Source organism: Bombina bombina, chromosome 3 (assembly GCF_027579735.1).
Source record: "Bombina bombina isolate aBomBom1 chromosome 3, aBomBom1.pri, whole genome shotgun sequence".
NCBI lineage: Eukaryota > Metazoa > Chordata > Amphibia > Anura > Bombinatoridae > Bombina > Bombina bombina.
Window position 1 is genome coordinate 323,861,252 of NC_069501.1, and position 288,358 is coordinate 324,149,609.

Genomic DNA, 288,358 nt, shown 5'->3' on the forward strand with positions numbered 1-288,358 from the left:
ACTATGGCAAAAGTGTTCAATTTCTTCATCACTTCCATTTGAGACCAAAGAGAGTTACCATGGAAGGTAATCAAGTTCCTGCAGCATTCTTCCTGAATACTTCATCATTTCCAGTGGCTTCTTACTTGCTTACTTACCCAGTTCCTCTTTTATTGTAGTGGTAAACAAAGAGTAGTAGAGTAGAAGCTATTATTGATTCGGCTGCCAGTGGCTGTTTTGTTTATGCTCAACTGTTAGTTGCTGATGGTAGCCATATGAGTTGTGGTCCTGTTACTCAAGAGACTACACCAGTATATGTGTCTTTACATACTAATACAGAGACTCTGCAGTTTGATGTTGTGGCTTCACGTTTGTTTCTACTGATTTTAGGGCTACCTTGGCTTCAACTGCATAATCCTAACATTTAGTAGACTGGAAGTATGTTTGTACAAATTCCTGTTTATGTAAACCTTCTGGCATTTTTAATATGTGTCTGGAGGAAAATCCAGCTGTTCCTTAGCCTTATAGAATTTTTTTTGATGTCTTCAAAGAGAAAGGTGCAGATTTTCTCCCTCCTGGACACCTATATGATTGCCCTATTGGTCTTGTTCAGGGTGCTCCAATCCTTTATGGAATAATTTTTCCTCTGGCTGGCACATAGCTACATCATTTAACTTTATTAGGCTCTCCACTTCCCCTACTTGAATCTTATTTGTTGAAAAGAAGGATGGAGGTTAAAGACCTTGTGTGAAAAACAGTGCCCTCAATAGCATTACTAGTCACAATTATTATCCTTTATCCCTGATTCCTGAAATGCTTACTAGGATTAAGGGAGCATGAGTCTTTACTAAAAGAGATTAAGAAATAATGGTCTTTTTGCTAAATTGGTAAAATGCCAAGTTTTTGGGATATATCCTTTCATCTAATCAAATTGAAATTAATCCTAAGAAAGTTTTAGCAAACCTATTGGTTTCACAGATTTTTATAGACACTTTATTTGGAACTTTTCCGAGGTCTGTGCCCCTATTACCACTTTTAGGCCTAGTTTCCATTGATGTGGTAAATTGTGGAAACGGGTAATAAAAAACATTTGAATTGGAGACTTTTTATGTTACCACCAGTTTCCAAACTTTACCACCTCATTGGAAAGTATGCCTTACATGAAGTCAAGATTGTTCTGTTTAGACATGTGATGCGCAAAGGGCTTTTGATTAACTCAAGACTTCTGCTTCTATCCATATTCAACCAGATTTACAGAGGCCACTCTTCATGGAAGTTGATGCATCTAATATTGCTATTGGTGCTATGTTATCACAATGAGAGAAAGTGAAAATGCATCCAGTAGCTTTATACTCACAGCAGCTTACCTCTGCTGAAGAGAATTAGGATGATCAGAGAGCTACTGGTTATTAAATGCTCTTTGGAGGAGTGGAGACATTTGTTGGAGGAAACTAAGCAAACTATTAATATATTTACTTATCATCCCAACTTAGGTGCTGAATTATCAAGGGCCAAATGGCCCCTGATCCCCCTGTTTCCGCTGCTCCTTAACTGGTCCATTGCCTCTGAGCTGCGGACAGCAATCAACCCATTCAGATAAGGTCGGGTTGATTGACACCCCCTGTTAGCGGCAAATCAGCAATGTCGGGCGGACATAAGTCGCTGCAGCGAATCATGTCCACCCGCCATTGGATAATTCGGCCCCTTAGTATTTTAGGGCTGCCAAGCGTTTTCATCCTAGACAAGCTTGATGGGCATTGTTTTTCTCAATGTTTAATTTTGTCCTCACTTTTCATTTTTGATAAAATCCCAAAAGGAGAAAAGTACATTGGAGTTAGTGCTATATAAAATGTCATCATGAAGAGGGGGCACCAATCCCTACACACAAATTCTGGCCACATAGTAACGGCTTTGTAGCTAGCAGCCATTGCATAACATCGTATAGACCGTGGAAGCAGGGTTTAATAAAACAACCACAGAGTGACTTTAAAAACTGACATTGCTCTTCAATGTTTATTGTAATATGTTATGGTTTAAAAATAAAAAATTGGAAACCCCTGCAAAGATTGGATCCATTATACTAAGCGCTCTAGAACTATAGTAGCTCTTGTACATGTGAGTACTATTCCACCCAGATTTCACATTTGCATATTATTTAAAGTTATACACTATGGAAGTTCTTTTCTGCTTTCTTTGAGGTTATTGAACAAGCAAGATTTGACCTTGAATGATGGGTTTTAGGTAAAATATATATCCATGATTATATAAAGATATAGATTTAGGAATATCTATTGGAAGGTGAAATATTTACATTAAATACATAGTTAAAACCTTTATTAAATATGATTGTTGCATAAATATGCTTTACATGTTTCCAGCTACTTGACTACAAATGGCTCCAATTTACATATATATATATATATATATATATATATATATATATATATAACCATCCGAAAAGTAAAGGCACTCACTGGCTCACTGGACTTGGTTAAAATAAAACTTACGCCTAGATTTAGAGTTCTGCGGCCAAAGGGGTGCGTTAGCTACGCGTGCTTTTTTCTGTCCGCACCTTTTAAATACCGCTGGTATTGAGAGTTCACAGAATGGCTGCGTTAGGCTCCAAAAAAGGAGCGTAGAGCATATTTAACGCAACTTCAACTCTCGATACCAGCGGTGCTTACGGACGCGGCCAGCTTCAAAAACGTGCTCGTGCACGATTCCCCCATAGAAAACAATGGGGCTGTTTGAGCTGAAAAAAAACCTAACACCTGCAAAAAAGCCGCGTTCAGCTCCTAACGCAGCCCCATTGTTTGCTATGGGAAAACACTTCCTACGTCCGCACCTAACACCCTAACATGTACCCCGAGTCTAAACACCCCTAACCTTACACTTATTAACCCCATTCTGCCGCCCCCGCTATCGCTGACCCCTGCATATTATTATTAACCCCTAATCTGCCGCTCCGTAAACCGCCGCTACTTACATTATCCCTATGTACCCCTAATCTGCTGCCCCTAACACCGCCGACCCCTATATTATATTTATTAACCCCTAATCTGCCCCCCACAACGTCACCTCCACCTGCCTACACTTATTAACCCCTAATCTGCCGAGCGGACCGAACCGCTATTATAATAAAGTTATTAACCCCTAATCCGCCTCACTAACCCTATAATAAATAGTATTAACCCCTAATCTGTCCTCCCTAACATCGCCGACACCTAACTTCAAACATTAACCCCTAATCTGCCGACTGGAGCTCACCGCTATTCTAATAAATGTATTAACCCCTAAAGCTAAGTCTAACCCTAACACTAACACCCCCCTAAATTAAATATAATTTAAATCTAACGAAATTAATTAACTCTTATTAAATAAATTATTCCTATTTAAAGCTAAATACTTACCTGTAAAATAAATCCTAATATAGTTACAATATAAATAATAATTATATTATAGCTATTTTAGGATTTATATTTATTTTACAGGCAACTTTGTATTTATTTTAACCAGGTACAATAGCTATTAAATAGTTAAGAACTATTTAATAGCTAAAATAGTTAAAAAAATTACCTGTAAAATAAATCCTAACCTAAGTTACAATTAAACCTAACACTACACTATCAATAAATTAATTAAATAAAATACCTACAATTACCTACAATTAAACCTAACACTACACTATCAATAAATTAATTAAATACAATATCTACAAATAAATACAATGAAATAAACTAACTAAAGTACAAAAAATAAAAAAGAACTAAGTTACAAAAAATTAAAAAATATTTACAAACATCAGAAAAATATTACAACAATTTTAAACTAATTACACCTACTCTAAGCCCCCTAATAAAATAACAAAGCCCCCCAAAATAAAAAATGCCCTACCCTATTCTAAATTAAAAAAGTTCAAAGCTCTTTTACCTTACCAGCCCTGAACAGGGCCCTTTGCGGGGCATGCCCCAAAGAATTCAGCTCTTTTGCCTGTAAAAAAAACACATACAATACCCCCCCCAACATTACAACCCACATACCCCTAATCTAACTCAAACCCCCCTTAAATAAACCTACCTTATCTTCACCATACCAGGTTCACCGATCGGTCCTCGGAAGTCTTGATCCAAGCCTCGGAAGTGTTGATCCAAGCCCAAGCGGGGGGCTGAAGAGTGACGTTCATCCTCGGGCTGAAGTCTGGATCCAAGCGGCGACTGAAGAACTCCATCATCGGGCTGAAGTCGGAAGTCCATCATCGGGATGAAGTCTTCTATCAAGCAGCATCTTCATTCTTCTTTCTTCCGGAGCCATCATCTTCCAGCCGACGTGGAACATCCTCTTCTCCCGACGCCTACTCGCCGAATGACGGTTCCTTTAAATGACGTCATCCAAGATGGCGTCCGTTGAATTCCGATTGGCTGATAGGATTCTATCAGCCAATCGGAATTAAGGTATGAAAATTATGATTGGCTGATGGAATCAGCCAATCAGATTGAGCTCGCATTCTATTGGCTGATCGGAACAGCGAATAGAATGCGAGCTCAATCTGATTGGCTGATCGGATCAGCCAATCGGATTGAACTTCAATCTGATTGGCTGATTCCATCAGCCAATCAGAATTTTCCTACGTCGGAATTCGACGGACGCCATTTTGGATGACGTCATTTAAAGGAACCGTCATTCGGCGATTAGGCATCGGGAGAAGAGGATGTTCCGCGTCGGCTGGAAGATGATGGCTCCGGAAGAAAGAAGATTGAAGATGCTGCTTGATAGAAGACTTCATCCCGATGATGGACTTCCGACTTCAGCCCGATGATGGATTTCTTCATTCGCCGCTTGGATCCAGACTTCAGCCCGAGGATGGACGTCACTCTTCAGCCCCCCGCTTGGGCTTGGATCAACACTTCCGAGGCTTGGATCAAGACTTCCGAGGATCGATTGGTGAACCTGGTATGGTGAAGATAAGGTAGGAAGATCTTCAGGGGCTTAGTGTTAGGTTTATTTAAGGGGGGTTTGGGTTAGATTAGGGGTATGTGGGTGGTGGGTTGTAATGTTGGGGGGGATATTGTATGTGTTTTTTTTACAGGCAAAAGAGCTGAATTCTTTGGGGCATGCCCCGCAAAGCGCCCTGTTCAGGGCTGGTAAGGTAAAAGAGCTTTGAACTTTTTTAATTTAGAATAGGGTAGGGCATTTTTTTATTTTGGGGGGCTTTGTTATTTTATTAGGGGGCTTAGAGTAGGTGTAATTAGTTTTAAATTGTTGTAATATTTTTCTAATGTTTGTAAATATTTTTTTATTTTTTGTAACTTAGTTCTTTTTTATTTTTTGTACTTTAGTTTATTTCATTGTATTTATTTGTAGGAATTGTATTTAATTAATTTATTGATAGTGTAGTGTTAGGTTTAATTGTAACTTAGGTTAGGATTTATTTTACAGGTAATTTTGTAATTATTTTAACTAGGTAACTATTAAATAGTTATTAACTATTTAATAGCTATTGTAACTGGTTAAAATAATTACCAAGTTGCCTGTAAAATAAATATTAATCCTAAAATAGCTATAATATAATTATAATTTATATTGTAGCTATATTAGGGTTTATTTTACAGGTAAGTATTTAGCTTTAAATAGGAATAATTTATTTAATAAGAGTTAATTTATTTCGTTAGATTTAAATTATATTTAACTTAGGGGGGTGTTAGTGTTAGGGTTAGATTTAGCTTAGGGGTTAATCCATTTATTACAGTAGCAGCGAGATTCGGTCGGCAGATTAGGGGTTAATAATTGAAGTTAGGTGTCGGCGATGTTAGGGAGGGCAGATTAGGGGTTAATACTATTTATTATAGGGTTATTGAGGCGGGAGTGAGGCGGATTAGGGGTTAATAACTTTATTATAGTAGCGGTGAGATCCGCTCGGCAGATTAGGGGTTAATAAGTGTAGGCAGGTGGAGGCGACGTTGAGGGGGGCAGATTAGGGGTTAATAAATATAATATAGGGGTCGGGGGTGTTAGGGGCAGCAGATTAGGGGTACATAGCTATAATGTAGGTTGCGGCGCTTTGCAGTCGGCAGATTAGGGGTTAATTATTGTAGGTAGCTGGCGACGACGTTGTGGGGGGCAGATTAAGAGTTAATAAATATAATATAGGGGTCGGCGGTGTTAGGGGCAGCAGATTAGGGGTACATAAGTATAACGTAGGTGGCGGTCGGCAGATTAGGGGTTAAAACAATTTAATCGAGTGGCGGCGATGTGGGGGGACCTCGGTTTAGGGGTGCATAGGTAGTTTATGGGTGTTAGTGTACTTTAGAGCACAGTAGTTAAGAGCTTTATAAACCGGCGTTAGCCCAGAAAGCTCTTAACTACTGACTTTTTTCTGCGGCTGGAGTTTTGTTCTTAGATTTCTAACGCTCACTTTAGCCACGACTCTAAATACCGGAGTTAGAAAGATCCCATTGAAAAGATAGGATACGCAATTGACGTAAGGGGATCTGCGGTATGGAAAAGTCGCGGCTGCAAAGTGAGCGTTAGACCCTTTCCTGACTGACTCCAAATACCGGCGGTAGCCTAAAACCAGCGTTAGGAGCCTCTAACGCTGGTTTTGACGGCTACCGCCAAACTCTAAATCTAGGCCTTAGTGTATATTGTATTCTCTATCTGAATCATAAAAAGAAAATTTTGGGGTTTCTTGTCCCTTTAATATAACTGTTATTTATGCAAAACTGGGGAATAGGTAATAAAGGGATTATCTATATTTTAAACAGTAAACATTCTGGTGTAGACTGTCCCTTTAATATAGCCATTTTAGCTGTAGGTATTGTGCACACATCAAAAAAATCCACCGGATGAAAGGATCCCTTCTTAAAATGTATTCTTAATTAATCCATATTAAAACGTACAAGTTAAATCACTCAGGATACACAGAACCTGGTTAACAGCAATATGACAGAAAGTCTTTCTTACACTTCCTCTGTCCACAATGTATTTTAGCCAGTGTTGTCGGTTCACAACTGGCGGTTACCCCTTCACAGTGAAGAGCCTTCCTGCAGCTCCAACATATGTTTCCTCGTATATCATGGCTTTTTCAAGGATAGTTGATCCCTTCCCCTTTATCATCTGTTTTTTAAATTGTTCCATCTCAGTTCTTGTAATTATCTTCTGCTGTTCCAGTTGGTTGTTTGAAAGGAGGAAGTGAACTCCAATAGCATATCCATGTCTATTTATAGAGCGCCAACAAATTCTGCAGAGCTATAAACAATGGTGTAATATGTAAAGTTAGCATTTAGAGGGCCCTGCCAAGAGTTGCACTGTTGTAAACCAGCTCTCATGAAGGTGACCTACCAAACAGCTAGACTCATATGCTTACATTCTAAAGCCCCCCTAAAATGAAGGATACATCAAGTTTTTAATGGGTTGCAAAAAAATAAAAAAATAAAAATTCCACCCCAGGGGGTCCATTTTTTAATGTGCGGACGGACATGATCCGCTATATCAGCATTTATCATTGCACCAGCAGTTCTTGTGAACTGCTGGTGCAATACCACCCCCTGCAGATTCACGGCCAATCGGCTACTTGCAGGGGGTGTCAATCAGCCCGATTGTATTCAATAAGGCGGATTGCTGTCCACCACCTCAGAGGTGGCGGACGAGTTAAAGAGCAGCGGTCTTAGGACCACTGCTTCTTAACTACCGCTTCAGCCGGAACTGAAGCGGAGTGGGTCTGAGGCAGCATCCGCTGCTTCATAAATAGACCCCCAGGAAAGGAAAATTTTAGTACTGTTATTTTAAATTGTTGATATTGCCATTTTTGTCTTTTATTGTGTACTTTTTTCAATACAATATTAGAAGATTAACTATGCAAATAACAACATTTTGTTTTCTTTGCAGATAATTCAGTGCTTGAGGGGTGATATTGTCAGAGGCATCAAAATGATGATGAAAGAACAGAAACAATGATTAAGGATCTGAATGATAGTGTGCTATGTGGGGGTCAAAGTACTGAGGTCTAGCTGGTAATGGGGCCATATGGAAAGAAATCCTTTCTGTGTTTTTTTTTTTTTTAAGTGACCATAGTCACATCAGAAGATAGTCTTCAAAAATGTCAGATTATTGTTTTAGAGTGTATTTAAAGGTGGATAGCATTAGGGGTTATGTTTCTGGAAAGTAGGTCATTACAGGTAGTTAAGGGTTAATTTGGTGAGGGTTTTTTAAATTAAGACATATTTTGCTGTATCATACATTATGTTGAAGAAGTGTTAAAAAAGAGGGAACCCTTAAATATGTTAATGTTTGCAGCAGGTATGACCCCAAAGGGGCAAATGCCTTATGGGTAAGATGTTTGCTGTGGTAGTCATTTTGGTAGCCTTAGGAGGTAGGTGTTTGCCAGGGGTAGTCATTAGTTGTGATGAGGAATTCTCAAAGTTTATGGACATATAAGGTAATTGCATTTTGACATTCTGTTAGTGGAGTGGAAAATGAATTTACGGCATATTGTGGTGGTTAATGCCAATTATAATATAAATGCAGCAATGATTTGTATCCCCCACAACAAATAATATTGGAAACAGGTTTTAAAGTGTCATTAAATGTCTTCCCTAAATTTCTACTCTATTGTAGCGTCATAATTAGAAAATATATATTCTTTTTCTGAGAAAAATTATATAATTACAATAAATACAAGTACATGTTTAATTTTAATTGCACCGGTTAATTTTTGTACAGGATTGTCAATAAGTTTGACATTTAGTAGTCAAAATCTATGTAGCATTTTCATTAACTTTTATAATTTTACTTTCATATTTCTTATCTTGACTAAGCTATATACATTGGCATATTCAATAATTTCTGTTTTATTCCTTACAGTTTTTGGACACACTATTACGACAGTTATGCTTGTATATAAATTCTGATTTTTATGATTGAATGCTAAGGAATATAGCACAAGGATTCTACTAATTGATGATAGTATATAGGTTATATATGTTTTATGTTTTATTTATGTATACATATACACTTTATATGATTGCTTTATAACCCGGTTTTATCACATGGAGCTGTATGACTGTTGATATTGAATTGTTTTTTTTTTTTCTTTATTGCTATGACAATAATTTTGGCACATATTGGTGCTTGTGGGGGTGGGATATATGGCTATAAAATGTTTGTTGTTTCACTTGTTTTGAGTTGGTCTGAAGAAGGGGCCACAGTGCTATGAAACGTCACCTAAAGTCTTTTTTTATTGGAAGTCCAGTGAGTGTGGATGTTATTACTTTTGCAATATACCTATTTTTTTCCTGACACGCTGGCAGATGTCTTGTGAGGTGTGAGTGCAAATCTCTACAGCAATCATATATATATGGAAATGTGTATTTATGAATAAATAGAAAATTTTCTGCTATTTAGAGAACATTGGAATGTGAAATTGTAATATTTTCATGTCAGGTTAGCACTGGAGTAGAGTGTTTTTTCCACTTTTTTTTTTTTATTGGCTTTTATGGGAGAATACGGTAACACGTTTGCGATATTCTAACTTTTTCATTTTTTGCGCGCATAGGGTTAGCCCGTGAGCGAAAATGTTTTATTTTCAACTTGTAATACGAGTGTAACCCAATGCGCTCAAAAAGCTTACTTCTAGCGGAATTAACTTGAAATGACATATTAAACCCTTTGTGAGAACACTGTTAATACAGGAAAAGGGTAGTACCGTGTTAGCCAGTGTATTCAAATAAAGTAAAAATCCTTTTGTAAGAAAAAAACAAAAGTAATGTACAGATGATACCCTCAATTGCTAACGAATAGTGGATACAATTGCAATCTTTCAGAACACTGAGGTCCCTTCATCAAGCTTTCTGATGTACAAATAACACTCTGTGTTTATATATTTATATACAGTATACAGGATAAGGTAAATGTCATTAAAAATGACATATGTAAAGCATTAACAATTTTTTTGTTGTATGGTCAAACCTTTGGAAAAAGTTTTAAAGGGATGTGTGAAGATATTTGTGATTCCTGGTCATGATTACTTATATATGCATAATAGAGTCGTAAACAAAGAAACAGGGTGCAGAATGATGTTGTAATTTATGTGTAGAGTGCAGGATGATGTAACTTATGTGTCAAGAGTGCAGAATGATGTAACTTATGTGTAAAGAGTGCAGGTTGATGCTGTAACTTATGTGTAAACAGTGCAGGATGATGTTGTAACTTATGTGTAAAGAGTGCAGGATGATGTTGTAACTTATGTGTAAAGAGTGCAGGATGATGCTGTAACTTATGTGTAAGCAGTGCAGGATGGTGTTGTAACTTATGTGTAAAGAGTGCAGGATGATGCTGTAACTTATGTGTAAGCAGTGCAGGATGGTGTTGTAACTTATGTGTAAAGAGTGCAGGATGTTGTAACTTATGTGTAAAGAGTGCAGGATGATGCTGTAACTTTTGTGTAAACAGTTCAGGATGATGCTGTAACTTATGTGTAAAGAGTGCAGGTTGATGCTGTAACTTATGTGTAAACAGTGCAGGATGATGTTGTAACTTATGTGTAAAGAGTGCAGGATGATGCTGTAACTTATGTGTAAGCAGTGCAGGATGGTGTTGTAACTATGTGTAAAGAGTGCAGGATGTTGTAACTTATGTGTAAAGAGTGCAGGATGATGCTGTAACTTTTGTGTAAACAGTTCAGGATGATGCTGTAACTTATGTGTAAAGAGTGTAGGACGATGCTGTAACTTATGTGTAAAGAGTGCAGGATGATGCTGTAACTTATGTGTAAACAGTGCAGGATGATGCTGTAACTTATGTGTAAAGAGTGTAGGACGATGCTGTAACTTATGTGTAAAGAGTGTAGGACGATGCTGTAACTTATGTGTAAAGAGTGCAGGATGATGCTGTAAGTTATGTGTAAACAGTGCAGGATGATGCTGTAACTTATGTGTAAAGAGTGTAGGATGATGCTGTAACTTATGTGTAAAGAGTGCAGGATGATGTAACTTATGTGTAAAGAGTGCAGGATGATGCTGTAACTTATGTGTAAACAGTGCAAGATGATGTTGTAACTTATGTGTAAAGAGTGTAGGATGATGCTGTAACTTATGTGTAAAGAGTGCAGGATGATGCTGTAACTTATGTGTAAACAGTGCAGGATGATGCTGTAACTTATGTGTAAAGAGTGTAGGATGATGCTGTAACTTATGTGTAAAGAGTGCTGGATGATGCTGTAACTAATGTGTAAAGAGTGTAGGATGATGCTGTAACTTATGTGTAAAGAGTGTAGGATGATGCTGTAACTTATGTGTAAAGAGTGCAGGATGATGCTGTAACTAATGTGTAAACAGTGCAGGATGATGCTGTAACTAATGTGTAAACAGTGCAGGATGATGCTGTAACTTATGTGTAAAGAGTGTAGGATGATGCTGTAACTTATGTGTAAAGAGTGCAGGAGGATGTAACTTATGTGTAAAGAGTGCAGGAGGATGCTGTAACTAATGTGTAAACAGTGCAGGATGATGCTGTAACTTATGTGTAAAGAGTGCAGGATGTTGTAACTTATGTGTAAAGAGTGTAGGATGTTGTAAATTATATGTGAAGAGGTTGTTTGTCTCTACTTAGTATATGTATATAACTAAATAGTTCTGAATGAATGTTTTAATATCTAGGAATTATTAGATTTGCCATATGAGTTCATAAAGCCAAGGGATTCTTTCAATTAATAGAGGAACCTGACCAATGTCTTAATGAACTCATATTTCTTAATGGCATGCCAAATCTAATTTCTAGATATTAAAACATTCACTCAGGTGTGAGCTCCGTACATTTTAAACTATATAATCGGATTTTAGGTGTTAAAACTACCCTTATATATGGGCATATAACCTCTCCGCAGTATTTTAGTGGATTGGGGGTGTATCTGGCACCAAGCAAGGAGCTGGCAGGGAACTGGAGGCCCTGCAGCAGGTGGCAAAATATTCAGAGGCAGCTTGTTTACTACAGCATTAAGAACCTGAGCTATTCAGTGTGCCTTTGGCCATAAATCATGGAGGAGCTGTGCTTTTATTTTCAAGCAAAAATGGAAGAGCTTGAACGGAATCTGTGCAGCAGGATCGATAGACTGGTTCTAATTTTGCAGCCCACGAGAGAGCCAATTGCCGATTTCGCGCCAGAGATGACGACACATAGAAGACCCACTGACTGGGCGCAGAGCAAAGCTGAGGAGCCGGAAGTGGAGGATAGATTCCCACAAAATGAGCTTATCCTGCCTAAAGCGGCATTCCAGTTTAGCCCCACTCCACATGAAGAAGGGAACAATAGCCCCTATCTCCCGCATACTACCGGGAACAGGACCGTATGCCTCCGGGTTGACTCTAGGCATGAAGTTTGGCTGATGGCGCTGGGGAGTGCGGCCGACTCCCGGGCGCGTGAGGATATGATGCTGCGCATCCTGCAGCCTACAGAGGATGGTATGCTGTCCTGGCGTAGAGGTGAAGGCTAAGTTACAGGGGCAAATGTGCTATGGGCATCGCTCAGTCAGACTTTTTACCTTAGCATCTGAGAGCTGGGCTCCGTTTGTGACTCGCTGAATACTTTTAGAGGTACAAGCCACGTAAGCCCATGTATGTTCTCTAACTGCTCCACTGACTTTGAATTGTGTACCAGGGGCCATGGACCAATAAGTATATTAAGCAACAGTTAAGAATGTGCCCATAACTTCCATCTGCACCCTCATACTAAATATATAAGCAGCCATACCTAGTAGAATGGCAGCATCTCCTTTCTTTGCAGATCGTTATGGGTATCTTTGATGGCCCTAGGGCCAGAACTATAAGTTTGAAATGTGTTTCTGTACATGTTACAATATACAATATTTTCCCCTGGAGAAGCATCATATCTATATACTCTAAACATTCTCTTAGACATGTGTTATATATCCAATTGATTGTTTGTCATTCCCAGGCTAGTCTTGGGCAGTTATATTCTCCAGGGCAGATCTTCTATACACGGGGATGCCTGCTTTATGAAGTACCTATTCTACTCTATGTATAAATAGCTTATAAATTATTGTCTGCCTTCTAGATTAATGAGGTGCACTACATAACCAACCTTGCTAGAGCAAGGGATAAGTTAAATTTCCCTATACCTGTGTCAGTTGTGCATGTATCTAACTCTAACATTTTGAATTTTTGTACCCTAGGGCTGACCTATACCTGGTTATCTGCTTATACCCCCTGTATTTGATTATATGTATATAGTTCTATAGTTCTTATAATACACACAGAGAACATTTATATATCGAAGGAGCAGGTCACACATAACATTAGTTCCCCCCCCTACTAAGGTAATTTCTAAGGGCAGTTTTGAGAAGTCTCTGCCCACCCTTATTCTTCCTATGTTTATAATGGCCCACTTATGTAGTTTTTTACCATGGACCTGTAAGTGCTCCACAGGGGGCGAGCGCAGTACTTCCTATAGAGCTTTTGTTAGCCTGTTAAAGGGTGCTTCCCCCTGAAGCTCATACCTTTTACTCGCTCTAGTGCTGCTTACCTGTGGAGAGTATATGTTAATGATTTATTTCATTGAAGGTCAAGTAGGGGTCTATGGAGTCTTCCTCCGACTGAATATTATTAAAGGGAAGGGAAGTCCGTAAGTGACTTCGTACTTTGTGGAGGATGTACGTCAGGTTAAACCAGTTGAAAAAGAAAAAACTGAGGTACTATGTTATATGTTATCTTGTGTGTATAATAGGCATTGCTACTTACATTTCAAGGGCTCTTGCCCTATAATGTTTTTAGAGGGTTATACTTCAACTTGGTATAGTATAATGTATCTCACTTGGTAGATTTACCTAAACACTGTATAATGTGCCTGAGATACCAAGGGGGGTGTACTGGGTTGTTGATACTGTGATACTCTGCTTTTATGTCAGATGCATATTGAGAATGTACAACCCTGAAAAATATGTAATGTTTGCTCGCAGTGTACTTTACCTTATGAATGTAGTGATGTCTATATATTTACCTCAATAAAAATTATTTAAAAAAACAAAACAAAAACATTCACTCAGAATTATTTATTTATTTATAACTGGTAGAATTCCTCCCACCCAGTGGAGACAGACATAACTGTGAAACTTTTCCAAAGCTTTGACCTTACAACTACAACACAACAAATGTTCATGTTTTACATATGTAATTGTTAAATACATATACTTTACCCTGCATATAAATGTAACTTGGCTTCATTTGTACATCAGAATGCCTGACCCGGGGACCTCTGCACCTTAAAACATACAATTATGTCCACTATTATTAGTTAGGTATCATCTATGCATTGCTTTTGTTATTTTCTTACAAAAGGATTTTTACTTTCCTTGAGAACTGTCGCCTAGATTACGAGTTTTGAGCTAAACAGGGTGTGAAAAAATTGTGTTATTTCACTCTCCATAGTGCTGCCATTACGAGTTACTGAAAAGCCTCCTTGTGCTGTGCGTTAAGCATAGACATCAATGGGGAGAGAGTGTTAGAAAAAAAACTAACACCTGAAGTGCGGAATGGCGATCGCTATAACGCAACCCCATTGATGTCTATGGTGGAAAGAAAGTTACAATTAAACCTAACACCCTAATATAAACCCCAAGTCTAAATACCCCTAATCTGCCGCCCTGACATCGCCAACACTAAATAAAGTTATTAACCCCTAAACCGCTGCTCCCTGACAACGCTGCCACTAAATAAAATCATTAACCCCTAAACCTCCGACTTCTCACATCGCCGTCACTAAATAAATCTATTAACCCCTAAACCTCCAGCACCCCACATCGTAAATACTAAATTAAACTATTAACCCCCTCCCTAACTTTAAATTAAAATTACAATATAACTATATTTAAATAAATGAAAACTTACCTGTGAAATAAAAATAAACCTAACATTAAACTATAAATTAACCTAACCTTACTATTCTAATAAAATAAAAAAAACTACCAATTAAAAATACTAAATTACAAATAAAAAAAAATAATAATCCTAAAAAATCTAACATTACAAAAAATAATAAACACTAAAATTACGAAAAATAAAAAACACTACATTTACAAAAAAATTATAAAAGAAACTATCAAAAATAAAAACAATTACACCTAATCTAATAGCCCTAAAAAAATAAAAAAGCTCCCCAAAATAAAAACACCCCCTAGCCTACAATAAACTGCCATTAGCCCTTAAAAGGGACTTTTGTAGGGCTTTGCCCTAAGTTAAACATCCCTTTTACCTGTAAAAAATACAAAGTCCCCCAACAGTAAAACACACCACCCAACCAACCCCCCAAAATAAAAAACCTAATTCTAAAAAAAACCTAAGCTACCCATTGCCCCTAAAGAGGCATTTGTATGGGCATTGACCTTAAACGTGCATTCAGCTCTTCTACAATTGTCCAACGCCCTAATCTAAAAAAAAAAACCACCCCAAAAAACCCACTAACCCCATAAAATCTACTAACAGTTTCTAAAGTCCGGACATCCGTTTTCATCCAGGCGCGAGAAGTCTTCATCCATGCGGTGACACCTTCATCTATCCCGGGGGCGTCTTTTATCTTCATCCCGGCGGCGCAGAGTGGAGCTATCCTGGAAGCCGATGCCATCCAGTGTGGAGCGTCCTCTTCATACGGTCACCGCCGTACACTGAAGCTTCAATGCAAGGTAACCGTTTCAAAATGGCGTACCTTGCATGCCTATTGGCTGATTTGATTCTTCAAATTCAAATCAGCCAATAAGATGAGAGCTTCTGAAATCCTATTGTCTGTTCAAAACAGCCAATACGATAAGAGCTACTGAAATCCTATTGGCTAACTTGAACAGCCAATATGATTTCAGTATCAAATCAGCCAATAGGAATGCAAGGTAAGCCATTTTGAAACGGATACCTTGCATTGAACCTTCTGTGTACAGCGGTGACCGTATGAAGAGGATGCTCCGCGCAGGATGGCATCGGCTTCCAGGATAGCTCCGTTCCGCAGCACCAGGATGAAGATAGAATATGCTCCCGGGATGGATGAAGGTGTCGCTGCCTGGATGAAGACTTCTCGCCGCCTGGATGAAAATGGATGTCCGGATTTATGGGTTAGTGTTAGTTTTGTTTTGTTTTTTAGATTAGGACTTTGGGCAATTGTAAAAGAGCTGAATGCCCTTTTAAGGGCAGTAAAAAAGCTGAATGCCCTTTTAAGGGAAATGCTCATACAAATGCCACTTTAGGGGTAATGGGAAGCTTAGGTTTTTTTAGAGTTAGATTTTTTATTTTGAGGGGTTGGTTGGGTGGTGGGTTTTACTGTTTGGGAGACTTTGTATTTTTTTACAGGTAAAAGAGCTGTTTAACTTAGGGCAATGCCCTACAAAAGGCCTTTTTAAGGGCTATTGGTAGTTTATTGTAGGCTAGGGGGTGTTTTTATTTGGGGGGGTTTAGGGCTATTAGATTAGGTGTAATTGTTTTTATTTTTTATAATTTTGTAAAAATTTTTGTAATGTTAGATTTTTTTCATTTTTTCGTAGCATTAGTTTTTTTAAATTTGTAATTTAGTATTTTTAATTGGTATTTTTTTTTATTTTATTAGATGTGTAAAGGTTAATTTTAATGTAAGGTTTATTTTTATTTCACAGGTAAGTTTTTATTTATTTAAATATAGTTATATTGTAATTTTAATTTAAAGTTAGGGGGTGTTAGGTTTAGGGTTTAATAGTTTAATTTAGTGTTTTGCAATGTGGGGGACCGGAGGTTTAGGGGTTAATAGGTTTATTTAGTGATGGCGCTGTGGGAGGCTGGAGGTTTAGGGGTTAATAATTTTATTTAATGGTGGCGATGTTGGGGAGTGACGGTTTAGGGATTAATAACTTTTATTTAGCGTTGGCGATGTCGGGGTGCAACGGATTAGGGATTAATATATTTAAATAGTGTTGGCGATGTGGGTAGGCAGCAGATTAGGGGTTAATAAATGTATTTAATCGTCACGATGTGTGTGGGTGGCAGATTAGGGGTTAATATGTTTTGAATAATGTTTGTGATGCAGGTCATTTAATAATAGGTCATTTATGGGTGTTAGTGTACTTTATAACATTTTAGTTATGCGTTTTGTGAAACATTTAAATCCATAACTGCTGGTATCAGATGGCGGTATGGATTGTGTCGTTATAGGCTGTAACGCAAGTATTTTAGCCGGACCGCACAACCTGTAATACCAGCTCTATGAAAATCCCACAATCAAACATAATTTTTTTGAGTGCGGAATTGATGTTGCGTTACAGGCAAAAAATGCTTGCGGTATATTCAAGCGTAATGGCCAATTTGTCAGCGTTAAAAGCCGTAACGCAAATCTCGTAATCTAGGTGATTGTGAGGTATAAGGGGACCTGTGATGCTGTCGGCACCATCTGGGTGCTTAGGATCTGTGAATCAGCTTTGTCTGGAAATGCGTATTTTAATGCAGACCAAATAAAGGATTACTTTGTAATACTCACGACTCCCTGGATTACGTTATTCCCTTTGTCTACATTTTGCCTGACACCGGGTGGAGTATAGGTGAACGGCAACGCTGGGATTATTGAGACAAGAAGGATTGCAACTGTGAGAAAGCAGAGAGACCATTCTATAGGGCCGATTTATCATATGTCTGTCCAATATGATCCACTCAGCGGATCATGTCCGTCAGACATCGCTGAATGCATACCTGTCGACATTTATCATTGCACAAGCAGTTCTGGTGAACTGCTTGTGCAATGCCGCCCCCTGCAGATTAGTGGACAATCGGCACCTACCAGGGCCTGCTAATCAACCCTATCGTATCTGATCGAGTTGATTGCTGTCCACCGCTCAGAGGCGGCAGACCAGTTAAGGAGCAGCGTTCTTAAGACCGCTGCTTCTTAACTGCTGTTTTCGGTGAGTCTGAAGGCTCGCACAGAAACAGATGTATTAGGCACCACACAGTGCTTAATAATTCAGCCCCTAAGTTCTGAGGAGGAGAGGTGAGACTGTTAATGTGTACACTTATAAGGAATGTTTAATAAAACATAGCCTACAGTGTTTTCATTACTGGGGCGATAATAAGATGTATAATTGTATCCCCAGTTGGATCCTCACTCTCTGCGGACCAGGACTAGTTTATGGTTTACTGACTGAAACAGTGTTGTAACAGCCTAAAACATTGGCTTTATCTTACATTGATCCCAGCGGGGAGATAATTATGGACTCCCTTACATTACACTACGATTGTTATCATTGGGCACTATACTCTACATCAGGGGTATACTCTAGTCGTATAAAGGGACATGTATTGAGTGAACATAAAACACCAGCTTTCGCCCAGTTAACTAAATCACTTGCCTAGATTAATAGATACTCATGAGGTTCTAGAAGGGCCTCATTGTAAAGGCAAGATCATTTTCGATAGTAACTGAGCATTGCTTCACATATATTGTTTCACAGCCTTATTAGTGCATGCTCCTGTAATTAACATCTCATAAATCATATGTGAATATGTGGAAAAACAATAATTATAACAGCAACACTTGCAAAACTTGTTAAGTAAATTTTTCTCTTTGTAAAATATTCCCATGTCTATTTTATTATTGTAAAGTAGTTTTGCTTTATAGAATCAACAGCATCTCTGAAACGAGATGTAAATGCTGATCATGGGCATTCCAGGGTGTTCTAGAGGCATAGTCAAAGTATTTCACCTAAACCTAATTTAAACACGCAGACTCTAGTAGCCAATGGAAGTATTTCATCTTGTGCTTGAATCCATTTATTTCAGAGCTCTCTTTATTTTTTTCAGTGTTTTATTTGTTAAAGCAGATGCTTTATAGAGTTGCTTTTTTTATTCTGTGTTTAGTATGGTTTAAAGGCTCTCATGTGATGCAGCACAATTGATTATAATGGAGAGTGAAAAGCTGCTGTGATGAGGAGTGGGTGCAAGTCTTCATTAAGTCCACAATTTGCATGTTAAAATGTTGCAGTGTTTTTCTTTTTTCAACCAGACATTAGTTTCCAAAAAAAGTTCCATATTTTTACCACATTTGAATATATAGGGCTCTATTTAAGAATATGGAGCTTTGGAGCGACTTTTGCTGCACGCTTGCATCAGACTGCTGCTTCTTAAAGGGACATAATACCCAAATGTTTAAACACTTGAAAGTGATGCAGTATAGCTGTAAAAAGCTGACTAGAAAATATCACCTGAACATCTCTATGTAAAAAAAGAAAGATATTTTACCTCAAAAGTTCCTCAGTAGCCACATCCCATTGTAAAGGATTTCTAAGCAGCATATTAGTATGTCTCTCCTGGGACAGCTGAAGGGATGAGCCTCGTGCACTCTCATGTTATTTCACTATTCAGGTTAAAGGAAGCTTACTATGAAATCTCATGAGAGTTAAGTCAAATCTCATGAGATCACAGTAAAAGACTTCATGACCTCAGCACTGCTGATGCTGATTGGCTGCAGTTCATGTCTTCATTTTTTTTTTTTTTACCTGCAGCTGGGAGCAGCTGAGTATAACTTTTTACACAGAAATTACTCTGCTGAGCTGAGGAGATTGTGAGGTAAAATATCTTCCTTTTTTACATAGAGATGCTCAGGTGATATTTTCCTATCAACATTTTACAGTTATACTGCATCAGTTTCAAGTGATTTAGCATATGAGTATTATGTCCCTTTAACCTGCTACACCAAATAATAAATGGCATTTCCCAATCCCCTGGACTTCTCCAACTGGAGAGATTGACAGCCCCTGCATAATTGGCCATGTGCAAGCAGGGAGCGGCTTTGCTCAAATAGTGGCTTGTGTAATGATAAATGTGAGCAGCAGTAGCCATGATTCTGAGTGGACAGGGGTGGAGATGTCTGGGATTGTTAAATGGACCCCATATTATTGTTAATTAAATGTGTGTATAGTTATAGATTTCACTGTACAATAATTATTTTCAAATGTTTTACTTTCGGATATATATTTTTTGGTGATTATGATAGTGAACACAAATATAATTTCAGATTTACTGTATCACATACAACTTTTGAGCAACATGAAATTAAGTTTTATTGACTATAACCTTTTTTTTAATTGCCAAGCTGCGTAAGTTCAATAGGGATAAAAGTGTTTTGCTGCTGATGTTTTTTCTCAGTGTCCGGTGCATCTTGTTGCAGTGTCTAATACTCAGCCAGCATTGATGGATTCCATTTGCCCTAATACCATTTTCCCATTGTGGCAATGTCCTGGTGAAACTTTTCACCATGTTTGTCGGTGACATCTTCCACTTTATGGTTTTGTATGCTGTAAAAAGTTTATCAATCAGCTGAATGTAGTTCAATGCTCTAGACTTAAAATATGAAAAGAAATAGCAAAAATAGAAGCTATCAATAAAATCGCATGTGATGGGTTAATTTAAAGTAGATTTTCGTGATCAGCAGCCAAAAATCCACAAGATACACTAAAAAATGTTTGAGAAGAGAAATCTAGTCTAGTGTTTCGTAGATGTAATGTGCCTCCCCTCCCGACCTATACTTCCATTTATGGCTCTTACAGAAACCTGGCTCTTTACTTCAGGCACAACATCCACTGCTTTACTGTCACATGGGGTTCTCCATTTCAGCCACACTCCTAGGTCTGGCAGTAGACAAGGAGGTGGTGTTGGTATTTTACTTTCCTCTCGTTGCACCTTTCAACAAATACAGCCCTTCTCTTCCCCATTTTCTTCATTTGAAGCACACATGATTTGTTTATGCTCTGCCCTGTCTATACATGTTGCAGTCATATACCGACCCCCCCCCCCGGCTCCTCAACTTGCTTCCTTATTTCCTTTCCTCAGACACCCCTGCCCTCATTCTTGGCGACTTCAACAACCCTTTTGACAATCCCACTGCCTCCTCTGCAAAACAACTTCTGCAACTCACTTCCTCTTTTGGCCTATCACAATGGACTGACTCTCCCACTCACAAAGATGGTCACTCTCTTGATCTGATTTTCAGCTATCGATGCACTATCTCAAATTTCCCAAACTCCCCTTTTCCTCTTTCTGACCATCATCTCCTAACTTGCAACATCACTTCCCTCTCTACAACCCCCCCTTCCTCTACCCCTCACACCAAACTTCACAGAAGCACTAAGTCATTAGATCAGCAACAATTTGCTAGCTCTCTCGAACCTCTCCTTTCTTCCATCACCTCCTTTTCCTGCCCTGACCAATCTATCTGACACCATACCTACGCAGATGTTCCCGTACTGCTGAGCGACACTGGAGGAAATCTCGGAGTTCAGCTGACTTTCTTCGCTACAAGTTCATCCTGAACTCCTACTATTCTGCTCTTAATCTTTATAAGCAACAATACTTCTCTAATCTCATCTCTACTCTTCCCTCTAACCCAAAACATCTGTTTTCCACGTTCAATACTCTTTTCCGCCCACCTCCAAATACAACTTCTCTCTCAGCTCATGATTTTGCCAGCCACTTCAATAACAAAATTGACTCCATCAAAAATGAAATCAGCTCTCAACATACTACCAATCTCCCACCCCCTCAAAAGCTCACAATCATCCAAAACCCAAATGCCCATAAATTTAGCTCTTTTGCCCCTGTTACTGAGGAAGAAGTTTCTGCCCTTATACTATCCTCCCACCTTGCTACCTGTCCCCTCTAACCCATCCCCACACAGCTACTCCCCTCCCTCTCTTCTTCCCTCACCCCCATACTCACGCACATTTTCAACCTCTCCCTCAGCACTGGTATATTTCCCTCATCTCTAAAACATGCACTGGTCACACCTATCCTCAAAAAACCTTACCTCGATCCAACCTCCCGATCCAACTACCTTCATATTTCCCTACTCCCTCTTGCCTCAAAGCTCCTCAAAAAGCTAGTATATGCACGTCTATCCCATTACCTTACACTAAAGTCTCTTCTTGACCCACTGCAATCTGGATTTCATCCCCATCACTCCACAGAGACAGCAATTGTCAAGGTTACCAATGACCTACTTACAGCAAAATCCAAAGGCCACTTCTCTCTGCTTATTCTCCTTGATCTGTCTGCAGCCATTGACACTGTTGACCACCCTCTTTTGCTCCAAACTCTCTAATCCTTCGGCATCTGCAACACAGCTCTCTTGTGGTTCTCTTCCTATCTATGTAACTGTACCTTTAGTATAGCCTTCTACGGAGCATCCTCTGCCCCATTATCACTTTCTGTTGGGGTACCTCAAGACTCTGTCCTCGGTCCCCTTCTCTTTTCAAGCTACACGTCATCATTAGGTTCCATAATAAAGTCCCACGGGTTTCAGTATAATTTGTATGCCGTTGACACCCAAATCTACCTCTCTGCACCAGACCTACCTCCTTCCTTACTAACCCGTGTCACTAGCCCGTGTCACACTTGACTCAGAACTTTCCTTCACTCCTCACATTCAGTCCTTGGCTAAAGCCTGCTGCTTCCACCTTAAAAAAATCTCTAAAATTAGACATTTCCTTACACAAGACACAACTAAGATTTTAATCCACCCTCTCATCCTTTCCCGTCTCAACTACTGAAACTCCCTCCTCTCTGGTCTACCTAGCTGCTGCCTAGCCCCTTTATAATCCATAATGAATGCCTCTGCCAGGCTCATCTTCCTTACACATCACTCTTCATCTGCTGCACCTCTCTGCCAATCCCTTCACTGGCTTCCTCTTGCCTCCAGGATTAAACACAAAATCCTCACTCTGACATGCACAGCCCTTAACTTTCTATTTTATCTAGGATAACCCACGGTGTTGTTTGTTTTCTGCTCTGTAAGGCATAAGGCCATTTATTGCAGTTAGTATATATTTTATCTAGGATAACCCACGGTGTTGTTTGTTTTCTGCTCTGTAAGGCATAAGGCCATTTATTGCAGTAATACTGAGTAAAAAAAATAAAAAATTGGATATTGCTAGAGAGTTATTTAACTATTAATCTCCGCTCATCATTTGATGAGATTGCCAATACAGTGTCTTTAGCCATTAAATAGAGCGCTTCTCATATATTTGATTTTAACTGCATATATACCATTAACTGTTACACAGGTACAGGTAGCTTGACACTAACTCTCTTGGTGTGGGTAATTTTATTACCTAATATTGATATTTATTTTACCTGTGTTACTCTACAGCCCTTAACTACACTGCTCCCCCCTACATTTTAGACCTTGTCTCCAGATACTCTCCCTCCCCCTTCACTCTGCTAACAATCTCCTACTCTCCTCCTCTCTTGTTACTTCCTCACATTCCCGTTTACAGGACTTCTCCAGACTGGCCCCCATCTTGTGGAACTCCCTGTCTCGCTCCACAAGACTCTCCCCTAGTTTTAGCAGCTTCAAGCGCTCCCTAAAGACTCTAATATTCAGGGATGCATACAATTAACACTAACCTTTCCAGACTCCATTGTTTTGCCCTTGAACCCCTTAGAATGTAAGCCTATGAGCCTACAACAGTGCAACTCCCGGCAGGACCCTCTACCCATTTGAGCCCTATAAATGTTATCCTGTATACAACTATGTTTATAGTGCTGCAGAATCTGTTGGCGCTCTACAAATACCTGTTAATAATAATAATACATTTATGACTTGGCCTGCATTTTGGTGTTTCCTGATTTACAGAACACATTATTCTATTACAGACTATGTTAAAGGTAATCAAAGCTTTTCAGTCAGAAGTGGGTATGAATAACCATATTTTATTTTATTGCAAGAATGGCTTCACTAAGATTTCCATTGCTTCTAAATCTGATATCTTTAAATCCAACTGCATTAAGAAGTTGTGCGTATTCTTTAGCAGTCCTCTCTCTGCCTTCAGTCAAAATCAACATCAGAAGGTCTAGCATTTGGGCGTGAACAGGTCCACTTCTGTCTTCATTTATGATAGCTTCAGCCATAAGTATTCCACCACCTAATATAATAAAACATCACAGGGCATTTTATTTATTTATATTTAAAGTTGGATAGTTTATTTGTTAAAACAAGAGTACTGTTTTCTTTAAAGGGACATTCCATGATTCAAAAATAGTGTGTAATTAAAAAAAAAATATCTATATTATCAGATTTACCTGCTTCTCTTGGTATCCTTTTTTAACCATAGCTCCTTTTCATAAGAGCATACTGAAGTAAACTCTATATGGTGACAGTGTTTGTGAATGTATAATGCTGCTTCATTTTTCAATCTTTCTTAAAGTGACAGTAAAGTCAAAATTAAATATTCTTGATTCAAATAGAGCACTGGTTTTCAAACCTATCCTCAAGGCTCCCAAAAGTCCAGGTTTTCAGGATTTCCTTGGATGATAGCAGGTAACATAACCATGTTTACTAATCAGCTGATTATTTCACCAGTGCTCCAGTTCAGACATCCTCAAAATGTGACCTGTTAGGGAGGCCTGAGGACAGGTTTGAAAACAACGTTCCAATTTACTTCTATTTCCAAATTTGCTTTGTTCTTTTAGTATCCTTTATTAAAGAGTAAATCTAAGAAGGCGGATAGGAGCTCAGGAGTCTGTATGTATCTTTAGAATTCTATGGCAGCAGTGTTTGCAACTATATAAAAAAATTGCTATAAACAATATTGTAAACACTGCTGCCAGATGGCTAAAGACACTTGCATACTCCCAAACTCACCTAGGATTACTCCTTAACAAAGGATACCAAGAGAACTAGGCAACAGTGATAATAGAAATAAATTGGAAAAGTGCTTAAAATGTAACGCTCTAGCAAGTCCATTTAATTTAAAAAAAAACAATAATAATACAATTTGGTCCAATGCTTAAAAGGGTTTAAATCACCACTGGATGTAGAAAATTCAGATATTTTTATAAACATCATCATTAAATATTAGTAGCCCCTTTTCTACTAATTATTTCAATTATTATATATCATATTTATTTTATAGTTATATTAATTATAATGACTACACATCAAATTAAATGAATATTTAAAGAATTTGGATAATTTCAGTATTAAGGGGTTGAGATGGAAAAACTGTGGTGGTCTGTACAATGACATCTTACAAGCTGTACCACATTACAGTTGTGAAACCAAAGACTGATTTAGTTAATGTGGACCTTTTAATTTGGGTTAGCGCCATTCAAATTGATTGTTTTTATTTTTTTTACTGGTTTTCTACCTGTTTTCCTTTTTTGTTTGAAACATAAAACTTGATTTTGATTTTATTTTGTTACATATATAATACAATTCAATAAAATTATTGTATTTGTCACTGCTAATTCAGATATGCAATTTTATTAGTTCTTGAATCCCTTTCTAAACCTTTCACTTGTTTATGGTGAAAGATAAGCTATATGATCTGTGTCTATATGGTAAAGAAACAAAATTTATGCTTACCTGATAAATTTCTTTCTTTCCGGGCATGGAGAGTCCACAATGTCATACCAATTACTAGTGGGATATTCAACTCCTGGCCAGCAGGAGGAGCAGAGCTGTTAAGTGTCACATCCCTTACCCATAATACCTAGTCTAGTTCTCCAAACAGTCAGCTTCAGAGAATCTAGGTTTGGGTGAAGGAAGGGCCCCTAAAGTAGAAGGTCCTTCCTCAGAGGCAACCTCCAAGGAGGAAGAGATAACAACTTCACTAGATCTGTGAACCAGATCCTGCGAGGCCAAGCAGGAGCTATAAGAATCACAGATGCTCTCTCCTGTTTGATACGAGCAATGACTGATGGAAGGAGTGCAAACTGAGGAAACAGGTATGCCAGACCGAAGTTCCAAGGAACCGCTTAAACGTCGATCAGAGTGGCTTGAGGATCTCTTGATCTTGAACCATACCTTGGAAGCTTGGCATTTCTGCGTGATGCCATCAAATCCAATTCCGACACCCCCCACTTGAGGGTTATCATTGAAAATACCTCCGGATGAAGAGCCCACTCCCCGGGATGAAAAGTCTGCCTGCTCAGAAAATCCGCTTCCCAGTTGTCCACCAGACAATCATGAGACTCCACCCACTGGAGAATGCGGGAAAACTCCTTCATTGCTAACGAACTTTGGGTCCCTCCCTGGTGGTTGATGTATGCCACTGAGGTGATGTTGTCCGATTGAAATCTGATAAACCGGACCAAAGCTATTTGAGCCCAAGCTGTTAACGCATTGTAGATCGCTCTCAACTCTAGAATGTTGATGGGAAGAGAAGACTCCTTCCAAGTCCAAAGACCCTGAGCTCTTAGAGAGCCCAAAACGGCTCCCCAGCCTAACAGGCTGGCATCCATGGTCACAATCACCTAGGAAGGTCTCAGAAAGCATGTTCCCGAGATAGATAATCCTGTGAAGTTCCCCATGAAAGAGTCTCTCGGTGTGGGATCATCTGTCTCAGGAAACATGTTCCGTGAGACAGATAATCCTGTGAAGTCCCCACAAAAGAGAATTTCTCGGTGTTGGCTCCAGAGCTATCCTCTGTGAGAGATCTGAGTGGTCTCCGTTCCAATGACTGAGCATGCATAGTTGTAGGCATATTAGATGGAACCGAGCAAACTGAATGATGTCCATGGAAGCAACCATCAGACCAATTACTTCTATGCATTGAACCACTGACAGACAGAGACTTGCAGTGAATGGCAAGAAGCAAGACGTTTTCATCCGTCAGAAAAATCTTCATTGAAAGAGAATCTATAATTGTTCCTAAGAAACAAACCCTGCTATCTGCTACTAGGGAACTCTTCTCCAGATTCACTTTCCACTTATGGGAATGAAGAATAGACAACAACATCTCTGTATGAGATTTTGTTAGCTAAAAAGATGGCGCTTGAACTAAGATGTCATCAAGATAAGACACCACCGATATCCCCTGAGACCTCACCACCACCAAAAGGGCCCCTAAAACCTTTGTAAAGATTCGAGGAGCCATAGAAAGGCTAAAAGGAAAGGCAACAAACTGAAAATGTTTGTCCAGAAAGGCAAACCACCAGAATTGGTGATGTTCCCTGTGAATGGGGACATGGAGATACACGTCCTTTAGGTCTATGGTCATCATTATTTGACCCTCCTGTACCAGGGGTAGAATGGAACAAATAGTTTCCATTTTGAATAACAGAACCCTGAGGAATTTGTTGAGACACTTTAAGTCTAAAATGGGATGAAACTACAAAGAGATTTGAATAAAATCATTGATCCTGTTCCTCTAATGGAACTGTAACAATCACTCCCAGAGAGGAGAGGTCTTTTATGCAGTTTAAGAAGGCCTCTCTCTTAACCTGGTTCCTTGACAAACTGGACGGAAGAAATCTGCCCCTGGTGAGGCAAGACTTGAATCCTATTTTGTAACCATGGGATACTATTTCCATGGCCCAAGGATCTGGGACATCGCGGATCCGTCTGACAAAAAAAGGAAAGTCTTCCCCCCACCTGATCCATGACTGGATCAGGGGTGAGCTCTTAATGCTGACTTTGATTCAGATGAAGGTTTATTGCCTTATTTTCCCTTATTCCAAGTTTGACTAGACCTCCATGAGGTTCTAGATTGTTTGGGCTTGGAAGAGGAAGAAAACTTTTGTCCCTTGAAATTATGCTTATGTTAGGCCTTAGGTCGACTCTTCTTGTCCTGAGGTAGGAAAGAATCCTTTGCACCGGTAATTTCGAAAATAATTTCTGCCAGACCAGGACCAAATATAGTCTTACCTTTAAAAGGTAAAGACAGAAGCTTGGATTTGGAAGTTACATTTGCAGACCAAGACTAGTGATGTTGCGAACCTAAAATTTTGCGTTCGCGAATGGCGAACGCGAACTTCGGCAAATGTTCGCGAACCGGGCGAACCGCCATTGACTTCAATGGACAGGCGAATTTTAAAACCCACAGGGATCTCTTTCTGGCCCCAATAGTGATGGAAAAGTTGTTTCAAGGGGACTAACACCTGGACTGTGGCATGCCAGAGGGGGATCCATGGCAAGACTCCCATGGAAAATTTCATAGTTGATGCAGAGTCTGGTTTTAAGCCATAAAGGGCATAAATCACCTAACATTCCTAAATTGTTTTGAATAAAGTGATTTAAAACATCAGGTATGATGTTGTATCGATCAGGTAGTGTAAGGGTTACGCCCGCTTCACAGTGACAGACCAAACTCCCTGTTTAACGCACCGCAAACAACCGCAAACAGTCCATTTGCAAAACCACGAGATCGATAGATTTGATAGATAGATACATAGATTACATAGATCAATAGATGCAATATACATTTGATAGATACAAATTACATAGATCAAAAGATGCAATATACATTTGATAGATACGAATTACATAGATCAATAGATGCAATATATATTTGATAGATACGAATTCCATAGATCAATACATGCAATATACATTTGATAGATACGAATTGCATAGATCAATAGATGCAATATACATTTGATAGATACGAATTCCATAGATCAATAGATGCAATATACATTTGATAGATACGAATTGCATAGATCAATAGATGCAATATACATTTGATAGATACGAATTGCATAGATCAATAGATGCAATAAACATTTGATAGATACGATTGATAGTTAGATAGATTTGATAGATAAATAGCTAATTTGAAAGATATATAATTTCCCAGACAGAGAACTACAAAGACGTGCGTTTGGGACCCATGGTAAGGTTACTTCCTTTTGCACAATCGAGTATACCAGTTGTAGAGGTTCTGACCCTGCATTCTGGCTGCACCTCTCCCTGCAAGAGAGATCTGTTACAGAGTCTGTGGGCCTCTATGAAAAGAGCTGGCCTGCCTGAAAGGAGCAGCAAGGCAGATCAAAAGATGCAATATACATTTGATAGGTACGAATAACATAGATCAAAAGATGCAATATACATTTGATCGATACGAATTACAGAGATCAATAGATGCAATATATATTTGATTGATACGATTGATAGTTATATAATTTCCCTGACAGAGTATAACAATAAAACATGCGGTGTGGGACCCATGGTAAGGTTACTTCCTTTTGCACAATCAAGTATACCAGTTGCAGAGGTTCTGACCCTGCATTCTGGCTGCGCCTCTCCCTGCAAGAGAGATCTGTTACAGAGTCTGTGGGCCTTTATGCAAAGAGCTGGCCTGCCTGAAAGGAGCAGCAAGGCAGATCAAAAGATGCAATATACATTTGATAGGTACGAATTACATAGATCAAAAGATGCAATATACATTTGATCGATACGAATTACAGAGATCAATAGATGCAATATATATTTGATTGATACGATTGATAGTTATATAATTTCCCTGACAGAGTATAACAATAAAACATGCGGTCTGGGACCCGTGGTGTGTTAAGCACTAAGTAGTACTATTCTTAGCAGTTTAATACCTGCTACTCCCCCTATCGGGGTAGGTCTATATGGCCTTGATTTTCGGAACAGGGAGATGGAAGAAGATGCTTGGTCTGTCCTCCTACTTCAAATTTGGCCGAAACACAAGTTGCTGTCACAAAACAGTCCGGCCACAAGATCGATAGATTTGATAGATAGATCCATAGATTACATAGATCAATAGATGCAATATACATTTGATAGGTACGAATAACATAGATTAAAAGATGCAATATACATTTGATCGATACGAATTACAGAGATCAAAAGATGCAATATACATTTGATAGATACAAATTACATGGATCAAAAGATGCAATATACATTTGATAGGTACGAATTACATAGATCAAAAGATGCAATATACATTTGATCGATACGAATTACAGAGATCAATAGATGCAATATATATTTGATTGATACGATTGATAGTTATATCATTTCCCTGACAGAGTATAACAATAAAACATGCGGTCTGGGACCCGTGGTGTGTTAAGCACTAAGTAGTACTATTCTTAGCAGTTTAATACCTGTTACTCCCCCTATCGGGGGAGGTCTATATGGCCTTGATTTTCGGAACAGGGAGATGGAAGAAGATGCTTGGTCTGTCCTCCTACTTCAAATTTGGCTGAAACATAAGTTGCTGTCACAAAACAGTCCGGCCACGAGATCGATAGATTTGATAGATAGATCCATAGATTACATAGATCAATAGATGCAATATACATTTGATCGATACGAATTACAGAGATCAAAAGATGCAATATACATTTGATAGATACGAATTACATGGATCAAAAGATGCAATATACATTTGATAGGTACGAATTACATCAATAGATGCAATATACATTTGATAGATACAAATTACATAGATCTATGAATTACATATATTTGATTGATACGATTGATAGTTATATAATTTCCCAGACAGAGTATAACAATAAAACATGTGACCCATGGTAAGGTTACTTCCTTTTGCACAATCAAGTACAGGTTGGGGTCCGGGATTGCCTGATTCTTTCAGGTATACCAGTTTTGAGGTTCTGACCCTGCATTCTGTTACAGAGTCTGTGGGCCTGTAAGCAAAGAGCTGGCCTGCCTGAAAGGAGCAGCAAGGCAGAGGGATCGATTCCTGCCTATAAGAAACCAGAGGGCACGCTACCTGCTGGAAGTGTGCAGTGAGGAAGAGGGATCTATTCCTGCCTAGAAGCAGACAGGCAGAGGGGACGCTACCTGCCTGGGAGCCCACTGAGACCAGCCCAGCTGGGGGAGATACAGCCGCTGGCTTGACCCTGGTCTCAGCCACGATAGCCCTGGTCCCACTATTTGGAGGCATAGGGAGCTATTCCTGCCAAGAAGCAACCTGGCAGGGGGATTTATTCCTGCCTAGAAGCAGACAGGCAGAGGGGACGATACCTGCCAATAAAGAGCTGCAGGTCAGAGAGGACGCTACCTGACTGGGAGTCCACTGAGACCAGCCCAGCTGGGGGAGATACACCCGCTGGCTTGACCCCGGTCTCAGCAACTATATCTCTGGTCCCACTATCCGGTGTCCACCCCTGGGTTTGGACAGAGGAAGGGAGACCCCCTAGTGGAGTACCGCTACATCCGGGAGATGAAAAAAGATGTTTGGACGCCCAGTACAGGTCGTTCTCCTTCAGCCTTTTTATACTTGGGTCCCCGACCCTCATCAGGCACAACAGCATGAAATACCACATATGCCATCCTTTTGCACAATCAAGTACAGGTATGGCATCGATTTTAGGAACCCGGAGATAATTTTTAGGAACCGGGAGATGGAAAAAGATGCTTGGACACCCAGTACAGGTCGTTCTCCTTCAGCCTTTTTATACGAGGGTCCCCGACCCTCAACAGGCACAACAGCATGAAACACCACATATGCCATCCTTTTGCACAATCGAGTACAGGTATGGCATCGATTTTAGGAACCCGGAGATAATTTTTAGGAACCGGGAGATGGAAAAAGATGCTTGGACACCCAGTACAGGTTGTTCTCCTTCAGCCTTTTTATACAAGGGTCCCCGAATCTCAACAGGCACAACAGCATGAAACACCACATATGCCATCCTTTTGCACAATAGAGTACAGGTATGGCATCGATTTTAGGAACCCGGAGATAATTTTTAGGAACCGGGAGATGGAAAAAGATTCTTGGTCGGTCCTCCTACTTCAAATTTGGGGCACTGCGCATGCAATGTACTGTGCCACCAGATATGAGTGGTGTGTTAAGTAGTACTATTCTTAACAGTTTAATCACTGTTATGTGCCTTTTTTTTGGTTTGGGTTTAGTAGCCACAGTGCAGCACCAGAGGCCAGAAAAATTAGGCATGTAACACTGCCTGAAAAATTAGGTATTGTTGCAGCCGCTGCTGTAGCAGCAGCCAGAAAAATTTATGTTTGTTTGACAGTTAGAAAGTGCCCTAAAACATTGCGGCTTGAACCCTAGTTGTTGGCGGGTAAGTCACGCAAGTCATCCGCCATTCAAAGATAAAATACAGCAGCGTGTGTACCATTTGTAGCCCAAGGCAGCTCATCTCATCAGGCCTTTTTTACTCTAATGTATCGCACAATGTCAGTCCCTTCGGGATCCATCCCTCATTCATTTTAATAAAGGTGAGATAATCAAGACTTTTTTGACCTAGGCGACTTCTCTTCTCAGTGACAATACCTCCTGCTGCACTGAAGGTCCTTTCTGACAGGACACTTGAAGCGGGGCAGGCCAGAAGTTCGATTGCAAATTGGGATAGCACCTCCTCAAAAGGACGCATAAGCCTACAGGCATTGCGCATGAGTGTCCAGTAACGTGGCAAAAAAAATCCCCAGCTCCCCAGAGGCTGTCCTAGCACCCCGGTCATACAAATACTCGTTAACAGCTTTTTCTTGTTGTAGCAGGCGGTCGAACATTAGGAGTGTTGAATTCCACCATGTTGGGCTGTCGCAAATCAAGCGCCTCACTGGCAGGTTGTTTTTAGCCGCTGGATATCGGACAAGTGCGCCATGGTCGTGTAGGAACGCCTGAAATGGCCACACACCTTCCTGGCCTGCTTCAGGACGTCCTGTAAGCCTGGGTACTTATGCACAAAGCGTTGTACAATCAGATTACACACATGTGCCATGCACGGCACATGTGTCAACTTGCCTAATTTCAATGCCGCCACCAAATTACTTCCATTGTCAGAAACAACTTTGCCAATCTCCAGTTGGTGCGGAGTCAGCCACTGATCCACCTGTGCGTTCAGGGCGGACAGGAGTGCTGGTGCGGTGTGACTCTCGGCTTTCAGGCAAGTCAACCCCAAGATGGCGTGACACTGCCGTATCCGGGATGTTGAATAGTACCTGGGGAGCTGGGGGGGGTGCCGTTGATGTGGAGCAAGACGCAGCAGCAGAAGAGGACTCAGCCGAGGAAGACGTTATGGAAGAGGATGGAGTAGGAAGAGTAGAGGAGGTAGCAGCAGGCCTGCCTGCAAGTCGTGGCGGTGTCACCAACTCCTCTGCAGAGCCACGCATTCCATGCTTGTTAGCCGTCAGCAGGTTTACCCAATGTGCAGTGTAGGTGATATACCTGCCCTGACCATGCTTTGCAGACCAGCTATCAGTGGTCAGATGGACCCTTGCCCCAACACTGTGTGCCAGACATGCCATTACTTCCTTTCGCACAATCGAGTACAGGTTGGGGATTGCCTTTTGTGAAAAGAAATTTCGGCCGGGTACCTTCCACTGCGGTGTCCCAATAGATACAAATTTTTTGAACGCCTCAGACTCCACCAGCTTGTATGGTAAAAGCTGGCGGGCTAAGAGTTCAGACAAGCCAGCTGTCAGACGCCGGGCAAGGGGGTGACTTTGGGAAATTGGCTTCTTACACTCAAACATGTCCTTGACAGACACCTGACTGTGGACAGATGACCAGGAACTGCTACGTAAGAGAGACTGAGTGGCGGATGGTTGAGAGGGGGGCAAGGAGGACAGCAGTGGTTGACATGGCTGAAGATGCTGGACCAGGAGGAGGATGGCGGCTTTGAGTTTGTGTGCTGCTTCTACTCATGTGTTCATCCCATCAGCGTTTGTGATGTGAGACCATGTGCCTTCGCAAAGCAGTTGTACCTAGGTGGGTGTTGGACTTCCCACGACTCAGTTTCTTTTGGCACAGGTTGCAAATGGCATCGCTGTTGTCAGAGGCAGACACACAAAAAAAAGCCACACTGCTGAGCTCTGCGATGACGGCATTCTGGTGATGGCAACAGCATGCGTTGATTGGCGTGCTGTCTGGCTGACCCCGGGTGCCGATGCATGCTGTCTGACTGTGCCACTAGCTCCTTGAGAAGACCTCCCCTGCTTCCAACTCGTCTCCTCCTCCTCCTCTCTGTCTCCCCATCTGAACTTTCCCCCTCTTCTTCTTCTCTTCTAGCAGGCACCCACGTGACATCCACGGACGCATCATCATCAACCGCTTCACTTGTATCTGACAAATCAACAAAGGAAGCAGCAGCGGGTACAACATCACCATCATCATCACACCGTACGTCCATGTCTGTAATGCTGCCTGACTGAGACATATCACTGTTATCTACATCCTCTGTCAATGATGGTTGCGCATCACTCATTTCTTCCAACTGATGTGTCAATAACTCCTCTGACAGATCAAGTGAAGTGGCTGTGGTGCTAGTGTTGGTGGTGGCAGCAGGCGGGCGAGTGGCACTGGTCACTTGAGAGGTGCCCGCAGCTAAGCTGGAGGTGGATGGTGCGTCAAGGTTAGGAGCGGAAGCTGTAGAAGATTGGGTGTCCTGTGTTAGCCATTCAACTAGGTCCTCCTCAGAACTTTTTTCATTCATGGCACGTGGCCTCTGAACACTGTGCATAGTTGTAGGGTCTAAGGGAATCACAGCACCACGACCACGACGGCACCTGCGGGGTGGCCTGCCTCTGCCTGTCATTTTTTTTTAAATGTACACTTACACTACTATTAAACAAAATATGAGTGGTGGCACTGGGCAAGTGGGCCCAGTATACGCTGTGAGCCTGACACAAAAAAGCAGACTGATGTTTCACAATCAAAAAAGTTTTTTTTTTTAAATGTACACTTACACTAATATTAAACAAGATATAAGTGGTAGCACTGGGCAAGTGGGCACCGTATACGCTGTGAGCCGGACACAAAAAAGCAGACTGATGTTTCACAATCCAAAAAGTTTTTTTTTTTAAATGTACACTTACACTACTATTAAACAAGATATGAGTGGTGGCACTGGGCAAGTGGGCACAGTATGCACTGTGAGCCTGACACAAAAAAGTAGACTTATGTTTCACAGTCAAAAATGTTTATTTTTTAAATATTTAAACTAATGTTACAACAAATATGAGTGGTGCCACTTACTTGGCAAGTGGGCCTAGCACACACGCTGGCAGGCAGGCAAATGCAATAAGATTACAATAGCAGACTGATGTTTCACAGTCCAAACATTTTTTTATTTAAATATTTACACTACTGTTACAACAAATCTGATTGTGGCACTAGTTGGCAAGTGGGCCTGGCACACACGCTGGCAGGCAGGCAACTTCAATTAGATTACACTAGCAGACTGATGTTTCACAGTCAAAATTTTTTTTTTAAATATTTACACTACTGTTATAACAAATATGAGTGGTGGCACCAGTTGGCAAGTGGGCCTGGCACACACGCTGGCAGGCAGGCAGGCAACTTCAATTAGATTACAATAGCAGACTGATGTTCACAGTCAAAAAAGTTTTTTTTATTAAATATTTACACTACTGTTATAACAAATATGAGTGGTGGCACTAGTTGGCAAGTGGGCCTGGCAAACACGCTGGCAGGCAGGCAACTGCAATTAGATTGCACTAGCTGACTGATGTTTCACAGTCAAATTTTTTTTTTTTAAATATTTACACTACTGTTACAACAAATATGAGTGGTGCCACTAACTTGGCAAGTGGGCCTGGCACACACGCTGGCAGGCAGGCAACTGCAATTCAATTGCACTAGCAGACTGATGATTCACAGTCAAAAATGTTTTTATTTCAAATAATTACACGACTGTTACAACAAATATGAGTGGTGCCACTAACTTGGCAAGTGGGCCTGGCACACACGCTGGCAGACAGGCAAATACAATTAGATTACACTAACAGACTGATGTTTCACAGTCAAAAAAGTTTTTATTTAAAATATTTACACTACTGTTATAACAAATATGATTTGTGGCACTAGTTGGAAAGTGGGCCTGGCACACATTCTGGCAGACAGGCAACTGCAATTAAATAACACTAGCAGACTGTTGTAAAAGTTTTTTTAAAAAAAAGTTACACTAATGTTACACCAGATATGAGTAGTGGCACTGAGGATGGAAGTAGGCACAGTATATGCTGGGAGCCTGACACACAGGCTGGCACTAGTGGCAGGCTGGCCTGGCAACTAAAATTAAATAACACTAGAAGACTGATGTAAAAAATGTTTTAAAAAAAAAGATACACTAATGTTACACCAGATAGAAGTGGTGGCACTGAGGATGGAAGTAGGCACAGTATATGCTGGGAGCCTGACACACAGGCTGGCACTAGTGGCAGGCTGGCCTGGCAACTGCAATTAAATAACACTAGCAGACTGATGTAAAAGTTTTTTTTTACAAAATTTAAACTAATGTTACACCAGATAGGAGTGGTGGCACTGAGAATGGAAGTAGGCACAGTATATACTGGCAGCCTGAAACATAGGCTGGCACTAGTGGCACGCTGGCCTGGCAACTAAAATTAAATAACAATAGCAGACTGATGTAAAAGTTTTTTTTTAAAAAAATTACACTAATTTTACACCAGATATAAGTGGTGGAAAACAGAGCAATTAGGCACAGTATATGCTGTGGGCCTGAAAAATAGGCCTGAGGGAAAATTAAATTAGATTAAACTAGCAAAATGAGGCTGGCACTAGTGGGACGCTGGTCTGGCAACTAAAATTAAATAACAATAGCAGACTGATGTAAAAGTTTTTTTTTTTTTAAATTTACACTAATGTTCCCTTAGGCCCTTACAGAGGCTGGCACTAGTGGCACACTGGCCTGGCAACTAAAATTAAATAACAATAGCAGACTGATGTAAAAGTTTTTTTTTTAAAAAAAATTTACACTAATGTTCCCTTAGGCCCTTACACAGGCTGGCACTAGTGGCACACTGGCCTGGCAACTAAAATTAAATAACAATAGCAGACTGATGTAAAAGTTTTTTTTTTTTAAATTTACACTAATGTTCCCTTAGGCCCTTACACAGGCTGGCACTAGTGGCACGCTGGCCTGGGAACTAAAATTAAATAACAATAGCAGACTGATGTAAAAAATTTTTTTTTTAAATTTACACTAATGTTCCCTTAGGCCCTTACACAGGCTGGCACTAGTGGCATGCTGGCCTTGCAACTAAAATTAAATAACAATAGCAGACTGATGTAAAAGTTTTTTTTTTTAAATTTACACTAATGTTAACCAGATATCAGTGGTGGCACAGAAGAATTAATCACAGTATATGCTGTGAGCCTCACACACAGGCTGACAGGCAGGCAAATGCAAATAAAATTACCAAAAAAAAAAAAAAAAGACTGAAGTTCTAGCCCTAAAAAGGGCATTTTGGGCTGAAGTTCTAGCCCTAAAAAGGGCTTTTTGGGGTGCTGTCCTTACAGCAGAGATTAGATGAGTCCTTCAGGACTGTAGTGGACACTGAATACACTAGCCTAGCTATCTATTTCCCTATAAAATCACCAGCAGCAGCACTAAACCTCCTCTCACTAAGAATGCAGGATCGTAATGAATCTAAAATGACTGCTGCCCAGGAGCTGGGAGGGTCTGGGAGGGAGTGTCTGCTGCTGATTGGCTGAAATGTGTCTGCAGACTGTGAGATACAGGGTTAAAGTTTCCTCAATGATGACGAATATGTTCACCCGCAACGGCGAACGCGAACAAGCTAAGATCGCCGGGAACTGTTCTCCGGCGAACAGTTCGCGACATCACTAACCAAGACTTTTACCAGAGAGCTCTGTGAGCTAGAACTGCAAGTCTGTAGTCGTAGAAAGGGATAGTCACTAATTCCTACCAGGGATCCTTGACCCTTAAACACTCCTATAGCAAAGTGTCACAGAGGTATTAACCCCTGAAAATGCTGACCTCCCATCTGGAAGGCAAAATCACTTACCTGTTCTGGTTGTGGGGTAGTACCAACTTCTAGGTGTGACAGATTACCATATCTATCAGGGACCTGTAAAGAAAGAAAAAGCAGAGTAACCAACCCTGGTTTTCTATAATAGGGTAGCACTAATGTTAGAAGACCACCTTGCCATCTTCTAACTGCTAAAAGCCACTATTATTCTTACTAAAGAGATTTACATGAACACAGCAAAACCCCAATCTTTGCTTGCAGGAAAAAGTACCCATTAAAGGATTAATATCTTCAGACAACATCTTTGCACATCCTCCCGATGACAGAGGCAAAGAATGACTGGGGATTATGGGTAAGGGAAGTGACACTTAACACCTCTGCTTGGTGCTCTTTGCCTCCTCCTGCTGGCCAGGAGTTAAATATCCCACTAGTAATTGGAATGAAATTGTGGACTCTTCATGCCATAGGAAAGAAATCCCGTTTATCATATGGTAACGAAAAATATTTGAAACAATATATAGAGGTGCGCGAAGATCAAAAGAAATGGGGCAAGCCTCTCCTGGTTGGAGCCTCCCTAATGGTTCCAGAAAAAAGGTTAGAACAAGTGTAGGTAGGAGGAGGATGCTAAAAGCAATCCCCTACAGTGGTATTAAAAAAGTCAATACAGCATGAATGTGTAAAATACAAGTTATTAAAAAAGATGTGGGATGTCTCCCAAAGCAACGGCTGCAGTCCATTATCTTAAAAGTATATTGGACTTATAACAGAATAAAAGTTATCTTATGTGACTATTAATAGCTAATGTGTACATAAAAACATTCACAGGCTATGCTCTGTGCAAACCAATAACCACCTATTTGGATAGTAGGACAGATCAAATATTCCGTAGGACAGAAAGTCTCATACTAGTGTGAAAATGTCTCTTATTTTGTGTCCACAATATTGTGCAAATAGCAAGAACTAAAATCCAAACAGAGGACAATCCACAAGATAATCAGTGATACTCACAGGGTTCTCATGCTTCAGGGTTAGCTGTTTATGTAAATGCAATGAGCGTACCAAGCCGTTCTCATAGCTAGATTGTTCACTTCCAATTTACCTCAGTGTTCTCACATCCACAGAGCCGATCACGTGATGAGTCATCATGTGATTTAATTGGTTCCCAGCCGGCTGAGGAGCCTGTGAGTATCACTGATTATCTTGTGGATTGTCCTCCGTTTGAATTTCGATTCTTGCTATTTGCACAATATTGTGGACAAAAAATAAGAGACATTTTAACACTAGTATGAGACTTTCTGTCCTACGGAATATTTGATCTGTCCTACGATGCCAATAGGTGGTTATTGGTTTGCACAGAGCAAAGCCTGTGAATGTTTTTATGTACACATTAGCTATTCATTAACTTTTATTCTGTTATAAGTCCAATATACTTTTAAGATAATGGACTGCAGCTGTTGCTTTGGGAGATGCCAAACATCTGATTTAATATCTTAATAAATTGTATTTTACACATTCAAGCTGTATTGACTTTTTTAGTACCACTCTAGGGGATTGCTTTTAGCGCCCTCCTACATACCCTTGTTCTAACAAAAAATATTTACCATAACGTACCTGGTTTGCAGATATTATAAATTTTTCTTAGCAGATGTAGACATTTATCTTCAGCCCAGTCATGAATTATATATCCAAGGATAAAGAGATCAGCTTCTGGGATAGGATCCTTAAAAAAGTCACCTAAAAATAAGAAATAAGTCATACAAGTGACAAAAGTCCAGGTTTTGAACTATTTTATGACTGAACTATATTCGCTGGGGTCAATGTTATTTTTAAGAGCTACTACAAAAGTCTGGGGTCATGTTTCCTAATAAAAATAAAAGATTCTCTTAAGTCATGAGAAGACAGGTGGTTTGATTTTAAGATGGCAGAACATGGCACTGCTAAAAGTATTTATTTTTTTAAATACCAATTTATTTTTGAAGGTTTTAAGTTCTGGCTTAATTTTAATTAACTTGTAATTACAACTACTTCAATTAACTATTTTTTATTTATTATAAATACGGGACACATTGGGCCAGATTATTAGGGGCACACTATTTAGCGTTTTTGGGGTTTGGGGGCAGGTTACAAGTTGAAAGTGAAAGTTTTTTAAGAGGTTAAACGTGTTTCTCCTTACATGCAAACCTAATACCTGAAATATTCGCCCAGGAAAAACTTTTACTGTTAGAGAGGCCTCTTTGTGCTCCTGTCTTCTTTTTTCTTTTAATAAATATATTAACCCCTAAACCGCTGCACTCTCGCCTCGAAAACACTAGTTACATTTTATTAACCCATAATCTGCCAACCCTAACATCGCTGACACCTACCTACATTTATCAACACCTAATCTGCCGCCCCCAACGTCGCCGACACCATACTAAGGCCTAGATTTAGAGTTCGGCGGTAGCCGTCAAAACCAGCGTTAGAGGCTCCTAACGCTGGTTTTGGGCGCCCGCTGGTATTTGGAGTCAGTGATTAAAGGGTCTAACGCTCACTTTACAGCCGCGACTTTTCCATACCGCAGATCCCCCTACGCCATTTGCGTAGCCTATCTTTTCAATGGGATCTTCCTAACGCCGGTATTTAGAGTCGTTTCTGCAGTGAGCGTTAGAGCTCTAACGACAAGATTCCAGCCGCCTGAAAATAGCAGGAGTTAAGAGCTTTCTGGCTAACGCCGGTTTATAAAGCTCTTAACTACTGTACCCTAAAGTACACTAACACCCATAAACTACCTATGTACCCCTAAACCGAGCTCCCCCCACATCGCCGCCACTCGATTAAAATTTTTAACCCCTAATCTGCCGACCGCCACCTACGTTATACTTATGTACCCCTAATCTGCTGCCCCTAACACCGCCGACCCCTGTATTATATCTATTAACCCCTAACTTGCCCCCCACAACGTCGCCGCAAGCTACTTAAAATAATTAACCCCTAATCTTCCGACCGCAAATCGCCGCCACCTACGTTATCCCTATGTACCCCTAATCTGCTACCCCTAACATCGCCGACCCCTATGTTATATTTATTAACCCCTAATCTGCCCCCCACAACGTCGCCGACACCTACCTACACTTATTAACCCCTAATCTGCCGACCGGAGCTCACCGCTATTCTAATAAATGGATTAAACCCTAAAGCTAAGTCTAACCCTAACACTAACACCCCCCTAAGTTAAATATAATTTTTATCTAACGAAATAAATTAACTCTTATTAAATACATGATTCCTATTTAAAGCTAAATACTTACCTGTAAAATAAATCCTAATATAGCTACAATATAAATTATAATTATATTATAGCTATTTTAGGATTAATATTTATTTTACAGGCAACTTTGTAATTATTTTAACCAGGTACAATAGCTATTAAATAGTTAAGAACTATTTAATAGTTACCTAGTTAAAATAATAACAAATTTACCTGTAAAATAAATCATAACCTAAGATATAATTAAACCTAACACTACCCTATCAATAAAATAATTAAATAAACTACCTACAATTACCTACAATTAACCTAACACTACACTATCAATAAATTAATTAAACACAATTGCTACAAATAAATAAAATTAAATAAACTATCTAAAGTACAAAAAATAAAAAAGAACTAAGTTACAGAAAATAATAAAATATTTACAAACATAATAAAAATATTACAACAATTTTAAACTAATTACACCTACTCTAAGCCCCCTAATAAAATAACAAAGCCCCCCAAAATAAAAAATTCCCTACCCTATTCTAAAATACAAATATTACAAGCTCTTTTACCTTACCAGCCCTGAACAGGGCCCTTTGCGGGGCATGCCCCAAGAATTTCAGCTCTTTTGCCTGTAAAAAAAAACATACAATACCCCCCCCCAACATTACAACCCACCACCCACATACCCCTAATCTAACCCAAACCCCCCTTAAATAAACCTAACACTACCCCCCTGATGATCTTCCTACCTTGTCTTCACCATGCCAGGTTCACCGATCCGTCCTGGCTCCAAGATCTTCATCCAACCCAAGCGTGGGCTAGACATCCACTGAAGAAGTCCAGAAGAGGGTCCAAAGTCTTCCTCCTATCCGGCAAGAAGAGGACATCCGGACCGGCAAACATCTTCTCCAAGCGGCATCTTCTATCTTCTTCCATCCGATGACGACCGGCTCCATCTTGAAGACCTCCAGCGCGGATCCATCCTCTTCTTCCGACGACTAGACGACGAATGACGGTTCCTTTAAGGGACGTCATCCAAGATGGCGTCCCTCGAATTCCGATTGGCTGATAGGATTCTATCAGCCAATCGGAATTAAGGTAGGAATTTTCTGATTGGCTGATGGAATCAGCCAATCAGAATATAGTTCAATCCGATTGGCTGATCCAATCAGCCAATCAGATTGAGCTCGCATTCTATTGGCTGTTCCGATCAGCCAATAGAATGCGAGCTCAATCTGATTGGCTGATTGGATCAGCCAATCGGATTGAACTATATTCTGATTGGCTGATTCCATCAGCCAATCAGAAAATTCCTACCTTAATTCCGATTGGCTGATAGAATCCTATCAGCCAATCGGAATTCGAGGGACGCCATCTTGGATGACGTCCCTTAAAGGAACCGTCATTCGTCGTCTAGTCGTCGGAAGAAGAGGATGGATCCGCGCTGGAGGTCTTCAAGATGGAGCCGGTCGTCATCGGATGGAAGAAGATAGAAGATGCCGCTTGGAGAAGATGTTTGCCGGTCCGGATGTCCTCTTCTTGCCGGATAGGAGGAAGACTTTGGACCCTCTTCTGGACTTCTTCAGTGGATGTCTAGCCCACGCTTGGGTTGGATGAAGATCTTGGAGCCAGGACGGATCGGTGAACCTGGCATGGTGAAGACAAGGTAGGAAGATCATCAGGGGGGTAGTGTTAGGTTTATTTAAGGGGGGTTTGGGTTAGATTAGGGGTATGTGGGTGGTGGGTTGTAATGTTGGGGGGGGGGTATTGTATGTTTTTTTTTACAGGCAAAAGAGCTGAAATTCTTGGGGCATGCCCCGCAAAGGGCCCTGTTCAGGGCTGGTAAGGTAAAAGAGCTTGTAATATTTGTATTTTAGAATAGGGTAGGGAATTTTTTATTTTGGGGGGCTTTGTTATTTTATTAGGGGGCTTAGAGTAGGTGTAATTAGTTTAAAATTGTTGTAATATTTTTCTTATGTTTGTAAATATTTTATTATTTTCTGTAACTTAGTTCTTTTTTATTTTTTGTACTTTAGATAGTTTATTTAATTTTATTTATTTGTAGCAATTGTGTTTAATTAATTTATTGATAGTGTAGTGTTAGGTTAATTGTAGGTAATTGTAGGTAGTTTATTTAATTATTTTATTGATAGGGTAGTGTTAGGTTTAATTATATCTTAGGTTATGATTTATTTTACAGGTAAATTTGTTATTATTTTAACTAGGTAACTATTAAATAGTTCTTAACTATTTAATAGCTATTGTACCTGGTTAAAATAATTACAAAGTTGCCTGTAAAATAAATATTAATCCTAAAATAGCTATAATATAATTATAATTTATATTGTAGCTATATTAGGATTTATTTTACAGGTAAGTATTTAGCTTTAAATAGGAATCATTTATTTAATAAGAGTTAATTTATTTTGTTAGATAAAAATTATATTTAACTTAGGGGGGTGTTAGTGTTAGGGTTAGACTTAGCTTTAGGGGTTAATCCATTTATTAGAATAGCGGTGAGCTCCGGTCGGCAGATTAGGGGTTAATAATTGAAGGTAGGTGTCGGCGATGTTAGGGAGGGCAGATTAGGGGTTAATACTATTTATGATAGGGTTAGTGAGGCGGATTAGGGGTTAATAACTTTATTATAGTAGCGGTGCGGTCCGCTCGGCAGATTAGGGGTTAATAAGTGTAGGCAGGTGTCGGCGACGATGTGGGGGGCAGATTAGGGGTTAATAAATATAACATAGGGGTCGGCGATGTTAGGGCAGCAGATTAGGGGTACATAGGGATAACGTAGGTGGCGGCGGTTTACGGAGCGGCAGATTAGGGGTTAAAAGTGTAATGCAGGGGTCAGCGATAGCGGGGGCGGCAGATTAGGAGTTAATAAGTGTAAGGTTAGGGGTGTTTAGACTCGGGGTACATGTTAGGGTGTTAGGTGCAGACTTAGGAGGTGTTTCCCCATAGGAAACAATGGGGCTGCGTTAGGAGCTGAACGCTGCTTTTTTGCAGGTGTTAGGTTTTTTTTCAGCTCAAACAGCCCCATTGTTTCCTATGGGAGAATCGTGCACGAGCACGTTTTTGATGCCGGCCGCGTCCGTAAGCAACTCTGGTATCGAGAGTTGCATTTGCGGTATAAATGCTCTACGCTCCTTTTTTGGAGCCTAACGCAGCATTTGTTTGAACTCTCGATACCAGAGTTAAATTTATGGTGCGGCCAGAAAAAAACCCGCGGAGCGTTAACAGCCCTTTTACCGCCGAACTCTAAATCTAGGCCTAAATGTATTAACCCCTAAACCTAAGTCTAACCCTGACACCCCCTTAACTTAAATATAATTTAAATAAATCTAAATAAAATTACTGTTATTAACTACATTATTCCTACTTAAAATTAAATACTTACCTATAAAATAAACCCTAAAATAACTACAATATAACAAATTTTTACATTGTAGCTAGCTTAGGGTTTATTTTTATTTTACAGGCAACTTTGTATTTTTTTTTTTTTTTTATTGACAGAAGAACAATACAGTTGTCGTCCAGCATATTACTAAAGCAAGTAGGTATTAACATGTTAGATCTAGCAGCTAAAAAAGACTTCATATTTTCTTTATACATATGGTTTCCTAAGTAAATATTATCTATACAGGTCATGTCTAGTATTTGCATATATGGAATACAATTGCACACTGATGTACTGAATATATAAATGGTTTATAGAGGGTATATTAATCCCTATCTGAACCAAATGTTCCATTCTCTGCAGAAAGCGCATAAACTGATAGAAAATCTGATAGAAAAACATTGGTCCCAATAACCTAAATTGATCTCACAAAACAATACATAAATATGATTCTTCAAATTATATTTAAGAAGAGACTCATGATGGGAGTTACAAATAGGGTTTAGATGGATCATTGTTGGTGGGAACTGTTAAGACACAAAATATAAAAAGCCTTAAATGCTCTGGATGATTATGTCAAAGGGGTATTGAGTTCATGACTAATAAGGGTAAGGGTGCAAATAGATAAGCTAGCTAGATTTATAATAAATATGAAGAAACTTACTTCATATAGTGGCAAAATTTAAAATTTAAAACTGTAGCAAATGGGGGTACCGAGTGCAAGCGGCGTAGTGTGAACGTGTAAAGGGTACTAAGTATATACACATATTATACACATAAATATATATGTACTGTATATATTCATATACATATATATTTACAGGTAACACAGAGTTCCCTTAGACCGCAATGTAGAGGCACCTGCAACGTTTAGCCTTAAAAAGTGCCTAGTGCAGTTGTTTTTTATTTAAAAAAATGCAACATTTTTTTAAATAAAAAACTATAATACCCTCTATTTTAAGGACATTTGGGACACTTTTATAAAATTAACCAGACATATAATAGCTGGTTATTTATTACCTGCCCGCAAACAGGCAACTTTGCCTATATGCAGACATGCAATAAATTGGCACTCCACTTGTAATCTAGCCCTTAATCTGATCAGATCCTTCCTGTTTGCTTTACAAAAACAAATCACCCTCCTTTACAGAAATTTGGATAAAAATAAATAATGGTAATTTCCCAATTTGCTGGCTAAGAGACTAGATCAGGAATCCAAAGTGGGTATGGGAGGAGAGATTCATTTTTTTTTAATTTAAATTTTTTTTTGTTACCGCTATCCCTAGGGTTGATGGATAAAGAGATATTAAGCTTACTTTTAGTATAATATGCATCTACGAGGACAGGTCTATTTTAGGGGAAGATGATTTTTAACTCAGAATGATCTCGTATATACTATAATAAGATCAGAGTTATATGAGAGCAAATTTCCAAGTAAGAAAGTTTGTGAAGAAAAAGTGAGAAAAGGTTTATTGTAAATAAGCAGATGATGGCATCATTTTTTTCCCCTCTCTCTTCTTTCTTTCTTTTCTCATTTTTCTCTCTTCTCTTCTACTTCTGAAAACTAGGTGATATAAATTTGTTCTAGACTTTAATTAATTTTCAAATTACGTTTGACCATGGGATTTAATATATCATTGATGTCTAGATAATATGAAAAGAAGATTTACTTTATTGATGTGTCTGCTAATAGTATTTTTTTTTTGTTCGTCCAATGTATTATTATAGTATTATCTCTGTCTTAAGGAGCAATCGGGTAGATTACGAGTTTTGCACTAAACAGGGTACGAAACTAACACCAAAAAAGTTGCGTTATTTTACTCTTCATAGCGCTGCCATTATGAGTTACTGAAAAGCCTCCTTGTGCTTGCGATATGGTGGCGTTAAGCTCCATACCGCACAAAATCCAAGGACTGCTTTGACATGCTCATGCACGCTTTCCCCATAGACATCAATGAGGAGAGAGTGTTAGAAAAAAACACCTGAAGTGCGGAATGAAAAATCACTGTAACGTAACCCCATTGATGTCTATGGGGAAAAAAAGTTTTGTTTAATTCTAACACTCTAACATAAACCCCAAGTCTAAGCACCCCTAATCTGCTGCCCCAGACATCGCCGACACTTAAATAAAGTTATTAACCCATAATCTGCCGCTCCCAACATTGTCAATACTAATAAAAGCTATTAACCCCTGATCTGCCGCTCCCCGACATCGCCGCCACTATAATAAAGTGATTAACCCCTATGCTGCCACTCCCCGACATCGTCAACACTATAATAAAGCTATTAACCCCTAATCCGCCACTTCCTGACATTACCGACACTATAATAAAGCTATTAACCCCTAAACCTCCGGCCTCCCACATTGCCGACAGTAAATAAACCTATTAACCCCTAAACTTCCAGCCTCCCACATTGCCTCTACTAAATAAACCTTTTAACCCCCTAAACCTCTGGCACCCCACATCACCGCTACTAAATAAACCTATTAACCCCTAAACCCCCAGTTTAAGATATAACTATCTTAAAATAAATAAAAACTTAACTGTGAAATAAAAAAAAACTAAATTTAAACGATGGGGTCAATTTTAATGTGCGAGCGGACATTATACGATGTAGCGTATCATGTCCGCCGCACAATTTAAAAAAAAAAAAACTAACACTACGAAAAAAATTAAAAAAATATAAAATTACAAAAAATAATAAACACTAAATTACATAAAATAAAAAACACTAAGCTTACAAAAAATAATAAACTAAATTATCAAAAATAAAAACAATTACACCTAATCTAATAGCCCTATAAAAATAAAAAGCTCCCACAAAATAAAAACACCCCCTAGCCTTCAATAATCTACCAATAGCCCTTAAAAGGGCCTTTTGTAGGGCATTGCCTTAAGTTAAACAGTTCTTTTACCTGTAAAAAAAATAGAAAGTCCCCCAACAGTAAAAGCCATCACCCAACCAACCCCCCAAAATAAAAAAAACTAACTCTAAAAGAAACTAAGCTATCCGTTGCCCCTAAAGGGACATTTGTATGGGCATTGCCCTTAAAAGGGCATTCAATTCTTTTTCATTGCCCTTAAAGAGCATTCAGCTATTTTAAAAAAGCCCAAAGCCCTAATCTAAAAAAAGAAACACCCAAAAAACTGGAAAAAAAAATAACACTAACCCCAGAATATCTACTCACGGTTCCTGAATTCCGGACATCAATCTCCATCCAGGCGGCGAGAAGTCTCCATCCAGGCAGCGAGAAGTCTTCATCCAGTTGGCGATATCTTCATCTATCCCAGGGGCGTCTTCTATCTTAATCCCGGTGGCACGGAGCGGAGCCATCCTGGAAGCCAAAGACATCCTGCGCGGAGCGTCCTCTTCATATGGTCACCGCCGTACACTGAAGCTGAATGCAAGGTAGCTGATTCAAAATGGCATACCTTGCATTCCTATTGGCTGATTTGATTCTTCAAATTCAAATCAGCCAATAAAATGAGAGCTTCTGAAATCCTATTGACTGTTCAAATCAGCCAATAGGATGAGAGCGTCTTAAAAATCCTATTGGTTGTTTTTGATGGCTCCATCCAGGGCTGAAGATAGAAGACGCCCCCGGGATGAATGAAGATATCGCCGCCTAGATGAAGACTTTTCACTGCCTGGATGGAGAAGGATGTCCAGGTTAGTGTTAGGTGTTTATTTATTTTTTTCATTTTTGTGGGTGTTTTTTTTTAGATTAGGGCTTTGGTCTTTTTTAAAAGAGCTGAATGCCCTTTTAAGGGCAATGAAAAAAGAGCTGAATGCCCTTTTAAGGGCAATGCCCATACAAATGCCCCTTTAGGGACAAAGGGTAGCTTAAGTTTTTTTAGAGCTATTTTTTTTTATTTTGGGGGGTTGGTTGTGTGGGGGTTTTTACTGTTGAGGGGACTTTGTATTTTTTTTACAGGTAAGAGGTGTTTAACTTAGGGCAATGCCCTACAAAAGGCTATTAGATTAGGTGTAATTGTTTTTATTTTTGATAATTTTGTTTATTAGTTTTTGTAAGCTTAGTGTCTTTTATTATTTGGAATTTAGTGTTTATTATTTTTTGTAATTTTAGATTTTTTTATTTTTTTTTAGTGTTAGTTTTTTTTAAAATTTGTAATATAGATTTTTTAATTGGTAGTATTTTTTTATTTTATTAGAATAGTAATGTTAGGTTAATTTATAGTTTAATGTTAGGTTTATTTTTATTTCACAGGTAAGTTTTTATTTATTTTCAGATAGTTATATTGTAATTTAAAGTTAGGCGTGTTAAGTTTAGGGGTTAATAGTTTATTTTAGTGTTTTGCGATGTGGGGGGCCAGCAGTTTAGAGGTTAATGTCTAAAGATGTATATGTATGTATATATATGTGTGTGTGTTTATATATGTGTACATACTTATTTATGTATTTATATGTGTATATATGTATTTACAAACATATATACATGTATAATCACATAAATACATACAGGTATGTACACACATATTTAATAAATTGTTTAACTGTATTTACTGTAAATATTTCACATTACCATTGTTTTCACAAAGGGGAATATGTTATAAGTATTTTTAAATAGATATTCCAGTTTATATCTGTATATCTATCTGTCTATATATATTGCCAAAACTCATTATATATATATATATATATATATATATATATATATATATATATATATATATATATATATATATATATATATTTATGAATAAATAGAACATATTCTTCTATGTTAGTGCACTTGAGAAAATGCGATAGGGTTTACTCAAGAGTACATTTTTTTTTTGCACTCCATCCAAGTCTATGGGGGAATACGTTGACACAGTCGTGATATTTGTAGTTTGGCTTTTTGCACTTTTTAATTTCAACTTGAAATACGCTCACTACCCATCTTGCGCACCAAAAGCCTCCATCTAGTGGAGTAAATGCATAAAGATCAAACAATGTTTTCAATATTTTTTCTAAAACATTTTTGCATCATTTTGCCCTATCTTTGGGCCAGATTATGATTGAAGTGGTAGTTTGTGCCCGTATTACATGTTGAAAGTAAAAAGTTTGCGATCTAACGTTCGCAAAGTCACGGTAACAAGTAAAGTCGAAAAACACCCACAAGTTCTGCAAACATGATTGCGGTTATTTTAAAGCACGTACACTGTATATTTCAGAATCTAATGTTCTGCACATAGCATATATATATATATATATATATATATATATATATATATACACTCACACACAGATTTAGACATGTATGTGTATGTGTCTCTATGTTAAAGGGACAGTCTACACCAGAATTGTTATTGTTTTAAAAGATAGATAATCCCTTTATTACCCATTTCCCAGTTTTGCATAACCAACACAGTTATAATAATATACTTTTAACCTCTGTGATTATCTTGTATCTAAGCCTCTGCAAACTGCCCCTTTTTTCAGTTCTTTTGACAGACTTGCAGTCTAGCCAATCAGTGCCTGCTCCCAGATAACTTCACGTGCACGAGCACAGTGTTATCTATATGAAATACGTGAACTAACACCCTCTAGTGGTGAAAAACTGTTAAAATGCAATCTGAAAAGAGGTGGACTTCAAGGTCTAAGAAATTAGCATATGAACCTCCTAGGTTAAGCTTTCAACTAAGAATACCAAGAGAACAAAGCAAAATTGGTGATAAAAGTAAATTGGACAATTGTTTAAAATTACATGCTCTATCTGAATCCTGAAAGTTTATTTTGGCCTAGACTGTCCCTTTAAAGCCCTTTGCAAACCTTTTTTTTCTAACAACTGAGACCTCATATCTTTGAGCCCTTATACCTTTTTTGTGCAATATTTTTTTTTAATTATTTTTTATTAGATTGTATTAAAATGATTGTGAAAGTACTTTTAAATGTATTGTTAATGTGTTTTCACGCGAGCCTCTGAGGCGGCGGACAGCAATCTGCCCGATCGCATACGATCGGGTTGATTGACACCCCCTGCTAGCGGACGATTGGACATGAATCTGCAGGGGGTGGCATTGCACAAGCAGTTCACCAGAACTGCTTGTGCAATGATAAATGGTGACAGCCTATGCTGTCGGCATTTTTCTATGTGCCTGCAGACATGATCGCTACATCGGATCATGTCCGTCCGCACTTTCATAAATCGGCCCCATGATCTTTTATTCCCTCCATTTTTAATATTCTGCAAATACTTAAAAACGTATGGAGGCCGATTTAACATGCTGCAAATGCAGCAGTTTCCGCGTGAGCTGTCAGGCTCGCCGGAAACATAAGTTAAGAAGCAGGTCTTAAGACCGCTGCTCCTTATAACTTATCCTCTGAGGCAGCGGACAGCATTCATCACAATCAGATACGATCGGGATGATTGAGACCCCCTGCTAGCGGCCAATTGGCTGCAAATCTGCAAGGGGCGGCATTGCACAAGCATTTCACTAGAAATGCTTGTGCAATGTTAAATGCCGACAGCGTATGCTGTCGGCATTTAGCGATGTCGGGCGGACATGATCTGCTACAGCAGACCATGTCCACACGCAGCTTAATTAATTGGCCCCTTTTTATAAAAAGGTCTTTTACATGTGTTCAGTATAATACACACCACAGATATTTACATTGGATTACCTCTGATAATTATTTCCATTGTAGTGACTACATTTTACACAGTCACAAATGAAAAGATTGCAACTGGCATCAATTTTGTTGACTTGAAATCTCGTACAGGGAGGTCTCCTCTGAAACTAACTGAGAGAAAAAGTTGCATCATAAAGTACTAGCACCTGCAACACAAGCAGCATTGACTGCTGGTCTAAACAAGAAACCAGCCTGCTGAAAGTTGATTCCATAATAAGCCTCAACCCTGCTTGGAAATACATTCCCATAGTTCTAAGTCTTTCAAGGCAACAAGATGTTTTTCTTTTTTTTTTTTTAAATAAAGGAATCAAAAGGAATACCAGGCTTATTCCTTTCCTTAGAATTTATCTCAGAGATTACCTGTGGAACAGGGAAAAATCCAGAGAGGAACTTTAAACAATAAATCAAGATGCCTTTGTGCATACCTGGAAGTCAGTAAAACTTCACACAACCAAAAGTGCAAATGTTCCATTCAAAAATGAAAAATGCACACACAGATTACTGATCCAATAAGGATTTTTAAACCTAGAATTTCCCTTTTAGAGGAGATATCAGAATCTTCCAGATCTGATTCTCTGTAGAGATATTAAGGTTGTGCATATGTTTTCAGAAGAATGAAAGAAAATAACTAAAACTGCATTTTTTTTTTTAATGATGCAGGCAGGCTTTAGCCAATGAATGAAAACCAGGAAGAAGCAGTGAATAGATTGACAGGTTCTATCAGCATCTCAGTGGAAGTTTGTGAAATTTTCTGCCCATTTAGCCACCAATCAGCAGACGCAACCCAGGTGCTGAACCAAAAATGGTCCGGCTTCTATGCTTACATTCCTGCTTTTTCAAATAAAGATAACAAGAGAACATAGAAAAATATATAATAGAAGTAAATTTAGAAAGTTGCTTAAAATTGCATGTTCTATCCGAATCCTCAAAGAAAAAAACATAATGTATGCTTACCTGATACATTGTTTTCTATTCGAGCATGGAGAGTCCACGAATCCATTCTAATTACTAGTGGGAATTCAACTCCTGTCCACCACCAGCAAAGTTTTATGATCTCTCCCATTTCCCATAAACCCCCAGTCATTCAGCCGAAAGAATATGAAAAGAGAAGAAGACCAAAGGGTATAGAGGTGCCTGAATTTTAGAAAAGGAGAAAAGGCATCTCAAAATTTAGATAAGGGCTGGTCGTGGACTCTCCATGCCAGGAAAGAAAATAATTTATCAGGTAAACATAAATTATGTTTTCTTTCCAATGGCATGGAGAGTACACAAATCCATTCTAATTACTAGTGGGAATCAATACCCAAGCTAGAGGACACAGAATGGAAGGGAGGGAGAACAAGACAGGCAGACTTAAACAGAAGGCACCACCACTTGAAGAACTATCCTCCCAAAAGAAGTCTCAGCAGAGGCAAAAACGTTGAATTTGTAGATTTGGAAAAAGTATGCAATGAAAACCAAGTGGTCGCCTTGCAGATTTGATCCACAGGACCCTTGTTTTTAAAGGCCCCGGAAGAAGAGACAGTCCTAGTGGAATACGCTGTAATCCTCTCAGGAGGCTGTTTTCCAGGTGTCTTATAGGTCAACCGAATGACACCTCTCCACCAAAAAGAAAGAGTAGGAGAAGTGGCCTTCTGGCACTTAAGTATCCCAGAAAATACAACAAAAAGGGCAGAAAAACGCTGAAAATCCCTAGATGCATGCAGATAGAACTTCAAAGCACGCACTACATCCAGGTTATGCCAAAGGCGGTTCTCATGGGAAGAAGGATTAGAGCAGAACGAATGAACGACAATTTCCTCATTAATATTGTGTTCCGAAAACACCTTAAGAAGAAATCCCAATTTTGTATGAAGGAACACCTTATCCACATGGAGATAAGATAAGGCAGGTCACAATGAAGAGCTGAAAGCTCTGAGACTCTACAAGCAGAAGAAATAGCTGGAAGAAAGGAAACCTTCCGACACAAAAACTAAATATCAACATAGTGCATAGGCTCAAATGGAGCCTGCTGCAGAACCCTAAGAACAAGATTAAGGCTCCACGGAGGAGAAACAGAATTAAACACAGGCTGAAATCTGACCAGGGCCTGAACAAAAAAATTGAACATCTGGTAGGTCGGTCAGACATGTATGCAATAGAACCGAAAGAGCAGAAACCTGACCCATCAGAGTACTAACTGATAAACCCTTCCCCAGACCCTCCTGTAAAAAAGAGAGAATGCAGGGAACACTCACCTGACTCCAAGGAAGAACCCCTTTGCGAGTTACCAACTTACGAGCCTGAATCCCGGTATCAATACTCTTTTTGGAAAAACCACGTATAGACAAGACTAGACATTCAATCTCCAAACAGTCAGCTTCAGAGAGACTAGGATTGGATGCAGAGAAGGATCTTTAAGTAGAAGATCCTTCATCAGAGACAATTTCCACGGGAGAAAGGACCACATCTTTAACAGGTCCGCAAAACAAATTCTGCGAGGTAAAGCAGGAGCTATCAGAATCCCTGCAACCTGCTCCAGATATACGGGCTATCGCCTGAGGAAGGAAGACAAATGGAGGAAATAGGAAAATTAGACTGAAGTCCCAAGGAACCGCTCGTGTGTCAAACTGTTTGTGGATCCCTAAATCTAGATCCGTATCTGGGAAACTTGGCGTGTAGACGAGACGCCAACAGGCCCATTCCAGGACCCCCCACCTGAGGGATGAGAGTACCACGCCTTGGAGAAAAATCTACCTACTCAGGTACTCTGCTTCCCAAACGTCCACACCTGGTAGGAGAATATAAGAGAATACGAAGAAGCGAAACCTCTTCTTCATTGCTAAGGAACTCCTTGTTCCTCCCCGCAGGAAGAATAAGCCTCTAAAAATACGTAGTCCGCTTGGAATCTGATAACCCAGACTAATTCAGATGAGCCACGCTATCAGAACATCTACGCCCACTCTAAAGCATGCTGACTGAGCCGCGTATATAGTCCCCTCACAATAATAATAAGAAGAAAAAGGAGGACACCATAATGATTAAATAAATCATTCCAAAAGTGCCCACGTACAAGTCAAATAGCCTGTCACACAAATAGAGGCATACAAGTCAGGCTGACAGACCGGTAGAGCCCGGAGGGAACCTGTTGCATAATTAATGCATATAATGGGAGAAATGGCGCCATCACACTAACGATCGCCATTTTCCCCACTTAGTGTATCAGTTACTCAGCAAAAAGGCTCTTCCCTGTAAGCTGCGTCACAGCCCATTAGCGGTAGTACAAAAAGCCTTATATGGAGTTTATTAACAAGAAAGGGAATAAAGTATGTGTCCCTTTATTTACACACATTGGCAGCTTAACTCTATCCAGATATTTTTAATATAGGATATACCCTTTTCTCAAACCTTGACCCATAATATAAAATTATGACATTTAAAGCTGGTAAAGTACCATACTCTTGTCCTGAATAAAACCTTGGATTCCTGGTTTACAGCCCTCAGCCTTATTTGAGCCGCTGGGGGGGGGTTCTTCAGCCGCCCAGAGTCCTGTACCTACAGCCCATGAAGTAAATTCCAACCTTGACAAGATTTAAAACTGTCCCCAATCTACATTATTAAAAGAGAGGATTAATTCTCAATGTGCTTGAACCTTCTCACCTAGAAGGGAATAAGCACTTACCTTATGGAGACCTCAGCTGCAGGGCAGGCAAATCATCTCAGGTCTGACAGATTCAGGTGACTTCTGACAGGGACCTAGAGGGAGAGAAAAGCAGAGTAACCAACCCGGGTTTTCTATGTAGGGGTAGCCTAAATGTTGGAAGGGAAGCAAGGACTACCTCTCCACCGGACTTCAGGAATGGTGAGTACCTAATTGGGGGTTAGACTTAGGCTTTTTTATTTTTGGGGAGGTTTTTTTTATATTAGGGATTTTTTTTATTTTAATGGGCTGCAAAAGAGATGATTGCCCTTTTAAGGGCAATGCCTATACAAATGACCCTTTAGGGGCAATAGGTAGCTTAGGTTTTTTAGTGTTAAGTTTTTTTTATTTTGGGGGGTTTGTTGGGTGGGGAGGGTTACTATTAGGGAGGACTTAGTATTTTTGTAGGTAAAAGAGCTGGTTAACTTAGAGCAATGCAGTTTTAGATTGGGGGGTGTTTTTATTTTGGGGGGCTTTTTTATTTTTATAGGGGTATTATATTATATTTTTTTATTTTTGATAATTTGGTTTATTTTTTTCTGTAATTTTAGACTTTTTTATTTGTTGTAAATTTTAGATTTAGAGGGCTTAGTGATTAAATTAGTTATTTGCGTTGTGGGGGGATGGCGGTTTAGGGGTTAATAGTTTAATTAGGTTTATTGCGTTGTGGGGGATGGGGGTTTGGGGTTTAATTGGTTTTATTTTATTTGTAGCTATGTGGGGGCCGGGGGTTTAGTGGTTAATAGGTTTATTTTATTAGTAAAGATGTGGGGGGCCGGCGGTTTAGGGGTTAAAAGGTTTATTATAATAGTAGTGATGCGGGGGGCGGTTTAGGGGTTAAAAGTTTTATTATAGTAGTAGTGATGTGGGGGGCCGGCGGTTTAAGGGTTAATAGGTTTATTTAGGTGTTAGCGATGCGGGGGGTGGTGATTTAGGGAATAATCACTTTATTTAGTGTTGGCGATGCGGGGGGGGGGCGGATTATGGGTATTTAGACTAGGAGGCCCATTTATCAAGCTCCGTATGGAGCTTGTGGGCCCTTGTTTCTGGCGAGTCTTCAGACTCGCCAGAAACAGCAGTTATGAAGCAGCGGTCTAAAGATTGCTGCTACATAACCCTGTCCGCCTGCTCTGATGAGGCGGACAGGAATCGCAGCAATTCAACCCGATCGAGTACGATCGGGTTGATTGACACCCCCCTGCTGGCGGCCGAGTTTGCTGGGGGCGCAGCAACTCTTGTGAGCTGCTGGTGCCATGCTGAATACGGAGAGCGTATTGTCGGATCAGGTCCGCAAGACCTTTGATAATTCGGCCTCTAGGGGTTTATCGCAGGTGTTACTTTTTTCTAACACTTTCTCTCCATTGATGTCTATGGGGGAAAATGTGCATGAGCACGTCAAGTCAGGCCTTGGGTTTTGTGCGGTATGGAGCTTATTCCACCATATAGCACAGCACAAGAATGTTTTTCAGTAACCTGTAATGGCAGCGCTATGGAGAGTGTGATAACACTATTTTTTTGCCTTATTTACGCACCCGGTTTAATGCACAACTTGTAATTTTGATGTAAGTAACTAAGTAAAAAACCACAAGCAGCGCATTTCACTTCACTACACTTTGACCGTGACATATAATCTCCCGGCAGCAACAATTCTTTTAATTTCAATAAAAAATAAAAATGCATACAAATAACCCTGACAAGAAGGGCCCTGCCCCCTCCAAGCACAGCTGCAGTAGACCGATTAATTCCCCAGCAACTACAGGAGCCACAACACCATCAGTGGCAGGCCCCACTACAGACACAGCCACAACAGCAATACTGGTGTGACCCTCTGCCTATTTATTACTGAGTCTGACCCACTTAAAACAGTAGCACTGCGAGTACCACCAGCATTGTTACTGTGACTAAACCACCAGAAGTGCCCATAGCCTCCTCCACTCCCTCAACCTGCGACTTCAGTGCCACAGACAGCAACAGTCCATAAGTAAAGTACATAGAATGACAAAACTAAATGTAATAAATCTGATTACAGCTTCAAAATGTGCACTGTAGTTTAAAACAAAAATTTTAGTTAAAATGAACATTTCGGACGAAATTCATCTAAATTTAATGTGACCATGAACAAAAATAAACTAAAACAATTTTATTTAATGAAACAAAAAATTTGAATGCAATGAAAATTTTCCCCATGCACATCCCTAAGAGATATTACCCTTGGTAAATAAATGTTTACTCATCTGATAAAGGGAATGGAAGCTAATACTTCATAAACATTACAGGGAGTGCAGAATTATTAGGCAAATGAGTATTTTGACCACATCATCCTCTTTATGCATGTTGTCTTACTCCAAGCTGTATAGGCTCGAAAGCCTACTACCAATTAAGCATATTAGGTGATGTGCATCTCTGTAATGAGAAGGGGTGTGGTCTAATGACATCAACACCCTATATCAGGTGTGCATAATTATTAGGCAACTTCCTTTCCTTTGGCAAAATGGGTCAAAAGAAGGACTTGACAGGCTCAGAAAAGTAAAAAATAGTGAGATATCTTGCAGAGGGATGCAGCACTCTTAAAATTGCAAAGCTTCTGAAGCGTGATCATCGAACGATCAAGCTTTTCATTCAAAATAGTCAACAGGGTCGCAAGAAGCGTGTGGAAAAACCAAGGCGCAAAATAACTGCCCATGAACTGAGAAAAGTCAAGCGTGCAGCTGCCAAGATGCCACTTGCCACCAGTTTGGCCATATTTCAGAGCTGCAACATCACTAGAGTGCCCAAAAGCACAAGGTGTGCAATACTCAGAGACATGGCCAAGGTAAGAAAGGCTGAAAGACGACCACCACTGAACAAGACACACAAGCTGAAACGTCAAGACTGGGCCAAGAAATATCTCAAGACTGATTTTTCTAAGGTTTTATGGACTGATGAAATGAGAGTGAGTCTTGATGGGCCAGATGGATGGGCCCGTGGCTGGATTGGTAAAGGGCAGAGAGCTCCAGTCCGACTCAGACGCCAGCAAGGTGGAGGTGGAGTACTGGTTTGGGCTGGTATCATCAAAGATGAGCTTGTGGGGCCTTTTCGGGTTGAGGATGGAGTCAAGCTCAACTCCCAGTCCTACTGCCAGTTTCTGGAATACACCTTCTTCAAGCAGTGGTACAGGAAGAAGTCTGCATCCTTCAAGAAAAACATGATTTTCATGCAGGACAATGCTCCATCACACGCGTCCAAGTACTCCACAGCGTGGCTGGCAAGAAAGGGTATAAAAGAAGAAAATCTAATGACATGGCCTCCTTGTTCACCTGATCTGAACCCCATTGAGAACCTGTGGTCCATCATCAAATGTGAGATTTACAAGGAGGGAAAACAGTACACCTCTCTGAACAGTGTCTGGGAGGCTGTGGTTGCTGCTGCACGCAATGTTGATGGTGAACAGATCAAAACACTGACAGAATCCATGGATGGCAGGCTTTTGAGTGTCCTTGCAAAGAAAGGTGGCTATATTGGTCACTGATTTGTTTTTGTTTTGTTTTTGAATGTCAGAAATGTATATTTGTGAATGTTGAGATCTTATATTGGTTTCACTGGTAAAAATAAATAATTGAAATGGGTATATATTTGTTTTTTGTTAAGTTGCCTAATAATTATGCACAGTAATAGTCACCTGCACACACAGATATCCCCCTAAAATAGCTAAAACTAAAAACAAACTAAAAACTACTTCCAAAAATATTCAGCTTTGATATTAATGAGTTTTTTGGGTTCATTGAGAACATGGTTGTTGTTCAATAATAAAATTAATCCTCAAAAATACAACTTGCCTAACAATTCTGCACTCCCTGTAAAGCGTAAATAATTTCTAAAACCAGGAGAAACAACATTCCATTCTCCCTGAATTACTTTGAGGGAGAAGAAAGTGCCCTCACAGAAGAAGAACAGAAGAAATAGGGATTTGTTGCACACACTTATTGCCAAAATGCACTGGTGAACAAATTTGCAAAGTTTCACACTATGCGGAAGAGGGAAAGTGGAAAATGTATCTCCCCTCCAAGAACCAGAATGAGGGAAACCGAGGGGACTATTCCAGTTGCACCATAGCACACAGTAATATATAGCAATGTGAAACAGGGGAACAGAGACAATAAAGTGCAGTATTATTAATATTATCATCAGTTATTGTGAAGCGAGGCAGAGAGTTCCACAAAATAGGGGCAAGTCTGGAAAAGTCCTGTAGACGGGAATGTGAGGAGGAGGCTATGAGCAGAGTGAAGGCGATGAGAGGAAGCGTATTTGGAGACAATGGCCCCTAGTTATCAAGCCATCAACCTCAAATATGCTGGAATTCCGCAGCGTATTTGTGGCGAGGCTGATTCGCCTTAGTTATCAAGCCCTACAGACCGGCAAAAGTAGAATTTTGTGACGTAAGCTTTGATCTGCCGGACTCACTCCGACACAGATCGATTCTTACGTCACTCCAGATGTTCCGCACACAAGTTCGGCACAATCTGACTACTTTTGCTAGTTATCAAAAAACTAGAAGGTACGCTCGGCACTTTTCAGGCCCAGCGTACCTGGTTTTCAAACCGCCGCCCTGGAGGCGGCGGATCCCATAGGAATCAATGGGAGTCTGACCATAGCGAAAGTTCATGTTCGCTGCTGCCCGACATCCCATTGATTCCTATGGAAAATGTGTACACCTAACACCCTAACATGTACCCCGAGTCTAAACACCCCTAATCTGCCCCCCCCTACACCGCCGCAACTAAATACATTTATTACCCCTAAACCGCCGCTCCCGGAGCCCGCCGCAAGCTATATTATACATATTAACCCCTAATCTGTCCCCCCCCTACACCGCCACAACTAAATAAAGTTATTAACCCCTAAACTGCCGCTCCCGGACACCGCCGCAACTATAATACATGTATTAACCCCTAAACCGCAGCTCCCGGACCCCGCCGCCACCTATATTAAACTTATTAACCCCTAATCTGCCCCCCCTACACTGTTGCCACCTATAATACATTTATTAACCCCATATCCTGCCCCCCCTACACCGCCGTAACCTATAATAAATGTATTAACCCCTATCCTGCCCCCCTACACCGCCGCAACTATAATAAATTAACCCCTAAACCTAAGTCTAACCCTAACCCTAACACCCCCCTAACTTAAATATTAATTAAATACATCTAAATAAATTGAACTCTTATTAAATTAATTATTCCTATTTAAAACTAAATACTTACCTTTAAAATAAACCCTAATATAGCTACAATATAAATAATAATTATATTGTAGCTATTTTAGGATTTATTTTTATTTTACAGGCAAATTTAAATTTATTTTAACTAGGTACAATAGCTATTAAATAGTTATTAACTATTTAATAGCTACCTAGTTAAAATAAAGATAAATTAACCTGTAAAATAAAAAATAACCTAAGTTACAATTACACCTAACACTACACTATACTTAAATAAATTATTCCTATTTAAAACTAAATACTTACCTGCAAAATAAACCCTAAGATAGCTACAATGTAATTAATAATTACATTGTAGCTATTTTAGGATTTATATTTATTTTACAGGTAGCTTTGTATTTATTTTAGCTAGTTAGAATAGTTATTAAATAGTTATTAACTATTTAATAACTACCTAGCTAAAAGAAATACAAAATTACCTGTAAAATAAATCCTAACCTAAGCTACAATTAAACCTAACAGTACACTATCATTAAATTAATTAAATAAATTACCTACAAATAACTGCAATTAAATACAATTAAATAAACTAACTAAAGTACAAAAAATAAAAAAAGCTAAGTTACAAAAAATAAAAAAAATAAGTTAAACATTTCAAAAATATTACAACAATTTTAAGCTACTTACACCTAATCTAAGCCCCCTAATAAAATAACAAAGCCCCCCAAAATAAAAAAAATGCCCTACCCTATTCTACATTAAAAAGTTACCAGCTCTATTACCTTACCAACCCTTAAAAGGGCCTTATGCGGGGCATGCCCCAAAGAAAACAGCTCTTTTGCCTGTAAAATAAAAATACAACCCCCCCAACATTAAAACCCACCACCCACATACCCCTACTCTAACCCAAACCCCCTTAAATAAACCTAACACTACCCCCCTGAAGATCATCCTACCTTTAGCCGTCTTCAGCCAGCCGACAACCGATGGAACTGAACCAATCAGCCAATCGGATTGAACTTGAATCTGATTGGCTGATTCAATCAGCCAATCAGATTTTTCTACCTTAATTCCGATTGGCTGATAGAATCCTATCAGCCAATCGGAATTTGAGGGACGCCATCTTGGATGACGTCACTTAAAGGAACCGTCATTCATCGTTCAGTCGTCGGTGGATGAAGATAGATCCGCGTAGGCTCATCTGAAGATGGCTCCGCTCCGGATGGATGAAGATTGAAGATGCCGCCTGGATGATGACTTCAATCGGATGGAAGACTTCTTCAGCGCCCCTTGGATGATGACTTCTGCTGCTCCGGATCTCCTCTTCGGTTCCATCGGTGGTCGGCTATATCAGTCTGATTCTGCTAAGTAAGATCAATCCAGCCCCAAAATACCATGCAATTTTCCAAGGAACATGACAACCCCTGACGATCATTTCATCCTTCTGTGTTTAAGGAAGACTAGCCTGGCAGAATGATTCATTATGGATTGTAAAATAGCTAAAAGGCAACTAGGGGGACCAGAGAGGATGGAGTTGCAGTAGTCAGGACGGAAAAGGATGAGAAGGTGAATTAGAATCTTAATTGTGTCTTGTGTAAGGAAATTTCAAATTTTAGAGTTGTTTTTAGGGTGGAAGCAGCAGGAATTGGCCAAAGAATAAATATAATGAGTGACAGAATGATCAAGTGTGACCCCAAAACATCGGGCATGCAGGGTTGAAGTAATGATTGACTTATCAACAGATATAGAAAAATGGGTAGATTTGGGTGTAATCAGCATACAAATGATACTGAAACCCATAGAACTTTATTAAGGAACCTAATGATGATGTATAGATTGAGAAGAGAAGGGGACCAAGGACAGAGCCTTGCGGTACCGCTACAGAAAGGGTAAAGGGGCAGAGGATGCACCAGAGAAGGCTACAGTTAGGCAAGTAGGAAGAGAACCACAAAAGGCTTGTGTCACAAATGCCAAAGGATTGTAGGGTTTTGAGCAAAAGAGGGTGGTCATCAGTATCAAATCTGCAGAAGTGACCTTTTGATTTTGCTATAAGAAGGTCATTGGTAACCTTAATGATGTAGTGAGTCAAGGAAGTAGTTTAATGTAAGTAAATGTGATAGACATGTATATACTAGCTTTTCAAGAAGTTTTGAGGCAAGGGGGAGTAGGGAAATAGGGTGATAGCTGGATAGGGAGGATGAATCGAGAGAAGCATAAAAATATACACAGTATACACAGAATTGTCAAAATGAGTTCTTGACAACAACATGTTAATACCCAATAGAGAGCACATAAAATTGTGGTAAGAAAACAAATCATATCACATACACTGAGGACTAATAATGTTTTAAGGCATATAAAATACAAGTTAACTGTACTCCTACAGCTGCAATAATACAAATTAAGCAGATTGCTTAAAAAAGATACTTAACTTTATCCCCTCCGTTAGATGAAGCAGATTAAACAAAACAAGATGGCTGCCCAGCACCACAGCATGAAACTGGGTTAACCTCCAGTCAGCCATTATGCTGTGAGCAGGAAAATACCCCAGAAATATATAAACATATATAGAAATAAAATGTAAATAAACTGTACACCAGATGTGCTGTTGCTGCATAAATATTCCGGGCAGTGTAAAAGAGATCTTAAAGAAAATGTCCCAAAGAAATGTGCTAACAAAACACCTTTATAAAATAATGTGTCCCCACTGTGTTTATGAATGTCTGTGGTCCTTATAATCTGTCCCTTGACTGTGACACATGTCCCCTGGCTTTTATATACAGTATTGTACCTGCTAATAGCCTGCAGGCTAAGTGAGTGCACCAACCAACTTACCTTATAGCACCCACTCTACAGTGCTTACCAGCTGCAGGAACTTGCTTCTAGTAGAGGATTCCATTCTGTGTAGTAACAATAGTACAGGATCTGAAGGAGAACTATAACAACCAGGCCAACAGGAGAAGGCTGCAAGACCTAGTGACACCTGTGGCAGCCAAGTGATTTACTCCCATTGCAAAATTTACTTTCCCTGCCTAAGTACCCTCAGTCATACTCCTGGTGTTCTGAGGGGGATAATGGGTCTCACATCGTTCTGAGAAACCCTGTCTACAATGAATCTGAAGCACTTAAAATTTTAACCTTCTCCTCTGGAAAGAAAAAAAAATAAGAAGACTGATTACAACTTAAACATGAAATGTATCTACCACCTAGAACATACCTTGCTGGAATGTAATCTGATGTTCCTCTGCTGCCTTATATTTGTTAGCAGCATTCACTACATCAGGCAGATCATAGACAATAACTGAAGATTCTGGATATTTAGCAGCGCACACTTTTGCAAGAGTCCCAGAGCAGCCTAAAAAAGGATGTGAAATACACAAGAAAATTTAAGAATTTTATAATGTTTTTTTATGCACTATACAATTTAACAGTAAATTAATTTAAAAACTTAAAATTCACAAAATATTTAAAGGGACAAAAGGGGTCATAAATGAAATGTGCATATATACAGCCTTCTGCACATATCAAACAATCACCGGACAATATGTAAATGGGTGAGATTCTTATTTCCATAGAATACATTATAACCTCTCTGGGGGCAATGCAATAACTTACATTTTCATTTAAGTAGAGTTTTAAATGGTTTTAAAACATTTATTATGCATTTTGCCTCAGTAATACTAGTTTTGTCACACCGTGTTTTTGTTGTGTTTTTTACTTCTTCTAGTAAACCATTGCAATTAACAAAAGAGCTTTTGTTTTAATTATATAAGAAAATCTAGTTAAACACAAAACATATTCATTTGCTAATATTTCCACGTAGTTTTATGAAACCAAAAGTGATGTAGCTAAAGTAATTATTTTAATATTGATAATGGGGGGTAGTTATAAAGCCGTCTACTTTTCTGGCTTCGCCGGCCCAATACGCCCGCCTAAGCTCGCCTACCTTCGCTGCCGCGGACCTGAAAAAATACGCCTAAGTTATCAAATAAAGCTGTCAAAAAGCCGCGGGGCGATGAGCAGCGGACTGTGATAGTTATCACTCATCCGATCTCGCTGCCCTTCGGCTTTTTCACAGCTTTATTGCTAGCCTGTCACTAAGCACTCACACTAAACTGCACTGTTCTACCCCCTATACCGGCGCCCCCGGAGCCCCCCGCAACTAAATAAAGTTACTAACCCCTAAACCGCTGCTCCTAGACCCCGCCGCAAGTCTTATAAATGTATTAACCCCTAAACCGCCGCTCCTAGACCCTGCCGCAACTCTTATAAATGTATTAACCCCTAAACCGCCGCTCCTGGACACCGCTGCCACCTACAGTATACCTAGTAACCCCTATCCTGCCCCCCCTACACCGTCGCCCTCTATTATAAAATTATTAACCCCTATCCTGCTGATCCCGCACCTCTCCGCAACTAAATAAATAGTTTAACCCCTAAACCACCGCTCCATGAACCCGCCGCAACCTATATTAAACCTATTAACCCCTATCCTGCCCCCCCTACACCGTCGCCACCTATAATAAATTTATTAACCCCTAATCTGCCCCCCCTACAACGTCGCCACCTATAATAAATTTATTAACCCCTATCCTGCCCCCCACTACGCCGCCGCCACTGTAATAAAATTATTAACCCCTAAACCTAAGTCTAACCCTAACCCTAACGCCCCCCTAACTTAAATATTAATTAAATAAATCTAAATAAATTAACTCTTATTAACTAAATGAATCCTATTTAAAACTAAATACTTACCTTTAAAATAAACCCTAATATAGCTACAATATAAATAATAATTATATTCTAGCTATCTTAGGATTTATATTTATTTTACAGGTAACTTTCAATTTATTTTAACCATGTACAATAACTATTAAATAGTTATTAACTATTTAATAGCTTACCTAGCTAAAATAAAGAGAAATGTACCTGTGAAATAAATCCTAACCTAAGTTACAATTACACCTAACACTACACTATACTTTAATAAATTATTCCTATTTAAAAATAAATACTTACCTGTAAAATAAACCCTAAGATAGCTACAATATAATTAATAATTATATTATAGCTATCTTAGGATTTATATTTATTTTACAGGTAACTTTGTATTTATTTTAGCTAGTTAGAAAAGTTATTAAATAGTTATTAACTATTTAATAACTACCTAGCTAAAAGAAATACAAAATTACATGTAAAATAAATCCTAACTTAAGTTACAATTAAACCTAATACTACACTATCATTAAATTAATTAAATAAACTACCTACAAATAACTACAATTAAATACAATTACATAAACTAACTAAAGTACAAAAAATAAAAAAAGCTGTTACAAAAAATAAAAAAATAAGTTACAAACATGTTAAAAATATTACAACAATTTTAAGCTACTTACACCTAATCTAAGCCCCCTAATAAAATAACAAACCCCCCCAAAATAAAAAAATGTCCTACCCTATTCTAAATTAAATACATTTCAAAGCTCTTTTACCTTACCAGCCCTTAAAAGGGCCATTTGTGGGGGCATGCCCCAAAGAAAACAGCTCTTTTGCCTGTAAAAGAAAAATACAACCCCCCCAACATTAAAACCTACCACCCACATACCCCCAATCTAACCCAAACCCCCCTTACAAAAACCTAACACTAATCCCCTGAAGATCATCCTACCTTGAGTCGTCTTCACTCAGCCGAGCCACCGATGGAACTGAAGAGGACATCCGGAGCGGAAGAAGTTAATCCTCCAAGCGGCGCTGAAGAAATCTTCCATCCGATGAAGTCATCATCCTGGCGGCGCTGAAGAAAAGTCTTCGATCCGGCCGATGTCATCTTCAAAGAGGCGCTGAAGAGGTCTTCTATCCGGGCGAAGTCATCTTCCAAGCCGGGTCTTGAATCTTCCTTCCGCCGACGCAGAACCACCTTCTTCACCGACGGACTACGACGAATGACGGCTCCTTTAAGGGACGTCATCCAAGATGGCGTCCCCTCAATTCCGATTGGCTGATAGGATTCTATCAGCCAATCGGAATTAAGGTAGGAAAATCTGATTGGCTGATCGGAACAGCCAATAGAATGCGAGCTCAATCTGATTGGCTGATTCCATCAGCCAATCAGATTTTTCCTACCTTAATTCCGATTGGCTGATAGAATCCTATCAGCCAATCGGAATTGAGGGGACGCCATCTTGGATGACATCCCTTAGAGGAGCCGTCATTCATCGTAGTCCGTCGGTGAAGAAGGTGGTTCCGCGTCGGCGGAAGGAAGATTCAAGACCCGGCTTGGAAGATGACTTCGCCCGGATAGAAGACCTCTTCAGCGCCTCTTTGAAGATGACATCGGCCGGATCGAAGACTTCTTCAGCGCCGCCTGGATGATGACTTCATCGGATGGAAGATTTCTTCAGCGCCGCTTGGAGGATTAACTTCTTCCGCTCCGGATGTCCTCTTCAGTTCCATCGGTGGCTCGGCTGAGTGAAGACGACTCAAGGTAGGATGATCTTCAGGGGATTAGTGTTAGGTTTTTGCAAGGGGGGTTTGGGTTAGATTAGGGGTATGTGGGTGGTGGGTTTTAATGTTGGGGGGGGGTTGTATTTTTCTTTTACAGGCAAAAGAGCTGAACTTTTTGGGGCATGCCCCCACAAATGGCCCTTTTAAGGGCTGGTAAGGTAAAAGAGCTTTGAAATTTATTTAATTTAGAATAGGGTAGGGATTTTTTTTATTTTGGGGGGGTTTGTTATTTTATTAGGGGGCTTAGATTAGGTGTAAGTAGCTTAAAATTGTTGTAATATTTTTAACATGTTTGTAACTTATTTTTTTATTTTTTGTAACTTAGCTTTTTTTATTTTTTGTACTTTAGTTAGTTTATGTAATTGTATTTAATTGTAGTTATTTGTAGGTAGTTTATTTAGTTAATTTAATGATAGTGTAGTATTAGGTTTAATTGTAACTTAGGTTAGGATTTATTTTACAGGTAATTTTGTATTTCTTTTAGCTAGGTAGTTATTAAATAGTTAATAACTTTAATAACTATTCTAACTAGCTAAAATAAATACAAAGTTACCTGTAAAATAAATATAAATCCTAAGATAGCTATAATATAATTATTAATTATATGGTAGCTATCTTAGGGTTTATTTTACAGGTAAGTATTTAGTTTTAAATAGGAATAATTTATTAAATTATAGTGTAGTGTTAGGTGTAATTGTAACTTAGGTTAGGATTTATTTCACAGGTACATTTCTCTTTATTTTAGCTAGGTAAGCTATTAAATAGTTAATAACTATTTAATAGTTATTGTACATGGTTAAAATAAATTGAAAGTTACCTGTAAAATAAATTTAAATCCTAAGATAGCTAGAATATAATTATTATTTATATTGTAGCTATATTAGGGTTTATTTTAAAGGTAAGTATTTAGTTTTAAATAGGATTCATTTAGTTAATAAGAGTTAATTTATTTAGATTTATTTAATTAACATTTAAGTTAGGGGGGCGTTAGGGTTAGGGTTAGACTTAGGTTTAGGGGTTAATAATTTTATTACAGTGGCGGCGGCGGCGTAGTGGGGGGCAGGATAGGGGTTAATAAATTTATTAGAGGTGGCAACGGTGTAGGGGGGGCAGATTAGGGGTTAATAAATTTATTATAGGTGGCGACGGTGTAGGGGGGGGCAGGATAGGGGTTAATACATTTAATATAGGTTGCGGCGGGTTCAGGGAGCGGCGGTTTAGGGGTTAATACATTTATTATAGTTGCGGTGGGCTCCGGGAGCGGCGGTTTAGGGGTTAATATGTATAGAGTAGCTTGCGGTGGGCTCCGGGAGCGGCGGTTTAGGGGGTAATAACTTTATTTAGTTGCGGCGGTGTAGGGGGGGTCAGATTAGCGGTGTTTAGACTCGGGTACATGTTAGGGTGTTAGGTGTAGACAGCTCCCATAGGAATCAATGGGATGTCTGTCAGCAGCGAACTTGTACTTTCGCTATGGTCAGACTCCCATTGATTCCTATGGGATCCGCCGCCTCCAGGGGTGGCGGATTGAAAACCAGGTACGCTGGGCCGTAAAAGTGCCGAGCATACCTTCTAGTTTTTTGATAACTAGCAAAAGTAGTCAGATTGTGCCGAACTTGTGTGCGGAACATCTGGAGTGACGTAAGAATCGATCTGTGTCGGACGGAGTCCGGCGGATCGATGCTTACGTCACAAAATTCTACTTTTGCCGGTCTCGAGCCTTTGATAACTAAGGTGTATCAGCCTCGCCACAAATACGCTGCGGAATTCCAGCGTATTTGAGGTTGACGGCTTGATAACTACCCCCCATTGACTGCCTAATGTGCTTGAATGTAATTTTATTTTTTACCTAAAGGGACACTGAAGTCAAAATAAATCTTTTATAATTCAGATAGAACGTGTAATAAAAAAAATAAAAAATTGCACTTTACTTACATTATCAATGCAATCATTTTATATGCACACTTTCTGAGCACCCAGCTACTACTTAGCATGTGCAAATGCTCACAGTGTATATATATATATATGAGTCTCTCATTTGCTGATGGCTGTCACATAATACAGCAGGCAGGAAAACAGAAGAAAACTTTGAAATTTCTTAGAAAAAAATCTGCTGATAACTTGAAAGTCAGAGTGCTATTGCATTGTCTTTTTATTGTCCATTATGCAATTCTATTGTATTTAACGGTCCTTTAAACAATTATAACAATTCCTGTTATTTGGGCAATTAAGAATTTCATATTATTGCAATCATAAATAATTATCCTGTTTTCTGATTACAATCCAAATTTTCGGTACTGAACAACACATTTATGGTGCCGATTTTAATTTATTGATAAAATGCAAAACTTTTGAAGTGATTACCCCTTAAAATATTCTAATGTAACATTGGTTTTCCACATGGGCAAAACACTCCATATTGTATGACATTAGGAAATACTCAGACAAATGCAACAAAAGCACACTAACAATTCATTTACACATATTGGGGCCCATTTATCAAGCTCCATACGGAGCTTGTGGGCCCCTGTTTCTGGCGAGTCTTCAGACTAGCCAGAAACAGCAGTTATGAAGCAGCGGTCTAAAGACCGCTGCTCCATAACCCTGTCCGCCTGCTCTGAGCAGGCGGACAGGAATTGCCAAAATTCAACCCGATCGAGTACGATCGGGTTGATTGACACCCCCCTACTGGTGGCAGATTGGCCGCGAGTCTGCAGGGGGCGGCGTTGCACCAGCAGCTCTTGTGAGCTGCTGGTACAATGGTAAATGCGGAGAGCGTATTGCTCTCCACATTCAGCGAGGTCTTGCGGACCTGATCCGCACTCTCAGATCAGGTCCGCAAGACCTTTAATAAATAGGCCCCATTGTGTATTATAAAATAATTTACATCACAAAAAGGTTAATCGAACAATGAAAGAACCCAGCAAGCCTCAAGACGTAGAATATCAAAAGAGTTCTTTATTGGAGAAAATTAAAAAGCAACATAAAAGCTTATAACCCTAGCAATCTAGGATAGAGTAACAGGTCCTACGCGTTTCAGCAACCCTCTGCCTTATTCATGGACTTACAAATTGAAGTTTCTAAGCTCCTTAAATACATCTTAGCCCCCAGGTGTGAAAAACCCCATAGATTGCAAATTTAAAGGGACATGACCGGTTATAATCAGAAACATAGTCAAAAACCAAACATGGATAAAAACAGCGTTGCAAAATTAAAATATAGAGAGATAAACAGAGGTTAATAACCAAAATGACATAACTCATACCTAATAGAATGCATATATACATATCGGTTGGTGCATGATCATCATATACAGTATGGAAAGCTATTATAATACATTTTAGTGATTTCCATGCTACTAATGCCTAATGCAAGATCATAATAAAAAGCAGATATGAAAATCAACATTAATATTAATATTAAAGTGTGGTAATGAGCAAACGGTTGACCCAGATAGCATAGCCAACACTTATTAATTAGAATATATAGTATAAAGAAAGATGTATATTTATGTACATGACTAAACACTTGAATGTGTGCTTATAGGTATAACTTAAGAGATACATCCTAGGACTTACTAATCTATTAAAGTGCATAACATCGTATACAATATGGAATGTTATTGTCTAGCATTACAGTTATTGCCATGGTACATCATAGACAGATTGTCTTTTACACCTAACGTGTATATACCAAAGATTAAATCAAATTTGACAGGCTGAAAATAAACCACAGATTTGACCTCATACACATACTGCTAAACCTTATCTATCATTTAACCTAACTATAGCGCAGGTCCTCTTGCATCTAAAAAGAAGCTATCATATAAACCCTGGAGGCTTAACATACGTTATTAACCAAGAGGGATATAAGAGGACACTGTCCTAAATAATAGACGGATAAGATAGTATATGACTATAATCATCCTTGCAAGTAATCAAAATTGATGATGAAAGTGATCAAACAACACATAAAGGTATATAGGTAAACAACCAATATGGTGACCATTAACTAAATCCTAATGCAAGGTCATAGTGAAAAGCAGATATGAAAATCAACATTAATATTAAAATTTAAACAGATCTAAATATAGAGAAATTATGTTATTCATTTTTTTTCTTTGAGGAAGGGTTCAGATTGTTTTAATGAAGTCATAAGAATTGATGCATATTATGTGGAATTATATTTAACGCATATTGTTTTCCCTTTTTTTGTGTCATAATTTTGTAAAAACTATTCAGCATATTTTGTCATATTTTGTATTGTTATATACTAGTCTAAATACAAATACTTTTTTCTTTTGATTTTTTTCTTTCCTATGTTTGTGAGTTTGATTGTTGATTAAAAATAAATGTTAAAAAAAGGAGACACATGCACAGCATACTCTATTGAGTGATGGCTAGGAGACACATGCACAGCATACCTTATTAAGTGATTGCTAGGTGACACATGCATGGCATATCCTATTAAGTGATGTATAGGGCCCTGATGATCAAAAGTGCTAAATTTGTGGTAATATATTTAAAAGGAATCCAACTCATTTTTGATAAAATTCAGTGAGGATATCGGTGACGGAAGATCTGAAGATAAGGAGATAAGAAGATGTAAGAAGAGGACATTCCCAGTGGAGCGTTGCCATGGTTGAAGAGAGAAAAATGACTGCGGCCATGGATGAAGATAGAAGAGGAGCACCATCTTGAAGTAGTAATTGTCCATGGATTCAAGTTGGATGAGTACCATCTTTGGGGTTTAGCATTATACTTTTGGGTGCTTTTTTTAGGATAGGGTTTTATTATTTTTTTACTTTGGTTTTGATTTTAGAATATTTTTTTTATGCAAAATAGCTTAATTGCTATAGGGCAATGCCCTCAAAATGTTTTTCTCAAGTCAACTTTTTCTTGGTTTTTATTTTTGTACAAAAAGAGCTGTAAAACTTTAGAGCAATGTCCTACGAAAATGCCTTATCAGGGCAATTTTTTGAGTAGGTTTTAGTGTTAGTATAGGGGTTTTTTATATTCAGGTGGGCTTTTTTTAAGGGGACTTTAGTTTTCGGATAGGGCAATCTTTTTTTTTTTTACACTAGTAATTTATTTTTAAAAGTAATAGAGATATAACCACTTTAGGGCAATGCCCTACAAAATGCCCTTGGAGTAGGTTTTAGTGTTAGTATAGTTTTTTTTTATTTTGGGGTGGGCTTTTTTTTAAAGGGACATTGAATAGGCCTTATTATTTGAGTTTTTTATTTTTGGAAGTTTTAGATGGGGGTATTGGCAGTTTAGGGGTTAATAGGTTAGGGGTTACTTGCAGTAGGGTGTTGATGTTTAAGGGGTTAATTGGTTAAGGGGTTTTTGTGGTGGGGTATTGGTGGTTTAGGGGGTTAATATTCTGGGGGGTTTCTTGCTGTGGGGAATTCGAAGTTTAGGGATTAATAAATAAGGGGGTTCTTGCGGTGGGGAATTGGCGGTTAATAGGTTAGGGTTTTGTTAGGTTATTAGGTTATGGCAGATTATTGGGTTAATACTGCAGAGGGCTTAGGTTGCACTGGGGTTGAGGGTGCATAAGGTGTTGATAGTTTAGAGTAGCATTACATTTATATACAATGTTTAAATGATAAGCATTTTCCTGTATAATGCATATTATTTTAATTATTGTATGGATTTAACTCTGATATTTTTATTATTTTAAACATAAATATATAATTTAAAATATATAATTATGTTATCAAAGTCAGTAGTGGAAAATTATAAATGTTCTGCTACTGTCTTTTATAACATACTTATATATAGTAAATTATATATTTATGATTAAAATAAAAAATGTTTAAAATGTATACAATAATTAAATTAATATGCATTATTCAATAAAATGCATAGCTTAAACATTGTATATAAATGTATCGACATAGCTCCTATAGTTATAGTAGGAAGGTGTTTTTTCTTTTCTTTATTAGTCATATATAGTGAAGACATTACATAGATGTAGGCATTCTGTGGGAATTAGCTGGATGTTCCAGTGTGAGGCAAGTAGTGTAGGTTTAGTTACAGTTAGGGTAGGTATGTATTTGAAGTGTTCCTACACAGAAACCATTTTTTGTTTCAGTGAATGCACTTTCTGTGCTGTGTAGCAAGACACATGCATGGCTTACCCTAGTAAGTGATGGCTAGGAGACACATGCATAGCCTACCCTATTAAGTAATGGCTAGTAGACACATGCATGGCATACCTTATTAAGGGGTGGCTAGGAGACACACGGCATACCTATTAAGTGATGGTTAGGAAAAACATGCATCGCATACCCTATTAAGCACAAAACAAGAACAAACTACATTATTAGAAATTAAAAAATGAGAAGATGTAGTCATCAGGAATGCTGATAAGGGCGGCAATGTAGTCATGTGACCGGTGAACATGTATCTACAGAAAGCTGATAAACATTTAAAAAATGAATCATGCTTTAAAAACTTGGATATAACCCTTTAAAATAATACATACAAAAATAAAACATAATTGAGCAGGCCAGATATAACAATATAATTTCATCCACAGAATACAAATTCTTGGAAGTAAAAAATCCCACAGTGGCCACCTTCTATCTAATCCCTAAAATACATAAAAAACAGCAAATGCCCACCTGGCAGTCACATAGTATCGGGTATTGACAGAAAAAGCCAGTCAGTATGTGGATTATAGGGTAAGAGAATTTATGTTACATATACCTTTGTATGCAAGAGATACTACAGATCTTTTGTTATCAATCTTAACTCCATAACATGGCTTGTAACAGCAGATGTTGAATCTTTATATACAAGCATAAGTCATGAATTGGGCATAGAAGTAATAAGGAGATATTTGCAAAAAGGATCACAAGAAGATGAGGCACATGATAAATTAATTTTGGACCTATTAAAATTTGTTCTCAACCACAATTTTTTCACATTCAACCATGGCTTTTATTTGCAAGTCAGTGGGACCATTATGGCAACAGCTTGCACCCCAACCTATGCTAACTTATTCTTAGGTTGGTGGAAACAAACTGTGTTTTTTTTTCATATGACAACACAGAATTTACAAACTATATCCCACTCTGGCTACACTACATAGATGATGTGATCTTTCTATGGAATGGGGAGAAAAAACAACTTGATTAATTTATATCAATTTTAAATGCTAATCTTAATATCAAACTAACCCATGAAGCCAGCTAGGAGGAAATTGCATTTCTGTATCTAACAATTCATAAAAATTCAGATGGATCAATAAGTGCGGATACCTACAGGAAAAAGACAGCTACTTAAAAGTATCCTACATAGTTCAAGTGCACATGCTCCAAGTACCATTAAAGCCCTCCCTAATAGAGAATTTTTAAGAATGAAAAGGAATTGATTGCTCTACTGATGGAAAATATGCTGTAAAAGCAAAAGAAGTAGAAAAAAAGATTAAGGGAGAGAAGATACAGCAAAAGATTAAGAGAGCACAGCACAGAGCTAGAAATACTCCTCGAACAGATCTATTAAATAAACAAGCAACATTAAAGGGGCACTGTACCCAAAAATTTTCTTTCGTGATTCAGATTGAGCATGAAATTTTAAGCAACTTTCTAATTTACTCCTATTATCAAATTTTCTTCATTCTCTTGGTATCTTTATTTGAAATGCAAGAATGTAAGTTTAGATGCCGGCCCATTTTTGGTGAACAAGCTGGGTTGTCCTTGCTGATTGGTGGATAAATTCACCCACTAATAAAAAAGTGCTGTCCAGAGAACTGAAACCAAAAAAAAGCTTAGATGCCTTCTTTTTCAAATAATGATAGCAAGAGAACGAAGAAAAATTGATAATAGGAGTAAATTTAAAAAGTTGCTTAAAATTGCATGCTCTTTCTGAATTACAAAAGAAAAAAATTGGGTTCAGTGTCCCTTTAACAGATGAACAGACAAGATTAATCATCACGTATAATTCTCATAGTAAAGAGGTGGTGAATATTCCTCAAAACAATTGGCACATTTTAAAATCAGAAACTTAGAGAAAAAATTACTTCCGGCAGAATGTAAATAGATTTATCTGCTAAACTTGGTCCAACCATGTGGACTTAATGAAAACAATAATTTTAAACCCTTCTTATGAATATGATATACAAACATAAGTTCAGCGAACTTAGTATAATACAAAAGTAACAGCAATAATGATTATCTTTGTAATTCAAAAAAATTGTTATTTTTACTCAAATCTCTAAAATTAATTATATTGATAATAATTTCCAAGATACATTTCAAAAGTATAAAACTACACTAGGAAATATGTATATCATATCAACATAAAGAGATATAGTAGCAATAATGAAGATGGTAGAATATATATTCCACATAAATATATTACATTACATATATACATACATTACATATATATATTCCAATGATAAAGAATATGAATTTTTAATTGATATAAAATTAACTTCCCAACATACTAATCTATAGTCATGAGCATAGAATTAAGATACATTTATTTTTTTATCAATGAATTGAATCAGAGTTAATTTAGATAAACTTAGTATCACTCCTTATTTAGCACAGTCACTTAATATTACAAATTCACTTTTCTTTCACACTGTCACCATTAAATTTCTGTTAGATTACAAGGGGATGTGGAACCCAATCCTCTCTCCATTTAAAGACACTTATGATGCACACTATCACTAGCAACCAATAAATTCCAGTCAGATGTTAACATGACCATCGATATACAAGATAGAAGTTAGTCACACATCACATAGTTTTTTTTATTAAATTTATTTTTTTATTGCAATATTCTTATTTCCACATTTATTCACTTTTAATATAACTTCTATGCATATGAGCTAACCGTCTATTAGTCACCATTATGTTTCACTAAGCTTCACGCAGTAAATAAATAAATAAATATATAAGCAAAGAGTAAGTTTTAATACTGGAGTATTAATTCATAATTGGTTTAATATATTTATTCAATATCCACACCCCTGCAATAAAATGTATTCAAATCCATAATCCAAATAAAGATCCTATAATTAATGCTATCTTAATTTTATAGCATCACTAATTCACAAATATTTTCTATCACAAGTAGGGATAATATATTTATATCCTTTTTTCAGTTTTCTCTGATTAAAAACAGCAACAATAGTGATGCTAGAAATTAAGATTACAGGGGGGGCGGAGCCGGCTGCCGAGCTAGATGGCCGCACAGTGAGTGAGCTCCGTGAGCCGTAACCCTATATACAAGCATCCAGGCGTTACAACTAGGCTGATCCTTACCTCATGTGTAGGGGAACATGAGCGCAACTGTCCGCTGAAATCCCGCATCACAGAAACGGTGAATTTTCTTATTGCAGAGGGTTGAAGTTTGCGGACGCCATCTTGGGCCTAACTAATGCGTTATAAGCATGGGTAATCATCGCTAGTCCCTGCACCCAAACTGAGTTCCCCAGCGGACATTGCTCCCAATGTGTAAGTAATCCTGATTCCCCTTCACACGACCTACATTTTATGAAGCACGCTGTTTACCCGACTCCATTTACAACAGCCACATGGTGCGCAGGCTAGGCCACAACAGACAAATTCAAAGATCTGCATTAGAGGTCATGTTTTTTGCAGGCTTCTGCAATCCCCTGCATTATTCCTTGATATAGGAACGTTAGTTTAGAGGTGGGGAACTCAGCATTTATAATAATTGAAGTGGGACTTTTTAAAGTGGACATGTAACACTTGGGACCGCAATCTAGCACAGCTCACCTGGTTTTGAGGTGGAGGAGATACTACATTTATATACAGGCTATACAGCAGTACCCTTTTATACCAGGTTATATCCTGAGGAATCCAACACTGTGTATGATAATTAACTCTATCAACATGTCGCCAAAAAGGGTAACTAAGCAAGATAAGCCAGTGAAAAGCTCAACAGCTGCAAATAAACCTGTGAGTTCTTTTTTCAAGGTCTCTGATCACAACCAAGATACACCAAAGGAACATACCATGCTTAAAAACACTGCTACCACATCATCAGAGAGTGAGGATAGCGCGGCAGAAGAACCTATACAGTTAAGCAAAGCCTTCCTGGCTTCTATCCCTTCAAAAGCAGATTTGGATAATATAGTAGTAAAAGTGCGATCCTGTATAAAAGAGGAGTTAGCAGGTCTAAGGAAAGATATGACAGAAATTGGCAATAGAGTTGAGGCGTTGGAGGAAGATAATGAGTTCAATCAATCTGAAATCTATAACCTTCAAAACACAGCCCAAGCGCATGACCTGTTTCTTAACCAGCTACAAGATAAGCTAGAAGATTTGGAAAGCAGGGAACGCTGCCAAAACCTTTGCATAAGAGGAATCCCTGAAACTATCTTACCCAACACCATTATTGAATATCTGCGGGGCCTTTTTTCACACCTTCTGGGCCCATCGTCGACAATAGATACCTCAATGGACAGAGCTCACAGAGCATTGAGGCCGAAACCTCCTGATCACGCACCTCCGCGTGATATTGTTCTAAAGCTAAAGGAATACCAAGCTAGAGAAGAGATACTTCGAGCAGCCAGGCAACTTAAAGAAATCCACTTCCAGAATTGCCGTTTGCAAAGATTTATGGACTTGGCCCCTCGCACATTGCAAAGAAAGAGAGACTTTCTCCCCCTCACGTCTATCCTCAGGGCAAAGGGAATCTTATACCGATGGGGGTACCCTTGCTCCTTACAGGTAAACCACAAAGGAACTAAGTTCATAAGCAAGTCTTTAACAGACGCTGCAACCTTCTGCTCTAACCTGGGAATAGACCCCCCTCCAGCACCATTGGATTCTGAAGATCAAACACCACCTAATAAGTCACTACCACAGAGACCTCCTCGAAATCCATGGGTGCGAGCCCAGCCAAAGAAGATGAAGAACCCCCCTGTGGTAACACACACGGACATTCCATATTCTTCACTGCTCGCTGGAGTGGTGAGACATGTTTGGAGTACTTTTATAACATTTGCTAAATTTGTTGTCTCTTTTTCCTATACAGGTTAACATCGTGATACAGCATTATATTTTTCAAACTAATATGTAGTTGACGACTGTTTGCTTATTTGCCTATTTTATTTTTCAGTCTAACAAAGGCAAGATGCCTCGTATTTAATTTAATTTTATTATATTCTTAATAATGGGTAAGGCCTATCTTCCCCGTCTGAGTGACACAGGATGTGACGTCACTTGTTTGTATTGTTGTTGTTATTGTTGTTTTGTTTATGTGTTGTTTTCATTTTGTTCATGTATACCAAATTACAGTGTTTATTTTATTACTTCCATATGAAACTATTAGACCCACTAAACTATCTTATACTAAATTATCTGCAGTTGTTTGAGAGCACACGTTTGCAGTCTACTACTATACCTAACTATTTACAGCTACCTATATTAAGTACAAAAGTATGTAATTAAATGAGTAATACACAATCCATTAGGCTAATGACACAGAATGTCAAGGGGTTTAATGTCCCACATAAGCGTTCCAAAGCATTTATTGACATCTCTCATAAAAGCATAGATATCTTGTTTTTACAGGAGACTCATTACCTAGCTGGCCAGGAACCCTCCTTTTTTTCATCTACCTACCCCACTCATTACCATAGCAGCCACGCTTCTAAAAAAATTTCAGGCGTCAGTATCCTACTCCACAGATCTTTACCCTTTCATTTACAACAGATAGAGAGGGACGAGGAGGGGAGATATTTAGCACTGCTGGGCCTGCTGGCAGGCAGGCCAATCACTTTAGTTAATATATATATTCCCAACACACATCAGGCCTCCTTTTTCCGCAGGATCACAAATAACATATTATCTTTCTCGAGGGGATCACTTATTATTGGGGGAGACCTTAACACTCCACTGAACCCATTGTTGGATAGTTCTATAGCTTGTTCCCACATGTCTAAATGATCCCTTAAATCAATAAAAGATGATTTAGCGCTCCTAGGAGTATATGACGCCTGGCGAGTCCAATATCCCACCAAAAAGAAATTTACTTTCTACTCTACTCCTAACCACTCACATTCACGAATAGACTATATACTTATAGACCATACCACCATAGCCTATATTTCTAATAATGAAATATCCCCCACAGCGTGGTCAGACCACTCAGCTGTCTTGTGCTCTCTGCACTGATCTGCCTTACCTTATAAACCTTTCCAATGGTGTCTGTATGACACCCTATTCAAAAATAACGTCACACTGAAACATCTCGAAACCTTTTTGAAAGATTTTTTCCGCATCAATACCACACCCGATGTAAGCCCCTATACTGTATGGGAAGCCCACAAATGTACCCTGCGGGGAGAGTTGATAAAACTTAAATCTATCCAGCAGAAAAATTATAGAACCTTATACCAGGAGGCCACTACACAATACCAGCAATCTGTTCGCCTTCATAAACTGAACCCTAGAGATGCAACACTCCAAATACAATTAGACCAGGCTAAACATAGGCTCACAGAACTTTTAGACCAAACAGCACAAACTCAGGCACTTAAGCTCCAACAAAAATATTATGTAGAGGGGAACAGACCAGGTAAACTGTTGACTAGGGCAGTTAAGATCAAACAATCGATACATTTTATCACAGCATTACAGGATCCTCTAGGAGGGACAACTGTAGAAACCCAGACAATTGCAGAGCTTTTCAAAAACTATTACTCTGATCTATATAACTTTGCACCAGAGAGGGATGTCCGTACTCATCAAAGCAAGTGTTTGCAATATCTAAATTCCTTGACTTTCCCAACTATCTCAGACGAACACGCAGACATGCTGACAGCACCGATCACCGTTGAAGACATCACAGTGGCGATTAAATCCCTAAAAGCAGGGAAAAGTCCTGGCCCAGATGGGATTACAGGCACTTACTACAAGAAATTTAGCCATATAGTCACTCCATATTTATTATCAGTATTTAATCACACCGATATCACTAAAGGTTTGCCACCCTCCATGTTAGAGGCGATAGTTACAATATTCCCCAAACCACATAAGGACCCGACACTGCCATCAAGCTACCGCCCTATCTCTTTACTTAATGTTGACATTAAGATATATGCTAGAGTAAATAAATTATTACCTTACCTTATACATGCTGATCAGGTGGGCTTTGTGCCACAGAGGGAGGCTACAGTGAAAATTCTACACCTCATGCAATTTGTTTCTGACCATGACATCCCTTTTCTTTTACTATCGACAGATGCTGAAAAAGCTTTCGACAGACTTGACTGGACCTTTTTAAGACTTGTATTACAAAAATGTGGTTTCCCCAATGACTTTATTCAAAAGATTTTTGCACTATATAACTCACCGACAGCTAAAATCAGAGTAAATGGATTTCTATCCTCTTCCTTCAATATTTCAAACGGCACCCGTCAAGGGTGCCCTCTCTCCCCATTGCTATTTGTATTATCCATGGAAGCTTTAGCCATTACATTGCGCAATAACCCCAACATACATGGACTCACGATAAACTCTACCACCTATAAATTAGCGCTGTATGCCGATGACCTACTACTGACACGTACGAGACCTATATCCTCTCTCTCTGCGGTGCAGAGCTCTCTGACGGAGTTCGGTACCTGTTATAATTATTTAGTGAAGCAACACAAATCTGAAATTCTCCCAATTAATTTACCTGAGACCGACTTAGATGCATTGCGACAGCAGTCACCCTATACAATACAACAGGACTCTCTAAAATACTTAGACGTCCACCTGTCTAAGAGATCCTAACAATTGTTCGATTTGAATTATGAATCTCTCCTAACTACTATTACAAGAGATATGTCACTGTGGATCCATAAAAAATATCTTGGCTGGGCAGAATAGGAATCACTAAAATGATCATCCTTCCCAAAATTTTATATCTGTTTCAAACCCTTCCAATACCACTCCCTATATCATACTTGCCCAGACTACAAGCAATTGTTAACTCCTACATTTGGAAAAAACGCCCACCAAGAGTTGCCAAATCCACACTTTACATAATGAAAGAGGCTGGGGGCCTTGGGGTTCCAGACCTTTCCAAATACTGTCAGGCAGTGTTCCTGAGGAGGATTGCGGATTGGTGCACGGTGTCTACACCAAATCATAAAATCTGGCTAACCCTGGAACATGAAATTACACATACATTCCAATTGGGGGCCCTTTGTTGGCAAACTAGGAATAATATACCATCAACCGTCTCTAAGAACCTCATCATTGGGGAGACTTTTAAAGTCTGGTTCACGGTTATACACGCACATCACCACATTTCCTCAGTTCCTTCCCCACTAACAACCGTATTTTACAATAATGAGTTTCCATTTGGACTATCCATATCCCCTAAATCTATAGTCAGTTTAAGTGGTGTACTACCTTTATATTCTGTGGTTGAAACGGATGGCCTGATACCTCAACCCCACCTAGAGAACCTTAATATAATGCACTTTTCACATTGGTATAGGTATTTACAGCTTAAACATTTTGTCAGCTCCCATTGGAATAAAACTTTGATAACCAGGGAGCAAACCCCCTTTGAAAAAATGTGTACACCCCCCCTTATCCATGCAATTTCTGTACTATACCAGTTGCTTATAACACCCATAAAAATCATTCAAACTTTAACAGTGGTCTCTTGGCATAGGGAGCTCCCATATACACTCACTGAGCAAGAATGGTATTCTATCTTCCAAAATATTTCCAGGTCTGCTCATTCGGCAACGGTCCTAGAAACCAACTACAAATTCCTTCTCAGGTGGTACCTTACCCCCCACAGATTAAAATATATTTTTACTGAAGCGTCTGATAGATGCTGGAGGAAATATTAAGAAGAAGGCACACCATTCCATATTTGGTGGATATGCCCTCGAATAGGCCAATTCTGGCAAGACATCAATCGAGTTATGTGCAATCTCTTAAACAGTGACATCCCCTTGGACCCTATTATATATTTATTCCATGTAACCCCAAAGCTAACTTTCAAACATCACACCATGCTCTTCCGCTTAGCTATAAGCAGCGCAAAACAGGTAATACCAAGGTTCTGGAAGTCAGATAGAGCTCCTACTCTACAGTTGTGGATAGAACAAATGAGGCGAAACTTAACATTAGAAAGATATTTTTACTATGTTAATGGGAGGCTAGATTACTATGCTGAATTGTTATTTCTTTGGGAGTCACTTTTTCCAGCAGGGCAGGATTGAGGACGGATAATCATATTTTATGCCCCTGGCCTACAATCGGAGGTAGTAGGGTATAATAGCATATAACAACGCTAGAAATAGACCCATGGGTCAATTATAATAACTTTATTTGGTAAAGACACTTGTATATTGTTTTTTTTTGTATTCCTTGAACGCTGTAAAACGTTGGATGATATACTGTATTAACTTTGAAATATTTCAAAATAAAAGATTGAACAAAAGAAATTAAGATTACAAACATCGATTCCTTCTATTATAGTATCTCAATGCAGCAATGCAGGGTGTTCAAGATTTTGAATGGATAGATTAAAGGGACATTAAACCCAAAAAATTATTTCATGATTCAGATATAGAATACAATTTTTAAAAAGTTTCCAATTTACTTCTATTATCAAATGTATTTCATTCTAATGTTATTATTTGTTGAAGAGATACATAGGTAGGTAGCATGCACATGCCTGAAGCACTACATAAAAGGAAATAGTGCTGCCATCTAGTGCTCCTGCTAATGTATAACATTGTTGCTCAACTACTGCCATATACTGCTGCAGACATGTGCACACTCTTGAGCTTAGCCTCTGTTGAAAAGAAGAAATGTATCAATAAAACAAAGAAAATATGATAATAGAAGTAAATTAGAAAGTTATTTAAAATGTTATGTTCTATCTAAATCCTGAAAGAAAAAATGTGGGTTTTATGGCCCTTTAAAGGGACATGAAACCCAATTTTTTTCTTTCATGATTTAGAAAGAGCATACAATTATAAACAACTTTCTAATTTACTTCTATTATCTATTTTGCTTCATTCTCTTGATATTCATTGCTGAAAAGCATATCTAGATATGCTTAGTAGCTGCTGATTGGTAGCTGCACATAGATGCCTCCTGTGATTGGTTCACCGTGTGCATTGCTATTTCTTCATTAAAGTATATCTAAAGAATGAAGCAAATTAGGTAATAGAAGTAAATTGGAATGTTGTTTAAAATTGTATTCTCTACCTTAATCATTAATGTTTGGGTATAGTGTCCCTTTAAGTCAATGAGGTCATCAAGAGGTGTGTCTTGGGGCAAAGACGCAATAAAAAGCCACCAAAGTGGGCCGCCGACACCCTTTGAGATAGCTGTATACCGGTGAAACATGTTAGGGATGTGGCGAGAGCTAATGGGAGCTCAGTTTTTTTTTTTTTTTTTTAAGAATCTTATGATTATGACAATTTTGCTGCCTTAGTTAACAGTCTGCTCATTCTATTCAGCATTAACAAAGGGAGAGGAAGTTTATATGTGTCAATTATTATTAGTATCCTAGATTATAAACTCCCTGAGTATGCTCATAATAACTATAACAAGATGAGTGTATATTAGTATTTCATTTCATTTGAAATACAACACAAAAAGTTTATTTTTGGTTATACTTAAAGGGACATGAAACCCAATTTTTTTCTTTCATGATTTAGAAAGAACATGCACTTTTAAACAACTTTCTAATTTACTTCTATTATCTAACTGTTTGATTATTTTGATATCCTTTGCTGAAAAGCATATCTAGATAGGTTCAGTAGCTGCTGACTGGTGGCTGCACATAGATGCCTCGTGTGATTGGCTCACCCATGTGCATTGATATTTCTTCAACAAAGGATAGCTAAAGAATGAAGCAAATTAGATAATAGAAGTAAATTGGAATGTTGTTTAAAATTGTATTCTCTATCTGAATCATGAAATAAAAATTTGGGGTTTAGTGTCCCTTTAAGTAAAAAGGAGATGCTTTAACAAGCATTTGGATACAATTACTTCTGGGCAACCAGCCAAAGATATTGATACTTTTACTCAAAGGCAATAAACTTGCTTTATACTTAGATGGGGTTAAAGGGATATAACATATATATCACAAATCTGAGAAAAGAAAAGTCTGTATAACCAGCAAAAGTTATCAATTACCAATGCATAAGAACATTCCAGTCCTGGAACCAGTAACCAGTCTACAGATATTAACTAGCAAGCAGATACTTTGACTCACAAGGCAATAAGCCTGCTTTATATTGAAAGTTTATTTTGTGATACCCTATATCAGTGATGGTGAACCTTGGCACCCAAGGTCCCCTACAGTCCAGTCGAGCATCATGGGAAATGTAGTTCTTAAACATCTGTAGTGCCAAGGTTCGCCATCACTGCCCTATATAATTCAAGACTTGTCTCACAAACGTTTGCCTGAGTCAATAAGGTAGATTAGCATCACAATCCGCAGTCTGCTATTTATAGTATCCAAACTCACTTATATATGAATTGCATGTGAAATCTCTCAATTTAAAGATATATCACACAGTATATCATAGAATATTTTTTTTTAAATCTCTGAAGTACAAATTACTCTAGTGAATATATATAACCACAGCGAGATCAACAAGCTTTCAATACTCTTTGTGTTTATGCTTTATTATTTGTCCTTTAGTGCCACTCAAAGGAGACTTTCATTTCAACAATCTAACGATGCACTCATAATCTAGCCTTAAATTGTGGTTAGGAGACACATGCACGGCATACCCTATTAAAGGGTGACTAGGTGACACATGCACGGCATACCCTATTAAGAGGTGGCTAGGAGACACATGCACAGCATTCTCTATTAAGTGATGGTTAGGAGACACATGCACAGCATACCCTATTAAGAGATGGCTAGGAGACACATGCACAGCATACCCTATTAAGAGATGGCTAGGAGACACATGCACAGCATTCTCTATTAAGTGATGGTTAGGAGACACATGCACAGCATTCTCTATTAAGTGATGGTTAGGAGACACATGCACAGCATACCCTATTAAGAGGTGGCTAGGAGACACATGCACAGCATACCCTATTAAGAGGTGACTAGGAGACACATGCACAGCATACCCTATTAAGGGGTGACTAGGTGACATATGCACGGCATACCCTATTAAGAGGTGGCTAGGAGACACATGCACGGCATACCCTATTAAGTGATGGTTAGGAGACACATGCACAGCACACCCTATTAAGAGGTGGCTAGGAGACACATGCACAGCATACCCTATTAAGTGATGGTTAGGAGACACATGCACAGCATACCCTATTAAGAGGTGGCTAGGAGACACATGCACAGCATACCCTATTAAGAGGTGACTAGGAGACACATGCACGGCATACCCTATTAAGGGGTGACTAGGTGACATATGCACGGCATACCCTATTAAGAGGTGGCTAGGAGACACATGCACGGCATACCCTATTAAGTGATGGTTAGGAGACACATGCACAGCATACCCTATTAAAGGACATGAAACCCAAATTTTTCCTTTCAAGATTTAGAAAGAGTATGCAATCTTAAACAACTTTCCAATGTTGTTATCTAATTTGCTTCATTCTCTTGATAAACTTTGTTGAAAAACATGTCTAAATAGGCTCAGTATATGCTAATTGGTGGCTGCACATAGATACCTCATGTGATTGGCTCAACCATGTGCATAGCTATTTCTCAACAATGGATATCTGAAGAATGAAGCAAATTAAATAATAGAAGTACATTGTTGTTTAAAATTGTATTCTCTATCTGATTCATGAAAGAAAAATGTTGGGTTTTATGTCCCTTTAAGTGATGGTTAGGAGACACATGCACATCATACCCTATTAAGTGGTGGTTAGGAGACACATGTGCAGCATTCCCTTTTATGTAATAAGTAGGAGACACATGCATGGCATTCCCTAATACGTAATGGCTAGGTAACACATGCAAGGCATTCCCTAATACGTAATGGCTAGGTAACACATGCAAGGCATTCCCTAATAAGTAATGGATAGGTAACAAATGCAAGGCATTCCCTAATAAGTAATGGTGATTGGTGAGTTAACACATGCAAGGCGTTCCCTATTGAGTAATGGCGAGGTAACACATGCAAGGCATTCTATATTAAGTAATGGCTAGGTAACAAATGCATAGCATTCCCTATTAAGCAATGGTGAGGTAACACATGCAAGGCATTCACTATTAAGTAATGGCGACTCAGTAACACATGCAAGGCATTCCCTAATAAGTAATGGTGAGGTAACACATGCTAGGCATTCCCTATTATGTAATGGCGAGGTAACACATGCAAAGCATTCCCTATTAAGTAATGGTGAGGTAACACATGCAAGGCATTCACTATTAAGTAATGGCTAGATAACACATGCAAGGCATTCCCTATTATGTAATGGCTACGTAACATATGCAATGCATTCCCAATTAAGAAATGGTGAGGTAACATATGCAAGGCATTCACTATTAAGTAATTGCTAGGTAACACAAGCAAGGCATTCCCTATTATGTAATGGTTAGGTAACAAATGTAAAGCATTCCCTATTAAGTAATGGCTAGGTAACACATGCAAGGCATTCACTATTAAGTAATGGTAAGGTAACACATGCAAGGCATTCACTATTAAGTAATTGCTAGGTAACACATGTGAGGCATTTCCTATTACATAATGGCTAGGTAACAAATCTAAGGCATTCCCTATTACGTAATGGCTAGGAGACACATGCAAGGCATTCCCTATTATGTAATGGCTAGGTAACACATACAATGCATTCCCTATTAAGTAATGGCGAGGTAACACATGCATGGCATGCACTAATAAGTTATAGCAAGGTAAAACATGCAAGGCATTCCCTATTATGTAATGGCTAGGAGACACATGCAAGGCATTCCCTATTACATAATGGCTGGGGGACACATGCAAGGCATTCCCTATTACATAATGGCTAAGGGACACATGCAAGGCATTCCCTATTACATAATGGCCAGGAGACACATGCAAGGCATTCCCTAATTAGTAATGGCTAGGTAACACATGCAAGGCATTCCCTATTGTAGGTAACACATGTAAGGCATTCACTAATAAGTAATGGCTAGGTAACAAATGCAAGGCATTCCCTATTAAGTAATGGCTAGGAGACACATGCAAGGCATTCCCTATTACGTAATGGCTAGGGGACACATGCAAGGCATTCCCTAATAAGTAATGGCTAGGAGACACATGCAAGGCATTCCCTATTACGTAATGGCTAGGAGACACATGCAAGGCATTCCCTAATTAGTAATGGCTAGGTAACACATGCAAGGCATTCCCTATTGTAGGTAACACATGTAAGGCATTCACTAATAAGTAATAGCTAGGTAACAAATGCAAGGTATTCCCTATTAAGTAATGGCTAGGAGAGACAGGCAAGGCATTCCCTATAAAATAATGGCTAGGTAACACATGGAAGGCATCCCTATAAAACAATGGCTAGGTAACACATGCAAGGCATTCCCTAATAAGTAATGACTAGGAAACACATGCATGGCATTCCCTATTAAGTAAAGGCTAGGAGACACATGCATGGCATTCCATAATAAGAAATGGCTAGGTAACACATGCAATGCATTCCCAATTAAGTAATGGTGAGGTAACACATGCAAGGCATTCACTATTAAGTAATGGTGAGGTAACACATGCAAGGCATTCACTATTAAGTAATGGTGAGGTAACGCATGCAAGGCATGCACTAATAAGTAATGGCTAGGTAACACATGCAAGGCATTCCCTATTAAGTAATGGCTAGGAGACACATGCAAGGAATTCCCTATTAAGTAATGGCTAGGTAACACATGCAAGGCATTCCCTATTAAGCAATGGTGAGGTAACACATGCAAGGCATTCACTATTAAGTAATGGTGGGGTGACACGTGCAAGGCATTCACTATTAAGTAATGGCTAGGTAACACATGCAAGGCATTCCCTATTACATAATGGCTAGATAACAAATGTAAGGCATTCCCTATTAAGTAATGGCTAGGAGACACATGCAAGGCATTCCCTATTAAGTAATGGCGAGGTAACACATGCATGGCATTCTCTATTAAGTAATGGCTAGGTAACAAATGCAAAGCATTCACTATTAAGTAATGGTGAGGTAACACATGCAAGGCATTCACTATTAAGTAATGGCGAGGTAACAAATGCAAGGCATTCACTATTAAGTAATGGCTAGATAACACATGCAAGGCATTCCCAATTAAGTAATGGCGAGGTAACACATGCAAGGCATTAACTATTAAGTAATTGCTAGGTAACACATGCAAGGCATTCCCTATTATGTAATGGCTAGGTAACAAATGAAAGGCATTCCCTATTAAGTAATGGCGAGGTAACACATGCAAGGCATTCCCTAATAAGTAATGGCGAGGTAACACATGCAAGGCATTAACTATTAAGTAATTGCTAGGTAACACATGCAAGGCATTCCCTATTATGTAATGGCTAGGTAACACATGAAAGGCATTCCCTATTAAGTAATGGCTAGATAACACATGCAAGGCATTCCCTATTATGTAATTGCTAGGTAACAAATGAAAGGCATTCCCTATTAAGTAATGGTGAGGTAACACATGCAAGGCATTCACTATTAAGTAATGGTGAGGTAACACATGCAAGGCATGCACTAATAAGTAATGGCTAGGTAACACATGCAAGGCATTCCCTATTATGTAATGGCAAGGAGACACATGCAAAGCATTCCCTATTAAGTAATGGCTAGGTAACACATGCAAGGCATTCCCTATTAAGCAATGGTGAGGTAACACATGCAAGGCATTCACTATTAAGTAATGGTGGGGTAACACGTGCAAGGCATTCACTATTAAGTAATGGCTAGGTAACACATGCAAGGCATTCCCTATTACATAATGGCTAGATAACAAATGTAAGGCATTCCCTATTAAGTAATGGCTAGGAGACACATGCAAGGCATTCCCTATTAAGTAATGGCGAGGTAACACATGCATGGCATTCTCTATTAAGTAATGGCTAGGTAACAAATACAAGGCATTCACTATTAAGTAATGGTGAGGTAACACATGCAAGGCATTCACTTTTAAGTAATGGCGAGGTAACACATGCAAGGCATTCACTATTAAGTAATGGCGAGGTAACAAATGCAAGGCATTCAAAATTAAGTAATGGCTAGTTAACACATGCAAGGCATTCCCTATTACGTAATGGCTAGGTAACACATGCAATGCATTCCCAATTAAGTAATGGCGAGGTAACACATGCAAGGCATTAATTATTAAGTAATTGCTAGGTAACACATGCAAGGCATTCCCTATTATGTAATGGCTACGTAACAAATGAAAGGCATTCCCTATTAGGTAATGGCGAGGTAACACATGCAAGTCATTCACTATTAAGTAATGGTGAGGTAACGCATGCAAGGCATGCACTAATAAGTAATGGCTAGGTAACACATGCAAGGTATTCCCTATTGTGTAATGGCTAGGAGACACATGCAAGGCATTCCCTATTAAGTAATGGCTAGGTAACAAATGAAAGGCATTCCCTATTAAGTAATGGCGAGGTAACACATGCAAGGCATTCCCTATTAAGTAATGGTGAGGTAACACATGCAAGGCATTCACTATTAAGTAATGGTGAGGTAACACATGCAAGGCATTCACTATTAAGTAATGGCTAGGCAACACATGCAAGGCATTCCCTATTAATTAATGGCGAGGTAACACATGCAAGGCATTCCCTAATAAGTAATTTCGAGGTAACACATGCAAGGCATTAACTATTAAGTAATTGCTAGGTAACACATGCAAGGCATTCCCTATTATGTAATGGCTAGGTAACACATGAAAGGCATTCCCTATTAAGTAATGGCTAGATAACACATGCAAGGCATTAACTATTAAGTAATTGCTAGGTAACACATGCAAGGCATTCCCTATTATGTAATGGCTAGGTAACACATGAAAGGCATTCCCTATTAAGTAATGGCGAGGTAACACATGCAAGGCATTCCCTAATAAGTAATTTCGAGGTAACACATGCAAGGCATTAACTATTAAGTAATTGCTAGGTAACACATGCAAGGCATTCCCTATTATGTAATTGCTAGGTAACACATGCAAGGCATTCCCTATTATGTAATGGCTAGGTAACACATGAAAGGCATTCCCTATTAAGTAATGGCGAGGTAACACATGCAAGGCATTCCCTAATAAGTAATTTCGAGGTAACACATGCAAGGCATTAACTATTAAGTAATTGCTAGGTAACACATGCAAGGCATTCCCTATTATGTAATTGCTAGGTAACACATGCAAGGCATTCCCTATTAAGTAATGGTGAGGTAACACATGCAAGGCATTCACTATTAAGTAATGGTGAGGTAACACATGCAAGGCATTCACTATTAAGTAATGGCTAGGCAACACATGCAAGGCATTCCCTATTAATTAATGGCGAGGTAACACATGCAAGGCATTCCCTAATAAGTAATTTTGAGGTAACACATGCAAGGCATTAACTATTAAGTAATTGCTAGGTAACACATGCAAGGCATTCCCTATTATGTAATGGCTAGGTAACACATGCAAGGCATTCACTATTAAGTAATGGTGAGGTAACGCATGCAAGGCATGCACTAATAAGTAATGGCTAGGTAACACATGCAAGGCATTCACTATTAAGTAATGGTGAGGTAACGCATGCAAGGCATGCACTAATAAGTAATGGCTAGATAACACATGTAAGGCATTAACTATTAAGTAATTGCTAGGTAACACATGCAAGGCATTCCCTATTATGTAATTGCTAGGTAACAAATGAAAGGCATTCCCTATTAAGTAATGGCTAGATAACACATGCAAGGCATTAACTATTAAGTAATGGTGAGGTAACACATGCAAGGTATTCACTAATAAGTAATGGTGAGGTAACACATGCAAGGCATTCACTATTAAGTAATGGTGAGCTAACAAATGCAAGGCATGCACTAATAAGTAATGGTGAGCTAACACATGCAAGGCATTCCCTATTAAGTAATGGTGAGGTAACACATGCAAGGCATTCCCTATTAAGTAATGGTGAGGTAACACATGCAAGGCATTCCCTATTAAGTAATGGTGAGGTAACACATGCTAGGCATTCCCTATTAAGTAATGATGAGGTAACACATGCAAGGCATTCCCTATTAAGTAATGGTGAGGTAACACATGCTAGGCATTCCCTATTAAGTAATGGTGAGGTAACACATGCTAGGCATTCCCTATTAAGTAATGGTGAGGTAACACATGCTAGGCATTCCCTATTAAGTAATGGTGAGGTAACACATGCTAGGCATTCCCTATTAAGTAATGGTGAGGTAACACATGCTAGGCATTCCCTATTAAGTAATGGTGAGGTAACACATGCAAGGCATTCCCTATTAAGTAATGGTGAGGTAACACATGCTAGGCATTCCCTATTAAGTAATGGTGAGGTAACACATGCAAGGCATTCCCTATTAAGTAATGGTGAGGTAACACATGCTAGGCATTCCCTATTAAGTAATGGCTAGGAGACACATGCAAGGCATTCCCTATTATGTAATGGCTAGGTAACAAATGAAAGACATTCCCTATTGCGTAATGGCTAGGAGACACATGCAATCAGGGATCTGGTGAGAGAAGATGAGGAAGAAGCTGTTTAAGTTTGGGATTTTCTTGCTTTTGAACAATATCTATTTATGCATCTATCATCTAGCTATATCTATTTATCTATCTGTCTATCTGTCTGCCTGTCTATCTATCTATTTATCTATCTATCTATCTATCTATCTATCTATCTATATCAAACTACACACACTGTACACAATACACACATACACACTATACCAACATACATATAATATGCACTACGCAGAGTGTACACTACTCACACAGTATAAATACACACTACAGATTACACACCTATTAATCATACACACTAAACAAGCACTAAATACACACTATATCTGCACACCATGCACACACATACATATAAACATTTGTACAATGAAATTCATAGAAATTCACAATAAAAAATTAAAAGGATGTCTAAGAAATGTAAAACAGTCAAATATACAGTATTACTAATTACCTCCTAGATCACAAATGGTATGAAAAGATGAAAGATCAAATTTAGAAATGAATTCTTCTTTGCCTCTGAGATTCCAAAAGCCATCCATATGCCCCATGAACGTTGACATTTTTTCTTCTGATCTAGTACAGGAAGAAAGAACACTGATTAATAAAGTGCAAAATGAATTAATCCTGTTTTCATTAGCGATGTCCTATAAAAGTTGCAAATTCGACCAAAGTATAAATGCATCACATATTGATTTGTATTAGAGTAGAACTCACCAATGGAATTTGGCGGCTTGATACTTGCAGGTGAGTTTACACACCTTGGCCAAAATATGCTCTTCTCATATACATTTTGGAATAGTGCATTATTAGGTCATTGTTTTTTTTTTTGTTAAATGAAATATATAATATGAACATATTTACAGTTTAAATTGGTTTTAATTGAATTAAATATTTAATACAAGTAAATTCCTGAGAAAAAAACAATTACAGTCACTAGGTGAATCAAGGTTCCTATATCCCCTCTCATATGTGTGATTTCAAATGTGAACACTTTTACTGCATAATAGGAAACCAGAGATGGATACAAGGCCAGACATTAAATAATTTCCAATCCTGGAAAACATGTGAGGCCATCCCTCAAGTAAAAAGACTATATACATTTATGCATACAGCAAATAAAAAATGTAATCAAACAAACCAAGGGCAAGATTAAATATGCTGCATCACCCGCAAAAGCCGTGGGTGCCGGTTTTTATGCGGTTTTGGTATCAACTATACAGCACCGCATATAAATGTAGCACGCATATTTCACCCGTCGCCCGCAATTTTGACTCCCATAAGCTAACATAGAACCGTGTCGCAAATCGGTATCACATATTCAGCGCAAGGACTTACGCGGCAAAAATGGAGACATTTTACTCCATTTTCACCTCGCCACAAATTGGCAGGTGCAGCATGACTTGTGCTGAGTATGTGAGCACCGTAACTCCCGTAACTGCCTGAAAATATTAACAAACGCCTAACGCATGCGCAATCTCGACCTGTCAACTGCAATCCCCCACCGCAATAACTAATAAAGTATATGAACCCCTAATCCGCTATTAACCCACATCACAATAAACCGAATAAACGGCTAGATTACGAGTTGTGTGTTAAGGTAAAAAAGCAGCATTAACAGGTCCTAACGCTGCTTTTTTTACGCCTGCTGCTATTACAAATCTTGCAGGTTTAGGGGCCCCGCACACTTTTTTGGCCTTACCGCAAAACGACTTACGTAAACTTTGTCAACCCTTCTTTGTATGGGACTTCCATAGCGCCTGTATTACGAGTCTGTCCTCGGAGGCCAAAACGTGAGCGATACACTCTCTACCTCCAAGATCCGTAATGCATTCTAAAGTCAGTAGTTATGAGTTTTTCACTAAAACGCCGTAGCATAAAACTTTAATACTAAAGTGCTAAAAAGTACACTAAAACCAATAAACTACCTATTAACCCTAAACCAAGGCCCTCTCGCATCGCAAACACTATAATAAAATTTTAACCCCTAATCTGCCGCTCTGGACATCGCCGCCACTAGAATAAACATATTAACCCCTAAGCCGCCGCACTCCCGCCTTGTCCATCTTTAAGACATCTGACGCAGATGTCTCAATAAAGCAATACACTTGTTTAACTTGTTGGTGCGACTATCATCTTTTGCTAGACATCTGACGCAGAGCATCCTCTTCAAACGATGTCTTCTTCGTAATGAATATCTCTTTAAGTGACGTCATCCAAGATGGCAAGAATGTATGGAAGAATGTAGGTGGCGGCGATGTTGGGGGCAGCAGATTAGGGGTTAATAAGTATAATGTAGGTGGTGGCGGTGTGCGGAGCGGCAGATTAGGAGTTAATAAGAATAATGTAGGTGTCGGTGATGTTGGGGGCGGCAGATTAGGGGTTAATAAGTGTAAGATTAGGGGTGTTTAGACTCAGGGTTCATGTTAGGGTGTTAGGTGTAAACATAAAATGTGTTTCCCCATATGAATCAATGGGGCTTCGTTACTGAGTTTTACGCTGCTTTTTGGCAGGCGTTAGACTTTTTCTCAATCCGCTCTCCCCATTGATGTCTATGGGGAATTCGTGCATGAGCACATACGACCAGCTCACCGCTGACTTAAGCAGCACTGGTATTGGAGTGCGGTATGGAGCACAATTTTGCTCTACTCTCACTTCTTGCCTTTTAACGCCGGGTTTTAAAAAACCTGTAATACCAGCGCTGCAGGTAAGTGAGCGGTGAGAAAAAACTGCTCGTTAGCACTGCACAGCTCCTAACACAAAACTCGTAATCTGGCCGTATGTATATGAACCCCTAATCCGCCACTAACCCACATCGCAATAAACCTAATAAAGTATATGAACCCCTAATCCGCCATTAACCCACATTACAATAAACCTATTAAAGTATATTAACCCCTAATCCACCATTAACCCACATTGCAACAAACCTAATAAAACTATTAACCCCAAATCCCCCAAACCCACACAACGCAATACTCCTAATAAATCTATTAACCCCCTAATCCTCCAAACCCCCACAATGCAAATAATTAATTAAATTACTAAACCCCCTAATCTAACAGCCCCTAAATTAACCCCCAATTACTTAAATTAAAAAATACTGAGTTACAATTTAAAATAAAAAAGCTAACATTACTTAAAAATAAAAAAAATACATTTAAATTAATCTAAGATTACAAAAATAAAAAAAAGTTTAACATTACCTAAAATAATAAACCAAATTATAAAAAAATGAAACCTAATCCCTATGAAAATAAAAAGCCCCCCCCAAAATAAAAACACCCCCTAATCTAATGCCACACTACCAATAGCCCTTAAAAGGGCCTTTTGTAGGGCTTTGCCTAAAGTTAAATAGTCCCCCCTCTAACAGTAAAACCCCCACCCACCAAACCTCCCAAAATAAAAAAAACCTAACACTAAAAAATCCTAAACTACCCATTGTCTAAAGGGGCATTTGTATGGGCATTGCACTTAAAAGGGCTTTTAGCTCTTTTAAGAGTGCCCAGAAATCCCTAATCTAAAAAAAAAAAAAAAAAACGCCAAAAATAAAAAAAAACCTAAGTCTAACCCCCCAAATAGGTACTCGCCGTTCCTGAAGTCCAGCGGAGAAGGTCCTGTTCCTGGCGGTGAAGTCTTCTTCCAAGCGGCCGACATCTTCTTCCAAGCGGGGACCTCTTCCTTTTTTATCCAGGACCAAGCTGACGCGGAGCGGAGATGAGCATGGAGCAGGCCCGGCGACTGCGGAGCCATGGAGCGTGGAGGATCCTCTTCGTACAATCGCCGCCATACACGGAATAGTGAATTCAAGGTACACATTTAAAAATGGTGTCCCTTGCATTCCTAATGGCTGATTTGATTCTTCAAATTCAAATCAGCCAATAGGATGAGAGCTACTGAAATCCTATTGGCTGTTTAATTTAATTTATTTTTTTTAAAGTAATGTTAGCTTTTTTATTTTAATTGTAACTAAGTATTTTTTTAATTTAAGTAATTGGGGTTAATTTAGGGGGTGTTAGGTTGCTTAGTAATTTAATTAGTTATTTGTGTTGTGGGGGTTTCGTGGATTAGGGTTTAATAGATTTATTAGGATTATTGTTTTGTGTGGGTTTGGCAGATTATGGGTTAATAGTTGTATTAGGTTTGTTGCGATGTGGGCTAATGGAGGATTAGGGGTTAATATACTTTATTAGGTTTATTGCGATTAGGGTTAATGGCGGATTAGGGGTTCATATACTTTATTAGGTTTATTGCGATGTGGGTTAATGGCGGATTAGGGGTTCATATACTTTATTACGTTTATTGCGATGTGGGTGAATGTCGGATTAGGGGTTAATACATTTATTTGGTAGATCGCAATGTAATTGAATTGCGGATTAGCAGTTAATAGTTTAATTAGGCTTATTGCATTGTGGGGGGTTGTCAGTCTCGGGGTTAATGCTTTTATTATTAGTTCCGATGTGGGTTTGATGGCGGATATAGGGGTTTTACGTACCGGGTTTAGTTTTGGAAGGCGGGTTAGACTTTTACGGGATATTTTATATTATTTTTTTTCTTCTTAAGGCTTCAGCAGTTTTTAAAGTGCCGTAGGTCACTGGCAAATCCAGAAATTTGTATTTACGCTCATTTCTGGACACCGCTAGTTTATCCAACTTACGGTACTTTATGAACTGCCGGCGGGGTTTATGTAATACCCCGATGTGCAAGGTGAAATTACGGGTGGTGCGGGTTTCAGCAGTTGCGCTGAAGCCTGCTCTGCATATGTAATCTCGCCCCATATGTATAAATTAGATACTGCTATTTAAGTTTCAATTACATTTCCCATATTAAGGTTAACTTCTCAAATCTCTTTTATATTAAATGCAATGTCCATCTAAATAAAATTTAAATACATGTTAATGCTAGTTTGTATGAAAACTTGAATCTTTTAAATATATTGGTTGAGGAATTCTTGATATATTATAGTTTGAAAGGAGTAAAAAGTAAAAAAGAAACCACTTGACCTTTTCTCTCCTGTAAAATGCAAATGGCTGAACAGAACTGTACAAACGCAGGCATGATTATAGCTGCTGTTTCAATTGAGTGTTTTTTTCTGTGGATGGATCTTTATTTATTTTAATATATTTAAGAAAATGTGCATGCGGCATGTAAAAAATGTCAAAATGTTAAAGTGATAAAGTAACTTATTTTCAGTGTGAGAGAGAAAATCTGTGCTATGGTTTCTGTGTTCCCTCACCTGACTGCCATTTTAAAATACAAAAGGGTTATTTTATTTGGCACAGAAATACCCATTTTCCAAAAACAGAAGGTATTGTACTACAATTTGAAACATCATATTTTAGATGGAACAGATAGCATTTTTTGAGTACCATGTCCCTTTAAGGGTGTACTAGCTGCTACTACTGGTACTACTACTGTACTAGCTGCTGCTACTAGTTTTTTAGATATGGAACAAAACCATTGGCAATGAGTATTTTTTCACTGGTTGCTAACTAAAACATTATGGGCCAGATTACAAGTGCTGTACTATTTTTTTTCTGCTTGCACCCTAACTTGGCTAATAAACTTTAGCACATATTATAAGTTAAAAGTATAAAGTTAGTGTGCAAATGAAACCCATTGCGCTAACTTCAGAACTTCTGATATTGTGATTGAATTAACTTGTTCTCCCCATAGACTTAAAGCGGGCATGCTGTTTAAAAAAAACTAACACAAACCTGAAGAAAAAAATGTTTTTTTTAATTTTTAAATATATATATATATATATATATATATATATATATATATATATATATATATATATATATGTGATTATATAAAAATATATATTTTTTTAAATAGAAAGAACATTTTCTTCTAAATGAAGAACATTGGAATGCAAAATATTTATATTAAAAAACAGTACATAAAATTATATTATACATGTGTACATACAGTATATGCATGTATATACTGTACATATTTAAACATAAATACACATGTATAAACACATATAGACATACTCATACACACACACACATATATATATATATATATATATATACACACATATATTTATGCATACAAAAAACTCTTCTCTCCTTTTAAGTTTTTACATTTATTGGTTCCAACGTTTCGGCCCCAACCTGGGCCTTTGTCAAGGTAACATATAATACAAACAGACACAATACTTATACCCTGTTAAATCACTCCCCTAATCACTCACACAGGTGATGCTCTATGGCCCTGTGGTTCTCTGATTTTCTTAAGGTGGAATCTGAATGCTGCTTACTATTCTGCACTCTGGAATTTTCCAATTCTCTACCTTAAAAATAAACTAACATATTAGTATATTAATATACAGCTGTCATATAAGCAACACTAGAAAAATTTTTTTAGGTTTGCAGGGTAATAAATATATTTACAAGTGACTACTATTTATTTATAAATAATTTACAAACTGATTACTATATCCCCTTCATAGGTGGTATAAGGGTCCATTGTTTAAATTCAATCATATCATCAGGTAGAATTCATCTTATAGAGTTTTAGATTATAGAATATGAGATTACCTGCTCTACAAGAAACAGGATAAAGACAGGTATGTATTCAAGCTCCTGGGGTGGACTGTGTCTAGCTCAGAGATCCATCTAGCCTCTCTTTGTAATAGCATGATCTTTCTATCTCCTCCTCTTTTCAGAGGTTGTATTTGATCTATAGGACTAGCCACTGAATGGCCCTTTTCCAGAAAATGTTTAGCTGCAGACTGATCTGACTCTCCCCTTTTCAGAGCCTGTCTGATGCTGCACCTGTGTACTGCCATTCTTTACTTCAGCATACATTTCGTCTTTCCAATATACATGTCCCCACACTGGCACTTGATCATATAGACCACGTATTTGGACTCACAATTTAATGGCTATCTTATGTCATATTTCCTACCAGTGTGGCTATGTGTGAACGTACTGCCTAGGATTAAATTATCACATGTTGTGCACCCATGGCACCTATATACACCTGGTCTCCTCGTCAAAAAATGTTTAACAGGTTTTTCATATTTATCTGTGGGGTCTGTCTGTACTAGCATATCCTTCAAGTAACGTCCCCTTCTGTAGGAGAATATAGGGAGTTCTTTGGTAAAATATTTCAATCTCTCATCCCCTTGTAGAACTTTCCAATTATCCTGGATAGCTTTTCATAGTTTCCAACTTTCTATTGTGTAGTCAGTGACTAAAAAAAGTCTATCATCATTCTTTCTCTTTCTCTCTACTTTTTATTCTCTTGCAGTTGTTGCCTGTGTTTTGCTATCTCGTAAGATGTCTGTTGGATATCCCCTCTCTGGGAATCTTTCACCCATTTCATCCACAGCTACTTCCTCTAACTTTGAGGTAAGTATTACGGCTCTCTTTTTTTTTTCCAGACCCCCAAGACTTACCAACAGTGGGTCTTGGGGGTATGTAGCTGCTTAGATGCCTGAGAAAACAGGCTTCTAAGCAGTATGCCCCCTGCTCCTATACTTAACATTGTTAAGTACAAATAAAGTTGCGCGGTGACGTCATCACGTTATTGCGCGGTGACGTCATCACGTTATTGCGTGTGACGTCACCACACATCACGTGATGCCTGTCACTATGCAGGCCCAATCGCTGGGGTAGGAGTGGGTGGGAGCCCCCAGATCTCCCTCAAGGTGACTCTGAGCCGTCATTAGCAGCAGAGTGAAAAACTGGTTAACACGGTATAAGTATTGTGTCTGTTTGTATTATATGTTACCTTGACAAAGGCACAGGTTGGGGCCGAAACATTGGAACCAATAAATGTAAAAACTTTGAAAAGAGAGAAGAGTCTTTTTTGTATGCCTAGACACTTTTATGATTCAGGCTCTAAGAAGTCATGCTAGAGTGCTAAATTTACATGGAAACACACACACACACACACATTTATATATATATATATATATATATATATATATATATATATAAATATATATATATATATATACACACACATACACACATATTTAGACATTTTTTATATATAAATATAAATATCTATAAATATATATATATATATATAACATAATATAAAAAAATAAAAAAAATAAAAAATATATATATACAGTGGGGCAAAAAAGTATTTAGTCAGCAACCAATTATGCAAGTTCTCCCACTTAAGAAGATGAGAGAGGCCTGTAATTTTCATCATAGGTATACCTCAACTATGAGAGACAAAATGTGGAAACAAATCCAGACAATCACATTGTCTGATTTGGAAAGAATTTATTTGCAAATTATGGTGGAAAATAAGTATTTGGTCAATATCAAAAGTTCATCTCAATATTTTGTTATATATCCTTTGTTGGCAATGACAGAGGTCAAACGTTTTCTGTAAGTCTTCACAAGGTTGTTCCTTGGGAAAAACCTGCACGGTGGCCATTTGATTAGCAGAATCTGATGCATGTGTGGGAGCAGAGACGTCCCTATCCATGTGTATAATCTCAAAAGTGGGTGCTATGTGTCTGATATTAGATTGTTTTGATTTGTTGGGATCACTGGTATTATCTTGTGTTGTGAGAGGATGTATAACCTCTGATGCCATTGTGGCAGGGTTTTATGGGTCTACATTACTATCACCAGCAGCTACAAATTTATTCTGAGTGTTATCTTCAGATGCCTGGTGGAGTATGGTACTCTCTTCCTCCGTAGAGGATGCATCTGTATCAGTAAAAGAGACTTGTTTCCCTTTTGATTTCTGTTGTTTCTTGTTAAACCTCCTGTACTTTCTCTTAATATTAAACATTAGATACACCATATTGTTTTTGTAATCTAGAAGATCCCTGTCAAATTTTTTAAATTTCATAGCATCAATATCCTCTTTTACAGGGGTAACAGTCCCCTTCAAGATATCATCAAATTTAGTATAATCCTTGTGGGTCAGAAACTGGTTCAAATCTTCTTGCAATGTGGTAATATCACTACGAAGTTGCTCTAATTGCTGTTTTTTTGTAAATAATCAGCATGTTCATTAATTTTACTGAGCAATCTGTTAGAGTGGCATTCCATCTTTCTATAAAGGTATTGTCTGTGACCATAAAGGTTGTAAATTTGAAAATTCTCAGACCCCTGGGACTCATGTCCATACTTAGGTATTTTTCCATTAGATTAATGTCCCACCAAGTTTTATGCTCCTTGATGAAGAGAGTTTTCAATTTAGAGAATACGTCAGTAATAGTAACCTTAAATGACTTGCAGGAAAAAAGTTCATTTAAAGAAGGTCTAGATTGAAATTGTATTCTCTAGATTGTATTCTCTAGAATGGTGCTAAGGGGTGGAGCACAAGCAGAAAGTCACGTAACGCTTGTTCTAGTTCCAGTGAGCTGTTGGCAGGAAACCCCGTGCTGAACACCCTAGACCTTGGGCGGCTCACTTAGCAATTCTTTCTTGCTACCGGCATCCTAGCAATGCAATAACAGCGCATTGAGCTGCAAACGGCAGCAAATTAATGGACTGAACAATAACTTCATCCTATACCGAAAACTCTGGGACAGAGGTATAATAGAGAAGTGTGAGAAACCTTCCTCCCTCCTACGTATGCTGAGAGCGGAAGTTGTAAGGTAAATAGCTTACCTGAAGGCTCCATAATTATTATACGTCCCAATACAAATTAGCTCTCCCCTCTCATTCAAGCGCTACAGGAGGGGGTTTACCAAAATCTCTGTACACTTGGCTGGATATTGAGCATAACCCTGATGCCTCAATTATAATCATACTAGCTTACCGGAGGCTTGGCGTTCCTGTTTGGTCCTTTTCCTGGCTGGCCCTGTACTAGGGATTCTTGGTGTCGACCGAGTGTGACGTGGTCGTCCGGAACTACTTTGCTGCAGAGGCGTCACACAGTACCCGAAAATCGGAGAGCTCTGTTTCCCCAACAATGGGTGCGGCAAGGAAGAGGCGTATATGATTTGCCTGGTGCGGCTCCAGTGGAGTTGAACCTCAGGTGTCCCTCTCTGCTCTTATGCCTGGTGGAGCTTGGCTGTCGGCTAATCACACCTAACGGCTCCCTCCCACTGGTGTTGTGTGAGGGAGCCTTAGGTCATTGTGGGAGAGAGAGCTGTTTCCTGACGATCCTAGCAGCCTTGGCAAGTCCTGTTTGGCGTCCCCACAGACCGGGTCAGGTACTCTGGGTTCTAATCTTACTGGGCCCTAACTGGAACTGGTACAGGGCTGGCTCAGGACTCTGATGGGCCCTTGTGTTATGAAACTGTAAAGAGCCATGAAAGAGTAAAAAGAAACTCAACAAGGGTGCTTTACTAGACTAAATTATTCTGGCCTGGTGTATTATAAAAAGAGGTCCTATACAAATTCAAAGGTCCCTGGTACTTTTCCAAAATATCTAAAAAGTTGGGACACTTTGTATTGGAACGTTACATAAATATAAGCTAAAAGGTTATGCTGTTTGAAAATAGGAAAATTTAATATAGACCTGCTTTGTGGTAGATCACATAAGTATATATCGCTTGTGAGAGCATACATTTTTCCTTTTAGAGTTCATAAAACTGTGTCCTTTATAATTAGAGAAATTAACGCCTTGATTACGAGTTCTGCGTTAGCTTTAAAAAGCAGCATTAAGGAGTCCTAATGCTGCTTTTGAACGCCCGCTGGTATTACGAGTATGGCAGGTACAGGTGTACCGCTCACTTTTCTTCCGTGACTTTTGGCTACCGCAAATCCCCTTATGTCAATTGCATATCCCATCTTTTTAATGGGATTTGCCAAACTCTGGTATTACAAGTCTTGGAGAAAGTGAGCGGTACAGCCTCTACCTCCAAGACTCCTACCGCATAAAGAAGTCAGTACTTAAGAGTTTTATGGGCTAACGCCGGAAGATAAAGCTCTTAACTACAGTGCTAAAAAGTACACTAACACCCATAAACTACCTATGAACCCCTAAACCGAGCCCCCCCCCCACATCGCAAACACTATAATAAAATTATTTAACCCCTAATCTGCCGACCGGACATCGCCGCCACTATAATAAATGTATTAACCCCTAAACCGCCGCAATCCCGCCTCGCAAACACTGTAATAAATTTTATTAACCCCTTATCTGCCCCCCAACGTTGCCGCCACCTACCTACACTTATTAAACCCTATTCTGCCGTCCCTAACATCGCCGCCACCTACCTATAATTATTAACCCCTAATCTGCCGCCCCCAACGTCGCCGCTACTATAATAAAGTTATTAACCCCTAAACCTAAGTCTAACCCTATCCCTAACACCCCCCTAAATTAAATATAATTTAAAGAAATCTAAATAAAATTACTATAATTAAATAAATTATTCCTATTTAAAACTAAATACTTACCTATAAAATAAACCATAATATAGCTACAATATAACTAATAGTTACATTGTAGCTATTTTAGGATTTATATTTATTTTACAGGCAACTTTGTATTTATTTTAACTAGGTACAATAGCTATTAAATAGTTAATAACTATTTAATAGCTACCTAGTTAAAATAATTACAAAATTACCTGTAAAATAAATCCTAACCTAAGTTACAAATACACCTAACCCTACACTATCATTAAATTAATTAAATAAATTAACTACAATTATCTAAACTAAAATACAATTAAATAAACTAAACTATAGTACAAAACCCCCACTAAATTACAAAAAATAAAAAAATATTACAAGAATTTTAATCTAATTATACCTAATCTAAGCCCCCTAATAAAATAAAAAAGCCCCCCAAAATAATAAAATTCCCTACCCTATACTAAACTACAAAAGTAATCAGCTCTTTTACCAGCCCTTAAAAGGGCTTTTCGCGGGGCATTACCCCAAAGTAATCAGCTCTTTTACCTGTAAAAAAAATACAAGACCCCCCAACATTAAAACCCACCACCCACACACCCCTACTCTAAAACCCACCGATCCCCCCTTAAAAAACCTAACACTAACCCCCTGAAGATCACCCTACCTTGAGCCGTGTTTACCCAGCCAGGCCGAATTCTTCATCCAATCCGGGCGATGTGGTCCTCCATCCGGCAGAAGTCTTCATCTATCCGCGGGGCAGAAGAGGTCCTCCATCCGGCAGAAGTCTTCATCCATCAGCGGCTCTATCTTCAAGACCTCCGACGCGGAACATCCTCCTCGACCGACGGACTAACGACGAATGAAGGTTCCTTTAAATGATGTCATCCAAGATAGCGTCCCTTGAATTGCAATTGGCTGATAGGATTCTATTAAAAAAAAATTAAGATTTTTCCTACCTTAATTCCGATTGGCTGATAGAATCCTATCAGCCAATTGGAATTCGAGGGACGCCATCTTGGATGACGTCATTTAAAGGAACCTTCATTCGTCGTTAGTCCGTCGGCCGAGGAGGATGTTCCGCGTCGGAGGTCTTGAAGATGGAGCCACGGATGGATGAAGACTTCTGCCGGATGGAGGACCTCTTCTGCCCCGCGGATGGATGAAGACTTCTGCCGGATGGAGGACCACATCCCCTGGATTGGATGAAGAATTTGACCCGGCTGGGTGAACATGGCTCAAGGTAGGGTGATCTTCAAGGGGTTAGTGTTAGATTTTTTAAGGGGGGATCGGGTGGGTTTTAGAGTAGGGGTGTGTGGGTGGTGGGTTTTAATGTTGGGGGGGGTCTTGTATTTTTTTTTTACAGATAAAAGAGCTGACTACTTTGGGGCAATGCCCCGCAAAAAGCCCTTTTAAGGGCTGGTAAAAGAGCTGATTACTTTTGTAATTTAGTATAGGGTAGGGAATTTTATTATTTTGGGGGGCTTTTTTATTTTATTAGGGGGCTTAGATTAGGTGTAATTAGATTAAAATTCTTGTAATATTTTTTTATTTTTTGTAATTTAGTGAGGGTTTTTTGTACTATAGTTTAGTTTATTTAATTGTATTTTAGTTTAGATAATTGTAGTTAATTTATTTAATTAATTTATTGATAGTGTAGTGTTAGGTGTATTTGTAACTTAGGTTAGGATTTATTTTACAGGTAATTTTGTAATTATTTTAACTAGGTAGCTATTAAATATTTATTAACTATTTAATAGCTATTGTACCTAGTTAAAATAAATACAAAGTTGCCTGTAAAATAAATATAAATCCTAAAATAGCTACAATGTAACTATTAGTTATATTGTAGCTATCTTATGGTTTATTTTATAGGTAAGTATTTAGTTTTAAATAGGAATAATTTATTTAATTATAGTAATTTTATTTAGATTTCTTTAAATTATATTTAATTTAGAGGGGTGTTAGGGTTAGGGTTAGACTTAGGTTTAGGGGTTAATAACTTTATTATAGTAGCGGCAACGTTGGGTGCGGCAGATTAGGGGTTAATAATTGTAGGTAGGTGGCAGCAATGTTAGGGATGGCAGATTAGGGGTTAATACAATTTATTACAGTGTTTGCGAGGCAGGATTGCGGCGGTTTAGGGGTTAATACATTTATTATAGTGGCAGCGATGTCCGGTCGGCAGATTAGGGGTTAATAAGTGTAGGTAGGTGGCGGCGACGTTGGGGGTAGCAGATTAGTTGTTAATAAATATAAAACTCGAACAAACAACTTGGACTGTGTAATTCAACGTGAGGATAAAAAGCAGAAAGCAATGTTGAATAGACAGCACAATGTGTTAATTAGTATTGACTGAAACAAAATGTCGCTTTATCCAATTACGAAACAATTGTGATAAACCTGTGTTATACTGTAGCAGCTGGTTGCATGATCCGTTAACCCCTTACATTCGCAAGACTCATCGTTAGAAGTAGATAAATATAAGCCAGATAATTCCAGCAAATATAAAATATGAAACAAACTCACTTGATTCTGAGAATGATATCCGATGTTCGATGAGATCCAGGAAAACGGAATTGTTGTATTTACTCTCTTGTAGTGCAGTCAGTTGCAGCAGATACAGACGCTGCCTAAATTCACAGCAGCATCCCGGCTTGTCTCACAGGTGTTGGGAAGGGCTCCCCTGCTAAGCCCTCGATTGAAGCAATAAGTAAACAAAAAATATTCAGCACCTCTGGTTGAGACAAAATAGAACCCAATAATCGAAAGAACAGTAAGGCTGATGAAATACGTTTAAAACTTCACCTTTATTTAGACTCCGTGAGTAAAAAGACAAAGGCACAGTACACAGACCTGACTACCGCTGACGCGTTTCCTGCCCTATTGGGCACTTCATCAGAGCTACCTTTCAGGTGTGTAAAGGCTCCTTAAGAACAGGAGGTGAGCCCTACACACCTGTTGCATAGTTAATTATAACAACAAAAATAATAATATTATCAAGTAAACACCAATCCAATGTGAAAAATAATAATACAAACTATGCATGACAAATAAACTTGAAAAAATCATGCAGAAAATAATGTATATATTTGTTTATACTTAGACTATGTTTTCATATAAGATTGTAATACTTCATCTGCACATTAAAAACTATAATATAATCAAAGTTGGGGGGCAAGAGCTCATTCTATTCACCATAGAATGGATATTTGAAGAGGAAATCCCAGTGGTCTGAAGCTAACTTATGTATAGTCAGAGCATATATAGAATATAAACAATTGTTAAATAGTCTTGCCAACCGAGATCAATGTAACCCACAAGTAATAAATACATTCATATATTAATATACCCACAAAAGAGCAAAATCTGCTAGGTATCCCAATATATATTGTACCATGTAAAAGTCAAATGCTAAAAAGTATAAATATATTGAAAGGGGCACAAACAAACAACTCCCTGTGAGGCTAAACATGAATGAGATATTACTATTAATGTGTATACTCCTGACTGCACCAGAATTTGAATCAATTATAAGACCGGAGTCCTGGGAGTATACAAAACATTAAAATGTGGAACATTACGAGTCAATTAAGCAACCTACAATACTGAGAATTACGTATTATCAATGAACAGTTTAATGTCACTTATCTTGTTGATACCAAAAGGAGCACCAGTTCTCAGAGTATGGATCCAGTAAACTTCACGTTTACTGAGTGCTGCATATCTGTTACCACCTCTGGGTCCTAGTTTAACTACCTCAATCCCTTGAAATTTAAAGCCAGCTGATCTATCTTCATGTAAAGCAAAATGCTTGGCCACAGGAGTTTTAGGAATTTCTGCCTCAAGAGAGAGCAAATGCTCTCTTATTCGATCTTTAAGCATTCTAGATGTTAATCCTGTGTATTGAAAATTACAAATTCTACAAGTTAAAAGATATATGAAGAAAGTGGAAGTACAGGAAATATGCTCTTTGATCTTAAATATCTGACCCGTATGTGTAGAGGTAAAGGTATCCCCAACTGTGGCATGACTACAACTTTTACAAGGTCTAACATTACATCTGTAAAAACCTGGTTTTGATGTTAACCAATTGGTAGATTGTGTAGTAAGTGAACTCTTTTTGCTAAAATCCTTTCTGACCATATCTCCAATAGTTTTGGCTTTTCTAGAAATAAAGTTACATTTAGTAGAAATTTGTTTTAGATCTAAATCCCTATCTAAAATAGGTAATCTATTCTTTATAATTCTACTAATATTGTCAAATTGTCTGCTGTAAGACGTGATGAAATTGACACCATCCTTATTCCTAACATCTTTGTTTTTATCTTTAAGTAAATTATTTCTGTCAAATTTGCTCACTTGTTCAGATATTGTCAGTAAACTTTGTTCATCGTAACCTCTCTCTTTCAATCTAAGGGTGAGATCTGCTGCATGTTTTTTGTAACTCTCTAGATTACTACAGTTCCTCCGTAATTTAATGTATTGACCTTTAGGTATCCCTTTTTTCAAGTGTAGTGGATGGCATGAATCTGCTCTGAGAATAGTATTGCCCGAAATCTCTTTCCTAAACACTTCCTTAACAATTTTCTCTGTATCATTACTGAGTTTGACATCTAGAAATGATATATCGTCTTTAGAGTAACTGAATGTGAATTTAAGGTTAGCATCATTCTGGTTCAAATATTCTATAAATTCATCCAAGACCTTATTTTCTCCACTCCATAATAATAACATATCGTCTATAAAACGTGTGTAATAGACGATATGTTTCTTGAATGGATTTGTAATATTGAACAATTTTTTGTCTTCAAATTCTGCTAAATAGAGATTAGCATACGAGGGGGCAAACCTAGCAGATTTTGCTCTTTGTGGGTATATTAATATATGAATGTATTTATTACTTGTGGGTTACATTGATCTCGGTTGGCAAGACTATTTAACAATTGTTTATATTCTATATATGCTCTGACTATACATAAGTTAGCTTCAGACCACTGGGATTTCCTCTTCAAATATCTATTCTATGGTGAATAGAATGAGCTCTTGCCCCCCAACTTTGATTATATTATAGTTTTTAATGTGCAGATGAAGTATTACAATCTTATATGAAAACATAGTCTAAGTATAAACAAATATATACATTTTTTTCTGTATGATTTTTTCAAGTTTATTTGTCATGCATAGTTTGTATTATTATTCTTCACATTGGATTGGTGTTTACTTGATAATATTATTATTTTTGTTGTTATAATTAACTATGCAACAGGTGTGTAGGGCTCACCTCCTGTTCTTAAGGAGCCTTTACACACCCGAAAGGTAGCTCTGATGAAGTGCCCAATAGGGCAGGAAACGCGTCAGCGGTAGTCAGGTCTGTGTACTGTGCCTTTGTCTTTTTACTCACGGAGTCTAAATAAAGGGGAAGTTTTAAACGTATTTCATCAGCCTTACTGTTCTTTTGATTATTGGGTTCTATTTTGTCTCAACCAGAGGTGCTGAATATTTTTCTCTTGTTAAGTGTGTTCAGTCCACGGGTCATCCATTACTTATGGGATATATTCTCCTTCCCAACAGGAAGTTGCAAGAGGATCACCCAAGCAGAGCTGCTATATAGCTCCTCCCCTCACATGTCATATCCAGTCATTCTCTTGCAACCCTCAACAAAGAAGGAGGTCGCGAGAGGAGTTGGAGTTTTTACTTAATTATTCTTCAATCAAAAGATTGTTATTTTAAATGGCACCGGAGTGTGCTGTTTTTCTATGTCAGGCAGTATTTGGAAGAAGAATCTGCCTGCGTTTTCTATGATCTTAGCAGGCGTAACTAAGATCCACTGGCTGTTCTCGACATTCTGAGGAGTGGGGTAACTTCAGAAAATGGGAATAGCATGCAGGGTTTCCCACAAATGAGGTATGTGCAGTACATTATTTTCTGGGAATGGAATTGACTAAGAAAACACTGCTGTTACCCATATGATGTAAGTACAGCCTTAAATGCAGTAGTAGCGACTGGTATCAGGCTGATAAATGTATGCGCAATCAAGTTATTTTCTAGGGACTAGAATTTGACTGAGAAAATACTGTTAATACTGAAATAATGCTTAAGCCTTATCTGCAGTGGAAGCGACTGGTAGCAAGCTTAGTGATAACTTTGCATGACATTGAAAAAGTTTGTTTTTAAAACGTTTACTGGCATGTTATTCGTTTTGTGAGGTACTTTGGTGATAAATCCTTTTGGGCATGATTTTTTTCCACATGGCTAACATATTTTTCTGCATAGAAACCGTTATATCAGGTCTCCCACTGTTGTAATATGAATGGGAGGGGCCTTTTTTTAGCGCCTTGTTGCGCAGTTAAAATTCTAGCACAGTCTTCCTGCTTCTTCCTCCTTGATCCAGGACGTCTCTAGAGAGCTCAGGGGTCTTCAAAATTCGTTTTTGAGGTAGGTAATCAGTCACAGCAGACCTGTGACAGTGTGTTTGACTGTGATAAAAGCGTTAAATCTTAATTTGATATCCGTTTTTGGGTATTGAGGGGTTAACCATCCTTTTGCTAATGGGTGCAATCCTCTGCTAATTAATACATTTACCGTTAAGAATTGTTGACTATAACTGCATTAGTCTTTGTTATTCAACTGTGTTTTTAAAAGCGCTGCAGCGTTTTTTATATTGCTTGTAAACTTATTGTAAGTAATTTCCAAGCTTGCTAGCTTCATTGCTAGTCTGTTTAAACATGTCTGATACAGAGGAATCTGCTTGTTCATTATGTTCAAAAGCCGATGTGGAGCCCAATAGAAATATGTGTACCAATTGTATTGATATTACTTTGAATAAAAGTCAATCTGTACCGATAAAGAAATTATCACCAGACAACGAGGGGGAAGTTATGCCGTCTAACTCCCCTCACGTGTCAGTACCTTCGTCTCCCGCTCGGGAGGTGCGTGAGATTGAGGTGCCAAGTACATCAAGGCCCTTACAAATCACTTTACATGATATGGCTAATGTTATGAAAGAAGTATTATACAATATGCCCGAGTTAAGAGGCAAGCGCGATAGCTCTGGGTTAAGGACAGAGCGCGCCGATGACACGAGAGCCATGTCTGATACTGCGTCACAATTTGCAGAACATGAGGACGGAGAGCTTCATTCTGTGGGTGATGGTTCTGATTCGGGGAGACCGGATTCAGAAATTTCAAATTTTAAATTTAAGCTTGAGAACCTCTGCGTATTGCTAGGGGAGGTGTTAGCGGCTCTGAATGATTGTGACACTGTGGCAATCCCAGAGAAATTATGTAGGCTGGATAAATACTATGTGTACCGGTGTGTACTGACGTTTTTCCTATACCAAAAATGCTTACAGAAATTATTAGCAAGGAGTGGGATAGACCTGGTGTGCCCTTTTCCCCTCCTCCGATATTTTGAAAAATGTTCCCTATAAACGCCGCCACACGAGACTTATGGCAGACGGTCCCTAAGGTGGAGGGAGCAGTTTCTACTTTAGCCAAGCGTACCACTATCCCGGTGGAGGATAGTTGTGCTTTCTCAGATCCAATGGATAAAAAATTAGAGGGTTACCTTAAGAAAATGTTTGTTCAACAAGGTTTTATATTACAGCCTCTTGCATGCATTGCACCTGCCACTGCTGCAGCGGCATTCTGGTTTGAGTCTCTGGAAGAGGCGATTCGCACAGCACCATTGGATGAGACTTTGAGCAAGCTTAGAACGCTTAAGCTAGCTAATGCGTTTGTTTCGGATGCAGTAGTACATTTAACCAAACTTACGGCTAAGAATTCCGGATTCGCCATACAGGCGCGCAGAGCGCTATGGCTTAAATCCTGGTCAGCAGATGTAACTTCTAAATCTAAACTACTGAATATTCCTTTCAAAGGACAGACCTTATTCGGGCCCGGCTTGAAGGAAATTATTGCTGACATTACTGGAGGTAAGGGCCACACCCTTCCTCAGGACAGGGCCAAATCAAAGGCCAAACAGTCAAATTTTCGTGCCTTTCGTAATTTCAAGGCAGGAGCAGCATCAACTTCCTCCGCTCCAAAACAGGAAGGAACTACTGCTCGTTACAGACAAGGTTGGAAAGGCAACCAGTCATGGAACAAGGGCAAGCAGGCCAGAAAGCCTACTTCCGCCCCTAAGACAGCATGAAGACAGGGCCCCCTTTCCGGAGACGGATCTAGTGGGGGGCAGACTTTCTCTCTTCGCCCAGGCCTGGGCAAGAGATGTACAGGATCCCTGGACGTTGGAGATTATATCTCAGGGATACCTTCTGGATTTCAAAACTTCTCCTCCACAAGGGAGGTTTCATCTGTCGAGGTTATCAACAAACCTAGTAAAGAAAGAGGCATTTCTACAATGTGTACAAGACCTCTTAGTGATGGGAGTGATCCACCCAGTTCCGTGAACGGAACAAGGGCAAGGGTTTTACTCAAATCTGTTTGTGGTTCCCAAAAAAGAGGGAACCTTCAGACCAATCTTAGACTTAAAAATCTTAAACAAATTCCTAAGGGTTCCATCGTTCAAGATGGAAACCATTCGGACCATCCTACCCATGATCCAAGAGGGTCAATATATGACCACAGTGGACTTAAAGGATGCCTACCTTCACATACCGATTCACAAGGATCATTATCGGTACCTAAGGTTTGCCTTTCTAGACAGGCATTACCAGTTTGTAGCTCTTCCCTTCGGGTTAGCTACGGCTCCGAGAATTTTTACAAAGATTCTGGGTTCGCTTCTGGCGGTACTAAGACCGCGAGGCATATCGGTGGCTCCGTACCTAGACGACATTCTGATACAAGCGTCAAGTTTTCAAAATGCAAAATCTCATACAGAGATAGTTCTAGCATTTCTGAGGTCGCATGGGTGGAAAGTGAACATGGAAAAGAGTTCTCTGTTTCCACTTACAAGGGTCCCTTTCCTAGGGACTCTTATAGATTCGGTAGAGATGAAGATTTACCTGACGGAGTCCAGGTTATCAAAACTTCTAAATGCTTGCCGTGTCCTTCATTCCATTCCAAGCCCATCAGTAGCTCAGTGCATGGAAGTAATCGGCTTAATGGTCGCGGCAATGGACATAGTGCCATTTGCGCGCCTGCATCTCAGACCACTGCTATTATGCATGCTAAGTCAGTGGAATGGGGATTACTCAGATCTGTCCCCTTTACTGTATCTGGACCGGGGACCAGGGATTCTCTTCTCTGGTGGTTGTCTCGGGTTCATCTGTCCAAAGGGATGACCTTTCGCAGACCAGATTGGACGATTGTAACAACAGATGACAGCCTACTAGGCTGGGGCGCAGTCTGGAACTCCCTAAAGGCTCAGGGATCGTGGACTCAGGAGGAGAAACTCCTTCCAATAAACATTCTGGAATTAAGAGCAATATTCAATGCTCTCCTAGCTTGGCCTCAGTTAGCAACACTGAGGTTCATCAGGTTTCAGTCGGACAACATCACGACTGTAGCTTACATCAATCATCAAGGAGAAACCAGGAGTTCCCTAGCGATGTTAGAAGTCTCAAAGATAATTCGCTGGGCAGAGTCTCACTCTTGCCACCTGTCAGTGATCTACATCCCAGGCGTGGAGAACTGGGAGGCGGACTTTCTAAGTCGCCAGACTTTTCATCCGGGGGAGTGGGAACTTCATCCGGAGATATTTGCTCAACTGATTCTTCATTGGGGCAAACCGGAACTGGATCTCATGGCATCTCGCCAGAACGCCAAGCTTCCGTACTACGGATCCAGGTCCAGGGACCCGGGAGCGGTGCTGATAGATGCGCTAGCAGCCCCTTGGGTTTTCAACATGGCTTATGTGTTTCCACCTTTTCCGCTACTGCCTCGACTGATTGCCAAGATCAAACAGGAGAGAGCATCGGTGATTCTGATAGCGCCTGCGTGGCCACGCAGGACCTGGTATGCAGACCTAGTGGACATGTCGTCCTGTCCACCATGGTCTCTACCTCTGAGGCAGGACCTTCTAATTCAGGGTCCTTTCAACCATCCAAACCTAATTTCTCTGAGGCTGACTGCATGGAGATTGAACGCTTGATTCTATCGAAGCGTGGTTTCTCGGAATCGGTTATTGATACATTAATACAGGCTTGGAAACCTGTGACCAGAAAAATTTACCATAAGATATGGCGTAAATATTTATATTGGAGTAAATACAAGAGATACTCATGGAGTAAGGTTAGGATTCCTAGGATATTGGCTTTTCTACAAGAGGGTTTAGAAAAGGGTTTATCCGCTAGTTCGCTAAAGGGACAGATTTCTGCTCTGTCTATTCTTTTACACAAACGTCTGGCAGAGAATCCAGACATCCAGGCTTTTTGTCAGGCTTTGGCTAGGATTAAGCCTGTGTTTAAAGCTGTTGCTCCTCCGTGGAGCTTAAACTTGGTTCTTAAAGTTCTTCAGGGTGTTCCGTTTCAACCCCTTCATTCCATTGATATTAAGCTTTTATCTTGGAAAGTTCTGTTTTTGATGGCTATTTCCTCGGCTCGAAGAGTCTCGGAGTTATCTGCCTTACATTGTGATTCTCCTTATCTGATCTTTCATTCAGACAAGGTAGTCCTGCGTTCTAAACCTGGGTTTTTGCTTAAGGTTGTTTCTAACAGGAATATCAATCAAGAGATTGTTGTTCCATCATTGTGTCCTAATCCTTCTTCAAAGAAGGAACGTCTTTTGCATAATCTAGACGTGGTCCGTGCCCTGAAGTTCTACTTACAGGCAACTAAAGATTTTCGGCAAACTTCTTCCCTGTTTGTCGTTTACTCTGGACAGAGGAGAGGTCAAAAGGCTTCGGCTACCTCTCTCTCTTTTTGGCTTCGTAGCATAATACGTTTAGCCTATGAGACTGCTGGACAGCAGCCTCCTAAAAGAATTACAGCTCATTCCACTAGAGCTGTGGTTTCCACCTGGGCCTTTAAGAATGAGGCCTCTGTTGAACAGATTTGCAAGGCTGCAACTTGGTCTTCACTTCATACTTTTTCCAAATTTTACAAATTTGACACTTTTGCTTCTTCGGAGGCTGTTTTTGGGAGAAAGGTTCTACAGGCAGTGGTTCCTTCTGTTTAATGTTCCTGCCTTGTCCCTCCCATCATACGTGTACTTTAGCTTTGGTATTGGTATACCATAAGTAATGGATGACCCGTGGACTAAACACACTTAACAAGAGAAAACATAATTTATGCTTACCTGATAAATTTATTTCTCTTGTAGTGTGTTCAGTCCACGGCCCGCCCTGTCGTTTTGAGGCAGGTTCTAAATTTTAAATTATAAATCCAGTCACCACTGCACCCTATAGTTTCTCCTTTCTCGTCTTGTTTCGGTCGAATGACTGGATATGACATGTGAGGGGAGGAGCTATATAGCAGCTCTGCTTGGGTGATCCTCTTGCAACTTCCTGTTGGGAAGGAGAATATATCCCATAAGTAATAGATGACCCGTGGACTGAACACACTACAAGAGAAATAAATTTATCAGGTAAGCATAAATTATAGAGTAGAGGTGGTGGGGGGATGGAGTTAAGTTCTGTGAAACGCGCGTCAGGGGTCCAGCAGGAGTAGCTTTGTCTCTCCTGTCTGCCGCTTTTAACTGCTTACCCTTGTGCAAAAACTATATAAATTCTTTTGCTAATAACGGGTCAATCATGGTGCCTACTTCAGACTAATAGTTAAAAGTTAATACAGCCCTCGGATTGTAAGGGCTTAGCTTATTTTTATATAATTCAAAGTATGCCCATGTTGATCTATATATCTATATACAATTAATATGCATGATTGGGTTTAAGTGTTTTTAATTTTCTAACCGCTACCACTGTGTGAATGTTGGTTCCTAGTTGCTTTAATAAAGATTATAAGGTATGAATGTTATGGAACTTTTTATAAAAATATAAAATCTATCTGAATCCATTATTTGGAGTTTATATGATAAACAATCTGTGGCAATCTCTGCTGTGAATTCTATTGTATTCTTCATACAATTAGTTTTTCTAGTTGTTAAGCATAAATTATGTTTTTGTTAATAAATATAATATAGGTGGCGGCAATGTTAGGGGCAGCAGATTCGGGGTTCATAGGTATAATGTAGGTGGCGGCGGTGTCCGGAGCGGCATATTAGGGGTTAATAATATAATGTAGGTGTCAGCAATAGCGGGGGCAGCAGATTAGGGGTTAATAAGTGTAAGGGTAGGGGTGTTTAGACTCGGGGTTCATGTTAGGTGTAGACTTAGAAAGTGTTTCCCCATAGGAAACAATGGGGCTGCATTAGGAGCGGAACGCTGCTTTTTTGCAGGTGTTAGTTTTTTTTCAGCCAGCTCAGCCCCATTGTATCCTATGGGGAAATCGTCCACGAGCACATTTTTCCAGCTTACCGCTAACGTAAGCAATGCTGGTATTACAGGTAGAAGTGGAGCTAAATTATGCTCAACGCTCACTTTTCTGAGGCTAACGCAGCCTTTCAGAAAACTTGTAATACCAGCATTGTTTAAAGTGAGCGCTGGAAAAAAAAGGAGCGTTAGCAACGCAAGTTTTAACCGACAAAACTCGTAATCTAGGCGTAAGGGTTTAAGCAACATTGTGAGGTTTATATAGAAGAGTGTTCTCATTGGAAGGTTGTTGTAATAACTTAAAAAGCCTAAACCCTATTATCTTGGTAAATATTTATACATTGATTGAGAATAGGATGACAATGTAATATTTGGTGTTGTATTTTATAATAGTTGCTGAATATAATATATAATATAAAATCACCTGGGTCTTATTGAGAAATATTGCTCCAAGGTAATAAGGCCGTTTGTTTAGGATAGAAAGATAGAGGCTCATACTATGTAAAAATTTAAATAAAGATTATACTGTACCTAGATAGACATAATTAGAGGGTGAGTAATCTAATAATGTAATCCTAATAGTTTGTGATACCAATTGTTTAGAATCAAGCGTGGACTATAAAGAAGACTATCGAGGTTGGGCTGAGGTACTTATACAGAGAACTGTGGCCTTATTAGCTGGAAAAATCAATAGCTAAACAACTTTTAGAGATACATATAGAAAACCATCTTAGTGTAAAGAAGTTCTAGATTAATCCAAATCAGATATAGCTCTGAGGGAAAATGATGTGGTGGCTTCCATGATTGAAATAATAATCAATAATAAATGGACAGCTATGTGTGCCTGTGTCCAAAAATAAATATATATATATATATATATATATATATATATATATTCTGTTGTATAGTCTCAGTAGCTCCCAGTAATGTAAGAAAAGTGACCGAGTGGAGATAGGATGAGATGGGGAAAACTGTAGGGATTACACTTAATCCAGAAGAACAACAGAGCTCCAAACGAACCACTCAAGATCCTCCTAAAATGCTGGGCATGTACCCACAGAAATACAGTCTTATGCTCCACTTCCAGTTTTACCCTGAGTAATATGATGATAAGCTATGATGTCAGCTGGACAATGGTAATGCAAGAGAAATATCAAAGTTCGCTGGCTTACCCTAATGAGGTAGACGATCTTAAATAAATTGTTTTATACAATCACCTATTTGAATTCATTTTTTTCTTTACTAGCAATAATAGATCACCAATCTTATGTATGAAAAAAATATATATATCCATATGTATCTATATTATTATCTGTAATTATATGCTACTTTATAATTTGAAGTAAAAAAGGTTTATTATGTGAAAGAATACTATAATATGGTTTCAATAAAACAAATTAACATCCTTGACCGAATTTAAACCATCAGGGTGTTTAGTTTGTAATTTGAAAATTCAAAGGACCTCCCTCTGATCCAAAAGTCATTCTCTGTCACTCTCTGGGCACATAGTTTATATCTTGTACTTGTAAAAGTGTGTCGTTGGAATTATGTTCTTGTCTAAAATGTTTAGCTATTTGAGTATTGCTGTCAGGGTTATTAATATTTCTTAAATGTTGTAATGCTATATTTTGTAATGCACATTTAGTGCACCCAACATATTGTTTGCTGTATCCTTTGCAAGTCAAAAGATAAATAACATAGGTTGTGTTACAAGTGATATTATATCTAATATTGTATTCTTGTTCTGTTGTTGATGACTTAGATTTATTCCCTGTTTTGATATGTTTACAAGTTTTACAAATGTTACCATTACATTTGTAACAACCAACACGAGCAGACAGCCAAGTGTTTGGTTTGTTTTTTGGTAACATAGATGGAGATAAAATGTTTCTTAGTGTCTTGGCTCTTCGTGTTGGGAAATTACAACCCCCAGATACAATGGTATTCAGTTTTTTAATCACTTTTAAAGATGGGAAGACAGCTTTGGATAATGTTTCGTACCTTTGAGTATTTAAGACTATGGGGGCCTATGTATCAAGCCGTCTACTTACCTGCATTCGCCGGCCCAATACGCTCGCCTAAGCTCGCCTACCATTGCCGCCACGGACCAGAATACATTCTCCAACATTATCAAAAAAGCTGTCAAGAAGCCGCGCACCAAGTACGGAGCGATGAGCAGCGGACTGTTGTTAACTGACAGTCATAGATCTCGCTGCTCATCGGCTTCTTCGCAGCTTTTTTGATAGCCTATCACTAAGCAACCACACTAAACTACACTGTTTTACCTCCTAAACCGCCGCTCCTGGACCCCGCCACAACCATAATAAATGTATTAACCCCTAAACCGCCGCACCCAGACCCCACCCCCACCTACATCATACCTATTAACCCCTATCCTGCCCCCCACTACACCGCTGCCACCTATATTCCAGTTATTAACCCCTTGCGGATCTTGCGGATCCCGGACCCCGTCGCAAATAAATAATTGTTTAACCCTTAAACCGCCGCACCCGGAGCCCACCGCCACCTATATTAAAGTTATTAACCCCTATCCTGCCCCCCACTACACCGCCGCAATCTACATTAAACTCATTAACCCCTAAACAGCCGCTCCCAGACCCCGCCGCCACCTATATTAAACTTATTAACCCCTAAACCTAAGTCTAACACTAACACCCCCCTAACTTTAATATTATTTTAATAAATCTAAATAAAACTTACTATTATTAACTAAATTATTCCTATTTAAAACTAAATACGTACCTGTAAAATAAACCCTAAGATAGCTACAATATAATTAATAATTACATTGTAGCTATTTTAGGATATATATTTATTTTACAGGCAACTTTGTATTTATTTGAACCAGGTACAATATCTATTAAATAGTTATTAACTATTTAATAGCTACCTAGTTAAAGTAAATACAAATATACCTGTAAAATAAATTCTAACCTAAGTTACAATTAAACCTAACACTACACTATCATTAAATTAATGAAATAAATTAACTACAATTACCTACAATTAAATTAAATAAACTAAACTATAGTACAGAAAAAAACAAACACTGAATTACAGAAAATAAAAAAGAATTACAAGAAGTTTAAACTAATTACACCTAATCTAAGCCCCCTAATAAAATAATAAAGCCCCCCAAAATAAAAAAATGCCCTACCCTATTCTAAATTACCAAGTAACCAGCTCTTTTACCAGCCCTTAAAAGGGCTTTTTGCAGGGCATTGCCCCAAAGTAATCAGCTCTTTTACCTGTAAAAAAGAATACAACCCCCCAACATTAAAACCCACCACCCACATACCCCTACTCTAACCCACCCAAACCCCCCTTAAATAAACTTAACATAAACCCCCTGAAGATCATCCTACCTTGAGCCGTGTTCACCCAGCTGGGCCGAAGTCTTCATCCGATGGGGCAGAAGAGGACATCCAGACCGGCAGAAGTCTTCATCCTATCCAGGCAGAAGAGCACATCCGGACCGGCAGAAGTCTTCATCCTATCCGGGCAGAAGAGGACATTCGGACTGGCAGACATCTTCATCCAAGCGGCATCTTCTATCTTCATCCATCCGACGAGGAGCGGCTCCATCTTCAAGACCTCTGGCGCGGAGCATCCTTCCTGGCCAACGGACTAACGATGAATGACGGTTGACAAATGAACAAATTAACTTCAATCTGATTGGCTGATTGAATCAGCCAATCAGATTTTTCCTACCTTAATTCTGATTGGCTGATAGAATCCTATCAGCCAATCTGAATTCGAGGGACGCCATCTTGGATGACGTCATTTAAAGGAACTGTCATTCGTAGTTAGTCCGTCGGCCAGGAAGGATGCTCCGCGCCGGTCTGGATGTCCTATTCTGCTGGTCTGGATGTCCTCTTCTGCCCCATCGGATGAAGACTTCGGCCCGGCTAGGTGAACATGGCTCAAGGTAGGATGATCTTCAGGGGGTTAGTGTTAGGTTTATTTAAGGGGGGTTTGGATGGGTTAGAGTAGAGGTATGTGGGAGGTGGGTTTTAATGTTGGGGGGGTTGTATTTTTTTTTACAGGTTAAAGAGCTGATTACTTTGGGGCAATGCCCTGCAAAAAGCCCTTTTAAGGGCTGGTAAAAGAGCTGGTTACTTGGTAATTTAGAATAGGAAAATAGTTTAACAAACTTAGCTTTTATTGATCCATTTCAGCTTATACAAAGCACTGTTTTTGCTGCTGTGTGCCAAGTGCTTTGTATAAGCTGAAATGGATCAATAAAAGCTAACGGCTAGATTTAGAGTTGGGCGGTAGCCATCAAAACCAGCGTTAGAGGCTCCTAACGCTGGTTTTTACCGCCCTCTGGTATTTGGAGTCAGTCAGGAAAGGGTCTAACGCTCACTTTCCAGCCGCGACTTTTCCATACCGCAGATCCCCTTACGTCAATTGCGTATCCTATCTTTTCAATGGGATCTTTCTAACGCCGGTATTTAGACTCGTGTCTGAAGTGAGCGTTAGAAATCTAACGACAAAACTCCAGCCGCAAAAAAAAGTCAGTAGTTAAGAGCTTTCTGGGCTAACGCCGGTTTATAAAGCTCTTAACTACTGTGCTCTAAAGTACACTAACACCCATAAACTACCTATGTACCCCTAAACCGAGGTCCCCCCACATCGCCGCCACTCTATTAAATTTTTTAACCCCTAATCTGCCGCTCCGTACACCGCCGCCAGCTACATTATACCTATGTACCCCTAATCTGCTGCCCCTAACACCGCCGACCCCTATATTATATTTATTAACCCCTAATATGCCGCCCCCAACGTCGCCGCTACCTACCTACACTTATTAACCCCTAATCTGCCGACCGGACCGCGCCAATATTATAATAAAGTTATTAACCCCTAATCCGCCTCACTCCCGCCTCAATAACCCTATAATAAATAGTATTAACCCCTAATCTGCCCTCCCTAACATCGCCGACACCTAACTTCAAGTATTAACCCCTAATATGCCGATCGGAGCTCACCGCTACTCTAATAAATTTTTTAACCCCTTAAGCTAATTCTAACCCTAACCCTAACACCCCCCTAAGTTAAATATAATTTAAATCTAACGAAATAAAATAAATCTTATTAAATAAATTATTCCTATTTAAAGCTAAATACTTACCTGTAAAATAAACCTTAATATAGCTACAATATAAATAATAATTATATTGTAGCTATTTTAGGATTAATATTTATTTTACAGGCAACTTTGTATTTATTTTAACCAGGTACAATAGCTATTAAATAGTTAAGAACTATTTAATAGTTACCTAGTTAAAATAATTACAAAATTACCTGTAAAATAAATCCTAACCTAAGTTACAATTAAACCTAACACTACACTATCAATAAATAAATTAAATACAATACCTACAATTATCTACAATTAAACCTAACACTACACTATCAATAAATTAATTAAATACAATATCTACAAATAAATACAATGAAATAAACTAACTAAAGTACAAAAAATAAAAAAGAATTAGCTTTAGGGGTTAAAAAATTTATTAGAGTAGCGGTGAGCTCCAATCGGCATATTAGGGGTTAATACTTGAAGTTAGGTGTCGGCGATGTTAGGGAGGGCAGATTAGGGGTTAATACTATTTATTTTAGGGTTGTTGAGACGGGAGTGAGGCGGATTAGGGGTTAATAACTTTATTATAGTAGCGGTGCGCTCCGCTCGGCAGATTAGGGGTTAATAAGTGTAGGCAGGTGGAGGCGACGTTGAGGGGGGTAGATTAGGGGTTAATAAATATAATATAGGGGTCGGCGGTGTTAGGCGCAGCAGATTAGGGGTACAAAGCTATAATGTAGCTTGCGGTGTTGTACGGAGCGGCCGATTAGGGGTTAATAATAATATGCAGGGGTCAGCGATAGCGGGGGCGGCAGATTAGGGGTTAATAAGTGTAAGGTTAGGGGTGTTTAGACTCGGGGTACATGTTAGAGTGTTAGGTGCAGACGTAGGAAGTGTTTTCCCATAGAAAACAATGGGGCTGCGTTAGGAGCTGAACGCTGCTTTTTTGCAGGTGTTAGGTTTTTTTCAGCTCAAACAGCCCCATTGTTTTCTATGGGGGAATCATGCACGAGCACGTTTTTGAAGCTGGCCGCGTCCGTAAGCAACGCTGGTATCTAGAGTTGCAGTGGCGGTAAATATCCTCTACGCTCCCTTTTTGGAGCCTAACGCAGCCATTCTGTGAACTCTAAATACCAGCGGTATTTAAAAGGTGCGGGAGAAAAAAAGCACGCGTAGCTAACGCACCCCTTTGGCTGCAGAACTCTAAATCTAGCCGTAAGTTTGTTAAACAATTTTCCTATCTTTTTTGGTGCTGTGGAAATCAGTTGACTACGTATTGCAGAGAGGTGTTTGCAGTGGCCCTCTACCACGAGCATCAGGTGTGTGCTGTCTGTCACTTGGGAACTGCCGGTAATTTAGAATAGGGTAGGGCATTTTTTTTATTTTGGGGGGCTTTATTATTTTATTAGGGGGTTTAGATTAGGTGTAATTGGTTTAAACTTCTTGTAATTCTTTTTTATTTTCTGTAATTTAGTGTTTGTTTTTTTTTGTAATATAGTTTAGTTTATTTAATTTAATTGTAGGTAATTGTAGTTAATTTATTTAATTAATTTAATGATAGTGTAGTGTTAGGTTTAATTGTAACTTAGGTTAGGATTTATTTTACAGGTAATTTTGTAAGTATTTTAGCTAGGTAGCTATTAAATAGTTAATAACTATTTAATAGCTATTGTACCTAGTTAAAATAAATACAGAGTTGCCTGTAAAATAAAAATAAATCCTAAAATAGCTACAATATAATTATTAGTTATATTGTAGCTATATTAGGGTTTATTTTATAGGTAAGTATTTAGTTTTAAATAGGAATAATTTAGTTTATAATAGTAATTTTTATTTAGATTTATTAAAATAATATTTAAGTAAGGGGGGTTAGGGTTAGTGTTAGACTTAGGTTTAGGGGTTAATAATTTTAATATAGGTGGCGGCGGTATAGGGGGGCAGGATAGGGGTTAATATCTTTAATATAGGTGGCGGCAGGGTCCGGGAGCGGCGGTTTAGGGGTTAAACAATTTATTTAGTTGCGGCGGGGTCCGGGATCCGCAGGATAGGGGTTAATTAGTTTATGTAGGTGGCGGCGGTATAAGGGGCGGCAGATTAGGGGTTAATATGTAAAATGTAGATGGCGGCGGGGTCCAGGAGCGGCGGTTTAGGGGGTAATAAATTTATTTTGTTGCGGCGGTGTAGGGGGGCAGATTAGGGGTGTTTAGACTCGGGGTAGATGTTAGGGTGTTAGGTGTAGACATCTGCCATAGGAATCAATGGGATATGAGGCAGCAGCGAACATGAGCTTTCGCTATGGTCAGACTCCAGGGCGGCGGATTGAAATCCAGGTACGCTGGCCAGGAATAGTGGCGAGTGTTCCTGCTAGTAGTTTGATAACTACCAAAAGTAGTCAGATTGTGCCGAACTTGCGTTTGGAACATCTGTAGTGACGTAAGCATCGGTCTGTGTCAGACTGAGTCTGGCGGATCGAAGTTTACGTCACCAGATTCTACTTTTGCCGGGCAGTAGGGGTTGATAACTAAGGCGAATCAGCCTCGCCACAAATACGCTGCGGAATTCCAGTGTATTTGTGGTTGACGGCTTGATAACTAGACCCCTATAAGTAGTGATGAAAGTAGGTTTAGATTTCCTTACTGTCTTTTTGGTTTTATATTGTTATAAATTGTTTCTGGGGATGCAATCTACCTTGCGTTTTGTTTTATTGAACAATGGAATATCATAACTACGAGCTTGCAACCTCTGATATGTGATTTTTGCATGCTTCAAATATGTATCCTCTTGGGAACAATTCCTTTTAGTTCAAATATATTGTCCATATGGTATGGATTGTAAAGTGTGTCTTGGATGGCATGATGTTAAGTGCAAAACGGTGTTTCCTGATGTTTTTCTCCTATATAATTCAACTTCAATAGATTGAAAATTAGATCTTAGTGTGACATCCAAAAAAGTAATAATAATATATATATATATATATATATATATATATATATATATATATATATATATATACATATATATATAATCTGGACAAGTAATAAGCACTCGCTGGATTTAAGCACAGCAAACTATTTATTAGGCAGTGACGTTTCGGGGCATTCACCCCTTCTTCAGACAACCCAAAATGTGATACATACAGTGTTATATACCTAACCAAACCACTCCCCCATCTAATTTCAGCCAATCAAAATACATCACATAAAATCAGTAAAAGATGTATGTCAACAAAACAATTACACTTCTGTGTAATACCAACAATAATACAAAACATGTGTAAGGTGCATACATCTATTGTGAGATGTTATTGTGAACCAGTGACAGTATAGTAAGTGGCTATGGAACGTTAGTAGAATCAGCCTATTATACAATAAGCCCTCTTCAGCACACAGCATTTTTATCACATAAGGCATTACATTAACTTAATATGGCAGTGAATTCAATATAACAGATAAGATGGCTTACTTTTTAAAGCTTATTTGGCAGTCATCAAGCAGTACAGGTAGTCCGCCATTCTCTACCACGCTCAACACAGCGTGGTCTGTGGAGGGCGTGTTCCCATCCGGGCTAACATCAAATCTGTTCACAAATCGTCATGCCCCGAGCACTGTTAGATGTTGCCATGGCAACATGTAGTGACGCAACAGCATGCACCAAAGAGAGGCTAACGTTGCAAGTTGACAACAGGTTATCATGGCAACCCTTAAAGCAATCACTCGATAATAAACACAGTACCCAAGCGGTCCAATGTTAAATCAATGTGCAAGCTTAAAAAATAAACTAATCAGATCAGACATTGCGAGTGACTCTGTGAACTATAGAGAGATCTTAGGGCACTATTCCATGACGTTTCTGTAAGGCTATCTAAAATACCAGCTGTCAAATAGTGAAAATATCAGCAGATATTAAGTAATGTAGCTAAGTGACCCATAATATCACAAGCAAGGCGCCTCTAGGACCATAATGGATACATAATCTAGTATCTAATGGGGATCTATATATCAAAAATAAGGCATATTTATAGCTGTGTGTTTTCAAATCTGGAATCTAGCAATAACTTATATTCATAGTAAACTGTCCATTCTATTATTGATAAAAACACATACTCAAAATACCTAAGTACTAAGTCATAGTATGTCCTACTTCTAACCAATATCATTTACTCCCTAACAGCTCAAGACTGACAGTTGGGGGGCCCCAGTGTCCTATGGGTATCCTCTAGACCCTATATTCCAAATAAGCGGCCTCACCATGTAAGCTAGTAAGGTGTCCAGGGCTCTGCATATCCCAAAATCAAAGCAAGGCTATATTTACCAAGTCGGCCATACATTTATAACATCACGTCAGTGAGGAAATAAGTCTCTAAGGCCCCAACGGTTATTAAGCTTTAAACTAGAGAGCTGAACTTCGTGTCACCTAGAGTATGGTGTTACAAGATAAATAGTTAGTAGATGGATTATGCGTGGACTCTCAGTATGCCCACAGGGGCATCATAGAATGTGCATGGATTCTCATTGGTAATTATATGTTGGTGTGTTTAAAGACATCATACAAGTTCTGACCCCAAAATAGGTACTATAAGAAACAATGCCAGTCCACATTTGCATTAAGTCCACCAGGTTGCACCGTTCCAAGTCTGTGGATCCACTTGGCTTCAATTTGTAGGAGCCTCTTCTTTCTGTTGCCTCCTCGTATCAATTTTGGCACATGATCAATAAGTATGAAGTGCAAGTCCTTCACAGTGTGGTTCATCTGTAAAAAGTGGCATGCCACAGGTTGTTCCGATATACCATCTTTGAGTGCAGTCCTAATGGCACTCCGATGGTTAGCCATCCTCTTCTTGATGTCATCATCCGTCTTGCCGACGTAATAAATCCCACACGTGCAATTCAGCAGGTAGACCACAAATGGAGTGGAACAGGTTAGATGGTGTTGGATCTTGAAACTCTTATTGGTATGTGGATGGTGGAATGTTTTACTCTGTATCATCGAGTTACACGTTGTACATCCAAGGCACTTAAAGCATCCCTGTCTCTTATATTTTAACCATGTATCCTTAGTGTAAGCATGTCTTGGGTCAGTGATCATCAACAGATCTTGGAGGTTGCGTCCTCTTTTATACCCCATCCTCGGTGGGCGAAATTCTTTGAATGGTAATTGTTGGTCTGTGGTCAATAGGTCCCAGTGGTCCTTCACCGATCTTGCCACAATCCCAACATTAGGTGAATATGTCATGGTACAGGTCATCCTTTTTTCAACAGATTTCTCCCCTCTTGTTTTGAGTAGGGTACTCCTTTCAGTTTCCTTGGCTATTCTATGGGCTTTTTGAATGGTTGCATAGGAATAGCCTCGCTGTAGAAATTTTATGGACATCTCTTCTAATTGTCCAAAAAGCAAAATAAGGTTAACCATTTGAGACCCATGAGTGGTCTCCTGCTGTACTTGATTACCTTCTGTTGCTCTGCACATTTCATATTACTAGGAGGTCCAAAAATGACTAAATGAAACAGACCCAGTCCAGCACAGCAGGCCACTGCACGCCAAACTAGGTCACCACAAAGACTTCACAAAATCCACAAAAATCCAGAGAAGGAAGGCAGCAATATGGTGGTAAAAAACGGTTTATTAAGCACAAAGAATAGTAACGTTTCGGGAATTACTTCCCGAAACATTGCTATTCTTTGTGCTTAATAAACCGTTTTTTACCAACATATTGCTGCCTTCCTTTTCTGGATTTTTGTGGATTTTGTGAGGTCTTTGCTTGCATGATTAAGGGAAGTAATTCCTAAAACGTTGCTATTCTTTGTGCTTAAAGGGTCACTAAACCCAAAATCTTTCTTTCATGATTCAGATAGAGAATAGAAATTTAAACAACATTACAATTTACTTCTATTATTTATTTTGCTTCATTTTTTAGATATCCTTAGTTGAAGAAAAAGCAATGCACATGGTGAGCCAATCACACGAGGCTTCTATGTGCAGCAACCAATCAGCAGCTACTGAGCATATCTAGATATGCTTTCAGCAAAGAATATCAAGAGAATAAAACAAATTAGATAATAGACGTAAATTAGAAAGATGTTTAAAATTGCATTCTCTTTCGAAATCATGAAATAAAAAATGTGGGTTTCATGTCCCTTTAATAAACCGTTTTTTACCACCATATTGCTTCTCTGGGTTTTTGTGGTCCAAGAATGACATCAGGTACCATATATTCTGACTGGCAAGCGATATGTATTTTAATATTATCAAAACTTGTCATATGAACATGTAACATTTATTTTTATCTGGTTTATATTGGCATATCAAATCATATTTATGCAATATTAATATTCAATAAAGTGTTAAACTGTGTACTTACTGTAAATATTTCACATTCCAATGTTCTTCACATAAGGGAATATGTTCTAAATATTTCTAAATAGATATTCCTATATGTTTCTGTATACTGTATATCTATACCTATATATATTGATATACAATATATATATATATATATATATATATATATAATATTTATTTATGGATAAATAGAACATATTCTGCTATGTGAAAAACATTAAAATTTGAAATATTGATATTTTATGTCAGGTTAGCGCTCTTAAGAAAATGTGATCGTGCAAGTAACGGAGTTAGTTTTTTTTCCGCTTTTCACATGCCATTGAAGTCTATTGGGGTATACGTTAATGCGGTCACAATATTGTAAGTTCATCTTTTTTTCACAAGCTGGGTTAGCGCGCAAGCAAAAACGTATTACTTTCAACTTGTAATACGTGCGGGAACAGATGCCGCAAAAAGCCAAATAACTCAAATTTCAAGTTGAAAGTAAAAAGTTTTTGCATTAGCGCTAATGTGGTGATGTATTCCCCCATAGACTTTAATGGAATGTGAAAAGTGGAAAAAAACTCTAACACCCTATAATGGAGAGGACCTTGCAATTTGTTTTTAAAATAATTTTATATTTTTTTTATAATTTAGTGTTATTACAAGTGTAACTGTACTCTGTACAATGTATTTTAAATGTGTTTTTTGCAGCTTTATAGTCGAGTATAACAGTTTAAGTCTAAAGTCGCAAACCCGACACAAGTTAAATTCAATTGCCAAAGATTGATCCCCAATGAGGGAAACAAAAAAGAGGGGTGCGCTAAATTAAATAAAACCAAGTCTGTACACAAACCGTCAGCGAACGGGTGTAGATGGATGTATGCAGATAGACTCAAATTGAGAAGAATAAGTGTCTGAAACGGCAGCTCCTCTGGTCCTCGGTGAGAAGATTCTGTGAAATTAGAAATGAAAAAGAGGGCGCCACATAGCGTAATAACGTCTGGTCAGGAGCAAGATGAACAATTTCAAAAAGGCTCACCGAAAGTAAATGCACCGTTCTATGACCGGTGCTCTCTGGCAGACTAACACTCGCAGTGGTTAGCACACTGATGGATCCGTGATACCGCTGCACCTGGGCAAAGGCAGGTAAATCCCTGTAGAACCCTGGTAAAGGTAGATGGACTTCTGCAATGTATAGTCTTTCTGGGCTGCGGTGTAAATCAGATTCGCTAGCCCTTCCAAGGCAAGATAAAACAAAGGACAACTTCCGTAGAATAAAAACAATCTTTAATCCATAAAAACACTGCTACGCGTTTCTCGACCGTAAACTGGTCGTTTCATCAGGCATAAACAAATGGATCCATTTGTTTATGCCTGATGAAACGACCAGTTTACGGTCGAGAAACGCGTAGCAGTGTTTTTATGGATTAAAGATTGTTTTTATTCTACTACCACAATACATTATGTCAACCAGGTAAATAGCTCACAGAGCTCTTTATATAAGCCACCTTATATCTACAAGTAATTTTAAAACTCCCATTTTTAAAGTATACATATTAAAGTTGAATTTTAACTATTTTCTTATGTAAACTTTCCACATCGTTATAATACACCAAGGGGAATAGAGTGCTATTTGTGTATCTTTCCTTACAACAATCTCCAGTTGTAATTAATTGTGTTCGTTTATACACAGCACCTATGGGCTCTTAGTATATTCTATAAGGCCAATCAAGCATCATTACAAGCCCTTCCCCGATATATACCTCTTAGTAGTGCCATCACTTTTTCTCTTTTCAATAGTAAGACATCCATTTTAGCCAATTAGAGCTGGCTCACCTGAACTCCACGTGCGTGACCACAGTGTTATCTATATGACACACATGAACTAACACCCTCTAGTGGGGAGAAACTGTCGAAATGCCCTGAGTGAAGAGGCAGCCTTCAAGGGCTTAGAAATTAGCATAGGAACCTCCTAGGCTTAGCTTTCAACTAAGAATACCAAGAGAACAAAGCAAAATTGGTGATAAAAGTAAATTGTAAAATTGTTTAAAATTATATTCTATATCTAAATCATGAAAGTTTATTTTGGACTAGATTGTCCCTTTAATGTGTGTGTGTATGTGACTTACATGTCTGCTTCTTCCTCCTCCTGCCTGCAGGTTCACACAACTCCTGATGTTGCTCATGCACCGGAGCATCCACTTTATCATGATCTTTGAACTCATCTTTCTATCAAGTGCCCGCTATGATATGCCCATGGGGGAATCCCCTAAGGGGAATACTTTCAGAATAATTTCCGCTCTACATACATGTACACATGTGTTGGTGCATAAACATGTCAAGTTGTGACACACACCTCCTAACAGCCCAAGTCACTAGAAAAACTCAGCCCTGGGTAATCACCAGCAATCACATGCAGCTGTCTTTGTAATCAGTTAAATCAGTCAGTTAACTCCTAGTTTGGATGCAAAGGCTAAAAGGAGAAATCACATTAAAATGTTGAACAACACACAGAATATTCAGTATTTGGATACACACGGGTAGGCTAAAAGCATACATTTGAAGAGTTGGTTACAGTATTAGGCCAAAGGATTGTACACCCAAGAACCACTCTTCACTTGTGACACCCTTGTGTGTTCTCAATGTGTTTGGGTGAGAGCCAGCATGGTTGGCTGAAGGTTAAGACCCAGGTAAAAAGAGACCTGTTGCTGGGGCTAGGTGAGGTTGGTAGGGTTACAGTAATTGAGGTTGAATGGATGAGCTGCGTTAAAATGCTATTAATGAGTGGGCCTCGGATTGAGTGACACAATATTGTAGTGGTACTAGTTGGAGTTAGATTTATTTGTTTTTGGGTTAAATCATGACTATGATTAACTGCACAAAAATGCTATTCACTGCACATGTGCATAAAAGTCCTTATATTTCTACTTTGAATATTTATATTTTTAAATATTTGTATTTTTTATCTGTCTGTCTGTCTGTCTGTCTGTCTGTCTGTCTATCATCTATCTATCTATCTATCTATCTATCTATCTATCTATCTATCTATCTATCTATCTATCATCATCTATCTATGATGTATTGTGGTGGTATGCAATGATATATGTTTTATTGGACAAACATGACATTTAAAGGACACAATTCTGAGTTCTGAAGCAATACTACTAGTTTAGTATTGCTTCAGACCTGAGGAAGAAAGGGAAGCTCTTGAAAGCTTGTCTAGTTATTTTCATGAATTAAATACATTTTATGAATTGAATAAAAATTAAAATGACCTTTTTTAACTGCCTTAATATCTTACAAACAACTCAATAGATTACATTTTTAGAATTAAAGCAATTCCATCTTAATTTCAAATACCCAATTTTTCAAAATGTAGCCCTATTTGTTTCTATTAAGCAGAAGATAATAGTGTGTAGAGATTGTGCATATAGTGAAACTTATTTTACATCTATAGGAACACAAAAGTACATAAACCCGCACTTACCTGTATAAAACATTAAATGATTCACCTGATGGAATTCCAAATGTTTTTCCTTGCTGCCATGTTCCTTCCCTAAAATAATGAATACAAAAATACAATGTTGAATGTTATATAATTTTAATCATATGGTATGGTAGCTTTAGTATTAGATTCATAGTCTATGGGGCCGAATTACATTTCTAAAGACCGCTCCTCCATAACTTGTCCACCTGCTCTGACGCCGCGAACAGAAATCAACCCGATCGAATACGATCGGGTTGATTGACACCCCTGGTGAACTGCTTGTGCAATGATAAATGCTGACAGTGTATGCTGTCGGCATTTATCGATGTGCAGCGGACATGATAAGCTGCATCGTATCATGTCTGCTGGCTCTTTTATAAATATGCCCCTGAAGTCTATATTGTACCCTAAAAAGAAAAAATATCAGTATAGGTGTTTAAAACTAGTAAGGGATATGCTAAATAATCAGTGGCGTCACTAGGGGGGGGCGGGCTGCACCCGGGTGACACCCTCCAGGGGGTGACACCAAAAAAAAAAAAAAATTTTTTTTTTTTTTTTTTTAATTTTATTGAAATTCAAAGAAATACAATGTTGAGATGCATATTTTTTTTTTATTAGAGGGGCTGGCATTTGTGAACATTGGTGGGACTGGGGAAGTTGTAGACACACAATTTTTTTGCCCCTTGAGCCAGTGCTGCAATTTTAACAAATAGTTTTCCCGGCTGCTTTTGCTTGTTTGTACTTTGCTTCTCGCAATTTCACTATGAATGTTGTGGGCATGCCGTGGGGCTTGCAATGTTGCGCTGCTAGCCTAAACCTGCCTGCCTATCTGTGCTCACTGCTCAGTGACATGTGGAGCAGTGGAGTCACTCACTGCTGTGCTGTCTCTCTAAACGGGAACTGGGAAATCATGAGGGGATGCCTGGCACCTGACAGCATGACTGTTTGACACTGTCTTTAAAGTGAAGGAGCCACGTATGATGCCCACCAGACCATTGCGGTTACGGTACACTAAGTGCACACTGAACAGGTAGGAGGGCGGGCGGGGGTCTGGGGGTGGGCAGAGTGCAGAGGTGATTGGCCATAAGAAGCGGTAGGCACGCGGCCCGGGGCTGTGCACTGACAGGCTTGGAACAGAGTCAGAGAGCAGAATTTTCATAGTTTGCGCCTAAACCTTTTCTTTAGTGATTTATTTTTAGAGTGCTCTGTTTATCTTTCATTTGATGCTCTGCTGAGCCAGGGAGCAGCTCTAGGCATATACATATTTTGTAAGTGTGTGTCTGAGTTTTTGTGTGTGTGTGTGTCTCAGTGTTTTTGTGTGTGTGTGTCTGAGTGTGTTTCCGAGTGTTTGTGTGTGCATCTGAGTATGTTTTTAAGTGTGTCTGCGTGTTTGTATGTGTGTGTGCCTGTGTTTTTGTGTGTGTCTGCTTTCTGGGGGGGGGGGTGACACCATAACTTACTGCACCGGGTGACACCAACCCTAGTGACGCCACTGTAAATAATTATACCCATGTAACAAACAGAACTGTCCCCATTATCATTGAGTTCATTTAAATAAAGTGACAGTCTACCTGAAATGTTTATTCTATAAAAGGATAGATAATCCTTTTGTTACCTATTCCCCAGTTTTGCATAACCAACAAAGTTATATTAATATACTTTTTACCTCAGTGATTACCTTGTATTGAAGTCTCTGCAGACTGCCCCCTTGTCTCAGTGGTTTTGTCAGACATATATTTTAGTCAATCAGTGCTAACTCATAAGTAACTCCACAGGAGTAAGCACAATGTTATCTATATGGCACACATGAGCTAGCAGTGTCTAAATGTCAAAATAAGAGGCGACCTTCAACGACTTAGAAATCAGTTTATGAGCCTACCTAGATTTAGCTTTCAATAACGAATATCAAGAAAATAAGGCAAATTTGATAATAAAAGTAAACTGGAAAGGTGTTTAAAATTGTATGAATCATTAAAGTTTAATTTTGACTTTACTGTCCCTTTAAAGAGGACAATCTTATCTTTAAATAAAACATACTTACTTCATTCTCTGCATAGCAACTTGCAATGCATTAACCCACTATTAAATAGAAATACCACAGTAGAAGGGAGGATAATAGAAAACAAAAAAATCATATGCCCAAAAGACTCATTGGGGTCTATTTATCAATGTGTCAACTGAAAATACGCTTGGATTCCGCGTTGTATTTGTTGAGAGATTGATCCACCGTAATTATCAAAGCATCAAGATCGGCAAATGTTGAAGTTTGTGATGTAATATACAATCCTGCAAACTCAATCCGACTCAGATCGATGCTTGCATCATTACAGATGTTTCAAATTCAGATTTGACTCTATTTGAACCTTTTCCAAATGTATTAAACATTTAACAAGTACGCTTGAATACCTAGTTTTCAATCTGCCACCCTTGAGGTCGCAGATGTCATAAAAGTCAATGGGAGTCTGAAAACACGTTTCATGCTGAAAGAGAATGAATTATATTACATAACAAAAGTAAATTAGAAACTCTATTAAAATTGTATACCCTTTCTAAATTAAACAATAATATTGCTCCACATTTGGTGCACTAGTAGATATAGGGATACAAATGAAAAATACATTACTAGTTATGGATTATGCTACAATTTGTCTCTCATTACAAAGCAAGTGGACTATTATTTCTACAAATTTGTTGCAAAGTTTTGCCCCAAACTTTTCACACTAATAGAAGTAGAGATAAAAAATTAAATAAATACACAACATAATATATCTAACTTCCTTTTTAATTTTTGTGAAAAATCTATGTGCACCATTTTTAAGCCATGTAATATGTCACACTCTCCACTTCGCACCACTTTTGACACAACACTTTTTGTACCAATTATGATGCAAACTCCTAAACAATCCACACACTAGTGAATTTTTCAACCACTTTTGATTGGAATATGCATAATCACATGATTTGACATCAGCCAATCTGATTCAAATATACATTTTAAACTATCACTAACTAATCAAAATGCTCGATACTTGTGTCATTGATCACTCTTCAGAACTTGTAAGTGACTTTTGTTACATTGTGTATTATACTTTGAAAGTATGTATATGTGAAATTAGAATTAAAGATAAACATTGATGCTGACATTAGGACACACAGTGTAATATTTTAGACAAGGATTTTAAAATTTTAATTGATGTTTGATTCAATTTAATCTTAAACTGATAGCTCAAAGGGATAGCCCACCTAACATTAAACTGTCATGATTCAGATACAGCAGAAATTAAAATCACCTCTTTACTGTCATGCTATTTTCAGTGTATTCCTTCCTTCTCTTAAATTTCTTTTTCAGTAAGAAATGTCATGTTATATGCCAGCCCATTTTATAACACCTGTCAAGGGGTGTTTTTTTTTAAACTAGATTGCAATCAGGAGGGGTTACACAGGTACAGAGAGAAAACTGCCCCAGCTCTTAAAATACACTATATATATATATACATATATAGTATATATATATATATATATATATATATATATATATATATATATATATATATATATATATATATATATATATATATGGCTAGGAGCCCCCAATCCCTCCAATAAAACCTGAGGAAATAGATATGTGTGCAAACTGCAGCTGTACAAAAAAAACAAAAAAAAACAAAAACAAGACCAAGGTTGACTGCTGCACTACTTCCCCTTTCTGAATTAATACAGCAGCCATGTCCCCAGTGACTTTCAAATTGCCAAGGGCCTTCCCTAGCTGCTGAACATACTGGAGAAATTGTTAAATATTCTGAGCAACCACACTGCAGCTCTAAATGACTTGAGGATCATTCATTTAATGTTACTGGCATTATCTGCTGAAATACGAAATTGTTTATCAAATCACCTTAAATAATACTTTTAAAAAATACTGTTCCTCTTTTGTAACAATCAGTAAAGTGGCATTTAGTCTGTAATTCGCCTTTGGATTTTTCTTTCCTAAATGCTAAATTTTATACATTGTGATGCTAAACTTAAGATCCCAGTAATTTGTCAAATCTTCCAATTTTTTTATTCCTGGAAGAGCTCAAATAGCCAATAAAAGAGTTGTTTAAAACCCTTGAGGAAGAAGAGGTTCAGAGAAAGGAGGCATATAGAAACATGCCGCAGCCATAAGTCTATTAAAGGGACATACAACTCATATGCTAAATCACTTGAAACTGATGCAGTATAACTGTAAAATGCTGACAGGAAAATATCACCTGAGCATCTCTATGTAAACAAGGAAGATATTTTACCTCACAATTTCCTCAGCTCAGCAGAGTAAGTTCTGTGTAAAAGTTATATTCCAGCTGCTGCCCAGCTGCAGTTAAAAAATTAAAAATAAATGAAGAAATGAACAGCAGCCAATCAGCATCAACAGTGCTGAGGTCATGAACTCTTTTACTGTGATCTCATGAGATTTCCCTTAACTCTCATGATATTTCATAGTAAACTTCCTTAAACTTAAAGGGACACTCAGGTCAAAATGAAACTTCATGATTCAGATACAGCATGCTATTTTAAACAACTTTCCAATTTACTTCCATTAACAAAATGTGCACAGTCTTTTAATATTTACACTTTTTGAGTCGCCAGCTCCTACTGAGCATGTGCAAGAATTCACAGCATATACGTATATGCATTTGCAATTGGTTGATGGCTGTCACATGATACAGGGAGAGTGGAAAGACACATAACTTTGCAATTTATTTTAAAAATATCTACTACTCATTTGAAGTTCAAACTAAGTGCTATTGCATTGTCTTGTTATCATGAATTTGTTGATTATGCAAATCTACTGTATTGTATTGACTGGAGTGCACAAAAGCTCGCTCCTTCCGCTGTCCCAGGACAGACATACTGATTTGCTGCTTAGAAGTCCTTTACAATGGGATGTGGCTACTGAGGAATTTTTGAGGTAAAATATCTTTCTTTTTACATAGAAATGTTCAGGTGATATTTTCCTGTCAGCTTTTTACGGCTATGCTGCATCACTTTCAAGTGTTTCAACATTTAGGTATCATGGCCCTGGTAAAAAAAGCAAGGAGCAATACAGATTAGACATGTGTGATTCGTTTCGGATCGATTCAGAAATTAGGCCCAATTTCTTAAATTCAGAGATTCGGATTGATTCAAATTTCCAAATTGAAATAGTGCCGAATCTACCGAATAAATCCAAATTAGTTAGATTCGGATGGCCATGGATTACACTAGCATTGTACAGTATATTAGGTTATATCACTCTGCTATGGGTTACACCTAATATACAGTACATAATACTAGTCTAATACACAGCACATCCCACCTAACACATACCGAAATTCTGAATTTCCGAATTGAATCGAATTGAATCCAGCCAAATTTATTCGAATCCGAATGAATCCGAGACGAATCCGAAATGAATTCATTCAAATTTTTCCGAATTCGAATCAATCCAAACCGAAATTAAAAAAAATCTGAATCGATCCAAAATGAATTTTTCGATCATGCACAAGTCTAATACAGATTTTTTTTAAATATATAAACACTTTTTTAAATAAATAAATATACACTTTTTTTTAAATATATAGATATACATTTAAAAAAAAAAATATATATATATATATATATTTCTAACACAGAAAAAAAACAGTATGTGGGTTGTATCAGTCAATGTTTTTAAATAGGTTGTTTGAACTTGTATGCAATATAGATTATCCTTTATCAATTACAACTGTAATTTCTTTCAAATATATCAGTTTAGAAATGTTCTTATTTCAGGGTGTGTAGCAGATTATTAAACATAAGAGATGAGGCTATTGTTAGAAAAAGGCAAATATTTAGTTGTTTTATTTAGTTGTTTTGCTCCCCTGAGCTTTGAGGTCAGGTCCTGCCACCATCTCAGTTTCTGTGTGTGTGTAAAGCTAAGATGAAACACTATAGGCCAGATTACGAGTGGAGCACAAACGTTTGTGCGCAAGCAATATCAGGTTTTGCCGTTCGTTTGCACGCAAGTTAAATTGCGCTCATATTACAAGTTGAAAGTAAATGCGATCACTTGAGCTCAATTGAAGTTAATGCTCATCAGGTTAGTGCGTCCTCAGAGCTGTTATTTACTGTTTCTCGAAACAAAAAACACATCAAAAATACATTACACAATACAGTTACACTCATGATAACACTATCTAATAAAAATATTTAAAAAAAATATTGCACAAAATAGTTCAAAGATATGAGATCTCAGGTGTTAGAAATAAAAAGGCAGGCAAAGGACTTTAACATAGACATACATATATATATATATTTACACATGTCTAAAGATGAAAATGTAGGTACAGTATATATATATCTTCATATGTATGCATATGTATTTATGTATTTATATGTGTATATATATATTGACAGACATATATGCACATATAAACACATATATAAAAGCATATCTAGGCTCAGTAGCTGCTGATTGGTTGCTGCACATAGATGCCTCATGTGATTGGCTCACCCATGTGCATTGCAATTTCTTCAACAAAGGATATATAAAGAATGAAGCAAATTAGATAATAGACGTAAATTGGAATATTGTTTATTATTGTATTCTCTACTTCAATCATGAAAGAAAAATGTTGGATTTAGTGTCCCTTTAAGTTGGAGAAAACATGTAAAAGCATATTTATGCAATATTCATATATAATAAAGTACTTAACTATGTATGTACTGTAAATATTTCACATTCCAATTTTCTTCACCTAGGGGAATATGTTCTAAGTATTTATTAAATAGATACTCCTATATATATATATATATATATATATATATATATATATATATATATATATATATATATACTAATATGAATAAATAGAATATATTCTGCTATGTGAAGAGCAGTGGAATGTGAAATATTCATATTTCCATGTCGGGTTAGCGCCCATGAGAATATGGGATCAGGTTTGCGCAGAGTTGTGTGTTTTTCCACTTTTTTTTCCTCCACTGACTTCTATGGGGGAATACATTATCACGCACGTGATATTCGAAATTTGGCTTTTTGCGTACGTCGGGTTAGCGCGAGAGTGCGAGAGTGATAACCTTTTACTTTCAACTTATAATATGAGCACAACCCGATGCATGCAACAAGTTTACTTATAGCACAATTAGCGCTCTAGCGAAAAAGCTAATAGCGCTCCACTCGTAATCTGGCCCTATTTGTAGCAGTATATTATTTTTACCTAACAATACTACTTCTGGAACCTCAAAATGTATTCATCTGCACCAATAAAGCATTCATAAAGGTTTCACAAATGTATGCAGTGGTAATTCTTTAAGTAAATCTACTTCTAGTTTGAACTAACTGTAAATAGGATTGAGGTATTTCTCTACACATTAGAAATCAGACTACTTGCATACTGACAATAGATGTCAGAGCAGTAATTAATATTAATATAGTATTAATCTTAGCAATGAAAAGATATTATACATATACAGCTTGGGGATAATGCACAAAACACACAACCTGCTGGAAATGAGCAAGCACAGTCCAAAGTCTGGGTTGCATTACCATCACTTCCATTAATACCAGTGGAAGAAATTGCTTCAGCTTGATTAAATGCATTATCAAATCCCAAATATCCTTCAGCATTCAACTGTTATTACACAAATGTCGCTCTTATGAATAATGGTCTTTAGAAACTTCCAATAATGGAGCCTGGGAAGTTAGAGATGTCTGAACTTGCAAGATATATGTTACTACATGAGTTTACCAACACAAGTCTTACAAAAAAATAATGTCTTTCTAAATACAGCTCTTGGAAGTCTACATTTAAGACTACTGTTAAAGAGTTAAATATATTTGCTAGAAAATAACTTGATCTGCTAGTAAAGTGGTTAGGTGCTGAAAATGAAGTGCAGTATGTGTATGTGTGTATTTATACATGTCTATATATGTGTATGTGTGTATTTATACATGTGTATATATGTGTATGTGTGCATTTATACATGTGTGTATATATGTGTATGTGTGTATTTATACATGTGTATATATGTGTGTATTTATACATGTGTATATATGTGTATGTGTGTATTTATACATGTGTATATATGTGTGTATTTATACATGTGTATATATGTGTATGTGTGTATTTATACATGTGTATATATGTGTATGTGTGTATTTATACAAGTGTATATATGTGTTTGTGTGTATTTATACATGTGTATATATGTGTATGTGTGTATTTATACATGTGTATATATGTGTATGTGTGTATTTATACATGTGTATATATGTGTATGTGTGTATTTATACATGTGTATATATGTGTATGTGTGTATTTATACATGTGTGTATATATGTGTATGTGTGTATTTATACATGTGTATATATGTGTATGTGTGTATTTATACATGTGTATATATGTGTATGTGTGTATTTATACAAGTGTATATATGTGTTTGTGTGTATTTATACATGTATATATGTGTATGTGTGTATTTATACATGTGTGTTTTTATACATGTGTATATATGTGTATGTGTGTATTTATATATGTGTATGTGTGTATTTATACATGTGTATATATGTGTATGTGTGTATTTATACATGTGTATATATGTGTTTGTGTGTATTTATACATGTGTATATATGTGTATGTGTGTATTTATACAAGTGTATATATGTGTTTGTGTGTATTTATACATGTGTATATATGTGTATGTGTGTTTTTATACATGTGTATATATGTGTATGTGTGTATTTATACATGTGTATATATGTGTATGCATGTGTATTTATACATGTGTATATATGTGTATGCATGTGTATTTATACATGTGTATATATGTGTATGCATGTGTATTTATACATGTGTATGCATGTGTATTTATACATGTGTGTGTGTATTTATACATGTGTATATATGTGTATGTGTGTATTTATACATGTGTATATATGTGTATGCATGTGTATTTATACATGTGTATATATGTGTATGCATGTGTATTTATACATGTGTATATATGTGTATTTATACATGTGTATATATGTGTATTAATACATGTGTATGCATGTGTATTTATACATGTGTATGTGTGTATTTATACATGTGTATAGATGTGTATTTATACATGTGTATATATGTGTATGTGTGTATTTATACATGTGTATATATGTGTATGTGTGTATTTATACATGTGTGTATATGTGTATGTGTGTATTTATACATGTGTGTATATATGTGTATGTGTGTATTTATACATGTGTATATATGTGTATGTGTGTATTTATACATGTGTATATATGTGTATGTGTGTATTTATACATGTGTATATATGTGTATGCATGTGTATTTATACATGTGTATATATGTGTATGCATGTGTATTTATACATGTGTATATATGTGTATGCATGTGTATTTATACATGTGTATATATGTGTATATATACATGTGTATATATGTGTATTTATACATGTGTATGCATGTGTATTTATACATGTGTATGTGTGTATTTATACATGTGTATATATGTGTATTTATACATGTGTATATATGTGTATGTGTGTATTTATACATGTGTATATATGTGTATGTGTGTATTTATACATGTGTGTATATGTGTATGTGTATATTTATACATGTGTGTATATATGTGTATGTGTGTATTTATACATGTGTATATATGTGCATGTGTGTATTTATACATGTGTGTATATATGTGTATGTGTGTATTTATACATGTGTATATATGTGTATGTGTGTATTTATACATGTGTATATATGTGTATGTGTGTATTTATACATGTGTATATATGTGTATGTGTGTATTTATACATGTGTATATATGTGTATGTGTGTATTTATACATGTGTATATATGTGTATGTGTGTATTTATACATGTGTATATATGTGTATGTGTGTATTTATACATGTGTGTATATATGTGTATGTGTGTATTTATACATGTCTATATATGTGTATGTGTGTATTTATACATGTGTATATATGTGTATGTGTGTATTTATACATGTCTATATATGTGTATGTGTGTATTTATACATGTGTATATATGTGTATGTGTGTATTTATACATGTGTATATATGTGTATGTGTGTATTTATACATGTGTATATATGTGTATGTGTGTATTTATACATGTGTATATATGTGTATGTGTGTATTTATACATGTGTATATATGTGTATGTGTGTATTTATACATGTGTATATATGTGTATGTGTGTATTTATACATGTGTATATATGTGTATGTGTGTATTTATACATGTGTATATATGTGTATGTGTGTATTTATACATGTGTATATATGTGTATGTGTGTATTTATACATTTGTATATATGTGTATGTGTGTATTTATACATGTGTATATATGTGTATGTGTGTATTTATACATGTGTATATATGTGTATGTGTGTATTTATACATGTCTATATATGTGTATGTGTGTATTTATACATGTCTATATATGTGTATGTGTGTATTTATACATGTGTATATATGTGTATGTGTGTATTTATACATGTGTATATATGTGTATGTGTGTATTTATACATGTCTATATATGTGTATGTGTGTATTTATACATGTGTATATATGTGTATGTGTGTATTTATACATGTCTATATATGTGTATGTGTGTATTTATACATGTGTATATATGTGTATGTGTGTATTTATACATGTCTATATATGTGTATGTGTGTATTTATACATGTGTATATATGTGTATGTGTGTATTTATACATGTCTATATATGTGTATGTGTGTATTTATACATGTGTATATATGTGTATGTGTGTATTTATACATGTGTATATATGTGTATGTGTGTATTTATACATGTCTATATATGTGTATGTGTGTATTTATACATGTCTATATATGTGTATGTGTGTATTTATACATGTGTATATATGTGTATGTGTGTATTTATACATGTGTATATATGTGTATGTGTGTATTTATACATGTGTATATATGTGTATGTGTGTATTTATACATGTGTATATATGTGTATGTGTGTATTTATACATGTGTATATATGTGTATGTGTGTATTTATACATGTCTATATATGTGTATGTGTGTATTTATACATGTGTGTATATGTGTATGTGTGTATTTATACATGTGTATATATGTGTATGTTTGTATTTATACATGTGTATATATGTGTATGTGTGTATTTATACATGTGTATATATGTGTATGTGTGTATTTATACATGTGTATATATGTGTATGTGTGTATTTATACATGTGTATATATGTGTATGTGTGTATTTATACATGTGTATATATGTGTATGTGTGTATTTATACATGTGTATATATGTGTATGTGTGTATTTATACATGTCTATATATGTGTATGTGTGTATTTATACATGTGTATATATGTGTATGTGTGTATTTATACATGTGTATATATGTGTATGTATGTATTTATACATGTGTATATATGTGTATGTGTGTATTTATACATGTGTATATATGTGTATGTGTGTATTTATACATGTGTATATATGTGTATGTATGTATTTATACATGTGTATATATGTGTATGTGTGTATTTATACATGTGTATATATGTGTATGTGTGTATTTATACATGTGTAAATATGTGTATGTGTGTATTTATACATGTGTATATATGTGTATGTGTGTATTTATACATGTGTATATATGTGTATGTGTGTATTTATACATGTGTATATATGTGTATGTATGTATTTATACATGTGTATATATGTGTATGTATGTATTTATACATGTGCATATATGTGTATGTGTGTATTTATACATGTGTATATATGTGTATGTGTGTATTTATACATGTGTATATATGTGTATTTATGTGTCTATGAGGCCCATTTATCAAGCTCCGTATGGAGCTTGTGGGCCCGTGTTTCTGGCGAGTCTTCAGAAACAGCAGTTAGGAAGCAGTGGTCTAAAGACTGCTGCTCCATAACCCTGTCCGCCTGCTCTGAGCAGGTGGACAGGAATCGCCACAATGCAACCTGATCGAGTACGATCGGGTTGATTGACACCCCTGATTGGCCGCGAGTCTGCAGGGGGTGGCGTTGCACCAGCAGCTCTTGTGAGCTGCTGGTGCAATGCTGAATACAGAGAACGTATTGCTCTCCACATTCAGTGAGGTCTTGCGGACCTGATACGCACTGTTGATAAATAGGCCTCAATATGTGTAAATATGTATGTGCATGCATTTTTATATATATATATATATATATATATATATATATACTTTCTATCTATCTATCTATCTATCTATCTATCTATCTATCTATCTATCAATCACATCTATAATAGAGACCACACTATTGGCAACCTAATAGTTTTATCTACTCAATTATTTAAAAAAAAGGGGAGAAGGAACAATATATAAAATGATATGAAAATAAAGGAAAAATTTAAAAAAAGAAAATTTGCATCTGAGTCAATCAGAGGAACTACAGTCTTCATATAAAGGTCCCCCATATGATAGGATAAGACAACATAAAACAGCGATAGGTAAATTGGATCCCTCTGCCCCAGTAGCACATCATTTCACATTGCACGGACACAATAAAAAGACAACTGAAATTTCAGGTAATGGATGGGGTAGGTCCCCTGAGGAGAGGAGGCTATAGACAGAAATTGCTCTTTGAAAAAGAAGCGTTATGGATCCAAAAATTGGATTCAATGATCCCCTATGGTCTGAATAGTGAGATCACATGGGGGACCTTTATATGAAAACTGTGGTCCCTCTGATTGACTCAGATGCAAATTTTCTTTTTTTAAATTTTCCCCTTATTTTTATATAATTTAATATATTGTTTCCCCCCCCCCCCATTTTTTTTAATAATTGAGTAGATAAAACTATTAGGTTGCCATTAGTGTGGTCTCTATTATAGATGTGTTTTACTTTCTTAACGATTATACAAGAATCCACTATATAAATATTAATCCTTTTCACTTATTAGGACTTTACATGTTATAAAGATTACTAGGGTATACATCTCATCTATATCTTTATAGTTATATCGAGGTGCATTACTTTGTTATAATGATTATGCTTTGTACTACGTATATAGTTTTTATTTATGCATATCTTATCTGTTTATACATAGTAGACCATACGTTGGCCATATTGGTGTGTGTGTAAGGTGTTTGCACATAATTATACATGATTTACATTCTCAACACTTTCGGCCAGATTATGAGTTTTGCGTTAAGAGATATGCGGTGCTACCGTGCAGTTTTTTTTATCACCGCTCACATTCCTGCAGCGCTGCTATTACTGGTTTTTACAAACCCGGCATTAAAAGGCAAGAAGTGAGAGTAGAGCAAAATTGTGCTCCATACCGCACTTCAATACTAGCGCTGCTTAAGTCAGCGGTGAGCTGGTTGTACGTGCTCGTGCACGATTTCCCCATTGACATCAATGGGGAGAGCCGGCTGAGAAAAAGTCTAACACCTGCAAAAAGCAGCGTAAATCTCAGTTTCGCAGCCCCATTGATTCCTATGGGGAAATAAAATTTATGTTTACACCTAACAGCCTAACATGAACCTCGAGTCTAAACACCCCTAATCTTAAACTTATTAAGATTAGGGGTGTCTTCCCCCACATCGCCGACACCAACTTTATTCTTATATACCCCTAATCTGCCGCTCCGGACACCGCCGTCACCTACATTATACTTATTAACCCCTAATCTGCTGCCCCCAACATCGCCGACACCTACATTATATTTATTAACCCCTAATCTGCCGTCCCCAATGCCGCCGCAACTATATTAAATTTATTAACCCCTAAATCTAAGTCTAACCCTAACACTAACACCCCCTATCTTAAATATAATTTAAATAAATCTAAATAAAATTACTATAATTAACTAAATTATTCCTATTTAAAACTAAATACTTACCTATAAAATAAACCCTAAACTAGCTACAATATAACTAATAGTTACATTGTAGCTATCTTAGGGTTTATTTTTATTTTACAAGCAAGTTTGTATTTATTTTAACTAGGTAGAATAATTATTAAATAGATATTAACTATTTATTAACTACCTAGCTAAAATAAATTCAAATTTACCTGTAAAATAAAACCTAACCTAAGTTACAATAATACCTAACCTTACACTAAAATTAAATAAATTAACTAAATTAAATACAATTAAATAAATTAAATTAAATTAGCTAAATCACACAAAAAACAAAAACACTAAATTACAGAAAATAAAACAAATTACAGATCTTTAAACTAATTACACCTAATCTAATAGCCCTATCAAATAAAAAAAGCCCCCCCAAAATAAAAAAAACCCTAGCCTAAACTAAACTACCATAAGCCCTTAAAAGGGCCTTTTGCGGGGCATTGCCCCAAAGAAATCAACTCTTTTACTTGTAAAAATAATACAAACAACCCCCCCAACAGTAAAACCTACCACCCACACAACCAACCCCACAAATAAAAGCCTAACTAAAAAAACCTAAGCTCCCCATTCCTCTGAAAAGGGCATTTGGATGGGCATTGCCCTTAAAAGGGCATTTAGCTCTTTTTCAGGCCCAAAGCCCTAACCTAAAAAATAAACCCACCCAATACACCCTTAAAAAAATCCTAACACTAACCCCGGAAGATTCACTTACCGGCAGAAGTCTTCATCCAAGCGGCAAGATGTCCTTAAGGAAGCCGGCAGAAGTGGTCCTCCAGACGGGCAGAAGTGGTCCTCCAGACGGGCAGAAGTCTTCATCCAGACGGCATCTTCTATCTTCATCCTTCCGACGCGGAGCAGCTCCATCTTCAAGACATCCGGCGTGGAGCATACTCTTCAAACGACGTCTTCTTTGAAATGAATATCACTTTGTGTGACGTCATCCAAGATGGCGTCCCTTAGATTCCGATTGGCTGATAGAATTCTATCAGCCAATCGGAATCAAGGTAGAAAAAATCCTATTGGCTGAAGCAATCAGCCAATAGGATTAAACTTCAATCCTATTGGCTGATCCAATCAGCCAATAGAATGCAAGCTCAATCCTATAGTGTTTGTGATGCGGGAGGGCCTCGGTTTAGGGGTTAATAGGTAGTTTATGGGTGTTAGTGTACTTTTTAGCACTTCAGTTATGAGTTTTATGCTACGGCGTTGTAGTGTAAAACTCATAACTACTGACTTTAGAATGCGTTATGGATCTTGTTGGTAGAGGCTGTACCGCTCACTTTTTGGCCTCCCAGGACAGACTCGTAATAGCAGTGCTATGGAAGACCCATAGAGAAAAGGGTTTACGAAGATTACGTAAGTCAGTTTGTGTTAAGGCCAAAAAAGTGTGCGGTGTCCATAAACCTGCAAGACTCATAATAGCAGTGGTAGTGAAAAAGCAGCGTTAGGACCTGTTAACGCTGCTTATTCAGCTTACCACAAAACTTGTAATCTGGCCGATTGTTTTGCATTACGGACCATTAGTCCGATTTGTATCATGTTAGCATTCCTTTACAGCCTCCTAAAGCGGGTTTAGCCACTAGTTAGCATACCTGTCCTTGCAATATTTGCCTTAAATAGAGGAGGATGTCCTGGATCAAACAGGCCAAGTTAAAGAATGGAGCGCAAAACACGCATCGCCTGTGTGTGTGACGTCAAATGCCAGACTGAGCCGATGCAAGCGGGTTAATTTGAACTGCTGAAGGATCGTTGGATTGCCTTTTGTGCGTAGAGGGATCTTCAAACATTGCAACATACCATTTATCATCTGGATGGCATAACGCATTATGGAGGTGGATCATCTGTACAGCCGCACATGTTTATACAAACCCCGGATGACTGGGTGAGATCGCTCATTGAGCAAAGCTTTACTGTGCTGTTTTTACTATTTTACTGGCGGACTTTGGTCCTTAAGTGCCGGTATATATGCCTGCTATCACGCTGAGGATACTGACATGCATACTATCTTTACGCTTTGTACAAGGCAATCTTGATGCATGAACTGCTTTACCATATCACCGCTAAGTTTCTGCACCTTATACCACTTGCATACAACCCTGCTGGGTTTGCTTCTAATCTTACAGCTTGCTTATATCCTTAAGACATACATAGTTCTATTACTGAACATTTCAGCTTAAAGAGTCTGGCCTATTACAGTGTTTGGACTGACGTTTACATTCTATATTTTAATACTGGGGACGCCCAGTATTTTTGTGTTTAGTTTTTTTCTGTTTATTTGCATCTTTGAAGAATTATGCACTGCATATTTGTTATTTATATATTTGTAGCTGATGTACATTTAATTACTGTCGGCTAGATTTGGAGTTTTGTCGGTAACGACCCGAAAAACTAACGCCGGCTTTTTTCTGGCCGCACCATAAAAATAACTCTGGTATTGAGAGTCCACATAACGGCTGCGTTAGGCTCCAAAAAAGGAGCGTAGAGCATTTTTAACGCAGCTTCAACTCTCGATACCAGAGTTGCTTACGCAAGCGGCCAGCCTCAAAAACGTGCTCGTGCACGATTCTCCCATAGGAAACAATGGGGCTGTTTGAGCTGAAAAAAAACCTAACACCTGCAAAAAAGCCGCGTTAAGCTCCTAACGCAGCCCCATTGTTTGCTATGGGGAAACACTTCCTATGTCTGCACCTAACACTTTAACATGTACCCCGAGTCTAAACACCCCTAACCTTACACTTATTAACCCCTAATCTGCCGCCCCCGCTATCGCTGACCCCTGCATATTATTATTAACCCCTAATCTGCCGCTCCGTAAACCGCCGCTACTTACATTATCCTTATGTACCCCTAATCTGCTGCCCTAACATCGCCGACCCCTATATTATATTTATTAAACCCTAATCTGCCCCCCACAACGTCGCCTCCACCTGCCTACACTTATTAACCCCTAATCTGCCGACCGGACCTGAGCGCTACTATAATAAAGTTATTAACCCCTAATCCGCCTCACTAACCCTATAATAAATAGTATTAACCCCTAATCTGCCCTCCCTAACATCGCCGACACCTAACTTCAATTATTAACCCCTAATCTGCCGACCCAATCTCGCCGCTATTCTAATAAATGTATTAACCCCTAAAGCTAAGTCTAGACCTAACAATAACACCCCCCTAAATTAAATATAATTTACATCTAACGAAATTAATTATCTCTTATTAAATAAATTATTCCTATTTAAAGCTAAATACTTACCTGTAAAATAAATCCTAATATAGCTACAATATAAATTATAATTATATTATAGCTATTTTAGTATTAATATTTATTTGATAGGCAACTTTGTAATTATTTTAACCAGGTAAAATAGCTATTAAATAGTTAAGAACTATTTAATAGCTACCTAGTTAAAATAATTACAAAATTACCTGTAAAATAAATCCTAACCTAAGTTACAATTAAACCTAACACTACACTATCAATAAATAAATTAAATACAATTCCTACAAATAACTACAATGAAATAAACTAACTAAAGTACAAAAAATAAAAAAGAACTAAGTTACAAAAAATAAAAAAATATTTACAAACATAAGAAAAATATTACAACAATTTAAAACTAATTACACCTACTCTAAGCCCCCTAATAAAACAACAAAGACCCCCAAAATAAAAAATGCCCCACCCTATTCTAAATTACTAAAGTTCAAAGCTTTTTTACCTTACTAGCCCTGAACAGGGCCCTTTGCGGGGCATGCCACAAGAAGTTCAGCTCTTTTGCCTGTAAAAAAAAACATACAATACCCCCCCCCCAACATTACAACCCACCACCCACATACCCCTAATCTAACCCAAACCCCCCTTAAATAAACCTAACACTAAGCCCCTGAAGATCTTCCTACCTTATCTTCACCCTGCCAGGTTCACCGATCCGTCCTGAAGAGCTCCTCCGATGTCCTGATCCAAGCCCAAGCGGGGGGCTGAAGAGGTCCATGATCCGGCTGAAGTCTTCATCCAAGCGGGAGCTGAAGAGGTCCATGATCCGGATGAAGTCTTCATCCAAGCGGGAGCTGAAGAGGTCCATGATCCGGATGAAGTCTTCTATCAACGGCATCTTCAATCTTCTTTCTTCCGGATCCATCTTGCAGACATCCGACACGGAACATCCTGCTGGCCCGACGGACTAACGACGAATGAAGGCTCCTTTAAGGGACGTCATCCAAGATGGCGTCCCTCGAATTCCGATTGGCTGATAGGATTCTTTCAGCCAATCGGAATTAAGGTAGGAATATTCTGATTGGCTGATGGAATCAGCCAATCAGATTCAAGTTCAATCCGATTGGCTGATTCAATCAGCCAATCAGATTGAGCTCGCATTCTATTGGCTGTTCCGATCAGCCAATAGAATGCGAGCTCAATCTGATTGGCTGATTGGATCAGCCAATCGGATTGAACTTGATTCTGATTGGCTGATTCCATAAGCCAATCAGAATATTCCTACCTTAATTCCGATTGGCTGATAGAATCCTATCAGCCAATCGGAATTCGAGGGACGCCATCTTGGATGACGTCCCTTAAAGGAACCGTCATTCGGCTAGTAGGCGTCGGGAGAAGAGGATGTTCCGCGTCGGAGGTCTGCAAGATGGATCCGGAAGAAAGAAGATTGAAGATGCCGTTGATAGAAGACTTCATTCGGATCATGGACCTCTTCAGCTCCCGCTTGGATGAAGACTTCATCTGGATCATGGACCTCTTCAGCTCCCGCTTGGATGAAGACTTTATCCGGATCATGGACCTCTTCAGCTCCCGCTTGGATGAAGACTTCAGCCGGATCATGGACCTCTTCAGCCCCCCGCTTGGGCTTGGATCAGGACATCGGAGGAGCTCTTCAGGACGGATCGGTGAACCTGGCAGGGTGAAAATAAGGTAGGAAGATCTTCAGGGGCTTAGTGTTAGGTTTATTTAAGGGGGGTTTGGGTTAGATTAGGGGTATGTGGGTTGTAATGTTGGGGGGGGGGATTGTATGTTTTTTTTTTCAGGCAAAAGAGCTGAATTCTTTGGGGCATGCCCCGCAAAGGGCCCTGTTCAGGGCTGGTAAGGTAAAAGAGCTTTGAACTTTAGTAATTTAGAATAGGGTAGGGCATTTTTTTTATTTTGGGGGGCTCTGTTATTTTATTAGGGGGCTTAGAGTAGGTGTAATTAGTTTAAAATTGTTGTAATATTTTTCTTATGTTTGTAAATATTTTTTTATTTTTTGTAACTTAGTTCTTTTTTATTTTTTGTACTTTAGCTAGTTTATTTAATTGTATTTATTTGTAGGAATTGTATTTAATTAATTTATTGATAGTGTAGTGTTAGGTTAATTGTAGGTAATTGTAGGTAGTTTATTTAATTAATTTATTGATAGTGTAGTGTTAGGTTTAATTGTAACTTAGGTTAGGATTTATTTTACAGGTAAATTTGTAATTATTTTAACTATTTTAGCTATTAAATAGTTCTTAACTATTTAATAGCTATTGTACCTGGTTAAAATAAATACAAAGTTGCCTGTAAAATAAATATTAATCCTAAAATAGCTATAATATAATTATAATTTATATTGTAGCTATATTAGGATTTATTTTACAGGTAAGTATTTATCTTTAAATAGGAATAATTTATTTAATAAGAGTTAATTAATTTCGCTAGATGTAAATTATATTTAAGTTAGGGGGGTGTTAGTGTTAGGGTTAGACTTAGCTTTAGGGGTTAATACATTTATTAGAATAGCGGTGAGCTCCGGTCGGCAGATTAGGGGTTAATAAGTGTAGGCAGGTGGAGGCGACGTTGTGGGGGGCAGATTAGGGGTTAATAAATATAATATAGGGGTCGGCGGTGTTAGGGGCAGCAGATTAGGGGCATATAAGGATAACATAGGTGGCGGCGCTTTGCGGTCGGCAGATTAGGGGTTAATTATTGTAGGTAGCTGGCTGCGACGTTGTGGGGGGCAGATTAGGGGTTAATAAATATAATATAGGGGTCGGCGGTGTTAGGGGCAGCAGATTAGGGGTACATAAGGATAATGTAGCTGGCGGCGCTTTGCGGTCGGCAGATTAGGGGTTAATAAGTGTAGGTAGGTGGAGGCGACGTTGTGGGGGGCAGGTTAGGGGTTAATAAATATAATACAGGGGTTGGCGGTGTTAGGGGCAGCAGATTAGGGGTACATAAGGATAACGTAGGTGGCGGTCGGCAGATTAGGGGTTAAAAAAAAATATTCGAGTGTCGGCGATGTGGGGGGACCTCGGTTTAGGGGTACATAGGTAGTTTATGGGTGTTAGTGTACTTTAGAGTACAGTAGTTAAGAGCTTTATAAACCGGCGTTAGCCCAGAAAGCTCTTAACTACTGACTTTTTTCCTGCGGCTGGAGTTTTGTCGTTAGATGTCTAATGCTCACTTCAGAAACGACTCTAAATACCGGAGTTAGAAAGATCCCATTGAAAAGATAGGATACGCAATTGACGTAAGGGGATCTGCGGTATGGAAAAGTCGCGGATGAAAAGTGAGCTTTAGACCCTATTTTGAGTGACTCCAAATACCGGCGGTAGCCTAAAACCAGCGTTAGGAGCCTCTAACGCTGGTTTTCACGGCTAACGCCAAACTCCAAATCTAGGTCTGTTTTCTTTCTTTAATATATATACCTTTGTAATTGCATTTGTTTGACATATTAATTGCTTGGTTGTGCGGAGTCACCTATATATATATATATATATATATATATAATTCTTCCAAGTGAAGAACATTGAAATTTAAAGTATTAGTAACGCACCTTTGGTTTTAGTGCAGTTGATCTAACACAGTAATAAATGGAAAAGGCTTTTTTTAGTGCACCCCATAGAATTATATTGGAAGAGGGAGCTAGTGCAATCGTGATATTCAAAGTCCTGAAGTTAGCACGTCTGACTCTTTCGCTTGTAATACCAGAGCTGATCTGATCGTGCTATATCGTATCAGAGCTGATCTGATTGTGCTATTTTTTTTTTTCCTTCAGTGTAGTTAGTGCTCAAAAGCGATAAGAATTAGTTCACCACTTGTAATCTGAGCCTTGGTTGGTTCAGGGGTATGTGTGCATCCATCTTAGAAGGGAGGAAACTGGTTCCTTGAACATCCACGATGACCCAGAACATCATAAAAAAGCCAAATGCTTCTGATTTGTGGATGCCTCTGATACGTTAAGATTATTTCTCATTTAGAGTGTTTTATTTAAATGATTAATTATTAACATACACTTTCTAAGACTAAAATATGACTGTTTAAGAATATAGTGTTACGTGTACATAATTGTGTTTTTTCATTACCTGACTGCATCATCAAAGTAGTTGGCCACTGCGTAAACCTCTTTAGATAAAAATTGCAATGTCATATTTATGGATTTTGGACTGGTCTTTGCAAGGTATAAATTGGAGAGTTCAGGACTTTTGTATACAGCTGGAAGAAAAAAGGACATCAACACATATCAGGTTCTTTTTCTAAGCCAAAGTTATTCTCAATTTATTATTATTATTATTATTATACTTTATTTATAAAGCACCAACAAATTCTGCAGTGCTGGTGAGGGCTTTGTAGGTCAGGATGATCATTTTGAATTTAATTCTGCTGTGAATGGGGAGCCAGTGAAGGAACTTGTAGAGAGGTACAGCAGATACAGAGCAGCGGGGCAGGTGGACTAGCCTGGCAGCAGCATTTAGGATGGATTGAAGGGGGAGAGGCAGGAGAGAGGAAGGCCAATGAGTAGGTTTTTACAGTAGTCAAGTCGGGAAATTACCTGGGAGTGGATTAGTTGCTTTGTGGTGTCAGTGCTCAAAAACAGGCGAATTCTGGAAATACTGCACAGGTGGTTGTGGCAGGAAGAAGAGAGCAGTTGGATGTGGGGGATTGAGGTGTTACTCTGAGGGAGCGGTTGATGGGGAGATAGTGATGCCATTGACAGTTATAGAAAGAGTCTGAAATTGAAGTATAGCTAGAGGGGAGATTAGAATGAAATCAGTCTTGGATATTTTAATTTTTAGGTAGAGAGAGGCCACCCAGGAATAAATGCCAGATAAGCAGTCACTGGTGTGAAAAGGACAGAGGGAGAAAGAGCAGGGGTGAGAGGTAGATCTGAGTGTCACGAGCATAGAGGTGGATTTTGAAGCCATAGATTTTGGTGAGTTTAACCAGTGAAAAAGTATAAATGAGGAAGAGTAGAGGACCCAGGAAAGAGGCTTCAGGTACTTCAACTGACAGAGGCATTGAAGAAGGAGTCACCAGCAAATGACACAGAAAATTAACTTTTAGAGAGATAAGAGTGGATCCAAGAAATAGCAGTGTTGCAGAGACCAAGAGAACTGAGAGTCTGTAGGAGGAAGGGGTGGTCTACTGTGTTGAAGGTCGCTGAGAGGTCAAGTAAGGTAAGTATAGTGTAGTGGTGAGTAGTGGCTGTTACATTTAGCAGAAAGAAGATCATTAGTAACTTTGATGAGAGCAGTTTCAGTTCAGTGCTGGGGACTGGAGCCAGATTGCAGGGAGTCAAGCAAGGATTTGGATGACAGGAAATGGGTAAAGCGGTCGAGGCATTTTGATGTTAGTGGGAGTAGTGATATGGTCTGCTTAGTCTTGAGCACGCAAAACAGACAAAGGGGGTGGTGCAGGTTGGTAGAGTTGAAAGTAGAGAAGACTTATTTTAGGTTTGCTTGGCTAAGTGAAGGGCAGATGTGTATGAGTGAAGAATGATCATAAAGTGGTTGCAATTAGGTCCAGAGCGAGATTTCCTCCAGACAAACTCAGCAGTGTTGGAGCATTGTTTTTGTTGTGCGTTTGCTGAGAGTGCCTGGCTATTTTTACATTTCTGTGATGGTTGTGTTTAGCTGTAATTTTCCTCTTACTTTACTGTACCCACACATATTATATACCGTTTTTCTCGCCATTAAATGGACTTTCTAAATAGACCATTATTTTTATCATATCTTATAAAGTACTATTAAAAAGATTATGAAATATGATGAAAAAATGGAAAAAAACACACTTTTTCTAACTTTGACCCCCAAAATCTGTTACACATCTACAACAACCAAAGAACACTCATGCTAAATAGTTTCCTGAGTTTATAAATTCCCAGGGCGCGATCAAATATACGGCGCAGGTTTCAGCGCAAGCGTGGGAACCCGCGCTGCCCGTAATTTCACCTTGCACATCTTGGTATTACTAGCGATGTCCAGAAATGAGCGTAAATACAAATTTCTGGAGTTGCTAGTGACTTACGGCACTTTAGAAACTGCTGGCACCTAAGAAAAGTAAAGAAAATAACAAATCTCCCGTAAAAGTCTAACACGCCTCCCAAAAATAAGCCCGACACGTAAAACCTGTATATCCGCAATCCCCCCTCTCATTACTAATATTAAATGTATTAACCCCTAGACCGACAACCCCCCACAACGCAATATGCCTATTTAAACTATTAACGCAATAAACCTAATCAAGTATTAACCCCTAAACCGCCATAGCCCAAAACGCAATAAACCTAACCCCTAACCTAATCTAACCCCCCTAACCTACACCCTCTAAATAAACTAAAATTACCTAATTTACAAAATACTAAAATTACTATTAAATATAAAAAAAATTACACTACTTTTAAAATACAAATAAACTAAGTATAAATTAAAGGGGCAGTCCCTTTAAGCAAGAATTACAGAAAATAAAAAAATCTAAGATTACAGAAAATAATAAATAAAATTACAAAATTTTAAATAAATTACACCTAATCCCTATGAATATAAAAAAGCCCCCCCCAAAATAAAAACACCCCCTAATCTAATAAACTACCAGTAGCCCTTAAAAGGACTTTTGCAGGGCATTGCCCCAAGATAATCAGCTCTTTTGCCAAAAAAATACACACAGCCCCCCTACCAGTAAACCCCCCCAAAAAACAAACAAACACTAAACTACCCATTGCCCTGAAAAGGGCATTTGTTGGGCATTGCCCTAAAAAGGGCATTCAGCTCTTTTGCTGCCCACCCTATCTAAATAAAATAAATCCCCCCAAAAACCCCTTAAAAAACCCTGTCTAACCCCCAAGTGGTCCTCACCTGTCCTGAAATCCAGCGGAGAAGGTCCTGTTCCAGGCAGTGAAGTCTTCTTCCAAGCGGCAACCTCTTCTTTCTTCTTCCAGGAACCAGCCGGCGCGGAGCGGAGGGTGAAGTTGAAGACCGGCGACTCTGTAACTGAAGACCGGCGACTCTGGAACTGAAGACCGGCGACCGCAGAGTTATGTAGCGTGGAAGATCCTCTTCATACGATCTCCGCCGTACACTGAATAGGAATTCAAGGTACGCGGTTAAAATTGGCGTCCCTTGAATTCCTATTGGCTGATTTGAGCCTTCAAATTCAAATCAGCCAATAGGATAAGAGCTAATGAAATTATTGCGTTGTGGGCTATGGCGGTTTAGGGGTTAATACTTGATTAGGTTTATTGCGTTGAGGGCTATGGCGATTTAGAGGTTAATAGACTTTATTAGTTATTGCGGTGGGGGATTGCGGTTGACAGGTAGAAAGACATTGCGCATGCGTTAGGTGTTTATTTTTGCAGGAATTTTCGGGAGTTACGGTGCTCCAATACTCAGCGCAAGGCTTGCTGCGGCTGCCTTTTATGGCGAGGTAAAAATGGAGTAAGATTTCTCCATTTTCGCCACGTAAGTCCTTGCGCTGGATATTGGATACTGATTTGCGACGCGGTTCTATGTTAGCCTATGGGAGTAATGATTGTGGGCGACGGGTGAAATATACGCACGTAACTTGTATGCTACGCCGTATATGTAATACCAAAATCGTGTAAAATCTGGCGGCGGAGGATTTTGCAGGCGACGCTGCATATGTAATGGAGGCCCCAATGTTTACATGTTATTTGCTTTTTTTGCAAGTTATAGGGCAATAAGTATAAGTAGCACTTTGCTATTTCTAAACCATTTTTTTTTTTCAAAATTAGCAATAGTTACATTGGAACACTGATAACTGTCAGGAATTCCTGAATAACCCTTCACATGTATATTTTTTTTTAGTAGACAACCCAAAGTTTTGATCTAGGTCCATTTTGGTATATTTCATGACACCATTTCAAATAAAAAAAAAATGTTCACTTTTTCACAAACTTTAGATTTCTCACTGACATAATTTACAAACAGCTTGTGCAATTATGGCACTTATGGCACAAATGGTTGTAAATGCTTCTCTGGGATCCCCTTTGTTTAGAAATAGCAGACATATATGGCTTTAGCATTACTTTTCAGTAATTAGAAGGCCTCTAAATGCCGCTGCGCACCACACTTATATAATGCCCAGCATTTAAGGGGTTAATTAGGTAGCTTGTAGGGTTAATTTTAGCTTTAGTGAAGTGTAGTAAACAACCCATTTTGGTAGAGATCAGTCTCCCACTTAACACATCCCACCCCCTGATCCCTCCATGACCCCCCTCAAACAGCTCTCTTCCCTCCCCCACCTCACAATTGTCACCGCCATCTTAAGTACTGGCAGAAAGTCTGCCAGTACTAAAATAAAACACATTTTTTTATTATTATTATTATTATTAAAAAAAATTATAATGATTCTGCAGTGTCGGATCCCCCCTTAGCCTCAAAACTCCCTGATCCCCCCTATACAGCTCTCAAACCCTCCCCCCTCTACCTATTTGCCGCCATTTTTGGTACTGGCAGCTGTCTGCCAGTACCCAATTTTCCCAAAAAAATGTTTTGTTTTTTTTTATTTTTAAATGTAAAAATTAATATTTTCTGTAGTGTAGCTGCCCCCCCTCAATACCCTACCCACCCTCCCCCTCCAAGATCCCTTGCCCAGCACATTTTATTCCACCCTCCTTCCCATAGATTTCTATTAATAGCTGTGTTAATCGCTTCCAGAGCTTCAAACCCCAGAGGACGTGCCTGGCACGTCCTTGGTCGTTAAGGGGTTAAAGGGATAGTCAAGTCCAAAAAAACCCCTTTCATTATTTAAACAGGGAATGTAATTTTAAACAACTTTCCAATTTACTTTTATCACCAATTATGCTTTGTTCTCTTTGTATTCTTAGTTGAAAGCTAATTCTAGGAGGTTCATATGCTAATTTCTTAGACATTGAAGACTGCCTCTAATCTGAATGCCTTTTGATCACTAGAGGGCATAAGTTAACGTGTTTCATATAGATAACATTGAGCTCATGCACGTGAAGTTACCCTGGAGTCAGCACTGCTTGGCTAAAATGCATGTCTGTAAAAAGAACTGAAATAAGGGGCAGTCTGCAGAGGTTTAGATACAAGGTAATCACAGAGGTAAAAAAGTGTCGGCTAGATTACGAGTTATGCGTTAGGGTTAAAAAGCAGCGTTAAGAGGTCCTAACGCTTCTTTTTAATGCCCGCTGGTATTACGAGTCTTGAAATGACAGGCTCACCGCTCACTTTTTTGGCTAGACTTGGAAATACCGCAAATCCACTTACGTCAATTGCGTATCCTATATTTTCAATGGGACTTGCATAGTGCCGGTATTACGAGTCTGACAAAAAGTGAGCGGTAGACCCTCTCCTGTCAAGACTGGTACTGCATTTTAAAGTCAGTAGTTAAAAGTTTTACACTACAACGCCGTAGCATAAAACTCTTAACTAAAGTGCTAAAAAGTACACTAACACTATTATCAACCCCTAATTTGCCGTCCCTAACATCGCCGCCACCTACCTACCTTTATTAACCCCTAATCTGCTGCCCCCAATGTCGCCGCCACTATATTAAATGTATTAACCCCTAAACCTATGTCTAACCCTAACCCCCCCAACTTAAATATAATTACAATAAATCTAAAAAAATTACTACAATTACCTAAATAATTCCTATTTAAAACTAAATACTTACCTATAAAATAAACCCTAAGATAGCTACAATATAACTAATAGTTACATTGTAGCTAGCTTAGGGTTTATTTTTATTTTACAGGCAACTTTGTATTTATTTTAACTAGGTAGAATACTTATTAAATAGTTATTAACTATTTAATAACTACCTAGTTAAAATAAAGACAAATTTACCTGTAAAATAAAACCTAACCTAAGTTACACTAACACCTAACACTAAACTATAATTAAATAAATTAACTAAATTAAATACAATTAATTACAATTAAATAAAATTATCTAAAGTACGGAAAAAAAACACTAAATTACAGAAAATAAAATAATTACAAGATTTTTAAACTAATTACACCTACTCTAGTCCCCTTAACAAAATAAAAAAGCCCCCCAAAATAAAAAAAGCCCTACCCTACACTAAATTACAAATAGCCCTTACAAGGGCCATTTGCAGGGCATTGCCCCAAAGTAATCAGCTCTTTTACCTGTAAAAAAAAGTACAAATACCCCCCAACATTAAAACCCACCACCCACACAACCAACCTTACTCTAAAACCCACCCAATATCCCCTTAAAAAAACCTAACACTAACCCCTTGAAAATCACCCTACTGGGCAGAAGTGGTCCTCCAGATGGGCAGAAGTCTTCATCCAAGCCGGGCAGAAGAGGTTCTCCAGACGGGCAGAAGTCTTCATCCAGACGGCATCTTCTATCTTCATCCATCCGACGTGGAGCGGGTCCATCTTCAAGACATCCGACACGGAGCATCCTCTTCAAACGACGGCCGATGACTGAATGAAGGTTCCTTTAAATGACGTCATCCAAGATGGCATCCCTTCAATTCCGATTGGCTATTAGAATTAAGGTAGAAAAAATCCTATTGGCTGATGCAATCAGCCAATAGGATTGAACTGGCATTCTATTGGCTGATTGGAACAGCCAATAGAATGCCAGCTCAATCCTATTGGCTGATTGGATCAGCCAATAGGATTGAAGTTCAATCCTATTGGCTGATTGCATCAGCCAATAGGTTTTTTTCTACCTTAATTCCAATTGGCTGATATAATTCTATCAGCCAATCGGAATTGAAGGGACACCATCTTGGATGACGTCATTTAAAGGAACCTTCATTCAGTCGTTGGCCGTTGTTTGAAGAGGATGCTCCGCATCGGATGTCTTGAAGATGAACCCGCTCCTCGCCGGATGGATGAAGATAGAAGATGCCGTCTGGATGAAGACTTCTGCCCATCTGGAGGACCTCTGCTGCCCGGCTTGGATGAAGACTTCTGCCCGTCTTGAGGACCACTTCTGCACGGTTGGTGAAGATGTCTCATGGTAGGGTGATTTTAAAGGGGTTAGTGTTAGGTTTTTTTAGGGGGTATTGGGTGGGTTTTAGAGTAGGGTTGGTTGTGTGGGTGGTGGGTTTTAATGTTGGGGGGGTATTTGTACTTTTTTTTTTCAGGTAAAAGAGCTGATTACTTTGGGGCAATGCCCCGCAAAAGGCCTTTTTAAGGGCTATTTGTAAATTAGTAAAAAAATTTCAAAAAAGACAAAGAAGACTCTCACAAAGATGTGGGTGTCTCCTGAAAGTATGCACATATAAGCACTCTTAGCCTAGACTTTAAGGCAGTTTATCCAAACCGGGTAAAATTAAAATATAACTTTTATTATGAAATGCACTTAAAATAAGGGTTACACACAAATTAAAATCGACACTAACACTATCATGTGATTAGACTGTATATATTCTCTTGGGTGGAAGACTATAATATCGAAGGCCTGTAATATTAATCTTTGTTCCCCCAGAGTAATACTATTTTGGCTGTGCTATACTTAGATAAATGGGTCCCACAATAATGTGTATGTTAAATCAATCTTAAAACATACATAAGATTGATTTAACATACACATTATTGTGGGACCCATTTATCTAAGTATAGCACAGCCAAAATAGTATTACTCTGGGGGAACAAAGATTAATATTACAGGCCTTCGATATTATAGTCTTCCACCCAAGAGAATATATACAGTCTAATCACATGATAGTGTTAGTGTCGATTTTAATTTGTGTGTAACCCTTATTTTAAGTGCATTTCATAATAAAAGTTATATTTTAATTTTACCCGGTTTGGATAAACTGCCTTAAAGTCAAGGCTAAGAGTGCTTATATGTGCATACTTTCAGGAGACACCCACATCTTTGTGAGAGTCTTCTTTGTCTTTTTTGAAAATTTACTTTTATGCATTTAGCACCATTCCCTACATAACAAAAACTTTACAAATTAACAAATATTAAGTTTAAAATTACATAACAACAGGGAAACAGCCCGTGTGGTGCCTTTGTTCGTGTGTCGTAACAATATTTGTAAATTAGTGTAGGGTAGGGCTTTTTTTTATTTTGGGGGGCTTTTTATTTTGATAGGGGGATTAGAGTAGGTGTAATTAGTTTAAAAATCTTGTAATTATTTTATTATTTTCTGTAATTTAGTGTTTTTTTTCCGTACGTTAGATAATTTTATTTAATTTTAATAATTGTATTTAATTTAGTTAATTTATTTAATTATAGTGTAGTGTTAGGTGTTAGTGTTAGGTTTTATTTTACAGGTAAATTTGTCTTTATTTTAACTAGGTAGTTATTAAATAGTTAATAACTATTTAATAACTATTCTACTTAGTTAAAATAAATACTAAGTTGCCTGTAAAATTAAAATAAACCCTAAGATAGCTACAATGTAACTATTAGTTATATTGTAGCTATCTTAGGGTTTATTATATAGGTAAGTATTTAGTTTTAAATAGGAATTATTTAGGTAATTGTAGTAATTTTATTTAGATTTATTGCAATTATATTTAAGTTAGAGGGGTTAGGGTTAGGGTTAGACTTTATTAGGGGTTAATAACTTTATTATAGTGGCGGCGACATTGGGGGTGGTAGCTTAGGGGTTAATAAGTGTAGGTAGGTGGCGGCGACATTGGGGCCGGCAGATTAGGGGTTAATAAATATAATGTAGGTGTCGCCGATGTTGGGGGCAGCAGATTAGGGGTTCATAACTATAATGTACGTTGCGGCGGTGTCCGGAGCGGCAGATTAGGGGTCAATAATTATAATGCAGGTGTCGGCGATGTCGGGGGCGGCAGATTAGGGGTTAATAAGTGTAAGATTAGGGGTGTTTAGATTAGGGGTTCATGTTAGGGTGTAGACATAAAAAGTATTTCCCCATAGGAATCAATGGGGCTGCGTTAGGAGCTTTACGCTGCTTTTTTGCAGGTGTTAGGTTTTTTTTCAGCCGGCTCTCCACTATTGATTCCTATGGTGAAATTGTGCACAAGCACGTTTTACCTGCTCACCGCTAACATAAGCAGTGCTGGTATTGAGGTGAGATGTGGAGCTAAATTTTGCTCTTCGCTCACTTTTTTGCGGTTAACGCTGGGTTTCTAAAAACCCGTAATACCAGCGCTGTCTGCAAGTGAGCGGTGAGACAAAACTGCTTGTTAGCACCGCACAGCTTCTAACGCAAACTCGTAATCTAGGTGTGTGTTTCTATAACAGTGTTGGTTATGCAAAACTGTTATAGAACTTTTTTTTTTTTTATTGAGGTATTAAGAAAAAGTAACATACAAATGCCGTCCATATATGGTAAATTCAGCATAATAAGGGAGTGCATTTTTAAATCTTATCATAAAAACGTGTGGAATTGGCGTGTGGTCTGGCGGCTCTTGTGCCAGAGTAGTTAAGCGGGGGGGGGGGGGGAAAGTCAGTGGGCAAAATCTGCTCAGTATAGGGAAGGTAGGAGGGGCGGAGTCATCTAGAATAAGACCGCAGAATTGCGTGGGAAATGAGAAAAGGGAGTGTAATATGGCCAGAGGGATGGTTATTTCTAGGAATAAGGGACGTTTGTGTCTTAGTGCTAGATAACAGAGATGTGTCAGACAAACAGAAGATTAGGTGCTCAGAAGACTTCCCCCAGGCTCTAAGAAAGGGTATGACTTGATAATTGTAGTATATATAATAGTGAGTTAGTTATTAGATATCAGTATGGACAAGGTATAACATATATGTAAGTTCTATAGCATTCAACACAAACTTGTATGTGGTAAGGGTCGCTAATAAGATGAGTGACACATAATCTGGGTGATATAGTAAAACATTAACAAAAATAGTGCAAAATATGATAGAAGCCAACTTCACAGCATTAAACCTACCATTAGAATTGTGAAGTGAGCGCTTGTTCACAAAATTTGTAAGAGCCTGGACAAATGTTAAAGTGAGGCGGATTAGGGGTTAATAACTTTATTATAGTAGCGCTCAGATCCGGTCGGCAGATTAGGGGTTAATAAGTGTAGGCAGGTGGAGGCGACGTTGAGGGGGGCAGATTAGGGGTTAATAAATATAATATAGGGGTCGGCGGTGTTAGGGGCAGCAGATTAGGGGTACATAAGGATAATGTAGGTGGCGGCGCTTTGCGGTCGGCAGATTAGGGGTTAATAAGTGTAGGCAGGTGGAGGCGACGTTGAGGGGGGTAGATTAGGGGTTAATAAATATAATACAGGGGTCAGCGGTGTTAGGGGGAGCAGATTAGGGGTACATAAGGATAACGTAGGTGGCGGTCGGCAGATTAGGGGTTAAAAAAATTTGTTCGAGTGTCGGCGATGTGGGGGGACCTCGGTTTAGGGGTACATAGGTAGTTTATGGGTGTTAGTGTACTTTAGAGTACAGTAGTTAAGAGCTTTAGAAACCTGTGTTAGCCCAGAAAGCTCTTAACTACTGACTTTTTTCCTGCGGCTGGAGTTTTGTCGTTAGATGTCTAACGCTCACTTCAGAAACGACTCTAAATACCGGAGTTAGAAAGATCCCATTGAAAAGATAGGATACGCAATTGACGTAAGGGGATCTGCGGTATGGAAAAGTCGCGGATGAAAAGTGAGCGTTAGACCCTATTTTGAGTGACTCCAAATACCGGCGGTAGCCTAAAACCAGCGTTAGGAGCCTCTAACGCTGGTTTTCATGGCTAACGCCAAACTCCAAATCTAGGTCAAAGTAAAGCCCTGAAGGGAAACGTTTTGACATCTTTACAAGAATATGCAGTTAGCACTAAGGCCATATGTTATATATTAAATTAGTTTGTCCCTTTGCAGAACGTAGTGGAGGCTAACACCACAGGATAGACTGAATAAGCTGTAAAGTTAATATTTACCTTTGCGGTATCTTTAGAAATATAGTAGTTACTGTACTATGGACCTCTCTTTGCCCTAGGTGAGCTTGAACAAAACATTTGGATGAGAAAGTGTTAGAACCAATTTAGGTAGGATAAACAGATACAAACATATATAAATATATGGTGCTATTGTTATTTAGTCCGTTATCTCTGAAGAAAGGGTAAGTACCCAACTAAGTTTGCCACAAATGTAAAAATAACACCTGAGAACACATACAAGTCAAAGTAGGCTTATGATAACAATAATTGAATTGTTGATGGTGGGAGCCGGAGCAATAATTGTGGGTGCTCTACTGTCTCGGGGGCAGAGGCTGTCGATAACAGCATATAGGAGCAAGGTAAGTGCCGCTATCTGATATCCATTATACCCCACAACTCTCACAGGGATATGATATAGAAAGGTCCATGACACAGGGGATCCAATAAGTTTCAGGAATGCGATAAGTGACTAATGTTCCGGCTGTGTAAAGGGCAGCTTCTGATCGAGAGTGCCAGAGGTACACAGAAAGCAGGCCAGGGTTCGTAAGGGATCAGCCAATGCCGATTCTGGGTTGAGGCACATGGGATCAGCTGTATAGGCTAAAATGTAGGGTAGGCTATGGCTCATGAAACGAAGTGCTGGAGTAGGATAACTAAAGTCGCAAGTCGTTAGCCAGATGGTTGTAGAAGGTCTTGGGCTCTGACTGCAGCGCAATAGCTGATCGATCATAAAACGTATAGGTTTTTACTATAGGACATTCGTTCTCAGACAGATGCGGCGGCTTGTTCAGGTCTACGGTAGGAACAGCAAAGTGGTCAAACTGATAGCTAAGAGGAGCGTTATAGAAATGTAATACAGTCTCAGGTCCCTCAGAGCTAGCGTCACTGCTTGCGGGCACTGGGCACAATGACTGAAGTAGGTTCTGTAAAGCACTTATCCATTCTTCGTTCAAAAGCCTTGAGCGTGTCAATGATGACTGTATGGGATAGGTGTTCTGCCATGTTGAGGGTGTTACAAGGACTGTAATTTTGTCAAAGTAAGTGAGCTACCCTCGAAGGAGAGATATCAGCATGGCTGAGCTAGTAAGATGGCATCTTCCCCATTTTCTGCAGCGATCTCTATGGACATAAGCCGTGTGGTATAGCGCTGATTAAATATTTTACTCCATCATGATTGCTGAAGGTATTCTGCCTCTTAGTCAGCTGCTGGTCAATTAAGAAGTTGCCTGCTCTGAGCGGTCAAAAAAAGTATAGCTGGAGCTTATGCAAAGTGCGACCGCTCAGATGCAGAGCCAGCTCCTCCCCCATCTTTCTTTTTAAACAACAAGAATTCTGGTGTTGACTGTCCCTTTAAAATTTTAAACCAGAGCATCTTAGTGTGGCTGAAACTTTTTAAGCATGTCATGTACTTTTAAACTCCTAGTACAAGTGGTAAGTTATGGGTTGCGCTCAAGTAGAATCCAAAATACTGCTTTTAAATGTAATGTTTTTTGAGACCTGAAGTAAACATTATTATTATTATTATCAATAGTATAGCACAGAACTACATGAAAAACTCAACTACTTGTGCACCTTTGAAATTTGCACCATTGACTTAGTGCTTTAGTGTTATCCAACATGTATTTTACTGCACACCTTCATAGACATCTATCTGAAAAGCAGGTTATAGTGCACTTTAGACTAGCATTCAACCTATAAAGATGAACTTTAAACTAGAAACGCTATTTTTTGAGCTTGAGAGATGTTGAAGTGCAATAGCTCTAAATAATTTGCTCTCCACTTGTATTCTAGGCAAAAATAGGTTAAGTGATACTGATTGTGTGAGACACACTACTTTGTGCGAGGCCAAGCGCAATCAGTATTCCTAAATTGATATTGTAAATCACTGATTAAACAATTTAAACAAATACTTGCTTTGTGTGTGTGGCTGAAATAGTGTTCCCCGTACTAGTTAGCATGTTAGCCAAATTTCCTATGATATTATAATTATAATATAAACAAGAAGACAGAAATGGATTGCAATAGTTTGCTACGGAAGTCACAATTGTCTTATCCCGCTTTAAAACTCGGCTATAAAGACACTGGTACTGTTAGTAACAAGCGCAACAGTGCAAATGAAAATAAAAAACACGCCATTTGTAGATATTGGTGTCATGATATAAATATGAAATGTGTGCCCTGTCCACTGTAATCAGCCTCTTCAATGGGAATCAATAGAACTTTAATGAATAGATGCCATGCATGTTAATATACTTCTAAAATGTTTCCTGTGGCCATTTCAGAGTGTTTTGCAAATGTGCATAATTATAGACCTGCCTCAAGAAAGGTGCTATAAAGTGACTCAAAAAAGGATTTTGATCACAGTGAACTTTTCAGCCGCTTAGGAAAATCTATGGCATTTTGCGAGGATCCGAAAATATGTTTATAAATGCAGAAAATGCACTTTTGTGATTGCTTCTAATCAAAAAGTGACCTTTTCAGCCAGAAAAATAACCAAAAGGATTATGATTGAGGCTTAGGTCAGAAAAAAAAGAGGATGAGAGTGCCACAATGGTGCTATATTGTGATTCCACATTATAAAAAGCCAATACAGTCACAAAAAGGAATCACCTCCACTTGGTGCTTTTGAGACAGGTTGGAAATATTAGCAGCTATCTCACATGCAAAATAGCTATCTGAAGGTGTATTCAGTCAACTATAACCACACCACTGTATGTCACCAATACTGGGACCTGCTACGTAAGTTCAAACTGTCAACCCTGAGTGCTGAGCTGATAATAAGAATCATAGATGTGTACCTTAAAACTACTAATATAAGCATGACTCAAACACTCCAAACAATAGTGAGCATCTCGCTAACACTGAGAACTAGAGTGTGAATTAGCACAATACACTACATTTTCCAGATATGTTAGGTGATACGTTAGTATTCTCTTTGTTTTTAGCTGAGAATCACTTTTATTTGTGTTTTATTAAACTATTTTTATCACCTAACAAATCTCTCTTTTGTGTTATTTACCTGATGTGCTAATTCACCCTCTACATCTCGGCTCAGTGTTAACAAGATACTCACTATTGTTTTGGGCATTTGATTTGTCATGGTTCTATTTGTAGTAAGGGACACATCTGTGTTTCTTATTATCAGCTCAGTAACCAGGGTTGATTGTTTTGAACTTACGCAGCAAGTCCCAGTAGCATACAGTGGTCTCTATACTAAATATTGAATGTACTTTTGGATACAAGGATCAGTTTACTGGATAGCTGCTAATATTCCCAGCCCATCCAAACAGTATCAAGTGAAGGTGCTTCACATGTGTGAGTGTAATAGCTTTTTATACTTTGGAATCACTTGTTGTTATCTATAATAAAGCACCATTGCAGCACCTTCTTTTTCTTTGTTCTTTTTTCCAGACATACTTTTGTGAGTGTGGCTGCAACACGCAAGAGATTAGCTGACAAGGACTGATTTCTTTCTCCATAGTAATGTATTCTTTTAATTATTTTTTTTATTTGTAAATTTTTACTCATACTTTTTATGTATTTGTGTATTATAACTGTTATTGATTCTTAGTTTTACTTTGAACCCTTGGGTATGAATTTCTTTTTAGGTTAGAAGTCACTGCAGGAGGGGGTCTTGCTGTGAGAGAGTACTGTGAGAGGTTTAATAGCAGAGGGTTGTTGGTGATGGTGTCTGACAGTTTAGATGTTAATAGTGGGATTTTGACATGGGGGTCTGGTAGTTTAGCATTTATACTAGCAATAAGTATACTTTTGCTTTGGGATAATTACTATTTGGGGTTAATAGCGGGTGATTACTTTTGTTTTGGGGTTATGGTGGTTATGAGGTTAACAGTGGTTAGGGTTTTTTGCATCGTGGAAATTTTAGTTTTGGGGTTAGTAGCAGAAGGATATTTTTGCTTATTTTAGGGGTCACTGTGAGTGTTTTTAAACAAGGGGGTCTGTGATTTAGCATTTGGAGGCTAATTGCAATGGGTTTATGCTATTTCAAGGATTAATAGAGGTGGCATGGCTTATTGTGATAGAGGGTCTGTTTATTGTGCTATTGCAATCAAGGATTTTGTAGTTTAGAAGTTAATAGCCTGATGGGACAGCATTTAGGGAAATCATTAAAAATGGTTTGGATGATTTTCATTTTGCTAGCTAACTTGTTTGCACAAGCACAGTGTACACCTCTCACAAAATTATCATGAGACACTGTCAAGGTATATGTGAAGATTAATATATATATATATATATATATATATATATATATATATATATATATATATATATATTATATATTTGGCTATCAACACCAAATGATTCATTCATTTATAAGGCATTAAATGCTTTGACTGACCAAGATTCAATCCTCCCCATTCAGTATGCAAAATTACAATGCGTCCAAGTGTGGACAATAAAACATTTGGTCTACTTAACTCAAAACAGTCACTTAAAAAGAAATGTTGTCAAAATTATCTTGAGGAAGAGCAGGTTTATAGCTTGATATAGGATAGGACCATTGAACCATTTCAAAGAAAAGACAGATTATCTCAGAGAATAACCATCTGTGGATTCTATATATTCCACATCTGAGAACAAAAGATGTCCCACTGAGGTGTGAATTTAAAGTTCCTATCAGATTGTGACTGAAGTTTTTTTTTCTGGCCTTGAAACATTTGGCCATCAGTCAGTTTAAAGAAGAAACAGATGCTAACAGACACATGTGATAACAACGCAATGGCTCACTGAATCGTTTGAAGCATAATGATATGCAAAGACTAATTATAAATGCTGTGTATTGAAGCAATGAAAGTTTGACCAGCAAAAACACATGCTACAATGAAGCTATTTTAACCTCAATTTTTAATACAGCCTACATGATAAAAAATAAATATATATAACAATGTTTTATCTGCTGTATTTTGTATATATATATATATATATATATATATATATATATATGTGTGTGTGTGTGTGTGCGATACACATATGTATAATATATTTAGACACATATTAAACATGGAGACCTGAGAGCTAAAATTTCAAAATGTTTTCACACACACACACACACACACATATATATATATATATATATATTATTTTTTTTGGAAGCATAGAATGTTTTAGGATTTAAAATGAGCATTCTAACAATTATTTCTTTGGTTGCAGACAACAATTGGACATGGGCATCAATTTATATATTCAGGAAGAAGTACACTGAATGTGAAACATGCTGTATTTGTATGAATATATATATCAGGATTTTAAATGCTATAAATTTTGGAATAGTTAGCAGTATAAATTACTTTGATGTAATATGATATTAGAAATAATACTGATGTTTCATATTAAAATAATCTGAATGAATAATGTGACATAGTCCAGTACATATGAACATGTCACTTATTAATATAAAGAAATTATAAATAAAGAAATGTTTTTACTGTCTAGGAATGGTTAAATGAATCTGTTTGTTTTTCATGCTGCCCCCCGATGGCCAGAATCCAATATAACAGTCAAAAGATTTGACTGTTAAAATATGCGTTTCCATAGTAACAATACATCACCTATGGACAATTAGACGGCTAGATCACGAGTTTTGTCGGTAAAGCCATGCGGTGCTAACGAGCCTTTATTTTTCAGCGCTCACTTAAAACAACGCTGGTATTACGAGTTTTCTGAATGGCTGTGTTAGCCTCAGAAAAGTGAGCGTTGAGCAAAATTTAGCTCCACATCTCACCTCGATACCAGTGTTGCTTAAGTCAGCGGTGAGCTGGCTAAACGTGCTCATGCACGATTTCCCCATAGGAAACAATGGGGCTGAGCCGGCTGAAAAAAAACCCTGCAAAAAAGCAGCGTCCAGCTTCTAACGCAGTCCCATTGTTTCCTATGGGGAAATAAAAGTTATGTCTACACCTAACACCCTAACATGAACCCCGAGTCTAAACACCCCTAATCTTACACTTATTAACCCCTAATCTGGCGCCACCGACATCGCCGACACCTACATTATACTATTAACCCATAATCTGCCAGTCCGGATACCGCCGCAACCTACATTATACTTATGAACCCCTAATCTACTGCCCTCAACATCGCCAAACCCTACATTATATTATTAACCACTAATCTGCCGCTCCAGACACCGCCACAACCTACATTATATTTATTAACCCCTAATCTGCTGCCCCCAACGTCGCCGCAACTATAATAAAGTTATTAACCCCTAAATCTAAGTCTAACCCTAAACCTAACCCCCCCTAATTTAAATATAATTTAAATAAATCTAAATTAAATTACTAATATTAACTAAATTATTCCTATTTAAAACTAAATTCTTACCTATAAAATAAACCCTAATATAGCTACAATTGTACATTGTAGCTATTTTAGGATTTATTTTTATTTTAGAGGCAACTTTGTATTTATTTTAACTAGGTACAATAGTTATTAAATAGTTATTAACTATTTAATAACTACCTAGCTAAAATAAATACAAATATACCTGTAAAATAAACCCTAACCTAAGTTACAATTACACCTAACACTACTCTATAATTAAATGAATTACCTAAACTACCTACAATTAAATACAATTAAATTGAATAAACTACATTACGGAAAAAAACAAACACTAAATTACTGAAAATAAAAAAAATTACAAATTTTTAAACTAATTACACCTAATCTAATCCCCCTAATAAAATAAAATAAAAAAAAATTCCCTACCCTATACTAAATTACAAATAACCCTTAAAAGGGCCTTTTGCGGGGAATTTCCCCAAAGTAATCAGCTCTTTTACCTGTAAAAAAAGAAATACAATACCACCCCCCAACATTACAACCCACCACCCGACCCTACTCTAAAACCCACCCAAACCCCCCTTAAAAAAACCTAACACTAACCCCCTGAAGATCACCCTACCTTGAGCCGTCTTCACCCAGCAGGGTACAAGTGGTCCTCCAGAGGGGCAGAAGTCTTCATCTGATCGAGGCAGAAGAGGTCCTCCAGACGGCAGAAGTCTTCATCCATGCGGCATCTTCTATCTTCATCCTTCCGGAGTGGAGCGGGTCCATGTTGAAGACATCCGACGCGGAGCATCCTCTTCTGTCCATGGCCGATGACTGAATGAAGGTTCCTTTAAGTGACGTCATCAAAGATTTTCCTACCTTAATTTCGATTGGCTGAGAGAATCCTATCAGCCAATCAGAATTCAAGGGACGCTATCTTGGATGACGTCACTTAAAGGAACTTTCATTCAGTCGTTGGTTGTGGACAGAAGAGCATGCTCTGCGTCAGATGTCTTCGAGATGGACCCGCTCCACTCCGGAAGGATGAAGATAGAAGATGCCGCATGGATGAAGACTTCTGCCGTATGGAGGACCTCTTCTGCCCTGATCAGATGAGGACTTCTGCCCCTCTGGAGGACCACTTGTGCCCGGCTGGGTGAAGACGGCTCAAGGTAGGGTGATCTTCAGGGGGTTAGTGTTAGGTTTTTTAAGAGGGGTTTGGGTGGGTTTTAGAGTAGGGTTGGGTGGTGGGTTGTAATGTAGGGGGGTGGTATTGTATTTCTTTTTTTACAGGTAAAAGAGCTGATTACTTTGGGGCAATGCCCCGCAAAAGGCCCTTTTAAGGGCTATTTGTAATTTAGTATAGGGTAGGGATTTTTTTTTTTTATTTTATTTTATTAGGGGGATTAGATTAGGTGTAATTAGTTTCAAAATTTGTAATTTTTTTTATTTTCAGTAATTTAGTGCTTGTTTTTTTCATAATGTGGTTTATTTAATTTAATTGTAGGTAGTTTAGGTAATTCATTTAATTATAGAGTGGTGTTAGGTGTAATTGTAACTTAGGTTAGGGTTTATTTTACAGGTATATTTGTATTTATTTTAGCTAGGTAGTTATTAAATAGTTAATAACTATTTAATAACTATTGTATCTAGTTAAAATAAATACAAAGTTGCCTGTAAAATAAAAATAAATCCTAAAATAGCTACAATGTAACTATTAGTTATATTGTAGCTATATTAGGGTTTAGTTTATAGGTAAGTATTTAGTTTTAAATAGTAATAATTTAGTTAATATTAGTAATTTAATTTAGATTTAATTAAATTATATTTAAATTATGGGGGGTTAGGTTAAGGGTTAGACTTAGGTTTAGGGGTTAATAAATATAATATAGTAGCGGCGTCGTTGTGGGTGGCAGATGAGGGGTTAATAAATGTAGGTAGGTGTTGGCGATGTTAGGACGGCAGATTAGGGGTTAATAAAATTTAACTAGTGTTTGCGAGGCGGGAGTGCGGTGGTTTAGGGGATAATACATTTATTAAAGTGGCGGCGATGTCCTGTCGGCAGATTACTTTAGGGGTTACATTTTTTTATTATAGTGTTTGCGATGTGGGGGGGGGGCTCGGTTTAGGGGTTTATAGGTAGTTTATGGGTGTTAGTGTACTTTGTAGCACTTTAGTTAAGAGTTTTATGTTACGGCGCTAGCCCGTAAAACTCTTAACTACTGACTTTTAAATGCGGTAGGAGTCTGGACAGGAGAGGGTCTACCGCTCACTTCTTCCAAGACTCGTAATACCGGCATTAGGCAAATCCCATTGCAAAGATAGGATACGCAATTGACGTAAGGGGATTTGCGGTAGCCTCGGGTCGTGGAAGAAAAGTGAGCGGTACACCTGTACCTGTCAGACTCGTAATACCAGCAGGCATTAAAAAGCAGCATTGGGACCTCTCAACGCTGCTTATTAAGGCTAACGCAGAACTCGTAATCTAGCCGAGAGAGATGCTTCCCAGGTGACCAATGATATGATCAGTTTCCGCAAGAGCCTCCCATATGGTTTCATCAATGATTAAAACATATATAAGCTAAATGCAAAAGAAGTGAAAGACACATACTGCTGACCTTTACTGATAACTGCTGGGCGTTTGAAATACAGTTGAGCAAAGCTGGCTACCTTTTCTCATTGATTGCAAAATATACTTATTTGTCTTCTGAGATGAAACAAGAAGTTTTTGGAAACTGACTTATCGATTTGGTCATTATTTTGGTAAAGTATATGAGATTGTTAAACATAGGTAAACATTTAAAACAAACATTCATTGTTGCTGTAAATAATAGATTAAAGAGAGCATTTTGTATTTTATCTTACATTCATAGTCCTGTATAGTGTTAAGTTTGTCTTTTGTATGCTAAGTAGTTTATCTTTGCAAATATAGATTTATAATTCAGAATTGGTTTTATTTGTAACTAAGAATTTATTTCAGCTTAGATAAATGGGCATTTAAAGTGACTGTTTACATTAAGAATATATGTACTTATAGTGTCCTAATTAGAATTGTATTAGAATCAATTGTACCTAATAGCTGATTGTATTGCTGAATGTTAATGGCTTATATCTTAGTCTCATTGTGATACTTTAAATGCAACTCTGATATGGGAGGCTTTTGTGAATAAGGCATCTTTTATGAGATTTGCATAGCATATTTTAATAGTTTTAAATGTGTATAGTATTGACTCATATTCTGGTCCCTACAAATATATTTCAATGTGTTTATAGATATTAACTTATAAAAAGAATTCAGGAATTTATATTAATTTTATGGTTTTTAGTATATGCATATTTTATTGGGGTTTAGTTTAAAGGATAATTATTAAATATATTGTGTTATAACCCTGCCATATACTGACATATTATTTGGAGGTACTTTGCTTTAGATGTTATTAATATTTATCATATTGATATGATATATTTGTAGTAAATAGAAATTATTATAAAAAAAAGAAAGACATTTTTCTTAATATTTTTGAAAATATAATTTTTGAAAAATTGAAATATTGATTTTCATATTTCAAGATTGATATTTTGAAAATATATTTTTAAAAAAACAAATGAAATATTGATTTTCATATTTATAGATTAATATTAATATTTTGAAATATTATTAAAAAAATAATTTTTAAAAAATTAATAAAAATATTAATTTTTCATATTTCAAAATTAATAAAAATAATAATTTTTCATATTTCAAAATTAATATTAATATTTTTTAAAATATATATTTTTTTTCTCTCTCTTATTGGTAAAAATTGTATTAGCGTTTTAATTTAACTAAATACTAAGCCAATAAAATAATGTCTGTTACTAGGAGTGAATCATTTAATTCTGTACTTAGCATTGAAAATTATTCCCTGACAATACCCCTTACTCGAGGTGAGGTCGTTAATATGGACATTATGGGCCACATTAAAGAGAGGTTTAATATTGTGGGTGAATTAAATGATTACATGAATATGCTTGAAATTGAGGCTAAAAATATTGCCATTGATGATGAAAGGTGGAATGAAAAAAGTGAATTATTCCAAGAATTTTTAATGATTAATCAATGCACGGTTTTAAAAAAGTGAGACGAGCTAAGTCTAAAATCTTGGTCCCTTGTGATATGCATTATTGACGAAATGTCGCTATATCTCATAGAGAAAGAATTGCAAATACAGAGGCTAGAAAATAGTATTCGCTCCTCACGCAGGTGCAAAGAGAATTTAAAAATAGCCGAAAATAAAATTGATGAGTTTGCCCAAGACATAGCCACCTTAGATAAACATACCTTAGATTTACTAGCAAAGATACAAGAATTAAATAAACAGCTCATGCAAAGCCAGAGAGAATTAAGTGATATAAAAAGGTCATATCACCATAATGAAAACCCCTCTATTAACAGTGAGAATAATGCAGATAATTCTAACTCCCTTAGCGAATGCATCAGGGATGAATTGCAGAAATTTAGGGAAGAGTGTAGACAAATGACCCCTGTTGGGTCAGAAATAGATTTCCCAAATAGATAGTCACCTCATGATGTAAATTTAGGGAGCTGCTGTAACTCAGCTGATGAGGGGGAGGGAAACTCTAATAGAGAGTCAGAGGGCTGAGCTAACTACCCAAATAGCCCACGTAGTACTAATATATGTAGGGGGTCTCCCCATAGTGAAAATAGGGAATGAGACTCCAACCCCAAAAATAAGGTTCCTACGAAATCCCAAAATACGTCTAATAAGGTATATGACTCCCATAAAATAATTACATTCCTAAAGGATGCAGTACCTAGATTCTCCAACAAGGGAACAAACTCTGTAATTGATCACTTAGAGGACTTTGAAAATGCATTATCTATAATGAATGTGACAAGTGAGCAGTCAAAAATTCAATTTCTGCCCTGGGTATTAGAAAGTAAATATCACAAATTCTTTGCTTCACTAAAGGATATCAATATTCATTCCTGGAATGAAACAAAACGACAGTGCAGAAAGGAATTCGGGCAACATCGCATTAAAACGGCGGCAAAAATAGCTGTATATGGTTTAAAATGTAGTGCAAATCAAAGCCCCATAGAATTCATTTCCATACTGAAGAATGCATACAGTATGGCTGAAGATAACACCATATTTGAATGCTCAGAATTTGTGAATTTATTTTTTTTAAGCACTGCCCACACCCATCAAAATTAATTTAGCTAGAGATTTTGATGAGAACTGCTCATTGGAGTGGCTGATCAAAGAGAGTACAAAGTTATACTCTATTCAGCAGTCTGGTAAACAGGGGGTTAAAAAGGAATCAAAACCCAAAATTGTGGCAGAAACTAGGGTGTCACCTAGCCCCCTCAATTTGGAGTCTAAAAAGAAAACCTATGCGGAGGTAGCCAGAGGAAACAGTCCATCTCCACAGAGGTTTTACTCTACCCCTCCCCCAACACGGGCTGAGGCACAGAGAGACTATACCCAAAATAGGGGACATACTAAGGTAAATAATTTCTCCCAAATAGAATACCCACAAAATAATTTGTATACCCGCAAGGGTAGATACAATAAATAGCGAAGATATTCTCAGGGTAACCAGACACCCCAAGTAAATAGTACAAAATATTAATGCTGAACTAGCTGAACCCCAGGGGAAACCACGCCAGGATAGAAACAGTGGCCCTGATTCTGAAGGGACCCAATGGTCCAGGAATCACTACTATGGGGCATCAAGAGATAGGCCCAGGAGTAGAGGTAACTTGTACGATCAAGTAGATCATATTTATACCCAGTTAAATCAGTTGAGCGAACAATTTGCTAATATGAGTCAACCTTTTACGGCTCAGCCACCGAACAATCCTTTTTTAGGGGTACAGCCAGTGGTCAGCAGTGGGCCACAGACACAGTCATAAATACTGCAGTATCACCTGAAAGGGAGGGGAGAGATATACCAAATGAAATGATAAATGTCAATAATGGTACTAATCATGTTCTCTCCCCACAGACCGGAAACGGACGATTTAGCTGTGATGACAAGCAACCTCAGCCGGGAAAAATGAACAAATCTCTTCCTTTGCAGCTTTCTCTAAACCTTATTTCCACAGATGCAGTACACAAGAACCCAGTCGACCCTGTCATAGAGGAGACCGGTAAGAGTGAAGTCTCTTCTGCATCAGGTAACACGGCGGATTAAGGTAACATGTGGTGAAGCCCACAAGTGTGCAATCATGCCAATTTTATGTGTGAAATGGTAGAAGCTGCAGGGAGATATTATATAATAGCTGAGCTGCAGGATTCAGTTTCCAACTCTATCATGGGATTAATTGATATTGGGTCTCAGGCAACCATTTTATTCCACAAGTACTACACACAGCTAAACGAGCTAACTCCCCACAAACCAAAAATGAAATTTAAAATGGGGAACAGGGTCATAAGACACCCTGTCATTATAGTGGATCTGCCAACTGATCGTTTAATTATTGGTAGTGATCTCCTGAAGTGATTAAGCACCATAATTGATTGCATAAATAATGTAATTTGGTCACAAGTGAAAAAGCCTATTAATTATGAGAAATCTGGTATATCTCGCCCCCGACATAACTGTCACGTGGTGGAAGAGAAACCAGATGCTGTGGAGATTCATTTCAGAAAAAACTCTGTACCTGAAATCACTATCCTACAGATAGATGATCAGACAAAATTTCTGCTGGAAAGATGAATACTTCCTTAGATGGCGATGTATTAACCATATCTCTCCACAAGGGGGGTCATAAAATCCCTAAGGGGGGAGACCACACTCAATACCTCACAGGAATTGAGAGAGTTAAAGAGGATCTATTTATCCCTATGCAAGTACATGACCTTGGTAAAACCAAGTATGCCAAATTGAACTTAAAACAGGAAGCTAGCTATATAAGCGAAGGCTTATTAGTGCAGATAGCTGAACCTAAAGTGATTAAATATCTTTCTCCCCAAGACCACTGTGTCCACAACCTGGATGACAGGTTTGAAAGTTATAACATCACAGCTAAGTGCTTAGTATCTGTTTCTATAGGTAATAAATCAGTGAAGCACCTGTTTTTAGTTTTAAATACTCCCCATAATCAAATATACATTGGCAATGATATCTTTCATAGATATGGCACACAAATAAATTTGATTAATTTGATTAACTGCCGGGGTTGATAAATTTCTTTTACCCTTACAGGTAGAGGTCAGAAATTAAAAACTTTTGAAACACTAATTTGCCTCTCCCATAGAATACAAAATCTGGGTATCACAATGACCTATACTCATTTGGTAAATTTTGGAACTATTCCAATGCATGTTATTGTACATAACATGACCCCACAGGATATAATTTTATCCAAGGGAACTACCATAGGATATGCGCTGGAATCAAGTTATTACACTTTTGGATTCCAGAATAATACTTAACTGAAGAACAATTAATAGAACAATCCTTTGCATCTATGCCAGAGGGTCTATTTACTATTCAGTCTATTTATCCCTTCAGCTCAGAGGAAGGCATCTGTAAAATTGAAGAAGCCTCTCTGGTATTTGATCAGCAAGAATACCCCAATATCCAGAGTCATGGGGGCAATGTAAATTATAATCAAGGGGATCTCACCTCTAGATTGGAAGAAGCATATGAAATAGGACATTATGTACATACATAAATTCTGCACAATGAAAGTTTTACGGATTGTGTATATTTACATATCTCATATAATACTTACTACATGACACGTGATATGTTTACAGAGTGAGAGAAAGGTCTTGATGTCCCAGGAAATATATATTTAGTTGCAGATAGATTACATTTGCATTTTACTTTATAACTATTTCCCTACTCTGAGTGTGTTATATCTAATTTTGTACAATATATATGTGTTTCAGACATAAACTGATACATGATAAATAGAAACAAACTTGCAGTAATTTTGCATTTTTCTAGGATAGAGTTGCTTCACTAATTTAGATAGGAGATAGTTTTAGCACAGATCCTTAGGGGTTAATGAAATGGGCTTTAATTGATGTTTTTTCATTGGATGTAATTCTGTATATAAGGAGCATTTTCACCACCTGTTTTATATCAGTGAACAAGTGCCCCAGAGGCATGAAACGCGTATGATGTCACAGGAGGGTGATGTTCCCCCTGTCTTTCTGTTCTAAACAATGATTTTATCAAGCTGCTGTATATGGATTATGGTTTTATTATACTAATCAAATAAAACCTTGCTTTTACTCATTTCATCTCATCTCATCTCTGGTGTGCCGAGGAGTTTCCTTGTTTCCCTATGAAATAGGAAAGCCTGAAATCTTTCCAGGATTTCAGCAAATAGTCGAAGAGCAAATATCCTTAGCTAATGGCTGTTCCAGCGATGATGAACGCCGACAGCTACAAGAACTCCTGATGGAGTACAAAGATATTTTTGCTAGGGATTCCTATGGCTGTGAGACTACAGACTTGCACATTGCAAGAATACAAACAGATCCCGATGCGCAACCTGTCTTTGTTAAACAATACAGACATCCCTTAGCCTCATATGATTCTCTCGCAGAAATCCTAAGGAACCTGGAAGAAAGAGGTATGGGACGTGCACTCATAGGAGGCAGGGGAGGCATTGCCTACCCTGCCATATGTGGCCAAAGCTAAATTAAATTTTAATTAAAACAAAAATAAAAAATAAAATATTTTCCCCCCATGTAATGCTATGGAGAGGCAGGTACAGGAACGCTTCTCTTCATTGCAGTACATGGGTCAAAGGAAAAGCTGTGCTGCAGCGCCACCTGTGTTCTGTCAATATATTAGCAGCAAAATTGGGACCAATAGGAGGCACCCCTCTTGATGCCTCCTAGCAAGTGAAGGATATATAGATTAATCAGAAGGAGGATGCAGTGAGCAAGGTCATGTCGTGACACAACTGGAAGCTGAGGTAACCTAAGAACAGATGACACCAAGCAGAAGAGTAAAGTAGTATTCTACATCTCTTGTGATTCACAAATTGTGTTCAGATACAGCTCATTAACAGGGGGACAGTAAGTGAGCATAACCCAATACTGACAGGAAGTCAAAAGGGTCAATTCAAATTTAAATACAAAATTTAAAACCCAGAGTTTGAAGTTAAGTGTGCAGTGTCCACATTATTTAAATTAAAGTTTTTGACATTGAATATTGCTAAGCCTCCCTTTTTCATGGTTATTTGATTTAATTAGGTACAAACTCCATATATGTTATGTCTGTTCAGTCAGAGGATGCAGTATCTATTTTTATTTGTCTCTGTGTCTCCATTTATTTAAAGACTGCTGTTAACTTGTAATTCACAAATCAATTGAAAGCTGTTGCATTGTGTTTTTAATATGTGCTGCTTTTATACAAGTTTATATGAATAAAAAGGAGATAATGAGTCATTTAAAAAATATATGTAATTATTGCAGTTAAATGTTTTTAGAAATAATGCCACTGTAAAGTAACTGGTTAAACACATAGTCAAAGGGAGACATTTAAAATTAAACTTTCATGATTTAGGTAGAGCATGCTATTTTAATAGACTTTTCTAGTTATTTATATTTTGAGAATTAGCATCAACTGTTACTGGCCCCATGTCAGTAAATCAAATTATTTTTGGAAAGGAACATGAAAGTCATAATTACATTTCCATCATTCAGATAGAAATTGCACAAAAAAATAAAATAAATAAACTTTCTATTTTACTTTAATTATTATGTACTTAATTCTTTTGGTATCCTTTGGTGTCCTTTGTTAAAGAGTATACCTAAGTGGGATGTGCACGTGCGTTTCTTGAACACCATATTGCAGCAGCTGTGTTAGCAGTATTGATAACTTGTCCTTTGTGTAAAACTTGTATGGTAAATTATTTCTATTTTTACAATACAGTAGTGAGTAGAGAAGAGATTGTGTATCATTCTAATTGCTTAGTAACTGGCACTGTGCCACAGAATTGTGTGAGTGTGTATGTGAGCAGTGAGCAGAGTATGTGTGTTTTTTTCTCCAGGTAATCAATACATTTCTGATGAGCTGGTGCTTTAGTGCAGTGTTTCTCAACAATGGTCCTCAAGTACCCCCAACAAGCCAGGTTTTCATTATAGCTGAATCAGTGCACAGGTGAAGTAATCAGCTGATCAGTAGCTCAGTGGTTACTAACTTGCTCTCACCCATCACCTGATTATGTTACCTGTGCACTGGTTCAGCTATCATTTAAACCTGCCCTGTTGGGGGTACTTGCGGCCCTCTGTACATGTATTTCTCCGGGTATCATATCTAGTGCCTCACCAGCCTCTGACCTCACTGCACGTCATTAGACAGGTGCACAGCTCTTATAACAATCCTATTCTAGGTGTTCTTAAGCCCAATGGACAATGGCGTTTGTGTGCTGACTTAAGACAGCTAAACAAACGAGTGTACATGTCTGGCTGGCCTGTGCTATATATTGACCAATGGCTTGCACAAATGCAGGGATCCAAAATATTCACTGCCATTGATTGTGCGCAGGGATATTGAACCATAAAGGTACATGAGGAGGACCAGTATAAGCATTTTCATTTCAAAAGGTCCAGTATGCATTTCAGAGACTTCCTTTTGGATACATAAATTCTGGACATGAATTTGCGGTATTCATGCATAAAGCTATGCCTGACGCACTGGAAAGGGGAACCTTATCTTATGTTGATGATGTATTAATCAAAAACACACGGCTAGATTTGGAGTTTTGTCAGTAACGACCCGAAAAACTAACGCCGGCTTTTTTCTGGCCGCACCATAAAAATAACTCTGGTATTGAGAGTCCAAAAAATGGCTGCGTTAGGCTCCAAAAAAGGAGCGTAGAGCATTTTTAACGCAGCTTCAACTCTCGATACCAGAGTTGCTTACGCAAGCGGCCAGCCTCAAAAACGTGCTTGTGCACGATTCCCCCATAGGAAACAATGGGGCTGTTTGAGCTGAAAAAAAACCTAACACCTGCAAAAAAGCCGCGTTCAGCTCCTAACGCAGCCCCATTGTTTGCTATGCGGTAACCCTTCCTACGTCTGCAACTAACACCCTAACATGTACCCCGAGTCTAAACACCCCTAACCTTACACTTATTAACCCCTAATCTGCCGCCCCCGCTATCGCTGACACCTGCATTTTATTTTTAACCCCTAATCTGCCGCTCCGTAAACCGCCGCTACTTACATTATCCTTATGTACCCCTAATATGCTGCCCCTAACACCGCCAACCCCTATATTATATTTATTAACCCCTAACCTGCCCCCCACAACGTCGCCTCCACCTGCCTACACTTATTACCCCCTAATCTGCCGAGCGGACCTGAGTGCTACTATAATAAAGTTATTAACCCCTATTCCGCCTCACTAACCCTATAATAAATAGTATTAACCCCTAATCTGCCCTCCCTAACATCACCGACACCTAACTTCAATTATTAACCCCTAATCTGCCGACCGGAGCTCACCGCTATTCTAATAAATGGATTAACCCCTAAAGCTAAGTCTAACCCTAACACTAACACCCCCCTAAGTTAAATATAATTTTAATCTAACAAAATTAATTAACTCTTATTAAATAAATTATTCCTATTTAAAGCTAAATACTTACCTGTGAAATAAATCCTAATATAGCTGCAATATAAATTATAATTACATTGTAGCTATTTTAGGATTAATATTTATTTTACAGGCAACTTTGTAATTATTTTAACCAGGTACAATAGCTATTAAATAGTTAAGAACTATTTAATAGTTACCTAGTTAAAATAATAACAAAATCACCTGTAAAATAAATCCTAACCTAAGTTACAATTAAACCTAACACTATACTATCATTAAATTAATTAAATAAAATACCTACAAAAAAATACATTTAAATAAACTAACTAAAGTACAAAAAATAAAAAAGAACTGTTACGAAAAATAAAAAAATATCTACAAACATAAGAAAAATATTACAACAATTTTAAACTAATTACACCTACTCTAAGCCCCCTAATAAAACAACAAAGCCCCCCAAAATAAAAAATGCCCTACCCTATTCTAAATTAATAAAGTTAAAAGCTCTTTTACCTTACCAGCCCTGAACAGGGCCCTTTGCCCCCCCCCCCCAACATTACAACCCACCACCCACATACCCCTAATCTAACCCAAACCCCCCTTAAATAAACCTAACACTAAGCCCCTGAAGATCATCCTACCTTGTCTTCACCTCACCAGGTATCACCGATCGGTCCTGGCTCCAAAATCTTCATCCAACCCAAGCGGGGGTTGGCAATCCATCATCCGATGGCTGAAGAGGTCCAGAAGAGGCTCCAAAGTCTTCATCCTATCCGGGAAGAAGAGGCGATCTGGACCGGCAACCACCTTGATCCAAGCGGCATCTTCTATCTTCATCAGATGACGACCGGCTCCATCCTGAAGACCTCCACCGCGGACCCATCTTCCTCCGGCGACGTCAAACTGAAGAATGACGGTTCCTTTAAGGGACGTCATCCAAGATGGCGTCCCTCGAATTCCGATTGGCTGATAGGATTCTATCAGCCAATCGGAATTAAGATAGGAATATTCTGATTGGCTGATGGAATCAGCCAATCAGAATCAAGTTCAATCCGATTGGCTGATCCAATCAGCCAATCAGATTGAGCTCGCATTCTATTGGCTGTTCCGATCAGCCAATAGAATGCGAGCTCAATCTGATTGGCTGCCAATCGGAATTCGAGGGACGCCATCTTGGATGACGTCCCTTAAAGGAACCGTCATTCTTCAGTTGGACGTCACCGGAGGAAGATGGGTCCGCGGTGGAGGTCTTCAGGATGGAGCCGGTCGTCATCGGATGAAGATAGAAGATGCCGCTTGGATCAAGATGGTTGCCGGTCCGGATCGCCTCTTCTTCCCGGATAGGATGAAGACTTTGGAGCCTCTTCTGGACCTCTTCAGCCATCGGATGATGGATCGCCAACCCCCGCTTGGGTTGGATGAAGATTTTGGAGCCAGGACCGATCGGTGATACCTGGTGAGGTGAAGACAAGGTAGGATGATCTTCAGGGGCTTAGTGTTAGGTTTATTTAAGGGGGTTTGGGTTAGATTAGGGGTATGTGGGTGGTGGGTTGTAATGTTGGGGGGGGGGTATTGTATGTTTTTTTTTACAGGAAAAAGAGCTGAACTTTTTGGGGCATGCCCCGCAAAGGGCCCTGTTCAGGGCTGGTAAGGTAAAAGAGCTTTTAACTTTATTAATTTAGAATAGGGTAGGGCATTTTTTATTTTGGGGGGCTTTGTTGTTTTATTAGGGGGCTTAGAGTAGGTGTAATTAGATTAAAATTGTTGTAATATTTTTCTTATGTTTGTAGATATTTTTTTATTTTTTGTAACTTAGTTCTTTTTTATTTTTTGTACTTTAGTTAGTTTATTTAAATGTTTTTTTTTGTAGGTATTGTATTTAATTAATTTATTTAATTAATGTATTGATAGTGTAGTGTTAGGTTTAATTGTAGGTAATTGTAGGTATTTTATTTAATTAATTTAATGATAGTATAGTGTTAGGTTTAATTGTAACTTAGGTTAGGATTTATTTTACAGGTGATTTTGTTATTATTTTAACTAGGTAACTATTAAATAGTTCTTAACTATTTAATAGCTATTGTACCTGGTTAAAATAATTACAAAGTTGCCTGTAAAATAAATATTAATCCTAAAATAGCTACAATGTAATTATAATTTATATTGTAGCTATATTAGGGTTTATTTTACAGGTAAGTATTTAGCTTTAAATAGGAATAATTTATTTAATAAGAGTTAATTTATTTCGTTAGAATAAAATTATATTTAAGTTAGGGGGGTGTTAGTGTTAGGGTTAAACTTAGCTTTAGGGGTTAATCCATTTATTAGAATAGCGGTGAGCTCCGGTCGGCAGATTAGGGGTTAATACTTGAAGTTAGGTGTCGGCGATGTTAGGAAGGACAGATTAGGGGCTAATACTATTTATTATAGGGTTAGTGAGGCTGATTAGGGGTTAATAACTTTATTATAATAGCGGTGCGGTCCGCTCGGCAGATTAGGGGTTAATAAGTGTAGGCAGGTGGAGGCGACGTTGTGGGGGGCAGGTTAGGGGTTAATAAATATAATACAGGGGTCGGCGGTGTTAGGGGCAGCAGATTAGGGGTACATAAGGATAACTTAAGTAGCGGCGCTTTGCGGTCGGCAGATTAGGGGTTAATTATTGTAGGTAGCTGGCGGCGACGTTGTGGGGGGCAGATTAGGGGTTAATAAATATAATATAGGGGTCGGCGGTGTTAGGGGGAGCAGATTAGGGGTACATAAGGATAACGTAGGTGGCAGTCGGCAGATTAGGGGTTAAAAAATTTTATTCGAGTGTCGGCGATGTGGGGGGGCCTCGGTTTAGGGGTACATAGGTAGTTTATGGGTGTTAGTGTACTTTAGAGCACAGTAGTTAAGAGCTTTAGAAACCGGCGTTAGCCCAGAAAGCTCTTAACTACTGACTTTTTTCCTGCGGCTGGAGTTTTGTCGTTAGAGCTCTAACGCTCACTTCATAAACTACTCTAAATACCGGAGTTAGAAAGATTCCATTGAAAAGATAGGATACGCAATTGACGCAAGGGGATCTGCGGTATGGAAAAGTCGCGGCTGAAAAATGAGCGTCAGACCCTATTTTGAGTGACTCCAAATACCGGCGGTAGCCTAAAACCAGCGTTAGAAGCCTCTAACGCTGGTTTTCACGGCTACCGCCAAACTCCAAATCTAGGTCACAGACTTTGAAAAACACATCGCAGAACTTAAACACGTCCTCAGCCAACTTAAAAGGGCAGGTGTCAAATTATCCCTTAAAAAAGCTCAATGGTGCCGCACTTGTGTAAACTTCTTGGGACATGAAGTTACTTCTGAAGGGCTAAATCCTCAGAAGAAAAAGGTGGAAGCTATAGTGAATTCGAAAAACCCAACTAACTTAAAGGAATTGAGATCATTCCTGGGTATGACGAATTATTCTCGCAAATTCATTGATAATTATGCAGAATTATCTAAACCACTACTACTTCTTCTAAAGAAGGATGTGAAATGGCATTGGAGTGAGTCTCAAGAGACAGCCATCAAGGAGCTGAAGAGAAAACTCACTCAAGAACCTTGCTTAGCGTACCCTGAAGGTGGTAAACCTTTCTTCTTAGAGACAGGTTACACAGATATAAGCATGAGTGCTGTTTTATACCAAAAGTATGATAATTTAAGCAAAGTCATTGCTTATGCGAGCAAAACTCTATCCCCAGTAGAAATAAAATTTAGCAATTGCGAAAAAGCCCTCTTATCTACTGTATGGGCTCTACAAAATTTCCGCAGCTTTATACAGGGCGAGAAAATTATTGTAGAAACGGCCCACCAGCCTTTGCTATATTTGCAAAGTGAGAGAATAAGAGATGGGAATTTGTCTAATAGCCGCATAACAGCGTGGATTCTTTCCTTACAAGGCTGGCCCTTAGAAATTCGCTACAAATAAAATAGAAATAATCCAGTCGCACAGGGGCTTGCTGAGCTCCACGACTGTACTGCTAAGGATCCTGGGGAAGAATTATCAGAAGATGATTTCCTGGAGGAACAATTGCTTTCCCCATATAAAATGTACAATGAGGACCATTGTCAAACCTTACTTTGGGTATATATTGATGGTTGTTCTTACCATGCCACTATTGATAGTGAGCGCAGACTAGTCGCTGGCATTGGTATAACTTGGGCAAATGGATTCCCAAATATATCTATAGGTTTCAACATTGGACCAAGATCCAGTCAAGTTGCAGAACTCACTGCTGTTCTAAAAACAATGGAAATGGCTATTTAACATGGTATACATGAATTTGTGATCATCACTGACTCAAATTAAGTGCGTGACAGTTTTGTTGAATACCTGCCAACTTGGAAAAGAAATGGCATGCAGAAAAGCAATGACAAACCAGTCAAGCATGGCAAGTTGTTCTGCTAGATTGATAATCTGGTGGTATCCAATGATTTAACCATACACTGGAAGAAGACCAAGGGTCATTCCAGGGTTCTAGGTCCTGATAAGAAAGGCAATTTTGCGGATTCATTAGCCAAACAAGGAGCCATAACTGGTGAACTCCTTAATATTGACCACTCAATGGGTGCAATTCAGGTAGAAGCCATTACCAGAAACCAGGCTAAACAACAGAGTGAGCCTAACCTGGTACAATGGATTTAGGATTATCCTAGTGAGGACCTGACCACTAGACAAAAAGAAGACCCCATTGTAGGCATCTTTTATAAACACATAGAAGATCCTGAAAGCAACCCCATATCAAAAGATGATAGTATTGGCAAAGAAGATCTTAGAATCTTAATGAAATCCAGATCACAATGCAAGTTACAGGATAGTTTGTTAATTAGAACCTCCAAAACTGGCATCCAGCAATCGGTAGTACCCACCAAGTTCAGAGGTCTAATGCTTCAACATGCCCATGATGCTCCCACATCTGGTCATCGTGGTGCCAAACTCACATATGAAATATTGCGTGATTATTCTTTTTGGCCACACATGTTGAAAGATGTTCAAACCTACTGTCAAGGTTGTCTAATCTGTCCACATTTCCAACCCACTGTGCCAATGCATAGAGCGCCATTGCAGAAAAGGGGGATGGTAATGCCATGGTCAGATATACAAATTGATTTTATTGGTCCAGTAACAAGGTCATCAAGAGGTAACAAATACATGTTAACAGTAAGATGCCTGTTCACTAAATGGGTAGAGTGCATCAGTGCACCTAACAATAGTGCTGAAACATGCGCAGCATTGCTCATCAACCACGTGTTTTCCAGATTTTGTTTACCCCAAAGAATCGAATCAGATCGGGGAACCCACTTCACTAGCGAAGTGATGACCAAAATGGGGAAAATACTAGGGGTTAAAAGAAAGCTCCATATTGCATATAGAGCTGCCTCAAGTGGTGGCATAGAGCGTTACAACCAGTCCATTGAGAAAATCCTCAAAATGTTTATGAGTAAAATGGGTAAAGACTGGGATGTTAAATTACCTCTGGTCTTAATGGCATTAAGAGCAACTCCAAGTAGTGCTACCAAGATGTCACCTTTTGAACTGATGACTGGTCGAAGAATGGTTCTACCTCAACATCTACTGTACCGTACATCAGACCAGAACTTGATAAACGCTGCCAATACACATCAATATGTGGAGAACTTAAGAAAGCACCTGCAATATGCCTTTGCATTTGCTCAAAGGAACTTAGAGAAAGCTGCAACTGCCACTAAAACCTATTATGATCTCAAAACGTCCAAAAAGGAATATGAAATAAATGATAAGGTTTATCTTTATAACTTTGGAAGAGATCAGGTTAAGGAGAAGACATTTCTTCCATCATGGAAAGATCCTTTTGTCATTACTGACAAAATATCTCCAGTGGCCTATAAAATATGGATCCCCAAAAATGAAAGTTTCATAGATAAATGGGTCCATATTAATCAATTGCGAGCGTGCCATCCTAGGTCCCAACTACAAGTCATAGAGGGAGAATGAAGTCATATCCCCAAATGCACTAAATACATACTGTAGTTTAAAGATGCCTAGCTGATAAGCATGAAAGCTCAAAAATGACAGACTCTCTACATAGAAGACCATCTATAATGTACACTGTCAACATCTTCACCAAATACCATTGACCTTAAGCCAATTTAAATACATTTGTCCTACATCTATTTAAAAATTGGAAGGGGGATTTATGTCAAGGTATATGTGAAGATTAATATATATATTATTATATATTTGGCTATCAGCACCAAATGATTCATTCATTTATAAGGCATTAAATGCTTTGGCTGACCAAGATTCAATCCTCCCCATTCAGTATGCAAAATTACAATGCGTCCAAGTGTGGACAATAAAACATTTGGTCTACTTAACTCAAAACAGTCACTTAAAAAGAAAAAATTATCTTGAGGAAGAGCAGGTTTATAGTTTTATATAGGATAGGACCATTTCAGGACCATTGAACCATTTCAAAGAAAAGACAGATTGTCTCAGAGAATAATCATCTGTGGATTCTATATATTCCACATCTGAGAACAAAAGATTGTTTCCAAGGGATGAGGTGTGAATTTAAAGTTCCTATCAGATTGTGACTGAAGTTTTTTTTTTTTCTGGCCCTGAAACATTTGGCCATCAGTCAGTTCAAAGAAGAAACAAATGCTAACAGACACATGTGATAACAACGCAATGGCTCACTGAATCATTTGAAGCATAATGATATGCAAAGACTAATTATAAATGCTGTGTATTGAAGCAATGAAAGTTTGAACAGCAAAAACACATGTTACAATGAAGCTATTTTAACCTCAATTTTTAATACAGCCTACATGATTAAAAAAAAATAAAAAAAAATAAAAAAATATAACAATGTTTTATCTGCTGTATTTTGTATATATATATATATATATATATATATATATATGTGTGTGTGTGTGGGGGGGGGTATACATATGTACAATATATTCAGACACATATTAAACATGGAGACCTGAGAGCTAAAATTTCAAAATGTTTTCACACACACACACGCATATATATATATATTGGAAGCATAGAATGTTTTAGGATTTAAAATGAGCATTCTAACAATTATTTATTTGATTGCAAACAACAATTGGACATGGGCATCAATTTATATATTTAGTTAGAAGTACACTGAATGTGAAACATGCTGTATTTGTATGAATATATATATCAGGATTTTAAATGCTATTAATTTTGGAATAATTTTGGAATAGTTAGCAGTATAAATTACTTTGATGTAATATGATATTAGAAATAATACTGATGTTTCATATTAAAATAATCCGAATGAATAATGTGACATAGTCCAGTACATATGAACATGTCACTTATTAATAAAGAAATTATAGCATTTTTAAATACACATTTTAAAGAAATGTTTTTACTGTCTAGGAATGGTTAAATGAATCTGTTTGTTTGTCATGCTGCCCCCGATGGCCAGAATCCAGTATGGATTTGACTGTTAAAAGATGCGTTTCCATAGTAACAATTCATCCCCTAGGGCCAATCAGAGAGATGCTTCCCAGGTGACCAATGATATTATCAGTTTCTGCAAGGGCCTCCCATATGGTTTCATAAATGATAAAAACATATATAAGCTAAATGCAAAAGAGGAGAAAGACACATGCTGCTGACCTTTACTGATAACTGCTGGGCGTTTGAAATACAGTTGAGCAAAGCTGGCTACCTTTTCTCATTGATTGCACAATATACTTATTTGTCTTCTGAGATGAAACAAGAAGTTTTTGGCAACTGACTTATCGATTTGGTCATTATTTTGGTAAAGTATATGAGATTGTTAAACATAGGTAAACATTTAAAACAAACATTCATTGTTGCTGTAAATAATAGATTAAAGAGAGCAGTTTGTATTTTAGCTTAAATTCATAGTCCTGTATAGTGTTAAGTTTGTCTTTTGAATGCTAAGTAGTTTATCTTTGCAAATATATATTTATAACTCAGAATTGGTTTTAATTATAAGTAACCAACGCCTAGATTACGAGTTTTGTCAGTAAAAACTTGCGGAGCTAGCGCTCCGTTTTTTTTCCAGCGCTCCCTTAAGCCAACGCTGGTATTTCAAGTTTTTTGAATGGCTGCGTTAGCCTCAGAAAATTGAGCGTTGACCCAAATTTAGCTCCACTTCAACCCTCAATACCAGCGTTGCTTACGGTAGCGGTAAGCTGGAAAAACATGCTCGTGCACGATTTCCCCATAGGAAACAATGGGGCTGAGCTGGCTGAAAAAAAACCTAACACCTGCAAAAAAACAGCGTTCAGCTCCTAACGCAGCCCCATTGTTTCCTATGGGGAAACACTTTCTAAGTCTACACCTAACACCCTAACATGAACCCAGAGTCTAAACACCCCTAACCTTACACTTATTAACCCCTAATCTGCCACCCCCGCTATCGCTGACACCTGCATTATACTATTAACCCCTAATCTGCCGCTCCGGACACCGTCGCCAAGTACATTATCCCTATGAACCCCTAATCTGCTGCCCCCAACATCGCTGACACCTATATTATATTTATTAACCCCTAATCTGCCTACCGGACATCGTCGTCACTATAATAAATTTATTAACCCCTAAACTGCCGCAATCCCGCCTCGCAAACCTATAATAAATTTTATTAACCCCTAATCTGCCCCCCCAACATCGCCGCCACCTACCTACAATTATTAACCCCTAATCTGCTGCCCCCAATGTCGCAGCTACTATAATAAAGTTATTAACCCCTAAACGTAAGTCTAACCCTAACCCTAACACCCCGTAAATTAAATATAATTTAAATGAAATGAAATAAATTTACTATAATTAAATAAATTATGCCTATTTAAAAATAAATACTTACCTATAAAATAAACCAAAAGATAGCTACAATATAACTAATAGTTACATTGTAGCTATTTTAGGATTTATATTTATTTTACAGGCAACTTTGTATTTATTTTAACTAGGTACAATAGCTATTAAATAGTTAATAACTATTTAATAGCTACCTAGTTAAAATAATTACAAAATTACCTGTAAAATAAATCCTAACCTAAGTTACAAATACACCTAACACTACACTATCAATAAAATAATAAAATAAATTAACTACAATGATCTAAACTAAAATACAATTAAATTAACTAAACTATATTACAAAAAAACAAACACTAAATTACAAAAATTAAAAAATATTACAAGAATGTTAATCTAATTACACCTAATCTAAGCCCCCTAATAAAATAAAAAAGCCACCCAAAATAATAAAATTCCCTACTCTATACTAAATTACAAAAGTAATCAGCTCTTTTACCAGCCCTTAAAAGAGCTTTTTGCGGGGCATTGCCCCAAAGTAATCAGCTCTTTTACCTGTAAAAAAAGAAATACAATATCCCCCCCAACATTAAAACCCACCACCCACACACCCCTACTCTAAAACCCACTCAATCCCCCCTTAAAAAAACCTAACACTACCCCATTGAAGATCACCCTACCTGGAGCCGTGTTCACCCAGCCAGGCACCGATGGGCCAGAAGTGGACATCCGGAGCGGCAGAAGTCTTCATCCGATTGGGGCAGAAGAGGTCCTCCAAGCGGCAGATGTCTTCATCCAAGTGGCATCTTCTATTTTCAATCAACCGGAGCGGAGCCATCTTGAATCAAGCCAACGCGGAGCCATCCTCTTCTTCAGATGTCCTAACAGTGAATGAAAGTTCCTTTAAATGACGTCATCCAAGATGGCGTCCCTCAAATTCCGATTGGCTGATAGGATTCTATCAGCCAATCAGAATTAAGGTAGGAAAAATCCGATTGGCAGATGTAATCAGCCAATCCTATTAAAGTTCAATCCGATTGGCTGATTGGATCAGCCAATAGAATTGACCTTGCATTCTATTGGCTGATCCAATCAGCCAATCAGATTTAACTTCAATCCGATTGGCTGATTACATCAGCCAATCAGATTTTTCCTACCTTAATTCCGATTGGCTGATAGAATCCTATCAGCCAAGCGGAATTTGAGGGACGCCATCTTGGATGACGTCATTTAAAGGAACCTTCATTCGCTGTTAGGACTTCGGAAGGAGAGGATGGCTCCACATCGGCTGGATTCAAGATGGCTTCGCTCCGCTCTGGTTGATTGAAGATAGAAGATGCCGCTTGGATGAAGACATCTGCTGCTTGGAGGACCTCTTCTGCCCCGATCGGATGAAGACTTCTGCCGCTCCGGATGTCCACTTCTGGCCCATCGTTACCAGGCTGGGTGAACACGGCTCCAGGTAGGGTGATCTTCAATGGGGTAGTGTTAGGTTTTTTAAGGGGGGATCGGGTGGGTTTTAGAGTAGGGGAGTGTGGGTGGTGGGTTGTAATGTTGGGGGGTATTGTATTTCTTTTTTTTACAGGTAAAAGAGCGGATTACTTTGGGGCAATGCCCTGCAAAAAGCCCTTTTAAGGGCTGGTAAAAGAGCTGATTACTTTTGTAATTTAGTATAGGGTAGGGAATTTTATTATTTTGGGGGGCTTTTTTATTTTATTAGGGGGCTTAGATTAGGTGTAATTAGATTAAAATTCTTTAGTTTAGTTTATTTAATTGTATTTTAGTTTAGATAATTGTAGTTAATTTATTTAATTAATTTATTGATAGTGTAGGGTTAGGTGTATTTGTAATTTAGGTTAGGATTTATTTTACAGGTAATTTTGTAATTATTTTAACTAGGTAGCTATTAAATAGTTATTAACTATTTAAAAGCTATTGTACCTAGTTAAAATAAATACAAAGTTGCCTGTAAAATAAATATAAATCCTTAAATAGCTACAATGTAACTATTAGTTATATTGCAGCTAACTTATGGTTTATTTTATAGGTAAGTATTTATTTTTAAATAGGAATAATTTATTTCATTATAGTAAATTTATTTCGTTTTATTTAAATTATATTTAATTTAGGGGGGTGTTAGGGTTAGGGTTAGACTTAGGTTTAGGGGTTAATAACTTTATTATAGTAGCGGCGACGTTGGGGGCGGCAGATTAGGGGTTAATACAATTTATTATAGTGTTTGCAAGGCGGGATTGTGGCGGTTTAGGGGTTAATACATTTATTATAGTGGCGGCGATGTCTGGTCGGCAGATTAGGGGTTCATAAGTGTAGGTAGGTAGCGGCGATGTTGGGGGGCGCAGATTAGGGGTTAATAAATATAATATAGGTGTCAGCGATGTTGGGGGCATCAGATTAGTGGTTCATAGGGATAATGTAGGTGGCGGCGATGTCTGGTCGGCAGATTAGGGGTTAAAAATTTTATTATAGGGTTTGCGATGTGGGGGGGCCTCGGTTTAGGGGTTCATAGGTAGTTTATGGGTGTTAGTGTGCTTTGTAGCACTGTAGTTAAGAGCTTTATGTTCCGACGTGAGCCCATAAAACTCTTAACTACTGACTTTTAAATGCGGTAGGAGTCTTGGAGGTAGAGGCTGTACTGCTCACTTCTTCCAAGGCTTGCAATACCAGCGTTAAGCAAATCCTGTTAAAAAGATAGGATACGCAATTGACGTAAGGGGATTTGCGGTAGCCAAAAGTCACGGAAGAAAAGTGAGCGGTAGACCCTTTCCTGCCTGACTCGTAATACCAGCGGGCATTAAAAAGCAGCATTAGGACCCCTTAACGCTGCTTTTTAAGGCTAACGCAGAACTCGTAATCTAGGTGAAAGAATTTATTTCAGTTTAGATAAATGGGCATTTAAAGTGACTGTTTACATTAAGAATATATGTACTTTTAGTGGCATAATTAGAATTGTATTAGAATCAATTGTAGCTAATAGCTTAATGGCTTATATATTAGTCTCATTGTGATACTTTAAATGCAACTCTGATTTGGGAGGCTATTGTGAATAAGGCAACTTTTATGAGATTTGTATAGCATATTTTAATAATTTTAAATGTGTATAGTATTGACTCATATTCTGGTCCCTACAAATATATTTCAATGTGTTTATAGATATTAACTAATAAAAAGAATTCAGGAATGTATATTAATTTTATGGTTTTTAGTATATGCATACTTTATTGGGGTTTAGTTTAAAGGATAATTATTAAATATATTGTGTTATAACCCGGCCATATACTGACAACACAAACAAATTTAAAAACTGCTTGAAATTTGAGCACAAACATGAAAGAGTTACGCATTTAAAGCAAGTGATCCTAGGTCTCACTTGCATTGTGCACTCCATTTGTAATAATGCTGTAAATATTTTAAAAACATTTATACTGTCATTTTGCCAGCAAAAGTATTTACTGTACAGGTTAGGGGGGGTGTCCGGGCAGCGGCCATGATAGGTTGCATTTACTGAAGCTGATAAGGTGACCCCCAGAATCCGCCAATTATCTAGGAGAATCCACAGTATCTATGGGTAATTCTTATAAATGGGGTTTATACCCACTCTGCTGGATCTATTGATATACTGGTTACTGTATTTGTGAGCCTTCAACCCAGTACCGGACAGTTGAGAACTCAGGCGGCGGCCTATTAGTAAAGCCTCAGCACCCCCCACCCCCGGTAACATGGATCAGACAGTTTCTATTAGCCTGTCATATGTCCACTAACCATAGAGGAACCCTACCAGACCATTATGGCAGCCCTCACTAACCTAGAAAAAAGTTTCTGTGACAAGTTTGACGACTTGGTCTTCTATTTGCACTCAGAATGAGGCAACGCTGCTCCCGTTGCCCTAAACACTATACAACGCAAGTTGTATACAGACTTGAGACAAAATCCAAGACCCGCAAAAGACTCTGCCTTTTTATTTTGGAGGCTGTCTGCTACACCAGATCAGGGAGCCGGGGCACTTGATGACCAAGTTCAGAGGCGACCAAGCAAAGTTACCTATCTCAAGGACGCATGGATGACAGACTCCATTGTAGCTAATTTGCATGTTGGCAAAGCCGGAGATAACTGTATGGAGACACAGCCTGTAGTGGAGAAGGTTTTGCAGGTCCCAGATACATGGCACTGAGCATGCAACTCTGCCTTATTCTTTCTGGGGGGTACGGCCGTCCCCTTAGTGGAATGCATCACTGTACCTTACCGCCATGAAGATACGATTCCGAAAGTACAGCAGCGGTGTTTGCAGGTGAATCGTTTACCAAAGAGCAGAAACAATGGCTAGTTAAAGGGACAGATGACTGTGCATTTTACATACTTCTTATTATCACAAATACAAACTACTGGATGGTTCCAGGGAAATGCACATTTTTCATGCATACAGACAGATAACCTAACTTGCTTGTGAGAGAATTATAGATATGAGTAATATCTGTGGATAGCCCTACTTACTTCCTCAACATCTAAATATTTTGGCTTCATATCCATGTTCTAATTCCTATATTGCTTGCATACTTACTATAAATGCCACTGCAAATTATTGATCCCTTCATTGTATATAGTGTGCCTTTGGTAGCAGGAACTCGTCAGATATGACAATTTTCCTCCATGGCTTGGCTTAAAATCTAGTTTATTAATATATATATATATATATATATATATATATATATATATATATATCATATGTACAGCAACAATCTAACACCTGGGGGTCGATCCGATATAAAGCGTCGCCCACAAAAGCCGGCGACGCCAATATTTGCGCGGATTTGGTATCACATATACGGCGTAACCTAGAAGTTACGCGCGTATATTTCTGCCGTTGCCCGCAGTTTTTTGGGCCATAGGCAGGTATACCAAACCCGCGCAGTTTGGTATCCAATATGCAGCGTAAGGACTTACGTGGCGAAAATGGAGAAAACTTACTCCATTTTCACCTCGCCACAAAAAGCAGCCGTAAGAAGCCTTACGCTGACTATTGGAGCCCCGTAACTCCCTAAACTAACTAGAAAATAAACCTAACACCTAACGCATGCGCAATGTCTATCTCCCTGTCAACCGCGATCTGCTAAAATAAACCTAACACCTAACGCATGCGCAATGTCTATCTACCTGTCAACCGCGATCCCCCCCCCCCCCGAAATCCCTAATAAAGTTATTACCCCCTAAACCGCCGCTCCCGGACCCCGCCGCCATCTACATAAACTAACCCCCTACTGTGAGCCTCTAAAACCGCCGCCATCTACCTTATCTATCCCCTAATCTGACCCCTTACACCGCCGCCACCTATATAAAAATGATTAACCCCTAATGTAAGCCCCTTACACCGCCGCCATCTCTATTAAAATGATTAACCCCTAATTTAATCTACCTACCCCGCCGCCAGCTATATTATCTATATTAACCCTAAGTATATTATAGTTAATATAGGTATTACATTATATATATTAACTATATTAACCCTAATTATATTAGGGTTAATATAGTTAATATAGTTACTATAGTATTTATATTAACTATATTAACTCTATCTAACCCTAACTAAATTTATATTAAATTAATCTAATTCATTTATAAACTAAAATATTCCTATTTAAATCTAAATACTTACCTATAAAATAAACCATAAGATAGCTACAATATAATTAATAATTACATTGTAGCTATGTTAGGGTTAATATTTATTTTACAGGTAAATTGTTAATTATTTTAACTAGGTATAATAGATATTAAATAGTTATTAACTATTTAATATCTACCTAGTTAAAATAATTACCCAATTACCTGTAAAATAAATCCTAACCTAAGTTACAAATACACCTACACTATCAATAAATTTAATAAACTACTAACATCTATCTAAAAATACAATTAAATTAACTAAACTAAATTACAAAAAAAAACAAACACTAAATTACAAAAAATAAAAAAAAGATTACAAGATATTTAAGCTAATTACACCTATTCTAAGCCCCCTAATAAAATAATAAACCCCCAAAATAAAAAAAATTCCCTGCCCTATTCTAAATTCAACAAATTTCAAAGCTCTTTACCTTACCAGCCCTTAAAAGGGCCTTTTGTGGGGCATGCCCCAAAGAATTCAGCTCTTTTGCATACAAGAAATACAATACCCCCCCCCCCATTACAACCCACCACCCACATACCCCTATTCTAAACCCACCCAAACCCCCCTTAAAAAAGCCTAACACTACCCCCCTGAAGATCTCCCTACCTTGTCTTCACCACACCGGGCCGAACTCCTGATCCGATCCGGGCGATGTCTTCCTCCAAGCGGCAGCAAAGTCTTCATTCTTCCGGCGGCATCTTCAATCTTCTTTCTTCGCTCCGCCGCCGCGGAGCATCCATCCCGGCCGACTGCTGAACTTGGAATGATGTACCTTTAAATGACGTCATCCAAGATGGCGTCCGCCGAATTCCGATTGGCTGATAGGATTCTATCAGCCAATCGGAATTAAGTTAAAAAAATCTGATTGGCTGATTGAATCAGCCAATCAGATTCAAGTTCAATCCGATTGGCTGATCCAATCAGCCAATCAGATTGAGCTCGCATTCTATTGGCTGTTCCGATCAGCCAATAGAATGCGAGCTCAATCTGATTGGCTGATTGGATCAGCCAATCGGATTGAACTTGAATCTGATTGGCTGATTTAATCAGCCAATCAGATTTTTTTAACTTAATTCCGATTGGCTGATAGAATCCTATCAGCCAATCGGAATTCGGCGGACGCCATCTTGGATGACGTCATTTAAAGGTACATCATTCCAAGTTCAGCAGTCGGCCGGGATGGATGCTCCGCGGCGGCGGAGCGAAGAAAGAAGATTGAAGATGCCGCCGGAAGAATAAAGACTTTGCTGCCGCTTGGAGGAAGACGTCGCCGGAGGAAGAATTCTTCTTTGCCGCTTGGAGGAAGACATCGCCGGAGGAAGAATTCTTCTTTGCCGCTTGGAGGAAGACATCGCCCGGATCGGATCAGGAGTTCGGCCCGGTGTGGTGAAGACAAGGTAGGGAGATCTTCAGGGGGGTAGTGTTAGGCTTTTTTAAGGGGGGTTTGGGTGGGTTTAGAATAGGGGTATGTGGGTGGTGGGTTGTAATGGGGGGGGGGTATTGTATTTCTTGTATGCAAAAGAGCTGAATTCTTTGGGGCATGCCCCACAAAAGGCCCTTTTAAGGGCTGGTAAGGTAAAGAGCTTTGAAATTTGTTGAATTTAGAATAGGGCAGGGAATTTTTTTTATTTTGGGGGTTTATTATTTTATTAGGGGGCTTAGAATAGGTGTAATTAGCTTAAATATCTTGTAATCTTTTTTTTATTTTTTGAAATTTAGTGTTTGTTTTTTTTTGTAATTTAGTTTAGTTAATTTAATTGTATTTTTAGATAGATGTTAGTAGTTTATTAAATTTATTGATAGTGTAGGTGTATTTGTAACTTAGGTTAGGATTTATTTTACAGGTAATTGGGTAATTATTTTAACTAGGTAGATATTAAATAGTTAATAACTATTTAATATCTATTATACCTAGTTAAAATAATTAACAATTTACCTGTAAAATAAATATTAACCCTAACATAGCTACAATGTAATTATTAATTATATTGTAGCTATCTTATGGTTTATTTTATAGGTAAGTATTTAGATTTAAATAGGAATATTTTAGTTTATAAATGAATTAGATTAATTTAATATAAATTTAGTTAGGGTTAGATAGAGTTAATATAGTTAATATAAATACTATAGTAACTATATTAACTATATTAACCCTAATATAATTAGGGTTAATATAGTTAATATATATAATGTAATACCTATATTAACTATAATATACTTAGGGTTAATATAGATAATATAGCTGGCGGCAGGGTAGGTAGATTAAATTAGGGGTTAATCATTTTAATAGAGATGGCGGCGGTGTTAGGGGCTCACTTTATGGGGTTATAGATATAATATAGCTGGCGGCGGGGTACGGGAGCGGCGGTTTAGGGGTTAATAACTTTATTAGGTTGCGGCGGGGTAAAGGAGCGGCGGTTTAGGGGTTAATAGCTTTTTTATTGTTAGGCTAGTGAGGGGGGATAGCGGATAGAGGGTTAGACAGTGCGAGCTATGTTAGGGAGGCGTGTTAGACAGTGCGGGCTATGTTAGGGAGGCGTGTTAGACAGTGCGGGCTATGTTAGGGAGGCGTGTTAGACAGTGCGGGTGTTTTAGACTTTAGTCAGGTTTTATAGGCGCCGGCAGATTCTAACGTGGCGCAAGTCACTGGCGACGCCAGAAATTTGTACTTACGCAGATTTCTGGACATCGCTGGTTTGTGAGACTTACGGCACGTTAGCATCTGACGGCGACCTATATGGGATGGCTCGAGTTGTGAGCTGAAACTGCGGGCGACGCCGGTTCCCTCGCTTGCGCCGCAAACTGCGATCGATATCGGATCGCGCCCCTATTGTTGATAGCATCTATAATACCAGTTGCTATTTTTTTACATTGTGTATCATGTTTGCTATTTTGTTTGTTTCTGTAATATACACATACTAAGACCCAATATTGGCCAATATCTATTATAATTCTTCTTGCTTTTATCAATAATATATCAAGGTCCAAGAGTGACTCTCTAATTACTTGAGGAACATATGCTAAAGAAAATGAGGTTTCAATTATGCATAACTGTTTCTTGTGTAGTTTTCTAGTTAATTTAGAGACTATACTGTAGTTTATGTTAAACTTGAACTGAGGGCGTTGTTCATATTGCTGCATGTCTACGTCTGAAAAGCGGAAATTTGCCAATAAGCAAGGTATACTGTTTTTCCTTCTTTATCTTCAGTAGATATCCTCTCCTACTACTAAAACTTTGTTATCTGTGTATCCAATGACATTACCTAGAATAATAGCCCAACTTCTGCTTATTGCTGTATTTGTATTTGCACATTATGATATATTTTTACTTTTTTTTTTTTTTAAATCAAAGATTTTTATTAAGGTAATTAGCAAAAACAAGAGCCACATATAAACAAGAAAACAAGTTATTACAACATGAACATGGCTAATAACAATAGTAAATCATGGTAGACATATTGAGAACATGTATATCCTACTATATTACCAGTATACCTCGGATATATACATTGTAAGATTTACATTGATACCTTATATATTTATTTATTTAACAGAATATTACTATAGTACCTCGTTTGCAAAGTGTTCTGTCCATTAGTATGATATTTTCAGCTGTCATATGTAGAATAAAGATCATAAATGAGAGATACATTTTCACCCCGTAGGGTGCAAAATACTAATTAAAGTATAGTAGTAATAAGAAAGAGATAAAATATACAATATAGTTAACACCATACACCATGTTTCCTCACTTAACATATAAGGTTACTCTGGAACCTATTCACGTTTATGTTACATAAGAGGAAAGTTGGCTTAAATATATAGAAAGTAGCGGATTAGTACCGCAGTAGAATTCACCATATTGGGTGAATGAATAATATTTAGAATATTCACCAAAGAGGGTGAATAGTAGGGATGGGCGAATGTGTTTATATCCGAATCCGAATGTTAGAACGAATGTTATTGTAGAAATTCGATTTACATGATAGAATGTTGATAAGAACGAATATTCTTAAAAATTCGATTTTCGAATGTTATTTACAGTTTTCGAATGTCACATTCGAATTTGAATGTCACATTCAAATTCGAATGTTACATTCGAATGTCACATTCGAATGTCACATTCAAATTCGAATATTACATTTATAAAACACAATTGTAGACTAGAAACACTATTTCGAATGTCACATTCGAATCGAATATCACATTCGAATCGAATGTCACATTCGAATTTGAATATTACATTTATAAAACACAGTATTAGACTAGAAATACTATTTCAAATTCGAATGTCACATTCGAATCGAATTTCACATTCGAATTTGAATATTACATTTATTAAGCACAGTTGCAAACTAGAAATACTATGTCGAATTCGAATGTGACATTCGAATATTACATTTAAAAAATACAGTATTAGACTAGAAATACTATTTCGAATTCAAATGTGACATTTGAAATCAAATATCACATTCGAATTCGAATATCACATTTAAAACACAGTATTAGACTAGAAATACTACTTCAAATTTGAATGTGACATTCGAATTCGAATGTAGCATTCGAATTCGAATATTACATTTAAAACACAGTATTAGACTAGAAATACTACTTCAAATTCGAATGTGACATTCGAATTCGAATGTCACATTCGAATTCGAATATTACATTTCGAAATTGAATGAATTACATAGCTAAACATTCTATTATTCGAACGAATATTTTTGAATTTTATTGAAAAATTCGAAAATGAAAATTCGAAAATAGAATGTTAGAATGTTATATAAACATTCGAAATTCGATTCGAACAAACGAATGTATCAAAATTCATTTTAAATTTCGAATTTTTAGAAACATTCGCCCATCCCTAGTGAATAGGGACTAAGAAGTTAAATAATATAGAGTCACCCCCTCCCTAGAGTAAATATATAAACGAGATAGATTTTACACCTTGAAGCACTATAATTAACATCGGATAGACGTCTCTTTAGTTTAAAGTAAGTGGAGGGGGGGGGGAGGGAGATGAGCAAGTTAAATCAGAACCCTTTAAGCTAAAAAACACAACCCAAGAGTCACTGCAAGCTGCATAATGGTGGCCAATCCAAACCTAATTTAAAAGCTATGTATTAACAGTTATATCAATAGTATATAGACATATGATATTATAGCATAGACACATCATAAACATGGGATATTTACAAGATTAATGTTACCCTCTAGGTACGGGCCCTATACCCAAGGGTGTCTACGTTGAATTAGTGAAGAGGCAATCCCTAGTGATAAATATAGACATGAGGATAATGACATACAAGGATGCCACAATACCATTAATGTCAGTTTCTCCACATATATGCTAAATTACATGAACATATGTACAGTTGAGTAAGTATCAGTAACACTAAGTATAGTTAAGCAACCATTACTGTATGTAATATAGGTTGAATATAGCCCACCAGGAGCTCACCTTGGTATGGGGGGAGGGATTGGAAGCTCATCTATAGACGGTGCAAAATAAATACTGAGGTTTCTTACTAGTGACATTGGATATAGATATTTTAGTCATATCAATCGGCCCATCAACCCTAATTACCTTTACTAGAGGTGTATATGTGGTCTTGGGAAGACATAAAACTTGCAATGGGCCTACTCCAGGATTTCAATTGAAAAGCCCCAAAGTTGTATAATAACAAAAACAAAGTCATATTACAAAAACATTAAAAGCTATAGGACAGGCCCATGTATAACAAGTCAGACCAACTATATAATAACTTAGTAATCCCCTGTCACATATGCAGAGATTCCCGCTGTATATATCTGATGCATACCAGAAGCCTATTATTAAAACAGCACAATATCAGTATGGGAGCATTGAAATAGTATTAAGATATCAAACTTTATCAAAGACATAGCTCTGTAACGCTTGCAAGGGCCTGTGAGATAAAAAATGATGTAACCATATTCACTATAATAAGCACATGTCCAAGTAACCCGTGTATAAATAGAATAATACATGAGGACATGTCCCTAGCACAGCACAAGGCGGCACAATTTGTAAACAATAAGAAACTAGAGTGCTGATATATATATCAACTACAGTGTGTGTCCTAAGTGAAACAAATCTGAATAAATCAGTTAAAACATAATAGATGCACTAAAACTGGAGCCAGGCCTTTTTATGATGGCGCACATTACATAGTTCTCAAGTAGACAATATGGGTATATATTTTAATAAGTCCAGCATAAGACAGTGAGATTGTCATCCGGATGGTATGTGTGAGGACAGCGACCTATACACTGATCATCTCTGCCGGACAATAAAACTTAGAAGAGGTTAGCCCACTCCAACTCTGCCAGAGCCTCTATAGAGAAGTCTCATAATTTCATGCCCTAAGTCAGCGTCTATGTTAGTAAAGTCTCCCAATAATTCTGGACTCCAGGGTGGGATATTTGAGGCCACTTTCAGCTTTATCTGTCTCTTTAAATCTGAGTAGGGGGTACTTTGCAAAGGCCCTGCAAATATGAACCTGCCCCATGTGTCATTTTCTCCTAGCACCGAGAGCGCACCATTCACAATGACCGGAACATACTGCAGGGTATCTAGCGACATTATGAAGTCCGGGATATGGTTCTCAGGGGAGCAGTGTGAGTCTCCTGTCAAATGTAATGTGGTAGTGATCCGCTGTATTCTGTCTCTATCACCTAGCTCACCGCTGACCGGCACTATCGAAACTGGGCTTCTCTCAGTCACAGGTCTCCTCTCTGCACTTGTAAATACATACTGAGCAGAAAAATCAACGCAGGTCTGAAGTGTTTGCTGCGCTGGTATTGGTACTCCATTTCTAGGCTGTGAGGTTTCATCGCTCCCGTTGGGGTCCGTTGTAGTCGCCATTTTAGATGGAGGCTTAACCGCTTCTTTACTCAGATCTCCAAGTTCAAGCCTCAGATCATTGAAGCTATAGTCAATCTTCTGCAGCATTTTCTCTAGTGATGCCTGTATTAGATCTGTTAAGTCCGCCATATTTGAAGGTGCAGTAGAAAACCCAAAATAAGATAATAGACATATATCTAACGATCTCCGCTGCCACGTGGGAATTCAGATAGTTTGTCGCTTTGCAAGAGACATATAAGATGCCTGAGACCTTGTTCAAATAAAATTTTAGCAAGACTGCTTTCCCCCGTGCATGAGATAAACTCCTGAGCTGTGTTGGATATAAAATCCAATTATATTATTTTGATATGTGATATTGGTAGCAGAACCACAGACAAACACGTCTGCTCGCTCTGCTAGTTAGCTCCGCCCCTCACATTATGATATATTTGATAAAAACCTCAATAAAAATCTATTAAAACCAAAAAGTATTTACAGGTTAGAATAAATAAGAATATTGCTAACCTTCACCATTCAGCATATTCCTTTCCAGAAGTTTTAATCCAACACAAGCATTGAGTAATCTCTCCATTCCTGTGGGGCTTGTGCCTAAACGCTCAGCAAGAGTTGCTGCTGACAAAGGATCCTCAGACTGGGACAGCACATCAAACACCCCCAGCTCACAGGCTGTAAATAATGTCTGAAAAAGTACAAGTAAGATTTAATAGATTAAATATGGCAATTATTTATTTAATTTTGGTTAGCCTAGCAAAATAATGCAACAAAGCAACGCATCTCACCATTTAATTTCAATATAAATTGCCATCCATTTTCAGTGAAAATCTCAGCTCTATGAAAGTTGTAGTGTGAGAGAGAATACCATTGTTAAAAAAATGCATTCATTAACCCTCTGCATCTTTACCTATTGTGTTGAGGTTTTTTTTTTTAATATGAAAAAATTATATATATATATATATATATATATATATATATATATATTTCTGTTCATTTTTCAGTAGATCAGTGTGGACTTGGTCTGGTTCTATTTGAATTCCCAGTTGTGTGGCTTTGCTTTTGTGCTAAATCCTGTGAGGTAAGTGTCAGCAGGTTGAGCGATATCAACTTCACTCCTCTCACAGATTGATAGATTCAACTAGTGCTGTAATGATGGGGGACACACGAGTAGCAACTCAAAACTTGATACTGTATGATAACAAGACTGTATCCCTACTGTACAAGAGAGCGCAATGCTCTAGCCAACATAATTAAAATTGTCCATAAAAATAAACATACAATAAAACCATAAAAACAAAGCATGCCGGGAGCGGAGCCTGACGCATTTTGTAACGATATTGGTTGCTTCATCAGAGGTTGGGACCGCCCCCCCTTTTCCTCTCTTATTTGTATCTCTGTGTCTAGTCATATTAGACACAGTGTTTGCCATCTTGTTTATTGTTAAAACTGCCCCAACAATCGATTAGAACCAAATAAGTCATATTTTTAAGCCATATTATTAAAATAGGACCCTCACACAAATAAAAAAAATAATATATATGAATGTATAATTGAAGTCGGTTAAACTTTGTTTTAAAAGCTTCATGTTAACTTTTGCTGTGTGGACAGCCATAGCCTGCAACTGGACTGGACTGCATTCTTTTTTGGTGGAGCAAAACATTTTAGAATTAAACTTTAACCCTTTGCGTGCAGAAAAAAACTTCTATCTAATTGCAGTCAGATCAACTTTGATTTTAAAGCTGCAAGTTAAGTTTTGCTGTGTGGCCAGGTAGATTCTACAAAACAAGCACCTGAGAGAAACGCTCACTACTGAAAGAAGGGGCACTCATATGGTGTGAGCAGATGAGGACAGTAGTGATAATGTGTGTGCACAAGGACCTACATGGAGGAATAAGCTAGATGTCCTTAGGAGACTTATGGTGCAAGTAAAAGTGTGACACATTATTTCTGTGCATTTGTTTATTATAGAAAGAGCACTATCTTGTATGCTAAAGTGCATCAATACTACACTAACAGCTGCCTTTTCTGGATTATATACCAACGGATTTGTTGTTGGACTTTAAGGAAAATATTTTTATCAAATGATTGTGCTATCTAAAGGTTTTCATGAACTTGAGGTCATTGACGTTTTGAAGTTGTACATTTTAAAGTGGTATATTTAATTGTCACAATAAATTATATATATATATATATATATATATATATATATATATATATATATATATATATATATATATATATATAAGGCTCAAAAATTCCACTCGCCAACTTTTTATTGGCGAGTGAAATTTATGCAGGGGCAAGTAAGTTATGGTACAGTCACAACATCAACTAAAATCCCTTCTCCAAAATGTGGCTCAGTTACAAGTTTTTGGCGGACTGCTGCACATGTGAGGTAGTGGCAGCTTGGTCTCTGGGCGAGTCAGTGTGGCGCTATTAATGAAGATTGTCAGTCTAGGTCAGTCTAGTCTGCATGAGAGTGAGGTCACTACGTCTGTCAGGAGTGTAAAATCGGATCCACCCTTGCTCTCAGCAGGTAAATCAGTGGCTATCAGGTCTGATCGGGTCCTGATCTATTGTATGGAGGGTGCAGTGGCCGGTGACTATTATGCAAGGCAGCAAGCAGTGACTTAGAGCAATGGTCGTCCATGAGCACTGGTGGTCCATGAGAAGATGTTTGTGGTCCTTGACACCATCAAGCAGGAATTAATCTCATTTGATGGTGTCACCCCATCGCGCTGCAACTCCCTACAGTGCCTGGCTGGACATCAGTGAAAAGTAGTTAAATTACAATCTCCCTACGCATGTTGCGTAGTACTGCACAACTTGCGTAGCTAGATTGTATTTTTTACTCCTCCCGCCCGGCGCGCTGCTCAGGGGAAGATGCTTCCATTCTATAGCCAGCAGAGGATGGTATAGTCTTGGCTTGAAATAGTGGAATTAAAGTATATTAAAAAAGAAAATCTTAAAAAATAAATCTCTTTATATTTAATTTATTTTCTTCCCTTTACCTCTCTCTTTGTAGTAGTTTTCCTAATTCCTTCAGATGAACTTACATCCGTTTGTCTTCGTTCCCCCATCTTCTTTTTTTTATTAAATATTAATTATTTTTTATTCTAATAATTTTATCTTGATGGAATCAGAAGTGGCGAGTAGCATTTTTGGCCTGGCTAGTAGCTTAGGATCTGAAATTTTGAGCCCTGAATTATATATATATATATATATATATATATATATATATATATATATATATATATATATATATATATATATATTTATATATATATATATATATATATATATATATATATATATTTATATATATATATACATACATACACAAAAGAATATGTTTGTTTAATATCCTATGTAATAGCCCAATCCTTTGAGGTCTTTGTAGCCAAATAGCTAAATGTAACTTCAACGAAATCCAGGTGTATATAGTGCCCTGTATCACACCACTAATATCCACTAAAATCCACCGGATTATAAAAGTGCAGGAGACATTAAAGCAATCCTTGCTAAGCAGTCTTTTAGACTTGGGGGCATATTTATCAAGCTCCACTGCTCCACTGCTCCATAACTTGTCCGCCTGCTCTGAGGCGTAGGACAGAAATCAACCCAATCAAATACGATCGGGTTGATTGATACCCGAATCTGCAGGGGGTGGCATTGCACTAGCAGTTCACAAGAACTGCTGGTTCAATGGTAAATGCTGACAGCATATGCTGTTGGCATTTATCGATGTGCGGCAGACATGATATGTTACTTTGTATCATGCCCGCTTGCACATTGATAAATATGCCCCTTAAACACTCCCTGCCCCCAGATTCACATCTAATCAGTTTCTTGTCAGCAAAATGCTGTAGAAGGCACTCGGCATCCCAAGCCTCACAAATCAGCCTCCTCTCAGCTCGCTCATATTAATATTCTTTTTCATAAGAATCAGTAAACTCTGCAATTTCTATTTCTTATGATAGGTGCAAAACCTGGTAGCACCTTTTCACTGTTTCTTAGAATACAAGAGCACTATCATTCACATGGAGGGTTTACAATTTTACGCCTTAATGCCTGTAACTGAGAGGGGTTGTTTGGACACTGACATAGATAAAATGTTTTCTACAGACAGATCGGATTATACACTCAGTGGACTATTTGAGGAAATGGAAAAGCTCCTCATTAAGGAACACAAATTACAGTGGGATGTTTAGACAATAGAGAAATATGTCAAAATGAAAATGATTCCTTGTGGCCTTAGGAAGAATACATTTCCAACATTTGAAGTGACTGACAAAGCTTTATAGACTTATGGAATAACATACTTACAGAATGTTCTGTCAGTTTAATGGTGTTATAAACTTCCTATAAGTTACATTTGCTCTCTAAGACTATGGAAGAAATTGGTTTGTTGCAGTCTGAAATGAACAGAAATAAAGATTTAAACTTTCCCAGGTTTGATGAAGCCAAAAGAGCAGTTTTAGATATCAAACATTCCAAATATGTTAGGAATTAATTAGACTATGACTCCAATTTAGTTTATATTTGGAATTGCACCAACAGATCTGACTTTAGGAGGTATCAGAACAGAGGTAGGTCTAGGAGCATTAATAACAATTGAAAGAACAGAAAACCAAATAATAGAAATAATAAGAATAATAGACCACCAATGTTCTCAGATAGTGAATTTGAGTCAGGAGATGAGACAGCAGCATCAGGGGGGATGAACTATCCAGGAGATTGGCAGGTTGAAAAATGTAGAGAGCCATTTAGGCCCACATTATGACAAAGCACCAATAACCATAAATCAGGAACAAATAGAGAGACCTAAAACCAAACAGACAGGATTTGTTAGTAGTGGGTCTAAATATACACATTCAGGTGACAGAATTACTTTTGCCCAGCATTGCCCAGAAAAAAAACAGGAATAGGGCAGGTATGGGCAAGACAGATATTTACTCAGAGGGAAACAGGGCACAAACCAAGTACAAGTAAATAATGTGATACATTTGTCTGATTGTGAATTATCACAGTCCCAGTTGAAACTTTTGAGTTATGGCCTAAATTTTTCACCCACCAGTAATTTTGACCTTTTTAAAACCATGTTAGACATAAACAAATTGATTAGGAACATCACACTACAAAATCACTTTTATGGCACATCATATACTGGTGATCCATCTAAATTAATGGAACATGCAATTATTACTGATAATACAAGCAATGCTCCAAATCTTATCTTGAAGGAATTTTGTGATATAACAACTCTGGACATGTTATCTTGGTAAAGGGTTCCTACAAGTAAACATCCCTCTGTGAATGGTTTTAGTGGATTCAAGAATCCATCAGACTTTTACCCTATTCAGAGTGGGGGACAGGCACTGGAAACCTTTTACAGAAGGATAGAAAATGACGACCAAACTTTCTGTTGATAATATATAGAAAAAACACTCAAAACCAAATCTCATAAGACAAGAGAGATTAGCCCTTGATGAACTTAAAGCCAGAGAGGACATTGTAATACTGATCTATTGTATGGAGGGTGCAGTGGCCGGTGACTGTTATGCAAGGCAGCAAGCAGTGACTTAGAGCAACGGTCGTCCATGAGCACTGGTGGTCCATGAGAAGATGTTTGTGGTCCTTGACACCATCAAGCAGGAATTAATCTCATTTGATGGTGTCACCCCATCGCGCTGCAACTCCCTACAGTGCCTGGCTGGACATCAGTGAAAAGGAGTTAAATTACAATCTCCCTACGCATGTTGCGTAGTACTGCACAACTTGCGTAGCTAGATTGTATTTTTTACTCCTCCCGCCCGGCGCGCTTCTCAGGGGAAGATGCTTCCATTCTATAGCCAGCAGAGGATGGTATAGTCTTGGCTTGAAATAGTGGAATTAAAGTATATTAAAAAAGAAAATCTTAAAAAATAAATCTCTTTATATTTAATTTATTTTCTTCCTTTTACCTCTCTCTTTGTAGTAGTTTTCCTAATTCCTTCAGATGAACTTACATCCGTTTGTCTTCGTTCCCCCATCTTCTTTTTTTTATTAAATATTAATTATTTTTTATTCTAATAATTTTATCTTGATGGAATCAGAAGTGGCGAGTAGCATTTTTGGCCTGGCTAGTAGCTTAGGATCTGAAATTTTGAGCCCTGAATTATATATATATATATATATATATATATATATATATATTTTTATATATATATATATATATATATATATACATACATACACAAAAGAATATGTTTGTTTAATATCCTATGTAATAGCCCAATCCTTTGAGGTCTTTGTAGCCAAATAGCTAAATGTAACTTCAACGAAATCCAGGTGTATATAGTGCCCTGTATCACACCACTAATATCCACTAAAATCCACCGGATTATAAAAGTGCAGGAGACATTAAAGCAATCCTTGCTAAGCAGTCTTTTAGACTTGGGGGCATATTTATCAAGCTCCACTGCTCCACTGCTCCATAACTTGTCCGCCTGCTCTGAGGCGTAGGACAGAAATCAACCCAATCAAATACGATCGGGTTGATTGATACCCGAATCTGCAGGGGGTGGCATTGCACTAGCAGTTCACAAGAACTGCTGGTTCAATGGTAAATGCTGACAGCATATGCTGTTGGCATTTATCGATGTGCGGCAGACATGATATGTTACTTTGTATCATGCCCGCTTGCACATTGATAAATATGCCCCTTAAACACTCCCTGCCCCCAGATTCACATCTAATCAGTTTCTTGTCAGCAAAATGCTGTAGAAGGCACTCGGCATCCCAAGCCTCACAAATCAGCCTCCTCTCAGCTCGCTCATATTAATATTCTTTTTCATAAGAATCAGTAAACTCTGCAATTTCTATTTCTTATGATAGGTGCAAAACCTGGTAGCACCTTTTCACTGTTTCTTAGAATACAAGAGCACTATCATTCACATGGAGGGTTTACAATTTTACGCCTTAATGCCTGTAACTGAGAGGGGTTGTTTGGACACTGACATAGATAAAATGTTTTCTACAGACAGATCGGATTATACACTCAGTGGACTATTTGAGGAAATGGAAAAGCTCCTCATTAAGGAACACAAATTACAGTGGGATGTTTAGACAATAGAGAAATATGTCAAAATGAAAATGATTCCTTGTGGCCTTAGGAAGAATACATTTCCAACATTTGAAGTGACTGACAAAGCTTTATAGACTCATGGAATAACATACTTACAGAATGTTCTGTCAGTTTAATGGTGTTATAAACTTCCTATAAGTTACATTTGCTCTCTAAGACTATGGAAGAAATTGGTTTGTTGCAGTCTGAAATGAACAGAAAGAAAGATTTAAACTTTCCCAGGTTTGATGAAGCCAAAAGAGCAGTTTTAGATATCAAACATTCCAAATATGTTAGGAATTAATTAGACTATGACTCCAATTTAGTTTATATTTGGAATTGCACCAACAGATCTGACTTTAGGAGGTATCAGAACAGAGGTAGGTCTAGGAGCATTAATAACAATTGAAAGAACAGAAAACCAAATAATAGAAATAATAAGAATAATAGACCACCAATGTTCTCAGATAGTGAATTTGAGTCAGGAGATGAGACAGCAGCATCAGGGGGGATGAACTATCCAGGAGATTGGCAGGTTGAAAAATGTAGAGAGCCATTTAGGCCCACATTATGACAAAGCACCAATAACCATAAATCAGGAACAAATAGAGAGACCTAAAACCAAACAGACAGGATTTGTTAGTAGTGGGTCTAAATATACACGTTCAGGTGACAGAATTACTTTTGCCCAGCATTGCCCAGAAAAAAAACAGGAATAGGGCAGGTATGGACAAGACAGATATTTACTCAGAGGGAAACAGGGCACAAACCAAGTACAAGTAAATAATGTGATACATTTGTCTGATTGTGAATTATCACAGTCCCAGTTGAAACTTTTGAGTTATGGCCTAAATTTTTCACCCACCAGTAATTTTGACCTTTTTAAAACCATGTTAGACATAAACAAATTGATTAGGAACATCACACTACAAAATCACTTTTATGGCACATCATATACTGGTGATCCATCTAAATTAATGGAACATGCAATTATTACTGATAATACAAGCAATGCTCCAAATCTTATCTTGAAGGAATTTTGTGATATAACAACTCTGGACATGTTATCTTGGTAAAGGGTTCCTACAAGTAAACATCCCTCTGTGAATGGTTTTAGTGGATTCAAGAATCCATCAGACTTTTACCCTATTCAGAGTGGGGGACAGGCACTGGAAACCTTTTACAGAAGGATAGAAAATGACGACCAAACTTTCTGTTGATAATATATAGAAAAAACACTCAAAACCAAATCTCATAAGACAAGAGAGATTAGCCCTTGATGAACTTAAAGCCAGAGAGGACATTGTAATACGTGCAGCTGACAAGGGCGGATCAATAGTTGTATTGAATAGAAAAGATTATATAAGGCCTTATGCCAGCTTCAGGACACAAATAACTATTTATGATTACATTCTGACCCCACTAAATCCTATCGGAAAGAATTACTTTCACTCTTGGACGATGGTCTTGAAAATTTGACCGAATGACATTTGAATATCTATTCGTAGTGCCCATTTTTCATCATCTTCCCAAGGTGCATAAAGCATTAACCAATGTTAAGGGACACTCAATTGTAGGTGGGATAGGATCTTTGTCTGAACATTTATCCCAATGGCTAGACAGCATCTTACAGCCATTTGTGACGTCTTTACATAGCCATTTGAAGGATACTAAACATGTCATTAATCTAATGGAAAATATGAAGTGGGATATTACTAGTCACAAATGGGCGACTATAGATCTTGTGGCTTTATACTTCTCAGTACCACATAGGGAAGGATTGGAAGCAGTTTTTCTAAAATTTTATTCCAATTACTCACCAGAATTTTAAAATTATATATTGAGGATCACTAGGTTTTTACTAACACACAATTATTTCAGTTTTGAGGGGGTTTTCTATCTTCAGAGATGTGGGACAGCTATGGGGGCCAAATTCGCCCTCTCCTACGCAACCTCTTTATGGGTTGTTGGGAGCTGTCTCACTGTCAGGATTCATGTCTCTCTCTACATTTAGCCCATCCCACTGTACCTTTAAATACTTTCTGCCTGCTGGCACAGGTGCTTAGTATTCTAATTGTTGCCTATGCATGCTGTCTGCCATAATGAATATCTTACATTACGAATTGTACTTGCTACGGATTACTACCGAACCTGCAAATAGCCCTTGACAAAAATCGCTAAGGGTAACTGAACAGAGGCTCAAGCTTGCTGTCACTTACAGCTCTGAATTCCAACACTCACCTACGGATGGTTTATTAAAAACCGAGGACTTGCCACTGTTACAGTTAATCAGGAATGCTGTATCGGAACTTGTCTCTGCCCCGGATGACGACATAGTGAAACGTCACTCAGCTCTACTCCTACTGCTCTCATTACGGAGTGGCTGCAGCAGCACCTTTGTTCAATCCCCCTGTCAGCTGGACTTGTTACCCTGAAACACAGGCAAACTCCTATTCACGATTGGCTCTATCTATCTATCTATTGGGTTCTTGTAAAGCACGGCTATTCACCCATAAGGGTCTCAAGGCACTGAGGGTTGCAGTTCAGTCGAAGAGCCAGGTCTTGAGGTCCTTTTTGAACTTAGTTAGGGCGGTAGCTTGTCTGAGGTGCAGATGCGGGGGATGACAGCGAGGGCTTGGTCGGCCGATCGAAGTTGTCTGGCAGAGGTGTAGAAGGTAACACGGTGGTTCAAGTATTTGGGACCGATGTTGTGGAGGGCCTTGAATGCGTGGGTGAGAAGCTTGAAGGTTATTCTTTTGTTGATGGGGAGCCAGTGCAGGTCCCGCAGGTGTTTGGTGATGTGGCATTGACGAGGGATGTCAAGAATTAGTCTGGCCGAGGAGTTCTGGATGTGCTGTAGTCTTTTTTGGAGCTTGATGGTGGTGCCGGCGTAGAGTGCGTTACCATAGTCCAGTAGGCTGCTGACGAGGGCGTGAGTGACAGTCTTCCTGTTCTCGGTTGGGATCCATTTGAAGATCTTTTGCAGCAGGTGAAATGTGTGGAAGCATGCAGAAGAGACGGCTTTGATTTGCCGGTCCATGGAGAGTGATGAGTCCAGGATGATGCCTAGATTTCGTGCATGGTTGGTGGGGGTTGGAGGGTGTCCGAGGGCTGTGGGCCACCAGGAGTTATTCCAAGTGGATGTGGTGGGACCGAGGAGGAGGACTTCGGTCTTGTCTGCGTTCAGCTTTAGGCAGTTGTAGCTCATCCAGGTGGCGACTGCTGTCAGCCCTTCGTGGACATTTCTCTTGGCGGTGGTGGGGTCACTGGTGAGTGAGATAATTAGCTGGGTGTCATCAGCATAGGAGACGATGTTGAGGTCATGTCGTCGGGTGATGGCGGCGAGAGGGGCCATGTAGATGTTGAATAGGGTGGGGCGCAGCGAAGAGCCTTGGGGTACACCGCAGCTGATTTATGTGAGCTTGGAGGTGAAGGGTGGGAGTCTAACTTTCTGGGTTCTGCCAGTGAGGAAGGAGGTGATCCATTCCAGGGCTTTGTTGCATAGGCCGGCATCGTGTAGTCATTTGTGGAGGGTGAAGTGGGAGACAGTGTCGAATGCTGCTGAGAGGTCTAGAAGAATGAGGGCAGCGGTCTCTCCTCGGTCGAGTAGGGTGAGGATGTCGTCTGTGGCGGCGAGGAGGGCGGTCTCGGTGCTGTAGTTGCTCCTGAAACTGGATTGGGAGGGGTCCAGGGTGTGGTTGGCTTTGATGTAGTCAACGAGTTGCACGTTGATGGACTTCTCAATGACTTTGGCCGCAAAGGGGAGCAAAGAGATTGGGCGGTAGTTTTTCGGATCATTGGGGTCAGCCGTGGGTTTTTTCAGTGGGGGTTTTAATTCTGCGTGCTTCCAATAATCCGGGAAGGTGTTGGTTTCAATGGAGCAGTTGATGGTGCTGCAGAGCTCTGGGGTGATGGTGTCACCTGCTTTGTTGAAAATGTGATGTGGGCATGGGTCCGAGGGTGCTCCGGAGTGGATCGATCTCATGATTCTGATGGTGTCCTCTGTGGTGAGGGGGCTCCAGATGGTCAGTGGGGGGTAGGCGGTGGTGTATTTGGGTGAGGTATTGGTGGGAGTTGGTGGGTAGGCGATGGTGGGTGAGTTCTGGGGCGCAAAGCTGTCATAGATGTTGACTATCTTGCAGTGGAAGTACATTGCGAGGTTATCGCAGAGGTCCTGGGAGGGCGGGATGTCGTTGGTGTCGCTGTTGGGATTGGAGAATTCCTTGATTACTGTGAATAGCTCCTTGCTGTTGTGGACATTGGCATTGAGTCTATCTTGGATGGCTGTCTTCTTGGTGGTTTTGATGAGGTGGTGGTGGGTAGTGATGGCTTCTTTGTAGGCTGTTTTATTTGAGGGGGTCTTGCTGGATCTCCAGGTCCTTTCCAATCGCCTGCAGTGGTGTTTGGAGTCCTGGAGGGCAGGGGTGAACCAACTAGCTTTGTTGGTGGGTTGGCGGTTGGACGGTTTCTTGAGAGGGGCGAGGGTGTTGGCGCAGTCTGTGAGCCAGTGGTGGAGGTTGCGGGCAGAGGAGTTGGCATCTGTGGAGGTAGCTGGGGGGCACTTGTTCAGGGTGGAGTGCAGTTGGTCTCCTGTATCATAACTCTGTGAGCCCAAGTTGATTAAAATATAACAACTTATTCACCTCACGTTCTGTACACTATCTGCCACATAGAAAATGTCTACTAAGGTGATACAATTACTTCCTAGTGCTGAACCAGTTAGCTACTGCAATTGTGATCCATATACACAATACATACATACATTATTATCTTGCAGCATCACACTCACATCTATGGTGATGAAAACCCCTTCAAGCATTTGGTTCATTTTTATGAACGCTAAATAGATGACTTGCTGCTCATTTGGCAAGGATCTGAGGATCTGAGGATGAGTTTGGTGTGTTTGTTAAGAGCCTCAACAGAAATAATTTTGGGTTGAAATTTACTCATGAGATAAAGATAAATAAAATTGACTTTTTGGACATTATCCTATTCGGGACAGAAAGTGGTCTCATTGTTACTGACATCTATACAAAACTTTTAGCGAGTAATGCTTTATTACATGCCCAAAGTTGTCACCCGTTAGCAGTGGCAAAAAGCCAATTTGGTAGGGTTAAAAGGAATTGAACCCAAGCAAAGACTTACATAAAACAGTCTGAAGAGCTAAAAATGTGCCTCAAACAAAGAGGATACTGTAATTCTATAATAGAAAAAGCAGACAAACAAGTAGCTGGTATAGACAGGAGTAGTCTACTTCAGAACAAAACTGCAAGGAGTAATGAGAGCAGACAGCTTCAAAGGGGTGACATTTGTGACAGATTATAGTCCACAGTACACACAAGTCTGCAAAATAGTTAAAAACATTTTGGAATACTTGCAGCAGGTGACAAATTGGTTGACTGTGTAAGAAATGGACATAGGTGTTACTACAAAAGGTCTAAAACATTGGGAAATTTCTCATCCCCTTCTAGCTAACCTGAATTGAAAAAGACTGCTAGTTCTTGGTTATTACATAAAGGGCTTTGCAAATGTGGCAAAAGATGCAGAGCGTGCGAGTTTATAACTGTATCTGACAAGTTAAAATAGGTAGTGACAGGGGAAACTTTACCCTTAAACAGTTGCCTGAATTGTACAGCTACTTATGTGATATATGTTTTGACATGTGTGAAATGTCACATACGGTACGTAGGACTCACGACTAATGAGGTAAAAATAAGAATTAGGAATCACTTGTCTACCATAAAAGTTGGGAAAGGATCGACCCCCCGAGTACAGCATTTTGCTAGATACCATCAGAAGAGTACTGCCTGTTTAAGATGGCAAGCAATAGAAAATGTAAAGTGCCCCCCCGAGAGGTAAAGATCAGAATAAACTTTTAGGAAAGAGTGAAATGTATTGGATTTTCAAACACCAATCTAGAATGCCTTTAGGGCTGAATTCCGAATATGATTAATTACTGGAAGTGACATAATTGGATGGGATTGTATTGTCTAATACCCATGCAGACATGATGATTACATTACTTTTTGTATGTATTTCCATCCTTGCTTTTTGTGTACATATTTCTATCCTATCTCAATATACCTTTCTTCCTCTTATATATTTTTAAAACAATAAAAAATTATAAAAAAATAAATTAAAATAACATACTCTTCATGCATTTGTACACATATATTTGTACTTATGATCCTTCTATTAAGGGAATTGTGTCTTTTACAGTAATATAATCTATATAGAAATGCACATATATGTGTAAATTTATTCTGAGAATTTCTAGTTGTGATCTCCTCCATATCTGACATTCTTACTCTTATTTTGTGTAACCCACTTGAGGGTGTGTATACATATGAATCAACATGTCTGTGTATTGATGTATATATATATATATATATATATATATATATATATATATATATATATGCTATCTAGTGTCTGACTACATAAACTGTAAAATATATATTATGTAATTAAATTAACATGTAACATAGAAACATAACATAGATATTGACGGCAGATAAGAGCCATAGGCCCAGCAAGTCTGCCCCACCTTACCTAACAGTATATGACATGTACCCATTGTTTGGGGGAAATGATATTTTACCAACAATTATTTTATGTTGATACTTTAATGTTCATTTCATGACCCATCACCAGTTACATCTAGGCATTTTTGAGTGGGAATATCCCGTTAAATACAAATAGGCATTGAATTGCAGTGCTTTATTTTAACCAATTACATTGCTTCTGTGTTCTTAAATTTGTGAACAGCTGAAAGATCCATAGCTATGATTAAGGCTGAATAGACGAAACATGTTAGTGGATCTCTGCTGTATGTTGCCTTTGTGACCCTTGGATGTCTTTTTTAACTATGGTTCAATAAAGGATTACTTTTTATTTACTCATTGCTGCTCAAGATCTTCCTTACTTTTGAAATAAGGACCAGGGTGCAACAAATTCCAAATAGCAAAGTCCAATGATTGCACTCTCTGGGTTTAACTCACAGCAAACCCAGTCTGAGGAGTGAATGCTCTGAAAACGTTCACATTAAAGTTTGCTGTGAGTTAAACCTAAAGAGTGCAATCATTGGACTTTGCTATATATATATATATATATATATATATATATATATATATATATATATATATATATATATACAGTATATATATATAAATATATATATACACAGTATATATATATATATATATACACAGTGTATATATATATATATATATATATATATATACAGTATATATATATATATATATATATATATATATATATACACAGTATATATATATATATATATATATATATATATATATATATATATATACTGTTTATAGATAAATTAGTTCAGATCATTATGAGAGTAGAGGGCTCTCCTGTATTACAAAGTTGCTTTCTAATTTTTGTTTCTAGCCTGTTTTTTTAATTGGGACAAACTGATTTTCAGGTTGAGTGTGGTCCAAGAAAAAGTAGGCATACTTTTTGAGTGAGAAGTACAGCAGCAGGAGGCAGATATTCCTTTTTAATCTCCGACCAGCAGCTGCAACAGCAGCAGCACACTACAACTTAGTGGAACAGCTGTTTTTTGGTTAGAGTAATTAGACTGTTTAGTGGGACCCACTGAAGCCCCCTCCAGAAGGGGGAGTAGTATAAGTGCCTCAGAGATGTTAAAGTCCTATCTTAGTGATCCTTCTGTTCACCATACAGCAGACACTCTGAACTATTAGGATGACAAGAAGACTGTGTGGCCTGCCATGGCTACAGTAACTCAGGAGCTCCTCTCTTGTACCCCAACCACTGTACACAGTGAGTATATTTTTTTTCATTAACTGGTAATATACTGAACCCTCATTTCTCACAAATGTCTCTTCACCTCATGGAGCAAATTACATTTCTCAAATTTAACATTTCTAAGATAGGTTACCCCGCCCTTAGCTTTGACACAGATTAATTTTAAATCTGTACCATGCTCCATGGTGGTCATCTTCTATCAATGCCAGATTTTCAGGGAACTGCTTGTCGCTCTGTATAAGGGGATCTAGACACATGTTGCCCTATACCCCTGAGGTGTATTTTTGAGGTTTCTTTACTGTGGGACCTATCTACCTAATTCAGTAACTCTGCTATTGCTGCTGCTGCCACTCCTGTTCTGTGGTGGCAATTAACATCAATGCCAAATTCTCAGGGAACTGCTAGCCGATGTGTCCATGGGGTTCTATGAACCTGTAGCAATCTTCCTCTCCTGCTGGTGGTATATTTTTAAGGTTTATGTACGGTTAGGTCTACCTAACCTGTTCAGTCAGTCTGCTGCCCACTGCTGCAACTCCTGCTCTGTGGTGGCCATCATCTGTCAATGCCAAATCCTTAGGGAACTGCTGGCTGATGTGTACAAGGGGCTCTAGGCACCTGTTGCCCTCCTCCTCCCATGGAGGTGTGGTTTTGAGGATTATGTATTGATGGCCTACCTATCTAGTTCAGTAAAATTGCAGCCTGCTGCTGCTGTCACATTTTCTCCTGCCCTCCCTGTTCTGTGGTGGTCATCATCTGTCAGTGCCAAATCCTCAGGGAACTGCTGGCCACAGTGTCCAAGAGACTCTAGGCACCTGTTGCCCTCTTCCTCCCCTGGGGGTGATTTTTTAAGTTTATGTACTGTCAGGCATACCTACCTACCTACCTAGTTCATATGTCTGCTGCCTGCTGCTGCCACTCCTTCTCCTGTCCTCCCTACTCTGTGGTGGTCACCATCTGTCAATACCAAATCCTCAGGGAAATGATGGCCCCTCTAGGAGCCCTAGGAACCTGAAGCCCTCTTCCTCCACTGGAGTTTTATTTTTGAGTTTTATATACTGCCAGGCCTACAAAACTAGTTCAGTAACTATGCTGCCTGCTGCTGCCACTCATGCTTCTGCCCTCCCTGCTCTGTGGTGGTCATCCTCCGTCAATGCAAAATCCTCAAGGAACTGATGGCTGCTTTGTCCAAGGGGTTCTAGGCAACCATTGCTCTCCTCCTCGCCTGCCTGGAGGTGTATTCTTAAGGTTTATGTACTGTCGGACCAACCTATCTAGTTCAGTTACTCTGTTGCCTACTGCTACTGTTAATTCTTCTCCTTTCCTCCCTTCTCTGTGGTGGTCATCATCCGTCAATGTCAAATCCTCAGGGAATTGCTGGCCACTGTGTCCAAGGGACTCTAGTAAGCACATGTTTGTCCTCCTTCCTTGGAGGTGTATTTTGTGGTTTATGTTCTATTATTAACAGAAGCCAAGTTTGGTTAATCTGTTTCCTGCTACTGTCTCTCCTGTTCCTGCCCTTGCCAAGTCTTCAAGGAGAAATATTAACTACAAACTTGTTATGGAGCAAGTGTGTGAGAAAGGGAGGAATGTTTGTACTTTAGAGAGTTAAATAAAAAAATAATGTATGTAAAAGTTAAAGTGGTGCTTTTAATTTCAATTTATTGTTTGAATTCCCTTTGTAAAACGTGTTCCAGTTCTTGTGTCCAAATTAGCAATGAATGTTTAGTTTGTTGGCATTTCCTAGCATTGTAGTTTGTTTTGTGGGTAAAATGAATGTGTTGTGGGGGGACTTCCGGGCGGCGGCCATCTTACTGGTCGCACTGAGCTTCAGCTCCTGAGTCACTCACCACCTTTGTCTAGAATTCAGCTGAAATATTGGTATTAGGTCATTTAGATAGGTGGAGAAGCTCGTCTGAAGGCACTCTCACCCAAAAGATAGGGTTTTGGATTGTGGTGCGGCTCTTCCCTTATTTCTGAAGCCTCATCTGTCCTCACGATAGCTGCACCTCGTTGTGCAGCCAGTGCTTTATGTGGCAAGCTATTCTACAGTGAGCTACACACATATCGGAACAGAATGAACACCAGAGACACTTCGCTAATAGCTACTTTTGCTAGATTGCTGGACATCCAACTTACAATCATTTCAGACCACCTGACTAAGGACTGGGGTAGTGTTTGTACTCCTAAGTATACAACAAGCTCCCCAAAGATACCAGACACTATACTTGAAATGGGAGAAGAAATAGGTTGGGAAAAACTTACCCCACTAGAAGAGACAACTACTGCTCCACTTGACTCCGAGATCCGGAGTGAGCATGGAGCTTTCCCAGAGAGTGCAGGACAAAACGGGTACTTTGAGAGAGAGGAGTTCCCTTCTGGACCTGTGATTGGGAGCATCTGGTTACCATCGAGTACACAAAGGCTATTAATTCAGAAAGAGAGTGAGCGTGAGGAACCAGCCTTCTATACTTACGCTGGAGGCAGTGTGCTATATGGCTCTGAGCGGCTGACTGGGGCCGTCGGAGTTCTGGAGCCAGAGGATACGTCACAATCCGGTACAGGAGCGGAGGCAGAATTCAGCCAGGCCACCAGGAGAATCGCGCTTGAGAAACAATGGTCACATCTTCCAAGTCTTTACTTTGCCCAGTTTGCGAATGGAAGGGCCCACCAGATCTTGCATGCAGAACGGGCAGCTTCATGTGACACCTCAGGACATCTGCAGGCTTTGACATGGCTGGTTCCCCTGGCGGTCCCAGGCAGTTTGTCGGCGACCGGAGTGGGTTGATGACACTGAAGCGCAGAAGTCGGGTAGGATATTAAGCCACTCTCTTCAAAGCTCACATTGACTGGTTCTAATAGAAATTTCCTCAAACTTTTAGAGACTTCCACATATTACCTGGAACTATCTATGACGACCTAGAAGTCTGAAGCATTAATTTTCCAGATATATTTCCGATATGTGGCTTGGGTTTTGGGTTACTTAGCTGCTGCCTCTGGTTTAATTGTTTTATATAGTTGCGAACTGTACCGCCAATTACACCCATGAAGTTTGTCCCATTACTGGCCCTGACAATCATTGCTGTGTACATGAGCACTTAGCCTGTATAGGGTGTTAACATTTTTATCTCTCAGTCTTTTAGCGTAGACTCTGAGGCAGATGCTGGATATTTCAGATTAAGTCAGGTATTTGTTTAAACATGTTAGTCTTTATTCTGGCCTTTTACATTAACATTTTAAATTACAGACCTATGTGACATCTTGCTAGAATATTAACATCTATACCTATGTATGTTATTGTTAAAATACCTGAAAAATATATTCCTACCAGGATGATGCTATCTAAAGTACTACTATAAGACTAAACATAGATACCAAGCTTCTCCACTAGATGGGAGTAAAGTTTTACTCATCAATTTAAAAATGTGTCAATGCTTTTCCAGTTTTATCCACTTTAGAGCAGCACTCAGACTCCTGAGATGTTCCTCCAGAGTGACACGGAGTAACCTTAACAAACATTTTGTATAGACCCCCCTGTTCCTTAGTATTTAATCTGTGATAATAATAATTCACTCTGCCATATACTTTTTATATCAAACTGTTATTGTCCTTTATGCTATCCGTTTTGGCATTATTCCATAAAATATCTTGGGTCCAAGAGTGGCCCGGTTTGTTATTTTATTCTCTTTCCCCAAACTTCCCCCATTATTTCATCAATCTAGTCCAGGAGGTCCAAAAGAGGCCCCCTTATATCTTTGGGGGAAATTACTATTTCATTTTATAACCCACTATATTTCAAAGGGATACACCTTAATAGAAAAAAATGAGGTTCTCTTTTTATTTGTTTTCTTAGGCAATATGTGTTCTTCTATTTTGATAAGTTCCTATTTGGAGATTATGTTTATGTCAGTGACTTCTTCTCTTGTATGTTTGGAACTAGGTGACATAATTTGGCTGTTGTATTTATTTATTTTACCACCTCAATAAAAAAATATTAAAAAAAAAAAAAATGAAAAAAAAAATGAATGTGTTGTAGGCTTCCCATAGGCTTTAATGTGTTATAACGAATTTCGGCTCCAACTAAATGGCGGACCAATGACCGAAATTCTGACGACCCATATCTATCAAAAATTCTGAACTGAAAATTTCTGTCTAATAATAAAAGTAAATTGGAAACTTTTTAAAATCACAAACAAACATTTTTGGGTATCATATCCCTTTAAGTCCATCCTATTAAAATCATGCTCATTTGGGTGTAAAAAGGTTTGCTGGGCAAATAATATGACTACTGTAAGAAGCTAGGTAGAACCAGACCTGTGCTACAGAGTAAAACAGATATATGGTTTTATTTGTTAAATTTCTCCAGCATGGAGTAAAATCATCTCACAGAGTGCACGGTAACTGACCTCAATTAAATGCACCATTACAAGGTGTTTAAAAAAAAATGACTCTCACTTGGAATAACACTTAAATTCTTTCTAACTAAATTAACCCAATAAACCCTAAGACTTTACATGATCTATTCCAATTCTATAAAAATATAAATCAAAAATAGATTAACACACTTCAAATTGCGAATGCTCTTTTCCATGAACCCAGACGTAAATCCTGTAGCTGTCAATATCTATTCAAACCAATACGTTATACATGTGTGTGCACCTCATGGATACACAATCCTGAGTGCTTAAAAGGCCCTTAAGAGTTAGAAAGGCAGAGGGATTATTAGAGGGAAATTCAGAAATATAAGATAGATTCAATGAGAAAAATTTCGGGCAGTAAAGAAATGCAAAATCAGTAATATTAGACTAATAATGAGTTGGGGAGAGGTGTCTATTAAAAAAGAGAGAAACATTGTTTCCTCCATCATCATTTGAACAGTAAGGAAATATACAGTATTTGTGGATTAACCGATTGATAAAAGTGACAAAGCATTTTTAATAGTTTGTGTCAATATTGTGTTAAACAAAGGTTGTTACTATGTGTTGTAGGTCATTAATATTCACAGTTGTGTCTTTCTTTTTTTTCTCTGAAAGACACAACTGAAATACTGTATAGATTCAAATAGCATTTCAAATAACACTAACTTATGAACTCATTAACTGATATCAGGTTAATATAAATGCCACAGAAAATGCCCAAGATATTATCTACATAATCTACAATAATAAGTAAATTCATTATTTATATTATTCAACATTTTAGGGATTTTCAAAAAGCGGATTTGAAAACATTTGATTTTAGCCAATAAAAAAAAAAACATTTCTATGATTCGTGTAGCTTAGTTGAATAAATCAGTATATATATATAACATATATTTTGAAGCACTCCATTTTTTAACGTACCTTTGAAATAATGAAAGAATAAGCATATTCTTCTAGCATATTCAAGCTGAGGAGGTTATTATGGCAATTCATGTTCATTTCACAAGTTCTTTAGAATATTGGTGGGTAGTTTCTTCTTTTCTGCTTATACATAGTTTTCAAAGATATTTAGGGAGAAAGCTTTTATAGATAAAAGATTCAGTCACACCCATGATGTGTCATGAATAATATCTACCCAGCAAATTGTATAAACTGTTAAATTAGTTAAATATTTATTGCATATAAATATTTATTTATTTAATGCAGGCCTGAGATGACCTGAATATAAATAAGCTTTCCTTAGATAAGATTCAAGTCTCCTATCTAAAAGAACTAAAGTACTATGTTCCATAGGAATAGAGGTACGTTCAGCAAGAATAGAAATAGCCCCAACAAGTTGAGGATCTTTTCCCAAAGCTCTATAGAAATTGCTGGTAAAAAGATACGATTTTTTAAACATTGAAGAAGGAATAAAATAAGTACCCAGCTAATTCCATTCCTTAGAAATCATAAGAGAAATAGCATCAGGAACGGAAAAAAACCTCTGGCGCAACCACAGGAGCTTTAAAAACAGAATTTACTAGTTCTAATATCAAGAGCACTAGTTTCCATGATATCCAAAATAATTAACACCTTTTTTAACAAAGAACGAAAATACCTAATTTTAAATAAATAAGTAGATTTGTTAGTGTCAATATCTGAGGAAAGATCTTCTGAATCAGATAGATGCTCATCAGAAGAGGATAATTCATTACATTGTCGGTCATTTGAAATTTCATCAACCTTATGAGAAGTTTTAAAAGACCTTTATATTAATTAGAAGACAGAATAGCAGACAAAAGCCTTCTGAATAGAATCAGAAACAAATTCTTAAAATTTCATAGGTATAACATGCACATTAAAAGTTGAAGGAACAAAAACAGTAAATGTACTATTAACTGATGGAAACAATATCTACATGTAAAAAATTTATCATACAATGACATTCGGAAATATAATGCACTTAGCTTTAGTAGAACCGACATCAGGCAGCAAAGTTCCAACAGATACTTCTGAGGCAGGATCAGATTGAGACATCTTGCACAATGTAAAATAAAAAACAACATTTAAAGCAAAATTTGTCAATTTCCTTATATGACAATTTCAGGAATGGGAAAAAAATGCAAATATCATAGCCCTCTGACATAGAAAAAGGCAAGAGGCAAAAGCAATGGGGCAAATAAATAATGAAAATATTTGGCGCCAAGTATGACGCATAACGTAACTGAAATTTTTTTTTGCAGCCAACCATGTCCATAAATGACACACTCGCGTCACTAACGACGCAACCCTGTGTGAACCTCTGCATCAATTACGACGCCGGAAATGAAGAACTTGCGTCAATGGACGTGCCTTTCGCGCCAAAAAATTATCGCGCCAAGAATGACACAATAAAGTGTAGCATGTGGCGCACCCGCAAGCCTAAGTCAGCCCGCAATTTGAAACAAAGTAGTCAATTGAAAAAAAGACTAAACCCCAGGTAAGAAAAATATTTCTCAATATTAACTTTCCCCAAATATGAAACTGACAGTCTGCAAAAAGGAAATACATGAACCTGACTCATGGCAAATATAAGTACAATACATATATTTAGAACTTTATATAAATGCACAAAGTGCCAAACCATAGCTGAGGTGTCTTAAGTAATAAAAACATACTTACCAAAAAGACACCCATCCACATATAGCAGATAGCCAAACCAGTACTGAAACAGTTATCAGTAGAGGTAATGGTATATGAGAGTATATCGTCGATCTGACTCTTATTTATCAACAGTCCGATGCTCATCGCTCCATACTTGAAGCGCCTGTTTTTGACAGATTTTTTAATAAATAAGGCTGTCATATTTCGATTCACGCAATGATAAATAGGCCCCTTTGTATAGAGAATGGCATGTTAAGTATAGGACTATTTTTCAGCAAACCAATGATGAAAACAGTTGTATTGATAAACAATGAAAATGGCTGACTGTGATCACCTCGACATGGAAAGAGCTACCATGCAACCATTAACATGCTGATGATTATCAAATGGTAGATTATTAGATTTTCTATAGGCAAAAGTTGTTAAAAAATAATAAATTATTAGTATAGCTGAGTGCAAATCTTGCACCCATCACTGTACTACTGTTTTACAGAACAAAAAAATGAATTAAACCAAAATAAATGTGTATACAGTATCAGTCTGGTACTCTTAATGTATAGAGGTCATATATAGGGACTGTTCCTTACTCAGTAATGTTCTTACTGTTTAAGCCTTTTCAACTTTTTCTTTACTAAAAATGGTATTCAGAGATGTAACTTGTAATCCAAGTTTATTGCCTCAAAAATATTTTACTCAATCCCCAAAACAACTGGTCTTTGAGGGTGATGGTTGCCCCTGTCCTTAGTTAAATAAAATGTTAAAATGCTAAAATATTTAGATAATTATATTAATTTTTAGTTAACAACCATTGTGATTTCCCTTCATCTAAAAGATTGTTTTTTTTTATTTATGCAGTGCTTATATTCATGCATAGGATTTTAATTTAAAGGGGCATTAAACCCCAAAAAATTCTTTCATGATTTAGACAGAGAATACAATTTTAAACAACATTCAAATTTACTTATATTAGCTCATTTGCTTCATTCTTTAGATATCCTTTGTTGAAGGAATAGCAATGCACATGGGTCAGCCAATCACATGAGGCATCTATGTGCAGCCACCAATCAGCAGCTACTGAGCCTATCTAGATATGCTTTTCTTGAAAGAATATCAAGAGAATGAAGCAAATTAGATAATAGAAGTAAATTAGAAAGTTGTTTAAAATTGTATTCTCTATCTGACTCAGGCAAGAAAAATTTGGGGTTTAATGTCCCTTTAAGACCCTTTGGGGCTTGACCACAATATATCAGTGATTTGCCCCAGAAATGTCTTTTTGCTCTCCAGCTTGCTTTTTGAGTGATCGCAACACAAATAGATCCATGCATTAAAAGCCTGCAGCCACAATTTTGTTTTTGCTATAAAATTTCTGAAAAGGCCTTTTCTGCTGCCAAGTACCAATACCTGGTAATCAGTTAGCAGTACATTTGGTTTATTAAAATACATTTTTCAGTTAGACATGCTTTCTCGTTTACTTTGATATTTAATTTATTTTTATTTGTTTTTTGTGTTTAAAAAAACAAAAACCATTTCTCTTTTCCTTTTGGTCTTCTTTTTTGTCATACTTTCTTTTCCCCTTTTTCTACCCCCCCAAAAAAAAAACTTTCAATTACTAGAAGTTTTGTAACACAGTGTCAAATATATGCTATAAATATTTTTCTTTATACTAATTTTATCTTTTTATCTATCTGTCTATCATCTATCTACCTATCTATCTATATATCTATCTCTATCTATCTGTCTATCTTGTTTTTCAGTTTTAGAGTATACCAATAAATACACTTATGATCAAAAATGTAAAGCTGCTACTCATATACTTTATAGGATCTTAATATACATATGTTTATATTACACTTATGCTGCATCTGCTAGGTTAATTGGAAAAATCTACTATTACAACTTATAAACTTTAATTATATGAATTGAATATATATTTTTTATTATTTTACACTTTTATTATATATTCCAGTAATATATGCTGAATCTTTGGGTAAATTGCATGAATTAATTTTCAACCGACAGCTTTATTAAACTATTGCTTATTAATTAGTATTTCTCTGTGCATAAAGAACATTTTGAAAGATTAAGGGCATAAGGTTAGTAGGTATAGAACACACTCCCATATGCCACAGGGATATTTGTGTCAATAGTACATGCCAAATACATGTTGTTCTAATTTTAATGTTCTTTAAAGAAAAAAACATTTGTCAAAATAACTTTGATTATGTAACTAAAAAGAGCTGACATTAGACAAAACTGTTTAAATTACCGTACTTGAAGTCATTGTAAGAATCTTGGAAAAATATGATTTTTTTAATTTGTTAATTTCCATAACTGATTCACCAAACTACTGTAATATTAAGAGTTAGAGCTTGGATGAGAGAAAGTATTTAAGAAATATTATCCAACAATGTAACAGACACGAGTGATCCCACACATAACAATAACAGCAGAAACTTAAATACACACAGCCAGTGTAGCCATATAAGTTTTGTGCCTGTATGGGGACTTGTTTACTTACATGTATGCATTTAAATAAAAGCTTATTTTAATAAAAACTTATTAATGTATGTAGGTTTCAAAAAGATGCAGGGCTTAAATGGACAAAATTTTACTTTCATAATTTAGATAGAACATGCAATTTTAAATGACTTTTCAATTTACTGTTATTATCTCATTTACATTCTCCTAGTTTTCTTTCTTGCAAAGCATACTAAGGTAGGCTCAGGAGCAGTAATGCACTACTGGCTACACATGTATGCATTTTGTCATTGACTTATCTGATATGGTTTGCTAGCTCTCTATATTATGCATTGTTGCTCCGGTGCTGACTTTAAATGTGTTTGCAGAGGTGAAACACTTTGACCTCTAATCCATTCTTTCCAGTATTCATGTACAGTATTTGGAAAGTGGAGTTGGCCGATTTTATTTTTATTTTTTTAATCAAATTAATCACAGTATTTCAATTTCTATGATATTCAATCTCCATTTCACTACAGTAGCACCTTTAATAAACAATAATGGATTTTTATCATCAAAAACGTCTTCGATACATGAAAAAAAATACAACTGCTCAGCTGATACTTAAATTCAACATGGTGTATTCACATGGTTTTTACATGACATCACATCCCTATTACCTTTACAGTCAATCACAAACATTTTATATATATTTAAAGTATCTCACAAAAGTGAGTACACTCATCACATTAATGTAAATATTTTATTATATCTCTTCATGTGACAACACTAAAGAAATGACACTTTGCTACAATGTAAAGTAGTGAGTGTACAGCCTGTATAACAGTATACATTTGCTGTCCCCTCAAAATAACTCAACACACAGCTATTAATGTCTAAACGGTTGGCAACAAAAGTGAGTACACCACTAAGTGAAAATGTCCAAATTGTGCACTAAGTGTCAATATTTTGTGTGGCCACCATTATTTTCCAGCAGTGCCTTAATCCTCTTGGGCATGGAGTTCACCAGAGCTTTACAGGTTGCCACTGGAGTCCTCTTCCACTCCTGCATGACGACATCACAGAGCTGGTGAATGTTAGAGACCTTGTGTTCCCCCACCTTCTGTTTGAGGATGCCCCACAGATGCTCCATAGGGTTTAGGTCTGGAATCAATCTTGGCCAGTGCATAACCTTTACCCTCAGCTTCTTTAGCAAGGCAGTGGTCATCTTGGAGCTGTGTTTAGGGTCGTTATAATGTTGGAATACTGCCCTGCGGCCCAGTCTCCGAAGGGAGGGGATCATGCTCTGCTTCAGTATGTCACAGTACATGTTGGCATTCATGGTTCCCTCAATGAACTGTAGTTCCCCAGTGCCGGCAGAATTCCTGCAGGCCCAGACACTCCCACCACCATGCTTGACTGTAGGCAAGACACACTTGTCTTTGTACTCCTTACGTGGTTGCCGCCACACACGCTTTACACCATCTGAACCAAATAAGTTTATCTTGGTCTCATTGGACCACATGACATGGTTCCAGTAATCCATATCCTTAGTCTGCTTGTCTTCAGCAAACGGTTTGCAGGCTTTCTTGTACATTATCTTTAGAAGAGGCTTCCTTCTGGGATGACAGCCATGCAGACCAATTTGATGCAGTGTGCGGTGTATGTTCTGAGCACTGACAGGCTGAACCCCACATCTTCAACCTCTGCAGCAATGCTGGCAGCACTCATACATCTATTTCCCAAAAACAAACTCTGGATATGATGCTGAGTACCTGCACTCAACTTCTTTGGTCTTCTTTGGTCTGTTCTGAATGGAACCTGTCCTGTGAAACCGCTGTATGGTCTTGCCCACTGTGCTGCAGCTCAGTTTCAGGGTCTTGGCAATCTTCTTATAGCATAGGCCATCTTTATGTAGAGCAACAATTCTTTTTTTCAGATCCTCAGAGAGTTCTTTGACATGAGGTGCCATGTTGAACTTCCAGTGACCAATATGAGAGAGTGTGAGGGCGATAACACCAAATTTAACACACCTGCTCGCATTCACACCTGAGACCTTGTAACACAAACAAGTTGAATGACACCGGGGAGGGAAAATTGCTAATTGGGCCCAATTTGGACATTTCCACTTAGGGGTGTACACCTTGTTGCCAAAGGTTTAGACATTAATGGCTGTGTGTTGAGTTATTTTGAGGGGACAGAAAATTTACACTGTTATACAGGCTGTACACTCACTACTTTACATTGTAGCAAAGTGCCATTTCTTCAGTGTTGTAACATGAAAAGATATAATAAAATATTTACAAAAGTGTGAGGGGTGTACTCACTTTTACAGTATATATGTGTGTGTTTATTATCTGGCCACATTTCACTTTATTTTCATCCCCTTGAAAATTTTCTGTGGACTCCCATGCTTAGGTTTATCTTTGCATTGCGTCCTTAAAGGATATTAACTAAAACATTGTCCTCTGCGGCTAGGAAGACACAAGGTTTAACTCTTCTTGGGGAGTGGAGCTCACAGTTTTCCCAGACCTTCAAACTTATTAAACTTCACCTTCCTATAAAATTATCTTTATCATTGCAGGAATATACTACTTTTGTCAACTCAGGGGCTGCAGGTATATTGGGGATATCATTTTGTTAAGAAAGTTTCCCCTTAGAGTTACTACATTCAGTGGACAACTACTTGGATTAGCTCTGTGGGTGTTCTACACATTTACTACAGATGTTATGATTACCTTGACTGCAACAACATTAACAGGTATTTTCCTAGTAACAAGAATAACTTCATTAAGACCCTAGTGATTATAAGTCCTTTCTCTCTTGCATACATAGACACAGTTCCAACTTCAGGGGGTGAAAGGAGTCACTAGAGTCAGGGGCCCGATTTATCCCTGATCGGCCACAAGAGTAGCTCACACCTTGTTTTTTTAATGTACACAGTGGGCTCCCAGTAAACATCTAACTGTTGGGTGAAGGCAGTGACAGTCCAGGCCATTCCCTTGGTTTCCTGAATGTGTGCACTTTGCGCATTTCATTGAAGGGGCTGGTCAGGCAGAAACCTATTGTGATGCAGTGTTGGCAATCCTGACTCTGCAGGTAAGAAGGGGTCTTGACTACAGTTCCCTAATTTAAGATGTGCAAGGCTGGAGCCCTGAATGAGCCAATTTTTATATAAATAAAACATTTTAATTTGGCATGCAGCATCAATCATGCAAATTACATGATTGCCGCATGCTAAAATAAAATGGATTATTTATATAAGATGTAAAGCATTTTTATCACGGTGCACTACTCACTGCACAGAATAATGAAGTTGTGTATCCCTTGCAAGAGACAAGAAAGAGCAGAGGTCTGAATGCTGTGGGTTCTCTCTCTGAGCATTGCAGGGAGGAGTAGTGGTAGCACATACAAAGTAGTGCTCAGAACCCAGAGAGCAAGGGGCAGCAATATATCAGTGAAAAGAGAAAAACTAACAGAGGGATAGTTAGACTCATGAATGAGGATAGAGTAGTGGAAGAAGATAAACAAATAGCAAACTGTTTAAATGATTACTTTTGTTCAGTCTTTACAACAGATGGTAAAGATAGTGAGATTCTATTAAGGGATGTTACTGTAAATAATAATGTGAATAGTACTTTTCTTTTTACAGAGGAAGAGGTTTCAAGGGCTTTATCAAAAATAGATTTTTTAGATATATTAGATAAATTAGATAATAGAAGTAAATTAGAAAGTTGTTTAAAATTGTATTCTCTATCTGACTCAGGAAAGAAACATTTGGGGTTTAATGTCCCTTTAAGACCCTTTGGGGCTTGACCACAATATATCAGTGATTTGCCCCAGAAATGTCTTTTTGCTCTCCAGCTTGCTTTTTGAGTGATCGCAACACAAATAGATCCATGCATTAAAAGCCTGCAGCCACAATTTTGTTTTTGCTATAAAATTTCTGAAAAGGCCTTTTCTGCTGCCAAGTACCAATACCTGGTAATCAGTTAGCAGTACATTTGGTTTATTAAAATACATTTTTCAGTTAGACATGCTTTCTCGTTTCCTTTGATATTTAATTTATTTTTATTTGTTTTTTGTGTTTAAAAAAACAAAAACCATTTCTCTTTTCCTTTTGGTCTTCTTTTTTGTCATACTTTCTTTTCCCCTTTTTCTACCCCCCCAAAAAAAAAAAACTTTCAATTACTAGAAGTTTTGTAACACAGTGTCAAATATATGCTATAAATATTTTTCTTTATACTAATTTTATCTTTTTATCTATCTGTCTATCATCTATCTACCTATCTATCTATCTATCTATCTATCTATCTATCTCTCTATCTATCAGTTTTAGAGTATACCAATAAATACACTTATGATCAAAAATGTAAAGCTGTTACTCATATACTTTATAGGATCTTAATATACATATGTTTATATTACACCTATGCTGCATATGCTAGGTTAATTGGAAAAATCTACTATTACAACTTATAAACTTTCATTATATGAATTGAATATATTTTTTTTTATTATTTTACACTTTTATTATATATTCCAGTAATATATGCTGAATCTTTGGGTAAATTGCATGAATTAATTTTCAACCGACAGCTTTATTAAACTATTGCTTAAGTATTTCTCTGTGCATAAAGAACATTTTGAAAGATTAAGGGCATAAGGTTAGTAGGTATAGAACACACTCCCATATGCCACAGGGATATTTGTGTCAATAGTACATGCCAAATACATGTTGTTCTAATTTTAATGTTCTTTAAAGAAAAAAACATTTTTCAAAATAACTTTGATTATGTAACTAAAAAGAGCTGACATTAGACAAAACTGTTTAAATTACCGTACTTGAAGTCATTGTAAGAATCTTGGAAAAATATGATTTTTTTAATTTGTTAATTTCCATAACTGATTCACCAAACTACTGTAATATTAAGAGTTAGAGCTTGGATGAGAGAAAGTATTTAAGAAATATTATCCAACAATGTAACAGACACGAGTGATCCCACACATAACAATAACAGCAGAAACTTAAATACACACAGCCAGTGTAGCCATATAAGTTTTGTGCCTGTATGGGGACTTGTTTACTTATATGTATGCATTTAAATAAAAGCTTATTTTAATAAAAACTTATTAATGTATGTAGGTTTCAAAAAGATGCAGGGCTTAAATGGACAAAATTTTACTTTCATAATTTAGATAGAACATGCAATTTTAAATGACTTTTCAATTTACTGTTATTATCTCATTTACATTCTCCTAGTTTTCTTTCTTGCAAAGCATACTTAGGTAGGCTCAGGAGCAGTAATGCACTACTGGCTACACATGTATGCATTTTGTCATTGACTTATCTGATATGGTTTGCTAGCTCTCTATATTATGCATTGTTGCTCCGGTGCTGACTTTAAATGTGTTTGCAGAGGTGAAACACTTTGACCTCTAATCCATTCTTTCCAGTATTCATGTACAGTATTTGGAAAATGGAGTTGGCCGATTTTATTTTTATTTTTTTAATCAAATTAATCACAGTATTTCAATTTCTATGATATTCAATCTCTATTTCACTACAGTAGCATCTTTAATAAACAATAATGGATTTTTATCATCAAAAACGTCTTCGATACATGAAAAAAAACAAAAAAACTGCTCAGCTGACACTTAAATCTAACATGGTGTATTCACATGCGCCTAGATTTAGAGTTTTGTCGGTAAAGACCCGCGGTGCTAACAAGGCTTTTTTTTCCAGCGCACCCTTAAGACAACGCTGGTATTACGAGTTGTCTGAATGGCTGCGTTAGCCTCAGAAAAGGGAGCGTTGAGCATAATTTAGCTCCACTTCAACCCTCAATACCAGTGTTGCTTACGGTAGCGGTAAGCTGGAAAAACGTGCTCGTGCACGATATCCCCATAGGAAACAATGGGGCTGAGTTGGCTGAAAAAAAACCTAACACCTGCAAAAAAGCAGCGTTCCACTCCTAACGCAGCCCCATTGTTTCCTATGGGGAAACACTCTTTAAGTCTACATCTAACACCCTAACATGAACCCCGAGTCTAAACACCCCTAATCTTACACTTATTAACCCCTAATCTGCCGCCCCCAACATCCTCGCCACCTGCATTATATTATTAACCCCTAATCTGCCGCTCCGGACACCGCCGCAACCTACATTATAGCTATGAACCCCTAATCTGCTGCCCCTAACATCGCCGACACCTATATTATATTTATTACCCCCTAATCTGCCCCCCCAACGTCGCTGCCACCTACCTACACTTATTAATCCCATATCTGCTGACCGGACATCGCCGCCACTATAATAAATGTATTAACCCTTAAACCGCTGCACTCCCGCCTCGCAAACACTATAAAATTTTTTATTAACCCCTAATCTGCCCTCCCTAACATTGCCGCCACCTACCTACAATTACTAACCCCTAATCTCCAGCCCCCAACGTCGCCGCTACTATAATAAAGTTATTAACCCCTAAACCTAAGTCTAACCCTAAGCCTAACACCCCCCTAACTTAAATATAATTTAAATTAAACGAACTAAATTTACTATCATTAAATAAATTAATCTTATTTAAAACTAAATACTTTCCTATAAAATAAACCCTAATATATCTACAATATAACTAATAGTTACATTGTAGCTATTTTAGGATTTATATTTATTTTACAGGCAACTTTGTATTTATTTTAACTAGGTACAATAGTTATTAAATAGTTAATAACTATTTAATAGCTACCTAGTTAAAATAATTACGAAATTACCTGTAAAATAAATCCTAACCTAAGTTACAAATACACCTAACACTACACTATCAATAAATTAATTAAATAAATTACCTACAATTATCTAAACTAAAATACAATTAAATAAACTAAACTATAGTACAAAAAAAACCAAACACTAAATTACAAAAAATAAAAAAATAACAAGAAGTTTAAACTAATTACACCTAATCTAAGCCCCCTAATAAAATAAAAAAGCCCCCCAAAATAATAAAATGCCCTACCCTATCCTAAATTACAAAGTAATCAGCTCTTTTACCAGCCCTTAAAAGGGCTTATTGCGGGGCATTGCCCCAAAGTAATCAGCTCTTTTACCTGTAAATAAGAATACAATCTCCCCCCCCAACATTACAACCCACCACCCACATACCCCTACTCTAAAACCCACCCGATCCCCCCTTAAAAAAAACTAACACTACCCCCTGAAGATCACCCTATCTGGAGCCGTGCTCACTCAGCCGGGCACCGATGGGCCAGAAGTGGACATCCGGAGCGGCAGAAGAGGTCCTTCAAGCGGCAGATGTCTTCATCCAAGTGGCATCTTCAATCTAAAATCAACCGGAGCGGAGCCATCTTGAATCCATCCGAAGCGGTGCCATCCTCTTCGTACGATGTCCTAAGTCTGAATGAAGGTTCCTTTAAATGACGTCATCCAAGATGGCGTCCCTCTAATTCCGATTGGCTGATAGGATTCTATCAGCCAATCGGAATTAAGGTAGGAAAAATCTGATTGGCTGATGCAATCAGCCAATCAGATTGAAGTTCAATCCGATTGGCTGATCCAATCAGATTGACCTCGCATTCTATTGGCTGATGGGTAGCTTAGGTTTTTTTAGAGTTAGGTTTTTTTATTTTGGGGGGTTGGCTGGGTGGTGGGTTTTACTGTTGGGGGGTTCTTTGTATTTTTTGTACAGGTAAAAGAGCTGTTTAACTTAGGGCAATGCCCTACAAAAGGCCCTTTTAAGGGCTATTGATAGTTTATTGTAGGCTATGTTTTTTTTATTTTGGGTGGGCTTTTTTATTTTTATAGGGCTATTAGATTAGGTGTAATTCTTTTTTATTTTTGATAATTTGGTTTGTTATTTTTCGTAATTTTGTGTTTGTTATTTTTTGCAATTAGATACGCCTAGATTACAAGTTCTGCGTTAGCCTTAAAAAGCAGCGTTAAGGGGTCCTAACTCTTGCATTTTAACGCCTGCTGGTATTACGAGTCAGGCAGGAAAGGGTCTACCGCTCACTTTTCTTCCGCGACTTTTGTCTACCGCATATCCCCTTACGTCAATTGCGTATCCTATCTTTTTAATGGAATTTGCCTAATGCTGGTATTACAAGTCTTGGAGAAAGTGAGCGGTACAGCCTCTACCTCCAAGACTCCTACCACATAAAAAAGTCAGTAGTTAAGAGTTTTATGGGCTAACGCCGGAACATAAAGCTCTTAACTACAGTGCTACAAAGTACACTAACACCCATAAACTACCTATGAACCCCTAAACCGAGGCCCCCCCACATCGCAAACACTATAATAAAAATATTTAACCCCTAATCTGCCGACCGGACATCGCTGCCACCTACATTATACCTATGAACCTCTAATCTGCTGCCCCTAACATCGCCAGCACCTACATTATATTTATTAACCCCTAATCTGCCCCCCCCCCCAATGTCGCCGCCACCTACCTACACTTATTAACCCCTAATCTTCCGACCGGACATCGCTGCCACTATAATAAATGTATTAACCCCTAAACCGCCGCACTCCCGCCTCATAAACACTATAATAAATTGTATTAACCCCTAATCTGCCCCCCCAACGTTGCCGCCACCTACCTACAATTATTAACCCCTAATCTGCTACCCCCAACGTCGCCCCTACTATACTACAGTTATTAACCCATAAATCTAACCCTAACACCCCCCTAAGTTAAATCTATTTTTAATAAATCTAAATAAAATGTCTAAAATTAAATAAATTAATCCTATTTAAAACTAAATGCTTACCTATAAAATAAACCCTAATATAGCTACAATATAACTAATAGTTACATGGTAGCTATTTTAGGATTTATATTTATTTTACAGGCAACTTTGTATTTATTTTAACTAGGTACAATAGCTATTAAATAGTTATTACCTATTTAATAGCTACATAGTTAAAATAATTACAAAATTACCTGTAAAATAAATCCTAACCTAAGTTACAAATACACCTAACACTACACTATCAATAAATTAATTAAATAAATTAACTACAATTATCTAAACTCAAATACAATTAAATAAACTAAACTATAGTAAAAAACAACAACACTAAATTACAAAAAATAAAAAAATATTACAAGAATTTTAATCTAATTACACCTAATCTAAGCCCCCTATTAAAATAAAAAAGCCCCCCAAAATAATAAAATTCCCTACCCTATACTAAATTACAAAAGTAATCAGCTCTTTTACCAGCCCTTAAAAGGGCTTTTTGCGGGGCATTGCCCCAAAGTAATCAGCTCTTTTACCTGTAAAAAAAAAAATACAATCCCCCCCCAACATTACAACCCACCACCCACACACCCCTACTCTAAAACCCACCCGATCCCCCCTTAAAAAAACCTAACACTACCCCCCTGAAGATTACCCTACCTTGAGCCGTGTTCACCCAGCCGGGCACCGATGGGCCAGAAGAGGACATCCGGACCGGCAGAAATCTTCATCCTATCCGGGCAGAAGAGGACATCCGGACCGGCAGACATCTTCATCCAGGCGGCATCTTCTATCTTCATCCTTCCGGAGTGTAGCAGAGCCATCTTCTATCCAGCGGATGCAGAACCATCGTCTTCTTCCAATGTCCTAACGCAGAATGAAGGTCATCCAAGATGGCGTCCCTCGAATTCCGATTGGCTGATAGGATTCTATCAGCCAATCGGAATTAAGGTAGGAAAAATCTGATTGGTTGATTTAATCAGCCAATCAGATTGAAGTTGAATCCGATTGGCTGATTGGATGAGCCAATAGAAATGACCTCACATTCTATTGGCTCATCCAATCATCCAATCCGCTCCGGTTGATTAAAGATAGAAGATGCCGCTTGGATGAAGACATCTGCCGCTTGGAGGACCTCTTCTGCCCCGATCAGATCAAGACTTCTGCCGCTCCGGATGTCCTCTTCTGTCCCATCGGTTGCCGGCTGGCTGAAGACGACTCAAGGTAGGGTGATCTTCAGGGGGGTAGGTTTTTTTAAGGGGGGATCAGGTGGGTTTTAGAGTAGGGGTGTGTGGGTGGTGGGTTGTAATTTTTGGGGGGATTGTATTTTTTTATACAGGTAAAAGAGCTGATTACTTTGTAATTTAGTTTAGGGTAGGGAATTTTATTATTTTGGTGGGTTTAGATTAGGTGTAATTATATTAAAATTCTTGTAATATTTTTTTATTTTTTGTAATTTAGTGGGGGTTTTTTTGTATTATAGTTTAGTTTATTTAATTGTATTTTTGTTTAGATAATTGTAGTTAATTTATTTAATTAATTTATTGATAGTGTAGTGTTAGGTGTATTTGCAACTTAGGTTAGGATTTATTTTACAGGTAATTTTGTAATTATTTTAACTAGGTAGCTATTAAATAGTTATTAACTATTTAATAGCTATTGTACCTAGTTAAAATAAATACAAAGTTGCCTGTAAAATAAATATAAATCCTAAAATAGCTACAATGTAACTATTAGTTATATTGTAGCTATATTAGGGTTTATTTTCTAGGCAAGTATTTAGTTTTAAATAGGAATAATTTATTTAATTATAGTAAATTTAGTTTGTTTTATTTAAATTATAATTAATTTAGGGGGGTGTTAGGGTTAGGTTTAGGGGTTAATAACTTTATTATAGTAGCGGCGACGTTGGGGGCGGGAAATTAGAGGTTAATAATTGTAGGTAGGTGGCGGTGATGTTAGGAAGGGCAGATTAGGGGTTAATACAATTTATTATAGTGTTTGTGAGGCTGGAGTGTGGTAGTTTAGGGGTTAATCTGTTGGGGGGGGACAGATTAGGGGTTAATAAATATAATATAGGTGTCAGCGATGTTAGGGGCAGCGGATTAGGGGTTCATAGGTATAATGTAGGTTGCAGTGGTGTCCGGATCGGCAGATTAGGGGTTAATAGTATAATCCAGGTGTCAGCGATAGCAGGGGTGGCAGATTAGGGGTTAATAAGTGTAAGGTTAGGGGTGTTAAGACTCGGGGTTCATGTTAGGGTGTTAAGTGTAGACTTAGAAAGTGTTTCCCCATAGGAAACAATGGGGCTGCGTTAGGAGCTGAACGTTGCTTTTTTGCAGGTGTTAGGTTTTTTTCAGCCAGCTCAGCCCCATTGTTTCCTATGGGGAAATCGTGCACGTAAGCAAAGCTGGTATTGAGGGTTGAAGTGAAGCTAAATTTTGCTCAGCGCTCACTTTACTGAGGCTAACGCAGCCATTCAGACAACTCATAATACCAGCGTTGTCTTAAGGGTGCGCTGGAAAAAAAAGGCTCGTTAGCACCAAAGGTCTTTACCGACAAAACTCGTAATATAGGCGCATGTTTGCTGCAATTGTTTTTCAATAGCCACACTCCATCTACCCCATATCTTCTTTGGATCAGCCAATCTGAACTTATTACTGAAGTAGATATGGATTACCACTATCATTTTGATTGCAAAAACTGCATTGTTTTGCAGTTCCTAACCTGATAACCCCTGCTGAGGCCAATTATGATCAAATATGTGACTGGGTTAGGCCTGTAAAGTCTCCAGTTGCACTTCTAACACTCTCAATGAGAAAATTCACAATTGGACAAAACCGATTAACTATATTGCTTTTTTTATGCATAATTAAACGGACAGTCAATTCCAAAATAAACTTTAATGATTCAAATAGGGCATGCAATTTAAACAACTTTCCAATTTACTATTATCAACAATTTAGCTTTGTTCTTTTGGTATTCTTAGTTAATAGCTAAACCTAAGTAGGCTCATATGCTTATTTCTTATACCTTGAATGCATGTTGACAGTTTTTCACCACTAGAGGATGTTAGTTCATGTGTGTCATATAGATAACAATGAGCTCATGCACGTGAAGTTACCTAGGAGTAAGCACTTATTGACTAACATGCAAGTCTGTCAAAAGAACTGAAATAAGGGGGCAGTTTGCAAAGGGTTAGATGCACGGTAATCACAGTGGTAAAAAGTGTATTATTATAACTGTGTTGGTTATGCAAAACTGGGGAATGGGTAATAATCTTTTTAAAGTTAATGTCAACTTTTATGATAAAGTGCCCGTTTTTTGAAAAAACTATTAAAAACAGGGGCACTTTCATTCATGAACGTTTACATTGCACCGGATTTTACAAATACTTACCTTCTTCTCCTGAAACGCCAGATTGCCGATCCCCCACCTGCAGGTCCTCTGTACTTCATCAGCAATGACGAAACTGGCTTCCTTCAATTACGGCTTCCCCCCAGGAGCGTCCATGTGGTGAGGAAGTCGGTTTCGTCATTGCTGTGTAAGTACAGCAGGAAGAAGCAGGAGGGGGTATCGGCGATCAAGCGTTTCAGAAGAAGAAGGTAAGTATTTGTAAAATCTGGTGCAATGTAAACTTTCATGAATGAAAGTGCCCATGTTTTTAATAGTTTTTTTTAAAAAACGGGCACGTTACCATGAAAGTTGACATTCACTTTAAACAACAAAAATTCAGGTGTTGACTGTCCCTTTAAGGAACAGTACTAACTCTAAATATATAAGAAGCTGGAATATACATTTTACATTATGGTCTTAATGCATTTTAAAAGAAATTAAATTCCTTTTGCTTTTGTGTAAAATCTGTGCTTGTTCCACACAACCTAGCGAGGCCAACAAAAAATTCTTCAAATGCTGCAAATAAAATAGCTGGTGTGGGCAATTAGCAACATTTTTTAAAAAAAACTTAGGTTACACATTTGCTTTTTAACCTCTTTAGAGAGAGTGGGATAAACAACTTTTCCTACACAACATGTTTTGCAAGACACACTTTCTGCCAGCTTCAGGCAGTGAGGCATGTTGCAATAACACAGTCTTGCTGCTTTCTGTGACACCCGTGCTTGTGCAGGGTTGAACACCCATTAGAACATGCAATGTACAGGGTACACTGCTGTTGTTAAGGCATTAATGTTCTTTTCATGCTGCTTCAAGTAGAACATGAGGCAAAAAGTAATAGAAGTAGATGACCTTTTATTGTGTGAAATACTGCAATAAACTGAGCTTATATTCAGTTAATAAGGTAGAGAGTGTGCAACTCATTCAGTACTTGGAGAAAAGAGCTGGAGTGTTGGTTTTCATCAGTTCAGCATCTCCTCAGTGAAAGGGTTCAGGTTCCTGTAGATTATAGATGAGGATAATAAATCCCAGTCTGTATAATGCAGCAAAACTGAACAGAAACAGCAGCAAACTTTCAGCAACAGGTGAGCAAAACTAGCCAGTTTGAGTAGTAGAAATTCATACACATAAACCACCAATGAGTGAAAGAGCTGGGATGGTTTCTGTGGTTAGGTAGCAGATAGGGCTACAGTAAATAACACCAGTGATATTGAGAAAACGTTAACCCTTTATGATCCTGAGAGAGTTATTCAAGACACTCATTTACTCTGTACAATGCAATTGGACAATAAAGACTAAATACATTTTATAAACCTAACATTGAGGTAATTCCCTGTCTCCCTCTAGTGTCAAGGGTTTGGCCATGTTGAAATCTATATTTCATTACATTCCAGTACTGATCTGTTTGCACCTGTGAAACAACTCTCCTTCAGATACCTGCAGTGTAATCCAAGTTCCATAATGATCAAACAGAGGTGCATAAACTTTATTTAGTGTTTAGTGTCACTTTAAGTTGGGAGTAGAGGTGAATAAAGCCATGAAATTAAACTTAGATGAAACTAAAGCAAATACTCTGAAAAAAATAAATGCCATAAATGTAATGTAATATTTGTATTGATTGAATCATCCCTTGTAAAATTAAAATAACATTTCTGAAAACATTAATAGAAACTGGTTATTTAAATTTTCTACAGAATACACTAAACAATCATTAGAAAATAGAAGGCTGCAAATGAATTAACAAATTAAAAAACACTTTGAATTATCTGTGGGGCACAAAACACGTAAATAAAGGAACTTTAAATCTATTTTTTTATTTTTATGCTCTAATTTTTATCAAATTTATTTTGGTCTCATGGTATTCTTTTGTTGAAGAAAATACCAAGGCAGGTAGCGTGCACATGTCTGGAGAACTATATGGCAGCAGTTTTGTAAGAGCGATTTTGTGCATTCGCTGAAAGCAGTGCTTTCACAATGTACAACTAGTACTGCCACCTCGCCCATGTTCTCCTGGACACTTATGAGTTACACATGCTGCAGGGTATGCAGGGAGGAACATGAATAGTGCTGTCCAGGATCGCTATATGTGTGCAGCACACCCTGCAGCTTTTGTAACTCATAGGTGTTAGAAAAAACATGGCCAAGGTGCCAAACCTATGTACAACGCTTTTAAAATCATTCCTGCAGAACTACTGCCATATAGTGGTCCAGATACATGCACGCTCCTGAGCTTACTTACCTACATTTCAACAAAGAATACCATAAGAATTAAGTAAATTAATAATAGAAGTAAATCGGAAGTTTATTTATTTTAATATGCTCTATCTGAATCATGAAAGAAATGTGGGGGTTCATGCCCCTTTAATGAATATAAATCATTTTATTACTGTGTTAAGAAGAAGATTTAACTAATAGTTTAATATATTGTTTGTTATATTACAAGTAACAGAAATGCCTGTTTTATGTGCATCACATTCATTTTTACCTCGGATGACCCTACTGCTTTAAATTTCAGTAGCAGATATAAATAACTTTTCTTTCATGTAATTAGCAAGAGTCCATGAGCTAGTGACGTATGGGATATACATTCCTACCAGGAGGGGCAAAGTTTCCCAAACCTCAAAATGCCTACAAATACACCCCTCACCACACCCACAATTCAGTTTTACAAACTTTGCCTCCGATGGAGGTGGTGAAGTAAGTTTGTGCTAGATTCTACGTTGATATGCGCTCCGCAGCAAGTTGGAGCCCGGTTTTCCTCTCAGCGTGCAGTGAATGTCAGAGGGATGTGAGGAGTATTGCCTATTTGAATGTAGTGATCTCCTTCTAAGGGGTCTATTTCATAGGTTCTCTGTTATCGGTCGTAGAGATTCATCTCTTACCTCCCTTTTCAGATCGACGATATACTCTTATATATACCATTACCTCTGCTGATTCTCGTTTCAGTACTGGTTTGGCTATCTACTGTATGTAGATGAGTGTCCTGGGGTAAGTAAATCTTATTTTTTGTGACACTCCTAGCTATGGTTGGGCACTTTGTTTATAAAGTTCTAAATATATGTATTCAAACATTTATTTGCCTTGACTCAGAATGTTCAACTTTCCTTATTTTTCAGACAGTCAGTTTCATATTTGGGATAATGCATTTTAATGTAACTTTTTTTCTTACCTTAAATTTGACTTTTTCCCTGTGGGCTGTTAGGCTCGCGGGGGCTGAAAATGCTTCATTTTATTGCGTCATTCTTGGCGCGGACTTTTTTGGCGCAAAAATTCTTTTTCCGTTTCCGGCGTCATACGTGTCGCCGGAAGTTGCGTCATTTTTTTGACGTTATTTTGCGCCAAAAATATCGGCGTTCCGGATGTGGCGTCATTTTTGGCGCCAAAAAGCATTTAGGCGCCAAATAATGTGGGCGTCTTATTTGGCGCGAAAAAATATGGGCGGCACTCTTTGTCTCCACATTATTTAAGTCTCATTTTTTATTGCTTCTGGTTGCTAGAAGCTTGTTCTTTGGCATTTTTTCCCATTCCTGAAACTGTCATTTAAGGAATTTGATCAATTTTGCTTTATATATATGTTGTTTTTTCTCTTACATATTGCAAGATGTCTCACGTTGCATCTGAGTCAGAAGATACTACAGGAAAATCGCTGTCAAGTGCTGAATCTACCAAAGCTAAGTGTATCTGCTGTAAACTTTTGGTAGCTATTTCTCCAGCTGTTGTTTGTATTGATTGTCATGACAAACTTGTTAAAGCAGATAATATTTCCTTTAGTAAAGTACCATTGCCTGTTGCAGTTCCTTCAACATCTAAGGTGCAGAATGTTCCTGATAATATAAGAGATTTTGTTTCTGAATCCATAAAGAAGGCTATGTCTGTTATTTCTCCTTCTAGTAAACTTAAAAAATCTTTTAAAACTTCTCTCCCTACAGATGAATTTTTAACTGAACATCATCATTCTGATTCTGATGATTCCTCTGGTTCAGAGGATTCTGTCTCAGAGGTTGATGCTGATAAATCTTCATATTTATTTAAAATGCAATTTATTCGTTCTTTGCTTAAAGAAGTCCTAATTGCTTTAGAAATAGAGGATTCTGGTCCTCTTGATACTAAATCTAAACGTTTAAATAAGGTTTTTAAAACTCCTGTAGTTATTCCAGAAGTTTTTCCTGTCCCTGATGCTATTTCTGCAGTAATTTCCAAAGAATGGGATAATTTGGGTAATTCATTTACTCCTTCTAAACGTTTTAAGCAATTATATCCTGTGCCGCCTGACAGATTAGAATTTTGGGACAAGATCCCTAAAGTTGATGGGGCTATTTCTACCCTTGCTAAACGTACTACTATTCCTACGTCAGATGGTACTTCGTTTAAGGATCCTCTAGATAGGAAAATGGAGTCCTTTCTAAGAAAAGCTTATCTGTGTTCAGGTAATCTTCTTAGACCTGCTATATCTTTGGCTGATGTTGCTGCAGCTTCAACTTTTTGGTTGGAAACTTTAGCGCAACAAGTAACACATCGTGATTCTCATGATATTATTATTCTTCTTCAGCATGCTAATAATTTTATCTGTGATGCCATTTTTGATATTATCAGAGTTGATGTCAGGTTTATGTCTCTAGCTATTTTAGCTAGAAGAGCTTTATGGCTTAAAACTTGGAATGCTGATATGGCTTCTAAATCAACTTTACTTTCCATTTCTTTCCAGGGTAACAAATTATTTGGTTCTCAGTTGGATTCCATTATTTCAACTGTTACTGGTGGGAAAGGAACTTTTTTACCACAGGATAAAAAATCTAAAGGTAAAAACAGGGCTAATAATCGTTTTCGTTCCTTTCATTTCAACAAAGAACAAAAGCCTGATCCTTCATCCTCAGGAGCAGTTTCAGTTTGGAGACCATCTCCAGTCTGGAATAAATCCAAGCCAGCTAGAAAGGCAAAGCCTGCTTCTAAGTCCACATGAAGGTGCGGCCCTCATTCCAGCTCAGCTGGTAGGGGGCAGGTTACGTTTTTTCAAGGAAATTTGGATCAATTCTGTTCACAATCTTTGGATTCAGAGCATTGTTTCAGAAGGGTACAGAATTGGTTTCAAGTTGAGACCTCCTGCAAAGAGATTTTTTCTTTCCCGTGTCCCAGCAAATCCAGTAAAAGCTCAAGCATTTCTGAAATGTGTTTCAGATCTAGAGTTGACTGGAGTAATTATGCCAGTTCCAGTTCCGGAACAGGGGATGGGGTTTTATTCAAATCTCTTCATTGTACCAAAGAAGGAGAATTCCTTCAGACCAGTTCTGGATCTAAAAATATTGAATCGTTATGTAAGGATACCAACGTTCAAGATGGTAACTGTAAGGACTATCTTACCTTTTGTTCAGCAAGGGAATTATATGTCCACAATAGATTTACAGGATGCATATCTGCATATTCCGATTCATCCAGATCACTATCAGTTTCTGAGATTCTCTTTCCTAGACAAGCATTACCAGTTTGTGGCTCTGCCGTTTGGCCTAGCTACAGCTCCAAGAATTTTTACAAAGGTTCTCGGTGCCCTGCTGTCTGTAATCAGAGAACAGGGTATTGTGGTATTTCCTTATTTGGACGATATCTTGGTACTTGCTCAGTCTTTACATTTAGCAGAATCTCATACGAATCGACTTGTGTTGTTTCTTCAAGATCATGGTTGGAGGATCAATTTACCAAAAAGTTCTTTGATTCCTCAGACAAAGGTAACCTTTCTGGGTTTCCAGATGGATTCAGTGTCCATGACTCTGTCTTTAACAGACAAGAGACGTTTAAAATTGATTACAGCTTGTCGAAACCTTCAGTCACAATCATTCCCTTCGGTAGCCTTATGCATGGAAATTCTAGGTCTTATGACTGCTGCATCGGACGCGATCCCCTTTGCTCGTTTTCACATGCGACCTCTTCAGCTCTGTATGCTGAAGCAATGGTGCAAGGATTACACGAAGATATCTCAATTAATATCTTTAAAACCGATTGTTCGACACTCTCTAACGTGGTGGACAGATCACCATCGTTTAATTCAGGGGGCTTCTTTTGTGCTTCCGACCTGGACTGTAATTTCAACAGATGCAAGTCTCACAGGTTGGGGAGCTGTGTGGGGATCTCTGACGGCACAAGGAGTTTGGGAATCTCAGGAGGTGAGATTACCGATCAATATTTTGGAACTCCGTGCAATTTTCAGAGCTCTTCAGTTTTGGCCTCTTCTGAAGAGAGAATCGTTCATTTGTTTTCAGACAGACAATGTCACAACTGTGGCATACATCAATCATCAAGGAGGGACTCACAGTCCTCTGGCTATGAAAGAAGTATCTCGAATTTTGGTTTGGGCGGAATCCAGCTCCTGTCTAATCTCTGCGGTTCATATTCCAGGTGTAGACAATTGGGAAGCGGATTATCTCAGTCGCCAAACGTTGCATCCGGGCGAATGGTCTCTTCACCCAGAGGTATTTCTTCAGATTGTTCAAATGTGGGAACTTCCAGAAATAGATCTGATGGCGTCCCATCTAAACAAGAAACTTCCCAGGTATCTGTCCAGATCCCGGGATCCTCAGGCGGAGGCAGTGGATGCATTATCACTTCCTTGGAAGTATCATCCTGCCTATATCTTTCCGCCTCTAGTTCTTCTTCCAAGAGTAATCTCCAAGATTCTGAAGGAATGCTCGTTTGTTCTGCTGGTAGCTCCGGCATGGCCTCACAGGTTTTGGTATGCGGATCTTGTCCGGATGGCCTCTTGCCAACCGTGGACTCTTCCGTTAAGACCAGACCTTCTGTCACAAGGTCCTTTTTTCCATCAGGATCTGAAATCCTTAAATTTAAAGGTATGGAGATTGAATGCTTGATTCTTGGTCAAAGAGGTTTCTCTGACTCTGTGATTAATACTATGTTACAGGCTCGTAAATCTGTATCTCGAGAGATATATTATAGAGTCTGGAAGACTTATATTTCTTGGTGTCTTTCTCATCATTTTTCCTGGCATTCTTTTAGAATACCGAGAATTTTACTGTTCCTTCAGGATGGTTTAGATAAGGGTTTGTCCGCAAGTTCTTTAAAAGGACAAATCTCTGCTCTTTCTGTTCTTTTTCACAGAAAGATTGCTATTCTTCCTGATATTCATTGTTTTGTACAAGCTTTGGTTCATATAAAACCTGTCATTAAGTCAATTTCTCCTCCTTGGAGTTTGAATTTGGTTCTGGGAGCTCTTCAAGCTCCTCCGTTTGAACCTATGCATTCATTGGACATTAAATTACTTTCTTGGAAAGTTTTGTTCCTTTTGGCCATCTCTTCTGCCAGAAGAGTTTCTGAATTATCTGCTCTTTCTTGTGAGTCTCCTTTTCTGATTTTTCATCAGGATAAGGCGGTGTTGCGAACTTCTTTTGAATTTTTACCTAAAGTTGTGAATTCCAACAACATTAGTAGAGAAATTGTGGTTCCTTCATTATGTCCTAATCCTAAGAATTCTAAGGAGAAATTGTTGCATTCTTTGGATGTTGTTAGAGCTTTGAAATATTATGTTGAAGCTACGAAATCTTTTCGTAAGACTTCTAGTCTATTTGTTATCTTTTCCGGTTCTAGAAAAGGCCAGAAAGCTTCTGCCATTTCTTTGGCATCTTGGTTGAAATCTTTAATTCATCTTGCCTATGTTGAGTCGGGTAAAACTCCGCCTCAGAGAATTACAGCTCATTCTACTAGGTCAGTTTCTACTTCCTGGGCGTTTAGGAATGAAGCTTCGGTTGACCAGATCTGTAAAGCAGCAACTTGGTCCTCTTTGCATACTTTTACTAAATTCTACCATTTTGATGTATTTTCTTCTTCTGAAGCAGTTTTTGGTAGAAAAGTACTTCAGGCAGCGGTTTCAGTTTGAATCTTCTGCTTATGTTTTTCGTTAAACTTTATTTTGGGTGTGGATTATTTTCAGCAGGAATTGGCTGTCTTTATTTTATCCCTCCCTCTCTAGTGACTCTTGTGTGGAAAGATCCACTTCTTGGGTAGTCATTATCCCATACGTCACTAGCTCATGGACTCTTGCTAATTACATGAAAGAAAACATAATTTATGTAAGAACTTACCTGATAAATTCATTTCTTTCATATTAGCAAGAGTCCATGAGGCCCGCCCTTTTTTTGTGGTGGTTATGATTTTGTATAAAGCACAATTATTCCAATTCCTTATTTTATATGCTTTCGCACTTTTTTTCTTATCACCCCACTTCTTGGCTATTCGTTAAACTGAATTGTGGGTGTGGTGAGGGGTGTATTTGTAGGCATTTTGAGGTTTGGGAAACTTTGCCCCTCCTGGTAGGAATGTATATCCCATACGTCACTAGCTCATGGACTCTTGCTAATATGAAAGAAATGAATTTATCAGGTAAGTTCTTACATAAATTATGTTTTATTTACTGCTGCTAAATTAATTTGTTTCTACATCAACTTTTTAATAGCTGTTTAATAGCTGAGTTGCACATTATCTTCCCCTCAAGGGATTAAAGTTGCTAAATCTTTTTACTGCCTTTTTATTGAACCTTGCCTGTGAAAACAATATCTTTTATCTCAAATGGCTTTTGGCAACAATGTAACTATTCAACTCTTCGGTGTGATGAAACACTATTGCGTTATTATCCCCTTTCTTTCATTATTCAGATAGAACATGCATAGTTAAGCAACTTCCTAATTTACTCCCATCATACATTTTTCTTCATTCTCTTGCTATTTTTGCTTGATAAAGCAGTAATGTAAGCATTTTGCCACCAATCAGCAAATGCTACCCAGGTTCTGAACCAAAAATGAGTCTGCCCCTATGTTTACATTTCTGCTTTTTCAAATAAAGATAACAAGAGAATGAAGAAAATATTATAATAAGAGTGTCATGAGATGCAGGACACAGCATAGAAGGTACAACACTATTTTATTGCAGAGCATAGAAGTATAAAGACTGCACAACACATCTGACTTAGTAACTGTGACATTGACTATAATGGCTACAGGCCACGCCCCCATCCGGTGATGCCACACTCCCACTCTCATCACATCTTCCCCCTTTTTCAAAGAATAAAGCACATATTATTTTTTTTTAGAGTGCAAAAAATAACAAGGTATACAAGAAGCATACATTTATTTTTGTGTGTGTGCAACAAATAAGATATAAAAGAATATATATGAACAACAAGAAATACAATCCTGTCTTGGACATTGGAGTAGACTACCCTAGTCCACAGCAGGGATAGGCAAGGTGTCCGTACACGGACACTGGTGTCCGTGACTGGCCCTTGCAGTGTCCGCCACCCGTTTTGTGGAGGGGAGGGAGGAGTAGGACAGAGATGAATGCTGGTCCTCACTGCTCCTTGACCCAAGCGACGCTATGCTTAGTAGCGGGAAAGTGAGGAAAGAAGCAAGCTGCCTGCAGTGAACTAACCGTGAGTCATGACCCGTCCCAATTCCTTGATCTGTGCGGCAGTGTGGTGCTGGTGTCTGTGTGTAGAAGACCGCTGCCTACCTGAAAAACCTTACGTAACCAAGTAACCAACCATGATGATCATGTATCAATTATGCAGACTCTCAATATAACAAAAATAAAATAAAAGGTAATACCACAAGCAGTCTTTATATAAATGTTATTTTAAACTTGTTTGTATAGATGACTAATTTGTACTTGTGGAACTAGACCAGGGGCGTCCAACGTGCAGCCCATTTAACAGCAAAGTGTCGCTCTCCTGACTTATAGAAACATAGAATATGTCGGCAGATAGGAACCATTCGGCCTATCTAGTCTGCCCAATTTTCTGAATACTTTCATTAGTTCCTGGCCTTATCTTATATCTAGCATAACGTTATGCCTATCCCATGCATGTTTAAACTACTTTACTGTCTCTACCACTTCTGCTGGATAGCTATTCCACCATGTATCCACTACCCTCTCTGTAAAGAGAGTGTTTTTTGATGTTTTTAAATTTAAAATCTACCTTGGTGTCCTTCACTAACGTCTGTACTTTTAAAAATGTCCGCCACAGCCTTGGTCCGTGCCTATCCCTGGTCCACAGTGACCATGTTATTATTCTGCCCATTCTTCGGGTCACTGCTCTAACTACAGTGTTAATCCCAGCAGCGGGCTGGAAGTTTCACCACTCTTCCAATTGACGTAATTTTACCTGAACTATCCTCTGATGTATTGTATGTATGTATTCGGTACTTTACAAGTACCCAATACATGCAGAAGAAGGTGATTGAGAGTTTGCTGGAAGCACAGAAGTATCCGTGCTGTGGTCTTGCTGAGGGGAAGTCACCCCTCTGAAAACAGGGGATCCCACTGACTGTGGCTCTGAGGAATCCAGTCCCAAACTCTCAGGTACTGGCTGAAGATGTCTTCTATTTTGATGTGTGACTGTCCTTCCTTCAGTAAGCACTACATAAGACCTTGGTTCTGGAGAGTGTCCTATTAGGGTAGCAGGCGTCTTCCATTTCTTCTCATCATCCAGTTTAACTCTGACATTTTGGCCCACATTCAGCTCCTTTAAGGGCCTCACAGAGTGTTTTCTGTCATAGAAGAATCGGTAGCCCCTTTTCGTCCCTTCATCCCTCCTAAGGACCTCGTCCCAAGGAATAGGGGGGGCTTGCTGGAAGACACTCACAGAGGGTATAGTGGTGCAGATCTGATGTCCTTGCATCAACTGTGCCGGGCTAAAACCCATGGCTTGGATGGGAGTCGCCCTATAGGCCAAGATAGGTAGGTACGGCTCAGATTGCTTCAAAATTAACTTGGTTGTTTGAACTGCCCTTTCGGCCACTCCATTGGCCTGCGGGTAATGCAGACTTGACGTAGAATAAATTAAATCATATTCACTGCTGAAAGAACTGAACTCAATGGAAGTAAACTGCATTCCGCTCTCACTGACTAGCTCCATTGGTATGCCCCACTGGGTGAACAAGCTTTTGAAATGAGTAATAACGGCCAGACTGGTGGTCTCATTCAGGGATGCAATCTTCAAATACCTGAAAAAGTAGTTGATCACAACCAGGTACTTCTTCCCATGCAGTTCGCACAAATCTGAAGCTATCTTCTGCCGCAGGCAGCGGGGTAGAAATAAAGGGCTCTCTTCTCTGAGTAGGCCAGTGTTCCCGGCAAAAGGCACATTTTGACATGTGGCTTGCAATGTCGATACTGATCCCAGGCCACCATACCGCAGTAACTGCCCTTTCTCTGCACTTTGTGATGCCCAAGTGGTCATCATTAATCCTGCTTAGCATCTCCTGCCGCATGCTAAAAGAAATAACAATGCGGTTTTGGAACAGCACTAAACCGTCAGACACTAAACCACAGACAGGTAAGAGCTCAAAGACATCCAGCCTGCCCGGCTCTCGGCCAACCTCGCTTCATATACTTGATAACTTCTTGAAGATCTGTATCTAAACGTGTCTCCTTTCTTATTTTCTCTAGCTTTCTTGATGAGATGGATTTAGATGCCAGAACTGAATTCACGTACATTTTCACATCTGATTCCATTGAAGGTCTTTCAGCAGCAGCCAGCGGGAGCCTGGAAAGTGTATCTGCCACTACCAGTTGTTTACAGTTGTTTCCCCAGCACATGCACTGCCTGAACATTGAACCTTAGTAGCCTCATCAGAAGTCTCTGGCATCTTAGGGTGTCATGTCAATATCATAGGAATTGATTAGAGGGACTAGTGGTTCATGGTAAGTTTCAAGATTACATTTCTCGAAACCCACTAGGTAATGCTGGAAGCGCTTACAGGCCCAAACTGCAGCCAGGCACTCTTTCTCATTTTGGGCGTATTTCGATTCTGCAGCCATCAGTGTACGGGAACAGTAGGTGATGGGCTGTAGTTTGTTCTCATTCAGCTGCAGGAGGGTGGCCCTTAGCCCATACCTGCTTGCATCAGCACTAACCACGGTCTTTTAGATGGGTTGTAGAACCTCAACACTGGGGCAGACCCAGCAGGGACTTGACCTGTATAAAAGCTTCTTCCTGTGGAGGTCCCCAGACCCAGGCAACATCTTTCTTCAACAAATTGGTGATAGGGTCCAGTACTGTGGATAAATCTGATAGGAACCTGCCCACATAATTCACAAGGCGCAATATTTGTCTCAGCTTGTGTACATCAGAAGGACTTTTCATCCGTTCAATAGCAAGGATTTTATCAGGGTCTGGCTTGATGCCATCTCCATTGATGATATGCCCAAAATAACATAACTCAGATTCTAAAATGGCATTTCTCTTTATTTAATTTCAGCCCAGACTCTCTTATAGTCTGCAGCACACAGCTCAATTGCTGATCATGTTCTTCCAATGTAGATCCATACACTAAAATGTCATCTATGATGACTGACATGTCCTTGTGGCCCTTAGGAGGGAACTCATATCTCTTTGAAAGACTTCAGGAGCAGAGGATATTCCAAAGGGGAACCTGCAAAAACAAAATCAACCTACCGGTGTAATGAAGGTAGTCAGTTTGCGGCACTTTGGGTCTAGAGGTATCTGCCATAAGCCACTGGAAGCATCCAGTGTAGAGAAGAAATTTGCCCCAGCCAGTTTTGGAGCTATGTCTTCTAACATTAGCAGCACGTATCTCTATCTTTTCACCGCCTCATTCAGCCGTTTTAAGTCTACGCAGACGCGTACCTTCCCGTTCTTCTTCACAATGGGGGCACACCAGTCAGTTGCTTCGACAACCTTTTCAATAACTCCCATATTCTTTAAACGCAGAAGTTCCTTCTCCACTTGAGGCATGAGTGGGAATGTAATTCTATAATGAGTAGCAATGCTGTATGGGACTGCATCAACTTTAAGTGATATTCGGACTGGGTTGCAATTTTGCAGGCCTAATTCACCAAACATGTCTTCCATAATCTCATTTACTCTGGTGACATGGCCCAAACCACAGACTGCTTTCCTGCTCAATAGGTTTTTAACACACTGTCCTCTAATTACATGTACCCACATGATGAATTTCCTCGCAGCTAGCAAAAAATTTCCCGCACAATCAATGCGCCTCTAGGACTATGAACTTTTGTTGTAACTTTTGTCAGCTGAGGCTGTTGAGGCAGTTTTATGAATGCTGCAAGGGACATAACAGCGATGTCTGCTCCTGAGGCAACCTTGGCTCCCATTAAAGTAAGGGTAACCCGCCAATCTTCATCTGAAATGGACCGTTCAACAACAGACCCTACAAAAGAAACTTCTTGAGCCTCCTGGTCACTATCCACCTACATCTCCTTAAAGAGACACTGAACCCAATTTTTTTTCTTTCTTGATTCAGATAGAGCATGCAAGTTTCTAATTTAACCCTATTATCATTGTTTCTTCATTCTCTTGGTATCTTAATTTGAAAAGCAAGAATGTAAGTTTTAGGTGCCGGCCCATTTTTGGTGAACAACCTGGGTTATTGCTGAATAGTGGATAAATTTACCCACCAATAAACAAGTGATGTCCACGGTACTGAACCAAAAATTTGCTGGCTCCTTAGCTTAGATGCCTTCTTTTCAAATTAAGATAGCAAGAGAATGAAGAAAAAATGATAATAGGAGTAAATTAGAAAGTTGCTTAAAATTGCATGCTCTATCTGAATCATGGAAACAAAATTGGGTTTATTGTCCCTTTAACCCCTTAATGACCAACAACGTATGTCGTACGTCCTTAAGAAAAATACAGTTAATGACCAAGGATGTATGGCGTACGTTGTCGGTCTTTGAAAGTGGTGGAAGCGATACTGATCACTTCCAGACACTTTCCAGTGATTGCAGTGATGCCTCAATATTAAGGCATCCTGCAATAACCTTTCTTACCCCTCCGGTGCAGAGAGAGACACTCTGTGGCCCTCTCTGCACCGGACATTGATGGCCGGTATCGTTGATGGGTGGGAGCCGGTTTGGGAGGCGGGTGGGCGGCCATCAATGGTTTCTATTAGAAAGAGGGGGGTGGGATCGGGGGCGGGGTTGCCAGGGGCACGCACAGACATGCACGGGGGCGGAGGGCGGGCGCGTGAACGGATGGGAACAGCTACACTACAGAAAAAAAATTGTGTTATAAGTGGGAGAAAGGGGGGAGGGAATGCTTAAATTATCTAAGGGATCTGGAAGGGGGTGGGGGGTTGGTATTTGGGGGGGGGGGGGAAGCTACACTACAGAAAAAAAAATCAGCTGCCAGTACCCAATATGGCTCCCAATACCCAATATGGCTCCCAATAAGGTAGAGGGGGAGGGTTAGAGAGCTGGTTGGGGGCTAAGGGGGAATCCTACACAGCAGCATATGTAAATATGCAAAAAAAAAGCATACCTTTTATTTTAGTACTGGCAGACTTTCTGCCAGTACTTAAGATTGCGGGGACAATTGTGGGGGAGGGAAGAGAACTGTTTGGGAGGGATCAGGGGGTGTGATGTGTCAGGTGGGAGGCTGATCTCTACACTAAAGCTAAAATTAACCCTGCAAGCTCCCTACAAGCTACCTAATTAACCCCTTCACTGCTGGGAATAATACACGTGTGATGCGCAGCGGCATTTAGTGGTCTTCTAATTACCAAAAAAGCAACGCCAAAGCCATATATGTCTGCTATTTCTGAGCAAAGGGGATCCCAGAGAAGCATTTACAACCATGTATGCCATAATTGCACAAATTGTTTGTAAATAATTTCAGTGAAAAACCTAAAGTTTGTGGAATTTTTTTTTTAAAAAGTGAACAATTCTTTTATTTGATCACATTTGGCAGTGAAAGGGTGGCATGAAATATACCAAAATGGGCCTAGATCAATACTTTTGGATGTCTTCTAAAAAAAAATATATACATGTCAAGGGATATTTAGGGATTCTTGAAAGATATGTGTTCCAATGTAACTAGCGCTAATTTTGAAAAAAGTGGTTTGGAAATAGCAAAGTGCTACTATAACTTAACCTATAACTTGCAAAAAAAGCAAAGAACATGTAAACATTGGGTATTTCTAAACTCGGGACAAAATTTAGAAACTATTTAGCATGGGTGTTTTTTGGTGGTTGTAGATTTTGGGGGTCAAACTTAGTAAAAGTGTGTTTTTTCCATTTTTTCCTCATATTTTATAAAAAAGTTTTATAGTAAATTATAAGATATGATGAAAATAATGGTATCTTTTGAAAGTCCATTTAATGGCGAGAAAAACGGTATATAATATGTGTGGGTACAGTAAATGAGTAAGAGGAAAATTACAGCTAAACACAAACGCAGCAAAAATGTAAAAAACATAATTTATGTAAGAACTTACCTGATAAATTAATTTCTTTCATATTAGCAAGAGTCCATGAGCTAGTGACGTATGGGATATACATTCCTACCAGGAGGGGCAAAGTTTCCCAAACCTCAAAATGCCTATAAATACAGCCCTCACCACACCCACAATTCAGTTTAACGAATAGCCAAGAAGTGGGGTGATAAAAAAGTGCGAAAGCATATAAAATAAGGAATTGGAATAATTGTGCTTTATACAAAAATCATAACCACCACAAAAAAAGGGCGGGCCTCATGGACTCTTGCTAATATGAAAGAAATGAATTTATCAGGTAAGTTATTACATCAATTATGTTTTCTTTCATGTAATTAGCAAGAGTCCATGAGCTAGTGACGTATGGGATAATGACTACCCAAGATGTGGATCTTTCCACACAAGAGTCACTAGAGAGGGAGGGATAAAATAAAGACAGCCAATTCCTGCTGAAAATAATCCACACCCAAAATAAAGTTTAATGAAAAACATAAGCAGAAGATTCAAACTGAAACCGCTGCCTGAAGTACTTTTCTACCAAAAACTGCTTCAGAAGAAGAAAATACATCAAAATGGTAGAATTTAGTAAAAGTATGCAAAGAGGACCAAGTTGCTGCTTTGCAAATCTGATCAATCGAAGCTTCATTCCTAAACGCCCAGGAAGTAGAAACTGACCTAGTAGAATGAGCTGTGATCCTCTGAGGCGGAGTTTTACCCGACTCAACATAGGCAAGATGAATTAAAGATTTCAACCAAGATGCCAAAGAAATGGCAGAAGCTTTCTGGCCTTTTCTAGAACCGGAAAAGATAACAAATAAACTAGAAGTCTTTCGGAAAGACTTAGTAGCTTCAACATAATATTTCAAAGCTCTAACAACATCCAAAGAATGCAACGATTTCTCCTTAGAATTCTTAGGATTAGGACATAATGAAGGAACCACAATTTCTCTACTAATGTTGTTGGAATTCACAACTTTAGGTAAAAATTCAAAAGAAGTTCGCAACACCGCCTTATCCTGATGAAAAATCAGAAAAGGAGACTCACAAGAAAGAGCAGATAATTCAGAAACTCTTCTGGCAGAAGAGATTGCCAAAAGGAACAAAACTTTCCAAGAAAGTAATTTAATGTCCAATGAATGCATAGGTTCAAACGGAGGAGCTTGAAGAGCCCCCAGAACCAAATTCAAACTCCAAGGAGGAGAAATTGACTTAATGACAGGTTTTATACGAACCAAAGCTTGTACAAAACAATGAATATCAGGAAGAATAGCAATCTTTCTGTGAAAAAGAACAGAAAGAGCAGAGATTTGACCTTTCAAGGAACTTGCGGACAAACCCTTATCTAAACCATCCTGAAGAAACTGTAAAATTCTCGGTATTCTAAAAGAATGGCAAGAAAAATGATGAGAAAGACACCAAGAAATATAGGTCTTCCAGACTCTATAATATATCTCTCTAGATACAGATTTACGCGCCTGTAACATAGTATTAATCACAGAGTCAGAGAAACCTCTTTGACCAAGAATCAAGCGTTCAATCTCCATACCTTTAAATTTAAGGATTTCAGATCCTGATGGAAAAAAGGACCTTGCGACAGAAGGTCTGGTCTTAACGGAAGAGTCCACGGTTGGCAAGAGGCCATCCGGACAAGATCCGCATACCAAAACCTGTGAGGCCATGCCGGAGCTACCAGCAGAACAAACGAGCATTCCTTCAGAATCTTGGAGATTACTCTTGGAAGAAGAACTAGAGGCGGAAAGATATAGGCAGGATGATACTTCCAAGGAAGTGATAATGCATCCACTGCCTCCGCCTGAGGATCCCGGGATCTGGACAGATACCTGGGAAGTTTCTTATTTAGATGAGACGCCATCAGATCTATTTCTGGAAGTTCCCACATTTGAACAATCTGAAGAAATACCTCTGGGTGAAGAGACCATTCGCCCGGATGCAACGTTTGGCGACTGAGATAATCAGCTTCCCAATTGTCTATACCTGGGATATGAACCGCAGAGATTAGACAGGAGCTGGATTCCGCCCAAACCAGAATTCGAGATACTTCTTTCATAGCCAGAGGACTGTGAGTCCCTCCTTGATGATTGATGTATGCCACAGTTGTGACATTGTCTGTCTGAAAACAAATGAACGATTCTCTCTTCAGAAGAGGCCAAAACTGAAGAGCTCTGAAAATTGCACGGAGTTCCAAAATATTGATCGGTAATCTCACCTCCTGAGATTCCCAAACTCCTTGTGCTATCAGAGATCCCCACACTGCTCCCCAACCTGTGAGACTTGCATCTGTTGAAATTACAGTCCAGGTCGGAAGCACAAAGAAGCCCCCTGAATTAAACGATGGTGATCTGTCCACCACGTTAGAGAGTGTCGTACAATCGGTTTTAAAGATATTAATTGAGATATCTTTGTGTAATCCTTGCACCATTGATTCAGCATACAGAGCTGAAGAGGTCGCATGTGAAAACGAGCAAAGGGGATCGCGTCCGATGCAGCAGTCATAAGACCTAGAATTTCCATGCATAAGGCTACCGAAGGGAATGATTGTGACTGAAGATTTCGACAAGCTGAAATCAATTTTAGACGTCTCTTGTCTGTCAAAGACAGAGTCATGGACACTGAATCTATCTGGAAACCCAGAAAGGTTACCCTTGTCTGAGGAATCAATGAACTTTTTGGTAAATTGATCCTCCAACCATGATTTTGAAGAAACAACACAAGTCGATTCGTATGAGATTCTGCTAAATGTAAAGACCGAGCAAGTACCAAGATATCGTCCAAATAAGGAAATACCACAATACCCTGTTCTCTGATTACAGACAGAAGGGCACCGAGAACCTTTGTAAAAATTCTTGGAGCTGTAGCTAGGCCAAACGGCAGAGCCACAAACTGGTAATGCTTGTCCAGAAAAGAGAATCTCAGGAACTGATAATGATCTGGATGAATCGGAATATGCAGATATGCATCCTGTAAATCTATTGTGGACATATCTTGCTGAACAAAAGGCAAGATAGTCCTTACAGTTACCATTTTGAACGTTGGTATCCTTACATAACGATTCAATATTTTTAGATCCAGAACTGGTCTGAAGGAATTCTCCTTCTTTGGTACAATGAAGAGATTTGAATAAAACCCCATCCCCTGTTCCGAAACTGGAACTGGCATAATTACTCCAGCCAACTCTAGATCTGAAACACAATTCAGAAATGCTTGAGCTTTCACTGGATTTACTGGGACACGGGAAAGAAAAAATCTCTTTGCAGGAGGTCTCATCTTGAAACCAATTCTGTACCCTTCTGAAACAATGTTCTGAATCCAAAGATTGTGAACAGAATTGATCCAAATTTCTTTGAAAAAACGTAACCTGCCCCCTATCAGCTGAGCTGGAATGAGGGCCGCACCTTCATGTGGACTTAGAAGCAGGCTTTGCCTTTCTAGAAGGCTTGGATTTATTCCAGACTGGAGATGGTTTCCAAACTGAAACTGCTCCTGAGGATGAAGGATCAGGCTTTTGTTCTTTGTTGAAACGAAAGGAACGAAAACGATTATTAGCCCTGTTTTTACCCTTAGATTTTTTATCCTGTGGTAAAAAAGTTCCTTTCCCACCAGTAACAGTTGAGATAATAGAATCCAACTGAGAACCAAATAATTTGTTACCCTGGAAAGAAATGGAAAGTAGAGTTGATTTAGAAGCCATATCAGCATTCCAAGTCTTAAGCCATAAAGCTCTTCTAGCTAAAATAGCTAGAGACATAAACCTGACATCAACTCTGATAATATCAAAAATGGCATCACAGATAAAATTATTAGCATGCTGAAGAAGAATAATAATATCATGAGAATCATGATCCGTTACTTGTTGCGCTAAAGTTTCCAACCAAAAAGTTGAAGCTGCAGCAACATCAGCCAATGATATAGCAGGTCTAAGAAGATTACCTGAACACAGATAAGCTTTTCTTAGAAAGGATTCAATTTTCCTATCTAAAGGATCCTTAAACGAAGTACCATCTGACGTAGGAATAGTAGTACGTTTAGCAAGGGTAGAAATAGCCCCATCAACTCTAGGGATTTTGTCCCAAAATTGTAATCTGTCAGACGGCACAGGATATAATTGCTTAAAACGTTTAGAAGGAGTAAATGAATTACCCAATTTATCCCATTCTTTAGAAATTACTTCAGAAATAGCATTAGGAACAGGAAAAACTTCTGGAATAACCACAGGAGATTTAAATACCTTATCTAAACGTTTAGAATTAGTATCAAGAGGACCAGAATCCTCTATTTCTAAAGCAATTAGTACTTCTTTAAGTAAAGAACGAATAAATTGCATTTTAAATAAATATGAAGATTTATCAGCATCAATCTCTGAGACAGAATCCTCTGAACCAGAAGAGTCATCAGAATCAGAATGATGATGTTCATTTAAAAATTCATCTGTAGGGAGAGAAGTTTTAAAAGATTTTTTTATGTTTTCTAGAAGGAGAAATAACAGACATAGCCTTCTTGATGGATTCAGAAACAAAATCTCTTATGTTATCAGGAACATTCTGCACCTTAGATGTTGAAGGAACTGCAACAGGCAATGGTACATTACTAAAGGAAATATTATCTGCATTAACAAGTTTGTCATGACAATTAATACAAACAACAGCCGGAGGAATAGCTACCAAAAGTTTACAGCAGATACACTTAGCTTTGGTAGTTCCAGCACTAGACAGCGATTTTCCTGAAGTATCTTCTGACTCAGATGCAACGTGAGACATCTTGCAATATGTAAGAGAAAAAACAACATATAAAGCAAAATTGATCAAATTCCTTAAATGACAGTTTCAGGAATGGGAAAAAACCAACCAGAAGCAATGAAAAATGAGACTTAAATAATGTGGAGACAAAAGCGACGCCCATATTTTTTAGCGCCAAATAAGACGCCCACATTATTTGGCGCCTAAATGCTTTTGGCGCCAAAAATGACGCCACATCCGGAATGCCGACATTTTTGGCGAAAAAGAACGTCAAAAAATGACGCAACTTCCGGCGACACGTATGACGCCGGAAACGGAAAAGATTTTTTGCTCCAAAAAAGTCCGCGCCAAGAATGACGCAATAAAATGAAGCATTTTCAGCCCCCGCGAGCGTAACAGCCCACAGGGAAAAAAGAGTCAAATTTTTAAGGTAAGAAAAAATGTTTGATTCAAATGCATTATCCCAAATATGAAACTGACTGTCTGAAAATAAGGAATGTTGAACATTCTGAGTCAAGGCAAATAAATGTTTGAATACATATATTTAGAACTTTATAAACAAAGTGCCCAACCATAGCTTAGAGTGTCACAGAAAATAAGATTTACTTACCCCAGGACACTCATCTACATGTTTGTAGAAAGCCAAACCAGTACTGAAACGAGAATCAGCAGAGGTAATGGTATACAAATAAGAGTATATCGTCAAACTGAAAAGGGAGGTAAGAGATGAATCTCTACGACCGATAACAGAGAACCTATGAAATAGACCCCGTAGAAGGAGATCACTGCATTCAAATAGGCAATACTCTCCTCACATCCCTCTGACATTCACTGCACGCTGAGAGGAAAACCGGGCTCCAACTTGCTGCGGAGCGCATATCAACGTAGAATCTAGCACAAACTTACTTCACCACCTCCATAGGAGGCAAAGTTTGTAAAACTGAATTGTGGGTGTGGTGAGGGGTGTATTTATAGGCATTTTGAGGTTTGGGAAACTTTGCTCCTCCTGGTAGGAATGTATATCCCATACGTCACTAGCTCATGGACTCTTGCTAATTACATGAAAGAAATAGCCTTGGTCCCAAACGGACAGAAAATGGAAAAGTGCTCTAGTCACTAAGGGGTTAATGTCCAAATATCTGGGTTATCAGGTAAGATTAACAACCTCCTTATAGTTAAAAATATTCATCTATATTCACAATAAACTTTACTTTTATCCATCTAAAATCACCAAATGTACAATCATTCCTTATAATGTTAACAACTCATATGTATGATGTTTACACATATTTTTTATCAGATGGGTTTGATTCTATGTACATGCATATATCTCAACTAATCAAATATTTATTAACAAAAATAAATTTATATATACTGTATTTATATCAAAGTTAAAACATTTTAACATCAATTGCAAACATTTTTTTTGCAATTGATGTTAAAATTGTTTTAACTTTTGAGAGCTTTTTTAAAAAAAATATAAAATAAAAAGTGTTTAATGCCCCTTTGAGTATTGTCAACCTGGGGCCCGATCCGATATGCAGCGTCGCCCGTCGTTCCTTGAGTTCCCTATAGGTTTTCCCAACGTAATACATTGGGAAATTACAAAAGACTAAATAAATAATACCTTCACTTCTGCAGTTAATTTTCCCTTTTATTTTAAAAGTCTTGCCAAATTTGTCAGCAAAATATCTGCCCTCTTGCATGTTATTGCATACCGAGCACCTCTTACATCTGATATTACCCTCTCTCTCTTGATATTGTTGTAACCATGTTCTTTTTACATCTTTTGTGAAGTGGCTGTGCACTAATATGTCTTACAGGTTTGGGGCCCTTCGAGCTGTCATGAGAGGTCTATCTCCCACAAAATGAACAATGTCTTTGTCAATTGTTAGAACTGGCGAATGCTTTTGTAAAATTGCCCTTACATTTTGCCATTTATTGTTGTATGTTGAGATGAATCTAATCATATCAGTTGTATCTTCATCTTTAGCTTTGTATAATAATTCATCCCTACTCTTCTTAACAGCTACTGTGTATGCCTTTTTCAGGCAATTTTGGGGATAACCTCTTAATCTAAATCTATTTTTAAGCTGTTTGTCTTCTTGTTTGAAAGTTTCTAGTTCTGTACAATTTCTTCTATGGCGTAAGTATTGTCCCTTAGGAATATTTGTAATTAGGGATCTAGGATGATGGCTGTCTGCCATCAGCAGGTTGTTACCTGCTGTTTCTTTTCTATAAGTTTCTGTGACTATTCTTTCCCCTTGGGCTGTAACTAATTAAAGCCAAAAACGTAATTTTAGTTTCGCTATGTTCAAATGTAAATTTCAGATTAAATTCATTTTGATTTAATTCTCTCATAAATTCATTTAAGGTCTCAACTGTGCCTGACCAGAATAATAGTATATCGTCTATGAAGCGAAGCTTTATCTTTGCTCCCTGACTTCCTCCATAGACAACATCTTTCTCCCATTTCCCTAAGTATAGGCAAGCATAGGTGGGGGAACAGCAAGTCCCCATTGCTGTACCCCTCACCTGCTGGTAGAATCTGCCATCAAATGTAAAATAGTTGTGCTATAACACAAATCTGAGTAATTTACTCACCAAAGCTGTGCGTTTTGAGAAGAGCTGACCTCTCTGTTTCAAAAAATATTCGCAGCTATACCTTCATTATGCGGTATTGAGGAGTATAAAGATTCAACATCTATAGCTACTAGGAGCCAGCCCCTCTCAAAAAACATACCATTTATAATTTTCAAAACTTCCTGAGTATCTTTTACATATTATGGCAGATCTAGTAATGATGGTCGTAAAACATAGTCTATATATTGGGATGCTTTCTCTGTTATAGATCCCTGGCCAGACACTATGGGTCTGCCCGGAGGTGGGAATTTATTTATGTGAATTTTTGGTATATTATAAAATGTAGCTATACGTGGAAATTTCACCATTAGGAATCCAGATTCTCTTTTATTGAGAAGCCCTTCCTGTATTCCCTCCTTTATTAATTGCATTAAAATTTCCTTATATGCCTCTGTTGGGTCCTTTTTCAAAATGTTATATTGTCTTCTGTCAGTAAGTTGCCTTGAGCATTCTTTCACATAATCATTAGTGTTTAAAATGACAACATTGCTGCCCTTATCGGCAGGCTTTATTGTAATGGTTTTATCTTCCATTAATTTTTTCGAGGACAATCTCAAATCTTTAGTTAAGTTATCTTTAAATGCCATATTAATGTTCATTTCATCAATGTCAGTTTCTACCAATTTGACAAAATTATTTACACATGCCACCTGTGATAAAGGTGGCATGTATAAAGAATTATTTCTTAATGTTGTGTGACCAATCTTTTTAACTTCATCCTGAGTTTCAGATGTAATTTAATCTGCTAATTCTTCACGTTGCTCTATCATTAATATTTAGACTATCTTGTTGTTTCAATTTTCTGTTATGATAAACTCAGTACAATCTTCCTGGCAAACAGATGCATGTCCCTGATAATATCAAATGTATTGCATCTGTTTGTAGGAACATAATTTAAACCTTTTCAGAGTATTTTAAATTCATTTTCCGTAAGTTTTCTATCTGAAAGATTAATAACATCTTTTACTGTTTCTGTGTTTGGTTCCTCAGTGGGTACCTTGGAGTTTTTTCTGTAGAATGCTCTCTTGTGCTTTTCTCCCCCTCTCCTTGTCTTCTTGATCTTCTCCTGTATAAAAAAACCCTTCTATTAGCATTTCCCTTTCTACTTCTAAAACTTTCATTGCCTGAGGTATCAGATTCAGAGGTACTCGATTGGATATTGGCATAATCATAAACATAAACCTCCGGGCAGACCCATAGTGTCTGGCCAGGGATCTATAACAGAGAAAGCATCCCAATATATAGACTATGTTTTACGACCATCATTACTAGATCTGCCATCATATGTAAAAGATGCTCAGGAAGTTTTGAAAATTATAAATGGTATGTTTTTTGAGAGGGGCTGGCTCCTAGTAGCTATAGATGTTGAATCTTTATACTCCTCAATACTGCATAATGAAGGTATAGCTGCGAGTGAATATTTTTGAAACAGAGAGGTCAGCTCTTCTCAAAACACACAGCTTTTGTGAGTAAATTACTCAGATTTGTGTTAGAGCACAACTATTTTACATTTGATGGCAGATTCTACCAGCAGGTGAGGGGTACAGCAATGGGGACTTGCTGTTCCCCCACCTATGCTTGCCTATACTTAGGGAAATGGGAGAAAGATGTTGTCTATGGAGGAAGCCAGGGAGCAAAGATAAAGCTCTGGCTTCGCTTCATAGACGATATACTATTATTCTAGTCAGGCACAGTTGAGTCCTTAAATGAATTTATGAGAGAATTAAATCAAAATGAATTTAATCTGAAATTTACATTTGAACATAGCGAAACCAAAATTACGTTTCTGGATCTAATAATTACAGCCCAAGGGGAAAGAATAGTCACAGAAACTTATAGAAAAGAAAAAGCAGGTAACAACCTGCTGATGGCAGACAGCCATCATCCTAGATCCCTAATTACAAATATTCCTAAGGGACAATACTTACGCCATAGAAGAAATTGTACAGAACTAGAAACTTTCAAACAAGAAGACAAACAGCTTAAAAATAGATATAGATTAAGAGGTTATCCCCAAAATTGCCTGAAAAAGGCATAAACAGTAGCTGTTAAGAAGAGTAGGGATGAATTATTATACAAAGCTTAAGATGAAGATACAACTGATATGATTAGATTCATCTCAACATACAACAATAAATGGCAAAATGTAAGGGCAATTTTACAAAAGCATTCGCCAGTTCTAACAATTGACAAAGACATTGTTCATTTTGTGGGAGATAGACCTCTCATGACAGCTCGAAGGGCCCCAAACCTGAAAGACATATTAGTGCACAGCCACTTCACAAAAGATGTAAAAAGAACATGGTTACAACAATATCAAGAGAGAGAGGGTAATATCAGATGTAAGAGGTGCTCGGTATGCACTAACATGCAAGAAGGCAGATTTTTTGTTGACAAATTTGGCAAGACTTTCAAAATAAAAGGGAAAATTAACTGCAGAAGTGAAGGTATTATTTATTTAGTCTTTTGTAATTGCCCAATGTATTACGTTGGGAAAACCTATAGGGAACTCAAGGAACGTATTAAAGAGCATAAAAGAGACATATCAAATTAAATCAAAACTAGCAGCGTAGCCAGACATTTAAAAAAATTCCATGAAAGTAATAAACACAAATTAAAGTTTTTGGGTATAGAAAAGGTGGACCTGTCCATCAGAGGGGGTAACCTTGATAATTTCCTCCTACAAAAAGGAGTGTAGGTGGATATTTGACCTTAAATCCTTAAAACCATATGGGTTAAATGAAGAAATAAACTACGCTCCATTTCTTTAATATTAGAATGTGAATAAATGAAAGAATCTGTTATAATTATTCCCAAAATATTATGGATTTATTAACATCTGTATTTAAGTCTGTTGAAAAATTGTTGAGTGTAAGAATCACGCGCAATTTTATAAATAGTTGTAAAACTTTATATCTTTAAAAGGATTAATTTCCCTATGTATATTGTTGCAATATAATACAAGATGAAAAGTATTTCAAGGAAAAATCACATCTATTATAAATTGATATTTCTTATAAATGTACACGATTGTAAGATTATATAAGATTAAAAATGTTAAAAAGTGTATTTTTGACTTAAATAACTCCTAGAAACAACTAGAAGATTAGATAAATGAATGGATATATACTAAGGTGTCGTTTTCATTTCACCTGTATGGGCGGAGAAGTTGTACGGCTTAAAAGTCAGGTAACTGACGAATGAGAGACAAGCCGGATGAAGCCCTGTTCTTTGACATACCAATGAGGGTGAAACGCGTGTCACAAGCTAGAAGCAATCAGTTTCTGTGAGAGTAACAGCTGTACCCTCTATGTTGTTTGCTAACCGGAGACACTGAATCACAGAAGTGGTTGAGTAGCAGGTACACTCACGGAGGGGAAACCGCCATAGAAGCGGAACGGAACGGAGGTTGCCGACTACAGCTGTGTTGTAAGTAGAAACGAAAACAAAGGCATTGAGGATCTGCAATCAAGGTAAGCACAGGATAATATTGAACTGCGTTCTCAACTTGCTTGAAATAATAAGCAGGGAGGAGTACTACAAAGCCTACCTGGTGAGGCGTTGTTTGCATGCAATACAAGGAAAGTTTTTTGAGATAATTGATAATGACTCAGTTTTCTTCATACACCTAATATAACTAAAGCTGGGATTGTTGGAATATAAATACCCGTGAGCAAATACCCGTGAGTGTTTTAAACTACCTTGCCATAATCTCCCACTGAAGATTGCAAGAAAGTAATGTAAATGTGGTGCACAAACTACCAGACAATCAGTATGGAACTTTGAATATCAATATCCTTTAAGGAACTTTCTTTCTCAGTTAGTTTTGATTTCTTTTTCGGTATACCGATAATTTAAAGTGGGCTCACGTTAGTAATTTGCAACAAATGTCTGTGTTATCTCTTGTAGCAATAAAGTATTCACTTAGTATATTAATGTATTGATCTTATTTTGTAACATTGCAATAGTATAGAATTGCTTAAGTTGTTCAGGTGATCTTGGGGAACTTATTTTGTGGCTGTTATTATCCCTATTAAAATAGTTAGAATATAATAGACCTTATGCTCTGGTGCTGGAAACGGGGAATCACATGTGGGCCAATGGTCTAACATCTTCTTTTTTCTTAAAATAATTCATACTTTCTTTTCCCCCCGAGCACGATTTTTCCTGATAAATGCTAAATAATCAGGGGATTTAAATAGAGCGGGTCATAGATATATGAGTGGTGCAATTAGTTGTTATCTTAAAACTATATATATATATTATATATATATATATATATATAGTCCAGAAGAGAGCACTCTCACCTTACAATCTCTATGCATAGGTAAGCCTATGTCCACACTTATTATTCCCCTTTTTTTCTTTCTTTCCTTTCTCCTTTTTTGACTATCTCATATTCCCCTGTATACCTAATTTCTTATCTTTATACATATTGATTCTATGTTGATATATAACTTTATGTCAGTATATGCTTTGTTCATAACCATATATTTCCCCTGTCTGTTATCCTTTACTGACACTGTCTGCCTCTGTCTCCTAAACCCCCCTTATGATTTTTAAGACACCCCCTCCTCCCCCTGCATTTAGACCTCTGTGACACTTTCTGTCTTTTTAGCCATCCTATGTTTTAAGATATAATCTGTAAATTCCATCAAATTGGTCAGTATTGCTTCAGACTTGAAAAAGGAAGACATTCTTGCCGAATGATTGTCATCTTTTAAATGTATAGTTAGTCCAATAAAAAAAGTATCATTGCTCAATGCAATACTCTTGTTATTTTGATATCTAAATCTCTAGACTAACACGGCTACTCCAATCAACGTGTATATGTATGTATATGTGTGTATGTATGTGTATATGTATGTATGTATTGAATTTCTGCTAAATTTGATGGAGCTCTGCTTGGAGAAAAAAAATTCAAATTTGAAAATGACTTTTTTTTTTACTAACTTTGGACACAGCGATAGGGTTGAATATGGCCCCATCATATGCCAATACATACATGGCGATGTGTGAAACATATAAAAATTTTAACTCCCAGCAGAACTCCATTTGATTCTACCGTGGCTACATCGACAATGTATTTTTGATCTGGAGGGATACTTCTGATCCCCTTCTGGAATGGTTTAATTACCTTGACTTAACAAGGGTTATAGGTTACAAACTACTTTGTACCACAAAGATACTGAAAATAATTCCATACTACATTATGAGAGTTTTTATCCACATTTCCAAAAAAATGGGGTCAACTCCTCGCAGCTTCTGCGGGTCAGGAGAAACAACACAGAGGATTCCCACAAGAAGATCCAGCTACAGGAAATGTCTCTGCGGTTCCTACAGAGGGGATATCCACAGTGCTTGGTTGTGGACCAATGTGCTATGGCAGAAAAATGGACTCAGGAGAGTCTCACTGTGAGAAAACCACAGACTAAAAGCAACCGTCTAAATTTTGTGACCACCTTTACCCCAGGTTCTAATTTGGTGGCCTCTACCATTAAGAATAATTGGACAGTACTGTCTAAGGATACAAGCTTACCATTCCATAATTTAACACCTCCAAGGATGGTATACAAAAGGTCAAAGAATCTTCAAGACCTATTGTATTGAATGATCCTACTCACTACTATAAAAAAAAAGATCTGGAAACAGGGTTGCTTTCACTGTGAGAATTGCGTCACATGGTAACTGGCAAAGGTTTCCATCACCCACACACAAATAGAAAATACAATATTAAGCACAGACTGACCTGCACATCTGAGTATGTGGTCTATGTTATTATCTGCCCCTGTTCCCTATACTACTTTGGGAAACCGGTCACCACTTTCAGGGAGTGATTGGCGAATCATAAGACAGCCATTCGACAGGCCCTTGATAAAGGACGCTCAGACCAACAGGTCGCAAAACATTTTTTACAGGCTGGATATCCAGTCTCATCACTAAGGACCCTATTAATTGATCATGCCCCTCACCTGAGACATGGTGGGGACAGGGCACTGGCTCTGTTATGCCTGGAGGCAAAATGGATCTTTAATTTGGAGACTGTCACACTTAAAGGTCTTAACACCATGATCAATTTTGGTTGTTGCTACACACAATGAATAGACTGAGGGAATTTCCTCTATACACAATACAAAATAAGTTTCTACCTATTCCTTGGGTTCAAAAGTAAATCACCTGTTGAATTAAATGGCTGTATTAGACATATACATAAAGTAACAGTCTATCCGTCTAGCACTGATACTTGCAGTATAGAGTGCTTTTGCATTTGACTCTTAGCAGTGTAATATATGAAATAGCATAACACTGCTGTAATTATTGCTCTCTAAAGGTTTGAATTTTTTTATGTATATATTTCTTGTTTAAATGCACTGTATGTATCACTGTATTGGTTTTATTCAGTACCCCATCTGTGGTCTGATATGCCATCTTAATCATATGGTATTACGGTGTGTGTGTGTGTGTATGTATATATGAATGGGTGTGTGTGTTGCTATTTTTGGGGTATTTTGGTCTAAAAATTTGAGTTCTTGATCGTTTAGAACTCCTTCATGTTTGGCTGTGTCTAGAAGGCTTTTGTAGGCTTTGAGAAAAATAGGGGTTGGGTCCTCTTGGATTTTCCTGTATGTTTTCTCATCCAATAGTAGTCTCTCAGCTTCATTAATATAGGAAGTTCTGCACTGGACTACAATGCTTCCCCCCTTATCTGCCTCTTGAATGACGATATCTTTGTTGTCCTTGAGTTGTTTCAAAATCATTTTCTCTTTTCTAGTTAAATTATCATTCTTTATTTTATGGTTTAGGCATAGAATGTTTGTCTTCCTGGACTAGTTGTGAAAATACTGGAATACAGTTTCCTTCAGATTGGGTAGGAAAGAAAGTTGATACTGTTTTAAATTTAATGTAGGGTTGTCAGGGTGCCAGGAATCAGGCTGAGACAAGAAGTGCAAAAATAATCACACCTTTATTAATAGAAAAAAATAATAAAAAGTCCACAAGTCAAATAACAAGCCAGGAGTCAAAATCAGAGCTGGTAGTCAGGGTTCAGGAACCAGGAGGGACATCAGACAAACAGGTAATACACAGGAACTGGAACTCTCACAAACAGGTCGGAGACAACGCAAGGGCAAAGCATACTGAGTCTTGATAAAGGTCTCTTTGTGACCGAAACGCGTCGACTGGTAAGCACAATTGCATTTTCTTTTGATCTAAAAACAATCTACACCATCATATCTTTCTTTTACAGAAGGATCATCCAGGGATTATAACAAAATATTTGCCAAGAAGATAGAATTTTTGGTTGCAAAATGGCTAGTAAGTACTGACACTGCTATTCAGTATAAAACACTTGGAAAATTACCATAACTATTGCTGTTAGGATTCACTACACTTTAAGGATTATTGTTTTTGAACACACAAGAATGTTTTTGTAAATTTTTGGTTTTTCATTTTTCACAATCTTTGTTCTTTATTCACGTTTTTTGAAGATCAACCTATTTTTTTGACCATTAATAATTTTTGCACACTAATTTTTGCACACGCTTTTTTTGATACACATTTTTTACCTTGGCATATTGTTGTAACAATATTTTTCACTTGACAATGTGTATGTGTTAAACACACAGTTAAATGTCTTTTTTAAATGCCATATCTGCTATATAATTATTTGTTTTAACTATTCATTTAGCTATTGTTGCTGTATATTTGTGTATGTGGTAAACACAAAGTTGAATTTCTGTTTTGAGCCTTATACTAAATTTGGAATTTTTTAGGAATATTTTTAAGAGCAATGTTTGCACAATTTTAAATGCTATATCTGTTACATAACTATTTGTTTTAACTATTCATTTAGCTATTATTGTTGTATAAATTTGATTGTTTATACATGGATCCATGTTTTTAACTTATTTGTGTACTCAATAAATTGTTTATTGTAATCGTTTGATAATATTGCATTTGGTCCAGACCCAGCCTTCGTATAGTTGGCGCTTTGGTATACCTTATTAGTTTCATCTTTCCATTTTGACAACTAGGTGTCAAATTATCAAAGCCAGAGGTCTTATTTAGTAGGCGCTAGGTGTACTTCACTATCAACATACTGAACAGAGGCCCTTCAAATAATAAGTGATGACATCACGATTCTGAGACTGCAACCTGTCTCACATGGATGATGTACACCAGTCTGACCATAAAAGGGAATGCAGGAAATGAGCAGCATCACACACAATGCACCAGAGTCAGCAAGAGAGGTGCGTAAAATGGCTGCCAGCAGCACATGCCAAACAAAGCAGTGAAAAAACCCTGACAGGGGTTCAAAATTGATTTCTATATCATTTTTGATATTATCCCCTTCTATAAATAGTTTTTCTAAAGTTATTACTGTGTCTAAGTCCTGGTCATCTAATCAGATACAGATATCTAATTAACAATTATATATATACGGATTTGTTTAATTATTGTTCTATTATTTTTTTACTTATTTATACTGAAGCCCTGTGACCCATATTCAGCGCTATCTCACCCCCTTTCTCTCTCTCCCTCTCTCTCTCTCATGCCTTGCATTTTCTTTCTCTTACCTCCTAGGGGGGTGTAGGGGTTTTGGGGTACATTTATTGAGATTATAGCAGCTGTATTAGGGTCTCTTGTTTTCAGTGAAGTGAGCGCTGTATCTTTCTAAATTGTTGCTGTCGTACCAATTCAGCAGCTGTTTTTTGCTTAACTTCTCTAGTGTTTTAAACAGCTTTTTTGGGTTAGCCATGTTCAGGTTCGTTTACAATGTCATATTCTCAACAGTCACAGACAGGTTCCTTTGTCTGGATGAGGGGTCAAAATAGGCCCCATACTCAAAATTGTGCATGTTATCCATTATTATTATATGTTGGATAAATCTGTATAGGATATATATTTAAAATGAGGAAATAAGTGAACGTAAGAGGCTGCAAACAGGCCTTCGAGAACCACACAGGTATCTGGGACAGAACACACAAGAAGTAGAATGCAAAACTATCCCACCAGGGAAAGAAGGCAAGCTGCCCAGATGTCTGTGCTACAGCGCTCACTTCACTGAAAACAAGAGACCCTAATACAGCTGCTATAATCTCAATAAATGTAACCCAAAACCCCTACACCCCCCTAGGAGGTAAGAGAAGGAAAACACAAGGTATGAGAGAGAGTGAGGGTGTGTGTGTGAGAGAGAGAGAGAGAGAGAGAGAGAGAGAGAGGGTGAGAGAGTGCTGAATATGGGTCACAGGGCTTCAGTATAAAAAAATAAAAAAATAATAGAACAATAATAAAACAAATAAGTATATAAATAATTGTTAATTGGATATCTGTACAACTGAATAGGTAAGTCTCTATTGGTGCTTGAAGTCGGAAAAACAACAATCAGAGAAGATGACGGTGTCACACATAGGTGGCCGTTAGGTATAGCACTTACTAGAAAATACCTCAATCATATGAGGTAAGTTGCTGCATCTATCAGTAGGGAACCTCCGGTGATATCTTGTATCCAGAGATGAAGATGTATTAGTTCTTCTTCCCTTGGAGTCTGGTGTGTGAATTTGCAGAGCTGGTCGTTTAGGAGCTCCTCTGTAGGTCCAGCAGTTATGCGTAATGAAAAACACACGAAAGGTACATGGCGTAATACAGTTTTATTAAATGAAAAGTATAAAAAATGCCAAGTGACCACTTACATTTAAAAACCTCAAACACATAAAGGTATGTATAAGACCCATAAAACACATATATTCACAAATGAAATCCTCAGGGGGCTTCCAGGTAATCAGAATGGCAATAAGAATGGCAATCCGATGTATATGAAGTCCCAAAAGGATAATATCCAAGATATCTTAAACAAGTCTAAGTGTATACAACACTAAAAATACATAAATATAAAAATAGTCTCAATAAATAGTTCCTTACACGTTTCAAAGGCTTACTATCCTTCTTTCTCAGAGGGTTCCTGTATACTGAATGTAAACATCAAACTGGTACTTTAAAAACCGTGCGGCGGCACGCCCCTAAAAACACCCTCCATGCTGATTGGATGTGGTTAAGTCACATGTTGATGTGTGACATAGTTGGTACTGATTATACAGAATGTGCCCTACGGCAAGTCTAAATGGACAAAAAGGTTGCCATAGCAACCGGAGAAAAAATTATGGCCCAGATTACGAGTTTTGCGTTACAGGCTGTTCAGTGTTAACGAGCAGTTTTGTCTCACCGCTCACTTACATGCAGCGCTGGTATTACGAGTTTTCAGAAACCCGTTGTTAAAAGACTAGAAGTGAGCGTTGAGCAAAATTTTGCTCATTACCACACTCCAATACCAGTGCTGCTTAAGTCAGCGGTGAGCTGGTGTAACATGCTCGTGCACAATTTCCCCACCTGCAAAAAACAGCATAAAACTCTTTAACGCAGCCCCATTGATTCCTAGGGGGAAATCAAATTTATGTTTACACCTAACACCCTAACATGAACCTAGAGTCTAAACACTCCTAATATTACACTTATTAACCCCTAATCTGCCGCCCCCAACATCCCTGACACCTAAATTATAATTATTAACCCCTAATCTGCCGCTCTGGACACTGCCACCACCTACATTATACTTATGAACCCCTAATCTGCTTCCCCCAACATCACTGACAGCTACATTATATTTATTAACCCTAATCTGCCGCCCCCAATGTTGCCGCAACCTACCTACATTTATTAACCCCTAATCTGCCGCCCCCAACGTCGCCGCCACTATATTAAAGATATTAACCCCTAAACCTAAGTCTAATCCTAAACCTAACACCCACTAACTTAAATATAATTTAAATAAATCTAAATAAATATTACTATCTTTAACCCCTTAAGGACCAGCGACGTACCCTGTATGTCGCTGGCCTTTTTTTGGGACTTGATTGTTTTATAGCGCGGTCTTGCCACCAGCGTTGCGACTGCTCTATTCCACTAAGCCTTCTGGAGGGAGGGAATTAATAGCATGTTCTTGCTAGACTTGTGCTATTATGTCCTGAAAAAACCCTTAACGACCAGTGACATACAGGGTACATTGTGGTCATTAAGGGGTTAATTACATTATTCCTATTTAAAACTAAATACCTGTAAAATAAACCCTAACATAGCTACAATATAACTAATAGTTACATTGTAGCTAGCTTAGGATTTATTTTTATTTTACAGACAAGTTTGTATTTATTTTAACTAGGTGGTATAGTTATTAAATAGTTATTAACTATTTAATGACTACCTAGTTAAAATAAAGACAAATTTACCTGTAAAATAAAACCTAACCTAAGTTACACTAACACCTAACACTACACTGTAATTAAATAAATTAACTAAATTAAATACAATTACCTAAATTAAATTAAATTAGCTAAAGTACAAAAACAAACACTAAATTACAGAAAATAATAAACAAATTACAGAAATTTAAACAAATTACACCTAATCTAATAGCCCTATTAAAATAAAAAAGCCCCCCAAAATAAAAATAAAAATCCTAGCCTAAACTAAACTACCAATAGCCCTTAAAAGGGCCTTTTGCAGGGCATTGCCCCAAAGTAATCAGCTCTTTTACCTGTAAAAAAAATATAAAAACAATAAAAATACAAACAACCCCCCCAACAATAAAACCCACCACCCATACAACCAACCCCCCAAATAAAATACTAGCTAAAAAAACAAAGCTCCCCATTGCCCTGAAAAGGGCATTTGGATGGGCATTGCCCTTAAATGGGCAGTTAGCTCTTTTGCAAGCCCAAACCCTGAATCTAAAAAATAAACCCACCCAATACACCCTGAAAAAACCTAAGACTAACCCCCTGAAGATCGACTTACCAGGAGATGTTTTCATCCAAGCCGGGTGAAGTGGTCCTCCAGACGGGCAGAAGTCTTCATCCAAGCCGGGCAGAAGTGGTCCTCCAGACGGGCAGAAGTCTTCATCCAGACGGCATCTTCTATCTTCATCCATCCGGCGCGGAGTGGCTCCATCTTCAAAACATCCAACGCAGAGCATCCTCTTCTTCCGACGACTAAAACAGAATGAAGGTACCTTTAAGTGACGTCATCCAAGATGGCGTCCCTTAGATTCCAATTGGCTGATAGAATTCTATCAGCCAATCGGAATTAAGGTAGAAAAAATCCTATTGGCTGATCCAATCAGCCAATAGGACTAAACTGGCATTCTATTGGCTGATTGGAACAGCAAATAGAATGCCAGCTCAATCCTATTGGCTGATTGCATCAGCCAATAGGATTTTTTCTACCTTAATTCCGATTGACTGATAGAATTCTATCAGTCAATCGGAATCTAAGGGACGCCATCTTGGATGACGTCACTTAAAGGTACCTTCATTCTGTTTTAGTCGTCGGAAGAAGAGAATGCTCCACGTCGGATGTCTTGAAGATGAAGCCGCTCTGCGCCGGATAGATGAAGATAGAAGATGCCGTCTGGATGAAGACTTCTGCCCGTCTGGAGGACCTCTTCTGCCCGGCTTGGATGAAGATTTCTGCCCGTCTGGAGGACCACTTTGCCCGGCTTGGATGAACACGTCTCCCGGTAAGTTGATCTTCATGGGGTTAGTGTTAGGTTTTTTTAAGGGTGTATTGGGTGGGTTTATTTTTTAGATTAGGGGTTTGGGCTTGCAAAAGAGCTAACTGCCATTTTAAGGGCAATGCCCATGCAAATGCCCTTTTCAGGGCAATGGGGAGCTTAGGTTTTTTAGCTAGTATTTTATTTGGGGGGTTGGTTGTGTGGGTGGTGGGTTTTACTGTTGGGGGGGTTGTTTGTATTTTTTTTTTACAGGTAAAACAGCTGATTACTTTGGGGCAATGCCCCGCAAAAGGCCCTTTTAAGGGATATTGGTAGTTTAGTTTAGGCTAGGGTTTTTTTTATTTTGGTGGGGCTTTTTTTCATTTTAATAGGGCTATTAGATTAGGTGTAATTAGTTTAAATTTCTGTAATTTGTTCATTATTTTCTGTAATTTAGTGGGGGGTTTGTTGTACTTTAGCTAAATTAATTTAGGTAATTGTATTTAATTTAGCTAATTTATTTAATTATAGTGTAGTGTTAGGTGTTAGTGTAACTTAGGTTAGGTTTTATTTTACAGGCAAATTTGTCTTTATTTAAACTAGGTAGTTATTAAATAGTTAATAACTATTTAACTATTCTACCTAGTTAAAATAAATACAAACTTGCCTGTAAAATAAAAATAAATCCTAAGCTAGCTACAATATAACTATTAGTTATATTGTAGCTATCTTAGGGTTTATTTTACAGGTAAGTATTTAATTTTAAATAGGAATAATTTAGTTAATGATAGGAATATTTATTTAGATTTATTTAAATTATATTTAAGTTAGTGGGTGTTAGGTTTAGGGTTAGACTTAGGTTTAGGGGTTAATAACTTTAATATAGTCTTCGGCAACATTGGGGGCGGCTGATTAGGGGTTAATAAATGTAGGTAGGTGGCGGCGATGTTAGGGCCGGCAGATTATTGGTTAATAATATTTAAACAAATGTTTGCGAGGCGGGAGTGCGGCGGTTTAGGGGTTAATATGTTTATTATAGTGGCAGCGACGTTGGGGGAGGCAGATTAGGGGTTAATAAGTGTAGGTAGGTGGTAGCGACATTGGGGGCGGCAGATTAGGGGTTAATAAATATAATGTAGGTGTCAGCGATGTTGGGGTCAGCAGATTAGGGGTTAATAAGTATAATGTAGGTGGCGGCGGTGTCCGGAGCGGCAGATTAGGGGTTAAAATTTTTATTTTAGAATTTGCGATGCGGGAGGGCCTCGGTTTAGGGGTTAACAGGTAGTTTATAGGTGTTAGTGTACTTTTTAGCACTTTAGTTATGAGTTTTATGCTACGGTGTTGTACCATAAAACTCATAACTATTGACTTTTAAGTGCGTTAGGACTCTTGACAGGGTAGGGTGTACCGCTCACTTTTTGGCCTCCCAGGACAGACTCGTAATGCTGGCGCTATGGAAGTCCCATAGAAAAAAGACTTTACGAAATTTACGTAAGTCGTTTTTCGGTAAGGCTAAAGAAGTGTGCGGTCACCCTAAACCTTCAAGACTCGTAATACCAGCGGGCGTAAAAAAGCAGCGTTAGGACCTCTTAACGCTGCTTTTTTACCCTAACGCACAACTCATAAGCTAGCCGTATGTTTGTGTTTGACAAAATAACAAGATCTCATTAGCTGGAAACCCTATTGGTGATTTTAAATGTACAGCAGTAACCAAAGAGTATTTATAATAAACATAGTGGCACTATATCATACGTCTATGAATTATGGTTAAATTAAATGCGCTGCAGTTAACAGGACAAGTGGTTGTCATAGCAACCGGAAAAAAATAAATATATATATATATATATATATATATATACATACATAAGCCGTACATGTATTTCACAACCTAGTCAGAGTGATTAGTGAGCTACACAAAGTATGGATGGCCAGATGCTACATTTAAATGCATTACAATAGAAAAGACAAGCATTTGCCATCACGAACAAAAGGAAAAAAATGGGGCGTATACTACACAGATGTGTGATATGATGACATAATCAAAGTGGTTAATACGCTACGGAAAGTCTAGTGGACACATAGTTGTCGTAGAACTTAGACCACAAAAGAGGGAGATCAATCTATAATACATTTAAAAAAAAAACAACCTTTCAAAAAAAAACAAAAAAACTATAGGCATGGAGCCAAAAGTACGTATTACATATTCTTAAAAGATAGTATGTTTATATGCATACATCCCTAACATAAATCCATAATGCAGGTTAGGGTATGTATAGTTAGGTCCACCATTTACTGTATGTATGTTTGTTTTAGAAATTAATTTAGGAATGAGAGAACATGTGATCTTATTTTACATAGACCATTTGTTCCAAATAGTTTAATATGAGTGGAGTGATGTAATACTATCCATAAAACAAAAGCAGAGACCGAGATCCTTCACAGTATATCATTATATATAAAGGTATTTACCTCCGGGGGGGGGGTGTTATTCCCATAATCTAAAAGTAAAGCTGAAGGGGGTGATATTTGTATCGCAAATGCTACTTAAGGGGCAGTAAATGCCATAAAAAACAATGTCAATAAAAATAATTGTCCTTGATGTCAGCTAACCTATCCCAATACGTTGATAGGTTCCTTCAGAAACATGTGAGACATCTAAATTCCTACCTAAGGGACTCTACTTGGGTATTGAATTTATTGGATGAACTACAATGGGATAGTGATATGATATTTGCCACGTGCGATGTCACTTCGCTTTACACAATAATAAATCATAAAAAGGGAATTCAGGCAATTTAAAAATATCTTAAGAGTGACAAAGAAATTAAAAAAGAACAGAGAGCGTTCATTCTAAAAACTAGCAATTATTTTGCTTTTGACAGAAAGTATTACCTGCAAATAGAAGGCACAGTGATGGGTACGAGGTTTGCACCAAGCTATGCCAATATCTTCTTGGGAGAATGGGAAGAAAACTTCTTTAATAATGACAGCTATGGTGCAAAGCTCGTACTTTATAAAAGATACATAGATGACCTTCTGATCATCTGGCCTGGACCTGAATCAGAGATGTTGAAAATGTTTGAAGATATGAATAATAACACACAAGGCTTAGCTTTTACCCATGATTATAGTAAACATTATGTCACTTTTTTTAGATTTGGATATTATGGTAGATAAAACTTTTACCCATGATTATAGTAAACATTATGTCACTTTTTTTAGATTTGGATATTATGGTAGTAGAAGATAAAATAGAGACCACAACGCCTTTTAAACCAGTCGATACAAACAACTATGTGCATGCAGAAAGCTGCCATTTGAATCGATGGAAAGAAAATATCCCAATAGGACAATGTATAAGAATGAGAAATAACTGTTTGCGCATAGAAGATTTTGAGAGTCAGGCCCTATCTCTAAAATTTAATGCAAGAGGCTATACAGATGAACACATAAATCAGGCAGTAACAAAAGCAAAGAATATGAAAATAAAAAGAGTCTCCTTGAATACAAAAAGAAATCAGATGAGGAAATAGAGACTACTACTACTTTGAAAGTCCCATTTATTACAAACTATAATGCGGATCATGGGCTAATTAGGAAGATTATTAATAAACATTGGCACCTGCTAAAAGCAGATCCTGTAATAGGGGATAGGTTGACACCAAAACCAAAATTTGTTTTCAATAGGGCAACAAACCTAAAATCAATGATAGCCCCAAGTGATCTAAAACAAAATAAGAGGAAAGGTATAAGGAAACTAGTAGACACTGATCAATCAGGTAAAAAGATTTCAGGATTTTACCCTTGCTATACATGCAGAGCATGTCAATATAGCACAAAGAAAAAAAGCATCATAATAACAAATATAAATGAAGAATACATAATTAAACACCTCATAAGATGTTCAAATAAAAACATAATTTACATACTACAATGTACTTGTAATTTGTTCTATCTTGGTGAGACAAAAAGGTTTTTACGAGAGAGAATCAGGAAATACCTGCGTAGTATAGAGAATGAAGTGGATAATACGCATTTATATAAACATTTTAAAGATGTATATAAGGGTAGAATTAGTGATTTAAAATATTTGGGTATAAAGAAAGTGCCTATGAATTGGAGGGGGGGAGATATTGAAAAAAAGATTTCTGATCAAAGAATACTTATTTTTTTCTTATTGTTAAAGTGTTGCATAGTTTAAAATGTCTCAGATACAGTGCAATGGGTGTTTTGCACTTTTTAATCGTGCTACTTTTTGGAGATTTAGGGGCTGTCCTGTTTGTAAGCAGTTTTCCCTCTTGAGGGAAGAAATAGCTAAACTTCAAGCTAAGGTAAGTAACATACCTGTTACCTCTACAAAGCTGCCTCAGAAAGAAGCCCCTCTACCCCAGAGATCAGCAAGGAGAGGCAGATGGATCACTGTAGGCTCTGGAAGAATTAGAACAGTAGACCAGAAGCATTGCCCACAACCTCTGCCATTGCAAAACTCCTATGCTGCTCTTGCCCAATACACTTGTGATGAGGAGATTGCTGTTTCTGAGCCCTCTGAAGCTGTAACAGGTCATTTAAATCTATTGGTACCTGATTCTCCAGGTAACATAACACAGGAAAGAACTGCAGATGTGTTTTTGAGGAAAAGACTGTTAGTGGGTGACTCTATTTTGAGGAATGTGTATTTAGGTGAAAGTAAAGGAGAAGCAAGGGAGGTTAGATGTCTTCCAGGAGCTACTGCTCACAGGGATAAGAATCGTATTTTGAGAATTGCTAAGGCAGCAGGAAAGGGAAGTGAGTTAGATGTGATTGTTCATTTAGGAACAAATGATCTGGCTAGTAATCATGTTGCTGCTGTTCAGAAAGAGTTTTGTGACCTAGGTAATCATTTAGAGACTGTGGCTTCAACTCTATCATTTTCTGCTATTTTACCTGTGTATGACCAGGAAGCAGGAAAGATGGAGCGGATAACAACATTTAATTCTTGGTTAGATAAGTGGTGCAGGGAATGAGGATTTGGTTTTATTGGCCATTATAGCTCTGTTTGGAAAGATACTAGGTTATTTAGGAGAGATGGCTTGCATTTGGATGTTAAAGGAACAGAGTATCTGGGAGAGGAGTTCAAATGCTTTATTAGAAATCATTCAAACTAATAAAGGGGGGTAGCATTAATATATCCACCTGCCCTCCACAGCATGCCAAAACTGTTAGTCCAAGTAACAATTCTAGAAATTCTAGTAGAAAAATTCTTCGTGCCATGAGCACAAATGCTCGCAGCTTAGGAAATAAATTACCTGAACTCATTTCAATAATGACTAGGGACAACTTGGATTTAGTAGCTATAACAGAAACATGGTACAATGATTTGCATGACTGGGACATAGTCATACCTGGATACAGGTTATTTAAAAAGAACAGAGTAGGAAAGAAAGGTGGAGGAGTTGCTCTGTATGTAAATGAAAATATAAAGGTTACTGAAATTGTAGGAACAAATGATGAGGTGGAAAGTATTTGGGTGACTTTGGAAATTGGAGATAAAAATGTTTTTAGAATAGGGGTTGTATATAGGCCTCCATTGCAGGATGAAAAACTGGACAATCTGTTATTAGAAGAAATAACCAAAATGACCATGAAGGGTAAGGTTATAATACTGGGGGACTTTAACTTGCCAGATATAGGCCTAGATTTGGAGTTCGGCGGTAGCCGTCAAAACCAGCGTTAGAGGCTCCTAACGCTGGTTTTGGCCGCCCGCTGGTATTTGGAGTCAGTGATTAAAGGGTCTAACGCTCACTTTTCAGCCGCGACTTTTCCATACCGCAGATCCCCCTACGCCATTTGCGTAGCCTATCTTTTCAATGGGATCTTTCTAACGCTGGTATTTAGAGTCGTTTCTGAAGTGAGCGTTAGAGCTCTAACGACAAAATTCCAGCCGCCTGAAAATAGCAGGAGTTAAGAGCTTTCTGGCTAACGCCGGTTCATAAAGCTCTTAACTACTGTACCCTAAAGTACACTAACACCCATAAACTACCTATGTACCCCTAAACCGAGGCCCCCCCCACATAGCCGACACTCGATTAAAATTTTTAACCCCTAATCTGCCGACCGCCACCTACGTTATATTTATATACCCCTAATCTGCTGCCCCTAACCCCGCCGACCCCTGTATTATATTTATTAACCCCTAACCTGCCCCCCACAACGTCGCCGCCAGCTACTTAAAATAATTAACCCCTAATCTTCCGACCGCAAAGCGCCGCCACCTACGTTATCCCTATGTACCCCTAATCTGCTACCCCTAACACCGCCGACCCCTATATTATATTTATTAACCCCTAATCTGCCCCCCACAACGTCGCCGACACCTGCCTACACTTATTAACTCCTAATCTGCCGAGCGGACCTGAGCGCTACTATAATAAAGTTATTAACCCCTAACCCGCCTCACTAACCCTATCATAAATAGTATTAACCCCTAATCTGCCCTCCCTAACATCGCCGACACCTAACTTCAATTATTAACCCCTAATCTGCCGACCGGAGCTCACCGCTATTCTAATAAATGGATTAACCCCTAAAGCTAAGTCTAACCCTAACACTAACACCCCCCTAAGTTAAATATAATTTACATCTAACGAAATAAATTAACTCTTATTAAATAAATTATTCCTATTTAAAGCTAAATACTTACCTGTAAAATAAATCCTAATATAGCTACAATATAAATTATAATTATATTATAGCTATTTTAGGATTAATATTTATTTTACAGGCAACTTTGTAATTATTTTAACCAGGTACAATAGCTATTAAATAGTTAAGAACTATTTAATAGTTACCTAGTTAAAAGAATAACAAATTTACCTGTAAAATAAATCCTAACCTAAGTTATAATTAAACCTAACACTACCCTATCAATAAAATAATTAAATAAACTACCTACAATTACCTACAATTAACCTAACACTACACTATCAATAAATTAATTAAACACAATTCCTACAAATAAATACAATTAAATAAACTAGCTAAAGTACAAAAAATAAAAAAGAACTAAGTTACAGAAAATAAAAAAATATTTACAAACATAAGAAAAATATTACAACAATTTTAAACTAATTACACCTACTCTAAGCCCCCTAATAAAATAACAAAGCCCCCCAAAATAAAAAATTCCCTACCCTATTCTAAATTAAAAAAGTTACAAGCTCTTTTACCTTACCAGCCCTGAACAGGGCCCTTTGTGGGGCATGCCCCAAGAATTTCAGCTCTTTTGCCTGTAAAAAAAAACATACAATACCCCCCCCCCAACATTACAACCCACCACCCACATACCCCTAATCTAACCCAAACCCCCCTTAAATAAACCTAACACTAATCCCCTGAAGATCTTCCTACCTTGTCTTCACCATCCAGGTATCACCGATCCGTCCTGGCTCCAAGATCTTCATCCAACCCAAGCGGGGGTTGGCGATCCATAATCCGGTCCAGAAGAGGCTCCAAAGTCTTCCTCCTATCCGGCAAGAAGAGGACATCCGGACCGGCAAACATCTTCTCCAAGCGGCATCTTCGATCTTCTTCCATCCGGAGCGAAGCGGCAGGATCCTGAAGACCTCCAGCGCGGAACATCCATCCGGACCGACGACTGAACGACGAATGACTGTTCCTTTAAGGGACGTCATCCAAGATGGCGTCCCTCGAATTCCGATTGGCTGATAGGATTCTATCAGCCAATCGGAATTAAGGTAGGAATTTTCTGATTGGCTGATGGAATCAGCCAATCAGAATCTAGTTCAATCCGATTGGCCGATCCAATCAGCCAATCAGATTGAGCTCGCATTCTATTGGCTGATCGGAACAGCCAATAGAATGCGAGCTCAATCTGATTGGCTGATTGGATCAGCCAATCGGATTGAACTTGATTCTGATTGGCTGATTCCATCAGCCAATCAGAAAATTCCTACCTTAATTCCGATTGGCTGATAGAATCCTATCAGCCAATCGGAATTCGAGGGACGCCATCTTGGATGACGTCCCTTAAAGGAACAGTCATTCGTCGTTCAGTCGTCGGTCCGGATGGATGTTCCGCGCTGGAGGTCTTCAGGATCCTGCCGCTTCGCTCCGGATGGAAGAAGATCGAAGATGCCGCTTGGAGAAGATGTTTGCCGGTCCGGATGTCCTCTTCTTGCCGGATAGGAGGAAGACTTTGGAGCCTCTTCTGGACCGGATTATGGATCGCCAACCCCCGCTTGGGTTGGATGAAGATCTTGGAGCCAGGACGGATCGGTGATACCTGGATGGTGAAGACAAGGTAGGAAGATCTTCAGGGGATTAGTGTTAGGTTTATTTAAGGGGGGTTTGGGTTAGATTAGGGGTATGTGGGTGGTGGGTTGTAATGTTGGGGGGGGGGTATTGTATGTTTTTTTTTACAGGCAAAAGAGCTGAAATTCTTGGGGCATGCCCCGCAAAGGGCCCTGTTCAGGGCTGGTAAGGTAAAAGAGCTTGTAACTTTTTTAATTTAGAATAGGGTAGGGAATTTTTAATAAGGGGGGCTTTGTTATTTTATTAGGGGGCTTAGAGTAGGTGTAATTAGTTTAAAATTGTTGTAATATTTTTCTTATGTTTGTAAATATTTTTTTATTTTCTGTAACTTAGTTCTTTTTTATTTTTTGTACTTTAGCTAGTTTATTTAATTGTATTTATTTGTAGGAATTGTGTTTAATTAATTTATTGATAGTGCAGTGTTAGGTTAATTGTAGGTAATTGTAGGTAGTTTATTTAATTATTTTATTGATAGGGTAGTGTTAGGTTTAATTATAACTTAGGTTAGGATTTATTTTACAGGTAAATTTGTTATTATTTTAACTAGGTAACTATTAAATAGTTCTTAACTATTTAATAGCTATTGTACCTGGTTAAAATAATTACCAAGTTGCCTGTAAAATAAATATTAATCCTAAAATAGCTATAATATAATTATAATTTATATTGTAGCTATATTAGGATTTATTTTACAGGTAAGTATTTAGCTTTAAATAGGAATAAGTTATTTAATAAGAGTTAATTTATTTCGTTAGATAAATATTATATTTAACTTAGGGGGGTGTTAGTGTTAGGGTTAGACTTAGCTTTAGGGGTTAATCCATTTATTAGAATAGCGGTGAGCTCCGATCGGAAGATTAGGGGTTAATAATTGAAGTTAGGTGTCGGCGATGTTAGGGAGGGCAGATTAGGGGTTAATACTATTTATGATAGGGTTAGTGAGGCGGATTAGGGGGTAATAACTTTATTATAGTAGCGCTCAGGTCCGCTCGGCAGATTAGGGGTTAATAAGTGTAGGCAGGTGTCGGCGACGTTGTGGGGGGCAGGTTAGGGGTTAATAAATATAATATAGGGGTCGGCGGTGTTAGGGGTAGCAGATTAGGGGTACATAGGGATAACGTAGGTTGCGGCGGTTTACGGAGCGGCAGATTAGGGGTTAAAAAAAATATGCAGGGGTCAGCGATAGCGGGGGCGGCAGATTAGGGGTTAATAAGTGTAAGGTTAGGGGTGTTTAGACTCGGGGTACATGTTAGAGTGTTAGGTGCAGACGTAGGAAGTGTTTCCCCATAGGAAACAATGGGGCTGCGTTAGGAGCTGAACGCTGCTTTTTTGCAGGTGTTAGGTTTTTTTACAGCTCAAACAGCCCCATTGTTTCCTATGGGAGAATCGTGCACGAGCACGTTTTTGAGGCCGGCCGCGTCCGTAAGCAACTCTGGTATCGAGAGTTGCATTTGCGGTAAAAATGCTCTACGCTCCTTTTTTGGAGCCTAACGCAGCATTTGTTTGAACTCTCGATACCAGAGTTAATTTTATGCTGCGGCCAGAAAAAAGCCCGCGGAGCGTTAACAGACCTTTTACCGCCGAACTCCAAATCTAGGCCTTAGACTGGAAGATTCCTTCTGCTAGATCAGCTAGAAGCAGGTATATTCTTGAATCTCTGCTAGGGGAATCACTTGAGCAATTAGTCAAGGAACCAACTCGTAAGGAAGCTATATTAGATCTAATACTTACAAACAGTGATACAGTTTCAGATGTGTCTGTAGGTGAGAACTTAGGATCCAGTGATCATCAATCTGTTTGGTTTAGTATTCATGTGCAGGAATTGTCCACCCAGACTAAAACAAAAGTTTTAGACTTTAGGAAGGCAGATTTTTCATTAATGGGAGAATACCTAAAAAACTATTTAAAAGGGAAAACTCTTATTACAGGGGTTCAAGAACAGTGGGAATTTGTGAAAGGTGCCATTTTAGATGCAACCGCACACTGTGTTAGACATGTCTGTAAAAGTAAAAGAAAGCGGAAACCAATTTGGTTTTCCAAAGAAGTAGCACATGCTGTAAAGACAAAAAAGATTGCTTATAAAAATTACAGACACACACAAGCAGATGATGATATGAAAATATGGAGACTCCAACAAAAAAAAGACTAAGCAGTTAATTAGGAAGGTTAAAGCTCATGCAGAAGAGAAGATAGCGCAGTCAGTTAAACATGGGGACAAAACATTCTTTAGATATATCAGTGAAAGAAGAAAAAATAAGGTAGGAATAGTAAAGTTGAAATCAGTTGATGGTAGAATAATAGAAGGAGATAAGCAGATTGCAGACTGTCTCAATGATTACTTCTGTTCTGTTTTCACAAAAGATTGTGAAGATACAATGTCTACATTAAGGGATGCTACGAAAAATAGAAACAAGCTTAACAGTAATCTTTTTACAGAGGATGAGGTTTTGTTAGCATTATCAAAAATAAATGTTAAAAAGGCAGTGGGTCCTGATAATATTCATCCAAGGGTTTTAAAAGAACTTCGATCAGTGCTAACTGTCCCATTAACTGATCTGTTTAATCAGTCACTATTAACAGGAGCTGTCCCAGATGATTGGAGAATAGAAAATGTAATACCTCTTCATAAAAAAGGCAGTAGAGAAGAATCTGGCAACTACAGGCCAGTTAGTTTAACTTCAGTAGTAGGGAAATTAATGGAAAGCCTCTTAAAAGAAAGAATTATGACTTACATAAAGACAAACAATTTAGAGGACCAAAATCAGCATGGTTTTACTTCAGGGAGATCATGTCATACTAATCTAATTGACTTCTTTGATTATGTAACAAAAGTATTAGACAAGGGGGGAGCAGTTGATGTAGCATATCTAGATTTTAGCAAAGCATTTGACACAGTCCCACACAATAAACTAATTCACAAACTGTATCTCCTTGGTCTAGATTCAAAAATTGTGAACTGGGTGGAATGCTGGCTTAAGGGCAGAAAACAAAGTTTCTTAGTAAATGGAGTTCATTCAGCAGAGGGGGCTGTTACTAGTGGTGTTCCTCAGGGGTCAGTTCTGGGGCCTGTTTTGTTTAACATATTTATCTGCGATATCAGCAAAGGGCTACAGGGGAAAGTATGTCTCTTTGCAGATGATACAAAAATTTGTAACAGAGTGGATGTTCCAGGGGGGGTAGACAAAATGAGAAGTGATATACAACAATTGGAGGATTGGACAAACAACTGGGATCTAAAGTTTAACACAGCAAAGTGTAAAATAATGCATTTAGGGAAGAAAAATCCAAATGTTAATTACAGACTCAATGACACTTTACTGACTGTTACAGATGAGGAACAGGACTTGGGAATTATTATTTCAGATGATTTAAAACTTAGTAAACAATGTAGTAATGCAGCGAGTAAGGCTAGCAGAATGCTTGGATGTATTGGTAGAGGTATTTGCAGCAGAAATAGTAAGGTTCTTATGCCACTTTATAGATCATTAGTTAGGCCTCATCTTGAGTATTGTGTGCAGTTCTGGAGGCCATATCTTCAGAAGGATATTAACAAACTTGAATCTGTGCAAAGGAGGGCTACCAAAATGGTACATGGTCTAAAAAATAAAACTTACCAGGATAGGCTCAATGACCTAAATATGTATAGCTTAGAGGAGAGAAGGGAAAGAGGTGATATGATAGCAACTTTCAAGTACATTAAAGGGTTTAGTAAAACTGAGGCTGTGGGTATTTTACATAAAAGTGAAAATTCAAGAACAAGGGGTCATGAGCTCAAGCTAAAGGGTAGTAGATTCAGGAGTAATTTGAGGAAGCACTTCTTTACAGAAAGAGTGATTGATTTATGGAATAAACTTCCTCAAGAGGTAGTAGCAACAAACACTGTGGGGGACTTTAAAAATGCATGGGACAAGCATAAGGCTATCCTACGAACTAGATAAGTTTATACTGTTAGGTAAGGTCGGGCAGACTTGCTGGGCCTATGGCTCTTATCTGTCGTCAATATCTATGTTTCTATGTTTCTATGTTTCTATGTTTAAGCTGAACTTATTCATAAATGTGACACACTGTATCCAAAAGGTCTCAACTCAGAGCTTGATTTATTTCCATTTCTATTTGAATGAACAATCTGAACATAGACAATATATGTAGAATTAGTGATACTTTATAATATGTATATGGATCATTAAAGATAGATCTAACACCATATTTTATTATTGTTGGTCATAGTATTATGTTACATATACTGTGTGTGGTCTTTCTTAACTGTTATGCGGAAGAATTGATGTAAACACTACTTTTTATTATGTTTGTATGTTTTTTAAATAAATGTTCTTCAAGCTTTTGCACAATTAGCAATACATCACCTTCTTTAGGAATGAGCAATGGAATAAAAATAATACCACCTTAATAAAAACCAATTAACGACGGACCAATAAGAAAGTCTCACAGGCCTATAAAAGACTCAGAAAAAGCCCATAATAGGGTGAAATGCATTGAAGTTTAAGGCAACTATATTCATATAGGGTGAGGTATATCCCACCAAGGATTTTATCATTAACAAGTTATTTATAAACTTTCATTTGTCGAAGTACATAACCCGGGTTATATGCAATATCATCATCAAATCAACTTATAAGTGAAATCCATCATTCTGGACTTGCGTGCTATATAGCACTAAGAGCAAGTACACTGAATCAACTTGAATTAACTTGCCATCCTGTATCAGCGATTAACTCCGACAGCATTTGAAAAAACTGTTACAATCTGTAACGTAATCAAATGATCACATGGGAGCAAGCTGAAACATTTTAACATAACGCTGCAAGGAAGGTGTCAGGGTTTTTTCCCTGCTCTGTTTGCCATGTGCTGCTGGCAGCCATTTTACTCACCTCTCTTGCTGACTCTGGTGCATGCTGTGTGATGCTGCTCATATACTTCACTTCCTTTTATGACCAGACTGGTGTACATCATCAGTGTGAGACAGGATGCAGTCTCAGAATTGTGATGTCATCACTTATTATTTAAAGGGCCTCTGTTCAGTATGCTTTGCCCTTGCATTGTCTCAGATCTGTTTGTGAGAGCTCCTGTGTATTACCTGGCTGTCTGACGTCCCTCCTGGTTCCTGATCCCTGGCTTATTCCTGACTCTGCTGTTCTCCTTGTTCCTGATTCTGGCTTGTCTGACTTCTCGCTTTGACTCCTGACTCGGCTCGTCTGACTATTTGCTTTGGCACCTGACTCGGCTCGTCTGACTACCAGCTCTGGTTTTGATTCCTGGCTTGTTATTTGTCTTGTGGACTTTTTATTATTTTTTGCTATTAATAAAGGTGTGATTATTTTTGCACTTCTCATCTCAGTCTGATCCCTGGCACCCTGACAGAGGGTAAGTGAGCCAGCCTGTTTATTACAGGTACAACAGGACGTCGGGCGTACCCTTCCACAGGATTCTTTCTGAAGTAAGGTACTCAGGAGCACTCTTGAATGTATATGTGCACAAAACGGATATCTCTGAGAACTAACTGACTTTTAAACTGCTATACATTAACCGGGACACTCTGGTATTTGTTCAAGCATCTACTTTACCTAGTAAGTCTCACACATCTATTTGCAAATGCTTGTTTTTTTAGAAGGTTTGTGAGGGGGTAATATTGCTGCTCATATATAAATAAAGTCTATGTTTTAATGTTTCTTTTTAAAATATTTTAGTCCATTGTATCTTAGACCTGTCAGGGTGCCAGGAATCAGACTGAGACGAGAAGTGCAAAAATAATCACACCTTTATTAATAGCAAAAAATAATAAAAAGTCCACAAGTCAAATAACAAGCCCGGAGTCAAAACCAGAGCTGGTAGTCAGACGAGCCGAGTCAGGAGCCAAAGCGAATAGTCAGACGAGCCGGAATCAGGAACAAGGAAAACAGCAGATTCAGGACAAGCCAGGGATCAGGAACCAGGAAGGACGTCAGGCAGCCAGGTAATACACAGGAACTCTCGCAAACATGTCTGAGACAACGCAAAGGCAAAGCATACTGAACAGAGGCCCTTTAAATAATAAGTGATGACATCACAATTCTGAGACTGCATCCTGTGTCACACGGATGATGCACACCAGTCTGACCCACAATAGAGGCAGAGCCCCTCCCTCCTCCTAAAGGCCCTCTCCACCGCGGAGAGACGCCTGAATCCCAACTGCATCGGCTCAGCAGTACCTGGTGACTCGGGAGGAGAGGGAGGCATGATTGAGAATGAATACGTAGGAGACAATGGAACAGGAGGCTTCCACAAGCACTCCTTGAAAGAGGGCCTTTTTCTGAGTCTGATGTCAATTAGGATCAAAAAAGACACCAATGCCTCAAGATCCTCTGTTAAATCTCTGGCAGCAACTTTATCTTTAATCGCATCAGAGAGCCCATGAAAGAAGGCGGCAACAAGGGCTTCATTGTTCCAACCTACCTCTGCGGCAACCGTATGGAACTCAATAGCAAACTGAGCAACAGATCTTGTACCTTGCTGAATGGACATGAGTCGTTTAGCAGCAGAGGAGGACTGAGCCAGAACATCAAATACCCTTCGAAAGGGTAATTTGAAATCACAGCTTTATTAGTCTCCCACAAGGGATTAGCCCAGGCAAGAGCTGTGTCAGAGAGTAATGAGATGAGAAATCCCACCTTAGCTCTGTCAGAGGGAAACGCCTGAGGTAACATCTCAAAGTAAATGCCCACCTGGTTCAAAAACCCTCTGCACTGAATAGGATTGCCTCCATATCGCTGAGGTAGAGGTGCAGAACCGGACATGCTCCTGGTAGGCATAGGTGCAGCAGCAGGAACAGGAGCAGCCATAACTTGCGGGACACTTTGGTCCAAATGTGCAGTGCGAGTCAGCAGGGTTTGCAGGGCTAGTGCAAATTGATCCAAGCGGTGATCCTGTACATCCATCCTGGAAATGATGGCAGGTATAGGTGGATTATTAGCACCATCAGGATTCATGTCCTTTGCATAATGTCAGGTTGCCAGGAATCAGACGGAGACAAGAAGTGCAAAAATAATCACACCTTTATTAATAGCAAAAAATAATAAAAAGTTCACACGTCAAATAACAAGCCAGGAATCAAAACCAGAGCTGGTAGTCAGATGAGCTGAGTCAGGAGCCAAAGTGAATAGTCAGACGAGCCAGAATAGGGAACAAGGAAAACAGCAGAGTCAGGAACAAGCCAGGGACCAGGAACAAGGAAGGACATCAGGCAGCCAGGTAATACACAGGAACTCTCACAAACAGGTCTGAGACAACACAAAGGCAAAGCATACTGAACAGAGGCCCTTTAAATAATAAGTGATGACATCACAATTCTGAGACTGCATCCTGTCTCACACGAATGATGCACACCAGTCTGGCAATAAAAGGAAGTGCAGGAAATGAGCAGCATCCCCCACAATGCACCATAGTCAGCAAGAGAGGTGAGTAAAATGGCTGCCAGCAGCACATGGCAAACAAAACAGGGAAAATCCCCTGACAGACCATAGGGAGATGTCCCAGGTATTCTTATTTTGTGAATAACATATATT

At 38.1% G+C, this 288,358-nt stretch overlaps 1 protein-coding gene across 1 annotated transcript; it reads right to left on the reverse strand.

The window, feature by feature from the left end:
• Positions 1-23,670: 23,670 nt before the first annotated feature.
• LOC128652338 (acetylserotonin O-methyltransferase-like) lies at positions 23,671-215,897 on the reverse strand. Its single transcript, XM_053705274.1, has 9 exons — positions 215,815-215,897; positions 215,329-215,389; positions 201,249-201,423; positions 150,707-150,836; positions 129,414-129,482; positions 91,319-91,440; positions 62,868-63,005; positions 39,097-39,219; positions 23,671-23,902 (listed from the first exon to the last, which is right to left on the reverse strand). Exons 1-9 carry the CDS (start codon positions 215,895-215,897, stop codon positions 23,691-23,693), a joined length of 1,113 nt encoding a protein of 370 aa, XP_053561249.1. The 3' UTR covers positions 23,671-23,690.
• Between the last annotated feature and the right edge of the window lie 72,461 nt (positions 215,898-288,358).

What these genes read in the sequence shown, in the direction of transcription:
- LOC128652338 (XM_053705274.1), bottom strand. Translation starts at nt 215,897, where the DNA reads ATGTGTCTAGATCCCCTTATACAGAGCGACAAGCAGTTCCCTGAAAAT. An exon ending in GAATATGCTGAATGGTGAAG is followed by an intron (nt 150,837 to 201,248) that starts GTTAGCAATATT and finishes TTTTTCTTCCAG; the next exon opens with CTGTATACAAAAGTCCTGAA. An exon ending in TACTTTGATGATGCAGTCAG is followed by an intron (nt 129,483 to 150,706) that starts GTAATGAAAAAA and finishes TCATTATTTTAG; the next exon opens with GGAAGGAACATGGCAGCAAG.